Here is a 212,766-nt window from a genome sequence, read left to right on the forward strand (position 1 = left end):
GGAGGTAATAAGTGTACTTTCTGCACAAAACTGATCGTACTCCAGTAGCGGAACCAAATTGTTTAGTCACTAGTTCACACACCAGACATTGCACATAATTGTCCTCTAAAGAACAAATTTGAAAAGGTAAAATATTTTGGTAATCCACTAACTCTTCATCTGGTACTCGTCGTAGTATGGCCAACATGTAACAAGCAGGATGAGTAGACACAGCAGCGGATGGGGCGAACAGACCAAGTTTATTTCCACAAATAAAGGCTCCCACAAAATAATTCTTCGTAGAAACGTTTATTTTCAATTCCAAGGGCTGCTACGGGGTGTTATTTTTGATTGAGCAGACCTATAGGACATCCCATAGGTATATGCCCCATCTGCTGCTGTACATGAACAAATTATTTAAAATATCTGGTCAAGACCGATTCGATATCGTGATCGTGGATCATGCAAATTTATCGTTATGAATCCATGCGGAGTTAACTGAGCACGACCAAATAGATTTTTAAACTTAACAATATCCATGTCGCCGTTGCACCAAGTTTGATGAATATTTCGTAGCGTGTGCGTGTCAACGCCGTTAAATACCGCTAAAATGTTACAATTATCTCTAATTACTTTGGGTATCTGTGTATATCGCTGAGTTACATAAATAACGTCTGTATTTTTATGGCGCCCGCGAGAGAATATCCTAGCTGGATTTGCTTGTTTATCTAACATTACGTCGTCATATACAACTAAATTATTGATTTCTCTGTCAAGGTCTTCAACAGATGGTGCCTCGTTGATATCGGTGATAAATTCAATAACGTTGTCGCTTATCTCGGACGCGTTTTCGTTAAAATCCTTCAGTACTTGATAACATCGCTGATCGTCAACAGATGGTGCAACCAAATATAATTTGTCCCATTTTAGCCATCTAATTATCAAATTTAACAATAACTGTGTTTTACCTGATCCTGATGGACCTATTATTATCATTCTAATGGAATTTGGTAATGCCGCGTGGTGTTTAACTTGCTCACGTTTTTTTGTGGCTGAAAAATCAATTACATTCATGATATAATAATATTCATGGATTTATATTGTGTAAAATGTCGATCACGTACTCCAACGATAGGACTAACTGAGGTTACAACGCGCAATGGTATAAAGAAATTTAGGTTTGTTTAAAAAAAAAAGTACGGTGGTGATATCGCATCAACATTAGGAAAATTACCTGGTACTCTTGGGCAAAATATCCCGGAGAAAAATATTTACCTGGATAAAAATATTGCGGTCCTGGTACTCGATTAGATATTAGACTTGACAGCGATAATAATCCAAATCCAGGCGAAGATCCGGTAAATGCCATCGATGATGCGTGTCTCATTCATGATATTGCTTATCGAAGTGGAGATTTACAACAGAGACATCTCGCAGATGTAAATTTAATTCACGCGTTAAATTCTATTCCAAATAAATCTCTCGGAGAAAGATTATCTACTTGGATAATCAAAGGTGCAATGAAAGGTAAATTAATGTTCGGCGCTGGTAATAAATAATATGGAAGCAATTTATTATTCTCCACGAGGATTTTGGCGAGGAAAATTAGCAATTAGTAAACTTGCAAAAGCTGCTAAAGTAAAAAATGCCGCAGCAGCATCGTGGTTATCAAAGCAGGCCGTTTGGCAAATTTATCTTCCTCCGCCTAAACGAATTGAACACGCACACTTTGACGTTAGTGTACCTAACGAGGTTCACCAGGCCGATATAATGTTTCTTCCTCACGATACCGTCAATAACAAAACCTACAAATACGTGCTAACAGTTGTTGATATCGCTAGCAGATACAAAGAAGCAGAGCCGCTAGCAACTAAAACAGCTATCGAAGTTGCAAACGCATTTAACAGAATTTATCAGCAAGGACCACTAACTTGGCCAAATTTACTTCAAGTTGATCCTGGTAGAGAATTTCTTAGTGCTGTTTCGTCGCTGATGAAAAAAAATAATACAAATATACGGCGCGGGCACACTGGAATTCACCGAGATCAGGCAATTGTTGAGCGATTTAATAAAACATTAGCTGAGCGATTATTTGGATATCAATATGCGAGAGAATTTATCTCTGATGAGCGATCTCAGGAGTGGGTAGAGAGATTACCAGAGGTAATTAGCGCAATAAATAATGAAATAACACGAACAATAAAAATGAAACCGGCAATTGCTATCACAAAAACAAATATACCGATAATTAGGCGAGATTTTTCAACTAGGCCGGTATTAGGTAGTATCACTGTTAGATATTTATATAAACCCGGCGAGGCTGAAGGTGGCAGAAAAAGAGCAGCTGATCCCGTTTGGAGCGTAACATCACATAAAATATCGACCGTAACAAGGTCAACAGGAAGACCTGCAATTTATGTTCTTGATTCGTTAGCTCCTCAACGTGGATTTACCCGCGAAGAATTACAAGTAATTGCCGCTGATATTCAGTTGCCACCTAAATCACTTAAATAACGCGTCTATTACATTCTAGGCAAGCTAATGTGATATTTTCTCGTGTGTTACCGAGATTATTATTTTTTCTATCGACGGTAAATTGTCGAGGATCATTTTTCTGAAATTTCCATGACATTGTGCAATTACCAATTGCACAGTGATTATTTTGTTGTTGTTTTAAAAATATTACATAATCGACGTTCAAGTCAAATTTGTAGTTATTTTTTGTATCATATCGTCGGTAGCTAGATAATTTTTTCCTAATTACATCTTCGAATGTTTCATCATTGACAATTGTTGCATCTGGAATAATTCGTCGCAGTTGAGATAATTTTCTAACTCTAGATACGGCTAAATAAACTAAATTTGACCATTCTATGCGATCGTCGACGATCCAAACATAAGTATCTATAGTTAGTCCCTGCGACGAATGAATTGTCATAGCGTAACCTAATTTCCAAGGAGATTTTTCTGCGTTTAACGCATCTTCGACGAGATTAATATCAACGGCGACAATATCATTTAATACCAAATTTTTCTTTCCCTGTCCTGGCACGTCAACGTCGATATTTTGTCGTCGAGTATCTGCTGGTCGATAACATAACGGCACTGGCAATAATGGAAATTTTTCACGTTGTAGATTAAATAATTGTCGCTGAAGATCATCATGAACTATTTTTCTACTCGCAACCACCAAATGATCTGGTCTCCATAAATCAAAAAATTCTTTCATTGACGTTTCGCTGATTACTTTTCTCATAACGTCACACTGAATTTTATTTGATTGTAATCGAATTACTTTTTAAACTCAGTTAATGACTCATAGAGAGATATATAATCGGTATCAACTTCTTCGTAATAATCAACAAAATTCTTTAGCCAGTTATGCGGTGATTCGTCGTCAATTGGATTTGGTTGCCCGTAATCTCCACACATTATTACGGCGGTATTTTTCGACGACAACCATTCAAGAAATAGTTTTAACGTGTCTAGATTTACTGTACAGATTTCATCAATGATCATAGTTTTATTTATATATTTTTCACCCATACGTAAAGACGTCCATGTACCGCCCCTATATTTGAAATAACTGTGATAAGTACAAGAATTAACGCCACCTTGTTTCATTTCTTTCGCTAATCTATGTGTTGGCGTTAACACAACTAAATCTGAATTTTTAAATAATTCTATTGCTCGGGTAGTTTTTCCTGAACCACCAGGTCCATTTCTATACACAAATTTATGACATGAAATTGGATCATGCACGGACGGCGCTAATGAAATATCTAATTTTGTACCACGATGATATTCGTCACTATGTGCGACGTCGGCGGATTCACAATAACAAAGAATATTCTCATCTTTTATTCTCCAAGTGCCCCACGCACCATCACCAACTAGATTTTCTAACAGCAATGAGTGTTTTTCGTCGATGTAAAACGAATCAGTAGCTACTCTAACTGCAGTATCAGGAAATTTATTTATCATAGCGAGTAAATTAATACTTACGTATGCAAGCATTGATGATCTTAAATGAGTATATTGTGGTGATTCTCCATCAAGATAACTAACTACGGTACCTAATTTTACTCCATCAACGTTGATAGTTTCTCGGTTACAAAATATACCCCTCGATGTGGTATCGACAATTATAAAATCTAATTCAGCATCGTCCATAAATAACCTGGAATGATGCCGTTGGTGATCGTGGGCGCCACCTTGAGTAAATTTACCTATTATTTTTCTACCTAAATCTTTAGCGGTTTTTTCATCAAGGTCAGTTGGCAACCAGACGTTGGTTTGTTTTTTATACGAAATAATTGCTTCACTAACTGTCAACGACATTAATATTGCTGAATCTAACATATATCTTAACAACACCGTATGAACCCAACGTTGGCATGGAAAGTGTTTTCCAAACCAAACGTAGCAAATTTTATGTAAATTTTCAGCAAATTCGAATGATACAACGCGGGCGAATCCCGTCAAAGGAAAATCTGGTAATGGACTATTTATTGACACCCTAGTCATCTCGCTGCAAGGATGCCCAAATTGAGCAAAATATTTAGCACACTCACCTAATCCTAGAAAACTTCCAGGATAACACGCTGCCATCTCGACGGATATCATATTGTCGCTGTCGTATTTAGTATTCCATAATCCGCCATGACCATATTCAACACAACTGTCCTGGACATCTTTAAGAAATTCATTCCTAATTGGCTTCCAAAGATTTTTCTCTCCAGCAGCGTGATCAGCAACAGATGGAACAGTAAAACAATTAACCAATAATTGTTCAGAATTTGCCGAATATTTATTTGCTAATTCACTCATCGAATCATGTAATAATTTATTTTCTATAAACGTCACCGCTAGGTCGCACAAACTGATCGTAATTATCTTCGCTGCGAAATAACCACACTGATACCGGATCGGATTTACTTATTTTGTGAATAAATTTAAACATTTCTTCGGTAGGATTTTCAGAATGTTTCTCCGTAGATAATTCTACGGGATAGAATTTAACAACGCGATCTCGTGGAAAAATTGTTACCGCGGATGTCCAGGCATGTGAATTATGATCGATAATTTCTATAGATGCTTCTCGAGATTTATACGCGGAATCATAAAGAATTTCCCCCGATAACGTTTTTACTACCATCAGTAATTTTAATTTACCCAATAACGCAGCAACGTCAGTTGTTGATGCGCGATCAACGACTGACTCCGCCCTGGTATTTATTTTTGCTAACCTTAGCGAGGTTAAACCTGATCCACGTTTTGTATTTTTTAGATGTTCCATTACTCGCTCAGCAACACAATTTATCACCGAAGATATTTTCATCAAAGATAAATTTTTAGCATCTGGTTTATTATTTAGTTTGCAAATTCCATCAACAACTGCACTTACCGGGTAAGATCTAGCGTAGTACGGTTTATCTATGCCAGTTAATAACCCAGGCCGACTACCTGCAGATAGAGTAATATTTTTCTTTCCTCCGACTACGGGGTCGCGTTTATCACGAATAACCCATACGCCGTTGTCCATTTGTGCAATAAATTTTATTCCAAAAATAAATTATTCATTGCCGTGATTATCTCGAATATAATCAATTATTTTCTTAGCTAGTTCGTCCGTCATTGTGTTATTGATTGAATTTGTTTTCCTAGTTGACCAAGTATGAACCGCTCCATCGTCGAAAAACTCCTTCTTGGCTTTATCAGCGTCATGTATATCGTATTCAATCTCATCAATGTCAAATAATTTCATATTATATTTTAAACAAATATCTAAATAATAATGAACCATTGCAAATGGCTATTAGTCGGTTCGTTGACTTGTTGTAATAAATCATGTAGAAATGAATATTGCGGCGAACATATGCCAGCTGTCCGCGGTGGTAGTTTAGGGCCGCAAAGATGCATAAAATGTGACATTGGTGTTCGAGGAAAAACTCGATTATGCATAAAATATGGTGCAAAACGCTATCGAGAACTAAAACGACACTATGACAAAAAAACTGACCTTAATGACAAAATAATCAAATGCGAAAAGGATTATATTAATAGATTTCAAGCAAATCTTAATTTAGACAAATAATAATTAGTATATGGAATCAATATTCAGAGGACATCCAACCATCGATAGCTACGAGGCATCGTGTGACGGCGTGGTTAGGCATTGTAAAACAAAAAAACCAGTTGGTAGTGTTAATAATGCTGGTTATCTGACATTTAATGCCAAAACAAAGGGTTATTCCTGTCACAGATTTACATACGAGTGTTTTAACGGACTAATCAAAGATGGTCTTGTAATTGACCAATTGACCATGTTGATGGAGATAAATTAAATAATTCTATACAAAATCTCCAAACAATTTCTCAAAGTGAAAATTGCAGACCGGGAAATACCGGTTGTAACTTAAATAAATGTGCCAAAGCTGTTAAAGCAGTAAATGTGAAAACAGGCGAGGAGAAATATTTTCCATCAATGAAATCTGCTGGTGATTATTTTGGTATTAATTCAGCATCAATACGATTTGTTGCAGAAAAAATAAAAAAATCAACATTTTCGTACAAATTTGGATCATGGATCGAATTTTCTTACATAAATAAATAAATTTTTAAACATTATAAATATATTTTTTTTTTACATTTATTAGAAATATAATATTTGTAATAATGAACGAAGAAAATATCAACAATGTAATTGACGCCATCGAAGAATTAAAAAACAAAAAAATATTACTATCGGCGGAGTTAGATACCGATAAAATCATCTCCGACTTTGAGATACTCGTACAAAACAAACACGAAGGTAGATACGTTCTACCAGCCGAATATAAATTTATAAAGAAGATTCAAGCGGCGATGTATCAGTCGTTGGCATCTGTCAACGAGATGCAGATTAAAGATTTTGTTGCATTATCTACCGCCGTCGAGAAAATTAGATCAGAATTATCTGACGAATATGAATCAAGAAAAGTAATTAATACTCGAGCAAGACAATTAAGAAAAATGGTAAATTCTTAATATTCCAGGAATATTAATTTATTATTTACTGAAATTATTTATTATTTACTGACATTATTTTTTTTTCTGAAATTATTTATTTTTTTTTTACTTAAATTATTTGTTTCTTCACAAAATTGTACAAATTACTTAACTTTGACTACCAAATACCCCATCAAAAATAATAAATTCTAGATTATTTCAGATTATTCTGCGAAATTGTACAAATTACTTGATTTTGACTACCAAATACCCCCTAAAAATTACAAAAATATATAAATTTCCACTGAGAATTAAAAAAAATATAATTTTTGCTAATTTTTCTTGTATTTTATCTATGTTTTTGTTATTTTTTTATCGTGGCAAGAATCGAAGATTCTCACGATTTTACTAATAAATTAATATTTAATGTTTCTCCGCGTATATCAAGTAAATTGCCATCTTGGTCGGTTAATCTGAAATTAATTCTCGATAATAATCGATTATAACATCGCAAATAGACCGGATTAATTGGCTCTTGAATAATTAAATATCCCGGCGATACATCTGGCGAAAACGAATAAAGAATAAATCCTTGCTGAGTCTTATTTGACACTGACGCGTTCGCGCTATAACTGTTTTCGACGACGTCCGCGTGAAGATTAACCGCGACGACGTTTGTTATATTTACGATATCCGGAGAAATATGCCGTCCGCCCTGTCCATATGGACTATTATCATATCGAAGTATATCTGGTGGTGGTAATGTTCTTCTCCATGCGGCTTGTAATTGGGGAAATAATTCATCGATGACGTAGCTGGTAGTTTTTCCTAATAATTTAGATGTGTACGAGGGAAATCTAAAATTTTTTAACGTCGCATCGGTCAGTGAATACTCTGTTAAAAGTTTTTGTTTTTGATCTGCATCATTACTTATTACCTGAATTATTTGTGCGTGAATATATTCTACGTCAGCCGCGATTTGATTTAATATTTCTATACGTTTAATAATCTCAACACAAGAACTAGATCCGTCAAAAATACAATCTTGAAAATACTGTCGTAGCAGTTGTATTTGTTTTTGATGATCCTGATTAATTTCTTTTAAATACTCAATAAAATCTTTTAGTTCGTAAATGTAACTTTTTTCATCAACAAAAACCTCAAATAATATATTATCTTTTTTGCTGATAGAGTAAGTTACCTTTGTTGAATCTCTCATAATTGATAAAAGATGCTCATACAGAGGTTTAAAATCATAATAAGATTTTATATCAGTGACATAGTCAGATTTTTTAGGTTCTGATGGCACTGGTGGATGTGCTGGCGCAATTGCAGGCCAGCCTAATATAGATCTGATTGAACTTGCATAAATATCGACGACGTACGGCGCGGTTAATTCAATAATCGAAGTTAACGTTGGTTCGTGCGCGGTTATTTTTATGCCAGGTTCGCTATCCGCAGTTATATTTTTTATTCTAAGTAATAATTCCTCATTGATCTGTTCGATCTCATAACTACCTGTTGGTAATCCAACGACGGTCCAATCGGGAGTACCATCTGCGCGACTTTTATTAGCGAAAACAAACGAATTATTTGATAATAAACCACCAAATGATTTAGATCTGATATTGGGCCAACTGTAATAAACTCGCAATTGTGATAACGCGATTTCGTCGACGAAAATTGCTGTTGGAAAATTAATGCTAAATTCTGGCTTAGTCGAGCTTGCCGAGATCATTGTTGTCCTTATCGGTGTTGTATTCGTCACAATCTGTTGCAGCTCTGACATTATCAATATTCGTAGCTTTAATATCGGCTTGGTTATAAAATTTTATCATCGACGAGAACTCAAAATCAGATATATTCCCGTCATTGAGACTTTCCGACAACAACGATGATAATTTTGAATATGCCGCCGTTGCTGTGTGTAGTTTAAGCACATACGAGGATAATTTCTCATTCGTGCATGAGGATATTTTTTTTGCAATAATGTTAAGAACGCCAGCAATTGTTGCCGCGCATACCGCGATCGTAACAGCGACCGGTGCCATCATTGATACCGCGGATAATATTATTCCAGCGCCAGCAACAGCTGCTTGTACCGAATAAATAACTACGTCAATGGCAACTAATCGACGTTGATATTTTTTTATTTTTATCGTGTACGTGTCTATGATATTTTTTAAGGAATCCTGCCATGACCGTGCGAGATTATATCGGTAATCGGATGCGGTCATTATACATTATTAAGTAAATAATTGAGGTGACTCAGCGATAAATTCCATGAGCCACCAAAAATTTGTTGGTACTGCTGTCGCTCTTTCGGGTGGTTCTAGCTCGAACGTTTCTTCGACGTCTTTGTTCATTAAAAGATTTAAAAATCCAAGGAATCTATCGGCGGAGTGTCTCCATTTATATTTTTTAGTAATTATTCTGAATCTCACCGAGGAAAAAACATATAACTGATACACGCCAGTAACCGGTGCTGTGTATTTACAACTATTATCTTCTGGTGTCCACGTTGCTGACCCGGACGCAATTGTAAACACGACATTACTGACTTGTTGTGGTGTTATTGTTTGTGGAATATTAATAAAATTAGTTTTACCAATAATTTCGGGAAGCCGTCTTCCAACACCTTCAAATAGATCAGTGGCAGCTTTGATGCTAGCGATTTTTAGGTTAATTTCAGCTATTCTTCTATCTGCGACGGCGGTTTTTTCATCAGTTTCGGCGGTTTTTATGTTAAATTTTTTTATCTACTTCGGCGGTTTTTATATTAATTTTTCTATCTACTTCGGCGGCTGTTTCATTAATTTTTCTATTAATTTCGGCGGTTATTTCATTAAATTTTCTAACAGTTTCTTGTAAACCAGTAAAATCAGTTATATGTGCGCTATACTCGGTTCGTTGAATTATATCATCTAATTTGACGTTACTTGTTTGTAATTTCCCATGTGTATCTTGAAAAATAACAACCTCGTCGGGATCTATTCCTGATATCGCTAATAAATTATTAAGGTCATCTTTTGTTGCACATTTAGATAAATCAACATCAGCTGGTCCCTTTTTTAATTTTTTTGATACAGATCTTCCATAAATGTCAACGATTATTTAAAACCGATTGATTTAATTTATCAGACGTATAATCAAGTACAACTTTGTGATATGGTTTGATTGATCTTGATATCGCATCAAGAATATTAATTGTTTCAACGCCACATATCGGTGGATCAGTTAACGTCTGCGTTGGTAACGTTGAATACCAAATTGGAATATTTAATTTTTTGCGTAATTTAAAAATTCTTTTGGCGGCGCTAACCCGTACGAGTCAAAATAAATAATTTCACGCGGATTTATCGCGTAAGCGACCCAGTGTGTTCCTGGACCAATACTTGAATCAAGATTTATTATTCCTGTTTCGTTACGGTTTGGTTTGGCTGGTAATTGATCTCGCATAAATACACCTCTGAAAAATCTTATTTTTTTATTTTTTACTTCGTTAGATAAATCTAAATTTGACATCGGTGTAATTACTGTAGCCGCATTAGTCGAAGAACGAGTCCGTACCGTGGTCGTCCTAGTCGAAGGCCGCGTCCTTTTTTTTTACCATATCGCCCTCCTGTTATTTTTTGTGCTAATTTGCTGCCTGCGTACCCGGCAGCACCTAATACGGCGCCTTTTGCTATTAACGGAGCCGCCGCTGCTGCTTTTGCTGCTATAAACGGAGCCGCCATTGCTGCTTTTGCAATTATTGCTGGTATTATTCCAGCTAAGAGCGGGAAAAATCCACCAACCTTAACCATGTCCTTCATCGTGCTCGGACTAAGATCAACGTGGACGCCAATATTTGCTGATTTAGCTTTGGTAAAATGTTTATGCTGAGTTTTAGTTAACGCTAATTTATTTGGTCCACCTTGAATTTGAGCATTTTTTTTAACGTTAATTTTACCCCGCAGGTTTTTGTTATATTTGACTGAAGTTTTTTTATCTGACCTGGAGTCAGAGTGACACTAACGTGATCGTATGGCATTTTATAACTATACGGTTGATTTAAATTTAGATCACATTTTTTCTACCGGCGCGTCAATAACTCTCATTCGGCCGCTAATACCCTCAAGAAGCATAGTTCTATCGCTAAGTATCACCGCAATTACTTTATGATTGACTCCGTGTGTAATAATTCTAACTTTAAAATGTATATCAACGACAGATTGTTTTACCAAATCGAGATGTTCTAGTGAAAAATAATAGGTCGGGTAACGAGTCATAAAATCTAACTGTGATATTTGTAATCCAGTATCAATATTTTGATCTCGCCCATAAAACTTAACAGGCGATGATATGCACGAGCTACTGAATTATTATTAAAATTTATCGATATATCGATGGTTCTTGTTGTCCGTTTATTCGCAGTGATATATTGGTAGCAGCAACTGTATCAAATATCATATGACTATGCTGCTGATCATATCTGTTAGTATTTTGAAAAGCAATAAAAATGTGTCTAGGTGCAGACACACCTTGTTGTGATGCAATACGCCAGGTAAAATCACCATCAATATTAGTAGTGACAGTGTCGGTGGTTGTTGTTAGCCATGACATTACTGATTTACCACCTTGATCCATAAAAGAAAGTAATTTTTGTTCTTCAGCTATTGATGGAGTTATTGCTGGCATCCACAGGGTAAGTTTAGTTAATATCACCCTACCTTCATCATTAGCACCAGCGCCAATTTCTCGCCAAATAGCATCATTGCTGCTACCTTTTCGAATGAAAGTAATTGTATGTTTGGCTCCAAAATTACTTTTCTAAAATTTCTACAAAATCCAAATATATGTGATAGCGGAATTGCACATCGTACGAATAATACTGATAATCACGCACCGACGTGTCCTTACTTACTGGTTCATCCATGTCAAATGCCTCATTAGATGTCCGTGCAAACATTTTATTATAAAGATTATCTTCTAAAACGAAGACCGCTGCCTGATATAAAACTAGTATTTATTGGTTGTTTGATTTCTTGATTTACTATTTTATTAACTTCCTGATTTACTATTTTATTAACTTCCTGATTTGTTAATTTATTTGTTTCTTGATTTGCTAATTCTATTAGTTTTTGATTTGCTGCACCATTTACTATCTTACTAACGTCGCTAGGCATCACCGCGGTGCTAGGTAATTTAACCGGAGCAGCGATAGGTTGTTTTTTTTTTTTCCTCTACCTACTAAACTTAATATTTTATCCTTGAGGGTACCAAGAGCTTTACCAGTTAAATTACCAACAGCAGCAGCGGCTTTATCACGAACTACTCCCATAGCTTTCATTGCCAATTGTTTTAGAAAAGCTCCAGCTTTAGGAGCTATTCTTGTAACAAAACCCTTAAAAACCTCACCAAGTCCATTTCCGTGAGTAAATTTGTACATGGGCAACCGGGCATTTACTACTCGAGCCTGTACAGGTCTACGATGATGCTTGTGAACGATCATTTTATTTAATTAATTCTTTATTTAACAACTAGTCGCTGTGGTCGTCGATAATTTCATCGATGAGATTTCTATAAACGTGAACATCTACGATGCCGCCGCGATATAATCGCTGACAAATATCAGCTGCCTCGTTGGTTATTTCGCGTGAATTATTTCCAGCTCGCTTTCCTCCAATAAGAACCTCTAGCCGAGATACGTCGTTAACAACACTATCCGGACAGATAGAATTATAACCGCTACCGGTAGCACCTTGTGGTGGTTCTTGAAAAATATCTTTTAATAAATCATAAGATTCTTCTTGGGTTTTATCTGGTGCATCTTGAAATTCTTCTTCGGGAGATTTTGGTCGAAGTATTACAGATCTCAATTCATCTACACTTTGCCTAAATTTCTTATATTCAGGATCTTTGTAATTCATAGGTAATCTTTTATGAGCAAAATATATAGCAGGAACCCAACTATCATATTTTAAATCTTTACCTGATTTTAGATATTCAGCTCTTTTATCATAACTATATGCAGCAATATTAGCTAATTTTTCTTGATCTTCAAAAGTATCAAGAGCATCGTCGGTAAATAATGAATGAGGAGATTTTCTTTCTATTGGTATTGGTGAGTGTGGATCTGGTTTTTTAAAAGGTTGTTTCATTTCCCCCTCTAAAGTATCTACTTCAATAAGATAATTTATAAAATCATGATCATCATTTTTAACTCTATCAATATCATGATACACATAATATATCCATTTTAACCAAGTATTACTAGATACAGGTTTATTGGCGTACTCAGATTTTAAAGTAATATTTCGTTGTTTATATGAGGTTATAGCAATATAAGCTAATTCTCTGTTATTTTTAGCCCTTTGTATACCAATAATAGAATCATCGGTAAATTTTTCAATTGCTCGAACTCCACTAACAGCCTGTTCTTCTACGTCTTCAAATTCCTCATCGGCTTCAGCTTGAGGTTTAAGTCCAGTCTTATGCTTAATTCCAGCCTTGGGTTTAAATTTAATTTTAGATTTATTTTTAGGTTTAACCACCAATACAGGTCCAGTTGCAGGTGCAGGCGCAGGTACAGATGCAGGTACCGGTCGAGGTCGAGTTTATTCTTCAATTTGTTTTAACACCGGAAGAATACCGCGTTTTCTTACATCAGGATCTCTAACATCTCCAAGTAGGATTTTTTTCGGTGGTTTCAGTCACTGGTTTAAATATTTCCGTCGATAGTTCTCTGAATCCACGTTTTGCATCTTCAATAGCGCGTATTTTTCTTTTAACAGATTCTCTCATTGGAAGATATTGTTTTATTGCTTCTAATCGTTCTCGTGCTAATCTAGCAGAATGTGGTTCTCCGACACTCATGAGTATTTAATATACTAATAATTTTAATTCATAATAATAAAAAAATTACTAGTTAATCTCGACCAAATATTTTTAAAAAATAAAATTTGCCTCACGCGTATATCCTTGTGACACACACATGTTATGTGTGATCTGTTCGATCAAAAATAACCACCCGTAGCAGCCCTTGGAATTGAAAATAAAAGTTTCTACGGAGAATTATGTCGTAGAAGTTTTATTTTTGGAAATAACCTTGGTCTGTTCGCCCCGTCTGAAAATATTCTGGTCCTCGTCCAGTTGAACAATATCTAACCATTGGACAGTTTTCAAATGAATCAGTCCTTTTATAGCATTCAGGTACCAGTGGATTAAATATCGGTGATGTAACGGATGCAATTGTTCTTTGCGTTTTACTTGTATTTTGACCAACTCTCGGTAAATGCGTTCTCTCAACTCCACAGGCAAACCACGAAAGTTCTCTTGTAAAGTATCCATGATCATGTCAGTCAGTATTATTTAATTTAAAATCTTCTCCTAAAGCGAAAGTAATGAACATAGTGAGTAATTTCTGACCACTGCCATTCAGGGTAACGGTCAAGAATGTCAATAAAATCTTCTGATGTAAACGGTCTAAAGCGGAATAATCAGAAGAACGCAAACTTGATCCAGAGAAATCTGACGCGTTTGTTTACTTGTTTCACATTTCTCTTGTGAATTTCTCGACACAAAAATTATACAATCACCAACTGAGATTTTGCTCTGGCAAGTCCCTGCCAAACTCCCTTGTAGATCTTCTCTCGCAATTTGTTTGGTAATTCTTGAATATTATTTTTTAATTGGGTTTAAATACTTGTTTATGTGTTGTCCAACGTGTTACTCCTGGCCAATCTGGTTTCTTAAACGACAAGGTATGCCAGTTCCATCAATAAGACCAACTAAAGGTAGGTAGTGACAATCCGGAGACCATCGAACATGTTCCAGGTAAGCCGAATCTTTCTGCTACCACTCGTGAAGTGACACAACGTAACTGAAACACTTGAGTTTATCCCTTGCACCCAAGTAGATAAATCCGGCTCTGGCTAAGTCCTCCCAGATATTTAGGCCATTTTCCATGGAAGGGTTAGAATCGACTTTCAAAGTGACAATATTTATGCAAACGCACAGGGAACGAATATTCGTCTTTCAAAGGTTCATTTCGATGAGGGTAGGGTGAAATCCGCAGACGTTTGTTCAGTTTTGGATGACATCCGTAGGGTGGTAGCTTTGTGGTGTCACGTGGAGAATGACATCCACCATGAAAACCAGTAAAGAGTTCACGATAACGAGTGTCATCGCTTTCGCATCCGTAAGGTTTGACACGTACAGCATCCCTTCCATGGTAGGTATTGTAGTAGTAGTCATAGCAAAGTTCCCATGATGTGGTACTGTATCGCTGAGGTCACAACGTACAGCATCGCTTTCATTGCAAGGTATATCATCGCACCCCACTTAAAAATCCCCAAACTTGAATGATGCCTGTTTAAAAGGATTCATCTTTCTCGCTTGGTCTTGGTACTGACAATGATCTATCGGTCTTGGACGTTGTCCTTTTTATATGCTTGCCAATATCGACGTATTCGTACGTCAAATTGAAGTGGCTGGGTAGCCAAACTCTCTTCTGGTACACGAATTGATACAGTTTTTCCAAAGGCCGATTGACAATTTGGTGTTTGGATAAACGTACAATCTTTAAAGTTTCCATCCTGTCCAGACTGCAAAGCTTCTTTCAGCACAACAAAGTTCACCTTTCGACTGGTGCGATAATTGAGAGTCAATATTTGCACACGTATGGATACAGCGAACACAGGTCCTAGTATTTGATATCTTCTCCTTTGTCCTTGTCAGCGTGGTACAGCAAACAGGTGGCATTCGTCAGCCCTCCGTACAAACTATTCCGCTGGTTCAGTGGGTCCACCAGCTTGTAACTTTCCACGATGCGTTTAAACTCGGGATCGGTTTTCAAACGGTGATTGTACTCGTGTTCCCATATTTCCACCATTTGGTATCCTAACAGTTCAAACTTCAAACGCCGCTCACAAGTAGCTTGGTACAAGTCTTCCATGGTCCTTTGTAAAAACTGATTGTTAGTACCACGTTGAGTTTAGCAAAGGGGACATCGGTGAAATAAGCATCCGTTAAACTCGTACACTATCTGAGGGTTTTCTAAGTCTCAGCCATCCATAGAATACGGTCCGATGGTCTTTTCTCCACGTTTCGGGCATCAATTTGTCTTCCTTGTCGCACAAGTAATGTAGCCAGTGTAGGGCTTTGACCGAGTATTGACGTTTGACAAAGTTGGTCGTTTGAGGGTTGATGACAGCCAGGGTGTTTTCAGGCATGAATCGTTTCGGTATAATAAGGAGCACGCATTGGCGATAGTGCATGCTTCTTTCAAAGGATAGATGCATCAGTTTTCATGAATAATTCTCGAAATTTTCCACAGCAACGCTCTAAAATGTCCATGTCAGAACGACAACAGTTTAAAATTTCTTCCTGAAAGTCGAAGGGGTCCGAGGTATGAACCTGGTACCAAGCGTAGACAGCTTCTCGTTGTTCGGTACGCATGTTGTTGGGGTCGTAGAAGTCAGCCTCAGGCAAATGGGGGTAGAACGGCGTACTGATTGGCTTCGGTATTGAAAAAGTGCGTAAAATGGCCTTTGACAATTTCTGTAATTCCAAACGTTTTAGGCATTCGACTCTATGGCATGGACAAGTAACTCATCGAATTTTTAAACTGTACTTGACCCACTTGCATGGAAATGATTTTGGTTCCGTTCAAAGTCACTTTCGGACGTTCGGTAATTTGTTCCGTATAGTATCACAAAAGAAATTGCCAATCGTATCCTGAGAAATTGTGAGCCATTACCGTGGCATGGCGATGACAATATCCGTAATGTTCGATTGTCCTCTTCACTCCACGCCTCGTCGATGGGGTCTAAGATCCATTGGGCAGAATCGTCTAGCGTGTTCGGTCTCCGAAGGATTTTTTCACGTCCTCTAAGAATCTTACTGAAGTGAGGGCAATGACTAAAGATAGGCTCTCGCTCGCTTGATGAGCCACACAGAAATTAGAAACATGAATGCCGGTCTCTTGCATGGATTCGAAATCGAAAAAGATGAAATTCCCTTTCTTCTGGTCATCTTCCTAGTCTTGTTTGGAATGGTATTTTTGAATGTAGCATTCGTGTTCCAAGTCAAGGAATTGGTGACAAATGTGACATCGTTTTATTCCTGAACATAAGTGTGACTTGGCATTATCGGTACATATGCCTTGTCCACACGTAGGACACAATTTCAGGAGTTGACAAACACTTTTCTGCTGTGAACCTTGTGTATTGAAATGTTGTTGGTAACAGGTAGGGCTGACAAAGGTACGCTGACAAACAGGGCAATGCACTCGTTCTTGTCCTTCGTCCAGACAGGGTTGAGAGGCCAAACATCCTGAGCATTTCGATCCACAGTGTTTGTGTTGCTCTCGATTGTTATAGCCATAGTCACATTTCTTACAGTAATAACTGTATCCCAGGAATGAGGTGATACTGGTGATGCCATCGAAATGTTCATCGTGATGATAGACGTGAATGTATTTTCTGTCTTTGAAATATTTGCCTCGAAACAACAACGGTCCACACACTTCTTGAGGGTGCACTTTCAAGGTGTAGCGTGGATCCAGGACGTCTTGCAATTTTTGCATTTCAGGAATGCCACAAGGTGTGTCTTTGGATAGCCCTGCTTGCTGTAACAGTTCTCCTTCTCTTCATTGTTTGGCTTGGTCCGATTGTTGAATTGTTTTCCATGCTCTTTTCCATCCTAAAGTATCGTTCTTGTCGGCATTCGTTCGTCCTACCACGATGACACGGGTTAAACACGTCTGGTCTTGAGGATTGTTAATTTGAACAAGGCTACGCTTGATGCTACGAAGGTTGTCCGCCAGTAATACATTTTTGCGTTGTCTTGTCCCTTGAGGAAGACAAACACTGGTCATGAGCATTGTGGCTTTACCATCGGTGATGTGAAACTTGTCGTTGGATTATTGCACGTGTTGAATCTTATCGAAGACTTTGGAAGGTGACAGTTCTGACGGACTGCTAAACTCGATCCAAATGGGGAACTTCAAACTGTCATGATGAATGGAAAGTTTCAAGCGATCGTCTTCTTTGGCTTGACATTGCCGTTTCAGTGTGGTTAACAAAGAATCCTACACCTCGGTGATGAACCCTTCTGCTTTCTTCAGCGGTACGTGGGATTTGAAATCTTTCAACTACACATTGTACGTGTAAGCCGTGGTTCTAAATTTTCTAGAGGAGCACTTTTCAATCTCTCGAATGTGGTAGTACTTTTCAGGGTTTACTAATGGTGGTGAACTTTGGTTGAGTGTAGAATCTCTGGGTCTGGATTCTGGCTCACTCATGTCATCTTCAAAACCACTGGCATGAATTTGTGCCAATACTTCAGCCAAAACTTTAGCTACAAAGAGGCAACAAATCACATTTCTACCTCTTACTTTCTTCTCCTTTCTCTACGACATGACGCGATTGTTGTATCTTGAATAAAAAGTCAGATGTCTACATTTTAAACACCATGGGTCCCTTTATATCATGTCAGACCAGTGTATATATAGTGTATATATAAAGGGTTAGTGTCATCCCTTCCACTATTCATTTCACTCTCAAACTGACCAGAACGATGGAAGAGCCCACACAGATCAAACTTCTAAACAGAGCTTTGCGAGGTGTCATACGAAAGTTTTCTTCAGACAAGCCGACGGGCTACTCTCCCTCCTTTCGAGATAAAAGTCAAGATACTTCCTATATCTGTTAAAAGAAATGGCATTGGGCTACATAATGTCCAGATCGTCATAAAAGCAAGACATGTGTCAAAAGTCAAGATACCTGTTATCATTTTCAAGAGCAAGGACATTAGTCTTCAGACTGACCCAAGAAACAGCAGGACCAAGATGAAGAGAAGGGTTCCGAACAGGAAAAGGATGAGGTACACTATCAAAAGGAAGAACCCCGACACGTGCAGAAAGAGAAGAAGAACAAAAGAGAAGAAAAGAAGACGAGATGAAAGTAAGGAAGAAGAGGAAGAAAAACCCGTGAATGTGAAGAAAATCAACAAAAAAAAAAAAGGAGATAGTGAACAATGATGCAGAAGAAGTCTAGGAACTATTTTAAAGTGTTGTGTTATGAATTGAATTGTAAAATTTGCACCAAAATAGACCTGACAGAAAACATAAGTGTCTTTTGGTTTTGATGTTTTAGAGTAAGAACCTACACTGACACACTCACGCACACGCGTACATCATGGGTAAAAAAATGGATTTTGAGTTTTAATTGATTTTGGCAATTAAAATATCTCTTTTCGAGAGAAGTGGGTGGCTCAGAAAAGGACTGTTGGGTATTTGTTTGCTTTATATTAAAAAAAAACTCAGGAACGTGACGTAATCAGCTTTTAATGCCGTAAGCCTTAAGCCTTTGCCACGTTTAAGGCTCCTGTCGATGATGATTTGGTAGAAATCACTAGGGGTGGTATCACAGGCGTAGTAACAGGGTTGGGTTGTTTGGCTCACACTCCTTAACTATGTCTAAGAGTACCGTCACCGTTTAACTTTCACTGTCCTCCTTCTCTCCTAGACCTTGTTTCTTCTCTTATGTTGCTTCTTCTTCTTCTTCTTCTTGTCGTTTCCTTCTTCTTGCCTCTTCTTCTTGCTGTTGCTGGTGAAGAGCAAAAGCTTGTTCTGCTTCTTTCTTCTGGTGTAAAAAAATTATCCAATTATTCTTCTTTCTGTCTCTGTTTAAAATCATCGACGTGTGGTAAAGAAGGAGAAGGTGGCGAAGGTGCTGATACCAGAAAAAATTCTTGCGAAGAAAGAAAATCGACTAAATCCCAATTAAAATCGAGCTCTTCTGGAAGTAGGCCAGTCTTGACTTTGGTAGCCGCTGCTATGCCACAGAGTCTCGTCTCCACGGCTGGTGCACCCAATTTAATCATCTTCTTATAGTTTCCGTCGTGTTTGAAAACTATGTCGCATGGATTGACTGCGAATAGACGCTATCACACCTATATAGGGAATGTGACGTCATAGTCAGCTCTCTTGGGATTGGAAAACAGACTCCACACTGTGACTGAATTTTGTAACACGTGTTAGGATTGGTGAATAAACTCAATCCGTTTCGATCCGCTCTTCCACTATAAATAACCCTGTTCAGTTCATTCACTTCACCTGTTCTCCTCACAAGATGTGGACGAAGTACCCGTTATTGTAATCAGACGTAGACAGCGCCTCCCACATAGCCTCCCCGGAGAATGACCGTTGTTTTACGCGGGCATGTACCCAGGCCTCAGATTGCCCGCCTGGAGTGGTGACATTATTTCAGACATTACCGGTGTGAGCAGAATCATCAATTGGAATCTGAATCTACCACCAAAAAAAAAAAAAAAAAAAAAAAAAAAATCTGTCAGGAGGGTCGGAGGGGTAGAATTTGGATTTCAACACGTTCACAGTACCTTTAACCAGGTAGAAACCATAAAACCACGAAACCACAAGAACTCTGATATGGAATATTCTAACCTAGGAAAGAAAATTTCTTGGTGATGGAATAAACATAGAAAAGGAAATAAGGAAATAGGCTTGGATTTAGAATTTCTGATGATCCATATGGAATTTTAAAATAACGCGTTCATAGTACCTTTAACAAGGTATAACCGACAAAAGTATGAAACCACAAGGACAATGACATGGTATATGCTAACCCAGGAAGATACCATGGTAATGGAACGAATACAGACACGAAATGGACTTTGCTCTATAATTCAGCATGATTCATATGGAACTGTAAAAGTTTTAATTTACAGCTGAAATGAATAAGAACTTTGAAACTGATCACAAACCGATAGATAACAAAATCAGTCAAGGAAAACAATACCAGAGACTTATTTACAATATGATAATAATTGAAGATTTACTAATTGAGATGGCCAAAGGATGAAATTCTCTTATATAAAACACTGAAACTTATTCAAATATGGAACCATATTACAAATGGACAGGAAACAAAACCATTCGAGGATAATGATTTACTAATCAAGATTGCCAAATGATGAACTTGGTTTTATTTAAGATACGGGATTTTAATATGTATACAACACTATAATTTGGCGCACTTTTGATCGATGCAGGTTTTCCATCACGTCTTCGTGATGGAAAATTTAAATCCATTCGGAAGTACCAAGCTACTTCAGTCTTGAAACTATCTGACTGAGGCAATTTGTAAATAACCTTTACATACAAAACCAGAAATGGAAATCTCTTGATAGCCAAGCCATCTAAGGATGTGTACTCCAAAGAGAGGCTACGAGGCAGAGCCTTATGATTACATTTTAAACTTAATTAGCAAATGACTGATGAACATAATTCATTGATCGGTTATTTCCTAATAATCATTGGTAGATAACAAAATAAATAAAGGCTGTTTTTAACTTACTGAAGTACATGTTTAAGTACTCAAATTTGATAGTATCAAGATAATGTTTTCCATCACGTCTGTGATGGAAGATTTCAATCCCCTTTTTGCACTAAGGTACAACAAGAAAATTCTAACACAACTGGATCACAATATGCTACGGCATATGGAAAAATTAAAATACCAATAACAAAACGCAACACATGCACACACTAAACTAAAAACAAAAGCACTTAGTCACCTTATTCATTTTTACACTGAATATTTTATTTTCGACTTGAAATATCCTTTCAAAATTGTATTATCGCACTAAGCTTAGATACGAAAACATGACTACAATTAATTTGACCTAGATAGATGTGTCCTTAGATTTAAATGGGTACAAATACAACACAATACTCATCAATACACAACGCGAGGACAAATGACTCTGGCAACGTCACTATAATACAACTAAATACAATGGACAAAAAGGAAAGGAACCCCTCCCTTAGACTTAATCGTCTTGAGGGGGGGGAGGCTAGTACTATCCTAGGTTCAAAGTGATGATAAGATGGAAATCAGGCCCAATGCCAACCCGGGCATGGGGAAGAAAGTACAACTATCTAAACCTTTTTCTGGGATAATGCAAAACTCTGTTGTAACTACCATTTGACGAACAAAACAGAGCAATCCTGCTGAAATTATATTTATTTACATTTCCATTATTACTTTATAATAACACCAAAACATGTAACATTAACTGGGTGGACATGGAAACCTAGCACCTCTCAAAACACCTTTAGAAAACCAGGGTGTCACTTCTAATTCTTAACCAACTAAATGTGTTGGGATGAGGCTATGAGGTGTCAACAGTAGAATCATCTACTCTTGTGTCGTCAATGCTTTCGTACGGACTTACCCGTGTATGTCAGATCATCATGGACAATTATCCGGATCACCGATACAAGCGTTTGGAAAAGAAGAATGTATGTGCAGAGACACGGCTGTTGGAAGAGAGTTCTCATCTGCGGACCGGAAGTCAGAAGAAGTTTGAGAAAGGGAAGACCTATGCGATGCCCTCTATGTTAACGGAGTGATGTTAACATAAACCCAAAGGCCCTTTTCAGGGCCACTCGTACGCCTCGAAAAGATTTGCTTTTTTGCCTAAAACATTGTTTTAGTCGGTTGTATAGCTGTTTGTGTTACTATGTTGTCTGTTGTATGTGTTATGTATGTCTCTGTCCCGCCAAAACGTTCTAGGGTTTTCCCCCGCTCTCACAGGGGCTCGTATCGTCGCTTAAAATGGACCTGTCATACATGTACTATATAATATTTAGTTATAATATAGTATATGTATGACAGGTCAATTTTAAGCAACGATAATACGAGCTCCTGTGCCCGCTATTTGTTCCCTACTGAGGTCAGCACCTTGCTACGTTCTTACCAATCTTCAGTACTGTGACGTCACCTTACCTGTAATGTATTTTCCCATTGTCGCTATACATTTTGATGCTATACAGGCCCAAGAGGGTCTGTAATGCTAATTCCCATTGACGCTATAAATATTGAAGCTATACAGGCCCAATGGGCGTCTGTAATGTATTTTTCCCATTGACGCTATATCGCCCCCCCCCCCCATTTCACTAAGCCCGTAATCTTCACTGCCCCAAAATCCTTTTGCCCCATAAATCTTTCTGCTTCTTTAACCCATTTCCATGTTAAACCTGTGGACCACATTAACGTAGGATTTCTCTTTTGCCCTAAAGGGACCCTTCTGCCCCAAATTCCACATTACTACATTTGGTGTAATTGCCTTTTTATGTCTTTTTACGAAAGAATACAGATCTGTTAGAAAATCAGTTGATCGGAATAATTGTGTAATTACTTGAATAATACAACCATTGTTAAATTTGAGCGTTCATTTATTACATTTTGTGGTTTAGTATTCCATGTTAGAACAAGAATCACCAATAGACAATACAAATTTTTTTCATTAATATTTTTTTATCTTAAATATGATAAAGTCCTTTAAGGTTTGAAACTCGTATATCCAATCATTCGCGTTTCGGGACCCTTTTTCAAATATGTACGGGATGCATATTTGCTTCAAAAGAATCATAGGCCTAACGAAGTGAAATTGTCGGGCTCTGATATTGTGTCTTTCTCAATATAGCTACGTAATGTACATGTAGGCTTTTGCTGTTATCACGTGATCGATATGAGTGGACTTGATATTCTAGGATGCCAATTTTCTCGCGTATAAGCAGAACGCTAGACACATACTGCTGAACTTTCAAATTAAACTGAATTCAGATTCGATTGATACAACTACAGAACACTTTGTGGTTTGTCCGTTTACACACGTCAGATGACAGCAATATAATCATCAACCATGTGTATTTGTTTACATCTCACAGCTGATGACCTAATTATTTGACCTAATGTAACCCATAACCCTTGACCCTCTTTTCATTCTTACGGGAAGTCCGTCCAAAGTACACTGCAACATATGAACAAACTAACATTTTCGCTACTTGTTTTTTATACTAAAATTGTTTTAAAAATCTTTTAAAACCTTTTGTGCACTTAACTAGCAAATTCTGATTTTGGAAGAGGCGTGGCTATCGTTACCATCTGACCATATACGTCACCAGTCTTCGGTTCGCAGTCGCCATATTTGTTGTCATTCTGGACAAGACTTTGCAGTAAATTCCTGGGTTCTCTGCACAAAATAAGCACAAAAGATGTCCTCCCCTAGTCCTGGGAAGCGACGCATGGACACAGATGTTGTTAAGCTGTATCCTTTTTACAGTTTTGTTTCATTCCTCTGGATTTATGTCGACTTTCTAGAAAATTCGTTACCACAGCTGATAGCTGAAGTTTTTTGCCAGCGAACAATCGTGTACTTGTCAATATTCGTTTTATGTTTTTTTTTTGTATTACCTTAATCCTCTTAAATACAATCAGTTTGCTGTTTTAAAATAATTTATTTGATTTGTAGGCATTCATACGGCACATGTGACTGTCCTTTATATAGATCGCAATAATCAACATGTAACAAACGCAAAAAGAAAAGATAATTACATTTTTACAATAAAACTTGTCCGTTTTGTTACAGTGTTCTTTCAAAAAATATGTTAACCTATTTTCTAAGTTTCATCATTAGATCTCTATTTATGTGAAAGATTAACCCACTTTATTTTCGTTCAAATCGTTTGTATCTGTGTCAGTTGCTATTTTTAGTTGAGTCCCAGACCATGTTACTATGCTGTATCCAATTATGTACATGGACGGTACACGGTGAATGACTGCTTTGACCCTGTTTCAAGGTTTGATAGATTTGCAGACAAAGAGGATCTTAAATAGTGAGTCATTGGATCATCAACTTAGATGAAAATCAATACAAAAATAACTTACATGCAAGACTTTAAATTTCCCTTGCTCTACAAATAATTAAAAGTATTTGTAAGTTTCAACATGTGAGTACTTTAATAAGGTTTTTCCTTTAGTTCCAAAATAGAGCTCTAGATTAGCAGTATTCTATATAAATTGGCTTAAAATGTTTGCAAGACTGTTTAAAATGCATTAAAAATAGAAAAAACAGTTCAATTTTAAGCCTACATGTATAATTGTCTGTATATTTTTCTTGCTGTAAACAAAGTTGATCTTTTATTATAGCACATTTGATGAAGATAATCTTTACAGTCGGAACAAGCTCCAGGTGTAATCTATGCGACTGGGGTACATTTTGAATGTTGGGTGCACATTTTCAGTGATGGTAGTGAATCATAGTTAGATCACTCATTAAACAGATTCACATAATCATGCACATATCAGGTTAGTCCTGTACTCTGCTCTATCAGATGATTTCATTTCTATCACCCCAGCCCCAGTCGACGGACTTGATTGGCTATATCATATGGAACATAGCACAATGACACTTTATGAACCACCTTGACCATCATGCTACATTGTGGGGTTTCTCAGTACAGTCAAACCTGTGAGTAGTGCTTACTCATGGGAAAAGGCAAAGCTGGCTGCTGCACATAGGTGACCTCTGTACATAGGTGTAATGTTCAGTTATTGTAATGAACCCCAAAGAAATTGTAAATTACAAGTCACAGGTTTTGTGTTCATTTTGTTTAAACTCTACAACCAACATTAACCAAAACTCTGTATCCTGGATGCCGGATGACTGACAGGCACCACATGAAGGTGGGGTTAAGTATGAATGGCTTTGCCAATACCAACTACATAACCTCACCTTCATTGGATTTAAATTCTATACTCATACAATTCAACATTCGACAGCCATTGGTTTCAAGTCACTGTTGCAATTGAATTCATCCATAATTTCTGACACTGTAAACTTTACTGAATGACATGGTACCAGCCAGAAAAATGGTGCCATTGAAAGTTCTCAAATGTTTACATTAGTCTACACTACATGATTAGTTGCTGATAAACTTGTGATTAGTTCATCAATCTCAATAGAGTTTTCTTTGTACAGAATTTTCGGTGTCATTAGGTTGCACATTTATTGCTTATAATTTGGTTTGGTTGAAAAGTGCTGAAAGTGATGATTATTAGTACGGAGCACATGTTTTGATGTACAAGCAGGTGTTATTATGACCTGTGATTTTAAATTTGAGGTTTGAATTCAGCAAATAAAGATTTTTTTTACACAGATTGATGGTGATAAAAAATTACACTTCTGAATACCAATTCCAGAATCTGAGATATGGAGACGAACAGTTGATGAGTTTCCATGCAGGTATTATGATCTGCAATGTAACACTGCACAACACTATACTAATTAATCCAGATATCTTGCAGGAAATCTCCATTTCTGCACTGGTCACTTTGTGTGGTCATCTGGAGACCTGCTATATGAGTATTCACTGCGGCTAATCATAGTTGTCGAATCTTGTGTTGCATCGACAGTTTTAAAGTATTTTGTGTAACGAGGCAGTCATTATACCTGACCATGATCATTGACTCCTTGAGGGACATGGCTTTTGCTGGGTTTGAGTTAAATACAGTGTCAGGTTTGTTTTTGCTTTGCTGTTCTATCAACACCTGATTGCCTTGTTTTTGAGTGCATGGCCTTGAATTCATCTATGGTCAGCATAACCCATATTTTTCATTTTTGATCCATGATCCCACTCCTTGATGTATTTGTCTTTTGGCTTCACAGTGGTCTAGGGTAATCAGGAGAGAACGTTATTGCAGCAGGGGGTAAACCAGTTGATGGATCTGGCTCACTCCCATAATTCAGTAGAAATGTATAAAGTTTATTATTCATATTCTGTTTTGTGATGTGCTGTCTTTTTTACCTTTTGTAATGGGCTCAAATCTGTCAATGGTTCTGTTCCCCATTAGATGCACTGGACATATTCCTATATTTGAACCCTTCATTTGCAGTAAATTTTCTGAAAATTTCTCTGATGAATGACAGTCCATTGTCTATCCTGACAATCGATGGCATTCTGCAGATAGCAATTGTTCATTCATAGAATGTTTGGAATAACTCTCTCCACTGAAAGTAGGCGTAATTCTTTTAACAATCAGGAATCTTCTGTGGCGATCAGTTATAATCACCATATAATTGTCTCCTGAAAGAAATTATCCACAAAAATATATATACGTCCCACTGCAGACATTTTGTGGTAGTTCTCTGACTTTGGTTGGATCTGATGTAGCTTCTAAGCACTGGATGAAGCTTTTGTAAACGTTATTTACAAATTTCTCGGTAAGTGGTCAGTTTTAATTTTCATCTTTTGAGCCACATTGAATTTCGATTGGAATTGTTGGATATTTATTCAAGTGGGCAGTTTTCAGTGATTGAAAATGGGTAGAAATATTGTGAATCTCCAGTGCTGTCTCACAACTCATACTGGATTGATGAAGCTTCTTTCCTATGGACATTTTTTAGGGTCTGCATCATTCTGAAGGACGATTTGGCTTCCTTTTAGTTGCTCTTTGCAAACACACATGCATACCTAAGCCTGGGGTGGGGGGATGTATCCAGGAGCTATCATCATCCCTTGCCAGTATCATATCCAGACATATATGCTGCTGTAAGACAAACCTCAGAAAATAAGCACATAATATCCAAGAGCTACAGTGATTCACACAGTATGCGAACAATCATAGTACTGCAGTGAAACCCACTGAGGTAACACAATGACAATATTCGTTGTCCACTAGAGCTGGCTGTATTCAGACAACCTTCTAGTATTTTGTGCTCAACCACCTCAAGTTTAACTTCTTTCATGATATTTCATCCTCAGTACCAGTGTTTAAATGAATAAAATGTCGTAATCATTTGCTTGTGTATCCAGCTGTTAAGTTCTGTTGGCTGAATATGCTCAGTCTTTTATTGGAGGGACTTCTGATACTTAATTTATCAACTGTGAAGAACAGTTTCAGTCCCTTTCTGACAATCAGATCAACATGAACTAGATAGTGACAAATAAATTATTGCAGTGTAAGGAGTAAAAAAACCCAATTTATTTCATTATTTTAAGTATTTCTGAGGCATTAATGTTTTAGTTCTTATTTCCATGACTACAAGCCATCTGGTATTAAAGTCTGTTTTAACAGTGATTTCCTTCGATCCAGTGGCTTGGATCTCTGACAGAAATCATTTACTTGTATGCATAGACACGCATGGGTCCACGGTATGCAGCACATTTTGATCGGTGTCCTTGTCTTTTTTCAAGCATTTTAATAAAAATATACTAACTTGAAAGCTTTGTCCATATATTGACACCTTTTCAAGCAGTGATTGGTCATTTGCCCTCTATACACATGCAGATATTGAAAGACGTGTCTAATAATACCCTAACCGCATCAGATAATTCCACAGTAGTGTGACATCAAATTGTATGTAGGGAATTATCAAAGACTGTTTTAAGTTATATTGCTTCCTATTGATCAAATAAAAGATGTATCTCTATTTTAATTGATGTCTTTGTTTTTACCACCATCATTGTTTAAGTCTCTATTGTCTGGTTGAGCGAGTTTTAAATTTTCATATAGTTTGAATATACCTCCCCATTTGTTTGTATCTGCCTACTGATTTAAAAAATGAAAAGTACAAATGAGATAAAAGATGCACTGAATTTAGTTTATTGATTTATAATTTCAAGCCTGATTATGCCCAGATGGGACCCTAACACAGTTATCGTCTGCGTATTTCATTCCAAACTGACGTTTTCAGTGTAAAAGACGACCTTGTTTGGCAATCATTTTCAATTCATGGACAAGTCAATTTCAGCGAAGGGTGTATGCATGAATACATGTATGTACATAGAAGGAGAATGCTATATCGTCTGCCAATTAATTCCGTAAATTACCATAATGTTGAGAGTTATTAGAGTTATATCATTTTGCACACATGTATGTAGAAATATCAGGTATTTACAATGTTGAATCTAGCAAAAGAAAATAATTACAAATTTGCCATTCATTTTTATTTAACAAGCTGTGTAATTTCTACATACATGTGTGCAAAAAGATATAACTCTAACTCTCAACATTATGGTAATTTACGGAATTATTCGGCAGTTATCAAATAGGATGAACTTATTACACAATGTTGCCTGAGCAAATCAGCTTGCCCATAGTGTATGCAACATGGCACCATGTTAGTATGGAAAGTCTGTTAAACATGAAAGGTGCAGAGAATGCCAGTGTCAGGGCCACTCTGGTCAACATTCGGTTTAGAAATTATAAATCAGTGAATTAATTGACTAAGTTTGTGCACTTTTTGTCACATTAAAGATTTTCATTTTTGAAATTGGTAGAGGGTTACAAACGGGGAGGTATATTAAGACTATACTTGATTAATAATGTCCATTATATTTTGTTTTGATTGTGAAGATTAAACTTGTTGACATTAGGCCTAAGTGAACTGAGTGTTAGTAATCAGCTAATATTCATCAATTAAGTTCACATAAACAATGGCATATACACCTGATTATTTATATGGCGATTACTTTAATAATTTTTGATATATCCAAAATGGTCGCAAGTGTTTTCTTTGCAGTGTCGGATTCATGTTCAGCACAATACTGATACAGTAAATGATGGTCTGAGGACATTTCTCCTTCATACAGTATTTTTCAAGTATGTTGTAACAGTCATTTGGAAATAAGCCATGATGTTTTAGAGTGATCTTTTTGACATGTTAATTCATGTAAGAAAGCATAACAGAGAGACTGGAGATGTCAAAGACAGAATGAAAATGCTTTGCAGAATGCATATGTTGTTGAACACAGTGTAACATACAAAATTGTGGAAACTGATAACTAATTTCTTTTTTAACATGCACTTTCAGACCAGTGCTCGGCACTATGTAGAAAAAGTGACAGTCTCAAGAACATATTTGAGATATTTGAAATGGAAAATCTTCAACTGCTTGACAATATTTTTAATCCAGAAATGATCCAAAGAGTTACATCCATGAAGAAAAACAGTGGAGATCAGTTGGACAATGTCTGTGCTTTCTTTGGAAACAGTGAGAATGGAAAATCTTTATAGGGATATAGAGGGAATGAAGTTGGACATCTCTTAATTTAAAATGATGTAAGGGCTATGAAACTCCAAACTGTCTTTGAAGGTTGCATGCATGTATGTCACAATAAACCACCAGGATACATTGCCTTACTTGGCTTTACTTGCAAAGCTAACGCCAATAACATCTGTAGCTTGTGAGAAGGAGTTTTCCTCACAAGTTAAATAAAAATTGAACTCTTTGGAAAGATTTGAGCATGAGACTGTCAGTAAATTAATTGAAGAGGGGGACCAATATTGAAACATTTTGATCTAAAGTCAGCAAACAATTTTAAAGACGATAAAAGTGAAATAGCAGAAAAAGTGACTGTTGAGATGTTTGATAAAATAATTCAGATATACAGTTGTTGATTATTTAATGTATATTGCCTTCCAGATTTGAAACAGTTTCTTTTTGTAACATTTTTTTCTGTTTTATCAGTCAGTTTTTATCTTTGCAATAAACATCTGTCAAATCAATTTTCATTTATTCATATAACAAAACTCTCTCAGTCTCTGTCTGACTGCTTTCTAATTTTATTTTCACTGCACTGCACACATGCACATTAAATAACATCATCAGTATTTGTTATACATGTATAATGGTTCTGTCAAAAATTACAGGTCAGTTTTCTTTGATCCTTTACAGGAAATCTCTTGCTTTTTGTAGTACAGCATTAAATTAAATTAAAACTTATTTTAATTTTATACTAAAAATAAAGAACATTGTGTTAAATTGTTGTATTGCCTAAAGTATAGCATGAAACATGGAATATATTTAATTCTTACACTGGGACTGGGATACTCTGACTTGTTTGTAGACTCCCATGATTTTCCTTGGGACTCACCGCCTTTAGAGTCTGGAGTCATTGGCTCTCAGTTGTCCAATTCAATGTAAATCCATGTTTTTCAGTATTTTATACATTTTGTAGAGTACTGGTCAGAGACCAGAAGAGCTTTTGAGGTGACTTGTTGTCTGTTGTTCATCCATTAGAACCAGTTGGTTATTGCTCCTCCTGATCTACTTCAAGGATTACCCTGAAACATTACACATATGTTCATCCCATAATATAGTTGGTCTCAAATGAAATGGTGCTACTTAGACATGCAAAAGTTTGCCGCTGTGGACATCTTAAAAATCTTGTTATTGCTACTCCTGCTGAATGGATGGTCATTTCAACTTGGGATTGGTACTAATAGACTTCTTATGATATTTGGTTGGTCCTAAAAGAAAATGGTGCTATCTGACATCCACTATGGGCAACACAGCGGCTGTCTAAAACTCGTTATCATCATTTTTTCTGAACTGATGGTCATATTGACATGGAGTTTTCACCAAAAGATTTACTATGGAAATGGTACCAATATGACACCTAAGATGGCCATCACAGTAGCTATCTTGAAAACCTTTTAATGCTGTTCATCCTGAATGGAAAGTTGTATCATCATGGGGTTTCCACCAAGAGACTTCTTTTGATGGCTAGTTTGTCCAGAATGAAAATGTGGTGCTGATCTGACATCCTATATGGCCACTGGTAGCCATCTATTTTAAAACCTTGTTATAGTTACTTCTCTGGAACAACAAATCATATCAAGATGGAACTTTTATCAGAAGAGGACTTATAATATCTATCTGGTTTTAAATGATAAAATGGTGCCTGTATAATTTGCAGTATGGTCATTATTCTGGCCATCTTGAAAATCTTGTTATGGCTACTGCTCCAGAATTTTCAGCCATATTGATGTTGGATTTTTACAAAGTCTGATAATATCTAATTGGTCCTATGTGCCATTCATGAGTCTTATATAAACGATGGCTGCCATGCTGGCTATCTTGAAAATCTTGTTATCTCTACTCCAGAAGAATGAATGGTGATAATTGTTATAGGATTTCCACCCAATGTCTTCCAGTGATGTCTAGTTTCTTCAACATAAAAATGGGTCCAATTTAGCTGCTCCACAATATCAAATATAGTTTCAGTACCTGGCCATTCAAAAAAGATTTCGTCTTATCTTTATTTCTTGGAAATTATTATTTTTGGACTGTATCAGTCCCTTTATGGGAATTGTGGTTTTGTTTGAGAAATGTGGCTGTGTCTTCCATTTTGAAAATGCCATAGAGTGTATTGGAGCATTTCAGATATGACCACACCTTCCTAAGCCAGCAGGTTAAACACTTACAACTGTGAATGATTGTAAATCTATATACATAAAGGGGTTATACTTTCACTGTTTGAGTGAGTTGGGTATGATGACCTAATTTCTAGGAGGATCTACTTTGCAAGGCTTGATCACCTGCCCAGAATGAAAAATTGAGCCCCCAAATTCTTAGAACAAATATTTGACCTGTAGAAATTGACAAAGAACCAAACCTTGACCTAAGGGTTTCTAACCAGAGGGTTTTGATACACGTTTTGCAGCCTTGTCCATCTGTTAATGTATTTACAGCATTTATTAAAATGATTCTTACTTAGATGAATTGCAACTTTGGTAAATTCTATTCCCCATTGCCCAGTCATGCTCCTCACAGATGGTCACCACATATGCAACCTTGAATGCAATGAATTTGGCACATTTAATATGTAATTTAGCACAAGGGAGATCAATATGCTTCATTAGCAAATGTCATTTTATCACATTAAAAATTAAGTTGGGCCAGAGAGAGAGCAACAGTACAAACTGTAGGTGCGAGGGAAAGTATCTGTATTAAACGCTTGTCACAAGTGAATCAAGAGAGACATCAGAGTTTAGTCCATCATAGAAGAGTGTGCAGTGTTGTTTTGTTTTTGGATCAGGTCTGTTGCATGCTTTAGGAATAACAGTTTTGGAGCTCAGTAATAAAATAATGCTGATATTCTGACAAAAAAAATCCAAAATTGGTAAGATTATACTTTTCTTGGACATCTTAAATTTGTATGTTGGTCTGCCAGTACATTGATAGCCTGAAGGCACTAGAGTTGTAAACCACAAACGTGCAAATTATCATACATGTAATTTGATAGACACCCATGCAGTGGTTAACAACAGATAAGATGTCCTCACAGTGTGGGACTCTCCCACTCTGGCATTTTCTTAAGTATATATTTTTGAATTTTTAAGAGAAAGTTTTTATTAGAGAACAGTATGAGCATACAGCTATGTTACAACAAATTTAAGATAATTAACTAAAGATAATATTTCTTACTTTTAATATCCTTAGTGACAAGCAACAGCAATCAACTGTAATGACAATTTCATTGCCACATGGATTAGAACTACATTTAATTAAACATAATTAGCAAATACTTAAAACCTTATTTCTTCCAATTACAACCTTGTAACTTATAATTGGAAAAATGCTTTTAAATATTAGATTATCAATGAAACAATTGCTGAAATGGAAAATATAACTGACAGAAGCCTTTGATTTTGGTAACTGCTCTGGCAGTAAGGTACTTAAATTATTAACCTCTGGCACCTCGTTTGCGCATCAAGAGGTAGTAGCCTACTGCCGAGCTCTGTAGCGTCAAGGTCATGTATGATACACTAAATTGGATGGTATTATAGAAAGGTAGACATATGTACCTCTACAATGATACCAAATAATATGGATGTTCTAGTTGCACTACAAAATACACAGAAAAATGAAATCTTTTGGATCTGATTTTTTTCCACCAAAAATTTGCTTCTGGTCATTTTGTGTCTGGATCTTAGACTTTTTGGCCTCAGATCTAAGGCAGACTGGTCTGAACTGCACACGGACAGCGGGTGAACCTTTGCAAAAAGTAGGATAAGATGGGCATTTGGAATTTAGAAGCAAAAAAAAAGGTCCAACTTTTACCTTCTGCTTATGAGTGAGCAAAAATGCCAAAGAAAAACGATGTCTCGAACACTAGGTATTAGGTTAACCAGAAATCTCTTGTGTGTCGATGTATTCAGAAATAACCGCCCCCCCCCCCCCCCGCCCAAATGTGTTTCCTATTCACATTTCAGACAAAAATGCAAAAGCCTCCAGGTGTTAATGAGTTAACTGGTCTCTATTGGCTATGAACATCTTGTACTTGGGGTGGTTAAATGAATAATAGTCAAGGGCACAGATGATATGTTATGTATAATTAGCAGGATTGATTCATGTTAAATTGTGCCTGAGCTTACCGCTTGATAGACTTTAATTTTGACCTGATTTTAATCAGACCTAGTAAATTGGCTGATATTGTCAGAAGATATTGGTTGATTTTTATTATGAGTGAAACTTGTGCATATTGTTTCTTGTATCTGATTGACTGGGACTTTTTAACATTCTTGAGACCAAATTAGATATGGTTTCGATCAGACTTGGGGAAATGGGCTTAATGTCATCAAGATCCTAGTTGAGTGCAAGTGAAATTCATGGACATTGTAATGGTGAGAAATTTTTTACAGAATACTTTCAACGTACAATCCGTCATGGTCAGCACGATATGTAACAATTAAGATTGATGTATTGGCTACATTCACAATAATGTGTCAGCTTGTAATAGTTGTCCTCTCCTGCTTGGAGGCATAAGATGACTTCTAATTACTGATATTTCAGTAACGGTCCAACAGATACGTCAGTGTAAGGTCATGTAGGGTTGAGACAAACCAGAGAAAATTTAAGATGTCTAGGGCCAATTGAAAACAGGTGTCATAAAATGATATTTTCCAGAATAGTTATTAATAAAGGCGGACTAGAGAAGATTATTCTGATTTTGATGGGTGTGATAAAATTTGTGGCAGTTAGAAAAAGTAATCCTGATTGGCTAATCTAAACGAGGGTGTGTGGGTTCCCAGACCGAATAAGGATTTTAGGAAATTTCCATTGTGAAATTAGTCAAAGTTCTGAGGGAAACCAGAATGTAACTTTGTGAAAAATTAATAGGCAATTTCTCTCTTTAAATCATCCAAGTGATATGGGGTCTGGAAATTTGAGAGACCCAGATCCAGCGAAGAGACAGGGAATGCTCTGATGATACTGAGTGACTGCTTGGGAAGGCAGAAAGAAATAATTAGCTCCATACTGTATTGCACAGTGGGAAAAGAGCACAGTCTGCAACCAAGACGGTTGATGACTCGAATAGAATAGAGAAGAAAGGAAAAAAGAAATACGACAATGCAGACCCATCACCAACAGTTATCTGGAAAAGACCGGAAGCACTAGCTGATGCTGACATGCCGGCAATTTGAATTTGATCAGTCACTTGATTATATGATGAAATTTATTCTATCACTATAACAGAATGGCTAATTGAAGTTTGCATTAATTTAGTACCTCTATTTCTAAGAGAAAGTGTATCATTCAGATGTTATGTTCAGTTTCATTTTGTTCATGTAATTGATTCAGTTGTTATATTTTGCATATTGGGGCTCGAGTTCTGTTCTGTATCACTGCTCAAATCTGTTAGTCCATCCACTGATTTCATATTTTGTTGTTTATTTGGTCAGGGCAATAACACCATGATTGATCATCCCCTAGATAACAATAACCAAAAATGATAAGGAGTACGAGATCCAACTCATCATCACCACATGTTCTGACAGTCATAAATAATGTTATATTGCATGTGATTGGCTGAACTTGTCTGCATTTTTTAGCAACTATAGTTCTGATCAGACTTGGGAAATAATCTTGTATTATTAGGATATTGGATGGGTCTGATGATTATGAATCAGATCTATGCATATAAGAAGTAATCTTGTATCTGATATGATAAGTTTGCTACCACTCTGTAGAACAAATTCCATTTTGCTCCACTTTGGTAGAAAGAAATTGCATATATTATTGTTGTTTTATACAGGTTATGTAATAAGTGAGATCTGCTCATGTTAATCATATACTTTGCATCTGACTGGCAGAGCTTGTTACCCTCAAGATCTAGAGGCTAGCATTCTGATCCAGTTTCTATCTAACTTTGTAAACTTGTTTGTGTCATCAAGATTTTGGATGACTTCCATTATGAACAAAGACAAGGGATATTAATTATACTTTTATTAAGATAAAATTCAGTATAATATAAAGTCTGGGAAATAGTTGGCAGAAGTCATGTTCTTAAAATACCACTCAAGTCTGCTTCATAAAATGGTCAACTGTTATATAGTCCAGTATGTGTATGTACAGTTTGGTTGTCGGATGTAGCTCAATGCTAGTATATGGCAGTCTGGAAAACCACTTTTTTTCTGGCCATGCCAAGATAAAGTTTACTACTTATTCATCCCTGGGCCAGCAGTTACAATTTGGAATCTTGAGAATAAAGCATTTCCTCCCAATAATAAATGCTTTGGTTGACCATGCCTAGATTACTGAAGGACTCTTACTAATTCAGCTCCCATAGTAAACCAATGCAAACACAGTGTAATAGTTGAAGAACTTTAAATTTCTGACAAGCATGATGAAACCTATATTTATCAGTATATACCTATCCTTGATGAGAGAAATATGTGTAGAGAAAACCATATGAGCCACAGCATTTTCTTGATTTACATTTGTTTGAATCATGTTTTCAATTCTGCACCAAATAGTTCAATGCTAATTTCAGTAATGAGGTTTCCAAACTCAGGTCTGTAAAAATATAGAAAGTCCATTAAGGAAGCATTGTCTGTAAAAAAAAAATATTCAGTTACCACTAGGATAAACTTGCAAAAGATATTTTCACTAAAAGTTTACTTTCATTGTCAACCAATCCTGGAAAGCCTAATCTATACAATTTCACCCGATTCTAGACTGATTCCCATTCTTTCATATCATTAGTAGCTATAAAAGCATCAATGAACCAAACGTTAGTGATCCTGGGTTCAGGTTCCTTATGGAATGCTTTCCAATTCTATTAGCTGTGTGCATGTAGCATTATGTAATTGCACATGAATTACCATATATGCTCATTATAAGTGAAGTCCAACTGCAAACAAGAGAGACTCTGAGCTGTAATTGCTTTATGCAATGGCAGATCAAGGCGTATGATGCTTTTTCTTCTGATTAATCCTGACAAACTGCATAGAACCAGATATGCTTGCACATGATGTGACAGCAGATCTCTGTCAGTGCAGTTTTGCAGTTGGAGTGGACTTACAGCAGGTACATACAGTATCAGATGCAAAAAACTTGGTTTAGCAAGGTTGCTCATGATACATCAAATTATGTAGTTTTCATTCTTTCCTAAATTTTTATTTGTTATACATTCAATATATTTCATTGAGATTTTATGAAAGTTTAAATAGTGTTCTCTCTAAAAGGGAAACTAAAGAGACCACATTATTATTTATGGACAGATGGACTGAATATATAGGTAAAATTATGAAAAATTTGTTATTTTATGCTGCTGTTCTCTGAGAAATGTCCAGTAAGATAGGTTTACTTAAAGCAAACTCTATCTTTAAAAGGAAGAAAAAAAGATTCTACAGGAAATTTTGGTGTAATTAATAGGCTGGTCTATCTTGACTAGGATCATTTATGGCCCCAGTTTTACCAACAGACATCTTACTGTGAAGTTTAATTGTGCTGTATACATGTAATTGGTTGGGTTTTAAAGAAACCTTAAGTTTAAGTTAGATTACAGGATTGTAAACTTAAATTTAAACATAGTTCTTTTGGTGAAATCTAGAGACCTGTAGCTGCTATGCTAGTAGCTGATATTTAGGGCCAGCAGCTGGCTGGACAATGAATGAACACATGCCACCACTACTCAGATTGGAGTGACCTGCATATTTACTGAAGCCATTGCAGGTCATTGAACTCATTATCCAAGCTCAGATTATTTTCTAAGGTTGAAGACCCCATTTTCTGTGTTAAATACTGCAAGACCATTGTTGGGTCCATTGGCAATGCCCTAATGTCTGTCATTTGAAATTGTAGGTTTATAAAGGGCTTGGTTATCATTCAGTAGTGCATGATGGCCTGTTGGATACAGCTTTATTCGATAATTCATTGGTTCATTGTTATCTTTATTGGTGTCAGTTTGGTGGTTTTGTTGAACATGACCTTTTCATGGGGGTGTAAATTTGTCAGTATGCATTCCTGTACTATAAGGATATCTGTTTTCTATAATCAGGGTTCCTGCAGTCATGGAAATCCTGGATAAGTTTGTAAATTACAGAAAAGCATTTCAAGGGCATTGAAAAGTTTGAAATTTTCATGTCATTCAAAGTTTTGGAAAAGTCATGGAATTTTGTTGTATTTTTGTTGTTGGCATTATCTGGTTGCATTTTCATTTTCTGAAGCAAAAGTTTTATCAACCTACCAAACTTCAACAATGGATTGGTTAGAGTAGATTCCCCTAAAACTTCATAGCCACACTACATCTGGGGATCTTACCGCCATTCAGAAGCATTGTACTCATGGCACTCAAAAGAGAATGATCTATCTGAATAGATGAAGATCTCCAAAGCCTGCTGTAAAATATGTTTTTGTTGTAAATTTATGTGTTGGGTAATTATTAGAGGTCATACATTTTTGTACTCATGAAATTGGTAAAAAGGTCTTGGAAAAGTCATGGGATTACATTTTTTAAAGATTGCAGGAACCCTGTATAATGATAGTACATCTTTAGCTGCATCTTGAAATTCATAGTTTAAAGTGATCACAGTATCCATAAAAATTGCTTCACCACAAAATCTATGAAAATGGATTTAATAATTCGCAGGAAAACATTGAAACAGAAAGATATTAAAGGTTAAAATGTTTTCAATAAAACATTGCTAATACAGATATAGACACAATGAATTTACTGTTTGTGCAAAATAAATTTGCATATAAGTTGATGCTTAATATGCAGCTTTTTTTATTTATTACAAGAAACATTTGTATTGAGATCACTGCACCAAAAGCATAAAAATCTCATTTTATGGGTTCATGATGATATGATAAGTTTTAAAACAATACATGGAGCTGGTAGAGTACAGGTCATGCATATTTCATTTCTCCATGCATCATAATGGGCTAAAACCATGCCCACTCCATGTTGTGGAATGGTAACACTCAGACTCGACTTTGAATTTATGTGTTGCAAAGTCCAGAGAAATTGCCTATGGTTTCAATAACGCAAGATTGTAAAAAAAATTAAGAAAACTCGAAAACAATTATGCTTCACTAAATATACAGGATTAATAAATTTCATGCAGCATTGCATTATGTTGATGTCACCTAAAATTTAATTGGGAAGAATAATACAATTTAGTTGTCCAATAATTTATAAGAGTAAAAGAAAATGCTATTTACCAAATCCTAGCATTTCTTTAAAATGGTAACAATGGTGATAACTCATTACCCTGCTATGTTGTCTCGTCTGTTAATAAAATTCTGTACTGCATTTCTACTGGGTAATTAACAGGTATTCATGCCCATTTTATCAACACCACATCCACTCAGTGGTGATCATTGAATATGACACCACAAGAAAGCATGGCTTGCAGAGCATTTCTATGTAAAAGCAGTGGCAGCTCCATCAGGGCACATGGAGATAGTAGAGGACTTTCTTTACCTTCTCCATCTCCAGACAGTGGGGCACCTTGTTGAGTGTGTTGATATTCACTCTGTGAGACAGAAGTATTTCATATGAACTGTATGGGTTATAACACCTAAGAAAATCTTGAAACTTCAGAGGGAATGTGGTTTGAACAAAACATTTTAATCATGTTGTAAGGACTATACATGTGTTACCTTGATCTGTTATTTTATCTACATTTTAAAGAATGTTTACATCCTTATGTTTTATAATTTATCTCGTACTTAATTATACATTTATTTGGAAGGCTATATTTCCCACTTTTTGTGCAATTTTACATATTTGTTTTCACTGCTTTACCCCTTTTGTGCTAAGGTGTCCTAAAGCACTACATACACATACATACACTTTACACCTCCAGAAGAATGCATGGAGAAATAAAAATTCACATGAACTATACTGTATACTGTAGATTTAAAAAGTTTCTAAATTATGATCCTGAGGGAAAGGCTCTGAAGGGATGGACCCTAGGGCAATATCAGTTGCATGTGTAGACTTTGTCTTTTTTAGCCAATTAAATGCATATTAGGTTATATGATGGGGATATCAGTAGTTTCCTGTTGTATCCTTTCAATCCAAATAAGTACATGTAAACATTATAGGCTGTGGATCTGGACTGTTTCCAAGTTATGATATAGGGACTAAGTTTCATTGGGTAGAGATGAGTCCTGGAGTTTGTTAGTTGCATGCATAAATCTCTTTTCATGTCCAGTATTTGCATATATGGTTGCACAGTGGGGCTGCCCAAGTTTCTGTGCTGCTTAGTCAGGAAAATCACTCATTCTCATCCAGACTGGGTAACAAGTGGTTGCATGTGCCAAATAAAAGTTTAATATTTCACTCACACCTGGGTCAGGTAGATGCAGTTTTGCATTCTGAGAATAAATCTGTGCATTTTCTACCCTTAAATAATGCTGCAGTTCAGCAACACCAAAATGACTGAAAAGTGTAAACACATATCCCAAGAAGAAATAAAGAGCTAGTGGAGAAACTGCATTTTCTCAAGTTGCAAACTTAGTCTCTTATTTTGTATTTATATAAGGAGCTGTGTAACACAAACTCCACGCCAAACACAATTTTCATGATTTTGACCCATTTTAGCATCAGGCTTGCATACCTGTGGTATTTTAGGAAGTGCACAATTTTTTTTTGAAAAGAAAAAGACCATGTATATCTGAGGTCTTGCTAAAATGACTTTAAATCATTTAGTATATGATTGAAGGGTATATGTATGTTATAGGTTATACAACATATCCTTGCTTTAGGTGCGAATCTCTCTGAAGACTGCTAGGTCATTTTCACTTCATGGATGTTAGAGGTGAATTGGAGAGAAAAAGACTGAGTTGATAACTTTATTGCATGTTCAGAAGCTGTTATTGTCTACTATTGCAAAAAATCAATTGCTCTGTTTTACTAGCGATAGTGTACTTTGGATTAGTTCATGCTCATTTTTCAAGCTTGAGTGCATAGTTTCCATAATGACATTTCAAAACGTTTCATTCACAGTATATGAAAGTAGCATAGAGGTATGTCAGCATTCTTTCCAGTGTGCATGTTGCCAAAGCAAATGACTTCTCTTTATACTGGTCCCTCTCTCCAAAGTACATAATAACTATAACAGTGTAACTTTTACATGGGATGTTGATTGCATTGACATTTGAAGGATTTGGATTTCATGTCGTCATTTTGTGGAGTAGCCATTCCATGCCCATCTCCCAACTTTGGTTTACCAACTCAAATTTCTCAGTTTAAAGCCATACAGAGCAACCTGTTGTGAGCAAGATCACTAATATTTCTCATTGGTCCTTATTGTTTAGAAATTTTACAGGAATTTAAGTTCCTTTTTTAAAGATTTATACAGAGTTGAAGTTTTAATTCGTGCTAGTGTCTCAATCACTTGATCTAATATCTTTTGTGGGTGTTTTTTAAACAGTGCTCTAAACAAGACCATCTTGATGTTATGGAAATAGTGTACATCACTGAAAGAAAGCCATAAAGGTGTCCAGCTTATGTAAAATTGACATTTATGAGACAGCTTGAAGTGATATGATCATTGCATTATGACGTCATTATTATGATGTCACTTGTTACCTTGATGTATTATTGTAGCACTATGAACTGAGGGAGAAACTGCATAAAAATGCTGTTATTGTGACTTGTAGTTTATGTAATGATGAAAAATTATCACACTTGTGGTCAATGTATTAACATTCTTTTTATATAAAAAAGATAATCATGTATATGAGTTCTTGGGAAATCTTTTGTGATGTATAACCGTCTGTAAATTTGGCTGCTCTGACATTCAGTTGTGATTTTGGCAGCTAAAACAGACTGAAAAATTTCACTCACCAGCATGCACAGTTCTATCCTTTTATATAGTTTGATATCAAGAATTTATGAAGTTCAGCCGGTGAAAATTTGTAATACTCATTTGGCTGCCGGTGTTCATTCCAGAAATGGAAAAAGTTGGGCCCATTGGCTCCTACCAAGTCAGACATCACCATAAACTGCCACTCTGCAGACATTGTAGCGATATGACTGAAAAATTGTTAAAGCTACGTTAAAAATCCAAATCATGCACAGTTACCAAGTCAAAAAGTGGGGTCATTTAGAAACAAGAATGGTCACAAATACCCTAACCTCAATCCTGTTTTTTTAAAAAAGAAATTCAGACATACTGATATGTCATAATCACAGATATTGATGTCATGGTTTATTAACTTCAGCAATAGGTTTTGAATCTGTCATTGTTCCACATGTTACTACAGTTACATCTTGTTTTTCTGCCATTTTTTTGTCAGCTAAAATAATCTTGTCCTCTCTTAGAGCATGGTTAGTTTAGTTGTCAAGGAAATTACTGTGAACCACGTCAAAGTCTGACTCGGTGATGGCTGATTCAAAGGATATAATGCTGGAAAATTTAATAGTGCAGAAATTAATTTATGACCCATGTGTCTGTATCATTATTAACCTCTCTTTTTGTGAGCCTTTGATGCTGGGATTTCCTCATGTTGAAGTGACCATGCCCCTCTAGAATTTATTTTGGACATTTGAGTCTATATTTTTTCCATTTTGTACACTACTTTAGAAGTAAAGGCAGCAGTTTTTACTGAGATTTCATCTTTTCTTTACATTTCATGTGCTTTACATAGGTGCCTAACCTAATTAAAATCAGTAAGACACTTTTGTCAATCCATTAAATTGATTGTCGTGCACTTTTTATGCACTGAGTGCACTCGATTCAGTCTAAAATCAGCTGGAATGATCTTTGTTTTTTTTTCTTGGTTTTTTAATGCACGCTATGGATGCCACTGTGAAAACTTTATTGTACCAGAAGAATTTTAAAAATGGGTCATTGGTGCAAAGGTGCAACTAAAATGACTATTCAGTTATTATTTTATTGAATGTTTGTGACAGTTCTTGATCACATACTTTTCCGTATACGAATCTTTACATAGGGCTATATAGACTGAAGTGTAGTACAAGATAATGCCTTCAGCCAATACATTTGTAACTGATTTTAGATTGCTTGGAAATAAAATAAACCTTTTTAAAAATTTAGTACCCTGAAATTACACAAGCAATCATCCTTAATGTGTGTGAGAGAGCAGACTTTTATTACATTGGTTTACTTGTATACATATAACTAGACCTGTGTTGTATATGCCTCACCCTTTTCAGAGAGTATTGAATTTTCTGTTTTTAATTTGAAGTGTTGCCAGACATTGGACCTACTTATGGTGAAACTATTAATCATGACAGTTTTTTCTCTCACCTCATTCATGTGGATAAAGTAGGAATAAGATAGGATATGTTTTAGAAATCATTGTTTGGATGCCATTACCTTACAAATAAATTAACTCTTCAGATAAGTCTTTAGTGTATTTTGTTAAATTGCTACACATGCTAATTAGAAAATGACAGGTATGAACAAGATTCAATTGTACATTTTCATGTATGGCAAAATTAGGCTAAGATTTGTTTATAATATTTACCTTTGTGGAAATGTACAAAACTGGTATACATCATTAGTTTTTAGTTTGTTTGCATGTATGTTAATTTTCATTACTGCTGTTAGTCCTATATGAATTTTATGTTTATTTGCATTTCCTTGACTTCTGTTCAGTATTGAGAGTAAACATGAAGTAACAATCCTTGGTGGTTTGAATGAGTTCATTGTGAAGTTCTATGGACCTGCAAATAGTAAGTGTTATTGAAAGTCACATTTCATGGTTCTTGTCAGACAATGCTGCATTTTGAATTTTTTTTGTATTTTAAGCAATTCTGGCTTGACCAGGAAATGATTCCCTGCCATTTCAAGCTAAAATTTCAGCTATTAAATTTGTTTTGAGGTAAAACAATAATCTAAAGATCATACCATATTTTGTTGTTCACGTTTTTTAAACCAAAATTCATATTTCAGAATTAAATACGAATTTGACAGTACAACAAAATAAGATTTTTGTTTTCAGTTGATCTGTTGAAAGGATCGAGGCATTAAAGTTGCCTATACTTGTCACATTCACTTGGGAAATATTAAACCCATGCATTATAACTAAATTGTTTACTACCTTATTAAAAGAACTAAATAATGCTTACAAACCTTCATAGTCTTGTTCTTTGATTAGCTATAATATTAAACTCTTTCATTTCACATTACTGTGTAGCTTATTGCTCTGTGACTCGATGTGAAATACATGTACAAATGACTGGTAACTTGTTACACTCCGTCACGATTACATTAAAGTTGTATAAAGTATCACAATGCACAACAATAATAATAATATTAATGACTTTATTCCAAGATGGTAACACACTTGGCTGAAAAACTGATCTACCATGAGGCCCTCATACAAAGGAACTTATTTATACACAAATGCACACACATAACACACATGCATACATGTACATAGTAGCATGTATATTTATAAACAACAATATATTTACTTTTTTTTCTTTGACCAGATGGATACTCGCCCATACATATTTAACCCACATAGTCAACATGTTTGCAGTATGCAATTAGTGACAAATAGATACTAGGTAGTCTATTTAATTATGCACAGAGGCATTCATGAATATAAATACAGTAGTTTTCATTTTCATTTCAACTCCATGTCAGAAGCCGCTGGATGTATTGAGTTTAGGGGAAGGAAATACTGTCATTTCTAATCTCAACTGGCGTATTATTCCTGAGCAGTGTTCCAGAGTATTTTGACCTCCTTTTTTTTTAATTTTTTATTTGTTAGAGAATTTTATGCTGTTCAGTAGACATGAATCACAGGTGGAGGGAGGGCAGTTGGGTAACAAATGCTAAAATAGTGACTGTAAATATACTATAGCTCTGTTGTTGAATATCCTGTACATTAACGTTTCTCAAGGGGATTTGGTGTTTAGTAGGTAATATTTTAAACTTACCAGCTAAATTTCCCCTGCTTTCTGTTTGGATTGATATTAGCCCAAATTCTCTTTTGTGAAGATGTGTTAGCTTGCTGTTTTTGTCATTTGAATTACCCCATACTGTATAGTGTGATCTTAATAGGTTTGTATGTGATATGATTACTGACCCCATGTTCAGTATTTGATAACTTGATCTCAAAATTTTTGTCTTTATTTACTAATTTCTTTATTCATAGTTGAATTAATATTTTTGAATTCAAGCGGTATTAATGTTCTTATTAGAGGCACGTTTAGGGGATATCTTTTTGTGACCAGTTTGTCTATTATGATAACATTGACACATGAAACAAAATAAGTGTTGATATAGGAAAGACTTTTTTCTAGGGAAATAAACTTGATTTTTATTATTATTTTTCATCTTAAGTTATGGTAGTTGATATTTCTTCGTGACTATACAGGGATCACTGCTTCATTTTCTCATTGTGATCTTTTCAGAGTAATCATTTGTCTTGCATTATCCAGTTTGGCTAAGTGTTGTCGCATTACAAAAATGGAGCAAAATTATCAAGATTTCAAAAACTATATCACGTGCATATTATATGGCAGAACTAAAAAAATGTTAAACCTCATTCTGGTCAAAAGTGGAGGTTCACATTGCAAACACTAACACGCGGTACTTAAATACACGCAGTCATTGAAATTTGACACTTTATGATTCTTACCTTGCTTGGAGCAAAGTTGTGTACAAAGAAAATCAAAAGTTGAAAATCTGAGAAAGAGTTGAGCTTTCATGGTCAGTTTCATATTTCTGGGGTCGGATTTTGAATCTTGTTTTACAAGTGGATTCAGATAAAATATAGATCTACACTGTTATTTAATATATCATTTATTGGGCTCTGTACAGACTAAAAAGTCTTCATGGCAAACTGAAAATGCTGATTGCCAGAGCAGCTTTTAACTTTGTATCATAATGCATTCTTAGTTTGAAATAAATAAGTGCTTAGAGAAGAAAGTAGCTGCTGTATTTGATTGTGGACAATACAAGCTTAACAGTTAGCAGTGTAGACTCAGATATGTTGGTGCATTGTGTACAGTACCAACAGCTTTGGGTTTATGCTGTTTTTTGGTTATTTGCTGTGTTTTGGTCTACTGGTCATTTCACCTAAAGAGCTTGTGTAATAGTCTTGTTATCCTTTGTTCACTGTCGTCCATCCATCTGTTAGCACAGGTTAGTATCATTACTAGTTGGAGGATTGCCTTGATACTTTATACACACATTCACTCTGGTGTGGTTAGTCTTAAGTGACAGAAGTGTTGCTCAAAAATCCAATATGGCCTTTACATCAGCCATCTTGAAAGTCTTGTTTGGAACATCATATGAATATGGTGTTTTCACTAAAAGACATTTAATGTTGTCTAGTTTGACCTAAATGAAAATGGTGCCAGTCTGATGCCCAGTATGGCCACCACAGCAGCCATCTTGAAAATCTTGTTATTGCTGCTACTTCTGAATGGATGGTCATATCAGCATGATGGTTTCGCTAAAAGACTTCTTATGATATGTATTTGACCCTGAATAAAAATGGTGCTGATCTGAAATCCAGTATGGCTACCATGATAGCCATCTTAAAATCTTGTCACAACTCCACTTGAACAGAAAGTCATATTGACATGGTGTTTTTGCCAGAAGACATCTAATACTCTCCAGTTGGTCTTAAATGAAAATGGTGTCTGTCTGTTCCTTTTTCCCCAGTAGAACATCAGTCCCTTAGAAGGACCCCTGTTAGTAAACAGCATTGATTTCAATTAGTTTGTACTGGATTACTGGGCAAACCCCATATGCTGTTTATGTATATATGTAACCACTGTTCTCAGTGGATGTATTCAGAAATGTTTCATTTGTGATGTATGTTATAATGTTTACACGTTATACACAGAACTTTAAAATATAGGGAATTGCCTAGCAGTAGTGGCTGACTTTAAATTTAATTTCAAAGCAATTCAGTCATAATTTTCTAAATGTAATTTAATGACAGAAAACATCATATTTTGGCAATGATAATTTTTTCGTGAAATCATCTGTTTTTAAATAAGGAAGTTGTTTCTCATTTATGAAAAGAGTACCAGGATAAGTAAATCTTGTCAGAATAAATTTGAGGAATTCCTTATAAAAACCATTATAACAGAACATTCATAATATTCATGTCATCTGCGAAAAAACAAGACACAGTCTGGGTCTAGCCTGATAAATGAAATCCCCAAATCTGTGTTGGGGCCCTGAGTGGCCAAGTGGTCTAAAGCGCTCTCCGTTATGGATCACTGCCATCTCACCTCTGTCTGCGCCGGTTCAAGTCTAGGATTCAGCCAGTGTGGGTATGTGAGAAAGCTTGCCAGTAGCTTCTCGTGGGTCGGTGGTTCTTTCCAAGGTTTTCCCGGGTTCTTCCTCCACCGTTAATACTGGTTGCCATGTATAGTCTATCGTGCTGAAAAATGGCGTTAAACCCCATAACAACAACAACAACAAATCTGTGTTGATACTGATGGACAATTTGTGGTCTGATAACATCTCTTTATTAAAATGTACAATTTTCCTGCATCCAAATCTTTCCAGAACACACCCCCATACAGTCTAGACACATTTTATTTTGTGACAGCCATATTTAGTGCAAAATTCAAGATGGCCACAGGACATAGTGCTATGCTATTCCACATTGATTTACAAGTCGTCAGACTCTTGATTGCGTCTAGAAATGTTATATACATATCACCAATAGAATCCTTCAACTGGCAGTAATATAACAGCTGCAAGAAATATGGGTAAAATTTATGCTAAAGTGTGCAGATGAAAGTGTCTGTAATATTTAATTTTGTCAGTGGTATTATTATTATTATACATTGCTGTCATGTGCCCCCTACAGAATTATTACAAACCTCAGAGAAGGATGGACAATTAAAAGGTTAAATAGCTCCAAGCCCCCAGTCAGCAAAGCCAAAGTCTAGGTGCATAAAATATAAAAAATAAACAGGTGAAAGGTATAACAATTTAATAAACTATATCACGGTATTCAACAAATACAGGACAGTTTTTCAGTGCAGTTGCTTCTAATCAATACAAGACCTGTTCAAACTGCCAGTTTTTTCATCACGCAAAATTAAAGGTGTTTCATTCCTATGTCCCTTCTGTGTTACTCATCTATAACTTCCGCCTTGTATTCCTTGTCAGTACTTCCAGTACCCTTGTTTCTGTTCTCCCGGCCCTCGTCAGTACTTTTGGTACCCTTATTTCCATTCTCCCAGCCTCCTTGTTGGTACTTCCAGTACGCTTGTTTCCATCTCCCAGCACTGCGCCTTTGCACAACTGCCTAATTCCACTTGCTTTCCTTGTCTCCTTCTTTCTAATCTTCGGGTGGAGTCCTATCCCACCCTGAAAGCTTTCTCAGAAGCCTTTGTTCCTAATCTTATCAGAAATTCCTAGAGCTCCCTTCCCGCCCTTTTAACGAGCACACAACTTCAGCAATTGGAGCAGTCTAGTGTCTCCAACTTCCCTATGATCTGCTCTCATCAAGGTCCAAACATGCACTGATCTGTTCACAATGGATGTAACAGAATAATGTCTGGCTGCATGAGAAATCCGCCCCAAAATTTGACTCTTAGTTCTGATACTAGTGGTCTCTTTGAAAACTCAGGGGTAGTATCACTGATGTGTTATAAATCGGGTTTCCAGTCTCTAAGCCTAAGCTGACCAGTGACATCACTGCTGATTCCAAAACAAACAGAGTTTCTCAGCACCATGGCAAGGTTCTCTTTGAAGTAACTGCAAATTTGACCTTAATGCAATGGCTAATTCATGGACAGGTGGTTTCTTTGTTTCAGAATTGGTGTAAAGTCATAATATTATATAACATGTACATGTGTTGACATTACCCAAAGTACTTTGAATTATGAATTCTATCAGAAGACATTTGTAAACATGAGGCAGGAATTGTTAGCAAATTTTCTCACACAAACAGACAATTGTCATTGTGATGTATCATCATCCCATCCACCCATTAAAATCCACTTTCAGTGTATTGCAATACAGATCACTAATAGTGAGTAACATGTTTGCCATAATCTGTGGTGTGTTTATTTTTCTTGTATTTCCTTCAATCCATGTTTGTTAGATTTAAATGGCAACATTACCGGCTGTGGTCAGTGGAAAAAAAAACAGGAATTTTTCTGCAACTGTAACCTTGGCCATGACATTTTGACAGACATGTCTTCACTGTGCTTTGTAGAGAATAACTCGTTGCAAATTTTACTGAGCTGAAAATTGTTGTTGTTGTTGTGGGGTTTAATGCCATTTTTCAACACACAATAGGCTATACATGGCAGCCAGTATTAATGGTGGAGGAAGAACCCGGGAAAGAACCACTGACCCACGAGAAGCTACTGGCAAGCTTTTTCACGTACCCACACTGGCTGAATCCAAGACTCGAACTGGTGCAGACAGAGGTGAGATGGCAGTGATCCATAACAGAGAGCGCTTTAGACCACTCGGCCACTCAGGGCCCCCCTGAGCTGAAAAAGAATAAAGATTGTGATGTTATTAGGAAGATATTGTAGAAGAGGCAGCTATATCATGCAACTTGATGTGCACAATACAGTGTTTATTCTACAGGGATAAATATGGTATATACTGGCACTAAGGCAGGGCCTGGGTTGTCGGATTTGCTAACTGCAAGTTGATTTTTTTCAGACATTTTCTTAGATTAAACCACTTGATTACAAATTTGACAGAAGAATTGCTGCTCTTGTCAATTGGCATATTACCATGACTTGGATATCATCAAAAAAATTAAAATCCACAGTAGTTGTTGCAAAATTGGCAGAACTTACTATTGTAAATACACACATTACTACTTAATCTTGTGCTCATGGGATGCATAAATTACATAATATGGAAAGGCTTTTGGAGCAAATGTAACTACATTCATGTTTTGAATCCTAGTAGATTTTTTGTATGTATCATATAAACTTTCCTATAAGTCAAGTGAAACTGCAGACAGCAAAGATCCTGATCAGCCATATCATAATGTACCTGCAGATCATGGGTCTATGTTGTTTGTTCTACTGACTACTCCTATCAAACTGCACATATCCAGATCTTCCTGTGCATTATGTGGCCACGGATCTGGGACTGCAATTGGCAGTTGGATTTGACTTATAAGCAAGTATAGACAGTATTTACCAAGCAGATACAAGTGAGAAAATAGAATATTGAATACTATTATAAAAATCCATGAAATAAAAGGTAATAACAAATAAAATAGAACATGGTTTGGTTCATGAGAAGCAAAGGTATCAGGGAAATAATTAGTGTGTAAGACTGGATATGTGACTCCAGGTATCCAGTTACCTTGGCAGACAAATCTCAGACCCTGTATTCAGTTTAAGCAATCCAAATCACATATTCTGATTATTGGTCTATACCAGTATTTATTATTAACTATCCAAACAACAATATAAAAATAGATCCAATTAAGGAAGGAATAGATACATGTTGCTACCAAAATGGACAGTCTGTCTGCTCTTCAAGATGCACTTATTTTTGAAGAATATGAATACTATTAAATAATACCAAGCTTCTTTTATCATCAAGATGACTTCTGGTAAGGATAAAAACATAAAATTATGATTTTGATCAGGTAACATTTGTTGTGGATGTGAATGAAAGGATGGACAAATACTGGCAGGCATGTTTTACATAAACGTTGGATCTGAATATTTTGCAATAAAATTTGGGTGGCCAATTGAAATGTTGTTGTCCCTGGTATCATATAGTGTCTTTGGGATATTGGGGTAAGTGGCTGCATTAAGAAATCTGATATCCCTGCTTCATTGTGGTATTTTATAGGATTCACTTCATGTGTTCATTCATCTATTTTTTTTTAATCCTCTTGTCCTCATTCTCTGGACTGTAATGCGTGCACTACATGTACATATACTTCACCTTTGAACATCAGAATTCTGGGATGAAAGTCTTTCCTGTAACAACTTGGGTCTATGTGACCTGCTTTATAGGATTTATTTAAAATTGATGAAATATCATGTCCAGGCCATAATTCTAAAACTTTTTCACCAATTAAGAAAGAAACTTGTTATGGACACAAACTGGGTAGCTGTGACCTACTTTCCAAGATCTAATTTAAAATACTAAAATTATGTTATGTATTGTCCTGTTAGGGATATAACCCTATTATTATTTCACCTATATGGGCCTTCCATTAGATTTAAACTTTTTTTTATTGATTTGTTATGCAGTAGCTGGAGTATCTAGTGAACTCCTGCTCACTAACAACTCAACTTTTCATTATAATATGAAACTCTATATTGATTGCTTTCTCAGTAACAACCTTGCAGCCATTTCATTACATCATTGAAAATTTTCCCTAAATAGTGTATTTTTTTTCCAATTTTCATTTTCTCTTAAAGCACCTTATGAAGGAGGGATATGGAAGGTAAAAGTTGATCTTCCTGAGAAGTATCCTTTCAAGTCACCATCCATTGGTAAGCAGCAGTAATAGTAGTAGTAGTAGTAATAATAATAATGGTAGTAGTAGTCTGGTATGTTTTCAAATACATTTCATATTCTGTCAGGGAGAACCGTTGATGGTTGACATACTATTTTTATGGATGAACATAACAGCAACTTGAGCTGAACAATATTGTGCTTCTCAGTTGTTAGTTTATGTCACCTTCATACATATTGTTGGTGGTAATAACAGCTGGTAATTATAAAAGTGACAAAACCTGACAGCTAGGGAACACGCATCAGTAAGGATAATCAAATTACTTACCTCTGTATATGGATTAAAGTTAAGTACTTGATCTGCATATTGGAAGAAATGGCATTGTGTTGAATTTAGAAATCAACAAATATTCACATTATTTCTATCTGTCAATCCCATTATGTGCATGCTTGTGAGGGGTAAGTTTGACATTGTTTGGCACCAATATGCTGGCTGCATTATGTGCGTTGCCATCTTTGAGGTACTTTTGAACTCAAACTCAATGATGCTAAGATATTTTTCTGACCTCTGCAACAGTGGGCAACTGATCAGGGGACCATTCAGGAGAAGGACCAAAATTGATTTGTCAGCCAGTGTAAACAGATTGAGCTTGCTTATTTACAATTTTTCCTCTTAAATTTTGCACCTCCACTCCTTTGTATCGTTTTTGAATGCTGACATTTATAAGCAATCTGGAAACAAGAGATTATTAATGTCAACTTGCCTGTTCATGGTGAACAACTCATCTCGCTAGAAATTACATGAAAATTGTCGTCAGATCTTTCCTGTTTAGTTTTGTTCATCCTGGCCATAATTGGTCGTTTAAAAGTTAACAGAATATGTAAATCTAGCGCATTGTCTGAAACTGCAAGTGACTCTGATACTGGAGAACTAAGATCTTTTTATATATAAGGAACTGAAAATGCATGAAAAGGATCTTGACAGTTTCATAACGTAATTTACACACATTTCTATTTCAGGATTCATGAACAGAATCTTCCATCCTAATATTGATGAAGTGTAAGCATAATTTCAGCTCTCTATGTCGAGTGTCAGTGTAAGGACACAAATAGCTTTTATAGAATTAGAAATGTCCAATATAACTAACTTTAACATTTCAGCTTCTGTTTGACAATCGTCAGAATTTCACTGTTGAATTTGTTGAAAGTACTTTTAGCTCACATGGCTGTGAAATGAAAATAGCTTGGGTTCAGCATACTATTGACTGTTGCATAGGTGGCTTCTGCAAAAACTAACTAGAAATTATTTTGGTAATTATTATCAGCCAATCATTGACCTGCATTCTTTGGTATAGTATTTAATATTCCTACATACACAGGCTGGTTCCATACCTCATAAAAAAATTAGTTGTCTGACCTAAAATCAGATTTTACTTTTATAATGATTATTCATCACCAAAAGCATTTTCTCTTTATACCTCTTGTGATATCGTACTTTTCTTTCAGTTCCTGTTTGATAATGTAGGGGAATTTTATTTAAATTTGGGATCCCACTGAAATGATAAATTGATAATATTTTCAACAAAATAATACAGTTTCAACCTGAAACTTATTGATGCATATAAAAAAATGTATTTTGATTCTCATGTGGATATGTAGTGAATATCCTAAGCTGAAAGAATTACTATGCATATTGTAATAGGATTTTAACAAAGAGAGGATATCCAGGGTACATTTCATAGGCTCCTAGTTTATTTAAGTTATTCAAATTTTAGCATTTTGAAAATAAAATTACTCTGTATCATTGAATTTGTTCACATAACATCAGTAGCATATTCCATTCTTGTATACAAGCACATCTGACAAATGTTTTTTATGACAGATGTGCATACACATTGATTGCCTTAGAAAAGGGAAGGATTCTAGTATCCTGGCTAGTGTCATGTATATACTGTGCTGTGAAGGGTTTATGAGGTTTAGAACTATTGATATTTTCTTGATTAAATGCTGGATTTGTCAGTTCCATTGACAAACATACTGGCTGAATTTCCAACCTGTGCTAGTTTGCAGTGACTGCAAAACTTCTTTCCTTCATAGCTGAATTCAGTCTTAAGAAAATTATCCAGCCAATGCAGCTGAACATTTCACTGTCTCTTAGTTTTATCATATTTAACATTTTCTGCTGTTTGAGTCTGGCTTATGTTCTTTTGGTGGAATAGTTTCCTTGGACTTTGTGGCAGCCCAAGGTCTTATTCTTCTGCTCTCTAGTGAATTTTCCTTCTCTTAATCTTCCTTATGTCCTTCCTTACAAAAATAATTTAGTAGACTCATTGTATCCATATAGAAAAGATAACTTTATTTGACGGCTACTTCTACAAAAGTGTTTGTGACATACATTTTGCCATTTAAATGAAAATATAAATGCTTCTTTAGTGTAATTTTTTTGCTTCAAACAAAAGTTCTGCACATTGAAGTTCATCTTTGGTATAATCAGTTAAAAAATTGCTGTCATTTAATCAGTCCATAAAGGAAACAGACACTGAGATAAAGGGTCATTCATTAATTACATTGCATTGACTCTGGTATGAAGTCAGAGGTTGATCCACTCATGAGTATTTGTGTTGAGTAAAAACTCTATAACAAGATTATTTAAAGCACTGCTAAGAATCACACTGGATTTGTTTTGTTTTTAAGTGTTTTGGTTAATAATTTGGTCACTGTGCCCAGTATGTAGTCAGTAATATAAATAAGGCACAGGCGATAGTGAATGACCACTTACTGTAGTATCACATGATGTGAATGAATAAATATAGTTTGTGTACTTTGATTCAAGCATTCATTAGACCCATAGGGCAAGAATGGCTCGAGAAGGTAGGTCAGGTGATTAAATTATTAAAACTAGCAGCTTTTTTTACTTGATTTAAAATAGGATAAAAGCACTTGCAATGATTTAGTATATTAGAAAACTTTACTTGTCCAACTTTGAAAATGTGTTATCTGTGATATCAGGTGGTGTGATTTGATCAGCGCTGCACATACAAGGACAGACATTTTACTTGCACATTCTTAATATTTTTAATTTAGTTGTTGTGGGGTTGCTCATTATATAAATACTATTATACCTGGAATTATGAAAACTTGGTGCAGGGATACATCAAGATAAGTACTATACTATTGTCACAAAAGTAGGTTCGATGACCCACTTCACATGGTTTCATTGATTGTGGCTAATTTTTATGTTTTAAGTTTTATTTCTCAAGCTTTGTTTATGCCAAATACATCAAGCTATATGATTTTGCATCTCTGGTATTACCACACCTTTGCAGACCGCTCCGGTGGCCTAGTGGTTAGAGTGTCCGTCTTGGATGCGGGAGGTCGTGGGTTCAAACCCCGGCCGAGTCATACCAAAGACTTACAAAAATGGTACTAACAGCTGCCTCACTAGATGCTCAGCATTAAGAGGTTAGTGTTAGGACTGGTCGGCCTGGTGTCAGAATAATGTGACTGGGTGGGACATCATGCTACATATCTGCAGCATGATGCCCCGGTGCTAGACATTACTATAAACTGCCACACTGCAGACGTCATAGCAATATGACTGAAAAATTGTTAAAGCTACATTAAAAATCCTAATCACACACACACACATTACCACACCTTTGCAACAAAAGAAGGCAATAGTGACCAACATTTAACATTTTACTGACTAGGGTTAAGTTTTCACATTTAGCTTACAACCAAATAGGTTTGTAGCACCCTGTATATTGGTATACCAAGATTCATGAAATTTTGCCAGGGGGTGCATGTTTATGAGTACTACAACCTAATTTCAAAGTAGGTGTATTAAGTTTTTGCATTTAGCTCATGACCATGAACTTTTGTTTGATGTACCAACACTTAAAGTATTTCAAATTGTGAAATGCCTATGGCATATAAAGTTGTATATAATTATGGTGTCAACAGTGAGCTATTGCTTTTATACTCTCTAATCAGCTAATCAGTGATCAATTTTCACTTATTAATCATTATTAAAATAAGAAAATATGAGGAAAAAAATAAACTTTGTTAATAAATTAAATCTGTTAAATATTTTTTTTATATCAAAATCCACGCTCCTTTTTCTATTTTCTGTCTCGCTTTTTTTCTTGCCCTCCCTCGTTCCCTCCCTCCCGCTCATGCCATAAGGGATAACACTATAGAAATCAATGGAGTGAGAGAGTAAAATGAATTTGAGCAACAATGAAAACCATGAACTTGTACTTGCACTAAGTAACCTAGAGGAACCAAGCCCTTATAATGATATTGGCACACTTTCTATATAATTTTTCTAGTTTCGTACAATACTAATAAAGCAGAGTTGCTATAGCCTGTGGAGACAAGTGGGCAAAATGGTCACTTCCTTGGCATGCACATACTATGATCTTTTTTATGCTTTATTTTTTCCCCAACAGTAATAAGGTTCTAAAATAGATCATTGTTTAATATTAAAATGTCTGAAGGTTTTCTCCCTCTGTCTTTCTGTTGGTTGTCAGTCAGTATGTCAGGTTTACCTTAGTTGACAAAATCACACACTCCCTCTCTCTGGGTCTATGATGGTAAAATTGACAGACTAATCACTAATCGACCAACAGAAAAGCACAGAGAGATGGATGATACTACACTGTTATAGTAAGCCCCCTGCAAACTACAACCCCCTGTCACAAATGATCAGTTGGCATGTTGGTTTTATCATATGATTGTTAAACTGTCAGACAAACAAACTAAGAGAGAGAGAGAGAGGATAAACATAATGCTGTGATCAGTAGCAATGGTAAGGAATGCATAACAAACACTTAGATCAACTGCAGACAACTTTAAATGCTTGAATTACCTCTTGTGGGTTTGTAATTTCACTTAGATTATTCCCCCACACATTTTGATGTACTCGTCAGTGATAAATGACTACGCGTTCATGCTTAGAATTCTAACCATGGAGTGTTTGTAGCAATCTACTTTATGAATTTGAACCAATTTTCATGTTTAAATCATGAGTGTCGCTTTTATTTATTTAATCAATATGAATGAAAGTAGATGCTCAGAAACGAAGTAAATAAACAATTTCCAAATGGATTGCGAATAGCTACAATTCCTGCAGAACTATATTTTGTCAGTACATGGGTTTCTTGTAGTCAGTCTTGAACTCCATTGGAACACAAGTATGTGTATTTGTATTTGGTATAAATAAAATATATGTAGAGTATGTGTACTGTATCTGTGATATATCACTTATATAAGTTTGTCATTGAAAGAAAACTTGGCAAGCTTAATTTTCTACCTAGAATCATGAAAGTTTGTGAGTGGAAGCATCGCAACAATTTCTGCATCCTTTTAGCAAAAAGTGATCTCTAATACCAATGTGTCATATTCAGAGATTTGAAGAAATTGTGTTAAAAGTTCATTCATTGCATGCTGTTTTTGTTCCTTTTATGAAACTTTACAGTGGGATGCATCTTTGTTACAACTTCACCCTTAAAATCTAAGTAGGTTGATGTGGCCCATATGTTATATTCTACATGTTGATTCAATGGTAAATTTGTCAAAATAATGACTATACATTATGTTGTGACATGTTACCCCCCTGCAGTTTAACTCTGTATTGTTGTGGTTATTCAAGGTAATCATTGATTCATAAAATGTACATAAACTGTTGCTGTTACGCCAGGTTACTCAAAGCCAGTGACTTCACCAAATAGATCTGGCTCACAGCAGTCAATAGTGCAAATAGGTTCTCAGATTTTAAAAACAATTATCTTAACAAATAAATAATACAAAACAGCATTAATCTTTGATTATTATGAACTAAGTACCTCAGCTTTCATATCAGTGAACAGAATGCTCCTTTTATTGTTTTGTCTTCATGCCCTCTCACTGTTGCTAAGTAGTTGGTTTCAGTATATTAGCTCAATACTGGCTATATATTGCTAATGAAAAGTTCAAGCTTACAATTATAAAATGATTCAGAGTTCTGATTCACAGATAAAATATTGCAAACTAATCTTTATTTAGAAAAAGGATCATGATCACTATAGTCTTAATTTATTTTCTGCATATTAGTGTTTGTTGTGGCTACTGGAGACTAATATAAATAGATATGAGCTATAATCAATGATTTCACTCTGTTTTGGAAATGGTACAACCCACCCCCAGTCAGTGAATATAAGTACCACAAAAACATAAATATTTGATTAACCATAAAAATAGATAATCACCAAAATGAATTTACAGTACATTGAAAAAATTTTGACACTTTTTTCAGGTCGGGGACAGTTTGTTTGGATGTTATCAACCAAGCATGGACAGCATTATATGGTGAGCATTCTACAGAACTCTTTCCTGTATTTTTAAAGAATCTTCAGAGATTCTACATGTTGCATGGTTACATATATATATATAAGATACACTAACTTGTTTTAGGAGATTACAGTTACCATATGTTTTACCTTACCACAGTTTGTGTAATTTCTTTGTTATTATGATGAATAGCAAATCTCCACACCCCTGATTTTTTCATGAAAATAGACTTTAGCCATGTAGATTTGTATTATGTTGGAGTATACACTGTTCCTAGCTCTCAGTAGTAGCCCTGGCTTCAGAGCTATAGAAAGGAGAAAATGTGTCAGATTTTGTATACCGTCATAAAGCTAACTATCTTGAACCTATAATCTTCTGACATAATATTTATAAAACTTGTAATAATTTCCAATTTCCAATAGGACATAACATTTCCAGACCATTTTTTTTTAAACTCATGGGGAAATAACTCTCAGGTTACAATCTAAACTAAGGACTGCTTTTCCCATACTTAAAAACAGGTGATTGAATAGTTGACTGTCAGACCTTAAAACCCCTTTGATTACCCCAGATATAGCCCAAGTTCCTCTGACCCTTTCAGTTTTTTTAATATCTTTTTACTGGCTGAGAGGGCTAGAGGTAGCCAAATCTGAATATTCTTATTTGTCTGATAAATCACTGTTTTCTCGCCACACTATTGCATTGTGTAAATATTTTCTAGTCCTGATTCAACTAGTATATAGAGAGGGCCAGAATAATTTTACTTTCAGTTCATATTTCATTAAGAATGTAATTATACTTTCATTCTTATGTGCTGACTGTAACATTTTCAGGACTGAGACCCATCAGTTCTGTTTACCATCAACATTGTTTTGACCCTAAAGTCACATATGCAAAATTTTGGGATGACACACTTACTGATAAAGATAATTCATGGAATGCACAAAGTCATTGAACACAACTGGGTGTTTGTGTACATTTATCTCCAATGACATAAATGAAAACAATCACCTTGACTGCAACCATATTTATTTGTAAAGAAAGTGTTCTTTTTTTCAGGTAAGGATATGATATGTTACAATTTAGACTGCCTGACCTACTTCAAGATGCATTAAATGTGCTGGTGCATCAGCACGCTATGGAGATACTAATTTTCTGGAAAAGTTTATTTAGGAAAGCGATAAATTTTATTTACACACAATTATCATATGGACAATGAGAAAAGTAATTATTTATTAAAGTGTGAATCCAAGGTTGACATTGCCGGGATGTGAGTGGAAGACAAGCGCCCCACTCCATGAGAAATGCCCCATATGGCTTGCATCTCTGATTGCCTCTGTCAACTAAAATCCAGCTCCTGACCTTCGCGAGTAACTTAGATTCGAAGTCCGGCAGACCATGTTTCCACTAACAGGAGAAGGAAAACTCCAATTTCAAACCTGTGCCTTGTGGCTATACCCACTCACAGGAAAAGGCTAAGGGAGTATACCCCAAATGAAAATCTGGAGATGGAGTCCCTAAGGTGGTCTGACATTGCAATGCCATTGGTGCCAAGTTGTTTCGGTATTCCCACCAGCTGCATGGAGAGGGGGGATCTGCTGCATGGGCGACAGTTGATTCTCTATACCACCCTGCCCAGGCTTCATAGCTCCAATGGAGGACACTCCAGCATTGTCGTAAGGCATTAGCACAACACTGGAAGCAGCGGTTTACTGGTTCTAAGTCAAAGCTCGATTGGCATAGAGCTTGGCACCAGGGTTTGCTTCCAACAGTGGGAGAGATCACCATGTCTCACTGGACTGCTCCTGCCCACCTCAAGCTGGGCAGATCCCAGTCAGGAAGCTGCTGACCCACCATGGCCTGCCTGCTTCACTGTGTGCATAGAGCTTAGAGAACCATCTCAACAAGTGGGCTACAAACTCTGCACCAGGCAAGGAGAAATAAGAAGACTCCAGCTCTTCGTTTTGCAGGCTAGAACATCAGGACCCTTTGTCCTAGATTCATTGCTGACCTGCAGCAGTTCGACAAGGCATGGAAGACTGCTGTCATTGACAGATAACTCTCCTGACTGAATGTAAACATTGCCTGCCATCAGGGGACCTGACTGGCTAACAGCAGCACCATCAGGGAAGCCAACTACACCTTCTTTTGGCAGGGGAAGTCCTCGGATGAACCTAGGCAGCACAGCTTCACTGTAAAGAACATGCTAGCCACCTTCATTGAGCCTAAGTCATCAGGCACTGAGAGGATCATTGCTCTCCGGCTGTCAACATCCTCAAGCCCAGCCAATATCTTCAGCGTGTATGCCACAACCCTCTGCTTCACCCATGAGGAGAAAGACAAGTTCTACAAGGGTCTGAATCAAGCAATATCCAGTATCCCCAACACTGAAGGCCTCTACCTACTAGGAGACTTCAATGCTAGAGTGGGAGCTGACACAAGGTCTGGTCCACCTGTCTCGGCTCTTATGGAAGGGGTAAGATCAACAATAATGGTCACCAATTGCTGGAGATGTGCTGCTCCCACAGCCTGTGTGTGACCAACACCTTCAAATGCAAGAAGATCCAACAAGTATCATGGAGACACCCTCGTTCCTGCCACTGGCACCAGCTAGACCTCATCATCACCAGGTGTGCGGAACTAACCATTGTAATCCTCACCCACAGCTACCACAGTACCAACTGTGACATGGACCACTCTCAGCAAAGTACGAATAATACCCATGAAGCTGCACCACACCAAGAAGAAGGGTCGCCCATGCATCAGCACTTGCTGTGCAAGCAACCCAGAAAAGACACAGCAGTTACAGGAGGCTGTTTCCATAGAGACTCGTGATGACACCATCGACTCCAAGTGGTCCCACCTCCATGATACTGTGTACAATTCAGTCATCACTGCCTACATGAAGAAGGAGTGAAAAATGTCCACTGGTATGTGGCCAACTGGGAGGTAATGGATCCCGTGACTGAGGCGAAGTGGAAAACCCTCCTGGCATACATGGCTGTACCTAGTCCTAGTACACTACAAGCTCTCAGGACTGCCAGGAACAACGCCCAGCAGACCACCTGCCACTGCACCAACACCTACTGGCTGAACCTCTGCAACAGTATACAAACAGCTGCCAACACCAAGGATGCAAGAGGCATGTATGAGGGTATCAAGAAGGCAATAGGCCCCCTCCCACCTCCAAGACCCCCCCCCACCAAGTTCTAGGCGGGCAAAGTCATCACAGACCAGGGAAACAGCTGCAGCAATGGGTTGAGCACTATCTCGAGTGGTATGCAACCCAAAACGTCATCACCGACACCGCCCTGGATGCCATCCCAGACCTGCCAGTCATGGAGGAACTAGACACACCACCCACCCTGGAAGAACTCAGAAAAGCCATTGATTGCCTCGCTTGTGGGATTTCTCCAGGGAGCGACAACATCCCTCCCGAAGTCCTCAAGAGCTGGAAATCAGCACTGCTTCAGCCCCTGCACGTACTCCTCTGCCTCTGCTGGGAACAGTGACACATCCCTCAGAACTTCTGGGACGACAACATCATCACTTTGTACAAGAAAAAAGGAGACTGTAGTGACTGCAACAACTACTGAGGCATCTCCCTTCTCAGCATCATCAGACCCTAGCCTCCTGTGTCTACCCAAAGTCCCAGTGTGGCTTTCAAGCCAGCTGGTCAACTGTAGACATGAACTTCTCACTACAACAGCTGCAGGAAAAGTGTCATGAGCAGCAGATGCCCTCTACATCGACTTCATAGATCTGACAAAAGTGTTTGACCTGGTCAGTTGGAGCAGACTCTTCAGGCTCCTGCAGAAGATCGGCTGCCCACATTACTGCTCGCTGTTGTCACGTCATTCCACGAGAACATGCACAGCACAGTGTGCTTCAGTGTTGCAACATCAGAGGCCTTCCCAGTCAGCAGCGGAGTGAAGCAATGCTGCATCCTTGTGCCATAACTCTTTGCCATCTTCTTCTCCATGATCATCCAGTACACCTTCAAAGACTGCAGCAAGGGAGTGTACATCCATACCAAGGATAACGGCAAGTTGTTCAACATTGCCCTTCTCCGAGCGAAGACTAAAGTCACAGGTTTTCATCCATGAATTGCTCCTTGCTGACGATGCAGCCTTGACATCACATGGAAGATGTACTGCAGCAGCTGTTATGCTGCCTCTCCCATGCCTTTAAGGAGTTTGGACTGATCATCAGTTTGAAGAAAACGAAAGTCATTACTCAGGATGCACACTCCCTCCCACCTTCGACATTGATGGGTACTACCTGGAAGTTGTTGAGAACATCACATACCTAGGGTCCACGATCTCCAGCTCACTCTCCATTGATTCTGAGGTGAACTGCAGGATTGCCAGGGCAGCTGCAGTTATGGCCAGACTGAATCAGAGGGTCTGAAACAACACCAACCTCACTTAGAAGACCAAACTGCGCATTGACCAGGCCTGTGTGCTCTGCACACTCCTCTACAGCAACAAGGCATGGACCACCTATGCGAGCCACGAGAGGAAACTCCACAGCTTCTACCTGAGATGCATGCGACACATTCTGCACATCCAGTGGCAGGACAGAGTACTCAACATAGGTTCTGGAATGTACCAACATGAACAGCATGTTCTCCATTCTCAGCAAGAGGCGCCTTCGCTGGCTCGGCCACGTCAAGAGAATAGACCCAGGCCACATTTCCAAGGACCTCTATATGGTGTGCTAGCAGATGATGTATGACTGACTGGATGGCAACATCTGCATTGCAAAGATGTCTGCAAGAAGGACATGAAGACGGTCAACATCAGCGTCAACAACTGGGAGAGCTGTGCTGACAACCACTCCACCTGGCTCCTAGCTGTCAGACAGGGCACTCAGAAAGCTGAGGAAGCAAGAAACATAAACCTCGCTGCAAAGAGAGCCAGGTGGAAGGCGAAACAACAACAGCCTCAACAAGCATCAACATTCACCTGCAGCAAGTGCAACAGACACTGTCACTCTAGGGTCGGACTCTTCAGCCAATCGCAATGGTGGTGATACAACACCCAATTGGAAGCTACACCATCGTCTTCTGAAGATGGACGGATGCTGAGAGAATCATTTGATAAATGATGGTACAACAATAATATGTATTCATGATAACATTTAATGTTTGTTCCTTTGCAAGTAAGTGCGAGATAGCTTTAGCAATACTCAGAGGTGCCCATCATCCCTAATTGGGCATGAATTTACCAAATTGCAGGGCCCATTCATGAATCATGCCGTCATTGACAAAAATTGTGATTCCCCCCCTCCCAAAAAAAAAATTTGACGGAAGTTGAAGCCATATGAGACTATTTTTGGCCCTTTCAAATCTTTCCTGGTAATTTACAACATTTTTATCAGTTTCTGGCACCCAACTTGAGAATGTTTCCAGTCTTTTATTATAATTTATTACATAAGATCAGTTTCCATCATATAATGTACAGTTCATTTTGGTCCTGCCCAGTCTTTTTATAAAATTAAATTTCTACAACATTTGTGTTTATTTGTGAACTATGGCAGTGCTTCTTTAAACCCTTTGTATATAGACAATTTCCAGAATGCAATGAACAATATAAAGGTTGTAACAATACATGAAAGAATAATACTTAGAAAGGCCAAATTGATGTATAAATCATCCAGAAAAGCCATTCATGTCTATCAAAGCAACATATTTCGCCAAAGTGATGCTTATGGTACTCCAAATTTAAGGTCTGTTAGAAGTAAAAATTACCAAGATCAAAGAAGGAATTGTTTAAAGAAAGTTTTCAATATACTGGTCCACTGGTATGGAACAACATTCTCAGTGACATAAGGCAGGCTCCTAGCATTTCTTCTTTTTATAATCAATGTCTCAAATGGATGAACTCTTTAGACAGTTGAACAGTTCTAGTACAATAAATACTGCCTGCTTTTCTGTAATTTTGCATCATTTTCACAGTTGAATTTTTTAATGCAGGATGATATTTTATATTTTATATATGTTTATGTGTTCACAGATGCCTGTGCATGTGTTCCAGGCATAATACCTTGACTTCTAAAGTCAATCAATTATTTAGTGTCAAGCCAGATTCTTCACATGTTGTATATACTGTATATATTGTACATAACAGATAAAAGGCCTCAAGGTAGATTAGTTCTGTAACTAAATGAGTTACCTTCTCTAAATAAAGTCTTTATTATTGTTGTTATTATTATTATTATTATTATTATTATTGTATATGTCTTCACCCTAAAATGTCAGACTGATTGCAAGTGTCCCTATATTTTCAAATTCAAGGTGTAATTTCTAAACTGTAAAAACTTGAACAATTTATAATCATTTATAGAAAATTGTAATTGAATGCTTGGTCATTTAACGTTTCTGACCAGTCTTTACTTGTTTTGATTAATTGTGATACCAGACTTTGTTGCTTTTGGTGTTAACATTCATAGATCTGTTATAATGTCAATTTTGTCCTTTTTAATAATGTACAACTTGGAATATTCCAAAATTCTGAAGAATACTAGTATTACCCTATCATACCAAAACTACATAGATCTACCCATTTTTTCAGTCATTGTCAGCCTTTCTGTGTAGATCAGTTGTCCTGACACTTGTGGAGTCAGAGGTCTTGATAAGTGTTTATTGGATTGAATATTTTATTCCCTAGTTTGGAACTTGTTGCATTATTTAGATTTCAACATGTTGTGTTTTCTTAACAGTGTACAACACAAGAACAAAGTCTTAATCATCATGACTTCAACGTCAGTAATATGTTACCTGTTGCTATTGCATAGCTTACCTTTTCTGGGGATGGTATTACCCTTATCCATGTAAGAATTCATCCTCTCAATGGGTTAACATTTTAAAACATTTCTGGTAGTTCAGATCAATAGAAAACAGACCTAGTCTTTGCTTGCAATCACAGACCCATGCTTAGTAACTGTCATCTTTTTTTCAAGCTCCATTTGTATTTGTTCTGTTAGATGCTTGACAGAATATTTTGCCTTCGTTTTATGTCTAAAGCATGGATCTGGCACCTAAGTGGTTTTTCAGCATTCTAGAGTATTATACCCTCAGTCTCTTGCATATTGTTCCTGAAACAGATCTCTTGATAGTTCATAGGCAGTCAACTTTACTCCCACCCCAGCAGTTGGGTGCTCCATTTTAAATTGTTGTTATTGTTATTATTCCAGACTCTTGAGTAGGTATTGTCTTCTATTCATTGCTGGAATTGATTGTGACCTCCATTTCAGTCATTTTTATTTAAATGAAGAAGAATTTGGGAAAAATGATAATTCATCATTCTGTTTTATGGTAAGTTTTAGATTCCTTGAAATGGCATGCACACCACACAAATTATTCTGTTTGTATCTTTAGGTGGTTGTACACAGTTCCATTCTGAAACTTAAAGTGAGTTGAGTTAGAATTACTCCTGCAGGAAGTTGCACATGCCAGCTTTAAGGGTTCTGCTGATATTTTTGCATCCCATCATTTTTAGGTGGATTGTACTGACAATCAAGATATCAGTCATTTACTGGGAGGTACCTTTCATTCATGGAAATTGGAGTACATGAAGTTCGAACCATTGCTACCTCATGTGCCTATCTAACTCTTTGTATTAGAGGATGCTATCTTTTGGTAGTAACACTTATCCTTCTCCTTCCTTTGTTCTTTATCAAACCGGAGTGAAGGCATATATTCTCTGAGACCCATAGTTGGAGCAAAGAAAGTGGATATGTACTTTCAGCAGTTGTCATCTGAGATTTAGGATGAGAATTTCCTTGTTTAAAACACTTTTCTGATGCCATCAGACTTACTCCAGTCTGGAAAATTTCACTACACCATAGCAACAGGTTGTATATTACTGATATTAAAATGAATTTGTGGGGGGTAAACTAATTTTAATGATTTAATATGTGATGTTGCTGCCAGATGCTCTTCTCCCACCCCACTCTGTTGTCCCACAAGTAGTCTGTGTCTTTAAAAAATAGCTACCATGCATGAACCTGTGACATGGGGGTAGCAGACTAGGTCAGATGTTTTACTGGTCTGAACTTAAGAAATTTCTGGGGTGTTCACCCTGTGAGTGTATGAACTTTTATTATACAGATGAGGGTAATTGCTTCCCAGAAAAGGTAAGCTATACAATAGCAACAGGTAAGTATTACATTATATCCCCCTTGCAAAAAAATACATTTGTATCAGGAATTTGAAAAATTCTAAACTTGGTGATAAAGACCAAGTCAGGTGCACTTGAGTTAATAGCTTGATTTGGTTTTTTGTTATCACTGTTATTGAGCAGTATCATTAAAAAAGTACATTGAAAATTCTGTCTGTTACTGTTTTTGTTAAATGTTTGTACCCTAGATTCCACTTGGGCTTGGAAACACTACTGAAGGTGGTGAAGGCATGTGGCAGAATTGTGTGCTCTACAGTTTCACAGTGTATAGAACACTGACATATGCATGCATATCTTTCACCTACCTAGCATGATATTGTTTGTCACTATTAGGAAAACTATGTGCAGCCCAAAGAAAACAGCTGGTGAAACTGACTGCTTCTTTCTGCAGGGAATGTACTTGAAGCGGCATCAGGTGCATTAACTTTACCTGTCCTTGAAATACAGTAACTTAAAGTAGTTTTCAGGTTTTCAGCTTGTTTTTTAAAATTTACTTTTGAAATGGAGAAAGAATAATTATGCATAGCTCTCAGTCTTCAGAGAGATGCACATTATTAATACAGCCTAGCTGTGCGCTCTCAAACTCAAATCAATCCCTGTCAATCAGATATGACATAAAGAAAATTGTAGTTCCTTGAAATCTCCTCTAAGATAATGTACCTGTCTGTCTATTTTTAATTATAATAAGGAATACCTGTGGGGAAATTCAACCGAGTACCTTTTCTTAAAACTTGAATCATGTGCAAACAATTTTGAAACTCCAGAGTGGAATCTTAAGAGAAATTTGAACATTTGCACAGTCTCTTATAACTTTTTCACATGATTCATCTCGACCTTAAACACCATACTTTGAGGCAGTGTTGTGTTAAACATACTTACTTATGGGAAACTTAAAGTCTTAGGATAGAGAAATAAAATTGACTTAATTTAACCTGCTGGAATAAATGAAAGAAATGGTTCTTTTAAATTATTTTTGTTAAAATTAAGGAACAAATGATGAAAAAGAAGCTTCATAGGCTTCCATATATTGGTGTCGGAATAAATAGCAAACTCTATTCCATTTACACTTGTGATGCTGATCTGTCAGCTCAAAGTTTACTTGTAAAATTTCGGGAATAATTGTGAGAAGCTTTATGTTCCTATCTTTTAGAATAACATTGCTTGCTATGTTGAGAAAATGCAATATGCATTTTTAAACTAGTTAACTTCTCTGTTTACATTTGGGAGTGAGGGACTTTGGTACTCGTCAATGCCGTTCATTGAAAGGAATGCATTAAAATTATTTCAAAGGAATTTATGGATGCTTGTAATTGAAATTTTTCAGCTGTACCACCCATTTTTAATCATACAGTAAACACATCTGTTTGGTTCTTAAGGTTTCACCCAGGGGCACTGCTGAGGGTGGGGAAGGCATAGGGCAAAGTTATTTGTTTATCAACTCTCACAGTTGAGAGAAAGTTTCAGATCCACTTGCATGTCTTTCACCTATATGGATATTGATATTTATTTTTTATCACTATTAGGAAAACCTTGTGCAGTCTGAAGAAGATGGCTGATGAAAATGACTGCTTCTGTCTGTTGGAAATGCACATGAAATAACACAAAGTACATTAACTTGGCCTGTTTTTGAAATACAGAGATGAATATGTGTAGGCATCACTATTTTTTTGAAAGTGCACTTATGAAATTTAAAAATATAGAAAATACTTTAAAAAGTTATTGACTCTTTTGATTTACCTCTGAAGTATGAAACCTTTCTTTAAAATTTATCCATCTGCATAAAGCTTAGGAGAGATTACAGTGCTGTTTTCTATGAAAGAAAGAATTCAACTCCAGATGCAATACTTCATACCTCTACTGATTAGCTCTGAAGTTGTAAAAGTGATCATAGGAAGTGGGGTTCTGTGGCCAGTAGTTTTCATCAATATTGATCAATATTCTGAAAATAGATGCCATATGCTGCATCAGTAATGTTTGTCTATGCAGGTCAACTGAGTAAGCATTATTATCCTGGCAAATTTAATATGATGCTGTTTCAAAATGTGGAATTCTGGTATTTGAAAGATGTGCATGTATAAATATCAGAAACAATAATCATCTAAACATTCATAAAGCAAAGCTTTTATGCACAGATATATATCATGCAGTAGTTCTAAATTCCGAATGTTTTAATATTCATTGGGGCTTAGAGGCTATCTATCATCTTTTCCTATGGGTGAAAGCTGAGATTTCCAAATGAACATCACTTCCATGATTCTGTTGACTAGCGAGAGTGTTGTGTTTCAATACAGATTTTCTTACATTTTTTCCAATCTACTGCTACACTTTGATCATATTTTGATATATCTTGTTATAACATATGTCAGAGGGAATGTGCATCAGTTTCAGAATGGCAGACTTTGCATACATCATTGGTGCAATTACCGGTAATTAATGTTGTGGAAAAGCATGGTAGTCTAAATATTGTAATGTGTCAGGAGTCAAGTCCAATAAAATGGAATAGATGGACAGCTCACACCCTTTTTCATTTACTAGATCTCTCCAGTTTATTGTAGTGTCAAGAAATGGTGTGTTCACCACAAAAGTTCTGAATTAGATTATAGTAGCATAAAACAAAACAAACATAAATAGTCAACTCATTTTATTAGATGACTTCAGGTTTATTTGTGTTTTCTCACACAATTTAGTGCTCAAAATGGTAAAATAGAATATTTGCTCATAATGCAGAACAGATGTTTGATAAAGCATGTTGAAATGACAACAATACTATCAGTGGTAAATTGCATGTGAAAATCAGCATAAATGTTCAATTTGTCCTAATTCACATAATCTCTCTAACTCAAATAATCCCAAGTCCGAAACTATTCTTGCACCAAAAAAATAATAATCTCAAAATTTGTTCATACGATGTACCTAAGTGGTAATGACTTTGTGCATCCAATCAAGGTTCGGAACCAGATCTGTGTTTATGTTTTAAAGTCCAATGGTAAATGTGTTAGAGGCAGTCTGGAACTGGATGTTAATAGTGTGTCATGTTTGTTGGCTGAGATGCAGTTTTTTGTTTTTGAGTGACACAGGCTAGAATCAGATGTCAGTAGTAGTGTGTCGCATGGGTTGAATGCGACAATGGGTGTTGTTTTGTAGCAACAAAGTGTCATCGCGTCAAGTATATTATTTCGGCATCTAAATGACACAACCACTACAAAATGGATGGAAATTTGTGATTTCAAAATGATGCTTGTAATTGAGTAGGAAATTTGATAATGCTGAATTCCCAATGAATAGCAGACAGCTGTGTTGATAACGACACAGTGACAACGTCATCAGCTAAATCTCTCTATTAGAACTTTTATTTGATATAATGAGTAAATAAACATTGAAACAACTTCAAAGAAACATTATAGTCATTATGAGTGCTAAATTTAATGTGTCAGTAGTAACTAGTCTGTCTTGCTACTAATTCTTGAAAGTATCAGTTGCGAAAGACTTTTGTTTTGCTTGGTCTTGAGACCTTTACTGGAGTCCAGCAGAACCACAACAGCCAGAATGGCAGATCTCACCCCTATTTATAGGTATTAGGAACATACTCGGGAAATTCATGACACAGTTTTCATAAATATTACTAAATATGGAAGAATTCAGAGAGATTAACCTGAGCATCTCCTAATACACACAGTAGTAAAAAAAATAAAATGGTGCCCGATTTCAAATGGCAAAAATAGCAAATATTCCACAATAAATGATAGAGTCAACATTGAAGATGAATAATTTCATCACGCTGATGAAGTAAAATTATGAACTTACATGAGCATTACATTAATCCTTGTGAAAAATGGAAACTTTTGCCTATTTTTCTCTCAGCATAGAATGTAAGTGAAAACAGTTTTTAATCCTGTCATGTACACACTGAACTTAAAAAGTCTTTCCTCAGATGATAAATATTTAAACAAATCATTTTTGTATGATTTACCTGTTGTGTTATATTTTTCTTTTGTACAAGGGTCATATATCAAAAACTTGCTACAGTTACTACTTTTTTTGAAGGGCATTGGAAACGGAGGTACAACTTTCCAACATGAGGGGAACGTAAAGAATAAAAGGGGATTATATATTATCTCAAACATAAATGATATGTGCAAATGCACTTTATAGGAGTATAGGTTGACAGGTAGTCAGGATTGTTTCAATATAGCAGTACACTGATCCTCATAATGAACATTGATTTCTCTGTTAACCAGTCAAGATAGCTGTGTCATGTGATATAAACAAGCAACTCACAGATCAAGTTTCAACAAATGTAGGGTTTGATGTCCATTATGGCTGCCATGGTAGCCATCTTGAAAATCTATTTACTACTCTGCCAGAATGTAAAGTCATATTGACATGGGGCTTTTCTACAAAAGACATCTTGTGATGTCTGGTTGATCCTAAATGAAAACTGCTGCCCAGACATCCCTATCACAATGATCACCCAGAAAATCTTGTCACTGCAGAATGTATGGTCATATGAAAATGGAGTTTTACCTAAAAGGTTTCTTATGATGTCTGGTTGATCATAAGTGCAGATAGTGTATGTCTATGTCCATTATGAGTGCCATGATAGCCATTTTGAAAATCTTGTTACTGTTACTCTTCCTGAACAGAAAGTCATATTGACATGGGGTTTTTTTTACCAGAAGACTTATTTTAATGTCTAGTTTATTCTGAATATAAATGGTGTTGTTTAGACATCTGGTATGGCAGTCTTAAAAGCCTCATCACCACTCCTGAATGGAGGGTCATGTCAGCCTAGGGTTTTCACTATAAGACTTCTTGTGATGTCTGGTTGGTCCTCAATGAACATGGTTCTGACATCTAGTACAGCCACTATGGCAGCCATCTGGAAAAAGTTTTTTATGATGCTCCTGATGAACAGAAAATCATTGACATTTGTTTTTCACCAGAAGACTTTTTAGGACATCTAGTTGGTTATAAATGAAAATGTTGCCACATAGATCTCCAATAAGGCCACCGCAGTAGCCATTTTGAAAATATTAATAGAATGAGTGGTGATGTCAGTATCAGCTTTTCACTAAAAGATTTGTACATATTTTTTAGTTGGTCCTAAATGAAAATTGTGCTGATCTGACATCAGTGTGGCCACCACAACAGCCATCATGAAAATTTTATCAATCCCGTGAAAGTAATTTTTCACTGAAAGACTTTTGTATTGTAAAAGTTGTGCCCATCTCATAGCCAGAATGGCGACTAGCATGACAATCTTGTTATTGCTACTTCTTCTAGATGGAAATTGATATGCACATTGGGTTTTCATTAAAATACTTAAGATGTCTACTTGGTCCTCAATGAAAATAGTGCTGATTTGACACCCAGTATGGCCACCACAGCAGCCATCTTGATAATCTTACTGCTATTCCTTCTTAACCATGTCATTTCAACATGAGGTTGTCACCAGAAGACTAATTATCAAATCTTGTTTCTAAATTAAAAGGGTGTTGATCTGACCTCGTATAGGCTATCTGGGCTGCCATCTTTCAAATTTTGTTAACACTACTACTCAGAATGAAAAATCATATCAGCAAGGGGGTTTCACCAAAAGATCTGTTATGACGGCTGGTTGATTCAAAATTAACAATAATTTGTGCAGTTACCTAATTAAAATGAACAAAAAAAGAGTTTTTTCAAGATGTCATTTTATACTGTTGTTTTGCCAAAAAATCTATTTTATTCCTTTTCATACTAGAATGAGTCACACCAAGAATTTACATGTACTGGACTGCTACATGATGTTCATACTTTAAGCTTTCAAAATGTGCTGAAAGGTGAGGCAAACAGTTTTAGGAAGTGTACAAATTCCAGACCTTTGGCATAGTGAATGTTCATTTTCCTTGCACTCATTGCTTTTAGAAAATTGCATTGTTTATTCACATGTAAGGGTGTTTTGTTTCTTTTTTGTTGTCTAATGTTAGATTTTGCTAAATTTGGACCAGTTTTATGATATTTATTTCTTGTACTGCCATCCAACATGTTGAGATACATTTTACGCTGTATAAACTATTCTCATGATCAGTAGATAATGCTGTTGATGGTATAGAAGATTTATTCATGTGGTCTTTGATTAAGACAAGTTTTGAGAGTACCGACCTTTCATGAGAATTTCCTCATCCCTGGCAGCAGAGATGCAGAGTGGGTGTGTCATGGCCACATTTGCCATACAGAAATTATACAGAAATGATGAGTAAGTTAAAATCAAATTATTACAGAAACATTTAAAATCTTTATTATATTTTGTGGTCTTCATTTTTACTAAATTTCCGAAATCTTAGATAATTTTTCACAACATATTAACACATCGCTGTTGATTAGAACAGGGTGTGACATGAAGGTCTTACGAGATAAATCTGCAGTGTGTTTGTGTAAATATTATTGTAAACACAATATGGTGTCATCCAACTATAGGGAGAGGAGGTTGTATTATTGTATTTTAAGCAACAGATAAGGCAGTAATTATCAAGTTATTTTGGAAATAAGACTTGTAATTCCTCACCTGATTCATTCACTATACTACTCTGAGAATAACATTTTCAATAATGACCTGTAATTCATTATGTTTTTTTATAATCACCATGTTAGAGTGTGTGTGTTATTGCAGATTTAACTCATGTGGGCAATAAACTATGGTTTCTTTGGTTCATTTTTCAGATGATTAAAGCCGCTTCATTTTTCAGAAGATTGAAGCCTCATAATGCCAAGATTTTTGATTTTGCCTTCATAATAAGCTTATGAGCATTTTTAGTACATGTATACATTTTGCTTAATAGCACTGGTTAAACATTTACATAAATCTACATCCAACCAAGTGATGTTGGCTGTAAATGAAAAATAAAAAAAATCACTTCTTTTTCTCAGAAAGATATCAACTTTATTCATCTTGCTTTGTTTAAATACTCTTGTAATTTTGTCTTCAGTTTTTCAAAAGAAGGCACTCTACCATGTCCTGAGAGTTTTACAGGAACATGCAATTTTGCTTAAATGGCAGCTACAGTTGGTCACACGGCCTCACTGACATGACAGTGAATGAGTTCTCTCCAGATTTTAAAGCACATAACAAATTCTTCCTTGATAAATAATTACACAGCTATAACAATCAGACTTTACTCTTAAATAGTTCCACATATAATAGATGTGTACCAAAAATGTAAAATGGTTAAAATTGCTGTTAAATGTAACATACACTACATTGCTTAACAGTTCACAGGCAGGCTATGTGTATGCGGTTGAATAGGTAACATGTGTTCTATTTATAGCGCGCTGCACTTTGTCACTATGCTCTGTGAGGTAAAGGGTTTAAAATAAGATTGGCACTGCTACACCATTCATAATCCAACCTCAGTGAGGCACAGATGAAAAAGAAATTGACATAATTTTTTCAAATCTATTTCTTGATCATTAAAGAATAGCCTGGTGTATGCACCACTGATTGGAAGCTGTGCACCTAGAATATCTTGTTTCACAGAAATCTGTGATGTTTTTTCAGTGTTGTTGGAAAAGAAATGGAAAAATGTTGCATAAAATGAACATAACAAGACAAACCAGGCACAGTGTACTAAATAAGACAAAAGATGATTACTTGGATCTTCCTTAGATTATGAAGAACTGAGTACACCTCCCCCACCCACAACCCCAGATATTATGTTGTTCATACGTGCCACTTGATATCAATAAACAGTGATGCATTACACTGGTGTAAACGTGAGCAAGGAACAGCTCAATTAGTATGCATTAAACTTTAGTTTGAAACATCTTGAACAACAAAACTGCAATTTAAGAGGACGAAAAAATGTTTCTGCTAAATAATTTTTTTGGTCAGTCTTTATTTTTTATCTTGCTTCTGCCGAAGAACAGCCAATTTTTAATCAAAGATGCAAATACCATCATGGACCACATTTGATCTCTTTATTACTTACAGCACCTTGTGAAGCATCATGCATTTGGCTTAAACTCTCCAGATTACAATAATAAAGTAATCAAAGTAATCATTTAATATTGTGTTGTGTATATGTTACTGTTAATTCCATTACTCGGCCACGCATCATTGCACCAGTTGCAATGACTGCTGCAACAGTTCCAGTACCCAGTATACTACTTCTGGCAGGTTTCTGCAGTGTTTGGATGGAACATGTGAAAACACAGTTTGGGTATTTTCTTCAATTTGTTTAAAGAAGCATTAGATTTCAACTATAAAATGTGGTAGATGTCTTAAATTAGTATTTTTTCTACTGTTAGTAGAATCAGATTTATGTTGAAGCCAAGGGAGTATTGCTTATAGATAACCATACAATCTGCTTCTCATTCATTGCTCACATGCTTTGCTTTATACACAATGAATTATAAGTAGATGATCATCTTAAGGGTAAAGTGCATACATGGGAATAAATAGTAATAATTTACAAGTCTTTCAGCAGCTTAGAAAATTATGCATTTCATCAGTGCAATCAAAGTTTTCACATGAAAATTAGATATTTTTTGACAATCCAAACAGGCACTTCACTTGTATTACGGGAGGGATCCAATCTGAAGTTATAGGTTCCCTGGGTTCCCTGGGTGTCTGTCTGTCATATTTTTAGAGCACTGCATAGCGGCTGCATTTCTTTTAAATGACGATTTCTTTTTTAAGAATGGTCAGCTTGAGAGGCGGTTAGGGTAGATTTCTAGAATTATGTACATGTCAGCCACTTTGTTGGTTTTTGTAATTGTTTACAAATTATTTAAAAGGCAATGTGTAGCAAGTCTTCTTTGAATCAACTTGTGGACTTGCCTATTCCATCTTTTATTTCCTGTGAAATTATATGTTTTGTTACATACTAGAAATTAATTGTTAGATGCAGTGATGTATTAAAAAAATTTGAAGCATTAGCATGTCCGTGAAATTGATTAATAAAAGGGCTATCAAAATCATTTCAGTTTGAATTTTGTAGGATGTTGTTTCGTGAAACATGTCTTTACCACTGTTGGGTTTTAGACTTGTATCACATGTTCCCATGATTGATGTATACACATTAATCTTCTGTAGAATCTTCTTGCATGAGTAAGATTTATATGCAGAAAGTTAACACATTTCAGATGTTGCTGTGGTTTTATTAAGCTGGAAAAGTGGCTATAAATAGTACCTAATATACCTTATTTTTTTCACCAATGTTAAATTACGAGAGAACATTAAAAGTGAAGATTCTTTAATAGTAGTTGGATATTACATTTTTTAAATAAAAGAATTGATTCTGACAATTTTGATTTTGATAATACTGAGCAGTCACGTGACCCGTCATCATTTTGTGGGGTCCCTTAGGGTATGAAAAGTTCAATGAAATTTTTGTTTTGACCATGTAATAGTTTACAAATTTTTTTGCAAAGCAGAATCAAGTAAACTTATTATATTTGCTCAATTGTAAGTCAGATCTAACAGTGTAGACCAAGGTCTGCATTTGTATTCATGCGCTTGCAGATGTGGGTTTATGCAGTGTTTAAGGAGTAATCATTGGAACTGACAGCAGAGATCCTGATCTGTTGGAGCATTATAGAGTTAAATCACTTTATAAATGTTTGGAACTCAAATACTCCATTTTTTAGACTTGTTTAACCCACAGAGTTGAATGGTAACAATACACAATGCATACACAGTGTTAGTTCCAAAAAAAGCATAATGCTGTATACAGGTTTAACTACCACTTCCCTCACATGAGCCATGCTTGGACTGAGACCTGTCAGCTTTGAAATACATATTTTATGCCTTTAAAAAAAAGTGTGCCTAATAAGGCATGCGTATCAGTAGGCAGAGAAGAAAAATGAAATAAGGCTTACATATTTGTATGCATCAGTAGATGATCTGGTTTGATATGCAGGTCACTGCAGTAATTGTTTAAATTTTTACCACATTTTTTTACTTGGACTTGTTAGTGTAAAAGAACCCTGTGAGCACAAATGAGCAAAAACCATTTGTGGTAAACAAATATGATGGGCATATTTGTATTTATCCTTGTATATGTTAATGACCTGGTTAAATTTTCTGACTATCAGAACCGTTTTTTTAGTTTTTAAGCATATTTTAAGGTCTTTTGAACATGATTTTTTTTTAATACAAAAAAACTTTTTTGCATATTGAAGTAAAAATCAATTCAGTTTGACAAGTGAAATTAGTTTTTAAAAAAATCTGTATACAAATGCCAATTACTGATTCAGTTTTTCCTGCAGTTCTAAGCAATAATTTTTATTTTAAAAATATTTTGACCTTGATTTTCGGTCTGCATCTCTGTAGTGTGGATGAGGGTCTTTACAAACACTAATCTTGTTATTGCAATACTTTGATTTCATTTAATTTTTGTGAAATATACAGATTGGCATATTCACAACATAGTTTTCCAATTTAATATCAGATGATGCACATATCAAATGACTATGTTGAAGTTCAACAAGAAGATTGATGAAGAGGAATATAGAAAAATGTGTGTGTATGTATGTGTGATTTGGATTTTTAACGTAGCTTTAACAATTTTTCAGTCATATTGCTATGATGTCTGCAGTGTGGCAGTTTATAGTGATGTCTAGCACTGGGGCATCATGCTGCAGACATGTAGCATGATGTCCCACCCAGTCACATTATCCTGACACCAGATGTTCATGGTACTTGTAGATATTCTAACAATTAAGGGCCCCAAAACTCCATTGATCCCTATCTCCTGACAAGTACTGGCTGGGTAAGAAGAGTTTTTTATTGTTACTATAGCAAATGATTTTAGTCACATAGTTGTCTTGCAAGATGATTTAACAATTTTCAGGACTTGTATTTTATGCTTGTCAGAATCTTGTTATACATCATTTATATTTATTTTTGTTTTATATTTCAGACCTGTCCAACATCTTTGAGTCATTCCTGCCACAGCTGTTGAGTTACCCTAATCCTATAGACCCACTAAATGGAGATGCTGCAGCAATGTACCTCCACAAACCAGAGGACTACAAGAAAAAAGTGCAAGGTAATTAACTTGGTCCTTCTAGCATCAGTTGCATGTGATATGTAGTTCCATATGAGTTATGTCCCATTGCAAACTGCATAGACTCAACTCTGTCATTGCAAAACATGCTGGCAGATCTAGGTCTGTGCAGTAGGTTGGGACTAATCAGCGGAACAAGCATATACCCTGACCTGCTGGCACACAGATCAGGGTCTTTGTTGTTTGTGTTTGGAATTGTAAACGTGTATATACTGAACCTGGCTGAAGGCCTTGATGCACCATGCAGGCCATCAGATTGAAAATTAGGGACCAACATTCATAATCATGGACTTACTAGTACCCCTAATTTAAGGTTGGAATTCCTGATTATTTGCATGGCAAATCAAGGAAAAAATTTAATGTTGAAAACTTGATTATCCATGACATACATGTGGTACATATTCATTTAGTCATTATTTTATGTGTGAATTAATAAATGTTTCACTTGCATAGAAAAGTTAAATGTGATGGGGTTTTATTTTAAAATCGAATTAAGAGCTTCATTTTTGAAATAATGATCAGTGTATATCAGCGATTATATTGACATTCACTTTCCATCGATTTGTGAGCAAACTGATGTAATCCTTACTATTAAATTGATTAATTTAGTTATTAATTGCTTATACTGTATTTTGGAATGTTCGGTAAACTGTTTGCATTCAAATGTGCAGCAGCAGTCACTTTGAAATGACATTGTATCTCATGGTCCTGAATTGAAAGTGGTTGGTGGTATGATCACTTGACTGTTATACGTTAACTGCCCATGGTCCCATATTGAAAGTAACTGAACTAGCCATTGCCCAGAATTGTAAGTAGTGGGTGGTATGATCTTTTGATAGTAATGTTTGAACTGCTCAATGCCAATAATATCATTATATCATCAAATATTGGACTATTATTTCCATTCTAACACACTTTGAAAAACTTGAGAATAACGACATCACCATGGCATGAAGATTTTAAACAAGATATTGTGGATATGGCAGCTTCAGATTTTGATGTTCAATCTATTAGGAAGTGTCTTACATTCATTGGGGGTGCCCCGAGTGGCCGAGTGGTCTGAAGCGCTCTCCATTACGGATCACTGCCATCTCACCTGTCTGCATGGGTTCAAGTCTCGGATTCGGCTAATGTGGGTATGTGAGAAAGCATGCCAGTAGCTTCTCATGGGTCAGTGGTTCTTTCGGGGGTTTTCCCAGGTTCTTCCTCCACCATTAATACTGGCCGCCATTTATAGCCTATCGTGTGCTGAAAATGGCATTAAACCCTACAACAACAACAACAGCAACATTCATTGGGTGTCAGAAACAAAATCTATGAAAATTGGTACCCCATGAAAAAATAGTTAATTCATTGTTTATACTGTTTTATGCCTTTTACCTTGTTGAACTATGCATGCCCTACTTTTGTCACTGTCCTAGGTGACCAGTGGTATCATGTAATCCACTGTGACCCCTGTTGCTGATTTCTATACTACTGCAGCTTGAATGCAAACAGAAAACGTATACTTGGTATGTGTTTGTATACCTAAGCTATGATAACAGAATGGGGCATATTACTTTGCTCCAGTCTGTCTTCATGTCTGTATATCCATCCCACATTTATTTGTGCTCAATAGTACAAAAACTTTTGGACTTTGGGCAGTGAAATTTTACATTTTATTATTGTCATGAGCAGATGACTTTGATTAAAAGTTTTCATGCCAGTTTTGACAAATACTTTAGAACAATTAAGTAAACACCTCTCGAGGACGAGGAAAGGTAATTTGGTAGGCAAATTTATATTACCTTTTAATGACTTGAGTAGATTTTCATACCATTACAGGAATTTTTCAATGTGGAGTTTATTTTCCCCACACTTTATCGAATATTTTGGATTTATAAATATTTTTTAATAAAAAAAAAACTGGTTAGCAAAATCTTGCAAAAATCACTGGAGGTGGACAAATGAAATTAGTTAGGCATATGTGTATTCACTTGTTGATGTCCTAATTAAATTGTAAGTCAATACAGCAGGTTTCAGCTCTACTGATCATAGACTAGAAGAGATTATGTGATTAACAGTAGTCCATCATCTCTACTGATCATAGACTAGAAGAGATTATGTGATTAACAGTAGTCCATCATCTCTACTGATCATAGACTAGAAGAGATTATGTGATTAACAGTAGTCCATCATCTCTACTGATCATAGACTAGTAGAGATTATGTGATTAACAGTAGTCCATCATCTCTCATCTATTAGCACAAGTTTGTTATTGCTACTTTTCCTAAACTACATGAAAGATTGTGAAGAAACTTTACACACGTTAGTCCTTAGGTCTAGTTGGCTTGAAATGAAAATATTGCCTCTGAAACTCAACTGAAATGGTGCTGATCTTATACCCAGTATAGCCATCAGAAAATCTTATTTTTACTACTTCTAATTGGAAAGCCATATTGACCTGGGTTGTCACCAGAATAGTTTTTATTACACCTCACCTTCAATAACTCGCGCACAACAGGGTCCACAAACATAGACCGCACTATAAGTGAGGCCTAAGTTATCAAGGGACCTCCAAAAATTGAAAAAAAATCACTTTGACATCAAGAAAACCATTGGGGGGGGGGGGCAGCATTAGGGAACTGGGCTGTTTAATGACTGAATCCTCATTTTAAAATCGCATTGATAATGCATTTTAATAATGTGCTTTTTCTAATAAAGTTGTTCATTATTCTGTTTAAATAACATTTATTTTAAAATGTCCAACATATGAAAAATCATTTGGTTTCAACAACCATCACATGTACGTAACAAATCCATGTATTACATCACTGCGTTTTGTTTATTTTATGAGTTTGGTTCCTGTAGTCATGATTAATAGTATGCTGCCAAGTCGGGAGTCCACAGAGCAGGGAACTAGACTAACTGTTGATACACCACCAAACGAGATTCCTTTTTACAAAAACATGCAACATTTATTTCATGAGACAATCGTCTATGTTGAAACTCAATTTTTTTATTGTTCAATTAGCGCAATATTGATGTCGTGATTTCATTGGATGTAATAATGAAACTTCTTATCATCTTCGAGGATATCTCTAAGTGCCAGTTCAAGAATTCTCTAAAACTCGCCCACAATTGTCTGTATCTGTGAAATCAAGCTCTTTATTTTACGAAGTTTTCATTTCGCTTGTCTGCCTTGTTATCTTTGATCACAGCTATGAAAGAGTCGGTTAATTTAAGATAGTTTGTTACATACACAATAACATTTATAAGTTTTCGATTAATCAAATGAATTGAGTTCACCCGACATACGACTGGGGCTGCTAGATTTTAAGTTTGTAGGATTTTCATGCCTTTTAACTTTTCTTTTATTCTACCTCCTTTGTTTGATTCAGAAGACATATTTAATGTGATAATGCAAAGGAGGCCAGCTTTTAATTCAGTGCAACAATACAATAAATACTTCTGCAAGTCAGTTATCAAAACACAGTCAGCACTTAATTCGGTTCTCAGAGAAACGCTCGCAAACATAGCTGTTACGGTAGATTGATGCATTTTACATTTAAGAGGACACATTGCATTCATGGCGATTACACTTAAAAGGAACTAAAGGATAGAACTATAACACAAATTTCAGTTAAAAAGAAAAAATATTTAATTTGTATTTATTTATTAAAGTACTACCTCCACTCGGCGTTAGTGACATTTTCAATGAGCGAAATTTCCTTACATATTGTTAATTGCAGTGTACTAGAAATGTTGTTCAGAAAGAAAATGTAAAGAAATTGTATGACCTATTTTTTAATTTGATATTTTATAGTGCTGAGCAAAATTTCCAGGTCCTGTCTACTGTTTTCGACAATAAAAATGAGCAACATATCACAGTTTTTGTTACCAATTTTGATTGTAATTTTCTTCAAGTTCAACAAATAGGGATCAATTTTCAGGGTATTTTCTGGTTTAAAAATGGGATCCACTCTTGACCCACGTTTATAAGCAGGTTTGCAAGTTATCAATGCACAAAAGTTATCGAGGGAGTGGTATGTCTAGTTGGTCCTAAATGATGTTTTGCTAGTCTGTCTTCCAATATGACCATTATTGCAGTCATCTTGACAATCTTGCTTCTTCTCCACGAAGGATTGTCATGATTGGGCTGTCACCAGAAGAATTCTTGTGATAACTTGTTGGTCCTAAACAAAAATGGTGCGAATCTGACAGTCTCTGTAGCTACCTTGTTAGCCATCTTGCTACTCCTTCATGACAGAATGTCATAATGACATTGATTTATTGCCACAAGGTTGTTATTTTTTTACCCAGTTGGTCCTAAATGAAATTTGTATCAACCTGACATCCTGTATAACCACCATCGCACAATGTTATCACTGCTCCTTCTAGTCTCAAAGTCATATCCACATGGGTTTTCACTCAAAGACATCTTGTAATATCTAGTTACTCCTAAACGAAAATGGTACTGATATTGAATCCAATATCACCACAATGAGGGCCATCTTGAAAAGCTTGTTATTACTAATCCACAAGAATGGGTGGTCCTATGGACATAGTGTTTTCACCAAAAGTCTTCTTCAGGTGTCTAGTTGGTCATAAATGAAAATGGTACTGATCCTACATAGTTTCCAAAGTGGCCGTTTTGAAAATCTATTTGTTGTTTATGAATATCATAGAAGGTTTCAACACTTGGCATTTAAAAAGAAAAAAAATGGTCTTATCATGGATTCCTAGAATTCTTTTTGGTAGTAGAGTATCAGTCCTGTTGAGGGACTCTTCTCCAGTTTTCTGCAGTTTGATTTTGACATTGATTTAGGCAAAGACCACTTGAAATGGATAATGAAATTTTTTAGGTGTATACTATTAGATTTTAAGATCAATAAAGCAGTTTTGATTTTTTTTGTCTTTTAAGACACACTTTTTATCTGCATATGAGCATAAATAGATAACCTGCTTGTAGCAATTTCAACCTCACTAATACACAAGCTGTTGATGTTGCATAGTTTGTTCTTTTCCAGACAGAAAATACCCTCAATTGTATGATGTGATATCCTCTTCCCATAGCGTGACACCATAACATTCTGAAATCCATCCCATAGCTTCTGGCCCATATGCTCTGGTCCTCGTTCATTTTTAGCTGACTTTCATATTTAACTCATTGAGCCCTGATCCCACCTATACTTGTTATCTGTTTTCTGCAAATAGCCAATACCGACTACTCGTGTATTGTTTACAGCATTCAGTGGCCAATCACACCTTCAGTCATGGTGAATATGTGTTTATAACAATGACTTTAATTGGTTACAGACTGGTTTTTCCAAGAATGTTGACCATTTTAAATCCGATCAGAAACGAGTTTACTTCTCTTTGTATAAATTTGAACTATTTATAAGCTGAGGTTATGAATCAAGGGTGCTTGTAACGTGTTTCATAAGCAGGTAGAGAGTGAATCATGCCTTCTCTTGAGGGAGGTACAGCACTGTCTCCAATCCAATAGGGCAGAGTGTGAATCGTGCTCTCGCAAGGGAGGAGCAGCACCCTCTTCTGTCCCATAGAGCAGAGATTGAGTTGTCCCCTCCCACTTTGGGAGTGAAGAGCAGCACCTTCTGCTAGTCCATACCTCAGTGTTGACTGAGAGTAAGAAGCTTCACCCCCATGAGGGGGGAGCAGCACCCTTTCAGTTTATTGGTCCCATCTTTGGTGACAGGATATGCCACCGGGTAAGGGGAGAGCTATGATATAATTTTGTCAGATCTGAGGGAGGGTTTCCTACACATTGGAGTTGCCTGACTGGTCACCAGGCACAGGTCTATAAGTACCAGTCACCAGTCGTCAGTCTGTTCTGTATGGGGATACGGTTCCGGTCAAGATTACACCTCTGCCATTGAATCCAGCTGGGTTGAGGCCCTCCCCCACCCCCACCTCCACTCCCAAATCTCATACAACAAAGAGCCTCCCAAGAGCAAGAGTAGGACAAAAACATCCTGTCTGTTCTTGTAGATTCTGATGAGTTTGATGCAGAACAGGCTGAGGTGGGGCCCCACCACCTCATACCATCTTTTGGTCAAGCCAGCAGACGAGGAAGAGATCTGTTCTTTTGATAAAGCATTTAATGAAGTTTACTGTCTTTTACATCATTATCTGTGTCCTAAGCCATCAGGCGACAAGAAGATTAAAAAGTTTCTCCAGCTTGGGTTTCCTCATGATCATATTTCTTGTTGCTTCCTCACATGGCTGTGATTAAGGAGCATTCCCACAGAATTAATAAAGCCCAGGAGTTTTCTAGATGATTTAAGGGGTGGTCTCCCCCCATCCCCATCTTTGCAGCTGGTTAATGGGTTCACACCTGTTCCTTGCCCCTTAAGGGTACCATAGTCTTGCATGCCAGCCTCTTTTCGGCAGCCACTTTCAGAATACTGAAGGACGAACTTCAGTTATCTAATGCCCGTCAACATTTGTTGAAAGTAGTGGACATAACATTTAGGTATGCATTATCCTTGTCCATGGCTCTGGGTAATTTCAGGATCTTACTAGAGTACAGTAAGGACCTGCCAGAGACTACATCCCTGCAGGCAGAGGCCCTCGTCAAAGGGCTCATAACATCTGTGGCTTTCCAGGATTTAAAAGCCAGCAACACTAGTCTCTTGCATGGTACCTGGCCCAATGAAACCAACCAAGAATCAAAATTATTGTGTCTGACCACATGGTCAAAGTTCATCAAATCTATACAGCTCCAGTCATTGCACTAAACCCAATTCAGAGCTGCGTATTAGTAATCAGTCCTTATTAGGATGTACCAGAAAGATCCAGGGATCTAGTTCTTTGGCCCTTATACCATTCATAAGGAAAACTGTAATGCACAAAGGGACTTGGCATCCTCTTCTGCAATGTGTTCATCTTCTGTCAGTTTCCAAAGGTGCCATTGTAACCACTTTTCAGCAATTTGGTCCTGCAACATGGATGATACGGGAGTCATCTCTTTCATAAACAGAGGATACCAGCTTCAATTTTGAAACCTTCCTATTCTAGCAAGGTTCTCGATGTGCTTCTGCCAGTTAAATATGATGCATTTAAAAGAGGTTAACTCCCTTTTTCAGATGGGTGCAGTAGAGAGGGAGTCCAACAGCCAATCTCCCACATGCTCCTTCCGGATTTTCCTGGTACCATAAAAGGGGAAAATTTTCACTAATTTTTAACATTTCCTTCTTAAGTTTCTGTAGGAGGAACCATTCAAGATGGAGACCACATCTTCAGTGAAGAATGACAACCAAATAATAAAAAAAAGCAACTGGTCAGTCTCCATCAATCTTCAAGATGCATACAATTACATCATTATCTTTCCTTTTCACAGGAGGTATCTCCATTTTTGCTTGTATAGGGAGGTTTTCCAATTTTGTGCTCTGCTGTTTGGCCTAGCCTCTGCACCTAGACCTTTTACCACATAAGAGTAGTTGCAGTTCACTCATAGTCACTAGGGATCACTATCCTCAAATATTTTTATGCATGGTTGATCAACAATGGCCAGCTAGAGTCCCTCAGGCTAGTTGTTATATTGTTGTTATAGGGTTTAACGCCATTTTTCAGCAAAAGAAAGGCTATACATGGCGGCCAGTATTAATGGTGGAGGAAGAACCCGAGAAAACCCCAGAAAGAACCACCGACCCACAAGAAGCTACCGGCAAGCTTTCTCACATATCCACATTAGCCAAGCCTGAGACTTGAACCTACGCAGACAGAGGTGAGATGGCAGTGATCTGTGATGGAGAGTGCTTTAGACCACTCTGCCACTTGGGGTCCCTCCCTCTGGCTAGAGCAGTCTTGCTGTTGGTTGATAGTGACTTGGTCTTTTACCCAGTTTAGAGAAATCAGAGCTTATTCCATCTCAAGATTTCATCAGCGTGGGAATAATATCCTCATGATCAGAAGATGAGTCTGTGTCCTTCAGGACAGAGAAGACCAGATCCAGACCCAGTTAAAGGTGCTGAGAACCAATACCACTTTGGCTTATGTACTTATTTCTTTTCTCAAACTCTGCATTCGACCTGGTTCCCTTAGGTAGACTGGATTTGCACTCTCAATCTTGAAACAGTAAAGAGACCATGTGAATCCTCAGATTTTTCATGTTCTGGATTTCGACCATCGTCTGATTTGGTAGATAAATCAGGACCAGTTTTTGCTGGAGTCCCCATGCTAGTCCTCAATCCCATCTCCTTCACAGGTGCATACAGATTCTGGGCGGGGTGCTCATATGGGGCTTGAAGGACTGATTATTAAGGGTGCTTAGTCTTTAGGGATGTGCTTAGTCTCAAGGGGTGTGTTGACAAAATAAGAGTTCACTGTGTGATGGTATCCTCCAAGAGCCCCCAGATTCTCCACTGTAATGCTTGGCTCATCTCTAATGATCTTGCCACCAAAACAAGTTTTCAAACACAGTTGCTAATTCATCATTTAGTCCAGAAGACAATCTACATCCCAGGCTATGATGCCAAGTTGAGAATCTTTTGTAATTAGTGGATTAGAAAACATGTTAATCCTTGCTGTCCACAAGTAAATGCAGTGGCTGATTTTCTTCTCACTGTTTTGTTTCTGTCCTCACTGTTTTGTTTCTGTTATCAAGGTCAGTAGAGCAGCTCTATCCAGCACATTAGTTTTTAAAGGCCCAGCCATTGATACAGACCTGATCAGGTATTTTGAGCTGCAAAGACCAGTGTCTCACTTGATAATGTCTGGGAGGAATCTGTTATGTATGTTGTCTCTGACTAAAACCCTTTGTGAACCTTTGGGTGAAGTTGATTTTGAAAACCTTTCACTCTAGGCTGTTTTCTTGCTCTCCTTAGCATCTCCAAGATGAAGTAGCGGGCTTCATACCCTATCCATAGAGCAAGACTGAATGTCGTGGTTCAGTGGAAATTATGAATCGGTTATGTCTTTGTGAACTAGATTTCTTAGCAAATACCAGCTTCCATCAGTTGCTGCACTCCTAAATGAGATCCCCAGTCTGTAATTGTGATCCCCAGTCTCAGTTGCATCTGTTATGGGGATGATCAAGGTAAACTTTTGTTTGGTTAGGGCTTTACAGTTATGTTTGGTAGCTTCTCAATGGAGAAGAAATGGTAGGAAGCATTTGTCCCCTTCCCTTAAGGTCTAGCTGATATTTCAGTTTGAGGTATATTGCTGTAATATCAAGGGAACCTTTCAGTCCCTTACTCAGATGGACCTTTCATTCATGATGATTAAAGTCCATGAGGTTTGAGTAATATCTGGCTCATGGGCCTTCCTAACACATTCTTCTCTGGAGGATATGGAGAAAGCTGCATTTTGGTGATCTTACACGAACTTCACCTTTTACCTTCACTCAATAGCTCACCAAAGTGAAGGCATATTTTCTTTTAGGCCAATAGTCATAGCGCAAAAGGTGGCCCTTGTGGTTACCACCCAGCAGTAGATAACACAGCTAGAGTGAGGGTAAATGTTCATTTCTGCCTCCCACCAAATTGGGAAATTCAGCTAAGAAATAGCAACAGTTTATATATTAATTCATTAAAATTGGTATTACCTAGCTGTTGCTAATGCTGGATTCCATCCTCTCACCCTGCACTGATGTTCCACTAACTAAAGGCTGCATTCTCAGAAAGGACTAGGATAAATAGTGTAGAAGCTATGCATTGGAATTAGAACTTTCTGGAATCACCTTTGGGAGGGGAGGATGAATTCTCATACAGTTGAAGGGATTAAGAGTAAATTACACAATAACAAGAGGTTAGTAGCACATCATTAAAATTAGCCCCCACCCATTCTGACCACAAACGCACACAGACAACAACTATAATTTTCATTGGGACTGCAGTGGGGACATATTTGTTCTACAGACCTGCTTTGAGAAATACTGTGTTTGCTTTGTGATTTGCCTGCAGATAAGAAGACTGCTCCGGTGGCCTAGTGGTTAGTGTGTCTGCCTCGGATGCGGGAGGTCATGGTTTCAATTCCCGGCCGAGTCATACCAAAGACTTGCTAAAATGGTACTAACAGCTGCCTCGCTTGGTGCTCAGCATTAAGAGGTTAGTGTTAGGACTGGTTGGCCTGGTGTCAGGATAATGTGACTGGGTGGGACATCATGCTACATGTCTGTGGCATGATGCCCCAGTGCTGGACATCACTATAAAGGGTCACACTGCAGACATTGTAGCGATATGACTGAAAAATTGTTAAAGCCATGTTAAAAATCCAAATCACACACACATGCAGATCAGAAGGAAAGGTCATTTGTCCAATTTGCTGCTGCATTAATCCACATGATAATATTTGTTGTAATATTTTATTAATACGTCAAAGATCTATATGTTTGCTCATTTTAAATGAAGTTCATACCTTGTCAACTCTCATGCGGGGAGAACAAAACTGATATTTGGGGTCATTCCATGCCTACCTCACAATCTCTTAATATCTCCTGATTTTTCGCAGAGAACTTCCAATTATTGTGCTGTGTTGATTTTCATTTGTCCAAAAAATCCTGCATAAATAAATATATTGTATGTAATCCACAGAAACCATTTTCTATTTTATCATCTGTTAATATTGTTCTGATGAAGTAATTAAAATCACACTATAAAGTTTTTTCTTCAGTAAAAATAGAATGTTAAGTTAAAACATTATTCATGTAAATTTCAGAATTTTTAAAACCCCAGCAGCAGTTCTGTAGCCCAAAAAATAAACCACAATAATAAAATTGCCACCAATTAGTTTCAATCCGATGAATGATAACTGTGAATGTTGTGTATTTTTCTGGACAAGCAAACTTGCATCTCCATTCCCACTTATACCAGTAAACACCTGGCACTTCTGTTGTGTGTGTGTGTGTGTGTGTGTGTGTGTGTGTGTATATATATATATATATATATACACACACACACACACACACACACACACACACACACACACAGATTTTAATTACCATGATTGAATTAAAAGAATGAAAAAATATACATCGCATTATTTTTTCCCGAAAAGAACTTATTCAGAATAAGATATTTTATTTAGTAAACAGTGTTACATGTTTTACAAGTTGACCCTAACAAAATAAGGTGGGATATAAAACATGGGAACAACAGTTGTCAAATGTACAATAACTTGTGACTGCAGATTTGAACTGTTAAAATGAAGTCATAGGCATTGTAAGTTACAAGAAAATAGGGCATCGTTTATTTGCCAATCAATTGTTGATGTTTACCTATACTGCAGAACATGGTTTCTCTGAAGTATGTCCAAAGGGCAGTCCTTTCCACAAGATAAATACAATGATAAGGATTAACTGTTCATTAGTCACACTGGCTTTATTGCTTGTGTACTGAAGTTAAACCATTAGCTATTGTGCAATGTAACCACAGCTGACCTTAATATGAAAAGGGGGTACTTCCTTTGGGGAAAATAAGGTGCATCACATGGAAAATGGCTTGTCCCATGGGTGCTCCACCTGCCCTTAATTTCACCTTTAAACATGATTAGGCCAACAGCCTTAAAATGTAATGGCTGACCACTTCGTGTTTGCCCCTTCTTCCCTCGGTTAAAAGGTTTTTGCAAGTGCCCTTGGCACCTCCTTTGAGAATTTCAAACATGTTGGACCTGGATGATCAGTCAGTATTTATTGAAACTGGTGTTTAAAGTAAGTCCCAATGTCCCTATTATTTTATTCAGTCTCCCTACTTGGCTTTTGAAAATTTGACAGATATGGATGTTTATTAAACAAAATTGAACAAAACCTTTGGCAGACAAAAAGATTGAAAATTGATTGCTTTCATTTCATCAATTGCTTTTTAAATCAGTACAAATGATGTTAGATTCTTTTTACTGCATGATGAAAAATACTGATTTTATTTTGATTCATCAACATGAGATTAGATTAGTGAAATGACTTTGCCATGCCATAGGATGCTTGGTTATTACACTTTTGCCTTGTATGATGTCATTACATCACAGAGTCGTGATGTCAAAAGGTGTCATTATACATGTTAAATTATTATACAGACCTTTGAACTCTTATGATTTTGCCTTAAGCCTTATGGAAATGACTCTTAAAATATAGAATAATACCATGAGTTATGAAAATAAGACTGCTGTAAAAACCAGATACTGATTTGTCCATGTTTGATTCAGCTCAGGGTTTCATATTAGATTCAGTGGAATTGGTCAGCGAACCAGTCTGACCTTATCAAAGTACCTCGGATGCTTCAAGTTGCAAGTATTTTGTGATGCAAAACAACTGCATGATCGAGCTATTTTTCAAAAATGGTGTCCAACAAACGACATGTTTGGATGAAGGGGGCAATTAACCTTGTAAAATGTATTAATAGTACAGAAGAATATAAGGGAATATTTAGATTCTTAGGGGCAAAATCAGTGCAACAGTTATGTGTAGTAGACATCATTATATTGATATGATTATGTCACATGGCAGTAAAATTGATAGCAAGATCCGACATGATTTTTTTATATATATAAACATTACATCAAACTGAGAGCTATCAAATAGTCATTGAGCTCCATATGGTTTGGAACTGCAGTTTGTGAAACTGTGCTGGAGGTAATTAAGGTTCAAGTAAATGTTTGAGTTGAACACAATGTTTACCATCACTGCATCAATCTGGAATTGTGCTTTTGGACTTTAAAATACATGTTTTCCAGCTTGACAATACAGTACATGATATTTTATTACAACTTACATAAAGCTGTTCCAACTTAGGCAGAAAAAATGACTGCCTTACTGAGAAGATCTTGGTAGTGTTTGTTTGCAGGTCTGCGTATGGAACAATTATGATGTGGCATTATTGATATAAATAAAACAGACTTTGTAATAAATAGGAAGTGTACAATGTTGCAACAAAAAATTGACTTTCAGGCTGAAAATGAATCCTAAAGTGTTTTACTTGTCTGTAATCCATGTATTAATGAAATTGCACCCAAATAAAGAGATATTTCCTATGAAAGAAAAAAAATCAAGATTTTGAGGTATGTATTATGAGCAAATTACGGACAGGTTTTAGGTTTGCATGATGAGCCAAATTGAATTTTACTTCATGTTCCAGGTAGCTGGATGATAGAAATATTTTCCCTTATTACAACATGACATCTTGTTTGTGATTTCAGAATATGTGAAGAAGTATGCAACAGAGGAGGTTTTACGGGAACAGGAGCAGCAATCATCCTCCAGCGAAAGCTCCATGAGTGATTTCTCTGAGGATGAAGCACAGGACATGGAGCTCTGACAGTAGCTCACATCAATAAATTTTTTATGATCTACTTGTTCTGTATGCACTGCCTTGGAGGTTGATACCAGTAGTGATGATATTTTTAATGTTTTTTATTTTTATCATCATTAAAGCAACATACTAGTTGAATATAAAAAACAGTTATGAAATACTGCCTGTTCATTTGTTCCCTGTCCTGGTTAGGAATGTAAAATAACAAGTGAACAAAAGAGAAAAAGATCAAATAATATATATTAAAAAGGTAATGGATGCATTTATTCATAGAATTTTTTGTCATAAACATGATATCATATTTATACTTGGCAACCTGTGTGGTAGAAGTTTGACAGAAATTCAAATATAGTATCGTTTGCAGTTATAAAACTAATTTTTTCTTTAAACAATTGTAACATGTGTGATAAACATTTTGCTGTTCTTTTAAGATGGCATATTTTATGATATATATTTAGAGAAGTAAACAAATACATGAAACTTGGGAAACTGACAAGCATTTATTTCTGTCCTATCAGCCAAGTAATTTTGTTCATGCGACATTATTGTGACGGTCTTGTGTATTGGCTGGGCAGTGCATACAGAATATGATTTTTGATATAGTCACCACCATCATGTATACTGCATCAAAGTTTCATTTTGTTTGATTGAAGTATGAATATTTCTGGAGTGAATGACGCTTGATGTAGACACCGGGTTTACCTTTGGCAACCTTTCTATCTCTTGGGAAACTCTTCTCTTAGTATCGTTAACCCATGTGCTTTGTAGCTGTTGACACAAAACAGAAATTGAAATCAATCAGTTGTGGCTGTTTGCTACTTTCAGGCTTTTCTTTTTGTCGAGATATGTTTACAGAAATACTATTTCTATGTAGATGACATTCTTTTATGAAAAATCTATGTATTGTTAAAATATAAAATAATCTTTTTGAGTGACTGTGATTTGTGAGGAATGTTGTTTAATTATTTATTTTATTTTTTATGGGGTAAATCAAGAGATGTTTCAAAAGGAGATTGTTTACCTCACTCTATGGCATTCTCATTAGAGGAATTTTAAATTCTTTATATCTTGTATGAAATGGTGCCATTCAGTATGTTTGGTACATATTTAGTCAATACCATACTATTTTCATCTTGCAAAGACTGCCATTTTGTGTTTTTTTAAAAAAGAAAGTTATTAATACTTATCAAGAAATCATAAAGTTTCTTTGATTGTAAGTCAAGGACAAGAAAGTATAGAATTTCTTTGATAGTAAGTTTCATCAAAAGTTGAAGGTAAATAGAGTAATTTTATTTGTCCATTGATATATTGGCCATTTTTTCAATGTATAAACACAATAAATAAACTCGAAGTAGAGTGCTGAAAGCAACTTTGTGTTTTTGCATTAATTTCCAAATTTTCTTTGTCAGCTGCTAATGAATAAACGAAGTATGAGGCAGATTTGAAAAATATTTCATTCTAAATTTTAATTTTTGCATAAATGAGTCTTTCCAATTACAATCAGTTGTCGGTAAGTATGATGAAGCTATTTCAGGAGGAATAGTTTGTCTTCTGAATGGTAGTTTTTAATGTGTCTTTTAAAAAGAAAAAGCCAGTCATTATGGTTTTAAAGGGAAAGTATCTTTGTTGTTATCTTTATGTTTGAAACCAATATTTGTTGAACCTGCAATGGCACAAACTTCATTGTGCATATCTGACGGTCTGAAAATAACATCACCAGTCTACACCCAAAATTAAAGTCAATGTTCAAGTACTTTTTTGATTAAGTGGTGTTAAAGTTTTTTACTTCTTGATGCATAAAAGGCGGGTTCATAATTGAGTCTTTACTTTATTAGTAAATAATAAGTGATAAAATATTTTGACACTGTGATATTTATAAGGGATGATGTAACTTATAATTGGCTAGTTGATAATAAAATACACAGCGTGACTCCCTTTATAAGATCAGTACATGCTGTGAATGCATTGTAGTGCTTTCACAGATATTTGCTATAAAATAAGTATTGCTTTTTTTTCCTTCTGGTGTATCATTTTGGAAACTGTAGGCTTTGGTAGGCATATATCAGAGAAATGTATAATTGACTGATTTAAGAAACATGTAATTTGCACACAGACGTTTTTTGAATGTTTTTCAGAAGATAAATTATTTTTTTTATATTCTGTTCTGCATATGTTTACAAATTGTCTTGAGTTTAAAGCATAAAGTAAAAATGGAGTAACTTGTAAGCCATGCCTTTATGATTGGGCATTTGATATGATGTGAAAGGACAAGGTTAGGATAAGGACCTGTTTTAGTCCCAAATCATATCCAAATGAAACTCGTATAGGTCAAAGAGTTGCTTCTCTCTTCGCAAAATATGTATTTAAAATTTGTATCCAGGACTGCTTTTAATAAAGGAAAACAACCATTAACATGTCAGTGGTTTTCTACTCTAACATGAGACCTCTTTTCATGGATTATATACATGATAGCTAATGGAAAAGGATGCATATTAAATTGAGGTATTTACAATATGCATAATAGTAAATGTTTTTAGAATCTTAAAAACATCTTGATTATCGCTTTACAAAGTATTTATATCTGTAATAACAAAAATGTATAGATGATTACCACTGAACCCAACTTTCATTTTCATTTAAAAGGTTTTAGTTAATGCTTTTGTTCAGCACCAGATTGCTGTACAGTCTTGCCAAAATCACCCCGGAAAGGACAGTTTCTGTATTTCTTAATCATTTTGTTCACAAAATGCAGAGCAAACATTTAGTACCTTGGTAATAGCTGGGTATATGATAGGAAAAAAGTGATAAGAGTGTTAGCAACAAAAGTTGTTATGTGTGTTTGTATTGAAAGGGGGTGAGGGGGAATCTTACTTTATTTTATTAACAATTATATAAAAAAATTTCTGGTATGAGTGTAGATGAGAGATATCACTAGAATATCAATTTTGATATATTCCTTGGCAAGACGATGGTTTCTTCAAATGTATCCAGAATGAATTAAAGGAATATGAATAAAACAGATTAATACAAATGCATTTGTTTCCATTCCCCCTCCATGGTTTTATTTTTGATGTCATCACTGTGACTTGACCAGTTAGAAAGCAATATCATTTGTAAAATAAAATATACAGTATTTCTCTCCATGTATATTCAGTGGTCGGCATAATTATAATCATGAAATTGTGATAGATGTTGTACTATCTTCACACGTATTTGCCTGTTTCTTTTAATTATATATTAAATTACCTGGAAATTAAGGATTATCTATTATGAATATCCAGATGTACACCATCGTGATTTATTTGTATTTGTAGTGTGTAGTTTGTATTGCCAAAATCCTTGTATTTTAGATAAAACATGGTCAGATGGATATGAAAATTGACAATAACATTGGTCTTCTTTAAAAGCATTTGAACATTGAACAAATCCTTGAAAGGAATTACACAACTTTTCATAATGTGAGAATCAATTATTAAACATTGTAAATAACAAACATTAAGGTGTGATAAATTTCATAAGTGTTTTTTAATGTGCATCAGTATGAGTCTCTACAAAATGTGAATTTATTTGCACACAAACATGTGCACACATACATGATCTGAGAACATTAAAGAGACTGCTTACTTGGGGATATAGAAAATTTTGTTGCACTTTTTAGACCCACAGTCTATTCATTTATAATTTGATACGACAAAGAGTTATGATCGATCATGTCACTTGAGTCTAATGATCTTTAGTTTGTGCATGCATATTCTCACACAGGTACATATACAACACTTAATTTTATGTTTAGAAGGAAACAAAATATGTGACACTATATGACATTCAGAATTCAGCACTGTAAAATATGCTATGGATAGGTGCTAGTAGGGGTGTTGCTGCCAAAATATTCTTAGAATAGCCAGTCATATGGTTCATCTCTCTGTCCACACACACATGAACTATCATGAGTAAAAAGATCTGTACAAATTTCAGGAAACTCATTGTGTAGGAAATAATCTAGATAATGGCAAATGTCCTTACTCGTATGAGCAGCCAGTTGAAATTGCAGTATTTTAACACAAAATGCTTTTAGGGTTCATTTTTAAGTTCCTTATTGAAGCCATTGGATAGAAAATTGTTTCAGAGATATATTAAAAATAATTTTAAAATCTGTAACATGAGAAAGAAGGACAGAAATAATGAAATAGTGCAATCAGAATAAGCATGAACCACTGATGGGGAAAATAAAAGGAAACTTGTTGATATGCATTAAAATAAGGAAAGCTTGAAGAGAGCCTTTTATATATATGCTGCGGTAGTCATATAGTGATTGTGGTAAAATGGTAACAAATATTCTTACAAGCACCTGAATTTGTTCTACCTTGGGGGCCAGATTCACCCCTTATTCAACCTTGTCCTTCAAATGTGTTTTTAATTACCTCTGCTCTTCATATTTACCGTACAACCTGTTGATTTTTAACAAGTACAGGTAGCATGCATAATTTTTTCTCTCAACTATTTAAGGAAATATAAGAAGTTAAAAGCAAAAGCATTCAAACAAAATATTTAAGGTGTAAGCAACAGCTTTCCTCCTTTGTCTGGGGCCATTAAAGTTCTTGAAGAAAAAGTAAGTCAAATGACTTAAGAATGCACTTGAGTATGCAAATGAGGTTTATATTCATGGATCTTAAATCTGTCTACAGTACTGAAAGAAGTTGCAATGCCTGTCCATTTCTGAAAACTTGTTTCTCTTCAGTGATGTTCAAATATACATGGTCAATGAAAAAAAGTAAAACATTTAATAAAAAATTTCTAACTCTTGCCTAATTTCATAAAACTTGTATTTGATAGCAATAATTTAAAAAAATGAGAAACTGGTACTGATTAATCCCTGTAGGTAATTACTGTATTAACTAGTCATCTTTGTTAAAATTCCAGGAAGTTAATCTATCCTTCATGCACAAAATATTCCTTATGAAAGTAGGCTGCAGCATACTAACTCTAGTTTTAATATGCTCATGTTTAAGCATACTTGGCGGGGGTGGGTGGTCATAACTGTACTTTTCATTTGATGATATGCTTACAGTAAAGTGGTCTGTTGGTTACCTCACCAGAAATTTGATGTTTCACAGCAGTCTTTTTTTCTAATAGTTAATTTACCATAGTTTGAAAAAACAGCCTGTACTTTTCTGCAGTTTTGCTTGACTCGTGTGCACAGGTGTATTTTTATATGCTTGCTGTAAGGTGGACCATATCTTGTTATGATTTTCTCTGTCGATATGTTCCTGTTTTGTTTACACAATAACTCAGTTTTCTACCATCTGCTAAAAAAAAAGGCTTTGTAAATAGCTTACAGATGGGTAATGAAGAAACATACTGATGTGGGATCTTATAAGATAAAAGGTCAGTTTCATGGACTGAAAGAATGAAGAATGTTTACACACAATATCTTGACTTGTATACTGGATACCATGACAAATTTTGTATGTGCTGTAAGAACAGCACCTGTTGACTTTTGGGGCTTAAAAATAAGTCAGTGGTAAAGATCACATTGACTCTTAAGAAGTAAACTACTTTCTGCATTATGTCTTTATCACCTTGTTCAACCAAACTTTGCAGATGACTTACATTTGAGACCAGGAATGCAGCTGTTAAATTTGGGTTAAAAGATCAATGGGCAAGGTCACTGGGACTGAACTGAGGAAAATCTATTTCACAAAACTAAATGTTCTGTACCACATGTCTTGACCAAACTTTAGAGATGGATTGCATTTTTGACAAGGAAGACACCTAATGATTTTGGGGTTAAAAGTTCAGTGGTCAAGGTCATTGAGACTACATGAAGTCAGTTTCCACAAAATAACTTTTTTTAAATTAGTATTATACTGCAAACCTTCATCAGGTTTGTGGATGGCCTGCATTTGAGACACCAAAAAAGAGGTGATAGAGATGGAAGAAAGAAGAGTGAGTGTGGCATTTGTTTTTAATTACTTTTACCAGGTTTTATTGATGGATTACATTCAAGACAGGGATGATGCATTGATTTCAGACTCAAAACATCAAGTATCCAACCAGTCATTTATTTTACATAAAAGAATTACAGGAATGTTACTTACCACATGACAGGCATATAATATACTATTCATGGTTCTGTTGATCATTTATTTGATAAAAGTTCACAATAAACTTTTCTGTAACAAAGATACTGAAACCTTTTGAGAAATAACTTGCACAGAACGTTTGATGTTATGATAGTGAAGCTTTTCACAAAATGTAATTGACAATGTACATGCAGATGTCAATATTTGTTTTATGATTCTGAGTTCAAATGTAAATATTGTACTGATTTAACAGAATGCTTTCTTAACCTAGACAAATTTTACTATCATAACACAAAATGTAGGTTGGGTTTTGTTAAGAAGCTGAATAAATGAAGGTCAGGCTGTATTTTTGGGATATGTTTTTGTTCAGTAACTTCTCCTGTCAATCTTTATATCAAAGTTGCTATATGAGCTAAGAGTGCCTACATTGTCTGCTTTCTGCTTTGTTTATTGATTTCATATCAGATGTATGATAGGGAAGTCAAGTATAGCTTTTATTAAATATTAAAGATATTGACTGTTTGAATGTAGAAGTTAAATTGTATGAAAGGACTTGGATTATAATTGCTTGATGACTGCTTTTCTTCCCATTTTCATCTTGTGCAAATGTTATCATTTTGGTTTTCATGTTGGCTTTTTGGTGTTGTATATGATTATGTAAGTTGTTTCAGTGGAGGCTTAGATTACTATGAGACAGTGAAATCAATCTGATTAAAAATAGATCTCCAGAGTCCATTACAATAGACATTAATTAAGAAGTCATGTTGTGTTGACCTTTTGGTTAGCCAAGCAGATCACGGCTTTCAATATGTTTAAAGTGATATGTCATTTGGAAGACATGGTTATGAATGGTAACTCACCCTAACACCAAGTTGCAATGCTTTATCAGATAGGCTACTAAAACTAAGCAGACTGGGAATGCCAAAACTTGACTTGTATCAGTGTCTGTCATATCCATGTAGGACTGTGGAGATCTGAGTTGAATCAGATTGCACTGAAACACAAGTGACAGTCTTATTTTTATTTAGTGTTTATGTTCAGCCAAGTTATACTTTTTATTACAGTAATAACTTCAGAAACTTATTTTCAGTAACATTCTCAGTAAGTACTTCATATTTCTGAAAACACAAGTACTACATGCAAGCAGAAGGCCATTACTAGCGCATTGTTTTTTAAACAAGTACTATTATATACTCACTTACAAGTTGAGTCAATCTGCAACCAACAGAGATCCAGATCTGCTGCAGCATAATGCACCTGCAGATCAGGGTCGTCTGTGTTGTTGGTTCTCCTAATAAAATGCACAGACCCAGATCTGACAGAGCAGCAGATCTTGGTCTGTGCAGTTTGCAGTTAGACTAGTCTTCTAAGCAAGTATATACAGTAATCATTTAGTAATGATTTTTGACCCCAGTAATTCACCAAAACGCATCTGAGAAAGATCTTCAGGATCATTCATTCAGTATTCTGGTTTATTCCCCATAAAGCCTATTTTACCTTTTTTTAATCCATTGCCAAAATAGTTGCAAGGGATCTAGCATTATGCATGTTTCTTTGTTGGTTGGTTGCAAGGTTCAGATGCTCCATATTTCTTGGATGCTATTCCATATACGGCCATGTTAATCTTTTTATTTCGGGGCCAGTTCATATAGACTCCTAACAATTGTTATTTTGATGTTTTTTTTTGAAGAGGTGAAACCTTAAAACTATTCAGTGTGAGTTATTTTTCGCATATAAGTATTTATTTTGAGATGTTCATTCACTACACCTTCATTTATTGGCCCTGCTTAGATCTAGGCTGCAAAATCTATGTGGATACATCTCCAGGAGTGTAACTATTTTTCATGCTTGATCATCATTGTCAACAACAGGCATTTCATTCTATATCTCTGACACAAGAAGCCATATATCCATCATATTTATTCAAATATCATAATTGTAATGGTATTACATATTGCAAGAATGGTCACCATGACCTACATTCAGTGGCAACTAAATTTCTTCCCATAATTCTGTCTCCAACTTGCATCAAACTTGAAATGTAGATGCATCTTCTGCAGTGTTAATCTGCTTTTATAAAATTATATTATTATGATAAAGTTTGTATGATGTGCTTCATTACCGAGGTTCTTCCCTGGAGTTTTGTACTTTTTATAGGGTTAAATATGTAAAGAGACTGTATTTCCCAGACTATCCTCAGTGGTAATCCCAGTTGTAATAATGTTGTTTGTGCATCTTAGAGAGAATGTCAATAATCTGCACTTTTCTCTGATGTGGAGTTGATTTGGGTTTGAGGGTACAAAGCCTAGCTGTAATTTTGATATGCATCTCTCAATAGATTGCAGGTTCTGCAAGGAAACTTTCATTTTCTGAACTAAAGCAGTAAATTGTTTTTAAAAAAACTAATATTTGAAAAGTTTTTGAGTGAAGTTTCAGAAAATAGCAATTCCCCCAATTCAGGTTCATTTAAATCATGTAAGAACATGCAGAGTTGCAAGATTTACGCTATTTCATATTCATTTTATGAACATGCAGGATTTGTTGTTGTTCTAGGGTTTAACGCCATTTTTCAGCACAAGATAGGCCATATATGGCGGCCAGTATAACTGGCGGAGGAAGAACCCTGGAAAACCCAGGAAAGAACCACCGACCCACGAGAAGCTACTGGCAGGCTTTCCCACGTACCCACACTAGCCAAGCCTTGGACTCGAGCAGGATTAGTTATTTACAAAAGCAGTCTTCTTCAAGCATCAGATGTATTTTCTAATCATGATCAGAAATATGTGTCAGCTCATATAGGTTAAAAAGATATGGAGGTGTTTCCTACTTTGTGAGAATAGTAGAGCAGATATCTTTTTTCTGTAACTTCCTCTCTTTAAAAAAAATCATGGAGTTTAACCTAAAATGGATTTAATTGTTCTGGATATCTTTAATACTGTTGGCTTTATAGTTGTTAAACTTTCTATCTTGATTCATGCTAATGAGTTGTACATTGCATTACTGGGTCATTATTACCAAAAGTGGGTTAGCTTTGACATTACTTTTAATATTTGTGTCAACTTTTCAGCAAACATACATTTCCAACCCAACTTGTCAGTTTCCAGAGTCACCAATGAACACTGTGTAACAAACGGGTAGTCCTGTTATTAAGATAATGCTAGCCTGGCTAGAATTTACAAAGATGAGTATGTTTGATATGGGGAAATTGCATTTGGAGAAACGTAAAATTTTTGGTTTTATTTTGTTTTCGTGTTACATACACATGTATGTTTAGTTCATTTAGTATGCATAGCTATATTTTTTATAATATTACAATGATATTTGCATTTTGGTGAAAGTAAAGCTGTTAGAAGAAATTTGAATTAAAAAATTGTTTCTTACTGAAAGGAGTTAAATGTATTAAAATTTAGTTTACCCTTAATATAAATGTTTGTATGTACTCATATTATGTTATCAGCACAGCAATGGCTATATAATGCAAGTTTATAAATTTATTTTTAAAAAAATAGAAAGGTAACAATTTCAGAAAACTGATAATAAATAAGAATAAATGTGAATACACATAAATATGTAGTCCTTCAAGATAAAAGACAAAGATCTTGGCTTTTAAAAAGTCATCATCTGATATTGGTGTGTGTTTTTACTACATCTTTTAGTGCTGAAAACCAAGATTTATGAGAAAATAAAATTTGCAGATCTAGGTAAAAATGGCCTTGTGCACCAATACCACCAGGTTTTAAAAGGTACCATTTCAAGAAAAGCTAGCAAAAAGAATTTAGATCTCTTTAAAGTTCTAAAAGTACCTGGTAGGCAAATCACAGGAGGGTCCAGAATTTGTAAGGTCATCAAGATTATGGAGTATTGAGTTCTAGACGGACATGATCAGTTTATTCCTACTATAATTTTGTGTTTCCAGGGTATTATTGCTAGCTTTTAGTGTTTAAAATTTAAACTGATTCTGTTATTAAAAATGCAAGTTGCACCTGTTTCAGTTTCTTCATTCTAATTTTCAGTTTGAAAATATAAAGTTTCTAATAATAGTTTTGTAGATAAGAAAATGCAATGATTGATGGATATTATAACTGGCATTTTGGTCAGACAAGTCTTTAATGATACTTTATTTTAAAGTCTTGTTTAATAAATATTGGGCATTCTACAATTTTGCACTAATTTTCTACAGTGTAGCAAACTTCATACTACCACCAAATATATATGTAGTAACATGCTTTTGGTTACATACTTGAGCATTTGCTGTACCCAAGTAAATATACAAATTTTAATGCACTATCTTAATAAGAAGTATGGAAATCAGCAATTTGAAATTAGCAGATAAAGAGTGAACAGAGATGGATAATTGGCAACTTCAGATTGTGGTACAAGTCAGTTGACCTGATTTATTGCTTTTGGAAATAGTTCGCAGAGAACTAAATCTGTGAAATGTATGGCGCGTGATAAACTTTATGGAAAGAACGGATGGTGATATCATGTTATCAATAAGAAATCTACAGGAATTGACAAATAAAACTATATTTTACAACTTTTATTTGTTATACAGCACCCAAATAGAAAACTCAAAGGAAGTAAGAATGTAAAGGTCCACTCTGTTCCAGGAGTAAGATTCAAAGGGGTACATTGGCTTGCAGAACGGTAGATTAAATGTCTTTAAACAGGAACTCTGCTCTAATTGTCATTATTCACCCATTTTCTTTTTTGGTTTGATAGTCTCTTTTTTATGTAAATATATTTTGGACATTTCATGATTGTACATACAGTGTGTTATAAACATAAAGTTAAAAAAGCCCACAAAGAACTGTGCATATCGTATTGCTCATCAATTGCATACCGATATACTGTAGATGTATATTTAATTATTTTAGCATGAACCACATGTTCAGTGATTACCCCTGAATTGTCCTGTGGTATATTATATGTATAGCTTTGTAGGATTTAAGGTTAACAAATAATGGTACCATATGGAGAGTCAGTGCTTACAAAGGTATATTCCACAGTTCAGAAATAGATACAAAGTAAAACCAATTAGGCTGATATAGGCAGTGACAGTAGAGGATTTTATATATTTTTTAGTATAAACAACTTTAAATTTTACTCACATATTAAAAGCAAAATAAACATGAATGTGGAATAAAAGCATGTACAATTAATATGGAGAAAGTAATGAAATATTAAATGACCTTCTGTAACAGTAAAAGAATAAACAGAATTCATGTATAATCTGACCTGTCACAGTATTTGGTTGAAACAATAGGATCGTTAGGCCTTCATTTAGCTGATTGTGCATTAAGCCCTGTGCCATTTTGTGCAAGATATTCTATCATGATTTTGATTTCTGAATGTTCAGATTTTACACATGTACTAGATAGTATTCATATTTATGTCCTTGATAGAAAAATACAAATAAAGTATGTATTTCTTGTGTTTGTCTTCCTGTGCAGCATACCGGTATGTGAGATGTAGATATCACTTTCAAATTGCATTTAATTTATTGTTTTTGTTTGCAGTTCGGTTGTTATGTCAGATCAAATTTCTATGGTGTCTGTGTTCAATGTACTGTCACTCTATATGTTACTGGTTTGGTTTCTGCATAAAAAGCTTTAGTTGTCCCCCATGTACAATTACCAACCAAACTTTGTGGATGGCTAGCACTTGGGTAATACGATGCCCTATTGATTTCAGGTGCAAAAGGTTAAATAATAGGGTCATTGGGACTGAAAGAATGACAATAAGAACTTCCTCTGCCTTTTCTGTCAAGTTGAAGAAGCCTTGGCTTTAATTCATTACAGTTGAGAACTATATTCTGAACTACTTTCATTAACTTGATACAATATGGCAGTGGAAGGAGACATTGTCACTATCCCAACATTCTTAGGCTCTGATGTTGTAACACGTGGTGTACTCTACCTTAGGCAAATCACCAAACACATAAAATTGATGTGTATTCCTACAACAACTTCAGAGGTTAGTTTATGAACTAAGGGAAATGGTTGAGTGATGTTCTGATTGAAAGAGCGACAGTAGATTCTACCATATTCAGTTACCAAATTCTGTGGATTGCATTTAAAGTAAGGAAGTACCATATAGGGTCAAAAGGGCCAAGTTCAAGGTAATTAGCTGAAAGAAGAAAAATGGTTTCTGCACAATAAATTGAGTTCTCCATATCTACAGTTATTAAGCTTTATGACTGGCTTGCACTTGGTATAAGAAAGAATTCTATTCAAGTGTAATGGTCAAAGGTAAAGGTGACTGCAGCTGAAAGAAGAAAAATGGTGTTTCCACGATAATACTAGTTCTACATCACTTATCTCAACCAAACTTTGTTGATGGCTTACACATGGATTAAGAAGGCTATTGATGTTAAAGAAGCCTATTGATTTATGCATGCAAAAAGGCAAAGGTCAAGGACACAAAAAAATGGTTTCTTTTCAAAAGTTTCAGATATTGATATTGATGGTTATTAAATATGGTAAAAGTGTATAATGTGCTGATTATGGTACTCTTTGTTTTACAACTGTGGAACATGCTACTGGTATCATGTCCTTCCATATACGTGTTAGTGACCAGTTTGATTTCTCTGCAATAACTTGGTCTGGTTCATGTACCTGATACATGTACTTCACCAAACAATTCAATTTGCTTGCCTAGTTGAACACAAAGAAACCTTTTGATTGTCGGATGAGTGGGTGCTAAAGGTTAAGGTCCAGGTGACCTGAGAAAGCAAAATACAATTGCCAATAATTTAATTTCTAGTGAACATACTTTAAAAAAAACAAACACATCAACCTAGTTTCATCTTGCTATGAATAATGCTTTAGAAATTACCTTGAGCTAAAAATATTAAATGAGGACTGAAACCCCCCAAAATTGGGGGTGGGGTAACTAGTTGTAATGATGTAATACATACCTGTTGCTATTGCATAGCTAGTACTTTTCTGGGAGGAAAATACCTGACTAAATGATGGATAATAATCTTCCCGAACACTGGATCCATCCTGTCTGAGAACTCAATACATCGGGGATGTGTGACACACACTCTTCATATATTTAAGGGAGGAAAATACCTGACTAAATGATGGAAAATAAAACCTTCCATTAGCGTGAACCATAATCTTCCAGAACACTGGATCCATCCTGCATATGAACCCATTACATCAGGGATGTGTGATACACTCTCTTCATATATTTAAGGGAGCAGCCTAAAGTGGGACATTATGTGGGGAGGGAGAAGGTATCTGCCAAATTAGAGATTTACCTCCTGGACTGAATGAGGCAATTAACAACTTGGCCTGAAAACATTTCTTTGTAGAGAGATTTGTGATGAGTGAAGGTGGGGAATTGGGGGTGCTGTTGCAGTTGAGAGAACCCAGTGCAGCAACACAAGCTCTCTGTTGAGATAAGGTCCAGGGATAGTCAATCAACAGATTGGTAAAGCACAATCGCTGGGTCCACAGATGAGCAATCAAAATAAGCTGAAAAGTGGAGTGCCCAACTCTCTGTAGGACCTGTGTAATCATCCTGAAGGGTGGGAAGGTGTAACTTATACAAAGGGTCCTGGATTTTTTTATTATCTGTACCATTTTTGTTTGCTGTTTGGAGTGTGGAAAAAATGTACTTTGACTGCCCAGCTCAAAACATGTTTATAATTAATTTAGAGTAATAGGAATTATTTGATATAATATTTCAAGATTTTAAATATTTTTTTATAAACAATGGTATTTCAAGGGAAAAACAAGCGTACTTTGCTTACACTAATAAGTAAAGTGTACAGGAAAAACTGTTGCTGAGTATTATAGTAAGTATATGGCAGGTTCTAGAAAAGGATGTGAAATATACCCATTCTGGAAGTACTGGATTGGAATGTAGACAGATCACATGATATGTGGTAGGCCAGAAAACAGCAAGAAGGCATTTTAATCAAGTTAATTGTGAACTACAATCACAACAAAGTCATAGAGAATTGGGTTGACTTATTGAAAACTTATCATAAGCATAACAGTATGTCTACTATAACACGTTTGAACGATTTGAAGCAAATATAATGATGGACTTGATGCAGACTCCTGGCTAGTTTTAGCACCAATGTGCAATGTTTGACAGCCAGTCACACAAGGCCCAACAGACAATTTTGATATTCATATTATCTATGGCCCAGACTGGCACCCCAGAAGAAAGCAAGCTTGATAAGTCATACAATATTTTTGAGCAGCCTGTTGTTCTGATGAGACAGACCTATACCATACAACGGGAGATTACACGGACAGAAATGCAGGCAAGGAGAGGCTTTGTAGACATACTTTTTGAAAGATTATGACAAACTCTTTTGCAAGGCCCAGTTAGAGCCCATTATGAGCAATGCACAAATTGTTACTGAACTCTTTGCAGATATTGGCAGTATAAGCTGGTTAGAGGTTATGACTCTCTTGAGCCTGTAGTTCATGTTTTCTTTATTGAAGAAAAAAATCAGAACCTGCTGCCGCTTGACTGGCCAAAAAACAAAAGAATTACACAAGAGTGGCAGAGACCAGCTGTCTGCCTTTCCTCATTGGGTGAACAACTCACAGCCATTGTAGAATAGCCCATACTTCTCTCAAAATTGATGCTTGCTGTGTTTTTGGCCAGTGCAAGTAAGTTCTTGAAAAGTGCCACTTAATGGTTAATCCCAACCTTACATGTAAAAGATTATGGTTGCCCAAACCAATCTTTCCTTGTGGGTAACCATGGCAAATATCCTTGACTGATACTAAGGTTTGCTTGTGGTAGCATTTACCAGGCAATGCCAGTGACGTTCAAAGCCAGTTGGGGGTTCAGTTTGAGCCAGAGTGGAGTAACAAAACCCTTTCCTCTTCTGCATAAATAACTTTGTTTGGTTTTTCAATAAGGATGTCAAGACATTTCAACCACCTTTATATGAACAAGGCTATTTTGTTTGGGACTCCACCAGCAAAGACCAATAACCAGATTAGTTACAAATGGCCTCAACCCAGCAACTCCAAAGAGACAATGGTTCAGATAGACTATGACAGTGACACTGAAAGCCCTGAAACCCTACATCTTAAAGAAGCCTCTCCCCATCTTCCATTCCTTGCTGGTGGATAGCAAAAGCAAGCTTGTTTGCAGAATCATAAATATAAAATGAGGTATTTACTGCTGGCCAAGAACCTGAGGATCTCATTTGCGAGCTGTACCATGTACAGAACATGAAGTCTAACGGTGTGGGATGCCTCAACAGCATGGTCAGTGTCTTTTTCATTAAGGTAGGCCAAGCATTTGTTCAAGAGTTTGGCAAGCTTTACCTGAAAATATTGTGGGCACCCAGCCACATGACCATTTAAAGATGGACAGAAGAGTATTAACAAACAGTTATAGGATGGGTCCAATTGCTCTCCAAATATGTGATCACCCTGCCCCCTCAACAGGTTGATCTTTATCATACAGCTGATGCTCTTGCACTATTGTTTTTTATTGAGACCCACACTGCTATGCTGCGGTTTTTACTGGTAATATCCAAGTTGGACTATTTGAAAAAAAATTTGATCTGCCTGCTTTTACCTGGTATGGGTTACAAATATTGACTCCATTTTATTCCCTTGAGGCATGACCATGTCACAAGCACTAGTCTATTGTATACAGAAAAGGGGGTTATAGGCCTTACGATTCCTTAAGCACTTGTACTACACAAAAATTGTACCTCACAATGTAGTCAAGGTAGTTGGCAATGTATCAACTGTATGGCAGTGCTAGCACTGAGGTCAGTGAGCAACAAGAGGCCTTGGCATGTAGCAATGGTCACCTATGTGCATGGTTTGACACAGACAGTGAAAGAGAGACCCGCCAGCACTTACATGAGGCATTTTCAGTTTATAGAAAAAGACCTGTGTGGTTGGCAAGATTAGGGATGCTTTCATATCGATGACGGCTCCCTTTTGTCAGATCACATGCTTGATTGGAAGATGGAAAATCTAGGGAGTGGATGTTATGTCCATATATGTCTGCCATCAAAAACCAGCAGAAAATTACTATGTCTAGCAAATGGGCCAACCAAGAGGATGCAAAAGTGATAGAAACCAATGCCAAACTTAACATGAACCAGTCTTTCTCAAAACTGTTTCTATTTAGGTATTATGGACTACATGCAAGATTTACTTGGTAGCAGAAACCAAACACATTTTTTATGAAGAATTTTTCTTAATTCAAACTACAATCAAGACATATATTGGAGTAACCTTAGCAAATCAGAAAGATACACAAAGTATTGGGGCCAAGTACTGGGAACTATTTTGTTACTTTTAACATACTGACCTATCCTCCGAATAGTGTAATATTCAACACTGGATGACAAATTGCCAGATAGCAGAGATGCATTTTAGTAGAAATTGTGTAGAATAAAGCAGACACATCAGAAAGTGGATGGCAAAGGAATTAAACAACTATATAGCCGAGTTATTGGGAAAAACTAAAACAGAAGCATAGACGAGCTTTCTGGTAAACAGATGAAATCTTACACACCACAACCTTGGGGTGTTCCTCTACTATTGGATGCCATCATCAGCTTAGCTGCGGAAAAAAAATCGGTATAGAACACGTCCACAAATTCTTGTTTACCTACCAAATCCTGTTCTACCTGCCCTTCCAAGGAATATGGACTGGATGCTATCACTCTAGAAATTGATTGGCAATTGAGACTGGAAGGTGGAGAGGATGTCACCCTTACCCCCCTCCCCATGTCAGCCCATACAGAACTATTATTTGTGGGGAGGCCTTCTTATATATCAAATCTCAGCTTCATTGGATCTTTGACTTCATACAAAACTACACATACTTTTTTTGGCAATGGCATACCATCACAAAACAAGCCTGTTTTGCAGATGCCTGATGTTGACTAAGAAGAGGTACTGCTTCAGCTTCACCTTTGAAACTCAAAGCTGTACTAGAAGGAAGAACATACCCAAATAATATGGCATGACCACACAGTGCAGAGTTCGAGTATTGAAAACGAGTTTTACATCCACAAAAACATACATATTATAACACACAAGGGTAGTAAGTGTTTATACACACACTTTCACAAAAACATACATATTATAACACACAAGGGTAGTAAGTGTTTATACACACACTTTCACAAAAATATACATATTATAACACACAAGGGTAGTAAGTGTTTATACACACACTTTCACAAAAATATACATATTATAACACACAAGGGTAGTAAGTGTTTATACACACACTTTCACAAAAATATACATATTATAACACACAAGGGTAGTAAGTGTTTATACACACACTTTCACAAAAATATACATATTATAACACACAAGGGTAGTAAGTGTTTATACACACACTTTCACAAAAACATACATATTATAACACACAAGGGTAGTAAGTGTTTATACACACACTTTCACAAAAACATACATATTATAACACACAAGGGTAGTAAGTGTTTATACACACACTTTCACAAAAACATACATATTATAACACACAAGGGTAGTAAGTGTTTATACACACACTTTCACAAAAACATACATATTATAACACACAAGGGTAGTAAGTGTTTATACACACACTTTCACAAAAACATACATATTATAACACACAAGGGTAGTAAGTGTTTATACACACACTTTCACAAAAATATACATATTATAACACACAAGGGTAGGAAGTGTTCATAGTCACTACTATACCCTTACTTACAGGCTATCACACAAGTGACCCACTGTTCAATATTGGTCTTAATTTGATGTTTGTTTGGTACTGGATTTGACAAGGCTTGATATATCTAATGAGCATTTGGAGGAGACATTTGTAGGGTGATGGCTCTTTTCTTGGTGTTTTGATCACTTGTCTTCTCATCTTTATCTTTCTCTTCTGCTTTTGAAGGTGTCATTATCATCATTTTGACCCAAGCTTTCATTTCTTGTCTGGTAGTAGAGGAAGGTGTCAGCAAGGAAGAGTTTTAAACACTTCTTGTGCATCTTCTTCATCCATCCCTGTTGCTGTGTCTGCCTATGTGCCATTTAGTTTGATTTTCATGCCAGTCTTTAAATTTAAGTATGGCTAAATCTGGTTTAAGAGGTGGCAATGCTTGTCTGGTACCAATTTGATTTTCTGTTTCTGACAAATCAGTTTGATCCATCAACAATTATCATACTTGTTGTATGAATGGCATCTCTTTAGGATTAGGATAAAGCAGGTGTCCATTCATCATTGCTATGGAACTAAAGTGAGCTTTTGGCCTTCCATCAGATCCAAAGTCAAAATTGTGATGTCTTTCCAGAAAAGGGTGCCCCTTTTATCTTGTTTTCTCATCTCATGACTCCTCCTAAAAGTTGTCCAGCAACCAATCCTAACAAAGAAGCAACCACTTTCAAGAATGGTCTTATCAGCATGGGTCAAAATATTCCTTCTTGAATGGACATTTTTTTTCTCTTTTGACGGGTATTTTTTTCTCAGCATTTGGCAAAGAATGTTCAACTATTTTCCTATTTGTTCCATTTCTGTATGTTCTATTCATTTTTCTTTTTCTATTTCTCTAAAAGTCTCTGCCGTGTTGAGTCCATAATTTTTGGCCTGAAATATACACAGAGCATCTTACTAAAGTTTCACTCATTATAGACTGCAGATGGAAAAGTTTGGAAATTCACCATTAATTATGCAATGGCAACAGCAAGTATTTACTTATGTGGGGTATAGTTTGTATGTTACAACTTGAGGGTGGGGGTGGCAGGGAGCAAAATTTAAGGTGTGTATGAGAGAGAGACAGCTGTATCTTTTGCATCCAGAACCTAAAGAATAACTACAGAATGGGACTTGCTGTGAATTAGATATATTAAAGCAAAAATCTGGTTCTCACAATCCATTTCTCATATCAATAGGTCATTACTGGTATGATTTGTGTTCATGTTATTATGTTCTCATGTTCATGTTCATATTCTGCCACTTCAATGCATGCTATTTTTGGGGGCAACTAAACTAGTTGTCATTAAACCCAAAAGAAACTCGTGTGGAGTATTGGGCAAGGTGGAATTCATATAAGCACAACCAAAAGAAATGACTGTGTATTGAACATTTCCTTAAAGCAATCAGAACTACCACATATACTCACTGATAACTCAAATGCAAACTACAAAGAGTCACATAATGCGACATCAGATCTGGGTCTATACAATTTGCTGGGAGTAATCAGTAGAACTAAAAACACAGACACTGTCTGATGGGTCAATATACAGACATGATTTTGGTCTTCTATATAAAAAAAAGCTGGATTTTTTAAAAGAGGGGTATGGGGTTCCTCCCCCAACAGGGTCTTGACGGGCAGCACCCATGATCTAGGGGACCAAAGGCCCCCTGGTCTAAACCGCATTATAAAATTAAATAAATGCTTATGGTGCAACTTATGATCATAAAATAAACCAAAATAATCATTTGAAAAAACTAATAAACATGCCAGAAATGTTCAACAATATTTATAGTCACATGAATTTGTCTTCCAATACTATTGATGCTTAAGTTATTTCATGTGCATGTCAGTGTTCATGACATAAGTCACAATTATGACAATTATGTCAATTTCTGCAGCAAATATATTATACTTCTCTCTTTGCATTACAAATCTGTAAAATAAACACCCAAGTACATCAACTACATACCAATAATCCTATATTTTCACTTGTCTTTTTCTCCAAAGGACACAACCTGTTGATATGCCAGTTGAGCTCTTTTTGCGGCTTTGGCAAAGATTTCTTTAGCCTTCCTTTTTATAACCACCGACTTTTTTGGCTCAGTGTGCAATTGTTTCTTTTCCTTCTCAATGAGAGCCTTTTTCCTTTCAAGCTGGTGCTTGTATTGGCGACATGCAATGCGTATATTCTGACAGAGGGCTACATCTGTTCTCTCATGCACGAAATCTTTCTTCTTATAGTAATTAATTGCACTTTTTCCAGATGCCTTCTGCATTTCAATTTTTCCGTATGTAGATTCTTCTGTTGGTGCTGTTCCAAACTCTTCCAACCACGATTTCTGTTTTCAGATCTTTCTTGCAGAGGTCACAAATTGCCAGTCCTCTAGCATTCAGTTTTCTTATAAACTGGCCAACTAAATTCTGTCAACCATTCCCATACATTTTTTTTAATAACCTTTTCTAAACTTTTCATGTCATACTCTTTCTCTCTCAACAACTTGGGATGCCATGTTTTGCAAGCATGCTTCCTCTTTCCATTGCCACCAGTTTCCATTACACGAAGATTCATTGGACGAATTTAAATCTTTGACCAATCAGAATACTCTTTACAAGAGTTGTGTGCTAACTAATATATGGAACGAATAATTTACAAGTATTGTTTCGGAATGGGATCGGACAGACTGTTTTTTAAAAACCAGATCAGAGATGATATCAAGAAAAATCTGATTCAAGTCAGGGGAAAAGCAGAATTCCACTTTGAAACGGAGAAAAATCATGTCTGAATATACAATAACAGTTGTAATGGACTTATAATTGAATATATACAATATTATGCAGAGTAACCCATTTTCTCTGTTTATTTCCTTTTCTTCTATGTATTCCACATGTGACCATGTTTCTTTATATCATCTTAGCTGCAGAATTCAGTCTTGGCACCATTAAGAAAAACAAATTAAATGTGCTGCATTTCGTTTTGGTTGAGATAAAATCCAGATTCAGTCATGGAAAACAAATTCAGTCATGGAAAACAAACATTTTTATTGCATATAATTATAAATATGTTGCAGAAAAATAAAATTTCTTTAGTAATTATTTGTGTTTCCTTACTATTTGTTATGATCAATTTCATGTCTTCATATTCTTCTAGGTAGTTGTAGGAAAACAGGATCATAAAATATTTGATTTCATTAATCCTCTGAAATGCATAAATACAAAATACTGTGTATTTTGCCATTGTACATCTTTTACATAGTGAGTCCAGTAATTTGCATTGAAAGGGATATTGTATGGAGAAATTTCCTGCAATTTATATTTGCATACCATGTCCAGTTTACTCCACGTGTGAAGACATGGGGATAATTGAGGACATATTTTTGCACTTTTTAAAAAAAATAGATAAATGACATAAAGGTTGATTTGAATAGTATTTATTTCTCAGTTTTTAAAATCAAATTTTGGACATTAGTTTCAAACCTTGGGTATATTTCTATCTCCACTACTTGGCAAATAATCATCTCTTGTTTTCCTCTACCATCAGATATGACACCAGGATTGTGGGTTCACTCTGTATATCAATTTCTGTCAAATATACAACGAATTCACGCATTAAAGTTTTCTGAAAGGCAGATTTCTGTTGAAAATAATTGGCCAAAGCAGGTAGGATATATACAAATTACTAGCATTTAATCCAAATATTGTTTTCATTACAACTTTGTGATGGCTTTTATTTTTACTGTTAAACAGATAATTTTCAAATGGTTTTCTGTAAAAACATAAATGTGATTAAAAGGACTGGAGTTATTTACCTTTTATTCATCCTCAATAGCAATATGCATATATTTACATAAAATTAACATTTTTCTACATGTTAGTTTAATTTTCTCTGTAAATCATGTCGACTGTGATGAACTTTTGTGAAAATGACACTTTGAAAAATCTGGACTAGTGTGCAACAGATGCAGTCCTTACATTGATGTAACTATTGCCTCATTATTAGACATTACATGGAATGGCTCCCATTTTAGCATCATTAAGTTTTAGTGAATCTTTTAACTTAGAAAAGCAGTGACAAAACTTTTGCAATTTAAAAATCTGGTAAAAAATACAAATTCTTGCAGTAGTTTTACCCTGTCTAATATGTGCTTGTATGCTCTGCTATGTCAACACAAATAAAATAAAGCATGATTGCTTTCAAACAACGTTTTCTCAAACTGCACAACATAAATTGCTGCTAACAGTCATTGATATTAAAATTAAATTATAAACAAAACCCCCGAGATTTCCTTAAAGTCACATCCTAAATTCACCTATTTGCCCTTTTTGGTATTACAACCTTACTGTAACATGAAACGTGGTCAATATTAATGTTTATCTCCGATTACAAATTTTATTGTACTAATTCCACAACATTTCTGTGAATTTTAAATAAAAATACATTGTCGTTATGGGTTTAAAGCCATTTTTCAGCACATGATAGGTTGTAAATGGCAGCCAGTTTATCGTGTGCAAGAAGAACCCAGAAAACCCCCAGAATGAACCACAAACTCAAGGGTAACTACTGGCAAACTTTATCACATACCCACATTAGCTGAGCCCAAAACTCAAACCCACATGGGCAGAATTGAGATAGCAGTGATCAGTAAAGGCAAGTGCCTTAGACCACTTGGCCACCTGGGACCTATAGATACCAGAATTTATAGCTTTCTTTTATTACCATTAAGTACATCTCATCCACAAAATCTGGTCAAGGAATATACTCAAAAACAAAAACCTCGTTGCAAAACAAGCTTTTCTTTCAGTCACATTGACCATAACCCTTGACCTTTTAACTCCCAAGACAATTGGCCTCTTCTATACCTTAAGTACATATGCCCTAAACACTTTTATCAAAGTACATGGTCTTGAACAAAAATTATCATGAAAAAATATATTCTTTCAATTAGTGACCATGACCTTAGACCTTTAATAGGCTCATTTTTTATCGAACTACACACAACTATCCAAACTTTGGTGAATGTACATGCCTGAATGATGAATTTGTTTTGTACAAACCAATTTTCTTCTTTTATTCAGTGATGCTGACCTTTGACCCTAAATTCAATGGGTGAGCCATCAACAGTTTGATCCAGATCCATGATGGAGAACTAATGTTTCACTGCAAAAAAAACCATTTTCTTCTTTCAGACACAGGAACTTCTGGCTTTTGACCCTGAATTCAGTGTAAAATGATGTTTCAACAGTGATAGAGACCATCATTGTAATGGCAATACAACATCTGATATTGTGTACTTGGGATAGCTTATCCAATGATGCAAATATGAAAGGGAAAATAAATCTCTTAACTTTAAGGTTACATCAGACAAAAAATAACAATTACAAAAATAGCTTTTTTAATTTTTACTTCAAACCAGACTAGAGAATCTGTACCTTAGTTTGAACTGCAGCAAAGTTTAGGATGTAAATGCAATGCAGTAATGTTTATTTTGATTATTGTGAATACATATTCAAGAAATGATTAAAATCAGAGTTTTACCAGTTTGCTTGCACAGAAATCACAGTAATAAGGTAATGTGATGAAAGACAGGAGCCTTGTGATGAAAGATAGAAGTATTCCCCACATTGCTTTACAATGGAAAATATTCGGCTACACATATAAGAATGTGAGAAAAACCTGACCTTCATTCTATAAATGTAAAGGGTTTCTGCAAATATTACACTGTTACATGCATTATTGCTTCTTTGATGACAACACTTTTAAGTTACTTTATTGTGATAAAGACAACTGATTAATTTATTGGGGCTAAAATAGGTTTCTTTCATTGTGCACAACTAAATTTTTCTATGTCACACTTTGTCTACATTATTGTCTTTACTTAAAATATTGTCCTCGCAGTAAAAATAGGCATTTTGGATAAAATCAGGTGGTCCTTGTATAAAGGCTAATATTAAAACAATTTTCACTGGGTAATTCATAATGTGACCTAATGACCACGTGCCCTTAATACAGAGGAGAAGACAGGTTTCAGTATATTTTCAAATATGAAAAGTAAATCTTTTCGAGTCTTGCATTTCTTTCTTTCTATGGAGAAAATATTCAATCTCTTCTGTTAAGAAGCACAATAAACAATGATGGAATCTTGTTTTAAAAAAATAAGTCAGCATCCTTGAGCTTTAGGTCATGTGGAACTGTGCTGTTTCCTTTTAGATTCTGGTGATGTACAATCCTTCAAAACACTTCTGAAATATCGTAAACCATCTACTGGAGAACCCTGAAAAATCACAGGAAAAGTAACTTCAATATCAAATCTTATTTGAAAGAATAAACTTCACTGATGTTTGCATGACAAAAATGTGATGTAACCATGATCTATATATATATATATATATATATATATATATATATATATATATATATATATATATATATATATATATATATATATATATATATACTTTCAAAACTTGGCAAAGTTAATTTATGATAAAATTACAACTAAAATAAATTGTGGATAATGGCACTCAATATATGTAATGCTATAAAATACTGTACATTACATGTGATAACATAAATGGTAAATGTTTTAGGCACTTTATCATGGCAAGACAAGTAACTGTCTAAATCTGTTTCACCAAATGTATCACACTTGCTTCCAAATATTTTAGAATTTCAAATGTGGAAAATTGCTTAAAACATAATTCTCTGCAAATAATATACACCTGAACATGGTTTTTTACAAGAATATGTTTTCATTGAAGTAAAATTAATAAAATGAAAAAATCTTATTTTGATGCAAATGACATCTATAAATGTGTCAAGAAATTCTGGTCCCTAATTACATAAACACACATAGTTTATACTAACTGGCAACTGCATATTTTCTCAATATTACTGGTTCTGGTTATGAATGACAAATTATTCATTTTAATCCACAATGTGTATCACTTTGTAAACTTTCCTAAACTGATCTCCTGAAAATGATGCATCTTGGATTGCAACATTTTGTGTGTGTCCTGGTTTGTATAATTTTTAATGAGGAAGATCTCTGTAACCACAAACATGTAATTCTCATTGGTCAGTATCATGAGAAAACAACAGTCCCTTCATGGGATTGATACTTTAATGTCCAAAAAAGACTTTCTAGGAATTCAAGATATGACCGTTTCTTCTTTTAAATGCTGACTGTTGAAACCATCTCTGATATTCATGAGTGATACAATTTTCAAACTAGCCTTTGAGGAAGCCATATTGGATGCAACATTGGCACCATTTTCATTTAAGACGGAATAGAAACCATTAGAAGATCTTTGGTGAAAATCTCATGTCAGTATGACCATCCATTCTGTAGAATTAGTGAAAAGATTTTCAATATGTTCATTGTGACAGCAATACTGCATGTCTGAGGGGGACCATTTTCATTCACAACCAATCTGATATCACAAGAAGTCTTTTCGTGATAACCCTATGTCAATATGACCATAAATTCTGGAGGAGTACTGATAACAATATTTTCATGATGGACACCATGTTGGCCACAGTGGATGTCAGACCAGTATAATTTCATTCAGGATCAACCAGTCATCATAAAATGTCTTCTGGTGAGTACCCCCTGTCAATATGACATTCCATTTAGGAGTAGCAGCAATATTTTCAAGATGGCTGCCATTACAGCCATATTTGTGGTCTGATCATAACCATTTTCCATCAGGACCAACTAGATATCATACTTAGTTTCTTGTGAAAATCCCATGTCAATAAGACTTTACATTTAGAAGAAAGAATAACAAAAATTTAACGATGATTGCCATACTGAATGTCAGATAATCTACCATTTTCATTTAGTAGAAAGTAGACATCACAAGTAGTCTTCTGGTGAAAACCAAAGTTCATATGACTCTCCTTCTACACGATTTCCAAAATGGCCATTGTGGTGGCCGTATTGGATATCAGATTGGTACAATGTTTGTTTACGACCAACTAGATACAATAAGACGTTTTCTTGTAAAATCACCATGCTGATATAACTTTCTGTTCTGAAGATGTAGCAATAACAAGATTCATTCAGAACTAATTGGACATCATAAAAAGTATGTTGGTAAAAACACCATGCCAAGAAGACTTTCTGTTCATAAGAAGTAGTGATAAGATTTTCAATATGGCTGCTAACATCAGCAACATTTAGGATGAACTATACATCAAAAGAAGTTCATAACTGATAACCTTTAATTGATATGACCATCCATTTACAAGGAGTAGCAACATCAGGAGTTTTAAAATGGCTGCTGTGGTGTCCATACTTAATGTCCAAGCAGCATAAACTTTCATTTATCACCAACTAGACCGTGGGGCAACAGGTTTTCACATAAGTTCTTGTGGTCAATGACTAGTATAGCTAACAGTCTAACTGCACTGTATTTGTTATGTACAGATATTGCTCATAATAAAACTCACTGGATATCCTGATGATTTTAGTTTGTTTAGCAAGTTTACTCTAAATAAGATTAAAAAATAGACTCAAGGGTTGTAACATGTTGAGTCAATCAAACAGATCACCTCATTAATCTGTCTGGCTCTCACTCATTGTCAAATTCATGTGAGACCTTGGTCATACAAGCCTGTTTTCCAATTCTAATCAAAATCTGATTAGAAATATGGCATCTGGAATAATAGGGGCCCCGAGTGGCCGAGTGGTCTAAAGCACTCTCCGTTACGGATCACTGCCATCTCACCTCTGTCTGCGTGGGTTCGAGTCTCGGATTCAGCCAATGTGGATATGTGAGAAAGCTTGCCAGTAGCTTCTCGTTCTTTCCGGGGTTCCTCCTCCACCATTAATACTGGCCGCCATGTATAGCCAATCGTGTGCTGAAAAATGGCGTTAAACAATACAACAACAACAACAACAGCAGCATCTGGAATAATAACACAATCACCTCCTCAATATGCATGAATCACACACATTATGGAACTCATAGGGGCCCCAAGTGGCCGAAAGCACTCACCTTTACAGATCACTGCCATCTCACCTCTGTCTGCGTGGGTTCGAGTCCAAGACTCAGCTAGCGTGGGTATGTGGGAAAACCTGCCAGTAGCTTCTCGTAGATCGGTGATTCTTCCCTGGGTTTTCCAGGGTTCTTCCTCCACCAGTTTTACTGGCTGCCATGTATAGCCTATCTTGTGCTGAAAAATGGCGTTAAACCCTAGAACAACAACAACAACAATAGAACTCATCCATAAGCCTGATGATTGAAACACATATTCTGAGACTGATAAAAACTGGATCTAAAATATGAATGGTAGCTAGCTAAGCCAATCCAATGCAAGATCACATAATTAATATCCACATATCTCTCAGAAATACTGCTCCAGAGTGTTAAGAATCTCAGCCAAACAGGTATGTGTGGCTCCTGAAGTGATATCAAACTTAACAAAAGATCTTCACAATATAAGCATATATTCCAAGTTTGATCAGCATCAGATCAGAAATATGGCCTCTAGAGTGGTAACAAGTTCAGAAAATTAGGAACAAGATCACTTCATTATTATGCATAGATCTCTCTCAAATTCCTAAGTTGTCTGAGACACAGATGATATCAGCCTATATTCTAAACTGATCCAAAGCAGATAAAAAAACAAACATGGCCTTCAGATCAGTAACAAGCAAATGTAGACAAATGGCTGATGGATGAAGACATTGGACCATACCATAATCTCACTTGGCCTAATGGCCAGGAGAACAGTAATTATAATAAATGTCTGCCAATTCTGCATTCGTGCAAAATTCTGGAACCATGAAGTTAATGTCCAGTAGACAACATTCTGTGATATTTAAAAAAAATTACAAAAATATAAGATCAGAAGCAACAATTTAAAGAACAGTCAAAAATAGCAGTATGCAGTATATGAGACAATCTCTTAAACAGAGACAAAAAGAGCAACTTGTAGGGTGGTGAACCAACCTGTTTCATACATGCAGAAATGGACGTATCTGATTCATTAAACACACTTGGATATAAGAGCCTCAAACAAGCCATCCACACTGGTTCATGACTGTTAACACTAGAGGAGGAAGAATCAAAAGACCTGTTTGGAGACTGCAAGTTCTGATTGTGTTGTGGATGTAAGACTGATGATGTAGTGGTTTTGTCTATCCAAGGACACCAATATTTGTGCTCTGTGATAGGGTCTATCTTTTCTCTTCCCTGCAGAAAATACAACATTGGCAGTATTACAATAAACATCAAAATAAAATGTAAATTATCACTAGCTGAATTAAAGAATGCTGTGAGAAATAAATCTTTCTTTTGCATCTACTTGACAATCTACACATAAATAGGTTCTGAAATATTGATCCTAATTATTACAAAATCACTGGTGGATGAATGTACAACATATGTACTGTCAGAAGAACAGATCTTTTTAACAGATGGAAATGAAAATAATAAAGGGTTCTGTCATTCATATCATGATTAGGAAACATAATAAATTGAAAACAGATGATTGATTCCACCAATTGATAAAAAAAATGGTAACAAGTCATTATTTTTCTATGTCGACTTTTGACTTCCTCAAAACTAGTTAAGAAGCTTGCAAGTCTTTACAGACAAGATAATATTAGCAGAGAAGGAGGAGGAAGAACTAGAATAGGATTCACTAATCTGTATGTTTACAAATTGTTTTGGCTATATTCCATCAAGAAAAGTGTTGTTACAAATGCAAAACATGCTGATAGCTTGCTGAAAGGATGTCAGTGACAGAAAAAAAGTCACAAGTCAAGAAAGGTGTATTGCATCTGTAAGAGAGCAATTACCATATATACTCACTTAAAAGTAAAGTCAATCTGCCAACTACACAGACCCAGATCTACCGCCACATCATGTGCAGGGATATTATAGTCTATGTAATTTGTTAGGAGTAATTAGTAGAACAACAACACAGACCCCAATCTGCTAGCACATTATGTGATGGCACATCAGGGTCTATATGGTTTGAAGTTGGACTTGACTTAGAAGCGAGTAGAGATCATACCCATTCAGTGAGTTCAAACAGGATTTATGTTCATAAAACACATATCACACCACTCCTGACTAAATAATGTCCATGTCCAAAACGTTCAAAAACACGTATCCCAAATTTCATTAGTCTATCTTAAACAGTTTTTACTTAATTGTGCTAAAAGGTTTTCAACAAAGAAGTTCAAAAATTTCAGAAAAGTGTCTTTGTCTTCTGCTTCTGTAGTCAGAAGATACTTGATATAACTTGTATGAAGATGCGAGATAAACATAAGGTATTCTTTACAAACTATTTCGATTCCAAAACTACGTGAATTTGCTGAGTTGTCGCTTGCTGAAGAAAAACAATAAAGCTCCTCTACTAAACTAAAAGGCAGTTGAAGCAAATTTTTAAGTAAATTATTTTTCTCCAAGAATACTTACCCAATGTTCATCCTACTTTTGTCCATCTGTTTGTCTTGTCAAACATTTAACTGTTTCTGTCTTCAAGTATTTTTGTTCAAACAGAAGAGCTATTAAAATGTAATACATCCTAAATGTTTGCTTTCTTTTCATATTAGCACCTCCTTATTTGCACATGAAAGAAGGATTCTTAACTTTTATTTAGCTGTTGAAATGCAGTAGAAGTGAGAATAATATCATTTTAGTGCATTATCTTCATAAAAATGGAAATTGCGTGAATGTGTGTGTGAATCTGTACGTTTGTTAAGGGAGATGTCTTACTGCTCTGACAAAAACAGATAACACCTAACGGACATGTAAAGCTATCAAGTGTTCTTTCTATAATTTACTTCCATCAATTATGTTATCATCGTTCTGAATTAAAAACACAGTGGGGACAAATTTCCATGTCAAAAACAAAACAGTAACCATTCTATGAAGTACCCATATAGTAGATACATTCAGAAAAACGTTGGGCCAATTTTAGCCATAAGTAAACCTAGTCTGTGTACATTACCAATTTCTGTTTCTTTGGACTGGGTTCCCCATTCTCCAAAGTCACATCACTGCTGCTAGTTGTTTCAGCCACCCCATTATGCCCATTCACATGTTCTGTGTAATTCCAAAGACCTACTTTTCTCCTACAATACTGGCACATCAATACATCCTTCGATGAATCACTGAAACATGTGAGAGAAAAATTCATCAATTACCATCTTTCCTTATTTAACATAAAATTACAAAGAACACTGACTCAGATCTGCCATCACCAGATTCTTCTACTTTAGATTGTATGCAAACAGTGCAGTGCCTAATCTGCTGAAAAACTATGCAAACAGGCAGAAATTATTAAACATTATTCAAAACTTATATTGAGCCTTGGTAGCTCAGTTGGTAGAACATCTGACTTGTAATTCATGGGTAGCAGGTTTGATAACCACCCAGGCCATTCTGGGTTTGCTGCCTCATTGTCTCTTTGTGTCCTCTGGAAAGGCACATATCTCCCACTCAGCAGCATGATATAATCAATGTGCTAAAAGTGCCATCAAAAACTAATCAAGCAACCAATCAACCATCCAAAATTCATATATAATGAATCCGGTGTAATGACCTCTTTTCTTTAAAATATTTAAGGAAATTTATTTTTACCAGATACTTCGTATACAGCCACTTCTACATTTATCTCAAATGTTAGGTGTAAATGACAAGCAGTATATTGTCATTCTTTGCCCTATATTAATTATTGAAGAAATAAATTGGTACATTTTAACAAAACTATATAAACAATATTTCTCACCTGCTCAAGTTTACTATTAAAAAAAAGCATAAATTAGTATGTTTTCATACTGGTAAAGATCTGTACAGTACAGTTGTACATTTTCACCGAGCCAAACAAATGCTGCAGCATCCTATTCATTAAGAAATTCATGTATATGTTTACTCCAATTTTTCATGGCAAGCTATCCAGTGAAAAATGTTACTTGCATTCAATAGAAAGCAGCAATAAAGCCTAAACAGAAAATAAAATATTTGAGTTCAGCCTTGTGGCTTTTGCACAGGAGGCTAACAGAATCATTCTTTGGGTTGGCATCGAGACAAGGTAATCCCAGATCAAGGGGTTACATTATTTGTCTCTCCACGAGAGCAGAGCTGGGAGAAAATATAATATAACCCTGTGACTGGGATTTCCAAATCTCAGTAAATTTATGGCTTTATCAGTTTTGGTTAAAAGATATGCTTTCATCTGCAAATTCTACCAAATAGCCCGACTTTGTATGCATGTGTGTGTCTGTTTCAAAATGTTTTGTATGATGTGTTCTCAATTTTGGAGAGACTTTAAGATTCTTTTTGAGTGAAGTTCTGTTGTTACTGTTGTTGTTTAATGATTTTAAATCAAATCCATTAAGCACAGCAGAAGACAACAAGGGTTTCTTCTTCTGAAAAGTGCATAGTGCATGGACACCATTACTGAGACAAACAGACTGTAATAAAAATGTACAGTTAGCAAGTCAGCAAGATTTCTTTGTGGCATGGGTTAGAATAAGGAAGCTGGTCAGATCTTGCTGTTTTGAGAAAATGCACATATGCTGGTTTTGTTTTACATCTTGTGTCCAAGTTAGTGTCTAAAATAAGTAAGAACAGGTCAGTCTGTATAACAATGGTGTGGCTTCACACACACAGACACACAAAGTCGACTTACTGTATCTATACTTGTGAATAATATACTGAATATCATCAATAATGTGGGCCTGATATTGCTCACCTAGAATACATTGGTTTAAAAGGCAAATATAGTAATAAAACAAGAAGCCTTGAGTTGTAAAGACACCCATGTCAGGACAATTCATGGCTATTGAAAGAAATTGGTGTTAGCGACATACAGTTTAGCTGCACATATACTCAGAGTAACTTCTCTTGGACTATGCTTTAGCATCTTTTGTATGCCAATGCTTTCAATATGACCTAATATGGAAAGGCAATTCCTAGCAGGTTTGATTGAGAAAAAAAAAGCTCATTTATTTTGGAGAAGTAGTTGAAAATAGGTTTTCCAATTAATTTCCAAAGAAGCCACACTCTTGCTAGGGGAGTCACCATTAACACAATTTTTATACAACATGTCTTATCTAACATTCCTATTAAATGTTATCAAAACTAGAGCAGTTGTTCTAGAGAAGAAGTCAAAAACCGGATTTCCATATGGTTGCCAAGGAAGCCACACCATTGTTATGCTAACTGACCTGAATATAATTTTGATCAAGTATGTCCCAGGAAACACTTGATAAAAACTTTCTCATCATTTCTTATTAACATGTCAACAGTAGGTTTTCTACCTGGTTGTCACACTGTTACTAGGGAATATACACTAATTACAATTTTGGAACATTCTTACCAAGTTTTATTCAAATTGGCTGGGCAGCTTTTGAAGAAAAAACCCAACTATAAATACAGATGTTGATAGATGATGAATAATGTATGCCAGATGCTGGACCATAACGTAAGTTACTTGGCCCTACTGCCAGCTGAACTAAAAATGAAGGAATACACAATTTAGTAAGCATAGTTATATGCCATTTTTTAAAATCAAAACTTAAAAAGAACAGTACAAACATATTCTGACTGTTTAGTACCTAGTTCTCCATCCACATATGGCGAGTAGGATACAGTTCTCATGATAGGATTTGCTCATATTCTCTGCTTCCGGACTAGACACTTCATGAAGTTTACCAATCAGTTTGGATATGTGTTCATCTTCTACACCCTTAAAAAGACAAAATAAGTTCTTTAGATACCTCAAAACCAGCCTTAGCAGACTTCATATAAAGGCCATAATTTTAAACTTTTCTAAATTTCAGATACACGTATATCTCAAAATCAAGTAGAACAATCCATAAAGGACATAATTTTGTAGTTCTTGAACGCACTTTAAAGATAGGCTTCACTTTGTATAAAACTAATGTATAATGCGTGACTATTTTAAAAAGTATGAATAAAGAGTAAGAATCTTCTATCTGTTACAAATAATTGAAAACTGGTAAATACATACTATCCTTGTCTCTTTCTATACAAATAGGTACTAAATTCAGTAAATCATATATATGAAAGACTTCTTAAGACATCCTAAATTACCTTGTTTCATTTAGAATAGATTTTATGCATCGTTAATAGTTAATACAGCCTTCAAGATTATTTAAAAAGGACTCTGCAGGACATTTTCAAGGATTTCCCATAGTTTTCAAGGAGTATTTTTTCTTATGCAAGTGAGTCATACTACCATTTTAAAATGTAAATGCCATTTATTTTACAGTGAACTCACCTCCTCACTAAATAAGTCATCCATTACCAAATAAGACTTGCACAACTCTACAGCAAAGAGACTTTATTCCATCTGATAACTACTAGGTATCAAGCGTCAAACCCAATTATAATCTCTTTTTTATTTATATATCAATTCATTTTGGAAAACGTAAATACAGTAGTCCCCCTCTTGTAAGGCCATCCCTTCTGCAGCAGGAAAGTTGCCTTTCATGAGGGGGATCACAGTGATATGAGAAATAATTACATATAAAATACGAGAGGCATTACAAACTTTTAAATATCTAATATTTTCATTTGGGGATTTGAATGGTCAAGTTGTCTAAGGCACTCAAATTTACAGATCACTGACGTCTCACCTCTGTCCACGAGGGTTTAAGTCTTGGGTTTGGCCAGTGTGGGTATGTGAGAAAGCTTGCCAGTAGCTACCCATGGGTTGGTGGTTCTTCCTGGGGTTTTCCCAGGTTCTTCCTCCACCAAACATACTGGCCACCATGTATAGCCTGTCAAGTGCTGAATAATGCATTAAACCTTTAACAATATATTTTCATTTAAAAACACAGGAATGTTATGGAATTAGTATAATAAAACTCATAAAAATGATATTAAATATAATTATAAATAATCTTTAATTGTGGTGCAGAAACACCTTTTCAATAAAATCTGAGTACAAACACGTTTGTAAGTATCACTGTCCATGGATTCTGTTTAAGGTCTTAATGACAATGTCTGTTTGAATCTTTCTGATATAAAAGTTCTCAGTAGTGATCAGAAGACCATTTATACATGTCTTTGGTCTGACTCAGCTGGAGTTCGAACCCGCGATCTCCTACATCCAAGGCCAATGCTCTAACCACTTAGGCTACTGGAGTGGTGGCACCCTTTTGAAATCTATGGGAGACAAGCCACTAAAGCAAACATAAAACTGTTATTTTCAGGAGACTGGATGGCATATTATTTGAGATGAACAATACTGCACTTTTCAGCTCTTGCCATCTTGATAATTATTAATGATAATAACAGACACTAATAATCAAAAGTGACAAAACCAAACATTGATAAAACATGCAACAGTAAGTATAATTGGATTGCTTACCACTTTTTTAAAATTTAAACAGCTATGTTTAACACTGACTTGCATGTAAAACTCCTGCCATAATTGCGACTGAATAACAATGTATTTCTTTACCAAAAAACCCCACACAAAACCATGCAGACATTTTGTACATAACTGGATGTTGCTACAGACTACAGTGCATCATTATGAAACAAGCCAAATGTTCAGAACAAATCAGTTATGTGTAAGTATAATCTTTGGAAAGCTTACAATATACTTTATTTTATTATAATTACAATTTAATTATTTCCTATATTAATCTATGATCACAAAACACATTCTCCAAATAGATCATTACTGGCATATTTTTCTGGCTAGGATCATTCACATCTCTCTCTCTCTCTCTCTCTCACACACACACATGAATGGACACGAGTAAAGAAATATCTACTGCAAAACTTCATGAGACAGTGGCATAATTAACATGAAATGAGCTTGTATAATGTCTTGTAGACAAAATACATTTTCTGATGCAGTGTACTCATAGAGTGACACTTCTGTGATATGCAATTACATGCAGAAGACAAAATACAACTGAATAACTAACTATGATGTCTTATTTGTCATGGATATTCCAAGTCAAACATTAATGGACAAATACATGTGCATGATACCCCAAATTATAGCTATAGCTCTCTGATGATCTATAGAAAGGCATGAAAGACAAGACAATCCACTCATAACAGCTATAGCAGATAAGGCATCATGCCCTAAAATTGATATGCACAATTCTCATGCTACAAATGCCAATGACCAGTATGGCTTGTAAAGGCCTTATGAAAAATGCCAAAACTAAATCAAATCTTCCATTTAAGGGGGTGGGGGCAGGTGCCCAAGATCTTTTTAAGGAAAAAAACATTTCAGACTCTCAAACAGCTTCTTAAAAAGCCTTCTTGCTTGTTGGTTAAAAAGCACAAAACCAAATTATTCACATTATAGTATTATTATTCTTATCAGAGCATCAGATTTTTAATCCATGAGATCTAGGTTCGATACCTTCCAAAACCAAAGCCTGGGTCAGTGGCCTCAGTGTGTCCTTGGGAAAGGTACTTAGTTTCCATTTTCTTGGTATGATATAGCCACTGATTCCTTTAAAGTACTATTAACCTCCCTGCATCCTCCCCAACGGGGTCTTTTTTTTAATGACATTAATAATGTGCACGCAAACAGCTGAAAATTGCAAAGCATTGCAAAGAAAGTACTCTTAGTTATTTTTAAGCTCCTAATTCAAAACAGCACTATGGATAAAAAAACAACAATTTGAGTTATTCATCAGAAATATTTAACAAATATAAAGACAGAAATGGTGAACATAATAAGCATGAATCACAGAGGGCAAAATAATAGCAACTTATTTATAGTTACAAGAATACAGATAATAAAGAAACAAATCATCATCATTATTGGTATACTGACAGAGTACTGTACCTGTTTTTGTACAGTAGTTGAGATACACTGAGGAAGATGCTTTTCCACAGCATGTAGCGATTCAAGCCTCTGTAGGAAGTCTTCTAGTAATTCTTTTCTGTTATACAATACCACCTTGGCAAAGTACTCTGAAATATAATGAAATCTGCTCACAAAAGTCACATATAAGTCCCTTTTCCTTTTTGCATTCTCATTTTCAACCTCTATACAAAGGACAACTGTCCACAAAGATCAAATTTATGTTCATCCTTCAGCACCATTACTGACAAGTTTCAATGTGCCTAGACAGGGTTCATACAGAATTCTGAATGATAAATTCAAAGACTTTTCTCAAACTTTCAAAGACCACAGACACAGATTAACAAGACATTTTCTCTAACATTTTGTATACAAGTTATGTTATATGAGAAAACAATGAATGCAAAATATTACAATGTTGTTTAATGATGAAATTCAAACTATAAATTATAATTAATTTCCTAAATTTGCTTTATAATGACCTGGAAGATCGGTTAACATTCATTGTTATTTCAGAAATATATAACTTATTTATCTGATTTAATACAAAATAAATTGTTCTCTTAACAGACATCAGCACTGCTTTAAATGCATTATTATAGTTGCTGTTTTTTCTCTTCAATAATTTTGGAAATCTCTCTTCTCTTAAGAGGATTTGACTGTGACAAGCACAATGAGTCCTTTTAACTCTGCTTCTTCTGCCTTCTGAACAGAGGACGCAAGTTGATGGCAATGTCAGCTTCAAGATGCTGCTTTCTGGCTTTCAGTTCTTATACTTCATCCATGGCTAACTTCCATTTCTTTCCTTTTCTGATTTTCTCCTCATGCTCCTCGTCTGCTTCTTCATATCCAGATAGGCATGGTAATTATGTCTTGCAGAGGAGGCATATGTCATCATTTCACTGCTAATGACGATTTCCAAAGGTCCACCTGCTTTCCTCATTATGTCAATCTTTAGCCTTTGAGCTCTGAGGCTTTCTCTGCTGAGGTTCTGAACAGATACCTGTTTGTTGACAGAAAATCCTCTCTCCACTGTTGCCTGCCTATGTGACAACAACTACATTTTCTGGAGAACATTCCAAAGTTCAACATATTCTTTTCTTTTGGAAAGGACAGAATAAAACACTTCATAAAGGCTGTCATCTGTTCTACTGAATCATTTCAAGGGATGATTGTACAAGTGGATAACATCATCCACTAATTTCCATACTGAATCAATAATAACTCATATCAGGACTCTGCTTCTCTTCCTGCCTCACACATAATTCTGAGGACCCTACGGAGTTTTGCTTATCTCTTTTTCCATATCTGACTCTAAATGTGTAAGTCTAGCATCAGCCCAAGATATGTTTTTCACCAAAGGACATTTCAGAGGTGATTTCTCGAACAGCTTCTTTACCAATACAATCATAAAGTCTCTGCATGCTGTTCTGAAAGCAAATCTAACCCTGTCTGAAGCTCTTGCCTTTAACAATATTTGTGAATCTGAAAACGCAACATTAACTTTTCCTGGATCAAGGAAATTCTCTTCTCATCAGACCTGATGCTCACAAATGCTGTCACAGAATTTGCCTTGGACACGATTTCACATTTCATGTAATGTGACATGAAGTCTTTCACTAGAACTCCTAGGTCTATGGCAAGGAATGGAAGCATAAGTTTATCTGTTTAGTAAGCCTCCAAAAAGGGTTGTGCGATTCTGGCAATAGTTACAAAGAACTGCCACTTAGCTTTAATCAAAGGATCCCCAACAGCATCAAGAACATACTTAAAGGACTTGCAGGTTGGTACTGTTATCCTTTTATTCTTCACAGGTGAACAAAGGTCAATGAGATGAGGCAAAATAAAAATGACCTTCTCCACTGGTTCAACATTCTCATGCCAACTGAAACAAAGAAAATCATATTCAGTTAGATTAAAACAGAAACAAAATTAAAATATACTAACTGAAAAACAAAAAATAAAAATAATTAAGGTAGCAATGAGAACTTGAATTATGTTTCAATACCATGTAAGTTATATTTAATAACTTTCAGAAATGAAGTGAATTAAAAAAGTAAAATAGACTGTATAAATAGACATCTAGTAAACCAAACAAAAATTTGTACCTGTGTTTACAATACTTCAGTGGAAATAGAGTTGATCCTGTAATGTCCATGAAATTTTGTCTTCTTGTTGGTGAATCATGGTATAGCTGGTAGTATAGGTGGTACACACTGCTCAGAAGAGTTTCCAGATCCCATGGTACTGCTGCACAGCCACGGTGAAATGCATTATGCATAACATGAAGTCCACAGCAGTCAACTTCTAACATTTTCAAGGGTACTGAATATGAAATATGAGACTGCAACAAGTCATATAATTTCCAATTAACTGCTGGTCCATCCACTGACAGCTGTAGAAGACCCTTATACCCTAGGTCAGACGAATTGGGCTCAAACTTGTCCACGAGCTCTTTAGCATGAGCATGATTAAGAAATTGAGAAGTGAAATAATATGTGCTGATTTTGTTGCAGTCCCATATCCGTACATGCAAGTCCATTTGCTTCTCCTGCATATCTTTGTTGCAGTCCCATATCCGTACATGCAAGTCCATTTGCTTCTCCTGCATATCTTTGTTGCAGTCCCATATCCGTACATGCAAGTCCATTTGCTTCTCCTGCGTATCTTTGTTCAGAGTCTCATCAAACGGAAGGACATACAAGTTGGCCTCTCTCACTTTCGTCAACAACTGATCAGCAAAATAAGGTGCTATTCCAAACACACCAAGATATGCTGCCTTGCTTTCACTGCATGAAAACTGTTCAGCAATCGTACTGTCAGGAAACATTGCTTTGAAAATATTGTTGATGTCCTTGCATATGTTCAGGCTGTAGTGGCTGTGAAGACATTTCATTGTCCAAAGGACTTCGGCCAACAGTACTTCATATTTAGTGCAAAAAAGTATTTAAATTAGTCTTAATGTAGAAGTTGCTAGAGCTGATTTGGTCGGCTGCTTTGTACCTGTCATGCCGCCTGCTGCTGGCTGTAGAAAGTATCCACTTACTGGTGTGACTTGTTTTGCAGATTTTTTATTCTGTTGGTGCGTATATCCTAGAAACAAAACAAAAGTAATTATCATTGCTAGACTATCATGTATCACCCAAGAATTTTATTAGAAATCAATAATGATGACACATTATCAAAATAATTATATCACTTAGTTTATTGAATTTATTAAATTGGATGTTCAACCTTCATTTCTATATTAAAGCAAGGAACATTATTTTGTAGAACAAAATTTTTGAAAATGATTTATTTCCCTCAAACATGTTCAATAAAGTGACAGTATAATTAAATGCCATGTCTCCCAAATCATCGAATTAAACAATATCTTATTTTATACTGCAAGAGTTATGAGTTATCATTATTTTGCCCCATAGCTTATACTTCTGCATCTTTGTTCCACTAAATGAAAAGTTTGTAGTTATTGTGAACTAATTTGCATCTTACCTTTGGCATGACTTGTAACGGCTCCTTCTCCCATCAAAGCCAAGATGATCGTCTTTTTACACAATGTACAAAATGCCTTTTGCTTACATGTTTTATCCTTTTTCAGCCATTCCTTGTATTACTCTTTTTCATGCCAGATATCGTTGAAAGAGCAAAGACCTGTCATTTTTAAACAGGAGGTGAAACAAAACTGAAGACTTAAATCGACTGAACAAATTTTTGAATCCTTAAGCAGGTGTAACTTTTGCGAACTTTCTACATAGAGCGCTTGTTCAATGCAACCCAAATTCAACTGGCTGAACAGTCTTGTTTAAAAAAACGTGAATTAGTGTAATGAACAGCTCAATTGGCCAAAGTTGATGGACTCATCCAATCAAATTGAAAGAGTCATCAAAAGAAAGAAGCCAGGATAACCTACTACATCTGAATCTAACGACCTTAGGCAATTTGATTTGTGATTATAATAATAATAATAATAATAATAATAATAATAATAATAAGGACTTTGTATAGCATCTAATCCTTAGAAGCTCTAAGCACTTTACAACATGAGATAACACCTAAAAACATATACCACATGATTATGAAAATCACCATGAAATTAGAAAACAAAAAATGTGCTGAAGATAGTTATGGTGCTGACTTCCTTTGATGAAAGGTGCATTGTTTTTTTTTTAAAGACTGTAGCTGGCCTGCTTTGATGAAGAGTGCATGCATTATTGAAGTCGCCGCCAAGGCCAACTTTGTATGGCCAAACAAATGCTCGTTTGTTATTGCGGTGGCAATGAAACCGAACAGGTCATCAAAACAAAAGAAACCGCAAAAACTCGACTTACATTCAAATCTAACCTTGGATAATTTTAGTTGTGATTATGGAAAGAAATTAAAAATGTTGGGTTTAATTCAATTTTCAAAGACTTTTAAAGACCTTAGGGTAATCTGGAATGATTTTCCCAAACTGTCAAAGACCTTCAAAGAGCGTACAAACCCTGCTAGATGAATTTATACACAAAAAAAACCCACAAGATTTTGGGAGAAGAGGTGGGGGTTAAGGTTAGCTGTTTATTACTTGCAGAGACTTGTTTAAAACAACAAGATCTAAATGGGCTTCAAATTTTTCATCGCATTCTGTATTGTCAGTCAGATCTACAACTTCAAGTTTTATACTATATGCACATACGCCTGTATTTACTGTGGTTTGGACTGAAGAACGTTCCACATCATGCTGGCATAATTGCTGAAAGAGATTTGAATTTGCCTTACCAAAAGATTTTCACCTTACCTTTCTTTCTTGCATTTGAATTACTTTATTTCACTAGGCTGATATAGGTACTTATAAAGGTATTGCTCAACAAATACTCACTTTGTAATCAACTTTGGTCTTCATTTAATGGTTTCTTATATCTTTTATCACAGTCTGACTTTAAATATTTGTACCAAACAATTCGCATTTAAACAGAAAATTCAACATACAATAAAATGTTATGCAATTTATGCATATACATGTAGATCTAAAATCTATGTACACTATATCCCTTTATGTAAGTTTTGAACCTCAACACTAATAAATATGAGTAAATCTGCTAGTTTTTTTATTAAAAAGTACAGAGAAGATTTGAATTTTATTTTTGTGGTCTTTAAAAACAGCATTTATATCTGATTGCCACATATATGTATGCCGGTGTATAACGTACACATAACTGTACATAAAACAGCCATGGCACCAGAATTAAAAACAATTCACATTCTGACTGAGACCAACTCAAAATTATGTCACCCGATCGGTCAATAAGTTGAGGTTAGTCACTCAGACATCAGAATAATGAGTAGATTGGATTAAATTTGGACACAGAACAAACAGAGTGGACCCTGATCGGCTTAACCATTATGCTACAGCAGATCAGTGACACCATTTTCCTCAATTTGCGATTTTTCTAGAGGTAGAGGAATTCAGAAAGATGAGAATTCTTTAGTTTTAAAACTGTACAATAATTAAAATCTTTATATTCTTGAAACATTAGTACTGCAAATACGTTGCTATTATTTTGCCCTCTGTTATTCACCCAACTCATGGCCTTTCTCTAACAAATGACACTGACCTTTGAGCTAGGGTTTTGACTATTGTCAGGGTTCAGGACATACCCTGACAACAGTTAGTCATCCTTGACCTCAGTGTACTCAGTGCAGTGCACTTCACTAAACTACTTACACTTGAACTAAAGAACCACAGATACCTGAAGCAGCTTGATATAAAAATGAGTCCAAAAATGAAAATATTATGTTCTTGTATATGGCTCCTTAGATAAATATATAATAAGAGACAAAGCTTGTAACTTGAGAAATAGTAGTTGTTGCATACAAAGCCTTCCACTGGTATTTAAAATTTACAGTGACACCTTTCAGTAGTCTATGTGTCATTTTAATGTGGTTAGCTATCACACACCTTGTGAGTTAGACAGAAATGGGAGAATGTCAGAATGCTGTGATTTTCATCCAGCCAGAGTTACACTGGAAACAGATCACTGGTACTTTCAACACTGCAGCTTTATTGAGTTACTTTGATGCCAGTACACAAATACCAGCAAATATTTTTATAAGTAATCACTTTTCACAAAACATTTTTACAGTGACTTGCATTTGAAAAAGACTCCCATCATAATCATATTAATATCCACCAACTGTTGTACTAAGTAATCCATTTCAGTAAAACCTCCATGATTGTAGACAGCTACTCATCAGTGATATAAAAGACTGCTGATTGACAAAAGAATTCAAACAATTTATGGTTATGTCCGTATTAAATTTTGATTAGTCAACTGTTGTCTTGATATTATGAGCTTTGTGAACAGATTACAATGGAATGCATTGGGATGGGAACTGACTAAGACACTTAAATATATTTAACATTTTCTTGTGAAAATTACAGATCAAAAAATTTCCGCTAGCATCGTAACTTTGGTATGACATTGTATCAATACAGCTTCAGTCTTGAAAATACTGGAAACCTGGGGCAAATACAACACTGACCAGATGAAAAAAATCAACAAATTCTGACATTCTGTGTCAAAACTTCTTAGATGTACGACTTGATGTGCGATAGCTTGCTGAAGGGAAATTTCTCCACATCAATAAGATTCCTGAAGAACTGAAAAATGTCACTTTAAATGCATGTACCATTATGAAATCAAGAGCCTGGTGTGACAATGCAATTCATGAATTTTAGACATTTTAATATAAGCTTGCATCAGGTAGGTACCTGTGAACAAATTGAAGTCAGTTTCCTTTCATCTGCAGCATGTTCAAGATTGGCAACAAATATGGCAAATTATGCAAAAGTAAATATATAATACTGATGTATACTATATGTGAAACAATACTTAACTTCAGTGCTTAATAATGCTAGAAAATACACTAAATTTCATTCTAAAGGTGTAAATCTGCATCTACATGACACAGGGACAAGTATATACCAAAGCCAATTTGTATCCACTCAGAATGACAGGACAAGTATATAACAAAGCCAATTTGTATCCACTCGGAATGAGAGGACAAGTATATACCAAAGCCAATTTGTATCCACTCGGAATGAGAGGACAAGTATATACCAAAGCCAATCTGTATCCACTCAGAATGACAGGACAAGTATATACCAAAGCCAATTTGTATCCACTCAGAATGAGAGGACAAATATATACCAAAGCCAATTTGTATCCACTCGGAATGAGAGGACAAGTATATACCAAAGCCAATTTGTATCCACTCAGAATGAGAGGACAAGTATATACCAAAGCCAATTTGTATCCACTCAGAATGAAAGGTCAAGTGGTTTTCCCGAGCCCTGATTGTATGAATAGGTATGGACCAGGATAGAATGTCAGATACCTGCCATGGTTAAAAAGTGGCAGCCTAGATAAGGAAACAGGTCACATGACTGTGAATATATGAAATACTGCAAAGTCAAGATAAAGAAATGGCTAAAGATTCATTGAAATATCAGTGTATATATCTGTATATATGTAGAGGTCACTGATTTGAATCTTCCATTGCCATGATCTTCAGGAATGGGTATGTCTCTGGTAGGTGGTATACTATGTAATCATGTTATCTACTTTGTACTTTGTTAAAGTTTCATTAAAATACCTCCTGTGGATCAAAGTAATACTCAAGCATTCTAGTTAAAGTTACATTTTCCTTTTCTGTGATCTTTAACTCAATGTAAAAGGTGTGGCCAAGATAGGCCACACACCATCTCTAGATGATACATAATTGGCTAAAGTTTAATACAAAAGGGTCAGGGGCCTTGAGTGTCTGAGTGGTCTAAAGTGCTCACCATTACAGATCACTGCCATCTCACCCCTGTCTGCGTGGGTTTAAGTCTCATTTTTGGCCATTGTGGGTATGTGAGAAAGCTTGCCAGTAGCTTCTCATGGGCCAGTGGTTCTTTCCTGGGTTTTCCCAGGTTCTTCCTCCACCATTTATACTGGCCATCATGTATAGCCTATCTTGTGCTGAGAAATGGTGTTAAACCCTACAACAACTTCAACAAAATATGGTCAGTTGTTCTAAAGTGATACTCTGGAAAAGGATACAAATGCCATAATTACATTTTCTCAAACAATGACTTTGAGCCTGAGACAGGGGATGTGGCTATGAGACACACTATCTTGGCATAATATGTAATTCTGGCTTAAGTTTTATCTTAGTTTAAAAATATAACAAGAATACAAATCACAAAACTGCATTTTCCCTTGCTGTGATCTTGATGGTATGAAACACTATCTAGTCATGATATAAACCAGGGCACAAGTTTCATGAAATTCTCTTGAACCATGACTAAGTTGTGCTGAACAAGCAAATGGTAATAGACAGACAGACAACAATACAACATAATGTGCCTGACTTAAAACAGGTATATAAAAATAGCTGAGAAATTCTACAAGTATGAGAAAATCATCTACTTCTTCTCTACGATAAAATCAAGTCTCTTTCTATGTGAACTCAAGATAACATCACTGCATTTTGATCCTTGCTTGATAAATTATTCAATGTTGCCAACCAAGCAGTCAGAAAGAAGTTCAAAACCCAAATTTTAAGATGCTCAGTTAAAATGGTTCCTGGTTCAATGCTGTTTTCAGTTTAATACATATTATACAGAATGATGCAAGTAGATGTCAGTAAATACAATTTTATTGACTTACCAGGATTTGGGTTTGTTGACCAGACACATAACTTTTCATGTCCTGTAGTTAATCTATTTCGCAAGTGCTTGCAACTTTCTTGATCTAAAAAAGGTGATGAAACTTATGTCAACATAAAAATTACCTAAATGATGAAAGCTTGAGACTGCAAGTACAGTGTATATCGAGTAGTGTATATCCAATAGTTACTCACAGATTGCAAGTACAGTGTATATCTAATAATTAGGGTTCAAATGGATTTGCAATACTCACAGATTGCAAGTACAGTGTATATCTAATAGTTAGGGTTCAAATGGATTTGCAATACTCACAGATTGCAAGTACAGTGTATATCTAATAATTAGGGATCAAATGGATTTATAATACTCACAGATTGCAAGTACAGTGTATATCTAATAATTAGGGTTCAAATGGATTTGCAATACTCACAGATTGCAAGTACAGTGTATATCTAATAGTTAGGGATCAAATGGATTTATAATACTCACAGATTGCAAGTACAGTGTATATCTAATAGTTAGGGATCAAATGGATTTATAATACTCACAGATTGCAAGTACAGTGTATATCTAATAGTTAGGGATCAAATGGATTTATAATACTCACAGATTGCAAGTACAGTGTATATCTAATAATTAGGGTTCAAATGGATTTGCAATACTCACAGATTGCAAGTACAGTGTATATCTAATAATTAGGGATCAAATGGATTTATAATACTCACTGATAGCAAGACACTTGTAGTTCATTTGCTATTGTGAATCATTTATTTCGCAGGTTTGCATAAATCGACAGTTTGCCTAATCTTAATTTTAAGGATTGGGTAAGGGGAATTACTGTTTCCAATGAAGAATCAATGTGACTTTTATATTTGAGAATCTCTTAAGTAGTTGAAAAGATAAACCTTAAAAAATGTAAGCAGAGAGCTTGGAACACTGCAAATCAATTATTTTCATGAGCATCAATGTTCTGGTTTAGCAGATATTTTCATTTTGAAATAATGGTAAAATCTTTAAAGATTTCATTCACAGAAGATGGTTTTTAATAATTCAAATGTGATATTTCTCAAAATTAGAAATTTTACAAAATCAAATAGAACTTAAATCTGTGGATGAACCTATGATGTAAATGGCTTACATGGCAAATTCCTCTTTTGTAAATATCTGAGCAGACATTTGGTATTCAAATATATGTTGGTTACAAAGCAAGCGTTTTCTGAATAACAAGCAAACCAGGTGAAATGTATACCTGTACACAGGTACTGACCTAATCATGTATCCAATGTTGAATTAGTTTCCAAAAGATCAACTTCAAATTTACTAAATCAAATGAAATTAAATTGCCAACTCACAAGGTAACATCACACTTCTGAATGGTCTTCTGTCAAAGTTGGTGCAGGCATGGAAATAGTTACATTCTACCTGGCCTTAATAGAGGTTGCATTTTACTATTTACAGTAGACCTAAGGTCATTCCACACTTTTTGTAGTGTACATATTATGTATATGATTAGGTCAATACCTGTGTACAAATTTACATTCAAACAAGTTTTTAATAAGTCTGAAACTGCCAGTGTCATACAAAATTTAAGTAATCCCCATATCTTCATCATTACAAAGGGAAAGAGGTGCATACAATGTTCCTCTGACAGTTCACCCAAGGTTTAACTCTTTTTCTAGGCCAATACAAAAAGTTGCAGAAATGATTAATGGTGGCAATGTTGATAAAATCTAATCTAATAAAAAGAGGGACAGGTACCCCTATGTTTATTCTGGTTTGTTTGATGAATAAATGTCCTTGTTCAAAAAATTAATATTAAAATAGTTCAACCAAAGTCTATTCAATCTGGATTGTTGAATGCTCTGCACCTTAAATGTCATTAAAAAAAACTTATAGATGAAAATTATTGATCACTATGGAAGCTTACAATGGTAGCCATGTACTAATCTGGGTCAATAAAAGAGGACATCTGGCCTATCATAACAAATATCTAAACAAGCTGCTTTCATTGCGATATCATAGCATGCAATATTCAATCCAATTTGTACTGGATCACATCTTTAGATTGACCTCATCCAAAAATGTCCACATAATTTAATATTGATTTTGCTCTAAGTACTTTTCAGGGTGTGTAAATAATGGCCATCCAAATTAATATGGATGTACAAGGATCCAAATAAAGTGAATAATTGCTATTTAAAAGTATGTGTAATCAAATTCTAACAAAAAAATGACACCCATTACTGAAATAGTTCTGAATGCCTACATGGCCTGCACGAGTTATAATATAAATTAGGAGGGAGAGACAATCAATTTTTTAAAACATTTTCACTATGTTAACTTTACTCAAAATGAAGTGACAAAGCTTCAAAGCTTGTGCTCAAGTTTCTTGTCTTTAACAAAAAAAAAAAAAAACAGGTTCTGAAATTGAAAGAGCTGAAAAGGCATATTGTAAATTAGAATACTGAATTTAGTGGTTGTAGTTTCATCAAACAGGTTTATTATTTTTTATGTTTTTGAGAAATATCTTAAAAATAATACATACAAACAACAGAGTCAGCAGCACATGGAAGTTCCCCACTCAGGTAGGCATGACAGTTAACACACTGCAGTAAATCTTCTTCTGTATTCTTCCATCCATAGCGTGCACAAACAAGGGGGCTAAATTCCAGTGGTTTGGCAAGCCATGTCAAAGACTAAGCAAGTTAAGTTAAAATATTTATCATTATTCAAAATAGCTTGGTAAGTGAAATTTATACTTGTTTTTAATACATGTGAACAAAACCATTGCCTTAAATATCACCATGATACACAATGAAACTTCAGAATTTATTTTGATAAGAAAACTTTTGAATTGTAAATTTAAATCTCACTCTCTCCCAGCACTTTGACTGCATTGACACATCATTACTGTCAACAAACCACATTAACAGTAAAGAGTTTCTAATAATGATAAACTCACTGGCCTCTTGAAAGAGAAATATGATAAATGGTACATTTGTTGTTGTCATGGGTTTAATGACATTAGTCACCACACAATAAGCTGTACATGGTGGCCATAATAACTAGTGGAGAAATAACCCTGTAAAATCCTAGTAAGAACCCAAGAGAAGTAACTGGCAAGCTTTCTCACATACCCACATTGGCCAAGTCTAAGACTCCATCCCATCATCATTAATGCAAAGGAGGGTTTTATTCTTCTTCTCTCTTTCTAACTCAAAAACATTACGGGTATAAAAGAGCCATTTAAACATATTTCTTTAACTGATACAACATGATTCTAGAAACTAGGCTAAGGCCTGGATTTCAATCCCATACACAAATAATTAACTTGAATCAAAACCTTAACAAATGTGCTCAAGACACCAACAATGAAAACATTCCACTAAAATGGTATATGGATGAAATTTTGAAGGATACCGAGTAAGAATCTACTCTCTCATAGTATGAATCTCTGTCTCTGTAGTCAGCAGTGTGGCTTTTCTGTTTATCTTTGTTGTTTTGTTCCCCACCATTCCTAAATATAGAAAAAGAGAAACCTCAATTAAATTGCAGCTCAACTCTTTTCATTTTCATCTGAAGTCAAGGTTATGATTTCATAGACTTTTCTCAACAACTTGTTTTTACTTGAATACTTATTAAGCTATATGTAACAGCGTAAAACAGCTTTATGACTTAAGAAATAAAAACAGGACTGTTGGTGACTGAGGAGATATATCACATGAAAAATGCATATAAAACCAGAAGTAACACACCCCTAAGCTGTTGTCGGCTATGTGTTGTGTATGTATCCAATGAGATATGTACTGTGCTAAAAAAACATGGATAACCTGATCCAAATCTAGATAGGTCCCCTCCCATATTCAAGGGGAGTGGCCCATTGTGCTTGTCAAAACAAGTTATGTAATTTGTCTAATCAAATCTTAAGCATGCAAATGACATAAAAAGGGGTACACTTCAGCAGCAATTGACACCATATCCTTGAAGCAGTAAAAGCTAGATGTACTATACTATTCTTTCATCAACGTATATCAAACTATATTTTCTTTTATATCTGAGCACAAGAGCAAAGGATTTTACATTGATGATCAATGATCATGGCCTTCTTTACTTGAGTTTATTAAATGTGACCAGACTCTGACAAAATTTATGTTATTGTTATCACATGCAGTGACTTTGTGTAATGTACAAGAATAAACCATGCTATTACAACAGGACCCGAACATATGTCAGTGACTGTCTCTTACATGTTTCCTACAGCATTTGATTATTGACAGTGATTTTTGAAGAACAACATTAAATGGCAACAATCTCATGTACCTACATAGTTTGTGTGTGCACATTAATGTATGTAGTTTTTACTAATTTCATCCAACATGCATTAATCTCTAACTCTCATTCACAGACACAATTAGTTAAAAATGCTACAAAAGGGAGCTGATTGTTTATACATGTATATTGTGGCTTAAAAATGGCTATCCAAAGGATTTTTTGAAGTTGGAACCCAGAATTTCTTCCTTGAAAAAGTTACATTTCCATCTCCAAAACAAGAAGTCCCAATAATAAGACATTTATTCTTTGCATTAATTCATTGCATTCTACCTGAATTTCTGTGCATAACTGAAAAAATTTGAAGTTTTATTTCTTTTTTAATTTATATCATTGTTTAATTGTATTTTAAATGGAGAAAAAATTTGTAAAGATGGGAAAAAATATTAGCATATTACATTCAGTTGTTTCTGTTTCATCTTAAAACTTATGTACTGTACTATACACTTTTTTCTGCTTTGCACTTGGTACCCCCCAAAAAAACATGTAAAGCTGCCATGTGAAAAGCACAAATTTGATCACTGCCTGAAAATGAAAATATATCCTCACAAGACACTGTAAGTACTTGATTTTATGATGATTACCATGCAAGTTTCATTATACCATCAAACCAATTATATTTTAGGAAACAATACCAAGGGGTCCCAAAATCCTCCTGATCATACTAAATATGGATATAAAGTATGATAGATTCACTAGTTCTGCACAATGCTTACTGAAGCAAGGTCTCAAAGTACACATGTAGTTAGTCCATTTAAATCTCCTTACCCACTAATCTTACCCATGTGACTTTGTCAAATCTCTGTAAATATAGTTTTCAATAGATTTCAAAACTCACAAGTCGTTTGACCCTTGACCCCATAATCTCTGGGTCAAAATGAAAATCTCAAAAGTCACAGCTGAAATCTCAGCAGAAATTCATTTATGACAGTCATGAGAGCTGGGACTGTTTGATATTTGTGGAGCAAACTGATGTTTAAGATTTCTAATTTCATGCTGAATAAAGACAAGGAGACATGGTCAATACTGATAATTGTTATAGTGATTGTCCTTTTAATTATGTATGACTATGTGCCCATTTTAGTTGGAAACTAGTAATGTGACATCTTTTGTGCTTGGGAGAAACTGTTGTATGCATATTAGGATATTAGGACCTATTCAGAAAATACTATCAGGTCAGGAAATTATTATTTTTTGGTCTGGAAAAGTTTGGCAATCTTTATCAAATTTGTGGTGGGAACCCTGAGTACAGCAGGTCCTAGGGATTCAGGTTAAGTAAGTGATACATGTATCATCTTTGGTGATCTGCATTAACAATATATACTGGTAATTAACTAGAAAACTTAAAAAGTGTTACAGTTTACACTTTGTCCCTCGAATAAGCCAACCTCTCTTCTTCCAGGTTTTTATTTTGTCCCTAAATTTATTTGGCTTTAATGCAAGTATATACAGTATCCTATACTTTATATTTTTAAATTCTCAACATATTTTAAACTCGTCAAATCATTCGCAATGCAAATATACACTCACACAATTAATAAAATTAGATATAAATCTAATATCTAATTTTTATATCATGACAAATTCATTCTGATCATCAAACTAATGCATCAAGTGGCTATGAACAAGGCATACCAAGCTGTATCAAGGATGAACATCACAAATGGTTACTTTGTATATTCTAAGTTAGTTATTTCCTCCTATTTTTACTCTTTACAAACTTAGAAACAACCTCTGCAACTAATGGACCTTGTTATTTAACAGTTCACGATTCATCTGATGTAAGAAAATTATTCTTTCTTCTCATTATCATATTGATTTTTTTATCATAGGTGTAATATTACTGGCCAATAAGGTGTAAATAGTTGTCTATCACTGGCACATACAATAAATTTATTATGGACAGCATGTCTTCAGTAGGTAATTATGCCTAAAACATCAAGTATAATTAAGACCGAGGTTCCAGCCAAAATCAAAATCATAAAAAACACACAGGTTGGAATTTATATCCATCAAAAATGGGTAACATTTAAATTCCGTGCATCAAAACCTGAGGGTATGCATCTATTGAGAACTCTCCTTTGCAATCACATGGACTCTTTGATATCCTGAAACTAAAGGAGTGATACTTGCTTTATTGAAACATGAAAAAGAGAGCTTTTGCACAAAAAGAACTTGCATAATCAGGACTGTTCAAATTTTCAGGCATCCAAAATTGAAAATACGCATACATGTACTTTATGATGACTTCAGTATCCCTGAGAAATCTGTTCTACAAAGACAATATGAAAAAAAAAAAACATTACATGAATATCTGATTCATAATTCAGTGCAAGATTATGCTAACATAGTGACAAATAAATAAATGAACATTTGTCTTAGTTTTGTGCCCAGTTCTAAAATTTTTTACTGCTTTTATATATTATGAAATAAGAACATGAGCTGAATCTGTATTTCATTTTAATTTATTATTACTTGATGAATATTGAAATATCAAGACATGCAAAACGGAATTAACTTTTACCAGGGGTGAAAAAGCATATCCTGTTGCTGTATTGTCAGACAGAGTGGTGCCTTGAGGAGTAAATGCTTTAATAATGAAACTTAAATGACAAAAGCATTATAAGACTGTATGACAAGATTTCTACAAAAAACTGAAATATATGTAACATGCTGTTTACATGAGTTATTACATGATACTCCTCCATACAATTTGCTAATCTTTATCACAAAAAATACAAAGTGATATTGTTGAAATCTCATAATCCTTCATAACTATACAGAGTTTTAAAACCTAATTTGCATGTTCAGAATTCAAAAATCCATCATGGATTCTGTCCCTTAATCAGGCAAAGTCTCATCAATATCAATATAATAACCAAGGGACTTATGGTGTGGAAAAGAAAGCATGTAGGTCTGACAAGCAGGGACTATGGCTATGCTAAACGATGATGCAGAATGTTAACAATAAAATTCACCAAAGGTCTTGTCAATATCAGGTGTGAGCCAAATTTAAATAAACTAGACAAACTTTTAAGGGAGTTAGTGTGCGTAAATGTTGTAGTTACATCTCATCTGTCAATGAATTAAAGACATAACAAATGATATATCACAATATTTGAGAAACTGAATCATCTTCCTATTGATTTCATGAATGTTGGACTCACTGTAATGTTGTTTAAGTTAGCTAAGTCAGATAATAAGTGGCTACCAAATGCAGACTGAGCAATGTCAATTCAAACTTTTCAATAGGCAATGTGCTCTGATCAAAGACCAGATCAGAAATGTCAATATATCTAAAATGGGGTGGGATGGGTCTATGACCAACAAGCAGCTATCTTTTTATTCCTGACATTACTGATGACCATTGTTGCTTGGTGCTAGTTTTTGAGATTTTTTTAAAAATTTATTTGTCGTTTTCTCTTTCAAATTTCTGACATGTCTCTCCCTAAAATTTTCTACCACAATGGAACAACCTAACTGCAGCTCTGTCCCAAGCATTAGTCAGTTCCTAGTAATACTGTCCTCACTAGATGGTTTCCATGCATTACTCTTACCTTGGAGTGATGCTGCTTTCCATGCATACATTAGCAATTTAAAAATTCAGGTCAATAATTGATTGATACAAAGGTGTTCAGTTCAGACAGGGATTACTAGTAACATAGTGTTCTAAAGGACTTAATGTCAAAGTCAAAAGAGGAGGGATTTTGCTTACCATAAAAAGGTCAATCTAAATAAATTTACTGCTTACTAGCAAGTGACCAACAGTCCATGAGAGAAAGAAGCTGAAAACTGCAGCACAGATAGTGCCATGCACCGATTGTCTCCACCACCAGTAAGGTCATAAAAAAAGATGGAGAACTACTTCTTGGTCTAGAGCAAGCAGGTCCTACATTAGTCCTACCTGTAAGACCTGACGCTGATATTTATGTTGTTGGCGTCAGGGTCTTACAGCCTAACTAAAGGCGCTGTGTAGTGTGTTTTGATGTCGACTAACACCGTTACGAAAGTAAAATTTTCAGGAATATTTCACACAACTGACAACTAAAGTAATGACGCTTTTCTACAAAATAAATTTGTAATGTTTTAGTCAGACTTTACTTACTATGAATCTATGATGCCTTTTCTCTAATAAATTCAAATTCTCACAAAAGAAATGGACCCGTTTTCAAGTTTCTTTGGCCTACTTTTCAGTTGGCTGGAAAGCGATGAAAGCAGAGAATGCCGAAATCGGATAAAGTTGAAACATTATTTTTTAACGAAACAAATAAAAATATATTATGCCTATTGGAACTGTAAGCAATGGTTCGTTTCATTCAAGAAACATATCCCAAACATCAACCTACCTGAACTTACTTCGGCATACTTCGACTACCGTCGCATTGCAACAAATTCAAATGTATGTCAACGGAACGTGAAAATGCATCAATTTGCTAGTGTCATATTTTCATTCCACCAGGATAAAGACAGCACAGTAAGTATAATAATTACACATAAATTAGTGGAAAAAATGTCGATATAGGCTGCCAAATGTGTGAAATGTTCCTGAAACTTTGATTACTCATTCCGATGTCAACGACATCGGAACACACTATACAAGGCCGTTATTTGGATAGTAAGACATAGCACCTCAACAAAATCAAAATGTGCTATGTCTTACATGTAGGACTAGTCCTACATGTAAGACCTTGACACTGATATTTATGTTTTAAGTATCCAAATAATGGCGCTGTGTAGTGTGTCATTTAACATCGGATGACAAGGCAAATTTTCAGGAATATCTCACACACTTGACAGCCCATATCGGCACTTTTCTACAAATTAAAGTGATAAAGTTAGCTAGACTTTACTTACTCTGATGTCTTTTTCCTACAAAATTCAAATTCCCACACAAGCAAATGGACATGTTTTCAAGTTCTGTTGGCCAACATTTCAGTAGTCTGGAATGCGATAACAAAATTGGTTAAAAGGATAATAAGAATCTTGAATGAACACTATCTAAACACTTTCTTCAACATTAATATATTTTTATTCATTTCGTAAAAGAAGTATACTTCAGCTTAACCCGATTTTCGCATTCCAGCCAAATGAAATGTAGGCCAACAAAACATGGAAACAGGTCCATTTCTTTTTGTGAGAATTTGAATTTATTAGAGAAAAGACATCAGAGTAAGTAAAGTCTGACTAAAACATTATGACTTTACTTTGTAGAAAAGCATCGTTATTGGCTCTCAGTTGTGTGTGAGATATTCCTGAAAATTTTACATTCGTTACGATTTTAATCAACATCAAAACATGCTACCCAGTGCCGTTATTTAGGGTGAAAGATCTAGACACCCAAAACATAAATATCAACATCGAGGTCTTGCATGAGCAGCAGAGGGGGCGAATCCGACATTTTGTCCAATCGTTATTTTGCTTAATTAATACTTTCTGCACTCAACGATCTAGTGTCGTCAGCGCCTGGTAAAAAAAAAACGACGACGGTCCATCCTACACGATGGTGACGTCATTTGGTTTAATTAACACCTTCTGCGCGCCGATCCCCAGCGTCGTCAGCGTCCGGTAAGCACATCGACGACCGTGTCGATGTCATCGCCCCCTCTGCTGCTAAGTGGTTATTTACAATGAAAATTATTTACAACTAACCGAATATTTGGTCAAGTCCGATACGATATCGTGTCCGAGGATCATGTAAATTTATCGTTATGAATCCATGTGGGGTCGACTGAGCATGACTAAAAAAGTTTCGAAAAACATTAAAGTCCATGTCACCGCCGCACCATGTCTGCCAAATATTTCGTAGCGTGTGTGTATCAACGCCGTTGAATACAGCAAGAATATTACAGTTGTCTCTAATTACTTTTGGAATCTGAGTGTATCGTTGAGTGACATATATCACGTCGGTGTTTTTATGCCTGCCTCTGGAAAATATCCTAGCTGGGTTTTTTTGATTGTCTAACATAACATCATCGTACACGACTAGATTGTTGACGTCGCCATCAATATCATCAATACCCGGTGCATCATTGATATCCGTAATAAACTCAATAACATTTTTTTTAGCGATCGCTGATGCATTCTCGTTGAAATCTTTCAACACCTCGTAGCATCGTTGATCATCTACGCTAGGAGCAACCAAATACAACTTATCCCACTTCATCCATCTCATTATTAAATTGAGTAACAATTGCGTCTTGCCGGATCCAGATGGTCCGATGATAATCATCCGGATCGAGTTTGGTAACGCTGCAACATGCTTAACTGGTTCTCTTGTTTTAGTCGCCGAAAAATCAATTATATTCATATCTCTATACATAAATTATGGATCTATATTGTGTGAAGTGTAGAGTGCGTACTGGCACAAATGATATGACAACCGTTACGACAAGAAATAACAGATCGGCGCTTACTGGTAAGTGTGTACAATGCGGTACAAAGAAATTTAGATTTATTTCTATTAGACCCGGAGATGTTTTAAAAAAAAGCGAGGAGGTGACATCGCAGCCAAATTGGCAAAACTCCCCGGAACACCGTGGGCAAAGTATCCAGGAGAAAAACACCTCCCAGGATATAACTACTGTGGCCCCGGAACACGATTAGATATTAGACTCGATGATCAAAATCAGCCCAATCCAGGTGAGTATCCGATAAATGCTATTGATAAGGCGTGTCATGCTCATGATGTTGCTTACAAAAGTAGCGATCTGCAACAGCGTCATATCGCGGATGTAAAATTAATTCACGCGTTAAATGCTATTCCTGATAAATCCGTCAAAGAAAAATTGGCCTCATGGTTGGTAAAATCGGCTATGAAAGGTAAATTAATGATTGGCGCTGGTAATTAATAACAATCATCCAAGAAAAACGATGGATTCCATCTATTATTCTCCGAGAGGATACTGGAAGGGGAAGGCCGCAATTGGTAAGCTTGCAAGCGCTGCAAAGGTAACAAAGACCACTGCGGCTAATTGGTTATCCAAACAGGCTATATGGCAAATCTATCTACCACCGCCTAAACAAATCAACTTCTCGCGCTTTGATGTCAGCGTACCTAATGAAGTTCATCAGGCTGATATACTATTTCTGCCGCATGACAACGGTTACAAATACGCGCTAACCGTAGTTGATGTTGCGAGTCGATACAAACAAGCGGAACCGTTGAAAACAAAGTCAGCAACTGAAGTAGCCGCTGCGTTTGAAAGAATTTATCGAAGAGGTCCTCTGCGCTGGCCAAATCTATTACAAGTTGATCCTGGTAGTGAATTTCGCGGCGCTGTTTTATCAACGCTGAAACATCATAGCGTCGCGATACGACGAGGTCATACTGCGCTACATCGTGATCAGGCAATTGTTGAACGATTTAATCGGACTCTCGCTGAACGGTTATTTGGATATCAATACGCGAAGGAATTCATCCAAGAAAAACGATCTCGTGAATGGGTTAAAAGGTTGCCAGGTGTAATTGCAGCGTTAAATAACGAGATTACCCGAGTAATCAACATGAAGCCCAGCGACGCGATTAAATACGAGTATATACCCGGAAAATTAAAAATAAATAGCGTTTCTAAGCCGATTCTCGGCGATGTCACTGTTAGATATCTATATGAACCAGGAGAGCTTGAAGGCGGTAAAAAAAGAGCTACTGATCCTATTTGGAGTGTTACCACACATAACATATCAACGATAACACGATCAACTGGTAGACCACCGATCTATAGACTGGATTCAACTGCTCCTCAGCGCGGATTTACACGCGAGCAACTACAAGTGATACCTAACGATACTCAATTACCCCCGCGTGGTCTTAACTAGCGCCGTTGCGTCTATTACACTCAAGACAGGTCAACCTCACATTGTTTTTGACATGACCGAGACTGTTATCGATCCTATCCACGGTAAATTGGCGAGTGTCTTTATCCGAATAACGCCAACTCATTATACAATTGCAACTCGCGCAGTGATTATTCTGTTGTTGTCGTAGCGAGATTATTAATTCGGCATCAATATCAAAACGCCGCTGTTTTTTTTTATCCTGTTGGCGGTAACCCGAGAGTTTTCTATCAATGACGCTTGCATCGATGGTGACTTTGTCGCCGGCTTCGTCAGTGACTCCGTCACCGGCTCCGTCAACAACAATTCTTCGAAGCTGATTTATCCTTCGTACTCTGGACACTGCAAGATAGACTAGATTCGACCATTCGATGCGATTATCAACTATCCAAACAATTGTGTCCGTGATGGTTAGTCCCTGCGAGGAATGTATTGTTGTTGCGTATCCTAGCGTCCACGGGGATTTATCAGCACGTAGCGCGTCCTCGACGACGCTGATATCAACGAGCACGATATCATTCAGCACGAGAATTTGTTTTTTTGTCCCCGACGCTGTCGGGGCTGGAATTTCAACTTCAATGTTCTGCCGCCGTGTGTCCGCGGGTCTATAACATAACGGCACTGGACGCGTTGGAAACTTTTCCTTATGCAACGCAAACAACCTCCGCTGAAGTGTGTCTCTGACTATCTTTCTACTCGCTACAATTAAATCGTTTGGTCTCCATGTTTCCCAGAATTCATTTAACGGCGTTTCCGGAATCACCTCGCGAATTATTTCACATTGAATTCTATCCGGCTGTAATCTGATTAATTTCTTAACCTCGCGCAGTTGTTCATCAAGTGCTCGGTAATCAGTATCGGTTTCTTCATAATAGTCCACAAAACCCCTTAACCAATCATGTGGACCCTCGCCGACAAATGGTGGTGGTTGGCCATGGTCTCCACACATGATTACCGCTGTATTCGCGCGCAGCAACCACTCAAGAAACATTTGTAAAGTATCTAACGAAACAGTACATATCTCATCCCAGATGATAATGTCGGGAATAAATTTTTCACCCATTCGATCAGGAGTCCACTCACCGCCGCTGTATCGAAAGAAGCTGTGATAAGTAACGGCGTCAACATTTCGTTGTTTTATCTCTCGCGCTAGTCTATGAGTCGGTGTAAGCACGATTATACTTGCCCGCGTTCGAAATAATTCAATTGCCCGAGTCGTCTTTCCTGACCCGCCACAGCCGCTTAAATAAACCGTCTTGTGTCTACAAATTGGATCAGAACACGATGGTGCATTAGACCATTCTGACAATTTATCACCGCGTAAGTAGTTGTTCTCAACGGTGACATCTGCTGACGGGGAATAATCGCGTCGTATTTCATTTTTAATTCTCCATGTACCCCAACTCTCGTCCGGACTAGTAAACTCGGCTACGTTTCCCCTATACTTTACGTCTATGTAAAACGAATCAACGGCTACTCTAACCGCGGTATCGGGGAATCTATTTATCATCGAGAATAAATTGATAGCGGCATATCCCAGCATAGACGCCCTCAAATGTGGATACGCCGGGCTGTCTCCATCGCTGTAGGTAACAACTGTACCCAACCTCGTTCCATTGGACAAGAAAGCTGTTTTGCGGTTCACGTATCTATTTTTTGCCACTGTGTCCTTGATTACGAAATCATATTCTGCGTCATCTATAATCAGCCGTGAGCAATATCGTTTGTAGTCGTGGTTTTTTCCACCTTGTGTGAACTTACCAATTATTCTTCTACCGAGATCTTTTGCCTCGCGGTTTCGTTGGTTAAATATCCTCCTGGACCATTCGATGATATATTCCTCGTCGGCATCAATGTTTTTTCTGGATTCGTCAATTATGCTATCTAGACGCTCCGGTTCTGGTAACCAGACTTCAGTCTGTGCCCGGTATGATATAATCGCGTCACTGACAATCAACGAAACTAGCATGCTACAATCAATCATATACCGTAGCAGCGCTATTGGCAGCCACTTCTTTTCATTCATGTGTCTACCGATCCAAATATAGCAACAGCGATGGAGTCCTGCCGCGAATTCAAATGATACTATGCGAGCGAATCCGGTTAAATCAAAATCAGGCAGTGGTCCATTAATAGCAACACGAGTCATTTCATGACTGGGGTGTCCAAATCGTTTGAAATACTCAGCGGCGGATCCATACCCGAGAAAACTCGCTGGATAACAGGCAACCATATCAACCGAGATCATAGCGTCGCGGTTGTATTCAGTGTTCCATAGTCCACCGTGATAATACTCCAAACAACTGGATTGTACATCCGGTAGAAATTCCTTGCGCGTTGGTCTCCACGCATTTTTCCTTGCTGCAACATGAGCTACAACCGATGGAATCGTAAAACAATTTGTTAGCAGTTGTTCATCATGCTCCTCAAATTCTATGGCGGTTTTTTTCATCCTGTTGTGAAATGCTTCAGTGCGATATAATTCACCGTTTGGTCTTACAAACTGATCAAAGGTATCCGCATCGTTTTCAGCGCTGCGAAGTAACCACATTGATACAGGGTCGTTTTTACACAAACAAGCAATAGCATCAAATAGTTTCCTCTCCGCGAGAAAACCGTTCTCTTCCAGGAATTCCCCCGGGATATACTTTACTGTTCTATCCCGTGGAAATATTGTGATCGCGGGCGTCCATGCGTGTTCGTTATGATCAATAATTTTGATTGGGGCTCCATTTGATTTGTACTTTGATTCGTATAATACTTCACCGGTTATCGTTGTAACGGTTATTGGAAATCTCAGCAATGTTTCTAATCTCGCTATGTCGCTGATGGTTGCTCCACGCTCTTTTACGGTTAGTTCCCACTGGTTGATTTTGCTACGTCGTAAATCAGTCAATTTGTTTCCTCGACATGCATTTGTAAAATGCTCTATTATTCGTTCTGCTACACAATTTATCCCAGTTGACTGTTTCATCGGTTTCAGTTTTCCGATATCAGGTTTCTTATTTAACGGGTATATTCCATAAACAACTGCTGTTTCAGGATACGCTCGTTCATAGTATGGTCTATCAATTCCGGTTAACAACCCCGGCTTGGAGTCGCGGCTGACAGCGACTGTTTTCTTGTCGCCGAGAACTGGTTCAAATTTATCACGTATGATCCAATCACCTGATTCCACCCGGACAATGAATTTTACTCTGAAGAAATACTTTTTACCGTCAAGTTGTGATATTATCATTGCTGCGCGGTTGTCGTTCATGGTAGCATCAACAATACCATCAATTCGAAATGTTGACCAACTGTGAGATGCGCCATCACGCTTGAATTCATTGATACAATCGCGTATTTTATTCAACAGGGTTCTATCGTTTATTAACGCTTTTGGTGTGTCCTTGAGGACTCTATCGAGATTAAACCTAATATTTTTCCAGGGTTTAATTGCTGCCAATCTCTCGAACTCATCCATATAATTAAAACAAGTATTTAAATGAAAGAATATAGTATAATGAATCACTGCAAATGGTTGATGATTGGGTCGACAACCCCGTGCAATAAATCATGCAGAGGTGAATTCTGCGGGTATCATTTACAAAGCGTTCGTAATGGTTCTCTTGGCCCCCTCCCGTGCTTGGTTTGTCACGTCGGTGTAAGAGGAAAATCGCAGTTGTGTATTAATTGTGGCGGAAAGCGATACAGAGAGTTAAAACGCTATTATGATAAACGAATAAAAAACGCCGTCATTGACCCCACCGCTGACTCAGTCATCAAAACCCCCCAAGACTACGTTGAAAGATTCATAATTAAACCAAATAATAAATTAGACAAATAGTATTATTATACAAATGGACCAAGAATTTCAGCCGCATCCTGTGTTCGTCAGTTACGAGGCGTCTCGCGACGGCATTATTAGAAACCGCAAACTGAAGAAGCCAGTTGGTACCGTAAATAATCACGGGTATTTAATGTTTGGTGCCGGAAAGAAGAAATATCTCTGTCACAGAATCATCTATGAATGTTTTCACGGATTAATCGAAAATGGGCTTGTGATTGATCATATTAATAATAATAAGACTGATAATTCTCTTACAAACCTGCAAGCCATCTCTCAGAGTGAAAACACCAAAAAAGGTAAAACAGGGAAGCACGCAAAAAAAGCAAAGAGCGTCAAATCGTTTGATACAACAACGCACGAGGAAAAAACATTTCACTCCATGAATGCGGCAGGAAAATATTTTGATATTTGTATGCCCGCAGTGCGATTTGTTGCAGAACGAGTATATCAAACAGCGATCTCAAAAAAGACGAGTCACAGAATTCGATTTTCATATATAACAGAAATTAGCGAGTGACAAGGTCACCAGCGCCTATGGCGCTGACAAGACCACCATGACAGTGTGAAACGTTATTGTCTGTTCCGGAAGAAAACAAAGTATGAACACCTCGGAATTGATACACGGGGTTTTCATTTTTTTTATTTAAAAACAAGATGTTTTATAAGAATAATGAATATCGAAGACATCAATAATATATTAGCCGAGATTTCAAAATTAAAAAATCAAGGAATTGAATTATCTGATGGTCTCGACAGTGAAAAAATATTATCCGATTATGAAATTATTAACGAACAGTCGAAACGGGGGCGTTTTACCCTGGCCCGCGAGTATTTTTTTGTAAAACGATTACAACATACGATTAATGAAAACTTGTACCACAATGACGCAAATGCATTCATTGGACTATTTACTGCCGTTGAAATAATACGAAAAAAACTCGGACGTGTTTATGAACGACGCCGGGAGATTTCTAGTAAGATCAAAAACATTAGAAGGATTATAGACGAAAACTCCGGCGAGAAATTAGAAATTGCGAAGCAATTGCAATAATGGTAGGCGAATCACTTACTACTCGGCTAGCCAGAGAGCGGCTAGCAGCGCTTAGAAGGTTCATACCGTTACGAGACAGGGTCCGAGAACAACTTCAAACGCGGCAGCAACTACAAACCGATTTTACTGTTGGAAGCGAACAACTCTTTGCCCCGGTAACCAAAGCGACCAAAGATGTTACGGCGGCAACTGTGCCCGTCCTCGATGCGCTTGAAAAGATAGCGGCTCAGACCGAACAAACAAAAAGGTCTTTAGAAACACTCCCTGCAAAAATAGCGGCTGCTACAACACGGAGGCCACCACCACTCGCTATAACCGAACCACAAGAACCTTATGTTACAATGGCCGACGAGGAAGAACTAGGCGCTACTGCGAAAGAACCAGAAGAAGAAATACCCGAAGAAACACCGGAAGAAGAAATACCCGAAGAAACACCGGAAGAAGAAATACCGGAAAAAAAAGAGGGGAATATACCCCGTATTGTACTCAAGAAGAGCACAATAGATCAAATTAGAGGCTTCAGCAACAGGGAAGAATTAATTAATTTTACTGCCAACAATTTTGCTAAGAGCATACGAGATAAGAAGCATATCAATAGCGGTTACGAGAAAAATATAAAGTCGTTAAAAGACTGGACAAGAATAGTGTATTTAGCAAGTAAACATAAAGATGCATTACCACATCATAGTAAATCCGATTACGACGCATTCCACAAGGAAGTTAAGAGTATAACACCAAAAAAAGGAAAAGGATACTCTGTTGGTAAAGAATCCTATGGCGTTACCTGTCCTAATAGTGTTCTCAGTGATATATCACGGCTGGAAGTACTAATCGGAGGAAAACGAGCCGGAAATAACTCTCCGGAAATAATCAATGAAGCCGCTGATATTTGCAAGCGTTTATTTGCAGGCGGTATTATGGACATTAATGCATATCGAACGCTCATAGACGAACTCGTGGATGATTAATTGGAAAACTGGTGTTTTTAATAAGGATGATCATACACTACAATCACGATAAACCAGTACTCGTCTACGTGGTAAACTCGCGATTGCCTGTTTACCGCGCGTACTATGGAGATGGTCTCGGTAGCACCATTGCGGGGTTATTTACAAGAATGGCTCCAAAAGTAGCGCCGTTAGCCAAACAATTAGGAATGAAGGCTATTGATGTTATTCGTGATAAGGGAATTAGTGCTATTGGAGATGTTGCCGGAAAGGCGCTTTCAGCCGCGCGAGACAAACTAATGTCGTTGGTAAAATCCAGGAGAAAAAAACAGAAACCACCGGTAATGCCATCAACGACAGTGATGCCTGCAAATATCAGTAAAGTAATAAATAACGCCGTGGAAGAAAAACTAGAGTCGTTGGCGGCTCAGTCATCCACCAACGCGCCCATGAACGCAATAGCGGGAGAGTGGTCTTAAACAGAATTCAAAGAATTTACGACGAAAACGACGTTGATGGATTTCAATTGAAAACATCAACATGATAAATAATAGAAATGTTTGCGCGAACCGCTGATCCCGCGTTTGATATGGACGCCCCAGTGCGCAGGGATGATTCTGTCCGTGATTATCAATATTATTCTTATTATGCAGCGCAACCCAACCTACGATCGCGAATTGAACTTCAGGTCCAAGATACCAGTAAATACTTTCTGCCGTGTGAAGCGTTTATCGAAATCGAGGGAGAACTCGTGACAAATGCCGCCGATAATGCACCGTACGCAGATGACGATCATGTTCGAGTTGGTTTCGTCAACAACGGTATCATGGCGTTATTTGAGAGCGCCAGATATCTTATTGACGGGCGAGAAATTGAATCAATAGAACGCGAGGTTGATGTTGCAACGACGATAATTGGGTTAGCGAGATATTCGGATGATTACACAAGATCGGCGGGTCCATCTATGATGTTTGCGAAGGACTCCGCCGATAACGCTGATCATTTTCAGTACATCAACGTGCTAATAAAAGAAACTACCACAATTGACCAGGATGAAGCAACCAATCCAGATCGCAGAGCAAAACCAGGCGCTAATTTCACTGTTATAAAAAGTCTTAACGATAATTACAATATGGGATTCGCAGCACGAATGTTGATGCTAAAAAGACCACGCCGACAGTTTTCATGCGCGATTCCACTCCATCACATATTCGGATTCTGCAGAAATGTTAGAAAAGTTGTCTATGGGGCCAAGCACACAATCGCGCTGACGCGAAGGGGTGATGATAACAATGCAATATGGCATGCTGCTGGCGTCGCTGCCGGTAAAGTCGTTTTAACTAAAATGGCATTGTGGATGCCGGTGCTGACTCCATCAGTTACCACGGAAGCACGATTGTTAGCATTTATGGAACAGGGAGGGAAATCGCTGTTGAGTTGGCTAACGGTAACAACTGATGCTAAAGAGGATAACGTCGCCGATACGTTTACATGGCACCTAGCATCAAAACAGGGTGTTTCGGCCCCACGTCATATATTCATAGCGCTACAGAATAGGGAACGATTGGGTAATCAAGAACGCAGCCATATGATATTTGATCGATTAGGAGTCGTGGAGGTTTCGCTGAGAATAAACGGACAACAGGAACCATCCGAGGATATACAGCTTAATTACGGTGACAACCATGTCGCACGTGTGTATCATCGATTGCTGTCATATATGGGTCGTGATCAAAACGTCGACACTGGTTTGCAAATATCACAACTTGATTTTAAAAACCTGTATCCGATTTATTACTTTTCGTTGGAACATCTTGATTTAACGAGACAATCCGTCGTTGATATACACTTCCGAGCTCGTATAGCCCCAGCTGGTGTTAATTACAGAGCGGTCGCTGTCATTCTCAGTGATAAATCAATGCTGCTAGAAGGTGTTGGTGGACGAATGAGAATCGTTGATGCGCCAGTGGAAAACATGTAATTGAAAACACAAAACGCGTTTACAATAAAATGTCGTATAGTGTCGTCAGTGTAGAGTTGACTGATGGTCAAGTCAAGAAATTACGATCAAAGTCGGCTAAACAATGCGGAACCACAATAACGCTGAAGCCGTCACAGATGGCGGGTGGTAATCATAAGATATCGTTGACGGCGCGTCAAATAAAACATTTCAATAATGCGATGAAGAATAAAAAGGGTGTTCAAATAGATTTTTCAGCCGCAGCAATTAAAAACATGGAAAAGACCGGTGGGATATTTCCGCTGTTAGCTGCGATTCCAGCGTTGATTGCCGCGGCGGCCCCAGCAGTGGCTAAGGCGGCGGCGTTAGGAGCCGTTGGTACCGCGGCGGGGATGGCATTGAAGAAGGCAACCGGGAAAGGCTACAAAAAAAAACGACCCGTGGCCGGAAAGGGTCTAAGACTACCGGGAACCCCGTATTCATGGTACTCGGGAAAGGGTCTAAGACTACCGGGAACCGTTTATTAACGCAAGAGTCTATGACTCCCATGTCTAATTTTGATTTAATAGACGCCGCAAACGCGTTAGCGATAAAAAACTTCAGAGGTGTTTTTATGAGGGATCAATTACCGGCGGCACCAAGGAATATTGAAACAGGCATAATTAACCTCGATGGGTCCTCCGGAGCGGGAACTCATTGGGTTGCATACGCGATTGATCCGCGTGCGATCGTCTATTTTGATTCATACGGGTTAGCCCCGCCGAAAGAGTTCATGCGGTATATCCGGGCGTGTTCGGCCCGGGTTTTTTATTCCACGCTGCCAACACAGCAGTTAAGTGACCCACCGATATGTGGCCGCGAGGTATTGAACGTACTTGCGGCGATTTCATCATCGCGAAAACCACCTCATGTGGTTGTAAACGAATACACTAGTGGGGTCGTAGAAGCTCAACGGATTTTAGAGAATAACATTTACAATAATAATGATTGATATCTGGGGACGACCGGTTTCGGCGCTGAAAAAGCCCACGGAAACGGCCGCCACCGATGACATAAAAAAACTAATCGATGATGAAATCGCTGATACGTTGAATCTAACAAGTGTTGACCCGGGCGAAATAGTTGTATTTCAAGACCGCCAGGGTAAATTGAAATCCAGTAATGTGTCACTAAATGACGTTTTAATACGACAGCGTGATGCCGCCGAGAACGCTATCGTGTTGTATACCGGCGACGGACGACTCAAACCGGGTGAAGATATATCGATAATAAATGGAAAAATAAGTACACTTGGCGACAATTATATAACCATGTCGGATTCGTTAAAAAATTTATTATACAAATTTAACATACAAGCAATTCAGTTCGAGGGGGTACAAGTATCCGTCGCCGGTATGCAATTCATTATCAATAGTTTTTTTGGAACCGCGATGATAGCCGAACCAAATCTTAAAACAATAAGAGATGCTATTTTGGAGTTTACGGCGATGTCAGCCAATTTATCCTCGTTACGAAAAAATGTTAACAAGATTGATAGCGCCATTGATAAATTCTTTGGTAAAAAAAATATCAAACCGGATGAAATCACAATAACTATAAATGATATCACTGCGTATGGACAGGAAATAAAAACAATCAAAACTAATGTTGAAGAGAACAAAAAAAGCATAAACGGGAATATATATGAAATAGGAACGATCAAAACTGATGTTGAAGCGATTAAGGACAGACTACCTAGAATGACAGAGCAACTCGAAAAAATGAAAACACCTCATGGGATCATCGGCAGTGGCGTATACACGGTTCAATACGGATCATTCGATTGGACTCCTACGCGTAATGCAATAGATGTCACCGCAATTGTTAAGGGTATTTATCGATTGACATTGATTTCGGCGATGCAGTTCAATATATCATCGTCGAGTTCATCCGGGTTTAACAATACAATATCAACAATTATTGACAAGAATACAGCCGAACAGTTTATAATTAGAGCCGTTGATAGCAGTCTATTTAGAACAAACATCACATGGTATGTGGAATTTGTAGCGAATCTAAGTAATTAAAAACACTAGCTCTTTTAAAATAAAAATGACCACCAAGGAAATTGAATCAGAGGTATCACCGACGTCACATCAATATCGATTCGATACCGCAAAAGAATTTTCCGCGAACTTGAAAACGCTTTCCGAACAATACCGTGCAAAAATAAAAAAATACCGCCGAAAAATAACCGCCATCGACGCGGTCGTGTACTCGGTATCGGGTATAGTAGCTGGCGCCGGTGTTATTTTATCCACGATGACCACGATAACCCCGATCGCTGTTCCAATCGCTGTCTCCGCAATGACAACAGTTGCTGCAGTTGCCAACGCAATCACTAGGAAGATATCATCGTGTTTTCAGAAAAAACTCAACGAGTATACAGTAAAACATCAAATAGTATCCGACGCATACTCGAAATTATCCGGGTTGATCTCGTTATCGATTGATAATTTGTTCGTATCCGATGTTGAATTCTCCACGATGGTCCAGTTGTATAGCTCCGCGATGTCAAAAATCGAGGATTTTCAACTGGAAGCCGAAACCACCTGGTTGTTGAAATTAGACACTAAAGAAAACGAATAATAATAATGTCGCTGAACCCCGAAGGGTCTCAATTACTTCAGCGGATCGCGGAGAACACCACTCCGGTACAAACAAATATGATATCGATAACATCAACGAAACCCGAATTCAGTGTGAACTTCCCATCGCCGGTTCCAGTAAAGGAAATAGCGCTGGCAAAATTGCGAGTATATCACAGTTGGCCTAATATTCGAGCAGACGCATTTAACGGACAACAACCTAATAACTCGCTGGTTTTTGCATGGACAAATAAGCCCGATGGGACCCCAGACTGGAATGAGGTTACAATACCAACTGGGTCATACCAAATAGAACAAATCAATAAAGAATTTCAACGCAGGATAAAATCGATCACAGGAAAGGAATCAAAAATCGCTATTACGGTTCATGAACCGACGTTATCGTCGACGATTGAAATAAGCACACCGGGGTATATGGTTGATATTTATAACAGTTCAATAAGAACCATACTAGGATGGCCTGAGAATCCACCCGCGGACTTGCACACGAATGAGAAATCGTATCATGAAATTACCCCCCGGTATCTAGGTAATTTATCTACTATAAAAAGCACGTTATCACCCAGTTGGTTTTTATTTCAAGACAGGAATATCATGCAGTGGTATTTTCAGCATAAGAAAACTACTGAATCGGTCGCCATATTAACATTTATTTTAAGTGATATCACTGATATGTTTGCCGAGATTAATCGTATTTACCAATCACAACTAGAACAGCTACGGGAAACAAAAGAACGAAAACACGTTGAGGTGTTAAATCAACTTATATCAGACATGGAATATATCAATGAACGAGTCGTTAAAATAATATCCGATAACAGCGATGGTAGTAAACAAAAATTCCTAACCGAGTATAATATCACAGAAGCCGATTTACCCGATTTCAGGTTTCCAGGATACAACGCGCCAGAACTAAGAAAGTCTCTTAATGATTTTCTCGGTCCATCAACTTATATCCTCAAACACGATAACGGAGATGGTGGTAGGCATATCGCCCCGTACAACGTAAATATCGCATCGGTGATAGCGATTAATCTAGTGTGTGATGTTATCGAAGGGAGTTACCAGGTGGATACCAAGCAATCAAATCAAGCTCAACAGGGGTATATCCTTTATTCATTTTCACCAACAGCCCCTCCGGGATTTTTAATCGTTGAGAGTCCGATTAATCCGGTCTATATGCGATGCCATGATCGGTTTTTAACGAGAATTAATTTTAGACTTACCGATCAGTCAAATAACCTAATTGATCTACAGGAGGAGGAGTTAGTGATCACTCTGTTTGTAAGATCATTGTAAATAACCACTTAGCAGCAGAGGGGGCGATGACATCGACGCGGTCGTCGATGTGCTTACCGGACGCTGACGACGCTGGGGATCGGCGCGCAGAAGGTGTTAATTAAACCAAATGACGACGCGACGATCCCCCAACGACGTCGTCGTTTTTTTTTTACCAGGCGCTGACGACACTAGATCGTTGAGTGCAGAAAGTAATAATTAAGCAAAATAACGATTGGACAAAATGTCGGATTCGCCCCCTCTGCTGCTGCATGAAGGACAAGCTCGGAACGCGAGTGGGAAGGGTGGGGTCTGATAACCAGGAGCTAATAATCAAGTAGCTACGATGTCGTAGCCTCAACTTGATTTTGTTGTGGTTGAGGCTACAAACTGATCCGATATCATGTAATGGAGCAAAAATTATCATCACTAAAGTCAAAAAAACAGTGTAGAAATCAACTACATAAGTATAATCATGTTGTGAAAGAAGTTTGGCTTATTTTGAATTTATTAAGCCCTTACACGATAAAATAAATTGGCATGGTTACTCTAACCTTATACTGTCCGCCATGACAGATAACGCAAGACTCTCGCTGTGACCCCTTGTCTACGTAAGGCTTGCCAGACCATATTTTGGATATTCTACGCTATATTATTATCAATCAAGTGCGAATAATCGCTTCTTGGTGAATTTCAAAGTTGCCGATAAACCGTATTTACTTTTAATGCGCAGAATTTCTGACCAAACGGCGCCAAATTTTTACTACGATTTGTTTACATTTCCAAATAAGGCGTCAATGTCCTTATATTGCACACAAACAAACGAGGCTGAGAACGGAAGTAATCATTATTTGAAATAATATGGCGGACGATCTAATCGAAAATATCGGCTAGAAAATGTAAATGAGATTTTACAACTATTTCTACAATGATTTTCGATACTTCCGGTAATAAATAAGAGGACTGCTCAATTTATTGGATTATATGCAAGGAATATGTTTAAAGTATTATTATTAGGCTAAAAGAGCGCCGGGTGTGAATCACACCCGGCTTGCTCCATTAACACGTATATGCTCATGTTAGTACCCTGTCCACGAGGTACGAGTAAGGGTACTAATACTAGTACTAATAATCATGAGACCTCTAAACGATGATGCAAAACACTGACAACTAAATTAAGCTAAACTGTGATCAATATCAAGGTCCAAATCCAGTATATGGAGTTATTGTGCAAAAACGAGTAGCATGAGCGAAGAGACGAACGAACATGGCCAATGTAATATGCTTTGTTTCTAAGAAAATCTGGGGACAGAAATAAGAAATACAATTAATGCATGCTTATGTGTTCACCAACCCAAGTTATGACATCAATTATCACAACACAGCATGTGTCATGTCAGAGTTTCAGTTTTCTTGTAGTTATCGAAAACAAGGAGTAGATGGTCTATAATGTCTTCTTTTTCAAAAAATAGGCCAAAATCTTTATATCATATACTGGATCACTTCATCTTTTGACGTTACTTTTAAAACATACCTGTCCCTCTCGATTTTGCTAAAATCACAAACAAACGAGGACAACAATGATTTCACGCGTTCGGCAGTTGTACCACCTTCAACCATCTTGAATTTTAAAACAAGAATTACAACAGTACGGTTCATATGATTGGTCATTGTGGAAGAAATGGACTAATAAGTGAACAGTTCGGGATATTTATAAGATGTTCACAGTAATTGGTAGAATGGTTTCGGTGTGAACCAATGAAAATAAACTTTTCCACAAATACAGGTTACGTACGTTTCGTACACCATAAAAATGACAGAAGAGAATATTGTACCTTTACAGTTTAAATGTTTTTCTCCAAACTTATCAGGTTAAATTAGTAAGAAATTTGTATTAGATATTGAGGTCCGAACCTTTATGCCACACGGCAACATGATCGTTTGATCCGTGAGGCAGATCGATTAAGGTCTTCATTTTAACATTACTTTTGACGTTACCTTGAGATACCTCTGCGTATTGCATTATTCAATGCCCATTCAGTAGGACCACCGGAAAAGCGCACAGAAATAGTTAATTTTATCAACGACCAGAATATTTGACGTATTTTTTCTGAGAGAAACATGGCTTAAAACATCAGGCGATAAGCCCATGTATGCGGATCTAACACCCACTGGTTACTCCATCAAGTCGTTCCCCCGTAATTCTCGCGGAGGTGGAATTGCTGTCATCACAAAGAACACCATGATAAAACGTCTTAACCACACCACAATATTCAGTTTCGACCACACATCGTTTGAACTAGTCCAAACCACACTCACACTGGAGGAAAGGTCAGTCCATTTTTTCTGCCTATACCGCCCTCCTAGTAGAAAAAACAAGCTGGCTGACACTCTTTTTGGAGCAGTTTCCGAATCTCATGGACTATGGAAATTCGATAGATGGCAACCTGATTATTCTTAGAGATTTCAGCTTTCACTTTGAATGTCCCGGAAACACAAATACATCAAAACTCATTAATGTTTTCAACCTCAAACAGTCAGTTAAGCAACCCACCCATAAACATGGTCAAATTTTAGATTGGATTCTTCATAGACCCGATGATAACATTCTACGGTCCTCCCTGGTATCCCATGACCTTGCATCAGATCACCTCTGCATTATATGCCATCTTGACGTATCAGTCCCTAACCCTCCACCTTTATCTGCTACTAAGAGAAACCTACATATGATAAATAGAACCAAACTAATTAACAACATCCAAGCAAACCTAACAACTTGCTTACCTCCTACAGCAGAACAGCTCGATAACTGCGTTCATTGCTCGACACACATGCCCCAGCTACCAAGTGCAGAATATCGATTCAAAAGTGTTCTCCATGGGATAGCAGTGTTAGGGACCAGCTTTGCACTGCTAAAAGAGTCCGCCGTAAAGCTGAGAGGCTTTGGCTTTCCACCAGACTCACTATTCATAAGCAAATCTATAAAGCCGATAAGAAGAATGTCAAAAATATAGTCCATGCAGCGAAATCAGCCCACTACACTACTAAGATCATGGAAAGTACCAGCTACAAAGAGCTCTTCGAGATTACTAACAAGCTAATGTCAAGGAACAAATCTACACCACTTCCAACTACCTTCTCTCCAGTCGACCTTCCGGACATGTTTGCAGATTTCTTCCGTGACAAAGTACAAACCATTAGAGATATGCTTGACACCACAATTTCAGTTTACTCTTCACCATACAGTTGGGATACAGAATTTGAGCGGCAACCATTAGCAGCATTTTAACATGTCTCTATGGCTTTTGTGCGTACAATCATGATGAAGAGTGCACTAAAGTCATGTGGACTTGATTCAGTTCCAACGTCACTGCTGCTTGAGTGCTTAGATCCAGTATTGCCATCACTAATTGATGTTATTAATACCTCTCTCTCAGCCGGGGAATTCCCATCATTTTTCAAAACTGCCACTGTAAAGCCTCTGCTGAAGAAACCAACACTAGACCATAACAATTTAAAGAACTTACTGCCCAGTTTCTAATCTCCCATCCATATAAAAAATCTTTGAAAAGTTTGTTCTATCCCGGCTTTTTAGCAATGTACAATCTGCATATCGCCCTTGCCACAGTACTGAAACTACTCTTCTAAAAGTAGTTAATGACATTTTCTCTGCTTTGGATAGCAGAAACATTACAGTCCTCACCCTCCTTGATTTGTCTGCAGCATTTCACACAATAGACCATGATATATTACTTCAACATCTCCAGCATGTATTTGGCATTCATGATACAGCCTTACTAAGGTTCAAGTCCTACTTGGTCAACAGGACCCAAATTGTATCTGCAAATGGAATACACTCCAGCCTAGTTGATCTATGTTGTGGTGTTCTACATGGATCTGTTCTTGGACCTGTTCTGTTCATTCTGTACACTCAGTCGCTCTCAGCCAGTGTAGGGTACAGAGCAGCGGGGAGGTGTGCTCTGATCGTGGTATTCTAATTAGTATGATCCGAGCAGCTGTGTTTTGAAGTTTCTGGAGTAGATATTGAAATGAACCAGACAGAATTGAGTTACAATAGTCCAGTCTTGAAAGTACTAATGAACACACAAGTGTTTTAGTGGCTTCAAATGAAAGATATTTGCGAATGGAGCTGATGCGTCTCAGCTTAAGATATGCAGCCTTGCATATGTTCATGACATGTTGGTGCAGTGTGAGAGTACTGTCCAGAGTAACACCTAGGTTTCATACTGATTGTGTGAATTTAATGTTGGCATTGCTGATATTTATTGTTTGAGGTAAAGGATGTGAATGAGAAAGTCTTTTTGTTGTGATCAGAATGGCCTCAGTTTATCATCATTCATCTGCAGCTTGTTACATGTCATCCATGATTTCACATCAGAAATGCACCTCTCTACACCTTGGATGGTAGCATCAACTTCAGTTGGGTGGCTAGATTTGTATATTTGGGTGTCATCAGCGTACAATTGGTGAGACACTGGATGATGATCTATGACACGTTTTGTGAATTTTTCATGAAAATATTCTCTGAGACATCAAATTCTTACCAGTAACGTATAGTTTAAAAGAAAAATGTAAAAATGTTCCCTCTACTCATGAAATTATCCAACAAAGTTAAAAGAATGGGAGCCCCGTAAAGAGGGGAACCCTCTCTGTACAAAAATAGTAAGATGGTGAAGCACCATCTAGTTACATTATTATTGCTACAAAAAGCAATCGGCTAATTAAATTGTGACATGCTGATGGTCTTACGATGATATGCTCAATCACACAGTTTGTTTCTAAATATTTCTAAAAAGAACCAATGCTGCATGATGTCTTAGCTCCTGAACACTTAACAAAATAATTCACATTCGAGTCACTTTCACATGTGTATTTGTATATTGGTAGAGATCACAGCAATTCTTTTAAATGGATGTGGTTGAGGGCATGGAATGATCTCCCGCTACATGCACAGTCCACTAACCAGCTGTAAAAGAAAAAAATGTGTTAATATATAACGGGTGCCCACAGAATTAATTTCAAGGGTGGGGGGCAGACATATAGTGGTCACCTATTAAGTTTTATGGATGCAAGCCAAAGTATATTTTGAGGTGAAGTCGTGGGGAGGGTCAGCACCCCTTTCTCATGTGTCGGTGCCCATGCGGTTCAATTAAAATGAGATCTCCACTGTCCTGGGTGAAGATCTGACAGAGGCCACTTAGGGGTCATGTTCTGGTGATCTTTGAGTTAGCCAATGGAAACATAGCTTTCAGAAATTTGAAAGTGAGTCAAATCGATAGCCATACACTAATGCTCTTCAGCTATGCTGCTTTGTTTCCCAAACATAAAGATGACTTCATCTGATTGGCTGATAAAATTAGTGATTATAGTAATAACATAGGTCACCAGAACATAACCCCTGAGTGGTCACTGTCAGATCTTCAAGTAGGACAGTGGAGGTCTGATTTTACTCAGATTGGGTGCCTATGGTACCATGATATATACAATCTATAAAACGTTTATTTCAATGCTAATGTTCTATGTTAAATGGTATTAGCATGTTCTTATTTTTCTGGAAGTTTTTATGTGCTTGTTTGAATTTCATTTCATCAGGAAATGCTATTAAGATATTGGTTTCTAATTTGTTGTTTTGCAACACTGAAAGCTAAATGATTGATGGATCACCAACACCGCCCATAGACACAGTATCATACAGTAAGATAAGAGGAGGGAACTTTCCGTCCATCGGCAGATGCTATTGAAATATTACTTGATTGATGGATCACCAACACCGCCCATAGACACAGTATCATACAGTAAGATAAGAGGAGGAAACTTTCCGTCCATCGGCAGATGCTATTGAAATATTACTTGATTTCTTTTTGTTGTTATGTGACATTGGGCATTTCACACTTACCAACACTGCCGACAATGTTAGTCAGATGTTAAGTTCAATGCTGCTAATGATTGGCTGCTGACTGTTGCTATAATTTGTTAGGTCGGAGAAGATTTGAAAAGCTACAAATGATAATGATAGCAACGCCGTCATAGATGGTATTGTATAAGTATAAAAATGTGTTGTTTTGATTTTACAATTTCTCATTAAGTTTGTTTGAAACATTTACTGAAACATTTTTACAAAAGTTGAGACTTTGATTTTTACATTAAATTCATTGCAGATGATTGGGTAAAGTTGTCTCATTAAACCATTAATTGCAGATAAAGTAGCTAAAAACGAAAGTGACTAATTAGTACTTAACATCTGTGATGAAGAGGAGTTACATGTGTGTTCATTTGTTTTTCCAGTGTGATAAAGTATTTGGCTAATTGAAATGTTCATATATGTAATAGAGAATATTTATTAATTAATCATAATGATTTAAGTTTTTTTTTATTTTTATTTAGATAATTCACCATTACATCTAGAACCCAGGAGTGGACACCGCATTGTTGTAGATGAGTCAGACCTGTACTGTTTGGGTGGCTACAACCCAGATTTCTGGGATATACCAAATGAAGAAGGCAGTGGCACCACATACCCATTATTTGCTGAGGTTTAAATCAGTATTATTTTGCATCTTGATAGAAAAATCATCTGTTTTATACCTTACAGTCAAGTTTCTTAATCAGGATTGTTTTCTGTACAATTATTTCAGTTTGATGCATAAGATAAAAAAAAAATTAAAGCAAAGGTCATATGTTACTTCATGAGGAAGAGACATACAATGTTACCTTGTCCATTCTTCTGTCTTTTCATTCATCACACTTAAGTGTTGCATTTAGGTCAGTTTCTTAGGTACTATTCACTTCAGGGTGATAGCATTGTGCGTAGATGTCTCTTGGGATTCAACACTTGCACCAAAAGTAGGTTGTTGTGACCTAATTTTAGGCTTTGTTGACTTAATATTAAAGTCATTTGTGTGAGATATTCCTGAAAATTGTGCCCATTATTAACTATGGCAAAGATTTTCTTTGAATTCAGTTTTAGGGTATTTATATGTTGCAAGGAGGTTTTTTGAAGCAATGCATGTTAAACGGCTCAGAATTCCCAGTTTTGTCCAGTAGCAAAATTGTCTTCTTGAGAAATTGTTCAGTAGCGATATCTACTTACCATATTTTTTTAAAATAATGTGCTTTCCAATTTTCAACTCGGAATGAAGGGGAAAAAACAGTTCTTCCACAGGGGTGAAATGATTAATCAATGTATTAATATTTTTTCTATGTCAGTACCCATAATGATACAATAGGCTAAGAATCTATCCAAAATGATACTTAACGTATACACATTACTTTAATCTTAAGCAGTTATGAATAATTATTAGTTGTTCTGTTCTTTAAATTGAGTTCTTCTGAGACAGCCATAGTAGGCATATGCACTTACTTCTGACAGTAACAAAGTAAAACTATAAAAGCAACCCACCCACCTTCACATTAGTAAGCATAAGGTAACTAACTCAGGTGGTTAAAATCTGTCTCACATCCTCTCATCCCTGGTCAATTAAGTGCTGAATATTTGATTCCAACCGGATGCTCTGCAAACAGAAAGTGGTTTCTCAAACAGGTTTGTGCAAGAGTACCATTTTTCAAAGTCAAAATGCAGCAAGTTTAAGAAGAGAAAATATTCACAATTGCTGTACATTTGTATTGGAAAGTATGAACTCATTTTTTTCTGAGCTAATCTGCACTCTTAATGTCATGCAGTATAGCTCATTAAAATTCATTCATATTTTCCCATACAAATTATTATGACACAGTGGTCTTAAAAAAACAAATAATAGAAAAGAATGAGAAGCAACAAACTTTGTAAAATTCCTCAAATAATTTATTTTCCTAGAATATGTGATGAATTTTTTGGTAAAACTTACATTATTGCAGGTTAGATCCAAATAATCCTAGAATTACAGACACAATCATAATGATTCAATTTCTGAATAAACATTAGAGGAATCCAAATTAAATCCAATGCTGGAAGTGTTGTTATGCCTTTGGTAGCTCATGTAGTGGTGATGTGCCAGTATTTTGCTGGATCACAACAATACAGTCCAAGAATATATCCTTAATTAAAATTTCACATTAAATTCAAGTCTCTATTTCCGAAAATGTTATGTTTTAGTACCTTGTATTTCCAGAGAAGAATCACTGGTATTAAATAATTTGAATTGGTAAATTCTAGCACCAGATGAATTACTTGACTCAACAATAATACAACTGATTCTGCTACGATCGTACAGCATGAATAATTCATTTATAAAAAAATAAGATTATATGGTCCTCTACCTGATATCAGGTCAAAATTTGCATTTTTTAAAAAGAAATTATTAATGGAAAGTTTCCATCTAGAATGCTTGAAATGTTTACAGGATAAAATCTACGTTATAATTAGAAGTCTATTTCTAAAATTATAACATAAAATGTAGTAAACAACAGGTAGACCCAGCATTTCGTGGGGAATTTCCAAAGTTCTAGATTCATATTGAGATAAACATGTTTACTGCAAAACCAAAATTAGTGATTCAGCTCAGGTAGAAAATGAACTTGACTTTGGATAAGATCAAGTCCAATTATCAAAAGCATATAATGAAAATAAAAAAATTAACAAAAAACAATGCAGATTAATTATTCATAACAAAATACAGTAACATGTAAGTACATATGTGCTTTGTAGGTAAATGGTAAGTAACAATATGACCCCCTGTGGCTACAATGAAGCCCTTTCAAAAGAGTTTCGATTGGGCAGTTATAAGGTTTTATCATTATTCAGACAAGATAAACCTTGCAAACATTTGAATTGACTATGTACATCTGTGACATGTTTTCATATCTATATTTGTATGTATGTGTGTAAGCATGTATGTGCAAATGTATAGGGTTTAACGGCACATCAGCGTAATACAGGCTATATGTGCAGAGTAAATTGCAATAAATGAAAATGCATATGAGATGAGGGTAAAGGCACCAAAAAATGGTTAAAACCTTCCAATACAAAGTTCGATTTTTTATATAAGCCACTTTTTAAAAAAATACCAAGACCTTCTAAGCTGTAACATCATCATTAGACAAATACATAGGTAAAAAGTTTTACCTCCGTTATTCAACTCTTACAACATGCATATGTGCAATGGGCACATCCTACATCATTGAGCCTGCAAGTGGGGCTGTAGCATATTTGTAACATGTTTCCAGTTAGATTAAATAGGACTTGGTAATCAGACCAAACCAAGGTTTAATGCATTGTATACCAAAAATAATATTCATCAGATCACTTTTAATGTTTATATTTCAGTGCAAATAAGATAGTATAAAATGAGTCGGGAATCTAGGCCTATTCATGCTGTGTAAACTTAAGAAGTGAAATTATCATTTTCAGTGAACTTTTCTCATTTGCCATAACCATCACACACATATGTACAATAATGGTCTATTTTCATTAGATGTATATTGATGTTCAGAAACTATTCTGCAGCTTGATTGAGTTTTAATTTTTTTTTATTGTGAATTAAATGTCATTCACTGAATGATAATTATGGTTGTACTTCAAAGAAATATGGGGACACAATCTGTCCATACATGTGTACAGTCATACATTTGTAATATTCTTGAATGCATCCTACAGTTTAAGCTAGACACATACAGCTTGGATTGATAATAGGTTTGGATTGCCCTAACAGTTTAAAATTTTAATATTACCCTGGAGGATGGTGCTATGGGGTAAGGGTATTTTACAAAAATTTCCAAAAACTTCCCAGGTACGACACTTCTTTCTGTTTCGGTGGAATCTTTCTGTTTATTTCCTAGCAATTCCTATCCTGACTAACTAGCTTGACACTAAGGATGGATAGAAAGCCATCTCATAATTCTGATTTTTTTTTCTTCTTTGTTTACCATGCAAAATTCATCCAGTTGAATAAAAGTTGACTGGCTATTTGTTGCTCAGGCTTGTTGGGCAGAGAAATTTTAATTCACCTATCACGTGCATTTCCATTTATATTTTGTATCACTTGTCTGACTTTCATATTTTCTATTTTTCTAGCTATGGAGATTCAATTTTGCTACAAAAAAATGGACATTGTTGAAGACCAAAGGCCAAATGCCAGTAGAACTTGCTTCACATACATGTAGGTAAAGAAAACAACAGGAGCTGAAAATTGTTCATAAAGCTTTGTATTCCCATGAGAAAACCAGACTGGACTTTAAGTCTGATTCTCCATCAAATGATCTAGCTGCATGAAAGTTTCCAAATATAATTCCTTTGATGGTGATTACATTAAATTAGGTATTTGATACATTTTGCAATAAGTGAATGTAAAAGATTTATTTATATTGAGAGTTACAGGGCCTCCATTATGCAGTGTTAATGCCCTAAATGGAATTTTTAAACCAGTTGACTCTTTAAATAAAATTCGCTAAGTCACTCTGATGCATTACCATTTTAATTTGACCAGCTATTTGTTTTCAATAAGAGGGTTGTCTGAGACTTATCTTCCCCTTGGACCACATCTGTCAACAAGTGATACCATAACGAGGGGTAATTAGCCTTGCAGACTATAGACTGTTATGTGGATCATGTCTCTGAATTAAAAATATTGATCTCCAACATGTTTTCACAGACTCCTTTAAGTTGTGGGATACCTTATAAATCATTCGGAAATTACATGTCGAAAAATCCACTCCAACTGAAATTTTATTTTTAAAAATATAAAACTTTACTTGAGATAAAATTTTAATAAACTGTAATGACTAAAGTCAGATTTTTAGAAAGAATCTGCATCATTTGTGCTAATTCTCACATTTTTAACCCCCATCTTCATCAGTCTGCCTAGCAGTGAGATCATTGCACACTGTAATTCCAACCATGTTAATGATCATTTTGTCGGCAAAATCATCTGTACTGGCCTTCACAAACTCATCAACTGATTTTATTTTCTCCAAGTCTTCTGGGCAAGGCTGGGTCATTGATGTCCTTGCACATTCCATTATTTCAGTTTATTTTTAAACGTCATGTGAATACCAGTGAAAAGGAACTAAAGTAAGCATCCATATCTCGGTTGACTTTGTATATTAAAAACAAAAACAAATCAGCACACTTAAAAGAATCCAAAGTCAGCTTCTGAGGTCGGCATTCTTTGTCTTTAAAATAACCTTTGTATTGATACCCTTTTAAAAAAATCAGCTTAAAAGTATCCAAAGTTGGTTTCTGAGTTCGACTTGTTTTGTAATAAAAATAACCATTGTTTTTTTTTTGTTGATATCCTGTCAGTAAGTTCAAACAATGAGTTTACTGCTCGCTGCCAGTTGTGTTTATTCACCACCTCGGCTTCTATTTGCTTGGCATCTGTAGTTATAGTTAATACAAACAGGCATTGATGTCTGTGGGTAAGTAGTATACACAGTAATAATTTGCTTTAATAGAACATTTTGTAACCCCTGCTAGCAAAAAGATTGTCACTTGCACTTGTGTGAATGTATTTTCAAATCATGATTTTTATTTTGTGAGATACTATCATATTGTTGACCTGGGTATAATTCAGTCTTGGTTATTTTGCACCTAACACTGTGTCATGTATGAATGGCAGATGTCTTCAGGCAATTGATCAATTATTTCCCTCTCGCTTGTGTCATGTATATTTGATTTAATTTATATTTGATTTAATTTGTTTGTTTGTTGGTTCTGAAAAAAATTGTATTCCATTACATGCTATTGTAATGTAACTTTATTTACTGGACTTGATATTCCAGAATAGAGTTCGCTTCTGACTGATATTTGTTGTTTTTGATGTAAACAACTTGATAGAGACATTATATCCAATGCTGACCTTGATTCAGAACCAGTGATAGTTTTTTGGTAAACATCTTTTTCTTCTTTTTTTATATATATTCTTTCTCATAGTAAGATTCATTATGTGGAATCAAAGCCATATTGGGAGTACATGACAAATAACAATTGTTTATTGGTACAAACTTTTGGTTTTCCCAGAAGGATGAACTCTTGACCTCCATCCAGCCATCTGTTTTGCGTCTAGGTTAGACTTAATATTAATGTTTTGAGAAAGAATTGTCATTCATGACTTAACACTTGAGAAGTCAAGTTATTTTATGTTGTGACCAGTTTTGGGCTAATTATTTTATTTTCTTCAAATTATTTGTATTTCAGGTAATTGTTTTCCCTGGAAATACTAGTGCTTTAAATTAATTCTTGGACAAGGACATTTATCGAAATTTATACAGAATTCAAAAACTGGAATAATATTATATGTGATTCAACAAAAGACTGTTGACACTGCAGCACTTCATAGGTTACAAAAGATGTCATCATCTTCCAGTTTGGATTTCATCGGGATTCAAACTCAGTTTCTTTTAGGACTTTTTAATACTAGGACTTCTATTTTTTAATTCTTGGATTGATTTTGGATTTGATTTGTAAAACTAAGTTCTTTTTCTCATTTTGACCTTGTTTTCTGTTGTTGTTGTTGTTGTTGTTGTGGGGTTTAACGCCATTTTTCAGCACACGATAGGCTATACATGGCGGCCAGTATTAATGGTGGAGGAAGAACCCGGGAAAACCCCGGAAAGAACCACCGACCCACGAGAAGCTACTGGCAAGCTTTCTCACATACCCACATTGGCTGAATCTCAGACTCGAACCGCCGCAGACAGAGGTGAGATGGCAGTGATCCGTAACGAAGAGCGCTTTAGACCACTCGGCCACTCGGGGGCCCGACCTTGTTTTCTAGGGAAATAAATTTTTTGTTAAATTTTACAAAGCTTGTTGTCTTTACTTTTTCTTGGTACTTTCTTTAAGAGCCTAAACATGTAACACTTGCGATTTTGTTGGATCCAGTTTGCATTTGGATAACATATTCAAACCTTTGAGTACAACCAATGTTCATGTCAGTGAACAATGTGTCTTGTCTTATCGGACATGAGCGAAACACACTACAGTATGGATTCCTATGCTACATATACAGAGTTCATGGATATATTGTATTCTCTAATGCTCATGATGAAAAGTAAAAGAGGAATAAATGAAAACAATATAAGGTCAGTTTCTTTTTTTATTATCAAAAAAACATTTTGTTTATCTGTTTTATTGCAATGTGCAGTTTGGGGCCAGAAATTTATTTCAGTTCTTAAGTCTGGGGACATACAGTGTGACCCCGCTTTAACACGGTAGTTGGGAGCCATAGAATCCGACCGTGTTATGAACCGAACCGTGTTATAAGCAACCAAGTCAGTTAGCTGAAGAAAATGCAACCCCCCCCAAAAAAAAAAAAAAAAACACCAAAGAAAAGTGGGAGTGGGGAATAAATGCAGGCAGTAAAATATGTGCTTTGTCGGCACAGTTGCCATCTTGAATTGATGCATGTTAAATGAGAAATACACCTGTAGTGAAAACAGAAGACATAATATAATAGTTTGCTTTATTTAGAGAACCATGAATTGGTACATATACGTCAATCCTGTTTATATATAAATGTCTAATGTATAGCATGAATAGAGTATCAACACCATGTACTCACCTGTGAACCTCATCATATACATTGAATCCACAATACAAGTGATTCCATCTAAAATATGCACACACACAGCTTTAAAATATTCAGTGATTTTGTAATAGGTCATTTTGGTCTGAGTTCAGTGGAAAAACACAGCACAGTCACGTAACGAATGATGAAACACATTTACTTTAAAGTACTTTCCAAGTCAGTAAAAGTTAGTTTGCGTTTTAAGCCGCCGTTGGTAGCGTTCGTAAGCATAAACTTTCTCCTACAAAAAGGAAACTTTCACAGCACAGTTAACGTGTTCCAGTCACATTGGAAAATGCAAAAATCCATCAGATTCCATCACTTTTATTTAAGTTTGATACTGATTTCCTTTGAAGAAAAGTTCTTTGCTGTTATTGAAAGATTGTAGTCGGCTTTCTTTGATGAAGGGTGCATGCGCTATTGAAGTCACCGCTAAAGGACAGCTTTGGAGAACCAAACGAAAGCCCATTTCTTATTGTGGCAGCCGCATCAACTAAGTGTATTGCATGATTGAGACTGGTATTTTTTTCATTTGCTGGGCACGTTTTCATAACAGTCGGTGCTTCAAAGGTAATCTGTTTCCTTTGAAATTTCAGCAATTTATTTTATCTGGGTACATTTTTAAAAAGGAATTGGCCATCGTTTAGACTATTCTAGTCACTGTCCCTCCATGCCTACTGAATAAACCAATAAGTAAGATGTATTTTTTTTTTTCCATTTATGGTAGCAGCGTCATGCTGCCTTCCACGCATGTGTCTGAAAATTAACAAAGGGTCAACAGACGATAGAGATGCAGGTGTTCTGATGATAGGGATTATTACAGAAAACGTGAGCGTTCTGAAGAACTTAATTCTGAGTGAAACGAAGAGGAATTTTACTTACCATCCACATACAAATGTCAGTCTTTGTAAATATATTAATTACTAGCGATCGGCCGAAAATCCGATGAAAGATAGATTACGAGACATTGCCTCGCACGGTTGATCTCCATTACTAGAAATGTCAACAACAAAAAAGCGGATATTTCACAAGATACAGAACTCAGGCTAGATTTCAGGATAAGCGGATTATGATATAACAATGCAGTGTTTAGATGGTTTGTCAGTATGGACAAAGAATTTGTTTATGTAACAGTAGATAAATTTCACTGCATTTTATAACCAGTTTGTGGCTTCCTTTCATGGGGCCTCTGAATTTCTGCACTCCAAACCAATGGTTGTATATAAAAGTTTAAACAGCCAACAATGTCACCAACAAATAAAAAAACCACATGGTATGTTTTGCAGCCAATAAGGAAAAACAATCCGAGTTTGCGACATTGGCGAAGACCTACGTGATCCCAGAATAAACTTTTTATGCGTTTTTTCTTCTTTTTACTTCTAAGAAAATTATTTTATACTTTTTTGTGTATGAGAAAAATATTTTTTCGTGTACGAGAAAAATACATGTAGAATTTCAGGAGTCAAGCCACGATCTCTCTTGTCTTATTCATACGCGATCTCTTCCCCAAAATAATAAGCAACGTTTTACGTTTGTTTTCTCGTAATACTTAAGAATTTTTTTGTGCACAAGAAAAATACATGTATATGAAATTTTGGGAGCCACACCACGACCGCATTATATCCGAATTGGCGTTATAACGGAGCGTACTATAGCGGGGTCACACTGTATAACCTAGATGAAAAAAGTTTCACCATAAGTTCTGGGACATGAAAAGAATTATTTTATTTTGTTCCAATACATATGGTAAATATGGTAGTAGTCTCAAACAGTGTAAATACAAATTATGTTATGCGTTCAAAAGAGGGTACATAATTTTGTAACAAACACTCTGTTTAAAAAAAAGGCAATAAATCCTCAAATCCATGTGGTGACGAAGTAATACATGTTTTCAAGACTAACTGAGGGAGGGGAATTTGGCATTTGTATGTTGAGTTGTTAAGGAGGTGATATTAGTGATTTTCGGAGATATGCCCATGCTCTATGGATGCTAAGATTTTGTCAAACATAATCAGAAATTTTGATGGCATGTCTCTTAAAGACAACAAAATTTCTGATAAAAAAATTATTTCCAGTATTCTACTGCTGTTATCAGATTCTAACACTTTTCCATTGTAAAGACACAGTTGACCTCGAGTGTGTTGTGATTTCTTATATGTATTGATGATATACGGGGCTCAGTTTGTGAAGTCATCTTGTAGAAATTAACATGAAATACATGCACCTTGAAATAAAAAATGATGTTAGGATGATGAAGATTAAAGAAAACAGTAGATGATATTTTAAAACTTCATTTAAATGACAGTAAGATCAAAAACAGAAACATTATTTTACCCCAAATAAATAAATACGTCAAGTTGAATATTACTGAATTACAGTTAATTTGGGGGGGTGGGCGTAATACTTGTTATCACTTTGCTTGTTGGATTGATTTTTTTACCTGATACATTGTACCTGTTTATTTCTCCTTTTTAACTCTACTTTTCCTCTCTGACCCTTTGAAAAATATTGAGGTATCAGTTACACTCTGACCACTCCGGTGGCCTAGTGGTTAGAGCATCCGCCTCGGATGCGGGAGGTCATGGGTTCGATCCCCAGCCGAGTCATACCAGAGACTTACAAAAATGGTACTAACAGCTGCCTCGCTTGGCGTTCAGCATTAAGAGGTTAGTGTTAGGACTGGTCGGCCTGGTGTGAGGATGTGACTGGGTGAAACATCATGCTACATGTCTGCGGCATGATGCCCCAGTGCACAACATCACTATAAACTGGCACATTGCAGACATCATAGCGATATGACTAAAAAATTGTTAAAACTACGTTAAAAATCCAAATCGCACACACACACACTAATTAGCCAATCACACTGAAGGCATTTTCTCTCGGGGGCCCAATCATTGTTGCTCAAAAAGTGGCCCATGTGGATTCCATTCTGCAGTAATCTCTATAAGGGCATGTATTCCTTGTGTTTGTTTTTTTATTCTCCAGTTTTGGGGTCATTAGACCTCCCACCAAACTGACATTCAGTTACTCAGTAGCAGTAGTGGAACTGAAGTTTGTGCAACTGTACTAGTGATAAATAAGGTCTATCTGTACTTTTGTAAACTTTTATGTTAAAAAAAAATATTTACTGTCACTAAATGTTTTGATTATGAAACCTTTAAATACAATTTCCAGCTTTACAAATAGCAGTTTGATATTTTGTTAAACCTTACTGAAAATTGGTCAGACTTGTGGAAAAAGTCAACTGCCTTACTGAGACGGTCTCATTTTCAGTCTCGTGTCATTTGTCACAGACCACTGAGGGCTGGTCACCAAACATGGACTACTGGACTGAGCACCAGTTGGCATAACTGGACATTGGACATCTCTTTTCAGACAGGCTACCAAATTTTGACAGTCAGCACAGTCATTGCCTATGAAACTGTTTTCTAACTATCATTATCCTCAAAGAGGGGAAAGACATAGACATTTTCATCCTGAATAAAGTGGGCTATCTGTGCGTATGGACTAAACCCATAGCATTGAATTTGGACTAAACCCATAGCACTGAATTTGGAATAAACCCAAAGCATTGAATTTGGACTCAACCCATATCATTGAATTTGGACTAAACCCATAGCACTGAATTTGGAATAAACCCATAGCACTGAATTTGGACTAAATCCATAGCATTGAATTTGGACTAAACCCATAGCACTGAATTTGGACTAAACCCATAGCACTGAATTTGGAATAAATCCATAGCATTGAATTTGGACTAAACCTATATCTCTGAATTTGGACTAAACCCATAGCATTGAATTTGGACTAAACCCATAGCACTGAATTTGGACTAAACCCATAGCATTGAATTTGGACTAAATCCATAGCACTGAATTTGGACTAAACCCATAGCATTGAATTTGCTCCACATATTGGCTGATGAAGTTAGGACAGTCAGCAGTCATTGCATTTGATTGAGACTGTTCTCTATTGTTATCTATGCCATGGGATGGAGAGTCGAGTTTACTTCACCAGTTATTATCAGAGATCTCTCATCCTATAAGGCTCATGTGAATTTGAAGGAACCTTTACCCATGGCACAAAGGTTACCCTTCCAGATCATTAGACTGCTTCATATGGACATGGCTGGATTTGTTGGAGGGAAATTTTGCCCTAATGAAGCCACTATCTGACAGATGGAGTCTTTTCCAGTCCGGTTACAAGAAGCTGTTGTACATACTTTAATGGATCAGAGATGGTCTCTCTGGGCTAAGGGGTTGTATCTCCCTCCACCTTAAGGAAGAGACCAATTTTTTTCTGGTTGAGCTGGATATGTGAGGTATTAGTAGTTCTTCTTAGGTGTTATGATCAGCTAAGTATTCTCAAAGAAACCTATTTTATTAGAAGAGATTGGTTTTCCAAGGGATTGCCTTAATCGCACCACTCATTTACCTAATCCTAACAAATATTGAGGACCAAAATAATTCTACTTTCAATACCTACTGCATGAAGGATTGAGCTGTGCTTCCTTTTCTATGTAGAAGCTATCCAGTTGTTAGGACTGCTTCCAATCAGTTCAGTTAACCATCACCATTGTTTGACTCAGCAGATGCATGAATGGAAAGATAACTCACTTGTCTAAAACAACTGGACCATTGTGCACATTTGTCACCAGTAACAGTATATCTTTAGGAACAATACCAAAAGCAAACACAATAACTACAACCAGTATTCTTTATTTGCAAAACAAAACACCAGAAGATCATGTAAATGTTCTTTATTTGCAGACAAGGATATAATCATGTAGCCTAGCCTACTTTGAATCGCCTGATTGGCAAGTGCATCAGTACTCGATACATATATCATATTAATTTTTGGACCAGATTTGGAAAGAATGTTAATTTTCAGTTACGTGCAAGTTATCTGGAGAGCAAAAATGTAAATATTTTTGTAATGATGGTATATTTGTCATTTTCGTTTTCTTTTCCAGTGTTGAGATGTGGGCATCACTTGATACACTTGGCTGGAACAGGGGTTCCCTTTGGAATTAAGAAGTCCAATATGGTGACATCAATTGACCTCAGGCACCTTCTTTGGAAGCAACTGAATTGTAGTGGAGAATTACCCGCACCTATATATGGACATGTAAGTAATTGTCAATTTGATTGATAAGAGCATTGTAAGATTATTGAGGTTTGTATCATCTCCCCATCATATGTTCCATGGTACATAATACAAAAGTTTTCCTATTTTAGTCTCACCTATAATGGCATATTATTCCACTAAACTTTGTGTAGAATGTTACTGTTAACCTAAAGTAGGTTCACAAATATTGTAGGACTTAATTTCTTACCTATAGAATGCTACATCATAATAATAGTTATTATACACATACCAGAATTTTACCAACATTTTGTACAAGCAGGAAAATTATACAGTGTGACCCTGCTATAACACGGTAGTTGGGAGCCGTAGAACCTGACCGTGTTATAGACCGAACCGTGTTATAAGCAGTTAGGTCAGTTAGCTGAAGAAAATGATGCATGTACCGTAACAAAACTGGGGGAGGTAGGCAATAAATTTGGGCTCAAAAATATGTATAAACTTTTTATACATTTTTTCTTCGTACTTTCAAGAAGAAAAAACTATTTTTTCGTGTATGAGAAAAATATATAGTTAGGCCACGATTGTCTTGTATTATTCATGCATGATCTCTTTCCCAAAATGATAATAAACCTTTATGTTTTTTTCATACTTTTAAGGAAGATTTTTTTTTCGTGTACAAGAAAAATATATGTATATGATATTTCAGGAGCCACCCCATGACCATGTTATATCTGAATTTGTGTTATCCAGAGCGTGCTATAGCAGGGTCACACTGTACTATATTTTTCTGATTTCATGGACCACAACAATCATGATCCATGCAGCACACTGCACTTTAAAACTGACTTTCCACCATGGCAGCAACATGGAGATGATCATAATGATTACCTTAGCATTTTTCTGTTTCATCTTTTCATAATTTTATCTTCAATTTTCATTGATGTATTGTATGATATTTTCCAAATATCAGTATTTTGTTATGTTTCTTTGGCTACATGGCACAACTGACTGAGAATCATCCCTTGTACTTGCACACATCCATGGCAGTAAAGTTAAATGTATCAATGCAGAGTGGTCAAGTTTCATTCATTAATTAAGTGACTTGTAAAATGTTTAGTAAAACATTCAAATCGTTCTTTGTTGCAAATGTGTTATTCCAATTGATTGATTAATATACTTGTTTGTAAGTTTAAGTATAAAATAAAAAAGGTTATTTACTGAGTATATTTTCCGGCAACAAACATATAATCCATAGTTAAATATTGTGTGATCAGTAATAGTACTGGATGTGTTGGATGCTCATTCACAGTCCATGCTGCCAGCCTCTCAAGTTGAACTTTTAAAGAAACAAGACTCATGAATGTTCATGTTCTGTCAACACACAAACATATGGTAGCTGTATCTTTCATCTTTGGCACCACTCCGGGGGGCCCCAAGTGGCCGAGTGGTCTAAAGCGCTCTCCGTTACGGATCACTGCTATCTCACCTCTGTCTGTCGGATTCGGCTAATGTGGATATGTGAGAAAGCTTGCCAGTAGGTTCTCATGGGTCGGTGGTTCTTTCCGGGGTTTTTCCGGGTTCTTCCTCCACCATTAATACTGGCCGCCATGTATAGCCTATTGTGTGCTGAAAAATGGCGTTAAATCCTACAACAACAACAACAACAACAACATTGGCACCACTCCAGTGGCCTAGTGGTTAGAGCATCTGCCTTGAAAGCTGGAGGTCATGGGTTCAAACCCTGGCAGAGACATACCAGATAAAAATGGTACTTACAACTACCTTGCTAGACACTCAGCATTAAGAGGTTAGTGTTAGGACTGGTTGACTTGGTGTCAGGATAATGTGACTGGGTGGGACATGATGCTACATGTCTGCAGCATGATGCCCCAGTAATAATCACTATAAACTACTGCACTGCAGACATCATAGCAATATGACTAAAATTGTTAAGCTATGTTAAAAATCCAAAAATACACACATACACACTAGATTGCCATTGTAAAGCCTTTGTTGAAGAAACTGACACTTAACCCTAACAATTTAAAGAACTGTTGCCCTGTTTCTAACCTCATTCATTTCCAGAATCTTAGAAAAAATTGTTCTATCCCAGCTTGTGTCTCATCTGAATTCAGTCTTTTTAGCAATGTACAATGTGCATATTGCCCATGACATAGTACTGAAACTGAGATTAATTAATGACTTTCCCTTTCAGTAGTGGAAAGATTACAGTCCTCACCAACATACTTGTCTCTGACATTTGACACAGTAGACCATGATATACTACTTAACCATCTCCAGCATGCAGTTGGTATTCATGATACAGCCTTACAATGGTTTAAGTCATGCTTAGTCAACAGCACACAAATTAATGTCTTACAATTTATGATAATGTTAACATCAACATGAGACCGCTCTGAGGCCTAGTCATGTGAGCATCCAATTCGAATGGGGGAGGTCATGGGTTCAAACCTGGCAGTCATACCAAAAACCTATTTTAAAAAAATGGTACTAGCAGCTGTCTTGCTAGGTGCTCAGCATTAAGAGATTAGTGTTAGGAATGGTCAGCCTGGTGTCAGGGTAATGTGACGGTATGACATCATGGTACATGTCTGCGGCATGATGCCCCAATATTAGAGATCACCATAAACTGCCACACTGCATACATCATAGCAATGTGACTGCAAAATTGTTCAAGCTAATCACACACACAAATCAATTGTCTGCAATTGGAAAACATTCCAGCCGAATTGATCTTTGTTGTGGTGTTCAAGTTTCTGTTCTCAGCCCTGTTCTCTTGATTCTGTACATTCAGCCCTTTCAGGTGTCATAGATTAACATCCAGTGTCTCATCCATTGTATACTGATGACACTCAAATATACCAATCTATCTTTCCAACTGAAGTTGAGGCTACCATCCAAGGCATAGAGAGGTGCATTTCCTATGTGAATTCATGGATGACATGTAACAAGCTCCAGATTAATGATGATAAAACTGAAACCATCCTGATCACAACACAAAGACTTTCTCATTCACATCCTTGACCTCAAACAATAAGTATCAGCAATACCAATGTTAAATTCACACAGTCAGTACAAAACATAGGTGCCAGTCTTGACAGTACGTTCATTATATCAGCATGTAATGAACATATTCAAATTTGCATACCTGGAGCTGCGACACATCAACTACATTCAGTTTTTTTTTGGTTGATGCTACTAAAACACTTTTGTGTTCTTTAATACTTTCAAGACTTGACTATTGTAATATACTTTTATCTGGTTTTTCTCAGTATCTACTATAGAAACTTCAAAAAGTTCAAACCACAGCTGCTTGGATCATCCTTAGAGTACAAAGAACTGAGCACACCTCCCCTCTGCTCTGTAACCTTCACTGGCTACCAGATCCAGAATCAAACACAAAATCTGTTCATTATGCTACATTTCACTGACTGGTTCCAGTACAATATGTACAACCCATATATAATCTTTTGCTCCTCTTCCAGCATTCTCATTGTTCCCACTGTTAAAATAAAAGTCATATGTACAATGTTTTTTTTGCGTACCAGGGCCCAGCTACATGGGTTTTTTTTAAAGCAGAATCTCTCTCTCATTAAAATTACTATCATTAAACTTTTTATATTTTGTGAAGCACCTAAATAGTGTCAGGAATCTTTGCTGAGAAATTTATATTTTATCCCAGAAGATACACATGTGAATTTGTTTTAAAAACTTAAGAAGAGCATACTGCTCTGTGTTATTGCAGCTCACCTGACAGGTAAGTTCCATTTGATGTAATGGACATCCACTATTATATAATTATATTACTGCAAATTTCAAGTTGGAGCAATAAAATTTAATCCATCCACTACAAGCCAACATATGGACAGTGACTGCTATATTCAGTCTATGGAATAGACACATTATGTTCCACCATGGGAATGTGGATTTCCCGTAATCCACAATGCATGTACTCTGTACTGAACTACGCTTACTGATGTTCTGCATAGATCTATACTTGTTGATATACTATACTGAATTACACTCACAGATATGCCTTTATACAAATCTGAGAAAACAATACATTTATTCTCTAATTTCCATGCTGTAACATCATGGCTAGCAATATCACTGTGTCCAGAATTAAATGCATTTTTTTGTAAGATGAAGAAATAAATAATTTGGACTCATCCTTGTTTTGCAGACTGTGACCAAGGTCAATGGTTTGCTTGATGGTACGAATGTTTGACATCATTAATATGATTCACTTGGTCCTAATGAAAGACATTCCTTTGTCATATGAATGCTTGGCATTATTCAGATGGTTCACTTGGTCCTTATGAAAGGCATTCCTATGTCACATGAATGCTTGGCATCACTCAGATGGCTCTTTGGTCTGAATGAAAGACATTCCTTTGTGTCACATGAATGCTTGGCATCACTCAGATGACTCACTCTAATGAAAGACATTCCTTTGTAACATGAATGCTTGGCATCGCTCAAATGGCTTACTTGGTCCTACTGAAAGGCATTCCCTTGTCTCTTAACCCTTTACCTCATAAAGTGTATGGCTTTTTAGCCCTCTGATACACATGTAGCTAAGTTACCCAGTGTGATATGCGCTGTAAATAGAATACGTTACCTATTCAACTCCATGCACATAGGCCTGCCTGTTAACTGTTAAGCATTGTAATGTCTTTTACGTTTAACAGCAATTTTAACCATTTTACGTTTTTGGCACACATCTATTATGTATGGAAAAATATAAGAGTAAAGTCCAATCATTATAGCTGTGTAATTATTTTTCACGGAATAATTTTATGTGTGCTTTCAAATCTTGAGATAACTTGTTCACCATCATGTCTGTGAAGCCACGTGACCAACCATAGCTGCCATTTCTCATACTCGAAATTTACAAGTTCTTTGTCTGCGTCTACATAACTAAGTCATTTGATAATTTATAAAAACTAATTGCTGCCTACATCAATATCAGAGCCTTTACCTAAGTTATTGAATCTTTCATAGTTGTGATTCTAATCATGAAAAGTACTGAACGAAATCCGCGACCTCCATTTTGGAGAGTGGAAAATACGACCCAGTTACTTTAAATAGCAGGTTTCTGCCAGAGCATAAACAGCAACCACGTGATCTGACATAATGGTCATTCACAGCAATGAATGAGGTATCTAATAGGGGGTTTTCCCCAAAGGTACTGTTATGAAAACACATTAAAAATGGCCAATGTTTACAGCAGATGTCAAAAGGCGCTTCCATGTGAATGGAGTAGAAACATCAAAAGGCGCTTCCATGCGAATGGAGTAGATGTGTCCTAAGGCGCTTGCATGAGGTAAAGGGTTAAATGCTTGGCATCACTCAAATGACACACTCTGTCTAATGAAAGGCATTCCTTTGTCACATGAATGCTTGGCATCACTCAAATGACACACTCTGTCTAATGAAAGGCATTCCTTTGTCACATGAATGCTTGGCATCACTCAGATGACACACTCTGTCTAATGAAAGGCATTCTGTTGTCACATGAATGCTTGGCATCACTTAGATGACTCACTTTGTCTAATGAAAGACATTCCTTTGTCACAAGAATGCTTGGCATCACTCAGATGGTTCACTTGATCCTAATGATAGGCATTCCCTTGTCTCATGAATGCTTGGCATCACTCAAATGACTCACTGTCTTAATGAACAGCATTCCTTTGTCACATGAGTTCTCGGCATCACTCAAATGACTTGCTCTAACGAAAGGCATTCCCTTGTCACAAGAATGCTTGGCATCACTCAAATGGTACACTTGGTCCTAATGAAAGGCATTCCCTTGTCACATGAATGCTTTGTATCACTCAGATAACTTGCTGTGTCTAATAAAAGACATTCATTTGTGTCACGTGAATGCTTGGCACCACTCAGATGACTCACTTTGTCTAATGAAAGACATTCCTTTGTAACATGAATGCTTGACATCACTCAAATGGCTCACTCTAATGAAAGGCATTTATTTTTCACATGAATGCTTGGCATCACTCAAATGACTCACTCTGTCCCAATGAAAGGTATGTCAATGTGAATATCACTGGAACACTTGAAAGAACTGAAAACCAAAACCCAAAATTTTGGCTTGCAGCACCTTTTTAAGTTTCTGAAGTTTAACTGTATTTAGTCCAACTTATATTAACTTGAAGGATGTTGAAATTTTACTATGGTAGTGATTGTCTTTTTAAGTTTTTGAAGTTTAACTGTATTTAGTCCAACTTATATTAACTTGAAAGATGTTGCAATTTTACTATGGTAGTGATTGTCTTTTGCAGTTATCTATAAATGCAGTCATATCATGTGACTAAAATGAAAGGGAAGGGAGATCAGATATTAAGTGTTATCTGAACTGACAGTGTTGTATATAAACATAAGATGAGAAATTACTTATTATCCCACCTATCCCCCATTTTCCATTGTTTACCCTCGGAGCATCTATCAATTTTGTATAGCCATTACTACATATTTTAAACCATGGGGCATAAATTCACAGAACTAGTCTATTTTGTCCATTTGGTAATCTGAGATCAGTTGTTCAAAAATTTCAGTTGCAGTCACTGAAATGCACTGCATTCACAACTTCAAGGCACATCATGTATGAAATTGAATTTGGGTTCATTTACTCCTGGGTCACTGTCAAGTGTGAGTTATAAATAGTATGGAGATTTGAGACAGTGAGCCATTGAAATTGTGCCTTTTTTGTTTTGCAAACTAACCAAGATTGGTGACTATGTTTATGTTTGTTTTTGGCAGACAGTAACCAAGATTTTTTACTATGTTGTTTTTTTTTTGGAGACTGACCAAGAATGGCATGTTTTTTGTTTTTGCAGGTTGTAACCTAGATTTGTGATTATGTGCATGTTTTTTGCTTTGCAGACTGTGACCAAGGTTGGTGACTATGTTTATGTAATGGGAGGGACAACTGGATATGTTTATCATATGGAAGTACATAGATTGAATCTGAAGACACTTTATTGGGAGCATCTGACAAAAGAATCCAATGAATGGAAATATATCAGAAACATTCCTGTACCCAGGTAGAGATTTCCTCTTTTATAATTTTCTTTTTGTTATAGTGTAATAATTTCAGCATGGATACGAGGAAACTACATTGACATGGTATGTTAAAGGATGCTCAATTGTGGGATTTGCATTGATATGTAACAAATGTGCTAAAAAAATCAACAGAAAGGTAACAATTGTGCATGTTTCTTTTTACACCCCTACTTTTATTTTTACATTAAATCCCACCAATTCAGAAAATTCTCCCCTTTTTTTACAGATGGAGAAAGAATATTTTTGCCTTTATTTTCAGTCCTTAAAAAAAACCAGCACTCACCAGTGTTACAAAGTTTGTATATTTGATGAAGTGTTACAAATTTATTAAAATAAAGATATCTGGAATAATCAACCAGGCAGTACCTTTCTTAAGAGGCCCATCTCAAGAGCGGACACCCCTATCAAAGGCCACCTGCCTTATACAAAATACTGGTAGTATATTTTTGTAATTTTGTCCCCAATAAGGGAGGTCACCCTTTTTTATAAATCGGCTTTTCAGTACAGTAGGTGTGCAACCTTCTAAGAGGAGGACCTCTGTATAAGCAAGTAGTTTAAGAGGTACAGAGAGGTGTTCCATGATAAATCGGTTTTACTGAATAGCTTGGCATCATGTAACTATAGTCCTGTTAGCTTGATTACGACCATTCCTAATTAATCTGTTGATTACATCACAAGATTTAAAATTTGTTTATTTGGGAAGAAAATATTTCACCATCCTGTCTCACATTTGAGAAAAAGTCTGTTCATGTTGGATTTCAGAGATTTAGATAAACAGCAGATTTGGATATTTTATGAATAAAAATTAAGTAAAAATACATAAAGAATTTTTTAATGCATATAAATCAGTTTTATTGTAATCTTTTAGTCTAAAGTTGTCTACACATTTATTCTGGTGTAAGAACTGTGTGCTTTTTTTTAGGGCATTTAATCAGTGTAACTATGTGTGCGGGACAGTTTCCAGGTGTTCTGTTCCTGCTTGAAATTATTGCACAGTTCTCCCTCATTATAGTGCAAAGCTCATAATTAATGTTAATCCAGCAACCCAAGATCATTTATTTTATCAGCTGATCACTAAAACCCCAACTGTCACTATTCCATTGATGCAATTAAAATTTCTGCTGGTAACTATTATAACAATTGACAAGTAGTCTTGTGTCATATTATCAATTAAAATGTGAGATCCCATTTTATTTCATAGTTAAATTCATATTTTTATTATGTTAAAATTAAATGCCTACCAGAATCTTGAACTTGATGAGGTACAATAAATCCTGTGGAGAAATGGACTGATGTTGATCCAGGCACCAAGTTAATTAAGGTGATTATATGTGAAGCAGTTTTCATTCCCATGGAAACAGCCTGGTGTTCTTGCTCTAATATTGATTTTAGTATGGATGATGAAATAAAATGTAGGGTATTCGGCTATAGTTGGTCATTTGGAAAAGGTCGTATTAGCAGACTCGATGAATAATCCAGAATTATACTGTATAATATCTTTTAATATTTATATTGTAACATGTCACCTTGGTTTAATTTTCAGTGCAAGCTCACTTACCTACATTTAGAGAGTTACTTCCTGTTTCTGGACCTCAGCAATCCTGAAATTGAAACCATGAATTTCTTAAAATATTATGATATAAACTTAGTATAAAGAAAATTGTCTGATAACAGATGAAATCCCCATAGAAATTATGGCTTGTTACACTTGCTACTTATATGTGAAGAAACTATGTATCTACCCAAGCATACAGACAACATAGACTCTGAATGAGAAAAATAGAGGATTTATTCTAGTTTTCAGATGCCGTCGCAAGGGTATGCCACAAAAGCCTAGGGAAGATGTTTGCAGGGCCCCCATTTGTTTCTGCCATTTGACTTTCATCCAGTTAAAGGAAGCAGTCCGTTCCTTTCATCAGAAGGATGCATGTAGATTCCTGGATATTCCTGATTCTTAGAAAGGGGGAAAGTCTCATGTAATTATTGATCAGACTAGACATGTGCGCTTTTGGTCCATGGTGACCAGGCGTTGTCTCCTACTAAACTTAGAGAAATCCGAGCTAAATCCATCTCAAGATTTTGTCTATGTTGGGATGAATTTCCCCCCAGAGGATTAGTCCATGTCACTCAGGGCAGAATAGGTACGATCCTGTCCTTGTTAAAGACACTTAAAGCGGAGTCCCCATGCAACATCACCCCATTGACCCATCCAGCCAGTACGCCCAACTCTTACTGGCTCACAGGCATGTCATATTTAGGGTGGGGCACTTATCTGAGCCAAAGGGATTGATTCTTCAGGGATCATGGTCTCATAAAGATGTACTATCCTTCCACATCAACAGTTTGGAGATGAAGAAGGCATGTTCTCAGGGGTGCATCCACCAAATAAAAGCTTGCTGCATGATGATCTCCAATGACAACACATTGGTGAATGATGGAAGCATACCTCAGTAGACAAGGAGACACATGCACCTTCTCCCTGCATGGAGGTTTGGAACTCTTTAACTGGATAGCTTCAAAAGGATACTTAGAGTATGCCACATTTCCAGCAGGATAAACAATTTGATAGACAGTCTGTCAGGAAAAGGGAAGATCTTTCGGAGTAGTCACTATACCAATTAGTAGTAGATTCCCTGTTCCAGCTTTGGGAAACTCCCATGGTGGACTTGTTTGCCTCCAAGCTGAACAACTTCTTCTACATTTCCCCAGTCCCTGACCAGAGGGCCTGGGCAATGGATGCCTTCAGCCTAAAGCGGTATCATCGGTTCACTTATGCCTTCCGACACTTCAGGATGATCCCACAGGTCCTGCACAAAGTCAGGCACTTCAATTTTTCAGCTAATTTGAATTGCCCCTTTGTGGCCCCAGCAATATTGGTTCAACAATCTTCTGAATCTGCTAGTGGACCATCCCAGGACCTTACCTCAGAGGTAGGACCTTCTGTTGCAGTACTGGCACTTTCTCCTCTTCAGTAGCTCAAAGATTTTCCACCTTCACACTTTGCTCATCTCCAATGATCTCTCCACAAAAAATGTTTTCAATCCAAGTTGCCAAGTACATTATTCAGTTCAGGACAAGATTGACTTTGAAGGTATGATACCAAATAGTAAATCTTACTGCCACTACTGCCTCATGTGCCTGTCTAACTTGTTCATCTATGAAGTATGTGATGAAAGCCATGTTTTGATGCTCTCACACACTTTCTTCTGTTTTTACCTTCACTAATTAGCCAACAAAGACTTACAAAAATGGCACTAACAGTTGCCTTGCTTGGTGCTCAGCATTAAGAGGTTAGTGTTAGGACTGGTCGGCCTGGTGTCAGGATAGAGTGACTGGGTGGGACATAATGCTACATGTCTGCGGCATGATGCCCCAGTGCACGACATCACTATAAACTGCCACACTGCAGATAATGCAGCAATATGACTAAACAATTGTTAAAGCTATGTTAAAAATCCAAATCACACACATACACACTCACACACTAATTAGCCAATCACACTAAAGGCATTTTATCTTGGGGCCCAATCATTGTTGCTCAAAAAGTGGCCCATGTGGATTCCATTCTGCAGTAATCTCTATAAGGGCGTGTATTCCTTGTGTTTGTTTTTTTATTCTCCAGTTTTGGGGTCATTAGACCTCCCACCAAACTGACATTCAGTTACTTAGTAGCAATAGGTATGGCATTACTGATATTAAAATGTATTTGGGGGAGGGGTAAAACTAAATTTAATGATCTAATACTTACCTGTTGCTGTTGTCAGATTCCCATCTCCCTCCCCACACTAATGTCCCACTTTAGGCTGTTCTCAAATGTATATGAAGAGGGTCACGCATGTTCAGATATATGGGGTTCTCCAGTGCTAATCCAGTGCTCATTTGGTCGGATATTTTCCTCCTGAAAATGTACTAACTATGCAGGAGCAACAGGTAAGTATTACACCATTAAAAATTGTTTTACCCTCCCCCCACCCTCATAAAAATACATTTTTAGATTAATGATGTTAGTTCAGATGCATGGAGTAAAACACTTTAGTTCAAAGCCTTGGAATTTACAAGACTGATTTTGCATAAAATCTCATATTCATGTCCACACAAGGGGATGTATTTCATTGACTGTTGAATACAGCATCCTTTTCCCAGTTGGTCGCTATGGCCTATTTTTACTGGCTGAGTGGTATTACTTAAATTTGTTTGAAATGTTAATCATTACCATCACATATCTCAAACATGTAAAACTCACTGAAAATATACATCTCAACAGGATTGGCTTAAGTTTCCCAATCTGAGTCCAAAGAACATAATTTTGTTTTAGAGTTTTGAAGGGGTATATATGATTCAGAATAATATTTGTGCAACCCTAGTAAAAAGTTGCGCAAACTATATATATATATATATATATATATATATATATATATATATATATATATATATATATATATATATATATATATATATATATATATATAATGGTGTGAATTGAGCATTATTCGTTGGGTACTAATTTTAATGTATTTCATGGTTGTAACAAATCACGGATTTAAAAAGCCAGCAGACAGTAATCCTTTCTTGGAAACAAGAGGATACCAATCTAGGAATTTAAAGACCAAACAAACAGTAATTCATTTTTGTAAACAATAGGACCCCAATCCAGGAATTTAAAAACCCAACAAACAGTAACCCTTTGTTGGTGGGGAAGCAGCAGGACCCCAATCCAGCAATTTAAAGACCCAACAAACAGTAATCCTATTGTGGAATCAATATGATCTCAATCCAGGCATTTAAAGACCCAACAAACAGTAATCCTATTGTGGAATCAGTATGATCTTAATCCAGGCATTTAAAGACCCAACAAACAGTAATCCTATTGTGGAAGCAGTGGGATCTCTATATATTGATACATGATATATGTTATACATGTCTTAGACATGTATTAGTTATTTCCTGACATTGCCATATGGTAAGGCCTCCATGTCTCATGCATACATTTTCGTTTATCAGATACAGGCATGAAGTTGTTCATTTCGATGGAAAGCTCTATGTGTTTGGTGGAGGTACAGGAGTTGATGCATACAGTCTTAAAAAGGTACCTAGTGACATCGTTTTTACATCTAACCTATAAATGGTTAGTCATACATATCACTTTTCTGGTGGTGACAAATGCAATGATGGCACTTTCATCTGTTTTATAATTCTCTCTGATATTTTTGTAAAGTCATATTTTGAATATCAGATGCTGTATGTAAGTGAAACTTTGTGTAGCATTTCTAGTTTGTATGCTGATATATTTTGGTTTCTCCATGGAATACAAATATCAAATCACATTGATGTTATCATATCCACATTAGAAATTAACGTATGCTATCTCCTGAATTGAGCTTGCCAAGAAAGATGAAAAAATTATTCTCCTCTCTGTTGACAATATAGACTAAAAAAAATAGTATTAGTGGGAAGTAACTCTTTCAAAATATCACTTTAATTACCGTTCCTTGTCACTATTAGGTGGTTACTGTATGCAAGATGTTCATCATTTTATGATTTTGCTTGATACATGTAACATATCAGTATACCTCGCAAAATCTGGTGGATTTCTTTGGAAATATCAACTATACTTCTGCAAAGTCAATCTTGTTTTATTAAATTATCTTTGTCTCAAGCATTGATAACTTTTCCTTCGATCAGTAATTTTGCATATTTTTCCATGTTGTGGACTTAATCACTGAAAGCACCATTATCCATCCATCCATTAGCACAACTTTATTATCATTACTTTTCCTCAACTACATGATGGATTGCCATGAACTTTATGCACATGTTCATCCAATGGTTTAGTCGATCCATAAAAAGGTGCTACTTGGACATCCAATTTGGCCTCCACAGTGACCATCTTGAAAATCTTGTTGTCTCTACTCCTTCTTCTACATGGATAGTCATATCAACATGAGGTTTTCACTAAAAGACTTCTTAGGATGTCTGGTTGGTTCTAAATATAAATAATGATGATATGATGTCCAGTAAGGCCATTAGAGCTGGGTACCACAAAACATTTTGTACCGCGGTATTTCTCTCCAGGAATGAGATCAAAATACATTGGAATTTCATCCATGTTAATGATCATATTGTCAGCGAAATCATCTTCTTCACTTCTGGTCTACATGAATTCATCAAATGATTTTATTTTCTCCAGATCTTCTGGACAATGCTTTTTCATTGATGTCAGTTCACAAAGCACTATATTGTGTCACTTTAAAAATTGTTTCATTGTTTCAATTTATTTTCAAAATTCCCAAAGTTAGTTTCCCAGTGTTGGCCAGCTTTGTATATTTTAACAAAAATTTATAAAATCTGCACACTTAAAAGAATCCAAAGTCGGCTTCCAAGATTGGCTTGCTTTGTAATAAAAATAACCTTTGTCTTTGATATCCTGTCAGTAAGTTCAAACAATGAGTTTATTGCTTGCTGCCAGTTGTGTTTATTTACCACCTGGGTTTCTATCTGCTTGGCATCTGTAGTTATAATTAATACCAACAGACATTAATGTCTGCAGGTAAAAAGTGTACATAGCAATAACTTGCTTTAATAATGCTTTCTGTAACCTATGCTAACAAAAAGATTGTCATTTGTAGTAAAGTGAATGTATTTTCAAATAATAAGTTTTATTTGCGAGATACTCTCATATAGTTGACCGGGTTATAATACAATCTTGGTTATTTTGCACCTAACACTGTGTCACACGCGAATGGCAGATGCCTTCTAGCAATTGGTTGAATATTTCCCTCTTGTTTGCAATTTTGTTGGATCCAGTTTTCAGTTGGATAACATATTCAAACCTTTGAGTACAGCCAAGCATGATTTGTTTCTCTATGCTCAGGTCAATGAACAATGTGTCGTTGATTTGTGACATAAGCAATACATGCTATAGTATGGATGTCTGTGCTACACATATGGAACTTGTGGATATATATTTTGTCATTAATGCTTATGATGAAAAAAAGAGGATTAAATGATAACAATACAAGGTTAGTTTCTTTCATTTTATTATCAAATAAGCATTTTATGGTGACGTGCAGTGCGGTGTGGTGGGGATGCTCAAATTCAACACAAATTTATTTCATTAAGTCTTGGGACATATGACCTTCTTTTTAAAAACTTTTACTATAAGCTCTGGGACAGGAAAAAAATATTTTGTTGTATCCCAATATATATGGTAAATATGATAGGAAACCCCAATTTACATATATATTGCAATCCTGAGAAACCTTATGTCCATTCAGGTAGCTGTTGGAAATAATTTGGAAGATAATAAAACTAGTTATTGTGACTACTGTTCTTGTTCTGATTTTCATGGCTTTTTATTTTTTGCCTTATTCTGTCTTTTCCTTCATGCTTCTTTCCTTCCTTTAATGAAATATCTATATGTAGTATGCTATAAAAGCCACTGAATATTGAAATTTAAACAATTATTGTATACGTTGTTGATTATTATATTAAATATAAGCACATACACAGAAATTCACTTCACATAAATTTTAACCTAAGTCCATAATATGATTTTTATATAGATTTCTACCTGGTTGTATATTGCTCCATAATAATATGATTTTTATGTAGATTTCTACCTGGTTGTATCTTGCTCCATAATAATATGATTTTTTTTATATAGATTTCTACCTGGTTGTATCTTGCTCCATAATATGATTTTTATATAGATTTCTATCTGGTTGTATCTTGCTCCATAATAATATGATTTTTTTTATATAGATTTCTACCTGGTTGTATCTTGCCCCATAATAATATGATTTTTATATAGATTTCTACCTGGTTGTATATTGCTCCATAATAATATGATTTTTATGTAGATTTCTACCTGGTTGTATCTTGCTCCATAATAATATGATTTTTTTATATAGATTTCTACCTGGTTGTATCTTGCTCCATAATATGATTTTTATATAGATTTCTATCTGGTTGTATCTTGCTCCATAATAATATTATTTTTTATATAGATTTCTACCTGGTTGTATCTTGCCCCATAATAATATGATTTTTATATAGATTTCTACCTGGTTGTATATTGCACCATAATAATATGATTTTTATATAGATTTCTACCTGGTTGTATCTTGCTCCATAATAATGATTTTTTATATAGATTTCTACCTGGTTGTATCTTGCTCCATAATAATATGATTTTTATATAGATTTCTACCTGGTTGTATCTTGCTTCTTGATAATATGATTTTTATATAGACTTCTACCTGGTTGTATCTTGCTCCATGACAATATGTTTTTTATATAGATTTCTACCTGGTTGTATCTTGCTCCATAATAGTATGATTTTTATATAAATTTCAACCTGTTGTATCTTGCTCCATTGGTAAGATCCTACACTGAATATGAAAATGTGGTGGCTTGAATTAATCTGCTGCAACAGTGTATTACAGTAAAAACTGTCTTGAGCAACCACCTGTTATTTATGATCATAATTTATTATCAGTTTATTATATAAATGCAGTGTAGTCAGCAACTATGATTTTCTGGCAAAAATGCATTTTGATACTGCCGTGAAAGACCATTTCACGAAATTGAACTCTGCTGATGTTTATTTAATCTGTTGTAACCACGACTGCTTGGGAATGTCTGCAGACAAAATGCAGATTGTTCTAAAACTACAGTCCTATGTATAACTGCATTGCATACATAGAGATAAATGCCACTGACATTTATTTAATCTTTGAATATGTGGCTATATATGCTAGTGTTTGTTGTATAAAAACAACAGTTGAGTCTGGCTACCGGATACAGGTAGCCATCATATGCTACAGCCATAAACCAGACTAAAGTATATGTCACAAACTGCCGTTGTAGTGCCAAAGTCCTGTAAATCCCCATTATGATTTACCATTGCTTCTTTAAACAGAGCTGTCACATATACATAGTTCAAAGGTTTGTATTGTTTATTTATCTTTGATGAAAAATCATAAAACCCCAATAGTTCCCTAATGATAAGTCTTTTGAAAGGGCTTCATTGTAGTGGTCAAAAAGATTATTTGTCTTTGGAGTCAATCCATGATTGATGGAGGTGAATAATACGTGATTAGCATTTTCCAGATTTGATTGTCATTGTAAAAGGTTCTTCTTCTTTGTTGTTGTTGTTGTTGTTGTTACCATTATTAAAACCCACACCAAGTCAATATCTGTTCACTGTGGTGAAGGCCTGTTACACCCTTTGTTTATCGAGATAATCTCTTTCTGTTGTCAGTAAATTAGGCAGTTTGGTTTCGTCTTTAAAAACTTTTGTTATTGGATGGATTAATTATTTTTATTTCATTCATTAGTACATATATATTTCATATTTACCTAAAGCCTGCTCAAAGCTTCTAGTTTATCCACAGGATGAGTAAGTGTTATCATAAATAACGATGCAGTTCATATGCTATATTTGAAGTGAGTCAAATTTATGGACATGTCAAGTTATCTTATGGACAGAATAAATAAATATTATCGTACTGATTTTGAAATAAATATGATAACCTCCTACTTTTACACGTCATCTTCAAATATAATAGTAAATGTTTTATGGTAAATGTACATCATTAATGCTATACAAAAATACTTTGAGATGAAATGAATGTGATACTTGGACAAGAGCTGTGAACAAGGAATACTATGCATGTACAACAGTTGTAGATATTTTCCATTCTTAAACCTGCTGCATGATTTTGACCTTGAAAAAAAAAAGTCATCTTGCACAACCTGTTGTAAGTGACACTTGTCTTGAGAGACCACTTTTTGTTGACAGGAGTGGTCTCACAAAACAAGTTTTACTATATTTTGTTCAGGTATTGATTGTTTAATAGCGATAATCTTTATCAATTTCATTTTCAGATACCAGCATTTGATATAGGCAATCGCATATGGGAAAAGATTGTAACTGTACCAGATATTATTCACGGTAACTAAAAGAATAAATACTTCTCATTAAACTAATATTGAATTCTTTATAATTTTATTTATTTATTATGTAATATTTGCACCTGTTTATGTCAGCTGACAGAAATTGTGTTAACACTTTACACGTGTGTTGCTGTATTTTATTGAATTAGTACTCCTACACTGTTTAATTGAGATACTTTAGATCTCTGGATATGATCTTGGGTGGTCTGTAGATGTGCACAGAGGTATTTGATTTTGATCCATCCATGTAGGGCTGGAGCCAGAAGATGGGAACACATGCATATATTAATAATGGAGAATAAGGTAGTTTCAACTTATACAGAGTTATGATCCTTGTTTCACATAGAACTTTGCCCTCCAGTTTATGTTGAACAGCTTCAAATGGACTTTTTTTAATACTAAATTTGGTATAAAACCTTAGATTAAAAAGACCTGGGTCAACTATAGATTTTGTAATTTTGTTGCAGAATTTTGAAGAGTTATCAGCCTTGTTTGCCTTAGAAGTTTGCTTATCACTGTCCCCTTAGTAAACCTTTGCAGGACTTTGTAGAAAGCAAATATATTTTGTATCATGCTTTTTTTGCAATTTTATATTGAGTTAATGGTCTCTCTTTGACGTAGAACTCTGGCATCATGTTGAGGTATCTGTGTTATATCTTGTTTGATCTTAATTAAAGCTGTAAAAACTTCATCCCAGTGAATGGATAAAACTTAATCTTGACTAGATCTTCGATGAGATCAGTGCTAATATGATCTTAATGGTATTATACAGAGTTATTTCCCTTGATTTTCATTGATTGATTTAGAACAGTCTCTATGGCTTGTGAACTCCATCACATTTGTATTTTTTGTTTTGATTTCAACCAAATTCACTCTAAACCTTCACCTTATTAAGGTCTTGCTTTAGTTTGAGACATCCTTACTGAGTTATGGCCCTTGATAAACTTTTCTATGACTTGTGAGCATTTGAGAGAGCAATCACGTCAACAAATATTTAGTTTCTTTTATAGGTGTTTGGCTTCTGATCAACAAAGAGTAGACATTTCATTTTCTAGTAAAAACTCTTGCATCATTATTTTTGGCTTGATTTGGGACTGTTTTCCTGAACTATAAAGGTCTGAGATGAATTTGATGCTCCACATTTTAGAGCGTTATAGTCATCAGCTGACTTCAAAGATCCTAATGTCTCATAAAAAAGCCAATTTGTAACAGACAAATATTTAAATGCAATTTGTTGGGAAGCTCTGTATTAGCAAGATCTTAGATGATATAGATTATAGGATATGTCTGGATCATATCTTTTAGTTTTATTGCCCATGATTGACTTTTTACACTTACAAAATATGCTTGCATAAAAGTATAGTTCAGCTGCAACAACATAGACCTTTATGTACGGTTGCATGATGCACTGGTCAGCAGATCAGGGTCTGTGATGTTTGTTGTACTGATTACTCCTAACAAACTGCAAAGACCCAGATCTACCAGCACATTATGCAATGGCAGATCTGGATTTTGGCAGTTTGCAGTTGGACCTGACTTATTAACAAGTATAAAAATATTACATAATACACCAGTTTTCACAGTACTCATTTCATTTGACAGTGAGGGCTAATTGGCCGTGTTTGTGGCAATTACTTGTTTGTAATGCAGTTACAATGAAAGTTAAGTTGAATCTTATTTTGTTTTCCTTAATTCTTTCATTTTGTCAGGATTTCCCAAGCCTCGGAAGTGTCACAGCTGTGTTCAGATAGAAAATGGTAAGAAAATCAAAAAATTATAACTAAGATTTCAATAAGTAAAAGAGGGTAGCTTATTTCCTTGATTCTCAAAATAAGGCAAATTAGGATGGATATCATTAGGTCCACAATCAAGAAATCTGTGTGACTGTAAACTCTGTCACCTTTAAGTAAGCTTTCCTATTTTATTTTATTTTATTTTATTTTATGGAAATAAATAAGAACATGATTTTGGGGTCATTCTGTAGAGTTGATCATAATTTTTTTTCTTTTGTTACAATCAACCCAGTATTATATTTTGAGTGTAATAGAGCTGCCAAGCAAATAATTTAGGTACATAGTGTTGTGAGATACCAAATGTAATTATATAGTCAAACCTCCTCCAAAGTTGTATTAAGCAATCAACAGTTCTAAATAGCAAAATTCTTAGGGTACATACAACCAAGTTTTTGAAGTTCTGGCTATGAGGTCATACAAGTTTTAGAAGGTCTGGCCAAGAGGTCATACCAGTTTTAGAAGATCTGGCCAAGAGGTCATACCAGTTTTAGAAGGTCTGGCCAAGAGGTCATACAAGTTTTAGAAGATCTGGCCTTGAGGTCATACAAGTTTTAGAAGATCTGGTCTTGAGTAGATCTGGCCAAGAGGTCATATAAGTTTTAGAAGATCTGGCTAAGAGGTCATACAAGTTTTAGAAGATCTGGCCAAAAGGTCATACAAGTTTTAGAAGATCTGGTCTTGAGTTCATAAAAGTATTAGAAGATCTGGCCAAGAGGTCATATATGTTTTTAGAAGATCTGGTCTTGAATTCATACAAGTTTTTTTTAGAAGATCTGGCCAAGAGGTCATACAAATTTTAGAATATCTGGCCTTGAGGTCATACAAGTTTTAGAGATCTGGCCTTGAGGTCATAAAAGTTTTAGAAGATCTGGTCTTGAGTTAATACAAGTTTTAGAAGATCTGGCCTTGAATTCATAAACGTTTTAGAAGATCTGGCCAAGAGGTCATACAAGTTTTAGAAGATCTGGCCTTGAGGACATACAAGTTTTAGAGATCTGGCCTTTGAGGTCATGCATTTGTTAGAAGATCTGGCCTTGAGGTCATACAAGTTTTTGAATATCTGATCTTGAGGTCATACAAGTTTTGGAAGATCTGGCCTTGAGGTCATACAAGTTTTAGAAGATCTGTCCTTGAGGTCATACAAATTTTAGATCTAACCTAGAGGTCATACAAGTTTTGAACTTGAGATTTGACATAAAACAATTACAGATAACTTTATTTGCGTTGAGTTCACTTTTGATTGGCAGACAGTGGAAACTCAATTTCATTTCATTTTAATTATTGCTTTTGCTTGCTGAAAATGGAAATTCAGTTATTTTTTGAAAGTTTACTTTTGATTGGCTAAATATGCAAACACAATTTATGATCAAGAAACTGTAGGATCTCTGGACTTTAAAGTACTAAGCAGCCATTTGAAGAAAAAAACATTATTTCCTTACATGTGGGACACATCTTGCCAATGAGAGAGAGAGAGAGAGAGAGAGAGCTATGTGGGATTAATAGAATCCTACATATTCATTAGTGTGGGGTTGGGGAATTGCACTAATGATGCTTAGATCAGTCATTGTATTGAGTTTGTTATTACATCATGTGACCTCATAACATGTTTGATTATACATATAATTTGATTTCTTGTTTTTGTTTTAGAGGTATATGTATGTGGAGGGTTGACTAAAGAACTCTTCATTCTGCCATGTCTGTGGAAGTTCTGTTTGTATACTCACAAGTGGACAAAGCTTTCAGTTGAGCTTCAAGTGCCAGTCTATTTCCACTCTGCAGACCTCACACAGGTAACAGCTTTCAGTAACCTCTAAACTTGTTACATTTATAATTTTGTGGAAAAGCTTGAAATTTTTAGATATATAACTCCTATTGCAAAAACTTTGTATCAGTGAAGTTTTAGCATTCATAATTAAATAATTAGTGGTTAACATTCTACTTTTTAAAACTTCTATAATGTATTATTTTAAAAATATTTAAGGAAAGGAATAAATGCTACTTTGTTATGTCAGGTTTTTGCTCATTTTCTTGTTTATAATAATGTATTTTCAAAATTTCCTGTTGATTTTTAGTTCTTTTCTTTAGGCATCTGCATCTGCAACCACATATTGTCATGACACATCCTTGCAAATTTTAGCTTAAAATTTGTAAAATATATATTGTTACAGTACAGAGCATTTTTGTGGAAATCTCAGTTCACTTACAATGAAAACTAAGTCTACAAAGGATATAGTTTTCATTTTCTGATTCATCATCAGATCTGGATTGACACTGTTTTCATACTCTGATGCATCATCAGAACTAAGTTGACACTGTTTTCATATACTGATGCATCATCAGATCTAAGTTGACACTGTTTTCATACTCTGATGCATCATCAGATCTGGATTGACACAGTCTTCATACTCTAATGCATCATCAGATCTGGATTGACACTGTTTTCATACTCTGATGCATCATCAGAGCTAAGTTGACACTGTTTTCGTACTCTGATGCATCATCAGATCTAAGTTGACACTGTTTTCATACTCTGATGCATCATCAGATTAAAGTTGACACTGTTTTCATACTCTGCATCGTCAGATCTAAATTGACACAGTCTTACTCTGATGCATCGTCAGATCTAAGTCGACACTGTTTTCCTACTCAGATGCATCGTCATATCTGGATTGACACTGCAGTTTGATGCAGTGTATACATTGATAAAAATGATAGTTTGCGCATTGAAAAGTGTGGGACCAAAACTGTATTTCTCCGGAGAGATAAAATAGCTTTGATTTTCCTAGAAAATAAATGGATGGAGGATCTGATATGAGTGTTAATCAGACATGAAAAGTAGACATTTGTATTAACATGTTTCTTTCCTCCAATGTTACATGATTCATGGCTGCAGCCTTTGATATCTCCACATTTAGGCAGTTATTGGAGAAAAAAATGTGCAGATAAGTGCATGAAGAAATTTTTTTTAATAAAAATGGTGTCTATGTGTGATTTGGATTTTTAACATAGCTTAATAGTTTTTCAGTCACATCGCTAAAAAGTCTGAAATGTGGCACTTTATAGTGATGTCTAGCAGTGGGGCATCAATCTGCAGACATGTTCCATCATGTCCCACTGAGTCACATTGTCCTGACACCAAGCCAACCAGTCTAACACTAACCTGTTAATGCTGAGCACCAGGCAAGGCAGCTGCTAGTATAATTTTTATAAATCTTTGGTATGACTTGACCGGGGTTCAAACCCACAACCTCCCACATCAGAGGCAGACACTGTAACCACTTAGGCCAACAGAGCGGTCACATAAAAGTTGTATTGTCACAAAGGACAGATACAGTGGTTGGACACATGGTGATAAAAGAAAAAAATACAGTAGGTATGGAATTGTGGTATAAAGTATTACGGATGTAGCTAATTACCAGGTTGAATTTACTGAAATTTAGGAAGTTTCTCTATGCTGACAGTTTCCAGGATGTGACAGTGTTGTGGAAGAAAGAGTAGTTATGGTAATCAGTAGAAGCATGGAATTATTTATTTGCATGATTATGATATTTATATGGTATTGTTTAATGGATTTAGATTTCTTGGAGGATAGCAACAGGTATCTTAAGTTTCATGTCAAAGAAGCAAAAGTATCAGATTCTTTTTATTGTGTAACCTTTCAGACTTTCTGTTTGTAAATAAGATAACTATGACATTGCTAGGTGTTCCATTAAAACACAGTATGAATTTAGAGACATGATGTCATGACACTGTAGCGACTGTTTCTGAATGATATAGCTATGTGATATTGCTAGGTGCTGTGCCACAGGGTAACATGATTTTTATGACATGATGTTACAACACTGCTTAAACAATTATCTAAATGATAAAGCTATTTAACGTTTGGTGTTTTGTCAGTGTGATATCATTTATATTACATGATGTTGTGACACTAAAGACTTTATAAATATTTTTGTTTGTTTGGTTTAACACCATTTTTCATTGCGTTGCAGGCTATACATGCAACTAATATATTTGGTGAAGGTTAGAACCTGGGAAGACCCTGGAAAGAACCACCAGCTCACAGGAAGCTACTGGCAATCTTTCTCACATGCCACATTGGTCAAGCTGTGACTTGAATTATTGCAGATACATGTAAGTGATCTGTAAAGGAGAATGCCTTAGATCACTTGGCCATCCAGGGTCCCTTCTAAATGACGTAGGTGGTATGTTACAGTGTGACATGATTTTTATGGCTTGATATTATGACACTAACTGTAAGCACTGTTTCTGAATGTTATGGCTATTGCTAGGTGTTATGTCATAGTGTCAGATGATTTTTGTCACTTGATGTTATGTCACTGATGTATGTTAACTCTATATTTTACATTTCTTTCTTTCAGGCTGGCTGTATGTATATTTTTGGTGGAGTTACCCACTATGAAGACAAAAGGACTAACATTATTCAAAAAATCTGGCTGAAAATTCCTTCGCTGATGGAAATGTGTTGGGAAATACTGTGTAATCTTATTGAAATGGAAAAATACACAAAGGATAAAACAGTGCTCATAAATCTGGGAATACCTCGACAATTATTGGACAGAATTTCCTGAGATTAGGCGAATTTCTTGTTCCACATAGTGTGTCTGTGATAATAAGCAGAAATAAATTTTTCAGTGCAGAAATTCTTATTTGTTGAAATCTAAAACAGATATAATTAGGCATAGGAAATGGTCTAAGCTCAATGTGAGAATGTGTAAGCACAGTGTTTACTCATTGTCTAATGTGTGTATGTATTTTTCAGTGTAGAACAACAGTGGGAAATATCTCTAGCTTTCATTATGTGACTATTTTCTTACACTGCATGATATTATACTGCTATTACATTACACAAAAAGTGGTGCAAGAACCTGATTTTCATTATTACTTGATCAGTCTTTAAAAACAGTCACAATACACACACTCAGACAAAAACAACTATTCTTTATTACTTTTAGAAACATATTTCATTTACTCAGAATAAGTAAACTCAAATAAAAAAGTTGTTAAATGGATGAGTAATACTAGTAACTGGAAGGAATGCTAAGAAAAAGAAAAGTAATCATAAGTAAAGGACAGCAAGTAAAATATTACTTAGTAATTATTTTACTAATTAAAATATTATTTGTAATAATTTTAATGAGTAACTTTAATTACAAACAGAATTAAGTCAAATGTAACTACTACTTAATATTTCTAGTCATTATTGCTTCGTAATAATTTTACTAATTAAAATATTGTTGCTTTGTAACTAAGAACATCTCTCCCTTGATAACTCGCACACAACAGGGTCCACATAAACCACACTATAAGCAAGGGCGCGAGTTACTGAGGGGCCTCCAAAAATCGAAACAAATCCACTTATTCATCGAGAAAACTGCGGGGGCGGGGGTCTGGGTACTGGGCTGTTTAATGACTGAATCCTCGTTTTACAATCACGTCAATAATAATTTTTAATAACGTGCTTTTTCTAATGAAGTTGTTCATTATTCTGTATAAATAACATTTTTTATCAAGATGTCCAACATGTGAAAGATTGTTCCATTTGGTTTCAATAACCATCAAGTGTACGTGAGAACATCTGTGTATTACATCACTGCTATTTGTTTTGTTGATTAGTCTGGTTCCCAGAATGACATTTAATAGTATACTACTAAGTCGTGAGTAAAAGTAAGTGGGAACTATTGAGACACCACCAAAAAAGATTCCTTTTTTTTTAAATAAGCAATATTTACTTCATGAGACAATCTCCTACGTCAAAACTCAATTTTTGTATTGTTCAATTAGTACAATATTGATGTTGTGATTTCAGTGAAAGTAATAGTGAAACTTCTTATCATCCTCCTCGAGGATATCTCTAAATGCTGGTTCAGGAATTCTCTGAAAATCACTTGCCCACAATGGTCCATATCTGTGAAACCAAGCTCTTTATTTTACGAAGTATTAGTTTCGCTTGGTTACCTTGCTATCTTTGATCAGTTATGAATGAGTCTATTAATTTAAGGTAGTTTGTGTTACATACACAATAACATTATAACAGTGTTCAATTGATCAACTGAAGTGAGTTGACCCGATATACAACCAGGGCCACTAGATTTTAAGTGTGTAGGATTTGCGTGCCTTTTAACTTTGTTTTATTTATTCTACATCCTTTATTTTATTCAAAAGACACAATTAACATGATAATACAAAGGAGGCCAGCTTTTAATTCAGTACAGCAATAAAAAAAATACATCCTCAAGTCAGTTATCAAAACACAGTCTGCACTTAATTTGTATTTAAATATTACTGTACTGCCTACTGGGCCTAACTGACATTTTCATTGATAGAATTTCCTTGAATATTTTTGATTACAGTGTACTAAAAATGTTGTTTGGAAAGAAAAAGTAACCAATTATATGACTTCTTATCAAAAGTGTATAATTTTACAATTTGGATTCAAATTTTCATGTCATATCTACCATTTTCGACTGTAAAACAAGCGATATATCAGTGTTTCAGTTACCAATTTTGATCACGTATTTTTTCAAGTTAAAGAAATAGGGATCAGTTTTGGGGGGATATTTTCTGGTTTTCAGAAAATGGAATACATGCCTGACCCCGCATTATAAGCAGGTTTGTGAGTTATCGAGGGAGTGGTGTAGTTTCAATTAAACACATTTATGTAGTTTTGAGTAAATTAGTACAAGTATGCATATAAACTAACAATTTTTTTTAATGAGTAAATAATTCCCCCTCAATAAGTTACATTTTATACTTATCCCAGTTTGATCACAGGTGTAGAGTCTGTTCTTACAACGAATTAAAATGGATGTCATTGGCAAAAAATATACTGGTCAACAATGTGAAATTGTATTTAGAAAGAAAATAATCAGCAGAATTTGAAATACTTTAAAACAAATTTCTCTGTAGCCAGAAGGACAAGTAGAAATTTACTAGCCGTGCTGAATCTTTGCAAGTCTTTGCCATCGGACTATTGAAATTATGAAAATTACTAGTCTGTCAAATTTTGAGCTTTGTTTTATATCTATATTTATTATATTGTTATATATATTTAATTTGCATTGTTTCTTGGTGTTTCTTAATGATTACATGTTATATATCTCTTAAGTTTGTACTTGATCTGTGTTCAAAATCGAGTTAATGGTGTAACTGACCAGAGATATTTCATTGTAAACAAACAACACCGCTTCGGTGGCCAAGTGGTTAGAGCATCCACCTCGGATGCAGGAGGTCATGGGTTCAATCCCCAGCTGAGTCATACCAAAGACTCACAAAAATGGTACTAATATCTGCCTCTCTTGGCGCTCAGCATTAAGAGGTCTCAGGATAATGTGACTGGGTGGGACATCATGCTACATTACTGCAGCATGATGCCCCAGTGTTAGACATCACTATAAACTGCCACATTGCAGACATCATAGCAATATGACTGAAAAATTGTTAAAGCTACGTTAAAAATAGAATTAACAACAACTGCAACAACTCTTTGTAGACAATATAATACAAATGATAAATATTCTCTGTGATTGTGGATTAAATATTCAAATCATTTTTAATGGTAAACAATGTTTATTTGAATTTGAGTTAAAGATGGTGTTGATTCTGACCTTATAAACTTCCAGAATGAAAATTTCCCATTAAGTTGACAGAGTATTTCAAGAAAATGGCAATTGCAATAGTCAATTAGAGTGGTATATAATTTTGTTTACCTTAGAATTCTTCATTCTTGCCTTATGTTCTGAAGCAGAATCATTCAGTTTTTAATTTGGGTGGATTAATTTATTCAGATTATTATTCACTGGAATTACAAGTGCTCAATAATATTCTTGGACTGACATTGATATTAAAAGGTGAGCTGCACTCCATGCAGTCATTTAAATTATGCATCATTTATGCTGGAATCAACTTGTAGCACAATAACAGAATAGGTAACCAGCATGGTGGCAGTACCATTTTCCTACCAATATACTATCATGTTGTAACCATTCTGGACGTTAATACTGCAAAAAAAGCATAGGGTTTCAGGATAATGGCAGGTATATTTAGCAGGGAATAAGTCCTGTAAAAAAAGAAGATAATCATTGAGCAATATTTCAAATACTTGTTGCCCTTTTTTTCTTATTTTGTAATGGAGCATATGCAAAACACTCAAAGATAATGACCGAGACTACATGCACTTTCAGTGCCACTGTTTTCCAGCTTCTAGGGTGTACCTTTGATCCATCTTGTTTTACATATGCATGGTTTCCGGCTTCTAGAGTGTACATTTGACCCATCTTTTTTTAAATATGCTCTTTCCAGCTTCTAGGGTGTACATTTGACATGTCTTGTTTTTCATATGCACTTTCCAGCTTCTAGGGTGTACCTTTGACATGTCTTGTTTTACATATGCACTTTACAGCTTCTAGGGTGTACCTATAAATCAAAAGAAACATAGTGGAAGGAATGAATGCAAATTCATAATTGTTTGAAACTATTATCATAATTACTTGAAACAGTACTGATCAGAGTTAAACTTTCTTTCTCAAGGCTGTGCAATACTTAAATAGTTTCTGTCATTACTTTCAAAGTAAAATGAAACCTCAATAGAGTACCATGATGTACTAATACTCTGTTCAGTTTCTTTGTAATGGCGCTTCATACGCAATATATAGTTAATTAGCTGTTATGTTGTGTCTTTTGAAAATGAATCATACTGCTTTCCTTGCAAAACTGTTGCACACAGCAACTATACAAGACTTGGTGGGTGTACAATCTGGATTATAACCATTGAGGGAAGATTCCAGTAATTCAGGCTGATTCACAGAAGGGCAAGCTCTTCACTCTAAGGAATCTTTTCAGCCATTTTCTCCTTTCACAGCTTTTCCATCTGTAACAAGAAAACCGGGTGCGGTTTCGGATTTTCAACAGAACACTTTTGATGGTGATACATATACAATGTTTAATGATGAATGACTTGAATGAGCAATTAATTATGATTAATATGTGCATGTGTATGATCCAAATATTGGATCAATTAACAGAAAACGCACGGACTTAATAAAGAAAATACAAATAAATGACCTTACACAGTACAAGGACAAGGGGTGAATGATTCACAGTGATTTCACAACGAAAGATTGATATGTTTTACTCAAATAGTAAAACAAATGTATTTTACTCGTATAGTAAAATGTATTCACTCAAATAGTGAAATTATGTAAACAAAACAGACAGATATACAAATTATCTTTACAGTTCCAAAAGCACACTGGGTTTTACAAACCCCCAAATTTGGCCCGCGGCTAAAACATTACATGTATGGAATTACTCTGTCACCAGCACACTTGGCTACCAGTCACACTGGCCAGTCAAGTCAATAGTATTCCAGGTTGGTCAATCAAGCAGTCTGCGCCCACCAATCTCAGTCAGCAATACCCGATTACCTGCTACTCGACCAGCAACACCTTACTCAGCTCTATGGCTGCTATGGTTCAGCTTCACACTGCTATGGTCAATTCCTATGGTTAGCTCTACAGCTTGTACCACAACAACAAATCCGATCACTCCGGTAACTCGGATCACTCGGGTCAGCTGAAAATACATCTAACACCGTGTACTATGCATGACACAGGCATATATAATAAAACCTAATGACGTTATGTACAGTAAGTTATACAGATTACATTATTGGCACAATTACAAAACAACAAATCGGTTCAGAAGTAGACCTAACCATGCCCGACAAGAATCCTACAGTACTAAACATTTCTTAAAAATGCAGCTTTTTATTGCTAATATAAATCCCTTGCTAAGTCGCAAACCAGAATAGAAAATATTTGCATTATACTATGTAAACTGAAACTACATAACATACAAAAATAAACATGGCAGTACAATATTTATAACTTATTCACAAGAAATTAATAATTCACTTACCTCTACAGCTGAAGATGTGCAAGTCCTTAAAGTAGACCGCTCACTGACAAGACGGTCCTTAATGTGAAGATCTAATCTTACGGTGAGGCAGTTATACACAGATTAAGTCGTCATACATTGTCTGTGTACTGGAAGCATTAGGTTTTTCGGGTATCATTGTACACAAAAAAACGAAACCCAAGTACGTGTATTTAATAAATAAAAGGATTTATACAATTCTGTGACACCATCATTATAGAAATACATCGGAGTGGGGATTTCAGATGGTTAGATTAACCCTCTCCTATCTGTTCAAATTATACACTTTTAGGTGAAAAGCAAAGTAAGTTAACCATTTGAAGTATGCTGAACCACCTCTTCCTCTCAGAACAAAACTCTGGATCCTCCCTGCCTTGTATGGTTCAGGTATCATCCACTGATTTATATTACAGCAAAATGGACAAAAACTTTGACTATTTACCTGTTTATCAAAAGAATATCGGGATTTAAATTAGTTCAACATGATAAGGCTTAGAAACATATTTAAGTATTATTCATGACCATTCCTTAAAGAGATCTAAAATGTTTGTTTTACCATCCATTTTGGAAGGGCAGTGACATCATATCAGTCAATGTTAAGTAGTTTACATCTTTACAATGACAATGCTCTGTTTGTTCTTTAAGATCTTTAAAATACAATCATGTCTTTTTGTCTGTTGGTAAAATCTATGCAATGATCAAATCTGTTGACTGACAATACTATTTGTGATGATTTATTGAAAATCCATGTTTTGGTCATATCCACCAGGTTTTATCCTGTTACAAATATATTACAGTGTCATATAGGTAGATGATGAGTGTTTTCGTTATATCAAAGCCCACCAGGTTTCATCTTGTTACAGATATATTACAGTGTCATATAGGTAGATGATGAGAACAAAGGGGACTAAAACCATGAGAAAGCCTCCAATCAGATTACACCTGGAAAAAGACTGTATTCATGACAGGATGATTTGGGTAGTAGTTTCTTGTACAAATAGAAATAAACCAGTTTTAATAAAAATATACGAAAAACTGACTTTGAAAAGTGAAATAAAAATATTGGTTTTATTTATGAGAACTGGTAGGATACCATTAGAGATTAGGATAAAGGTTTCTTGTTTATGAAACAAATATAAAATCATAATTATCTACACTTGATCTTAAAATAAGTTTGAAATGACATTAACGTATTTAATGCACCAGGAAAGTTATGTATTATTAAATAGAAGACTGGAGATTACTAATATTATTACTACATGGTTTCAGAAATGTTGATAAGATATTGTGTTTGTGCTGATAATTTCCAGGAGGACAAAAAAATGTTTTCATTGCTTCATAGGAAATGGAATGAAATGCTCTCCAGTTCTAAAGTATTATTTTTGTCTCGTCTGCAAAATCATGGTGAGACATGGGTATAACTTTTCTCATAGCGATTGTTGCTACAGTTGTGTCCATAGTTTCAGTTGTAAGATAAGGAGTAGAATAAGGGGATACATATGCTGCAGGTGAGATGCTGCATTATGTGGAACCATTGTTGTTTGCATTAGTGACTTGTTAAATCCCATTAAGAGCCTTTCTCCTTTCCAATCTTATCAAATCCCATTGAGTACTAGGACCGTTCTTTTCCCTTATCAAATCCCATTATGGTCCATTCTCCTTTCCCTTCTTATCAAGTACCATTTTCTTTTCCTTTTTTAACAAATCCCATTAAGTTCATTCTGAGAATTCATTCAGTCCATTATGTAAATGATCTGGTCCCACTTTTATAAATCTTCCCAGCTTCAGGTAAGAAGTATTCACGTCAGTGAGACTAGACTGTATGCTAATCTCTACAATCGTCATGGTTACTTATGGAGATGCACATTTCATACATAAATCATGAATTGTCTTGTCTGGTGAGACATACCATATAATCCCATGCATGATTACAAGACATAAATCATGAATTGTCTTGTCTGGTGAGACATACCATATAATCCCATGCATGATTACAAGACATAAATCATGAATTGTCTTGTCTGGTGAGACATACCATATAATCCCATGCATGATTACAAGACATAAATCATGAATTGTCTTGTCTGGTGAGACATACCATATAATCCCATGCATGATTACAAGACATAAATCATGAATTGTCTTGTCTGGTGAGACATACCATATAACCCCATGCATGATTACAAGACATAAATCATGAATTGTCTTGTCTGGTGAGACATACCATATAATCCCATGCATGATTACAAGACATAAATCATGAATTGTCTTGTCTGGTGAGACATACCATATAACCCCATGCATGATTACAAGACATAAATCATGAATTGTCTTGTCTGGTGAGACATACCATATAACCCCATGCATGATTACAAGTCCATGCCAGCCCCATTTTAAAAACTTTTTTGTGAGTGTTTACCTAGAATGGCTTGATAATAAGCCTGCACCTACTTGATAAATTTATTACACAGATTTTATCAGGAGAGAAATGCTGTACTTTATTTTTTTAATATCAGTAATACCATAACTATTTCTATTGCATAGCTGGTACTTTTGCAGATGGAAAATATCTGGCCATATGATGAAAATTCATCCTCCCATTAGTATGAAACAGAAGATTCTAGAACACTGGATTGCCCTTGGGACACTCCACACTTTCTTGCCCATACATACTGCCTCTTCATTCTTTTCTGAGTCAACATTGCTGTACTGTCTACATTGTTTAAGTCAAATATTTGCCATCACTTCATGGGTCAACAAGTGATTTTAAAATTTCTTGTGCATAATCTTCACAGCGTATGAATTATACCCCTGAGTGAGTTTTATCTCTGTTAATTTAAGCTCTCTTTAGAGTTATCTGCAGTTCCATACACGTGTGTGCATTTTTCTATCTAAGGGTAGGTATTTTGTTTAAAAAAGTAATCCTTGCATAAATTGCAGTCTGCTGACTAACCTGATCCATTTTTATTGTTCATTACAGATTAATTCACATTACCTGAATTGTGAATTGTGCTAGTTTTATACGAGGTAAGCAGTTCACAAATAACTTTTTACCTTTATATCACATACTCAGTTATAAAACACCTTTATATCACATACTCAGTTATCAAACACAGGATTTTTTCAATAGTAGTTTCAGATAGCTTTCCTTTATTTTTCAAACCGCTCCGGTGGCCTAGTGGTTTTAGCGTCCACTCGAATGCAGGAGGTCGTGGGTTCGATCCCCAGCTGAGTCATACCAAAGATTTACAAAAATGGTACAAACAGCTGCCTTGCTTGGCACTCAGCATTAAGAGGTTAGTGTTAGGACTGGTCAGGATAATGTGACTGGGTGGGACATCATGCTACATGTCTGCGGCATGATGCCACAGTGCTAGACATCACTATAAACTGCCACACTGCAGACATCATAGCAGTATGACTGAAAAATTGTTAAAGCTGCATTAATAATCCAAATCATACACACACACTCCTTCATTTTCCCCATTTTCTATTCGGAATTGTAACCTCCATTAAGCCTGATTGATGTATCTTGTGTTTTCCTGTACTGAGCTTAGCATTGCCTCCTTTTTTGCATTTAAACTTATAAAAACTACCAAGTAAGTTGCCTTCTTGCAGAAATTATAAGATTTAGTCAACATATTACCTTGAAGTTATTTTAGCTGCATATAATGTTTTTAATAAAAATCTTCTTTTCAACTTTCATTTACAGAAACAATGTTTCAGCTAGCTGTGGGTAGGTGTGGTCACAGGAAATCCCCCTGGTGCACACACCCCACTTGCTTAACACACTCCAAAAGGACAGATGGTTGTCTTGTGCAGCCTTTGGATTGTTTGGTCTTCAGTCTTGCTGAAAATAGATGTACTTTGAAAGTTAGAGAGGAGACTCCTTCCTCGTCTTCTTTAGAGTTTGAGGGGGTCTGATTCTCATTCTCTGAGTCCCTCTGGTCTTGGAGAAGGACTACCCAAGTCTCTTCAGAGACTTAGCATTAGTGGCCGCTCTCTCTATGGAGGTTATAAACAGGTTGAGACTGAGTCAGACACCCCATTCCATGAGGGTAGAGAGTGAGCCATGCCCTCTAGAGAGGGAGGAGCAGCACCATCTCTTTTCCACTAGGACAGAGAATAAATTGCATTCTCCCATCGCACAGCCCTTCCATCATTGGCCCAAAACTTGCAGGCTGAAAGTGAATTGTGCCCTTTCCCTGCCCCCATTTAGAAAGTAGATGCACCGTTTCAGCCTCCAGGGCCCATTGACAATGATTGGATCTAGCCCTAGGGAAGAGGAGAGTTCAGATCTTAGTCTATCAGATCTTGAAAAGGGCCTTGTTACAAATTAGAGTACCACTGCAGTGGCTTAATGGTTAGAGCATCCACCTTGAATGCAGGAGGTCGTGGGTTCGATCCCCGGCCAAGTCATACCAAAGACTTTAAAAAATGGTACTAACAGCTGCTTCGCTTGGCACTCAGCATTAAGAGGTTATTGTTAGGACTGGTCGGCCTGGTGTCAGGATAAGGTGACTGGGTGGGACATCATCCTACATGTCTGCGGCATGATGCCCCAGTGCTAGACATCACTATAAACTGCCACACTGCAGACATCATAGTGATATGACTGAAAAATTGTTAAAGCTATGTTAAAAATCCAAATCAAAAATTCAAGTTGCCTGACAGGTCTTCACCTGTTGACTGGTCACCAGGTACCAGGACCCATTGACCATTCACCAGGGCCCAGTCACCAGCAGATCAGTCTCTAGTAACTGGAGCCTATACAGTATGGGGATAGGGATTGGGCTGAGTCGCCTCCTCTCTCAAGACTGCTATTTCATCCCATGGATTACTGGGAATCAGCTTACAGATGCCAGATTGGGGAAGGGGATCAGATCAGCATCACCCCTTCCCTATTATGTTTCTCAATATGTATGAGATGTTGGGCCTTCCACCACAAAGAAGTGATTGACCCTTTCCTTACATGCAGCCATGATCTTCTGGTCCTTGGCCGTATGGTAGTCAAGTTGTTAGTGCTGTCCAGAGACCAACATTGTTTTAAGAAGATGGGTTTTAAAAAAAAGAGTGGGTTGGATGGACCTTCTTTCCCAAAATGCTCTTGTTATCCACCTGTTGATTCTACTGCTAAGAACAGTGTGCTAACTCCATGGGAGCACAGTAAGAACCTTCAGTGGGATCCTGCCCACTCACCCCAGATGCAGAGACTCTTCAGAGGGCTCATCCCCTCTGTGGCTACTCAGGATTTGAGAGATCAACAACACTGGTCCCTTGCATCTGCTCCTGGCTCTTTGAAACCAGCCAAGAAGCAAGAAATCATCCTGACCGCTGTCAGGGTCCACTGGCTTAATTCATTAAAGCTGTGTAGCCACAGTCAAAGCAATAGCCTTGTTTAGACTTCCTCTTCAGTAGTCAGGCCCTCAAGGGGCATGCCACAATGGCACAGGGAGGAAGTTCACAGACTGTTTTCCCTTTTAAAAAGGACAAGGATGGGCATCCCTAGGGACTTGCTCCCTCTCCTGCAGAGCTTATCTCTACCATTTGTTCCTGTAGGTGCCAGACTAAACCTCTTGTCAGATGCTTGCTTCAGCATAATGGTTGATTGGCGGGTCCTTTCTATCATAAAAGATTGATACTACCTTCAGTTTTGTGATCTCCTTCCTCTAGTAATGTACCGCATCTTGTTCCATCAGTTAAATCTGGAGTACTTAAAAGAAGAGTTTCACTCCCTTCTTCAGAAGGGCACATTAGAAAGGGTGTTTAATGACCAGTCTCCAGTCTTCTATTCTCAGATATTACTGATTTCCAAGAAAGGGGGAAAGTCCTGTGTAATTATTGACCTTCACTCTCTAAACAGACATCTGCTGGAAGAATCGTTCGGGATGAAGAACACAGCTAAGTCAGGAATGCCAAAGGACCTGGCAATTGGGTGACCTTCATCAATATTCCAGATGCATACCTTCACATCCCTATCTTTCCTCCACACAGGATGTATCTCCAGTTTTGCTTGGATGGGGAGGTCTTCCAACTTTGAACTTTGCCATTCAGCCTAGTCTCCTCACCTAGAGCTTTTACTTTGGTCATGTACATACATCCCATTTAAGGTCACTAGGTATCCCAATCCAACAATATTTTGATGACTGTTTGATCCACAGCGGCCATCTCTATTTGTTCAGATTAGATACTGTTGGTCCATAGTGACCAGGCTGTTTTTCTACAAAACTTAGAGATATCAGAGCTCATTCCTTCTCAAGATGGGATGAATTTCCTGGCAAATAGATGATTTGTCTATGTCCCATCTGGACAGAGTAGACAAGATCCTGCCCTTTTGGAGACACAGAGAGTAAAGACCATTGTCAGCTTGTCTTTTTCTCTCTCAGCTATGGACCTTGAACTCTGCAGCAGAACTAGTTCCCCTAGGCAGACTGCACTTGTGTCCTCTCCAGTTTCTAACTTTGGCAGAGGGACCCCTTGAATGCTCTGATTTCTCTAGGTCAGGATTTCCACTATCATACAGTTTGGTGGATTAATCTGGCTGGTTTCTTGTTGTTTCATGCAGCATGGGTACATAGGGAACCTTGAAAAGCCTTGAAAAAACTGAATGTGTCTCCCAGGGCCTTGGAAACACCTTGATAATTCAAATTATTGTCTGAGTACCTTGAAAAGCCTTGACTTTCTTTAAACCGAAAGGAATTATTAAATAGTTTACTTTTTACAGATTTAAATATAAAGAAAAGAAAAAATGATCTCTCACTAAGTTTGTGGATGAAGGGAAATTTCTACAACTGGACACTGCACAGTCATACATTTTGAACTTCCAGTTGTACAAAGCCTGTATGTAGCCACGGTTAAATTTGAATCATTTGTACACTTCAACATGGCTGGCTGCCAATTCAAACTTCGGTGGCTAGATGAATAAAAATATAAAGTGTGGATTATGAGATCTTTCTCAGAAGAGCTTTGCAAAATGCAAATTATACTAGAAGGATATTGATCTGTATACAGTGGGAGAGAGTGCTCTATGGTCACATGCAGCTGGAAAAAAACACCAAGCTCTCGATAATAGCGGCTAATATGGCAAAACAAGAAGCCTTC

At 36.1% G+C, this 212,766-nt stretch overlaps 4 protein-coding genes and 1 long non-coding RNA gene across 5 annotated transcripts; 3 read left to right on the forward strand and 2 right to left on the reverse strand.

Moving 5' to 3' along the window:
• Positions 1 to 23,950: 23,950 nt before the first annotated feature.
• Positions 23,951 to 101,579, forward strand: LOC149789260 (ubiquitin-conjugating enzyme E2 H). The gene is made up of 7 exons (XM_089975436.1): positions 23,951 to 24,090; positions 43,473 to 43,549; positions 51,221 to 51,295; positions 52,278 to 52,317; positions 57,553 to 57,605; positions 76,672 to 76,800; positions 89,950 to 101,579. The coding sequence occupies exons 1-7, from the start codon at positions 24,038 to 24,040 to the stop codon at positions 90,066 to 90,068; spliced, it is 546 nt and encodes a 181-aa protein (XP_089831562.1). The 5' UTR covers positions 23,951 to 24,037; the 3' UTR covers positions 90,069 to 101,579.
• LOC149789261 (uncharacterized) lies at positions 24,102 to 30,275 on the forward strand. Its single transcript, XR_016424342.1, has 2 exons — positions 24,102 to 24,658; positions 29,638 to 30,275. It is a non-coding gene; the product is annotated as an uncharacterized LOC149789261 (long non-coding RNA).
• An 11,654-nt stretch (positions 101,580 to 113,233) lies between the features above and the next one.
• On the reverse strand, positions 113,234 to 159,903 carry LOC149789262 (uncharacterized). Its single transcript, XM_089975437.1, has 9 exons — positions 159,775 to 159,903; positions 137,783 to 137,879; positions 136,908 to 137,058; positions 134,364 to 134,447; positions 125,656 to 125,783; positions 122,426 to 122,556; positions 119,815 to 119,977; positions 117,804 to 118,046; positions 113,234 to 114,118 (listed from the first exon to the last, which is right to left on the reverse strand). The coding sequence occupies exons 1-9, from the start codon at positions 159,897 to 159,899 to the stop codon at positions 114,026 to 114,028; spliced, it is 1,215 nt and encodes a 404-aa protein (XP_089831563.1). The 5' UTR covers positions 159,900 to 159,903; the 3' UTR covers positions 113,234 to 114,025.
• Positions 125,790 to 130,383, reverse strand: LOC149789263 (uncharacterized). The gene is made up of 3 exons (XM_089975438.1): positions 129,166 to 130,383; positions 127,782 to 128,766; positions 125,790 to 127,558 (listed from the first exon to the last, which is right to left on the reverse strand). The coding sequence occupies exons 2-3, from the start codon at positions 128,567 to 128,569 to the stop codon at positions 127,342 to 127,344; spliced, it is 1,005 nt and encodes a 334-aa protein (XP_089831564.1). The 5' UTR covers positions 128,570 to 128,766; positions 129,166 to 130,383; the 3' UTR covers positions 125,790 to 127,341.
• Positions 159,904 to 160,015: 112 nt separating the features above from the next.
• Positions 160,016 to 200,372, forward strand: LOC149789264 (kelch domain-containing protein 10-like). Its single transcript, XM_089975439.1, has 10 exons — positions 160,016 to 160,111; positions 164,646 to 164,794; positions 168,271 to 168,355; positions 176,739 to 176,893; positions 183,779 to 183,939; positions 188,960 to 189,044; positions 193,847 to 193,913; positions 195,625 to 195,672; positions 197,356 to 197,498; positions 200,091 to 200,372. The coding sequence occupies exons 1-10, from the start codon at positions 160,054 to 160,056 to the stop codon at positions 200,298 to 200,300; spliced, it is 1,161 nt and encodes a 386-aa protein (XP_089831565.1). The 5' UTR covers positions 160,016 to 160,053; the 3' UTR covers positions 200,301 to 200,372.
• The last annotated feature ends 12,394 nt before the right edge of the window (positions 200,373 to 212,766 follow it).

The sequence above is a fragment of the Sinohyriopsis cumingii genome, chromosome 11, assembly GCF_028554795.1.
Source record: "Sinohyriopsis cumingii isolate HCF-2022 chromosome 11, ASM2855479v2, whole genome shotgun sequence".
In the NCBI taxonomy this organism is placed as follows: domain Eukaryota; kingdom Metazoa; phylum Mollusca; class Bivalvia; order Unionida; family Unionidae; genus Sinohyriopsis; species Sinohyriopsis cumingii.

Excerpts from the sequence above, each read along its gene's own strand:
- LOC149789260 (XM_089975436.1), top strand. The coding sequence starts at position 24,038 with ATGTCCTCCCCTAGTCCTGGGAAGCGACGCATGGACACAGATGTTGTT. Across the intron at positions 51,296-52,277 it reads TTTCAAGTCACCATCCATTG|GATTCATGAACAGAATCTTC; the intron begins GTAAGCAGCAGT and ends TTTCTATTTCAG. Across the intron at positions 76,801-89,949 it reads CTACAAGAAAAAAGTGCAAG|AATATGTGAAGAAGTATGCA; the intron begins GTAATTAACTTG and ends TTGTGATTTCAG.
- LOC149789263 (XM_089975438.1), bottom strand. The coding sequence starts at position 128,569 with ATGAAATGTCTTCACAGCCACTACAGCCTGAACATATGCAAGGACATC. Across the intron at positions 127,559-127,781 it reads CTGAAGTATTGTAAACACAG|TTGGCATGAGAATGTTGAAC; the intron begins GTACAAATTTTT and ends TCTTTGTTTCAG.
- LOC149789262 (XM_089975437.1), bottom strand. The coding sequence starts at position 159,899 with ATGAACCGTACTGTTGTAATTCTTGTTTTAAAATTCAAGATGGTTGAA. Across the intron at positions 137,059-137,782 it reads AGAGAGTAGATTCTTACTCG|TCTTTGACATGGCTTGCCAA; the intron begins GTATCCTTCAAA and ends TAACTTGCTTAG. Across the intron at positions 119,978-122,425 it reads ATATGTGGATGGAGAACTAG|TGATTCATCGAAGGATGTAT; the intron begins GTACTAAACAGT and ends CACATGTTTCAG.
- LOC149789264 (XM_089975439.1), top strand. The coding sequence starts at position 160,054 with ATGACAGAAGAGAATATTGTACCTTTACAGTTTAAATGTTTTTCTCCA. Across the intron at positions 189,045-193,846 it reads ATGCATACAGTCTTAAAAAG|ATACCAGCATTTGATATAGG; the intron begins GTACCTAGTGAC and ends TTTCATTTTCAG. Across the intron at positions 197,499-200,090 it reads ACTCTGCAGACCTCACACAG|GCTGGCTGTATGTATATTTT; the intron begins GTAACAGCTTTC and ends TCTTTCTTTCAG.